The sequence below is a fragment of the Coregonus lavaretus genome (assembly GCF_964263955.1).
Source record: "Coregonus lavaretus genome assembly, chromosome: 14".
Classification (NCBI taxonomy): Eukaryota; Metazoa; Chordata; class Actinopteri; order Salmoniformes; family Salmonidae; genus Coregonus; species Coregonus lavaretus.
Window position 1 is genome coordinate 37,036,010 of NC_140001.1, and position 288,358 is coordinate 37,324,367.

The following is a 288,358-nucleotide window of genomic DNA, read 5'->3' on the forward strand; positions in this document are numbered from 1 at the left end:
GTGTGCACTATGCCCCCCTAAGACCACCAGGTCTGGTACACTTATGCGTCCCAAATGGCACCCTATTCTAACGGTACATTTTCACTGTTTCTATGGGATCAATAGGTTCTACTGTATAAACATCAAGGCCAACCTCTATATAGTCCCCCTTCTGGTTATTTTGTTATGTTTAGTCATTTGAGGATGTAGTTTGAAATTCTGAGCTGATATAGGATCCTGTTGGTTCCCCTGATACACTGGGGGAAATTATTTTACACGAGATGAATATGTTTTCATAGTTCTGGGACTCAATGAGCCTCCTATTAGACTCCTATTCGACTGTCCTGAGCCATCTTGGGACATCTGAGTTTCTGTCTCGCTGTCCTGCCTTTTGAGATGGATAGCTGTCCTCCTAGGATTGGGTACATTGTAAAAGTAACACATCAGATATACTGTATTGGCATTTCTGTGCAGCAAAAAGCTACTCTTCAAGATTAGCAATGGATTGCCAGACTCTGTGAGTAAAAGTCCTGCAGTTCCAGCACCCTTACAGAATTTAACATTAATCCAGATAATGAAAGTAGAGAAAGGTAAATTAAGAAAAATACAATAATTAATAGGCTACATTATGCATCTATCTTCCTTTGCTTTGATCCCTTTGAACACGTTCCTCAGCCCTTTTGTAATGGATGGCTCTGACACAGGTCTGTATCTTTGAGATTTTATGGCGGTATCTACTGTGATAGATGATGCCACTGACAGAGAGGTGCTTGCACAATGCACAGAAGGCTGAATCATCTGAAGTAAACTCTTCCATTTATTTAACACTCAAGCTTAATCTCTACATTTACAGCATTAGCTAAGTTATTAACAGTTTGAAATACCTTCAACAAATCAGAGTTTGACATTTTTCGATATGGTGTTGTGTTTAGCTGGAGCTGTTTCCATGAAGAGTATGCTGACAGTGGTGTGGTCCTGTCCTGTCTGGGAGAGTATGGGTAGAGCTTCTCCAAACACCAGATTTCTCAATTCAGCCACCCCCCACACGTGCGCAGGCACATACACACACACATAAACACACACACACGCACACAGATACACATATCCTACAGCTCCCGAGAGGAGGTTACTTGAAGGCAAACTCATCAATACTCAGATTAAGAGTATTTCACAGGTACAGCTCCCTTTAACTGCAAACCCTCAATTTGTCAGCCACCTCTCAATAAGCTAATAGTTCTAATGTGTGAAAATTGATTTCTAGGGACCTGCTACCTCCTCCTTCCTCAACCCTTTTTCATTCACTTTCCTCTTTCACTCAGCTTTAAAAGGATTTATAGCCTTGTTGTTATTGATAAGCGGAAATGTATTTTACCCAATAATAAAACCTTTGGTTTGTGTGATGTTTATGGCCTTGGCACATACATTTAAGATGTGAAAGGTGGATATACTGTACAGACTTTGAGTTCAGTAGACAGTGCTACTCTCAGCACGAGAGCCTCTTAATTTTTGCTAGAGCTTAATGCTGCTTTAGTGATCAGGCCAAATGTCTTAACAGGACTGATCCCTGGCAGCCATATCCTGCGTAAACGTCTGTTGTGCTGTTTAGCAAAAAATAAGATGTAGTTGGATAGTAACCTCCTGGTAAATGGAAACCCTCTTAGTATACTTAATGAATAACAATAGAGGAGCAGCTGTGGCAAAATGTAAGTGGTTGCTGTTGACAACCCCTGGGGATTTAACCCAAAACTCAGCTGGTAATTTGCTGCCTTACTCTTTAGGTCAACTGTACAATGAGGCTTAGTCGATTTATTGATGTCCCTTTTCCTTCCTGTGTGTGGGGGAAGTGGATGAATTTTTAAAAAAGTATTAAATGGACATAAAAAAGTATATAATACACAATCCTCAAAGGCTGCCCTCAGCATTTGTCCTCCCAACCTCCTCTTGAGGAGATTGGCCACTCTAGAAAAAAATAATCCCTCAATTTGGCCAGACATTTTAATTAGGGGTAGGTAGCAGAATACATACTGTATGTTTTTTCTTGTTTCCTTGTTTGCATTACCTCTGAATGAAAGAGGCCTCCTCTTTCCCCCTCCTTAATCCCTTTTCCCTAACATTCTCAGAGCTTGACATTCTCTTGCGATTTCTACATCCTTTTGATCCTTCCCTGAAACAGACGACCCTCAAGTTCATCTTTCCTCCTGTATCTATTGTTGAAAGAGGCACACAGGGTTAAGCAGGAAGTAAAAGGCTAGCGACCCTCCTATGTCTTTCTTCCTGTGCTTTCTCTCTGTGCCCTATAACCGTACTCCTTTCCTGGCAATTGATTTGCTTTTTAATAACACTTATGAACACTTATGAACATTCTGAGTAAACATCTAGATTTAATAAAAGTCAAAGACTTAGACCAACACTTCTACAAGGACTGCTGCTTTCAGGATGCACCCACAGATGTTGAGTGACCACCATCATTAAGAAGAATGTTTCACTAAACAAGTCAGATGCTGTATTATGCCAACAGACTGTAGGGGGATATTGCTTTTTGTATTTTACCTTTGCACTCCTACTAATCGGAGGATCATTGCCCATGCTTCACTTGAGAGCTGAATGTTCATAAGTGTTTACACAGCAAACATGACCCCATTGGCCCCATGTGAGTATTCGGTGGGCAAGGTGGGCACACACCAAGCCCACACTAATCCCACATCAGCCCAACACAGGCTAGCCCACACCAAGCCCAACACAGGCTATCCCCCACCAACCCCAGGCTAGTCCACACCAAGCCCAGCACAGGCTAGCCCACATCAAGCCCAACTAGAAAATGTTAGCAACCAGGAAATGTCAGAGTGATTTCTGCATATTGCACCTTTAAGCTATACAAAGAATAATACTATTATTTTCAGACACACACTCTCAGACTCTTCTCAGACTCACACTACCCTACAGGATAATGGAAACCCTATGAGGTCCAGGGGACTGACTCTCCACTCAAAAGCAGTCATTCAAAATGTCAACCAGCTTGTCAGATTCTTTACACCAGAGATACAACCATTAGCAGCCTTGCACCCCTGCAATATGTGTGTGAGTGACAGCAGCTGAAATCAAATAAACAGATCATATTCCTCTTTCTCTTATCATGTGTCTTATACCCAGACATTATATAGGCTGACTTGTTATGTAAGACTTAAAGGGGCAATCTGTGGTTGTTACATCCATTTTTGGACTTTAAATAATGATACCCATTGACTCTTGAAGAATATAACTTATAAATCCCATGAGCTTAGTTTAAATGTCTTACCCCATCAGAACCTAAAATATAAGCTTGTTTTACTTCAATGTTTGTAAACAATTAAATGTATATGGAAAATATGGATCCATAGCAGTCTATGACTTTGAGAGTGTTTACATTTCTCCAGCCCCATTCGTCAGTTGTTTACCAAATCAGTGGCGGGTGACAGCTTTGCTATTGTTTTAACTGCAGATTGCCCCTTTAACTAGTGATTCTGTCCTTATACACTGAGTATACAAACATTAGGAACACCTTCGTAATATTGAGTAAGTCACTCTGGATAAGACCGTCTGCTAAATGTAAAAAATGTAATGTGTAAGGCTATTAGCAAGCAAGATAAGTGTTATACCTAATGATGTTTTAGTCAACATCTCAAACCCATTGCATATTTAGTGGTCATTTCATATATTGCTAAATTAAATTGTGCTGCATTTGCAATAAGGCTGAATTCCTTCTCCGGCTTCACAAGGAGATCTAAAGCTTTGGGAAAATGCAAGGAATGTCTAGCATCTCCTTGTGAATGTACTGAACCATCTAACTGGCCTCCTAACACCCCATCCAAGACCAGGTTATATTCTGTTCATGCCCCTTAGATCAGAATGATCACTTTGTTATGTGCTGTTTAAACGACCATACAGAAAAACAGTCCTGCGTGCCCTTCACACCAACACATACACACACACACATAAAATTACTGCAAAATGAAAGTGCTCCAATGTCCTGCCCCACACACAATGAGTCAATACAGTGCCCACACAAGATCCTGAGTGCCACGCCGGTTTTAAACCAAGGATAACAACTTTCTGTATCGTTATCCTTCAATGCAGAGTTTGGCAATATTAGGTTTTTTTGTTGGCCATAATAATGATGAAATTCAAGTTACCTTGGTCTTGCTTTGGTTCCGGAGAGTGCCTTACAAATTCAATGGCATAGATGTATAAGGAGAACAGAACACCTTACTGTCTAAAACTAATGTATCATTTCCCATCCATCACCACTTCAGATTAATGTAGGCTTAAACAATGATGGTTTAGCTTGGCTGCTTTGTTGATATGAAGGCCATTTCATTTGAATTGATTTCTGAAAAGAAAAACGGGGAAATTTCTCCACACAATTTCAGTCAGAGGCAAATGTATTTTAATAGTAGCTGAGCTTTCAGTCAGTCGACCTTCATCAGAGCAGTGGCATGTTGTCAGGGTAGACAGGGTTTACCCTGTGATAATCTAATTTAAAAAAAAGCTGTTATGAAAAGCAAATAAATAAAAATTGTCGTTCTTTTTTTATCTCATGTTTTTTTCTCACTGTCTCATGCGCCGCTTCAGAATATCCCGTAAGTAAGGGGTGTCAAACGTACAGCCCGCGGGCCGGATCAGGCCCGCAAACGGGTTTAATCCGGCCCGCGAGATGATTTTGAAAAAAAACTAAAACTAAAATAAAAAATAATATAAAAAATGTGTAAAGTATAAAAATGCGCTGCAATTTTTCTATAAAATAAACTGCTGTTCCAATTGCGTCCACTGGATGGCGCAATAGCAATTGTGTTAAGCAAGCAAACTGTTTATACCGGGGCAGAGCAAGTAGGTCAAGCACGTGCAGCCAATGAGCTACTTTGTTTTGCCCGTGATATTTATTACGGCTTCTACTTTTAACATTATGTGCTTTGGCACCCTCATTGCCCCAATATGTCTCTGTCAAAAAAGAGAAAAGTGGACGCAGAGTGCAGAGTGTTCAAAGAAAAATGGTCATCCTATTTAATCACGGAATTGAATGGGAAAGCTGTATGTTTGGTGTGTTCAGAGCATGTTGCAGTGCTGAAAGAATATAACCTTCGTCGCCACTATGTGAGTCTTCATGCCGACAAATATGACAACTTTCAAGGACAGCGGAGATGAGAGAAGGTGAATGAACTGTTGGCGGGTCTGAAGAAACAGCAGTCTGTGTTTACTCACAGCCGAGACATCAGTGACGCTGCAGTGAAAGCTAGCTACCTCATTGCTAATGAAATCGCAGTGGCTTCAAAACCATTTAGTGAGGGTGAATTTGTAAAAACATGCATGATGAAGGCAGCGGAGATTGTGTGCCCTGAAAAGCGGCAGGCTTTTGCAAATATCAGCCTGACAAGAAACACAGTTGCAGACAGGATTTCCGATCTTTCAGTGGATTTGGACAGCCAGTTGAAGCAAAAAGTAAAGTCATTTATTGCGTTTTCGGTTGCAATTGATGAAAGCACGGACATTACAGATGTTGCACAACTGGCCATTTTTTCATCCGCGGAGTTGATGACACATTGACCGTCACCGAGGAGTTCGTGGAGTTGGTGCCGATGACAGATACAACGACAGCAGCTGATATTTTTACTGCACTCGTCGGCGCGCTGGACAGGGTCGGAGTGGACTGGTCCCGCGCTGTCAGCCTGGCTACAGATGGTGCGCCCTCAATGATCGGGAAAAAAGCAGGCGTTGTGACAAAGTTCAGAGAGAAAGTGCAATCTGCAAATGGAGGACGTGATTTTTTGACTTTTCACTGTATTTTGCACCAGGAGGCTTTGTGTTGCAAGTCATTAAAGATGGATAACGTCATGAAGGTGGTCATCCAAACTGCTAATTTCATCCGATCCAGAAGCCTGAATCACCGTCAGTTTGACAGCCTTCTCAGAGATAAAGACCACATCTATGGCCTGCCATACCACACTGAGGTAAGATGGTTAAGCCGAGGTGCTGTGCTGAGGCGTTTCTTTGATTTACGAGAAGAAATTGAACAGTTCATGGAAGAAAAGGGCAAACCAGTGTTAGAATTTCATTCCGCAGAATGGATGCCGGACCTTGCATTTATGGTGGATGTTACAGAGCACCTGAATAACTTGAACAAACAGCTGCAAGGGCGCAACAAAGTTGTCACGCAGTATTATGACAGCATACGTTCTTTCAAGTTGAAGCTGTCATTGTGGGAGACGCAACTTGCCGGTGGTGATGCAGCTCACTTCCCCTGTCTGAAAAATGTGTGCGCGACCCAACATGTGGCAGACATGAAGCGGTTCAAAGATAAAATAACGGGACTGTTACGGGAGTTTGAGCAACGCTTTCAGATTTATGTTTATATGTTTTTATGTTGATGTGCTATTGTTTTTAATTGATTTTATTTTATTTGTATATTTAACCTATTCTTGACTCTGTGGTTCTTGCACTTGTTTGGGGAACAGGATTTCATTATTTTTATCTACATTTCTGCCTGAGAAATGACACCCTGATATAGTTCTGTGATCTGTGATATACTTCTGTGAATCACTGAGGCATTGTGTGTTTGTGTGTTCTTTGTCCTCAGAACTTTCAAATAACTTGAGGTGTTTTATGATTAATAGTGATGTTGTGCTTTTGGACACTGTCCTCAGGCTCCAGCTTTATGTTTATATGTTTATATGTTGATGTGCTATTGTTTTTAATTGTTTTTATTTTATTTGTATATTTAACCTATTATTGACTCTGTGGTTCTTGCACTTGTTTGGGGAACAGGATTTCATTATTTTTATCTACATTTCTGCCTGAGAAATGACACCCTGATATAGTTCTGTGATCTGTGAAACAGTTCTGTTAATCACTGAGGCATTGTGTGTTTGTGTGTTCTTTGTCCTCAGAACTTTCAAATAACTTGAGGTGTTTTATGATTAATAGTGATGTTGTGCTTTTGGACACTGTCCTCAGGCTCCAGCTTTATGTTTATATGTTTTTATGTTGATGTGCTATTGTTTTTAATTGATTTTATTTTATTTGTATATTTAACCTATTCTTGACTCTGTGGTTCTTGCACTTGTTTGGGGAACAGGATTTCATTATTTTTATCTACATTTCTGCCTGAGAAATGACACCCTGATATAGTTCTGTGATCTGTGAAACAGTTCTGTTAATCACTGAGGCATTGTGTGTTTGTGTGTTCTTTTTCTTTAGAATTTTCAAATAAACTTGACGTGTTTTATGATTAATAGTGATGTTGTGCTTGTACTATTTTGGACACACTGTCCTCAGGCTCCAGCTTTATGTTGTATGTTGATCGTATTAAAACAAAGAAAACAATCTGAAGTTGTTGTTTTTAAGTTATATATACCATGATTTTTCCGGTCCGGCCCACTTGGGAATAGATTTTCCTCCATGTGGCCCCTGAGCTAAAATGAGTTTGACACCCCTGCCGTAAGTGTTCAATTGGGTTGAGATCTGGTGAGTGAAATGGCCATGGCATATGGTTTACATTGTTTTCATGATCATCAAACCATTCAGTGACCTCTCGTGCCCTGTGGATGGGGGCATTGTCATCCTATGTGGGCATAGCCATGGTAGCCAAAATAATGGCCTGCCCAGCATTTCTATACATGACCCTAAGCATGATGGGATGTCAATTGCTTAATTAACTCAGGAACCACACCTGTGTGGAAGCATATGCTTTCAATATACTTTGTATCCCTCATTTACTCAATTGTTTCCATTATTTTGTCAGTTACCTGTAAATTGTTACCGGTAAATGCCATGCAGACCAATGAATACACTATGACTGATTTAGTGTTTACCAATAGTGTTTATGAGGTCATTGTGGTTGTGAAATATTGGCTTAAGTGCCTGGATAAGACATCCCTAATAGAGGATAGTTAGGAAATTAAAAAAATTTGCTTTCCTTATTGTCAGCACAAATAGCTATAAGGAAGAAGAAGCACATGAAAGGCCATTCGACACTATAAGCGCGTCCCAAATGGCACCCTATTCCTATATAGAGCACAACTTCTGAACAGAGCGGGCCCTGGTCAAAAGCACTGCATTATATAGGGAATAAGGTGCCATTTGGGACGCAACCTATCTGTCTTCCTGTTGATGGGACTGACGATATTCTCTCAGGCCCTTTGATTTGAATAGTGTGAATATTTATGTCCAAAGGTGTTTGGCTGTTCTTAATGTGTGCTGTCTGCAGGAAGATAAAGAGGACAGTTATTGCCAGGATAAGTGGCTATGGATTATAGGAAGCTTGTCCTGCCAGAGGAAGCATTAAGGGTTCTTCATTATCTCATCATTCTCAGGTACACAGTAAATGTGAAGAAGAGGCCCAATGAATACTGTCCGGATTAACCCAGTCCTGGTTAAAACCATGGTAAATATGTTGTATCTATCTGATTAAACAGATAACATAGAACATATCTTTAAAAAAAAGCCACATGTTTACATTGTGATTATTATAAATAGTATCATCTATCTGGTAATTCAAATTGTTGTGTAAATAGATGCATGACTTTTACAAGAAAGACAGTTTCCCATGCCATGTCTGTAGAATTCATCACTTACAATGTAAAATAGAATACTGTACAGTAAATGCAATGATGAGATAAAAGCTAATGGTAGACACTGGTGGTAGAACAGCGAAGGGCAAGTTTGATGGGGGGGGCGGGGCACAAAAGAAACTGAACTCATCATGAGGGGCCTGCTAACCCCCCCAAAGAGATAAACATTTACTTTTAAAATTCCTTTCCTGCCATGGGGAGTAGAGAAACTGTTGCCGTTTTATGGAGAGAAAAATGATATATATGTCCACGGGCCGGCCGCCAGTTGCCCATCCCTGTCATAAAATATGTACAAGATATGGATGGGACATCAGATGGAACACATTTTCAAAAATGATTCTGCTTGCCGAAATTCCACATTCATTTTATACCGTTTGAAAGGAAAAACCATAGACCATATATCTGAACCCTTATATTCTTGATCTGACTGACAACTCGATCACACCGACAGCGTCATTGCGCAAAATGGTACGCAGCATCATGTGGATATGTGTGCAACAAAAGTTCAACATTCACCTTCTGCTACCATTTCTGTCAAGCCGTCTATGCATACACTTTACTGCATACGTTAGATAAATCCAACGTATGCACCACACATAATACACGGCAACTGCTTCTGCAACGCAATGCTGCAAGGCAAACGCAGCGTTCCATTGGAAATGAAAGTACCTCTGGTGTACCAAAACTCAATAACGCTGTCGGTGTGAGTTCTATTCGTGCCTGCCTCTTTGCGAACGAGTGGAATCATGAACAGTGATTTGTTCGTTATGTTCGCTTGTGTCCCCCAGATTTGCAGAACGGATTTGCCTTTTAGCAGCACATTCACCACTCAATCGAATGGCTAACTCCGCCCTCTCGAACTAAGCTCGGAATCGGCTCATTAGAAAAGTAGTCAAAACGAGAAACGCTGCTGACAGTGGGTTTGCGAGATGCCGGACAAAAGTCAATTTTAAAACCGTCCCATGACTCCTGCCATGTCTACAGACTTCCCCCAAACAAACAAAAACCGACTCTCGGAGATTGAGTGCACAACTGGTAAATAGTTGCTTAAGTGTCAAGTGACTAGCTGCCGGCAGAGACATCTATTGCAGTAACGTTGAAGGGCTCTGGCTAGTATTACCTAGCCAGCTAGAAGGATGAAGTAAGAAGCTAACGTTAAACAGAGCCTACCTAAGCAGGAATAGGCTACAACATTTTCATAATAACTTTGCTTTACAGAGAGTAGGCTACTGAGACAGACAGTGATGTGGTGCTCAGTGTTGAGGCTGAGGCAGGCTGCAATGCATGCAGAGGAGACAGAGAGAGGAAGCAAGCAGAGAGAGAGGTTAGTACAGTGGTTCCCAAACTTGGGGTCGGGGCCCCATGTAGGGTCCCCTGTGAAAATCTGTACTAGTCTTATCAAACAAGTTGGGAACTTTAAAAAATAAGATATGTTTCAATATGAACATCTGGACATGGCATATCTTTCCTATAAGCCTACATTAAAATGCAATCAATATGCAAAGAAAACAGTTCTAAAAATGTCATTTATATCGGTGGTTGTTCGTCTTATCCATTTCCAATTTTTTTACCACTGCATCACTGATATTAATACAGAATCGTAAATGTGATAATACGATCATCTGTGTGCTCCACTGATGTCTGTTTACACGGTAGCATGATTATTAATTACTAGGAATACAAATGTGAACGCTATGTAATTTGAGAAAAGAGATATCTATGTAAAGAGTTGATGATTTTATGCAATTCATCATTACAACTGACTGAACAGTCGCTGATGCTTCGTGTCAGTGTGAATCATTTCTCATATTTCCCCCCTTTCAGGGGTATAACATTACAATTGTATAGCTTATAGGCTATGTGTTTGTAGATCAACAGAGGTGAATGGGGGGGAGAACCAATAGTGTTTACCCTCCCTTGGACCTCACTAAAACTAAAACCCTGGTTAAGACCCTGCTTACATTCAGTCTGTAGGGCTACAAGAAATAGTCCTATACTTTCTTTACCAAATGGTGTTGTCTGAACATGTCTGAGTATTGTATGTCATTATAGCTTGTCTATACTCACAGGCTCGATTTGTTTGACCTACGGTGGTAGTCTATATATTGGTGATTTTTTATGTAGGCTGTAGCAGACACAGTGGTGACTGGGGAATCTGAAAAAAGGGAAAAGATAAGAGCTTGATCTTATAAAAAGAATACCTTCCTTTCTCATAGACAGCAACACATGTTGATATCACTTCCAACTCCTTCCATGGCCATGGGAACAGGTGCAAACTGGTTCACACAAATCAATATAAATGGAGTATGACTGGGACTCAGTGGGACTGGAGCCTCAAGACATTATAATATCTCCTAACATTGCCAATATGGATTAAGTGGTAGACCAACACAGCAGGAGCAGACTGTAAATAACATGGTCTCGAGCTCTGAAATCCCTCTACACTCACAACGCTGAGTATAGGACACACACAATACAGTATATCAGTGGTTTATGACACTAAGACCTATACAGAATGTATTTCTCTGGAACTAGGATTATGGAAAACACAAATGGTGGTGTGTGGGTGTCAGACAGTGGATGTGACTGACTGACTGGCTGACTGGGGTGTTTCAGGTTTCAGCTGTAAACTGACATTCTGCAGCTTTTCCAATGTAAGCAATATCTTCTCTAGGGACATAAGGAAAATACTGATGACTTAAATGCACTTGCTGGATCCTAAACATATGATCTGTGGAAGTCTTAACACCTACATATCTGCTCTCTCATTTCCGGCTCTCTCGACTCCCGGCACCTATTTGTTTCTCAACGACCGACCTCTCTCTGGGGAGCAATAACGTCTTGCACAGTAAACTGCATTAGTGTAATTCCTCCTAGGATATTGCCAGAAAACGTCTGGCTCCAATCAGCTGTCAATAGTGGACTTCATTAATCGCACCCACTATCACCCTTTGTGAGATGAAACACAGTAGGGATGAGTAGACGTAAACTGGATCAGGAAGTGCTGACTCACAGGGGTTGACCTGCTTTTGGTGCACTTTACTTATACAGTACTTTCTCTACTATCGTTCCAAATAAATCCAGCATTTTTTTTTTACAAGATTGGTCAAATGTAAGTCATTTTGTAAAAATGCATCTCTATCACTTTTATTTTACTTTGGTATACCTAAAACTGAACACTGAAACTACATGTGAGGACATGACAGCAAAGAGGTCAGATATCAGAGCTCTGAGGAGCCTGTGATAAAGTTCCATGTCACACTCACCAGTGAAGACTACCTGCTGTGCTTGGGACATGGACATGAGCAACCGTGCTTCCTGCTCACTGTGCTGAAGCACCAATTTGAACTGCTCTCGGACTCACATATTGCTGTTCACTGGACCTTATGATCACTCAGCTGCACAGCTGATGCCTGCTGGACTGTTCCTTTACACGGTACCCTGTCCTGTTTATCTGTTTAGCCTCAGCCCAAACTTTATCGCCATTACCAGTTGTTGTCTTAGCTCTTTCTAATAACACCTGTGATTGCTTTATGCTTCTCTCCCATGTCAATATGCCTTGCCTATTGCTGTTCCAGTTAGTTCTTATTATACAGTTTCACTGTAGAACCCCAAGTCCCTCTCAAACTGCCTCAAATAGTTCCTTTGTTCCATCCCCCATACACGCCGAGACCGGCTCAATCGGTGCCTCCAGTGATGCTATCTCTTTCATTGTTACCCAACGCTTAGGTTTACCTCCACTGTACTCATATCCTTCCATATCCTTGTCTGTACATAATGCCCTGAATATTTTCTACAACGCCCGGAAATCTGCCCCCTTTATTCTCTGTAACCAACACACTAGAAGACCAGTTCTTAAAGCCTTTAGCCGTATCCTTATTCTAGTCCTCCTCTGTTCCTCTGGTGATGTAGAAGCTAACCCAGGCCCTGCAGCCCCCCGTATCACTCCTACTCCCCAGGAGCTATCATTTGTTGAATTCTGTAACCGTAAAAGCCTTGGTTTTCTGCACGTTAACATCAGAAGCCTCCTTCCTAAGTTTGAGTTATTCACTGCGTTGGCACACTCCGCCAACCCTGATGTTCTAGCAGTGTCTGAATCCTGGCTTAGAAAGGCCACCAAAAATTCTGACATTTCCATCCCCAACTACAACATTTTCCATCTAGATAGAACTGCCAAAGGGGGTGGAGTTGCAATCTACTGTAGAGATAGCCTGCAGAGCTCTATCATACTATCCAGGTCTGTGCCCATACAGTTTGAGCTTCTACTTCTAAAAATCCACCTTTCCAGAAATAAGTATCTTACTGTTGCCGCTTGCTACAGACCCCCCTCAGCCCCCAGCTGTGCCCTGGACACCATATGTGAATTGATTGCCCCCCATTTATCCTCAGAGTGCGTACTGCTTGGTGACCTAAATTGGGATATGCTTAACTACCAGGTACAACCCTAAATCCGTAAACATGGGTACCCTCATAGATATCATCCTGACTAACTTACCCTCTAAATACACCTCCGCTGTCTTCAACCAGGTTCTCAGCGATCACTGCCTTATTGCCTGCGTCCATAACGGGTCCGCGGTCAAACGACCACCCCTCATCACTGTCAAATGCTCCCTAAAACACTTTAGCGAGCAGACCTTCCTAATTGACCTGGCCCAGGTATCCTGGATGGATATAGATCTCATTCCGTCAGTAGAGGATGCCTGGTTGTTCTTTAAAATAAACATGCCCCATTCAAAAAATACAGAACTAAGAACAGATATAGCCCCTGGTTCTCCTCCGACTTGACTGCCCTTGACCAGCACAAAAACATCCTGTGGCGTACTGCATTAGCATCAAATAGCCCATGCAATATGCAACTTTTCAGGGAAATTAGGAACCAATATACACAAGCAGTTAGGAAAGCAAAGGCTAGCTTTTTCAAACAGAAATTTGCATCCTGTAGCACTAACTCCAAAAAGTTTTGGGACACTGTAAAGTCCATGGAGAATAAGAGCACCTCCTCCCAGCTGCCCACTGCACTGAGGCTAGGAAACACTATCACCACCGATAAATCTACAATAATCGAGAATTTCAACAAGCATTTTGCTACGGCTAGCCATGCTTTCCACCTGGCTACCACTACCCCGGCCACCAGCTCTGCGCCCTCCGCTGCAACTTGCCCATGCCCCCCACCGCTTCTCCTTCACACAAATTCAGACAGCTGATGTTCTGAAAGAGCTGCAAAATCTGGACCCCTACAAATCATCTGGGCTAGACAATCTGGACCCTTTCTTTCTAAAACTAGCCGCCGAAATTGTCGCAACCCCTATTACTAGCCTGTTCAACCTCTCTTTCGTAACGTCTGAGATCCCCAGAGATTGGAAAGCTGCCGCAGTCATCCCCCTCTTCAAAGGGGGTGACACTCTAGATCCAAACTGTTACAGACCTATATCCATCCTGCCTTGCCTTTCAAACGTTTTTGAAAGCCAAGTTAACAAACAGATCACCGACCATTTCGAATCCCACCGTACCTTCTCCGCTATGCTATCCGGTTTCCGAGCTGGTCATGGGTGCACCTCAGCCACGCTCAAGGTCCTAAACGATATTATAACCGCGATCGATAATAGACAGTACTGTGCAGCCGTCTTCATCGACCTGGCCAAGGCTTTTGACTCTGTCAACCACCGCATTCTTATTGGCAGACTAAATAGCCTTGGTTTCTCAAATGACTGCCTCGCCTGGTTCACCAACTACTTCTCAGATAGAGTTCAATGTGTCAAATCGGAGGGCCTGTTGTCTGGACCTATGGCAGTCTCTATGGGGGTGCCACAGGGTTCAATTCTTGGGCCGACTCTTTTCTCTGTGTATATCAATGATGTCGCTCTTGCTGCTGGTGACTCTCCGATCCACCTCTACGCAGACGACACCATTTTGTATACATCTGGCCCTTCATTGGAAACTTTGTTAACAAACCTCCAAACGAGCTTCAATGCCATACAACACTCCTTCAGTAGCCTCCAACTGCTCTTAAACACTAGTAAAACTAAATGCATGCTCTTCAATCGAACGCTTCTGGCACCCGCCCACCCGACTAGAATCACTACTCTCGGCGGGTCTGACCTAGAGTATGTGGACAACTACAATTACCTAGGTGTCTGGTTAGACTGTAAACTCTCCTTCCAGACTCACATTAAGAATCTCCAATCCAAAGATAAATCTAGAATCGGCTTCCTATTTCGCAACAAAGCCTCCTTCACTCATGCTGCCAAACATGCCCTCGTAAAACGGACTATCCTACCAATCCTTGACTTCGGCGATGTCATTTACAAAATAGCCTCCAACACTCTACTCAGCAAATTGGATGTATTCTATCACAGTGCCATCCGTTTTGTCACCAAAGCCCCATATACTACCCACCACTGTGACCTGTACGCTCTTGTTGGCTGGTCCTCACTACATATTCGTCGTCAAACCCACTGGCTCCAGGCCATCTATAAATCACTGCTAGGCAAATCCCTGCCTTATCTTAGCTCATTGGTCACCATAGCAACACCCACCCGTAGTATGCACTCCAGCAGGTATATCTCACTGGTCATCCCCAAAGCCAACACCTTCTTTGGCCGCCATTCCTTCCAGTTCTCTGCTGCCAATGACTGGAACGAATTGCAAAAATCTCTGAAGCTGGAGACGCTTATTTCCCTCACTAACTTTAAGCATCAGTTGTCAGAGCACCTTACCGATCACTGCACCTGTACACAGCCCATCTGAAATTAGCCCACCCAACTACCTCATCCCCATATTATTATTTATTTTGCTCATTTGCACCCCAGTATCTCTATTTGCACATCATCTCTTGCACATCTATCATTCCAGTGTTAATACTAATTGTAATTATTTTGCACTATAGCCTATTTATTGCCTTACCTCCATAACTTGCTACATTTGCACACACTGTATATATATTTTCTGTTGTATTTTTGACTTGTATGTTTTGTTTTACCCCATATGTAACTCTGTGTTATTGTTTTTATCGCACTGCTTTGCTTTATCTTGGCCAGGTCGCAGTTGTAAATGAGAACTTGTTCTCAACTGGCTTACCTGGTTAAATGAAGGTGAAATAAAATAAAAACAAAAATTAGCGACTGTCTTCATGTTGTAATGTTAAAACTTGATGCCCTGATTGCCATCACTGACAACAGATGAGGGAGAAAAAGATTGGAAGAAATGCATTCATAAATTGAGGCTGTTCTGATGGCAAAAGGGGGTGGGTGCAACTCAATATTAGGAAGGTGTTAACGTTTTGTACACTCAGTGTTTTTGTTTCATTCACTTGACTTGATCGAATGTTCGAATTGCGCCCTCTACAGTTGACTTTCGGGATTCATGCCGATTTAAAAATAAATAAATATTTACTGGTCAGTTGATTTAACCAATGGTTGAAGGGTTTAAACCGAACAATCCAATGGGAAATGTGGGCAGGCTTATTTTGAAGTCGGAGGAGCAAGATTAGCGTCAGGACCGCAGCATTAGCTTCCTGGCAGCAACATTAAGACTTCCGGTTTTCCAATTTTGCCTTCAAAATAAATGTCTGCGTTAAAACGCTATATGTATAATACAAAATCAATCATTTTCGCAGCATTGCATAGCGCATAATGTTCAAATTATGTTACAAAATTAAAACTATAGAGAATTACTACTTTAAATAATATAAATAATATGTTAAAGTGGAGCACATTGAGAAATTGCTGGAGCTTAAGTAAATTAATGTAAAGAAGATATTCTACAGATCTACATATGGTGTTATTTCTTGGGGGACTGAGTCCTAAATACTCACTTTCAACACTTTCTACTCCACCCACTCCATTCACTGCAATGCAATAGACTGTTGGCCTATAATTGACATATTGGCATAGAGAAAAAACTATTATATGTGCTGATGTAAAAGTGGCATTGAGAATACTCAGTAGGGTCTGTAGAATCTATATATGGTGTTATAATAATAATAATAATAATGTTATTTCATGGGGGACCTAAATACTCAGTAACACTTTCTACTCCACCCATTCTATCGGTCCCAATGCAATACACTGTAGGCCTATACATTTAATGTTGGCTTATATAGAAAAAAACGAAAAAAACGATTATATGTGCAGAGGTAAAAGTATGGTTGGGAGTACTCAGTACGGACTGTAGAAACCACCTTCAAATGACCTGGTGCTATCCATGGTCCTGAAGTCAATGCCTTCAGAAAGTATTCACACCCCTTGACTTTTCCACATCTTGTTGTTTCACAAAGTGGGATTAAAATTGATTTAATTGTCATTTTTTTGTCAACGATCTACACAAAATACTCTGTAATGTCAAATATATCTTGATTAGATAAGTATTCAACTCCCTGAGTCAATACATGTTAGAATAACCTTTGGCATTGATTACAGCTGTGAGTCTTTCTGGGTAAGTCTCTAAGAGCTTTCCACACCTGGATTGTGCAACATTTGCCCGTTATTCTTTTCAAAATTCTTCATGCTCTTTCAAATAGGTTGTTGATCATTGCTAGACAACCATTTTCAGGTCTTGCCATAGATTTTCAAGCAGATTTAAGTCAAAACTGTAACTCGGCCACTCGGAAACATTCACTGTCTTCTTGGTAAGCAACTCCAGTGTAGATTTGCCGTTGTGTTTTGTGTAATTGTCCTGCTGAAAGGTGAATTCATCTCCCAGTGTCTGGTGGAAAGCAGATTGAACCAGGTTTTCCTCTAAGATTTGACCCAGTCCTTAACAATTACAAGCATACCCATAACATGATGCAGCCACCACTATGCTTGAAAATATGGAGAGTGGTACTCAGTATTGTGTTGTATTGGATTTGCCCCAAACATAACACTTTGTATTCAGAAAGAAAAGGTAATTGTTTTGCCACATTTTTTGTAGTATTACTGTAGTGCCTTGTTGAAACAGGATGCATGTTTTGGAATATTTTTATGCTGTACAGGCTTCCTTCTTTTCACTCTGTCAATTAAGTTAGCATTGTGGAGTAACTAAGATGTTGTTGATCCATCCTCAGTTTTCTCCTATCAAAGCCATTAAACTCTGTAACTGTTTTAAAGTCACCATTGACCTCATGGTCAAATCTCCGGCCACTGAGTTAGGAAGGGCGCCTGTATCTTTGTAGTGACTGGGTGTATTGATACACCATCCAAAGTATAATTAATAACTTCACCATGCTCAAAATGATATTATTATTATTTATTTTTTTTGAACCCATCTACTAATAGGTGCCCTTATTTGCGAGGCATTGGAAAACCTCCCTGGTCTTTGTGGTTGAATATGTGTTTGAAATTCACTGCTTGACTGAGGGACCTTACAGATAATTGTATGTGGTCCTCAATTGGTAGAGCATGGTGCTTGTAACGCCAGGGTAGTGGGTTCGATCCCCGGGACCACCCATACGTAAAAATGTATGCGCACATGACTGTAAGTCGCTTTGGATAAAAGCGTCTGCTAAATGGCATATTATTATTATTATGTGTGGGGGTACAAAAATCATGTTAAACACTGTTATTGCACACAGAGTGAGTCCATACAACTTATTATGTGACTTGTTAAGCACATTTTTACTCCTGAACTTATTTAGGCTTGCCATAACAAAGAGGTTGAATATTTATTGACTTATGACATTTCAGATTTAAATGTTTTATTAATTTCAACAAATTATTAAAAACATAATTCTACTTTTCAATCCCTCATAAAATAAATCCATTAAGTTAGTGATGGGCACCGAGATGAAAAATCTATATCTATATCAGTTGCATTTTTCAATTCGATATTGATATCATATCGGTTCGTAGAAAATACATTGCAACTGTGTGAATGCTCACTTTTCTGTGAAGTCCAGACAACTGCATGCGGATTGCCCATTGGGCCAGGTGTGTTCTGGTGGTATAACCTACCTAACCAGTTTGAATACAATGGGAAGCCCATCCACAGTTGATGGTCCATCAGCAGGCAATTAAGAATGCTAAGCAGCCTGTTTTTTAAAGTATGCTTAGCACTAGCAGCCAGTGAGAAGATCTCTGAGAGGGCTTTGTGCATGCAGGAACAGTCATGTATGTTTTTTTATAGAATAGTGTAGATTAACAGGAAGAATAAACCAATATGATGATATGCCTTGCTCATACCCTCTACCATTCGTCACGAGTCAACGTAAACACACTATTATTTGGAGTGGCAAGCCTTAACCCTAATTGCCTCATCTGACAAAACACACTTCAGTGTATCTTCGTTTATTTCGATCTCAACCTCTCTATTTACATACTGCTCATCTAATTCAGTTTTCATAGAGCTTACGATTTCCTCAGCTGATAAACCTCGACCACAACTTTCTGTCTCTAAGTGGTAGTATTCATTCCCAATATCTTGGGTGTCTGCGATTTGATTGGGCTGCACCACTGACACTCCATCATACGAACTCTTGCCTACATCAGGATATAGATCAGAAGCAAGTTCTTTATCCTCAAATGTGTGTACATTTTGCAAATTAAGTTGGCAGTCTGAGGGTCTTCTCTGAGCAGTTGACATTCCCTCATTTAAACTCTCCACAGGCAATAGATTGTGTACCTGAGCCTCATTTACATTCTCTGTTTGTACCATTTTGTTTAATTTCACCTTGTTGTCACTAGCAATAGAATGTATAAATGTGTCATAGTCCCTTTTAAGACTAAGTCAAATAAAATGTTATTTGTCACATGCTTCGTAAACAACAGGTGAAATTTTTATTTATTTTTATTTCACCTTTATTTAACCAGGTAAGCCAGTTGAGAACAAGTTCTCATTTACAACTGCGACCTGGCCAAGATAAAGCAGTGCGATAAAAACAACAACAACACAGAGTTACATATGGAATAAACAAAAACAAAACGTACAGTCAATAACACAATAGAAAATTGAAGTGAAATGCAGTGAAATGCTTACTTACGGACCCTTCCCAACAATGCAAAGAGAAAGAAAATAGAGAAATAAGAGAAAAGTAAAACAATGGCTGTAATTTGCAATAGCTGTACTTGAACTCGACATGATTCTGAGTTGCATAGAAAAGTAGATTCTACATCCTTTTGACTATCTGGAGATAGGCCAACACAATCAAAGTGATACCAATTTGTACAGATATCAAATGCTAGCATTGCTCGTTTACTGTTATTTGGTGATTTACAGAAACAAATTCCTCACCATATTTACGGTTCACTGCATTTCTCTTCCCCACTCCGTGTTTGATTGGTGTTTTTGTATCAGTTAGTCAGTGGTGTAAAGTACTTAAGTAAAAATACTTGAAATTACTACTTAAGTCGTTTTTTGGGGTATCTGTACTTTACTTTACTATAGTGCATTCGGAAAGTATTCAGACACCTTGACATTTTTCACATTTTGTTACATTACAGCCTTATTCTAAAATTGATTAAATTGTTTTTTTCCCTCATAAATCTACACACAATACCCTATAATGACAAAGCAAAAACAGGTTTTTAGAAATGTTTGCAAGTGTATTAAAAATAAAAAATAGAAATATGTAGTCCCGTGTAGCTCAGTTGGTAGAGCATGGCGCTTGCAACGCCAGGGTTGTGGGTTCGATTCCCACGGGGGGCCAGTATGAAAATGTATGCACTCACTAACTGTAAGTCACTCTGGGTAAGAGCATCTGCTAAATGACTAAAATGTAAATATGACATTTACATAAGTATTCAGACCCTTTACTCAGTACTTTGTTGAAGCACCTTTGGCAGCGATTACAGCCTTGAGTATTCTAGGGTATGACGCTACAAGCTTGGCACACCTGTATTTGGGGAGTTTCTCCTATTCATCTCAGCAGATCCTCTCAAGCTCTGTACAGCTATTTTCAGGTCTCTCCAGAGATGTTCGATCGGGTTCAAGTCCGGGCTCTGGCTGGGCCACTCAAGGACATTCAGGACATTCAGAGACTTGTCCCGAAGCCACTCCTGCGTTGTCTTGGCTGTGTGCTTAGGGTCGTTGTCCTGTTGGAAGGTGAACCTTCACCCCAGTCTGAGGTGCTGAGCTCTCTGGAGCAGGTTTTCATCAAGGATCTCTCTGTACTTTGCCCCGTTCATCTTTCCCTCGATCCTAACTAGTCTCCCAGTCCTTGCCACTGAAAAACATCCCCACAGCATGATGCTGCCTCCACCATGCTTCACCGTAGGGATGGTGCCAGTTTTCCTCCAGACGTGACGCTTGGCATTCAGGCCAAAGTGTTCAATCTTGGTTTCATCAGACCAGACAATCTTGTTTCTCAAGATCTGAGTCCTTTAGGTTCCTTTTGGCAAACTCCAAGCGGGAAGTCATGTGCCTTTTACTGAGAAGTGGCTTCCGTCTGGCCACTCTACCATAAAGGTCTGATTGATGGAGTACTGCAGAAATGGTTGTCCTTCTGGAAGGTTCTCCCATCTCCACTCTGGAGCTCTGTCAGAGTGACCATCGGGTTCTTGGTCACCTCCCTGAGTCTTGGTGGTTCCAAACGTCTTCCATTTAAGAATGATGGAGTCCACAGTGTTCTTGGGGACCTTCAATGCAGCAGACATTTTTTGGTACCCTTCCCCAGATCTGTGCCTAGACACAATCCTGTCTCGGAGCTCTACGGATTGGCTTGGTTTTTGCTCTGACATGCACTGTCAACTGTGGGACCTTATATAGACAGGTGTGTGCCTTTCCAAATAATGTCCAACCAATTTAATTTCCCACAGGTGGACTCCAATCAAGTTGTAGAAACATCTCAAGGATGATCATTGGAAACAGGATGCTCCTGAGCTCAATTTCAAGTCTCATAGCAAAGAGTCTGAATACTTATGTAAATAAGGTATTTCTGTTTTTTTTATTTTATACATTTGCAAACATTTCTTAAAACTTGTTTTCACTTTGTCGTTATGGGGTATTATGCGTAGATTGATGAGAATTTTTATTTATTTAATCCATTTTAGAATAAGGCTGTAACCTAACAAAATGTGGAAAAAGTCAAGGGGTCTGAAGACTTTTCCCGAATTCACTGTATTTATATTTTTGACAACTTTTACTTATACTTCACTACTTCCCTAAAGAAAATAATGTACTTTTTACCAGTGGCGGCTCCTGAAAAAATTCTCAGGAGGGGCAATTTTTCTGATGATTTAGGTGACCTACACACATTTTAAAAAAGATATGTCCAGCAACAACATGAAGACAGGGGCAGCATATAAGTCAATACCAGAAGCATTTATTGACTGATCTGGGGAGATGGATTCCAGTTTCTGTGACAGATTATAAATAATCTCTGATGCCTTTGTTATATTAGCTTTTGGTTGAATGTACTGTCGTAGTAAATATATAATGTTATAGCTTGGTCTGACTAAAATCTTGTGCATGACCCATTTTGTGTTGGGCCTTTGTATTCAATACAATGAACAAGAGTCCTATCTTGTCAGCCTTGTCAGCAGGTGGCTAAGGATAACACCCACGCCATAGGTCTCTCAGTTCTTCCAACTCACGAGTTCTTGCCCTGAGGGGACACACACACACACCCACACACACACACACACACACATCATCACTGATAAACACACACACACACACACACACATCATCACTGATAACAAACACACACACACACACACACACACACACACACACACTGATAACAAACACACACACACACACACAAATCCTCTTCTCTTAGGCTGAACATCTGAAGACAGAGAACCCGACTCAGAGCCAATGCAACAGTGACACTAGCCTGGAGGTGACCTCGCCCAACTCATCAGGACCAATCAGAAGATCAGAACTACTAGATTCAACCTACTTCATTTTATTGTATAAAATGTCAGCACACAATGTTTAGGGGCTCTTCTGATAAACTCCCTACGAGTTTGACGAACGGGTCCGTGCACGCGATTCCAGATATCTTTACCTCTGAATAAACTGCCTTATATTATACAATTATCCACCTTGTCCAAAAGTCTCTACTTGGTCTCCGTTCTCCAGTAAACTTGTTTTATCAACAATAGTAAGGTTCAATGACACAGAAAGCAGTTCAATGTCGGGGTACAGAGTCGCTCTCTTACCAGGATCGCGGTCCGCTCTGACCAGGGTGAAGCCGGCCGGCTCCACCTCTCTGTCCGGGACTCTGTCATCCAGCCAAGTCTCCCAGCTGTATTGGGATTCCGCTGCCAGCAGCGTTTTCATTATTTAGTCCGTTCGTAGCGGGTATGTACACGATCAACAAGATCAGTCCAAAACCGAAGATCAGTCCAAAGCAGAATGTTTGCAGAATGTTTGTAAACTAAGTCTACAAATTAAAAACATAAAATAACGCCACACTGCAGGTCGCAACATAGACGCTGCTAGCCGCCATTGTCTTAGTTACGTTCAATGTTACGTCACGTATGACGAAAGCGCGTAAGTGCATGCCCACAGACACCCATAGAGAATGTATTGAAAGCTTTGAAATGTGAAAAAAATAGATTTTACATGACAGGCTATGAGAGACTTCTGGGCGATTTTCAACCTGACTGAAATCGCCCAAAAAACGGGCGGGGCCATTTGAAGCACGACTTTAGCCTGATTTGACATTTAGTGGCTGGCAGATCAGACGTGAACACTGATAACTGCTGTTGCCGTGATATAATTGATTAGAAAAAAAATCCCTTCCTTTTCCCGTTTGGCAGTGCGTCGCCCATATCGCCCTATTGAACAAGCCGTCCCTGCTTTTTACTATATATATTTTCCCTGACACCCAAAAGTACTCGCTAAATTTTGAACGCTTAACTGGACAGGAAAATGGTGTAATTCACGCACTTATCAAGAGAACATCCCTGGTCATCCCTACTGCCTCTGATTTGGTGGAAACACTAAAAACACATGCTTTTTAAACCAAATACTTTTAGACTTTTACTCAAGTAGTATTTTACTGGGTAACTTTCACTTTTACTTGAGTCATTTTCTATTAAGGTATCTTTACTTTTACTGCAGTATGACAATTGGGTACTTTTTCCACCACTGCAATTAGTGTACTGTCTTTGACTGTGTTGCACTGACTTATCACTGTGCTGTCATCCTCATCTCCTATCTCATTACAAAGGTTTGGTCAACTCAACCTGTTCCGCAATCTGATTAACAAGACTTTTAATGTTACCACTATTCTTGTCACACATATTCCTAAGATTTTTGACACTACCTTTAGTGACAATGGGTTTTCCAATTGTCCATTGAAAAAGTTTTGGCAACTTCCTTTAATTTTGCTGCATAACGGAATGTATGAATTTGGTGGTTCAACAACATTATTTTCATTTATCATCTGTGGTGTCAAATTTTTCAGATCTATTTATTTTTCAGTAGGTGAACTCCACGGTTAACTCTATCAAATAAAATAAAATGGTATTTGTCACATACACGTGTTTAGCAGATGTTATAACGGGTGTAGCGAAATGCTTGTGCTTCTAGCTCCGACAGTGCATTAATATCTAACAAGTAATATCTAACAATTTCACAACATATACCTAATACTAAACTAGTAAGGAATGGAATTTAAGAAAATATACATATACAGTGAGGGAAAAAAGTATTTGATCCCCTGCTGATTTTGTACGTTTGCCCACTGACAAAGACATTATCAGTCTATAATTTTAATGGTAGGTTTATTTGACCAGTGAGAGACAGAATAACAGCAAAAACATCCAGAAAAGCGCATGTCAAAATTTTTATAAATTGATTTGCATTTTAATGAGGGAAATAAGTATTTGACCCCTCTGCAAAACATGACTTAGTACTTGGTGGCAAAACCCTTGTTGGTAATCACAGAGGTCAGACATTTCTTGTAGTTGGCCACCAGGTTTGCACACATCTCAGGAGGGATTTTGTCCCACTCTTTGCAGATCTTCTCCAACTCATTAAGGTTTCGAGGCTGACGTTTGGCAACTCGAACCTTCAGCTCCCTCCACAGATTTTCTATGGGATAAGGTCTGGAGACTGGCTAGGCCACTCCAGGACCTTAATGTGCTTCTTCTTGAGCCACTCCTTTGTTGCCTTGGCCGTGTGTTTTGGGTCATTGTCATGCTGGAATACCCATCCACGACCCATTTTCAATGCCCTGGCTGAGGGAAGGAGGTTCTCACCCAAGATTTGACAGTACATGGCCCCTTCCATCGTCCCTTTGATGCGGTGAAGTTGTCTTGTCCCCTTAGCAGAAAAACACCCCCAAAGCATAATGTTTCCACCTCCATGTTTGACGGTGGGGATGGTGTTCTTGGGGTCATAGGCAGCATTCCTCCTCCTCCAAACACGGCGAGTTGAGTTGATGCCAAAGAGCTCGATTATGGTCTCATCTGACCACAACACTTTCACCCAGTTCTCCTCTGAATCATTCAGATGTTCATTGGCTTCAGACGGGCCTGTATTTGTGCTTTCTTGAGCAGGGGGACCTTGCGGGCGCTGCAAGATTTCAGTCCTTCACGGCGTAGTGTGTTACCAATTGTTTTCTTGGTGACTATGGTCCCAGCTGCCTTGAGATCATTGACAAGATCCTCCCGTGTAGTTCTGGGCTGATTCCTCACCGTTCTCATGATCATTGCAACTCCACGAGGTGAGATCTTGCATGCAGCCCCAGGCAGAGGGAGATTGACAGTTATTTTGTGTTTCTTCCATTTGCGAATAATCGCACCAACTGTTGTCACCTTCTCACCAAGCTGCTTGGCGATGGTCTTGTAGCCCATTCCAGCCTTGTGTAGGTCTACAATCTTGTCCCTGACATCATTGGAGAGCTCTTTGGTCTAGGCCATGGTGGAGAGTTTGGAATCTGATTGATTGATTGCTTCTGTGGACAGGTGTCTTTTATACAGGTAACAAACTGAGATTAGGAGCACTCCCTATAAGAGTGTGCTCCTAATCTCAGCTCGTTACCTGTATAAAAGACACCTGGGAGCCAGAAATCTTTCTGATTGAGAGGGGGTCAAATACTTATTTCCCTCATTAAAATGCAAATCAATTTATAACATTTTTGACATTCGTTTTTCTGGATTTTTTTGTTGTTATTCTGTCTCTCACTGTTCAAATAAACCTACCGTTAAAATTATAGACTGATCATTTCTTTGTCAGTGGGCAAACGTACAAAATCAGCAGGGGATCAAATACTTTTTTCCCTCACTGTATGGACAAGCAATGACAGAGCGGCATGGACTAAGATACAGTAGAATATTATAGAATAGAATGCAGTATATACATTTGAGATGAGTATTGCAAGATATGTAAACATTAGTAAAGTGACTGTAAACATTATTAAAGTGACTAGTGTTCCATTTCTTAAAGTGGCCAGTGATTTCAATAGGCAGCAGCAGCCTCTAACGTGCTAGTGATGGCTATTTAACAGTCTGATGGCCTTGAGATAGAAGCTGTTTTTCATTCTCTCGGTCCCAGCTTTGACAGGATGCTCTCAATTGTGCATCTGTAAAAGTTTGTGAGGGTTTTAGGTGCCAAGCCAAATTTCTTCAGCCTCCTGAGGTTGAAGAGGCTCTGTTGCGCCTTCTTCACCACACTGTCTGCGTGGGTGGACCATTTCAGCTTGTCTGTGATGTGTACGCCAAGGAACTTGAAGCTTTCCACCTTCTCCACTGCAGTCCCGTCGATGTGGATAGGGGGGTGCACCCTCTGCTGTTTCCTGAAGTCCACGATCATCTCCTTTGTTTTGTTGACGTTGAGTGAGAGGTTATCTTCCTGGCACCACACTCCCAGAGCCCTCACCTCCTCCCTGTAGGCGGTCTCGTCATTGTTGGTAATCAAGCCTACTACTGTTGTGTCGTCTGCAAACTTGATGATTGAGTTGGAGGCGTGCTTGGCCACGCAGTCATGGGTGAACAGGGAGTACAGGAGGGGGCTGAGCACGCACCCTTGTGGGGCCCCAGTGTTGAGGATCAGCGAACTGGTGATGTTGTTTCCTACCTTTACCACCTGGGGGCGGCCCGTCAGGAAGTCCAGGACTCAGTTGCACAGGGCGGGGTTCAGACCCAGGGCCTCAAGCTTGATGATGAGCTTGGAGGGTACTATGGTGTTGAATGCTGAGCTATAGTCAATGAACAGCATTCTTACATAGGTATTCCTCTTGTCCAGATGGGATAGGGCAGTGTGCAGTGTGATGGCGATTGCATTGTCTGTGGATATATTGGGGCGGTAAGCAAATCGAAGTGGGTCTAGGGTGACAGGTAAGGTAGAGGTGATATGATCCTTGAGTAGTCTCTCAAAACACTTCATGATGACAGAGGTGAGTGCTACAGGGCGATAGTCATTTAGTTCAGTTACCTTTGCTTTCTTGGGTACAGGAACAATGGTGGCCATCTTGAAGCATGTGGGAACAGCAGACTGGGAAAGGGAGAGATTGAATATGTCCATAAAAACACCAGCCAGCTGGTCTGCGCATGCTCTGAGGACGCGGCTAGGGATGCCGTATGGGCCGGCGGCCTTGCGGGGGTTAACATGCTTAAATGTCTTAATCACGTCGGCCACGGAGAAGGAGAGGCCACAGTCCTTGGTAGTGGACCTCGTCAGTGGCACTGTGTTATCCTCAAAGCGGGCGAAGAAGGTGTTTAGCATGTCTGGAAGCGAGACGTCAGTGTCGGCGACGTGGCTGGTTTTCCTTTTGTAGTTCATATCACCACAGACAACAGCGGTACTATCAGTACAGTCAACTCCTACTATACTCTTTACCAGTCTTTCCACCAACACCAGACCACTGCAACCAACTCCCTTCCCTAATTTATTCTATTTTATTCCATTATATTGTTGTTAAATCATTATTATATAGACTATAATGAAATAACACGATATATTATATTATTATTATTATTATTATTATTGTTATTATTATATAGAGTTCTACAGTCTATTGCATGCGGACCAATGGAGTGTGTGGAGTAGAAAGTGTTGCTGAGTATATAGACCTCAGTCCACCATGAAATAGCTCCATACTTATATAGATTATACAGACCCTACGGAGTAATCCCCACCACACTTTAACATCGGCACAAATAATAGTTTTTTCTCTATAAGCCAATATGTAATGCATATACAGTGATTTGCATTGTGGACAATGTAATTTGCGGAGTAAATGGCCAGCAACACTGCATTACTCAGAGCCCCATGAAATGACACCAGATTTTACAGACCCTAATGCAGGGATCATCAACTTGATTCAGCTGCGGGACAATTTTCTTTCTTGAGTGGATGGTCGGGGGGCCCGAAACATAATTACAAATAATTTGTGTACTGTAAATTGTCCTCAAGAAGCTCAAACGGACAAAATGTTTGACTAAAACATAATCATTTCAATCCTTGCTTACATTTGTATATATGATCAAGTATCTCTTTATTATGCATGGGAATACTTGGGAACAGATTTCTTAAATAAAAATTACTTGGAGCCCTGGTGTTTTTACAATGAAAATTGATTTTTTTCTTTTTTTTTCTTTTTGCTCAGAAGACAAATAAAACCAAAAAGCCGCCAGTTGGGGAACCTGCCCTACTGAGAACCCCCCACCCACTTTTACATCAGCACAAATAATATTTTTTTCTCAAGTTATTTGCATTGGGGGCATTTATTTGACATTGAAACATGTTTTAAAACCCAAATGTAATGCAAATGTCACTTAAATATGAACAAAGATGAATCATTGTTAATGTTTAGAGAATTATTTTTCACACATCATGAATAAATGGGTGATTTAGCAAATACGGCCTTTTTGAGTCTCAGGGTTAGATTTTTAAGAAAAAATGCTAATTTAGATTATTTTTATTTCACCTCCATTAAGTAGAGACTAAAATAAGTGTAAAAAAAAAATTCTCAGCTTTCAATATGTTTTTTAAATGTTATTTTCTAAAGCACTTCATGTCTGGATTTCACTGTTTTACACTGTTTTTGTCCTGTGTCACACCCAGACTTTTGACATTCTGCTATGTATTACACTTACAAAAGTCTTGATAGTTAGAAAATATTTAATGCACCTGTTTAAAAAATTGTCAAATAAATTGAAACTATATACATATTAGATGTGTATAAGCCATTTGTTACATTTTCTTTGTTTTATACAGGTTTTCTACAGTCACGAAGTTCCGTGACCCGGAAGCACTTTTTTGGTGTTGCTGACGAGTTGCTGATCGCCATAATGAACAAGTGTAATCGGTTTCGGATGAGCAGTTTTCAAATATTTGATTTAATGTTTAATCAGCGAAATATTCATGAATTAACATGTCTGTTTGCTGTTGTACTTCTTTTAACCTGCCAGTGTCTGGCAGACGATGGATACGAGATGGATGACTTTTTAAAAAGGGAGTACTCGCTTACAAAACCATACCAAGGTAGGCTATCCAAACGCTTTGCTGGCTTTAGTTTCACAATCAGTATTATTTTGCTTTCCAGACAATGTTCACAAAAATTATCATTTGTATTGTACAAAAACACTGTTGAGTTATTCATCAAATACGTATTATATTATTGTCTGAGATAGTTATTGGCAGAATAGTGTTAACTCAACTAGCTACAGGGCAAACCATACCAAGGTAGGCTATCCAAACGCTTTGCTGGCTTTGGTTTCACAATCAGTATTATTTTGCTTTTCAGACAATGTTCACAAAAATTATCATTTGTATTGTACAAAAACACTGTTGAGTTATTCATCAAATACGTATTATATTATTGTCTGAGATAGTTATTGGCAGAATAGTGTTAACTCAACTAGCTACAGGGCTTCCCAAACACGGTCCTGGGGACTACACTGCTAATTCAAATAATCAGCTCATCATTAAGCTTTTATTATTTGAATCAGCCGTGTAGTGCTAGGGCAAAAACACAAGTGACATCACCTCATAGAATTGCATTTGATTGCACATTGATTCACAAAACGGAAGCTGGTAGATTATTGACAGTAAAACAATAGGGTGTAGTTATGTAAATGGGGTTTACATTTTTGGAGGATTGTGTAATCAAAAGTGGATCACCATATTAAACAACCATTTAGTACTGAAACTATGGGTAGTTAGGTACTTTACAAATTGGTCCCTAGTCTAAAACGTCTTGACAAAAATCCAAATTTGTTCTCGAAGGTGAGCAAAAGTAATTTTCACATTGTTGTGATCAATGGTGAGAACACTGGACAAAGATGTCCCTTTTAAACTTCCTATATCAAGTTATGCATAGTGATTGATTGTGTTTATTTGTGTAGGTTTGGGCTCCTCCAGTTCCTCTTATTGGGACCTGATGGGCAATGCCATGATCACCACTGAGCATGTGCGACTTACCCCTGACTTGCAGAGCAGACAAGGAGCAGTGTGGAGCCGCGTTGTGAGTATAGCTCTCTCCATCCCTAAGTAAACACCAGCACACTACTGCTTATCCTTGAAACCCCTACATCTCTGCACTTAAGAAAATACATCGTAGTCTAGCTTTAGGCCTAGCAGACAGGCCACAAAGTATGGCAAACACGTCACCTCATTTGTAGTGACAATACCATAGATTAGGCATATGCTTCCTGACTACATGTACAACTCTATAGCACATAGCATTTCAATATACCATGACAGGTAACATGCCATGCTACAACCAGCTTTTCCTCATTCACTGTACTGTCTGTATCTGTCTGTATGCGCTCCTACTGCAGCCGTGTTACCTGCGGGACTGGGAGCTGCAGGTGCACTTTAAGATCCACGGCCACGGGAAGAAGAACCTAAATGGAGATGGAATTGCCCTGTGGTATACCAAGGAACGCATGCAGACCGGTACTGAGCTTGCACTGTCTAATACACAAACCAGGGTTATGTCCCAAAGCGCACCCTATCCCCTATATAGTGCACTACTTTTGTCCAGCACCCATAGGGTGCCATTTGGGACGCACACCAAGGTTGAAAGATAGTCTCTAGTCTTGTGGTAATATTACAATGATCTCAGCATGGTCTTCCTAAAGTGTTGACTGCCAGGGTTTATCACCTGCAGGTCCTGTATTTGGAAACATGAACCTCTTCACCGGCCTTGGCGTGTTTGTGGACACCTACCCCAATGAAAATAAAAACCATGAGGTATTACACTAACCCCCCTACGCTCACTCACACTCACTCAGGTGGACAGCCTATTCCCAAACACTGATTGTGTATAATTGGTTTGGGTGTGCAATGTTGTGTGTTAACGCTGCGTCCTGTGTTTCCTTGCATCCCGGTTGGGCACACAGAAGAAGTACAATCCTTCGACTCAGGTAGCTACAGTAACCTATCAGCCAATTCCAGTCATCCTCTGGATGCTTATTTATTTCTAACCTCAACACTCCACCTATCCCATCCATGTTGACTAACCCACATCAGACATATCTCATGTCTCATCTCATCCCTTTTGTGTCATGCAATATGTGGTGTATGAACGTACAGACGAGTGTCAGAAGTTGTTCCTGTTTACCTAAGAAATGTGGATCTTGCAGTGCTTCATGCATTTAGTCACTAATTGTCTGTCAAATGGCAACATATTTTCTATATAGGGGTCATTTCAGCAAGCCATGACACCCACCATCTGATTGTTCTGAAATCATTTCTGTAGTTAGAAACAGATAAGATTAGCATTCCTGTAACATAATTTTTTGGAAATATAATTAGATCTCTGAGAAATTAAGCTAATTGATTGCACCCAGATTGGCCATTTTTATTTATAGGATTCATAAGACATGAGGAATCCAAAGAAATGGTCAAAAGCCACCCACGTACCCCCCACCCCACCCCCACCCCCCATGACAATCCCACCCCAACGAGTATACAGTATCAGTTCTCTATGTCTGACATATAGTATGGAGCTGCAACTCTGAGTATTATTTCTTCATCCTATGTAATGTATTCCCAGCTAAAAAAAAAAATTATCTCGTTCAGAGAAATTAGTCATTGAAGTTGTTAGTTTTATGTCCCATCCTACATCCTGATAGTAACAGGTTCTGACCACTAGATGGTGCCGTTTCTGCTATAAGAGAATATTAGAATCCCTCAATGTTAGAGGGATAGTTTACCCAAATTACAGTCATCCTCTGGCTTCAGCTTTTCGGTTTTTATTCATTTGTAAACATTTCTAAAAACATAATTCCACTTTGACATTATGGGGTATTGTGTGTAGGCCACTGACACAAAATCTATATTTTATCCATTTTAAATTCAGGCTGTAACACAACAAAATGTGGAAAAACTAAAGGGGTGTGAATACTTTCTGAAGGTACTGTAAACCTAACAACTTCGATTACTAATTTCTCTGAACGGGGAAAAAAACATCACCAAATTCACTGGGAATACTTTACATAGGACGAAGAAAACAATCCAAGCCGCAGCTCCATACTACTTGTTAGACATAGAGAACTGATAATATATACTCGTTTTTGGGGTCGGATTGGTGTGGGGGGGCTGTGGATGGCTTTTGACAATATCTTTGGATTCCTCATGTCTAACTCATTGTTAGAAAAAAGTTTCGTCCAAATCAGATGTTAGGTACTATATTTATTGAATATTATATGAATCCTATGAATTAAAATGGCCACTTTGGGTGCGATCAATTAGCTTAATTTCGCAGAGACCAACAAAATGTTGCAGGAATGTTAATATTATTTGTTTCTAACAGGAACAATTTAAGAACAGTCTGAGATGGTGGATGTCAATCCTATTTCTTGTGCTTTTCTTGCGGTGGAATGACTCATAGTGAACTTCTTTTGACCAAAGTAGTGCACTACATAGTGAATAGGGTGCCAATTCAGACGCAACCAGTGTGTTTTAAAGGGATACTGCGAGATTATTTTAGTTATTTTAGCATTGGCTCGTGAAACCACCTCTTAACTTCCTTCATACATAAAAATGGTATCCATGAGTTCATCTGGGTAAGTCATCTGGCAGTATCCCTCTGGTCACTGATTGACATTATCATCTGGCTTATCATAACTACCTCTGTCTCTGCAGAGGGTCTTTCCATACGTGTCTGGGATGGTGGGGAACGGGACTCTGGCTTATGAGCACGATCGTGATGGCCAGTCCACAGAGCTTGGCGGGTGCACGGCCCTAGTGCGCAACATCCCCCATGACACCTTCCTCCTCATCAGATACACCAAAAACAGACTGACGGTGAGAGAAACAGCTCCATGTTCAGCTCCATGTTCAGTAAAGCGTTCACTAACATATTACATTTTTATTGACCTATGTTTGACCTCCTGACCTACAGATCCAGATAGACGTTGATGGTAAACAGGAGTGGCGGGACTGTCTGGACCTTCCAGGGGTACGTCTGCCTCGGGGCTACTTCTTTGGAGCCTCCTCTGTTACTGGAGACCTGTCAGGTACTGGGCCTCTCTCTGAACATCTCAGAACAACACTGTTTTTGTGGTTCACCATCTGCATTCTTCTCACCGGTTTTTGGAATCAGTTCATAGCAATCAGATCTATGTCAATTCTGAATGGAGAATGGTGGAGAGCCTGTGGTCTAGCGGTAACACTAGAGACCGGGGTTTGATCCCCGCGTCCACGCTTCATACTGTGCTCCCACTTTCCTGTGAAATGTAAAATAATGTTGGATTGTATTGATTTAGGGGCGGCAGATAGCCTAGCGGTTAAGGGCGTTGGGCCAGTAACCGAAAGGTTGCTGTTTCAATTCCCTGAGCCAACTAGGTGACAAATCTGTCTGTGCCCTTGAGCAAGGCACTTAACCCTAATTGCTCCTGTAAGTCGCTCTGGATAAGAGCGTCTGCTAAATGACTAAGTCAAATGTATTTCTTCTTTCCTCTCATTTCCTAGACAACCATGATCTCATCTCTATGAAGCTGTACCAGCTGACTGTGGAGCGTTCTCAGGAGGAAGAGGAGGAGGAAGAGCTCATCCCCAGTGTTGATAACTTTGAGCACTTGAACAAAGGTAAGATAATACAAGCCAACATTTTCAAAAAAGGTGTGATATTTGTTTTTGTCCGTCCAGTTTCAATTGAACTGTAGCATGTTATTTTTTTTCTTCATGGTTGTTTGTCTTTCATTACAGTGGAGGTGCAGGAAGAGGGGATGAGTGGAGTCCAGCTCTTCTTCACCATAGTCTTCTCTGTCATTGGTGTCTTTGTACTGGGGGTGGTGGCGGTGGTCATGTACGGGCGCTGGAAGGAGAACAGCCGCAAACGCTTCTACTGAGAGGGAGAGCTGGATAGTCTATGGCTCCGTCCCAAATGGCAACCTATTCTCTTTACAGTGCTCTACATTTGACCATGGCCTATAGGGGTCTAGTCAAAATTAGTGCTCTCTGTTGGGATAGGGTGCCATTTGGGAAGTAGTGTGAGAGAGGGATACTCTATGTGAAGGAGCACAAGAGTGAGAATGAGGATATAGATTTTTAAACATACAACAAACATGCTGTCTGCCGTACATAGATTTACTACATAACAATCCTCTTACCTCAATGATACTTCAACTGAGATAAATGAACCCATCTCGGACCATCTCGGCCAAAAGAAATCAAATGTGACCCTTTTTTCAATTCTTTTTTATACTGTGAGATTAATCTTTTTTGCCTTTTGTTTCACCTCAGTGTTGAACGTAAACCCCGAAGCTAGCTAATGTAGGGAAGGAGACAATGACCTGTGAATCACTGACACTGTCATCAGCACACTGCACTCACTTCTATGCAGTGTGCATGATGGCTTCCAGCCTTGCTGCCATTTTCTGCCGTTGAGACTTCAGAATTGATTGCACTGACATGAAATGCCCATGAGAAGGCTTATATTGAGCTGCCATAATAACTAAGTAATGAGAGATAGAATTGTTCTGAACTAAAGTGCCTAGCTAGGGCCAGTGTAAGACCAGGGCCCATATTTACAAAGCATTTCAGAGTAGGAGTGCCGATAGAGGATCAGTTTGGCCTTCAAGATAGTAATGAATAAAATGATATTGACAGGGGAACTGATCCTAGATCAGCAGTCCTAATCTGAGATGTTTTCTTGAATACGGGCCCAGGTATCACAATGTACATGCTCATCCTCTAGTTCTATGTTTTGGTTCATGAGCTAACTTTTGGCTCTTGGTTCTGTATTGCTGTGCTGTAACTACCATTTATCTATCGTACTGTACAGGTAATTGGATTGTTTTCTCTGAGATGCTCTACCCTCCTTTGTAGGTTTTGAGTTGTTAACTATTGTCCACCAGCCATCATGTCAAGCACACAACTATCTCAAGCACTTAATCAAAACAGATCATCTAACCTGTGGCGAATATATACACTACCAGTCAAAAGTTTGGACACACCTACTCATTCAAGGGTTTTTCTTTATTTAACAATTTTTTACATTGTAGAATAAGAGTGAAGACATCAAAACTATAATATAATATGCCATTTAGCAGACGCTTTTATCCAAAGCGACTTACAGTCATGTGTGCATACATTTTTACGTATGGGTGGTCCCGGGGATCGAACCCACTACCCTGGCGTTACAAGCGCCATGCTCTACCAATTGAGCTACAGAAATAACACATGGAATCATGTAGTAACCAAAAAAGTGTTAAACAAATCAAAATATATTTTATATTTGAGATTCTTCAAATAGCCACCCTTTGCCTTGATGACAGCTTTGCACACTCTTGGCAATCTCTCAACCAGCTTCATGAGGTAGTCACCTGGAATGCATTTCAATTAACAGGTGTGCCTTCTTAAAAGTTAATTTGTGGAATTTATTTCCTTCTTAATGCGTTTGAGCCAATCAGTTGTGTTGTGACAAGGTAGGTATACAGAAGATAGCCCTATTCGGTAAAAGACCAAGTCCATATTATGGCAAGAACAGTTCAAATAAGCAAAGAGAAACGACAGTTCATCATTACTTTAAGACATGAAGGTCAGTCAATACGGAAAATGTCAAGAACTTTGAAAGTTTCTTCAAGTGCAGTCGCAAAAACCATCAAGCGCTATGATGAAACTGGCTCTCGTGAGGACCGCCACAGGAATGGAAGACCCATAGTTACCTCTGCTGCAGAGGATAAGTTCATTAGAGTAACCAGTCTCAGAAATTGCAGCCCAAAAAAATGCTTCACAGAGTTCAAGTAACAGCCACATCTCAACATCAACTGTTCAGAGGGGACTGTGTGAATCAGGCCTTCATGGTCGAATTGCTGCAAAGAAACCACCACTAAAGGACACCAATAAGAAGAAGAGACCTGCTTGGGCCAAGAAACACGAGCAATGGACATTAGACCGGTGGAAATTTGTCCTTTGGTTTGGAGTCCAAATTGGAGATTTATGTGACGCGGTGTGGGTGAACGGATGATCTCCGCATGTGTAGTTCCCACCGTAAAGCATGGAGGAGGAGATGCTTTGCTGGTGACACTGTCTGTTATTTATTTAGAATTCAAGGCACACTTAACCAGCATGGCTCCCACAGCATTCTGCAGCGATACGCCCTCCCATCTGGTTTGGGCTTAGTGGGACTATCATTTGTTTTTCAACAGGACAATGACCCAACACACCTCCAGGCTGTGTAAGGGCTATTTTACCAAGAAGGAGAGTGATGGAGTGCTGCATCAGATGACCTGGCGTCCACAATCTCCCGACCTCAACCCAATTGAGATGCTTTGGGATGAGTCAGATGGCAAAGTGAAGGAAAAGCAGCCAACAAGTGCTCCGCATATGTGGGAACTCCTTCAAGACTGTTGGAAAAGCATTCCAGGTGAAGCTGGTTGAGAGAATGCCAAGAGTGTGCAAAGCTGTCATCAAGGCAAAGGGTGGCTATTTGAAGAATCTCATATATAAAATATATTTTGATTTGTTTAACACTTGTTTTGGTTACTACATGATTCCATATGTGTTATTTCATAGTTTTGATGTCTTCACTATTATTCTACAATGTAAAAAATAGTACAAATTAAGAAAAACTCTTGAATGAGTAGGTGTGTCCAAACTTTTGACTGGTACTGTATGTATAGATATATTGATGAGGGGGAAAAAACTATTTAATCAATTTTAGAATAAGGCTGTAATGTAATAAAATGTGGAAAAAGTCCAGGGGTCTGAATACTTTCTGAATGCACTATGTAGATGTGTGTATGTGTATTTGTGTGTATGTATATATATACACATACATACATATACACAGTGCATTCGGAAAGTATTCAGACCCCTGGACTTTTTCCACATTTTGTTACATTACAGCCTTATTCTAAAATTGATTAAATTGTTTTTTCCCCCTCATCAATTTACACACAATACCCCATAATGACAAAGCAAAAACAGGTTTTTAGAAATGTTTGCAAATGTATTAAATATAAAAAACAGATATCACATTTACAGAAGTATTCAGACCCTTTACTCAGGACTTTGTTGAAGCACCTTTGGCAGCGATTACAGCCTCGAGTCTTCTTGGGTATGACGCTACAAGCTTGGCACACCTGTATTTGGGGAGTTTCTCTCATTCTTCTCTACAGATCCTCTCAAGCTCTGTCAGGTTGGATGCACAGCTATTTTCAGGCCTCTCCAGAGATGTTCGATCGGGTTCCAGTCCAGGCTCTGGCTGGGCCACTCAAGGACATTCTGAGACTTGTCCCGAAGCCACTCCTGCGTTGTCTTAGCTGTGTGCTTAGGGTTGTTGTCCTGTTGGAAGGTGAACCTTCGCCCCAGTCTGAGGTCCTGAGCGCTCTGGAGCAGTTTTTCATGAAGGATCTCGCTGTACTTTGTTCTGTTCATCTTTCCCTCGATCCTGACTAGTCTCCCAGTCCCTGCCGCTGAAAAACATTCCCACAGCATGATGCTCTCAACAGCATGCTTCACCGTAGGGATGGTGCCAGGTTTCCTCCAGATGTGATGCTTGAAATTCAGGCCAAAGTGTTCAATCTTGGTTTCATCCGGCCAGAGAATATTGTTTCTCATGGTCTGAGAGTCCTTTAGGTTCCTTTTGGCAAACTCCAAGCGGGCTGTCATGTACCTTTTACTGAGGAGTGGCTTTCGTCTGGCCATTCTACCATAAAGACCTTATTGGTGGAGTGCTGCAGAGATGGTTGTCCTTCTGGAAGGTTCCCCCATCTCCACAGAGGAACTCTAGAGCTCTGTCAGAGTGACCATCGGGTTCTTGGTCACCTCCCTGACCAAGGCCCTTCTACCCCGATTGCTCAGTTTGGCCAGGCGGCCAGCTCTAGGAAGAGTCTTGGTTGCTCCAAACTTCTTCCATTTAAGAATGATGGAGGCCACTGTTTTCTTGGGGACCTTCAATGCTGCAGAAATGTTTTTGGTACCTTTCCCCAGAGCTGTTTCTTGACACAATCCTGTCTCGGAGGTCTACGGACAATTCCTTTGACCTCATGGCTTGGTATTTGCTCTGACATTCACTGTCAACTGTCAACATTCACTGTCAACTATAGACAGGTATGTGGCTTTCCAAATCATGTCCAATCAATTGAATTTACCACAGGTGGACTCCAACCAAGTTGTAGAAACATCTCAAGGATAATCAATGGAAACAAGATGCACCTGAGCTCAATTTCAAGTCTCATAGCAAAGGGTCTGAACATTTCTAAACTTGTTTTCGCTTTGTCATTATGGGGTATTGTGTGTAGATTAATGAGGATTAAAAAAAAAATCAATTTTAGAATAAGGCTGTAATGTAACAAAATGTGGAAAAAGGTAAAGGGGTCTGAATACTTTCCAAATGCACTGTATGTGTATAGAACAAAAATGTAAATGCAACCATTTCAACGATTGTACTGAGTTACAGTTCATGTAAGGAATCAGTCAATTGAAATAAATAAATTAGGCGCTAATCTATGGATTTCACATGACTGGGCAGGGGTGGAGCCATGGGTAGGCCCACCCACTTGGGAGCCAGGCCCAGTCAATCAGAATGTTTTTTTTTTTTGTTCTTTATTACAGACAGAAATACTCCTCAGTTTCATCAACTGTCCGAGTGGCTGGTCTCAGACGATCCGCAGGTGAGGTCCTGGGCTGGCGTGATTACACGTGGTCTGCGGTTGTGAGTCCAGTTGGACGTACTGCCAAATTTTCTAAAACGACGATTGCTTATGTAAGAGAAATGAACATTAAATTCTCTAGCAACAGCTCTGGTGGACATTCCTGCAGTCAGCATGCCAAATTCACGCTCCCTTAACTTGAGTCATCTGTGCCATTGTGTTGTGTGACAAAACTGCACATTTTAAATTTTAGTCATTTTAGCAGACGCTCTTATCCAGAGCGACTTACAGTTAGTGAGTGCATACATTTTTCATACATTTTAGAGTGGCCTTTTGTTGTCCCCAGCACAAGGTGCTATGTAATGATGTGCCACAACTGTCAGGTGGATGGATTGTCTTGGCAAAGGAGAAATGCTCACTAACAGGGATGTAAACAAATTTGTGCACATAATTAGAAAGAAATAAGCTTTTTGTGCAGATGGAACATTTCTGGGATCTTTTATTTCAGCTCATGAAACATGGGACCAACACTTTACGTGTTGCGTTTATATTTTTGTTCAGTATATTTATTCTAATTAATAATGTCAACCTATACTTACCTTTTATGATTGGTCAAATGTCTGTTGTTCACCTGTGAAAGTTTGTTGGTTGTTTTCTATGTTGACAATGTTTTTAAACCGTATTATTGTTATTATGAAAAACTGCACATTGTCCATCCACAATGCCATTGAGCCTCAAATGTGGCTGAACTGTAATCCCAAAATAAAATGAAGTAGCCTAACGGATGGTTTGTAATCAGTTACACTACCGATCCTCTCCAGGCGCTTATTTTCTCGTGCCTTACCTGGGTCGTATTCATTAATGCAAACCGTAGTGGAACTGTTTTGCAACGGAAACCGCTTAGAGCATTTGGGTAAAAAGTTTTGCTAAAATGTGCACAAATGAATATGTCAGTCTCTAGATGGTTAAAGGTCAAATGTGAGAGTCCAGGACCGGCCCTGGGCATAAGGGACGTAGGTGGTCGCCGGCTGCTAGGGGGTTCCCCGACCTCAACTTACTGTTGATTGCATGATCTAAATTTGGTTGTGCATCAGCAGTTTGACTCTTAAGTCAGTCACTGACAGTCACTTAATTAGCCCATGTCAGCAAAAAAATAAGATTGGTAAGTTAGTCTACCCAGCTATATTAACTTGTAACAATCATGTCTGATTTACTGACTGGGAACAAAGGGCACATGCCCAGGTTCCTCATTTATCAACCATGCGTACATTTCTTACTAAATTCTGGTGCCCGTGGAGATCTAGGATTTGCATGCGTAACAAATTGTTGGGGTTTATCAAACTGTCGCAGGCAACATACACGTTGATGTTTTCATTGATAAATCAGAGCCATACTACATTTGTTCGCGCGTGAATGAGTGCTACAACCCCGCCTGGAAAACGCCCTCCTGGAACATGATCGTTTCTAAAAGAAAGCGCAATGGCAAATTTGATCACATTTCTGTAGAGGTGTGGGCAGAATGTTTTAATATTTTTCAAACAAAATGCATGCCGCCTATAGCAAGTGCCAAACACTGGATTGACTGTCCTTTCAAACAAAATAAAATAAACATATTAGCCATATTAGACTACATGGTGCTATGTGATCTCCTTACAAACTGCATCTGTTTATCCTACGTTTTAATGTTTTTATTAGCCTACCATTGTTATAATTCCTGTGCATCAAACACCTTAATTTTCCTCAAAATAACAATATTTGCTTGCAATACAGTTGATCAACCACTAGTTGTGTGCATGGTTTGAGATTTGCGTGAAGATAGGCACACATTCCTGTCAAGTTCATAATAGATAAATGCCAACTTTTGCGGGAAAACTGGAGTATGCAGGTTTGGAGTCTTTTTTGTTGTTGTGCGCACACACCTTGATAAATGAAGACCCAGGGACCCTGACCTCCAGGGAACCCCATTGACTTTGTTAGTCACTCACTCAGATATCATATTAGCATGTCATGGCAAAATGTGTGGAATTTCAGGAAATTCATTTTAAAATGGCAAAAATGTCTACGCCCCATAGCAAAATGTGTAGAATTGCAAAAAAACTTGCTTTAAAACTGCAACGTTTTCGTTACGCCCCATGGCAAATCTCCCCCAGGGCCCCCAAAAAGGTAGGGCCGGCCCTGTGTGAGACTCTCCAGCACTGTATTTCTGTCAGTTCATGATGAACCTCGAATATGGCCCAAAATGATTACTTTAATGTTGACATCTATAGTTAATTATGTTTGGGACTGTGTGGTATGAGAGTAATTTATTGTGTCATCATAAGCCATCTTGAAGTGACACAAACTTGACTATTTAAATCATTATTTTGGTGTAATGAAAATGTGAATGCTCTTTGGCTTCTGTCAAAGTTTTCAATTCTTGGAAATCTATCATTGTAAAATATCTTGTTGGTCTATATGAAGAGAATGTGCACTGCTCTTGTGTCAAATCTTTTTGAATAAAAATGTCTATGATAATCTTGCTCATTTGGAAACGTCCTCCTTTGCCATATGTCTATTTACCCCTCGTAGTGTTCATAGAGGGGTGTGACTAGGTAAAGAGGGAGGCATACTCAGGTAATGTATGGATAAAACATGTGTTTTTTTACATTGGTAATTAATATTGTAAACTAAGTAATTACCTGTTAAGCCAAGGATGGGAGGTGAAGTTGACTGGTGTTTCTGTTAACAGTCGATCATCAGGCGTCCAATAGATGATCAGATGAAAGGGATTCCTTCCAGTCCACTAAAACTCTGTAAATGTATAGAAAAGGCAGGTCCTTGACATCAACAGTATTTGCATACAGTCTATTCATTATTCATTGTTCTGGCATTTACTTGTTGTAACTGAAAACATTTTGACGCTGTGTATAGTGGGCGGCCTCTACTGTCAGGTATTACACTTAGGTGTCAGTCTGCTAACAAATATTTCCCTTTTGCCGCAGTGTTCCCTTTGATTCTTTTTTCACTCTTATGCCACCAGGCTCCAGCCCTTACCTGTCAACGGTCAACACCCAGAAGTTTCAGTGTAACACCAATGGTACCCAGGTATTATATCTGCTGTTTTAACTGAGGGAACATTGTGGACTACTTTTGATCGCTTTGTTTGTAAGGTACTGTGTCCTCTTCAGTGATTTAAAAAAATATATTTACGGTAGATTTTACTGATATGTTTAAAAGTTGTGTTATTTAAAATCAGCACAATTATTTAGATTTGAAGTAGATGAAAAATATCTTATTGTACAAAGTATATCTAGACTTTAAAAGAAAACTGCAACAAGCTCTGACAATTAGTGGCATATTGTCAGTCATTACTCTGTAACGGTAAGTCATGCAATACATTGGAAGTCTCAATGGCAATTTAAATGTTGAATGAAGTAGGAAATGTGCTTGGGACAGTACTTTGCATAGGAATGGGGCTATAACATGTTTGGATAGGTCAGGCACCATGCTCAGTGTTGTCATTCCAAACAGTGCTGTCTTGTCAACACTTCAACCATCAGACATGAGGAGTAGTCATGGTCACTTGAATCAACTGCTTTCCTACTCTAAAGCGAGATGAAACATTTTGTATCCTGTTTAATTTATTTGCACCAAAGAAAATAAGTGACAAACAACAAACATAAAAACGGTATGCAGGTGTGGTTGGAAGCCCAAATGGGTAACCACACTACAAAACAATACATAAGTACAACAACAAAAAAAGTTTGTTAAAACATAACAAAACCCACTAATCATAAATGTACAAATGAACTGATCAGCAATCACAAAAAAATTATATGTTTTGTTTAAATGTGTGTGCATGTGTGGATGTGAGTGTTTGAGAGTTGGGGCATATGGAGTTGATTACTGAGTAGTTTGGTTCATCAGGCTGACCCCCAGTCTTCACTTGAAGTTATTGAGGGATGATGAGGTTTTGGCAATGTGAAGATAAGAATTCCAGAGTATGGTACCTCTGTATCTGATAGAGAATTGACTATGTGAGGTGCGGCAGTGGGGAGGGTGAAGGTTATCGCAGTGTCTTGTGTTATATAGATGGATTTCAGAATTAACCTGGAAGAATCCATTGAAGGGTTTAGGTAAACTGTCTGGGAGGTATGAGTATTTGTGAATGAAAGTGCATAATTGGCGTACATTAACGTCGTAAATAGACAAGAAATTGAGTTTCTTAAACAAAGGTGCAGATGGACCCAGGTAATTAGAGGAGGTGGCTAGTCTTGCGAATGTATTTTGTATGATGTATGTACTGGCCCAGACAATATTACAGTAAATGAGTAATGGTTAAATTAAGCTATAGTATAGAGTTAGGAAGCAAGCCTTATGAACCAAACCACTAATCTTTCTGATGATACCAACAGATTATCACTTTGCTGCAGACAAATTGAATATGATCTTTCCAGGATAACTTTTCATCAATTAGAACTCCAAGGAATCTAGTGGGTGTGACTTGTTCCATTTCTTTCCCACCAATTGAGATTCTGGCAATTTTTTTATATATTTTTTACAATACTCCTTATTCTTACTAGTGAATACAATAACGTTTTTTTTTTTTAATCTGGAACCATTCTGAAAATGTGGCCATGCCTGAGTTAGCTTCATGAATTAATGAATCAAAATTATTGTGTGATAAAATCAAATTGGTATCATCAGCAAAGAGAATGGGAAGTACGGTAGAAGACACAGCAGCAAGCTCATTGATATAGATTAAGAATAAACAAGGTCTAATTATTGAACCCTGTGGCACACTACAGGATATCTTGGCCCTGGTAGATGCATAGCCGTTTGCATAAACATAACTATATAACCAATGATATGTATAATCATGAAAACCATATTTGTGCTCATATAGAATAGTGTTCATTTTAAAATATTTCAACATTCTCTTATACACCAATTTTTCTATGATTTTAGAACAACATGGTAATACAGATATAAAACATGGTAGTACAGATATTGGGGCGATAATTTGTAAAAGATCTTGGATCCCCAGATTTATAGAGTGGGATAACTTTGGCAATTTTCAAATCTTTAGGAACAATACCAGTTTACATAGATTTGGTGAAGATATACAGTGCCTTCGGAAAGTATTCAGACCCCTTTACCTTTTCCACATTTTGTTACATTACAGCCTTATTCTAAAATTGATGTAATAAAAAAAAATCCTCAGCAATCTACACACAAAACCCAATAATGACAGAGTGAAAAGAGGTTTTTAGAAATGTTTGCAAATGTATAAAAAATCTAAAACAGAAATACCTTATTTACATAAGTATTCAGACCCTTTGCTATGAGACTAGAAATTGAGCTCAGGTGCATCCTGTTTCCATTGATCATCCTTGATGTTTCTACAACTTGATTTGAGACCACCTGTGGTAAATTCAATTGATTGGACATGATTTGGAAAGGCACACACCTGTCTATATAAGGTCCCACAGTAGACAGTGCATGTCAGAACAAAAACCAAACCGTGAAGTTGAAGGAATTGTCCGTAGAGCTCCGAGACAGGATTGTGTTGAGGCACAGATCTGGGGTACCAAAAATTGTCTGCAGCATTGAAGGTCCCCAAGAACACAGTGGCCTCCATCATTCTTAAATGGAAGACATTTGGAACCATCAAGACTCTTCTTAGATCTGGCCGCCCGGCCAAACTAAGCAATCGGGGGAGAAGGGCCTTAGTCAGGGAGGTGACCAAGAACCTGATGGTCACTTTGACAGAGCTCTAGATTTCCTCTGTGGAGATGGGAGAACCTTCCAGAAGGACAACCATCTCTGCAGCACTCCACCAATGAGGCCTTTATGGTAGAGTGGCCAGATAAAGCCACTCCTCAGTAAAAGGCACATGACAGCCCGCTTGGAGTTTGCCAAAAGGCACCTAAAGACTCTCAGACCATGAGAAACAAGATTATCTGGTCTGATGAAACCAAGATGTAACTTTTTGGCTTGAATGCAAAGCATCACGTCTGGAGGAAACCTGGCACCATCCCTACGGAGAAGCATGGTGGTGGCAGCATCAAGACCTCAGACTGGGGCGAAGGTTCACCTTCCAACAGGACAATGACCCTAAGCACACAGCCAATACAACGCAGGAGTGGCTTCGGGATAATTCTCTGAATGTCCTTGAGTGCCCCAGCCAGAGCCCGGACATGAACCCGATCGAACATCTCTGGAAAGACCTGAAAATAGCTGTGTAGCAACGCTCCCCATCCAACCTGACAGAGCTTGAGAGGATCTGTAGAGAAGAATGGGAGAAACTCCCCAAATACAGGTGTGCCATGCTTGTAGCGTCATACCCAAGAAGACTCAAGGCTGTAATCGCTGAATACTTATGTAAATGTAATATTTCCGTTTTTTTATTTTTTATATATTTCAAAAAATTTATAAACATCTGTTTTTGCTTTGTCATTATATGGTATTGTGTGTAGATGGATGACTGAATTTTTAAAAATACATTTTAGAATAAGGCTGTAACGTTACAAAACGTGGAAAAAGTCAAGCGGTCTGAATGCACTGTACGATAGAGGCTCAGTGATCGAGGAAGACAGTGATTTCAACAGAGAGGCACCAATCTCATCATGACCTGCTGCTGATATCTTTAAGTTATCAATTATCTCCATCACCTCCATTACATCAGGAGGATCAAATTGAAGCAGAAAAGGGAAATGTACCTTAATGTAATCCAAGTGATTTCCATCAGTTTTCTAAATTTTCTTTGACAGAGAGGATCCCACATTCACAAAAAGTTATTAAATTCACATTAAATAACATCAGGATCACTATAGGTCTTATTTCCAACAATAAATTGAGATGGGATAGTTGTAGATGCCTTTTTCTTATTCAACAGTTGATTGAAGATTTTCCAAGTTGACTTTTAATTATTTAAGGATTCTTGGAATTTGTTAGTAAAATATATTTTTGGGTTATCTGAAGTAGGTGAGTAAATTTGTTCTTATACTTTTTGTAATTTGCAGAAGTCAAGGGAGAGGGATTTGTGAGAAACTTTTTATACAACTTGTTTTTTTTAAACTGAGGATTTCCAGAACCCTTCTGCTCCTCTCTTACATGGTTTAACTATGGGAAAGCAGTGGGGACATACACAGTTGAAAGATGTGAGAAAAGTCTGGTAAGCAGACTCCACATCGGCCTGATTATAAACATTTACCATTCAATATTATCAATCAACATCTTAAAGCGCTCACAATTACTTTAGTTAAATATTGTATATTTAATGCTACTAATCATTCCCATCTGTTCATTTCCAGCTGCCAATGAGAAATGGAAAATTGGAAAGTGGTCAGAAATGTCAGTATACCTGTTTTAGCCACATTATTCAAAGAATTTGTAAAAATATTATCAGTAAGGGTGGCCGATGAACTGGTCACTCTTGTGGGCTTATAGATGAAGGGATACAGATAGCTGGAGTATAAAGCATTCAAAAAGTCAGATGTCAGTGAGTGGTTCTCACTTTTAAATAAATGTATGTTGTAATCACCCAATAGAAAACACATTTTTATCTTCATTATTAATCAAATCCAAGGTTGATGCAAGGATAACAATGAAACTACCAATGTCAGAATCAGGTGGCCAATAGATGCATCCAATTATCACTTTTTTACCACCAAAAAATGAACACTGTCCACATAACACCACTGAAGACTTCAGAGGGTTATGACATTTAGAGCAATCTGTGTTTTTGGTCATGAGGTTAGGTGAAACACATTAACAAAGTAGAGTAAATATGGGTGTGGGTGTGTATGCGTGTGTCAAATCAGTGCACTATAGCTGAGTCACTTGCCATAGGCCTACGAGGGGGAACGACTAGCTGATCATACGTCAGGTATGCGATGACCTTTCTTTTGTCGTGGCAGCAGTTCCTTTCTTTTGAGGCGTTTCACCGCTATAGATCTGGGCCGTCCATCGGGGAAGAAAGTGCCATTCTTATGCGGCCTCTCCATCTCCATGAGTTTAGGGTTTCTTGGCCTTGACTTCTGTGTCATGCCAAGCTTCAGTCTGTACGTTCTCAATTCCATCGATGAAAATGTTATTGCGCCTCGAATTGATTTTCAAGGTAGTCTTCTTTGGAAGAGTGCTTGTCAGGTGTTGTTTGGAAAATTGCAAAATCCTCAGACGTGGTTTTGAATGCGGTCTGGCTGGTGACATTTGCGCCCTTTAGCTCCTCCTCCATCCTGTTATCAATCAAATGAAAGGTAAGCATTAACTGTTGAACATGATATTGAATTGTGTTTTTTTCTTCAGGTTGATGGGATCATCACCATAAGTAAATATGAATCGTACCCGTGTGAACTGCTTGAAAGGTGTTGTCACCTTCCTCAACTTCATCTGCTGGGTAGGTTATTATGAACTCTTTATCGTCTCTTAAACGTGGTGACATCTGTAATGTCAAATGCAGCCTGTAGAGGGGATAAAAGCATAAACATCACTGTATTCAAGATACTTTCTATACTTTCTTTATTCAGATACTTTACTAAGTCATCAAAACTAATGATTTTCCTCAGTCATTTTCATCAAATTTCTACATTTTTGTATCAACAATTTGAGAGATCTACAGGATCATGTATTCCCTTTTTTTTCACCCCAATGTAAGCCTTTTACACTTGTGTGTCCCAGTTGTGTGGCGCCTTCATCGTGGGTTTTGGAGAGTTCCAGATGATGCGCTCTAGATTTGGCTCCCTCATCACATCCTTCTGGCCCCTCTACCCTGCCAACACCCTGACAATCACGGGTACCATCGTGACATGTGTGTGTTACCTGGGAATCATGGGGGCCCTGAAGGAAAACCGCTGTATGCTCATCACTGTGAGTCTGCACAGATATTCTTTATTTATTTGTTTTATTAGGTCATTTGTCAGAGACCAGGCACAATAAGGCTGTGTCCCAAATGGCACTCTATTGCTGCCTGATCAAAAGTAGTGCACTCTGAAGGTGCCATTTGGGACACAGCCATGATCTATGAGTAATTTGTGATCTGTTGTAATTGCAGTTTTTCATCCTGCTGTTTATCTTGATGTTGGTGGAGCTGGCCATGGCCTGTGTGTTTCTGGTGTACGAGAGGGAGGTAAGAAACATCTAAAGGGTTCTCTGCTGTCCTTATGACATCTATTTATTAAATAAAAGGTGGAATAGTGCTAGTAGAAGTCATATAAATATGTGACCTGTTTGCAATACAGATTGACACTTTCTTTGAGAAAGACCTGATGCGTAGCCTGGAGACATACAATAATTCTACGTCAGAGGGGAACCTAACCATTAAAGAGGACTTTGATGTTGTCCAGCATATTGTGAGTATTCAGTAGGTGTAACGTTAAATTCATACATATCGCACTGTATACATAATACAAGCTGTACCTAGACCTCAATAACATTCCAGTACATTTCTCCATGCTGCTTGCCCGGACAGTGTTGTTACAGGATGGTAACCCAGTGGCTTTGCTGTGTTCAGTTCAGGTGCTGTGGGGTCCACGGCGTGGCAGACTGGGAGGGCAATGTGCCCCTCTCCTGTTGTACGAAAAACCCCTGTAACATCATCCCCCAACCTAACTGGCAGGAGGTGTGCTTGTTTCTCTGTCAGCATCCCAAAAGGCACCCTATTCCCTATATAGTGTACTGCTTTTGACCAGAGCCCTATGGGTCCTGGACATACAGTGGGGAAAAAAAGTATTTAGTCAGCCACCAATTGTGCAAGTTCTCCCACTTAAAAAGATGAGAGAGGCCTGTAATTTTCGTCATAGGTACACGTCAACTATGACAGACAAATTGAGATTTTTTTTCTCCAGAAAATCACATTGTAGGATTTTTAATGAATTGATTTGCAAATTATGGTGGAAAATAAGTATTTGGTCACCTACAAACAAGCAAGATTTCTGGCTCTCACAGACCTGTAACTTCTTCTTTAAGAGGCTCCTCTGTCCTCCACTCGTTACCTGTATTAATGGCACCTGTTTGAACTTGTTATCAGTATAAAAGACACCTGTCCACAACCTCAAACAGTCACACTCCAAACTCCACTATGGCCAAGACCAAAGAGCTGTCAAAGGACACCAGAAACAAAATTGTAGACCTGTACCAGGCTGGGAAGACTGAATCTGCAATAGGTAAGCAGCTTGGTTTGAAGAAATCAACTGTGGGAGCAATTATTAGGAAATGGAAGACATACAAGACCACTGATAATCTCCCTCGATCTGGGGCTCCACGCAAGATCTCACCCTGTGGGGTCAAAATGATCACAAGAACGGTGAACAAAAATCCCAGAACCACACGGGGGGACCTAGTGAATGACCTGCAGAGAGCTGGGACCAAAGTAACAAAGCCTACCATCAGTAACACACTACGCCGCCAGGGACTCAAATCCTGCAGTGCCAGACGTGTCCCCCTGCTTAAGCCAGTACATGTCCAGGCCCGTCTGAAGTTTGCTAGAGTGCATTTGATGATCCAGAAGAGGATTGGGAGAATGTCATATGGTCAGATGAAACCAAAATAGAACTTTTTGGTAAAAACTCAACTCGTCGTGTTTGGAGGACAAAGAATGCTGAGTTGCATCCAAAGAATACCATACCTACTGTGAAGCATGGGGGTGGAAACATCATGCTTTGGGGCTGTTTTTCTGCAAAGGGACCAGGACGACTGATCCGTGTAAAGGAAAGAATGAATGGGGCCATGTATCGTGAGATTTTGAATGAAAACCTCCTTCCATCAGCAAGGGCATTGAAGATGAAACGTGGCTGGGTCTTTCAGCATGTCAATGATCCCAAACACACCGCCCAGGCAACGAAGGAGTGGCTTCGTAAGAAGCATTTCAAGGTCCTGGAGTGGCCTAGCCAGTCTCCAGATCTCAACCCCATAGAAAATCTTTGGAGGGAGTTGAAAGTCCGTGTTGCCCAGTGACAGCCCCAAAACATCACTGCTCTAGAGGAGATCTGCATGGAGGAATGGGCCAAAATACCAGCAACAGTGTGTGAAAACCTTGTGAAGACTTACAGAAAACGTTTGACCTGTGTCATTGCCAACAAAGGGTATATAACAAAGTATTGAGAAACTTTTGTTATTGACCAAATACTTATTTTCCACCATAATTTGCAAATAAATTCATTAAAAATCCTACAATGTGATTTTCTGGATTTTTTTTCCTCATTTTGTCTGTCATAGTTGACGTGTACCTATGATGAAAATTACAGGCCTCTCTCATCTTTTTAAGTGGGAGAACTTGCACAATTGGTGGCTGACTAAATACTTTTTTCCCCCACTGTATGTAGTGCACTATAAAAGGAATAGGGTGTCATTTTGGATGCAGATTTTGTCTTACATCTTTATTTTGAAGAACTGCCACAGCAATATGACCTCTGTCTCTTTCAGGGCTGCCATAAGAAGCTCAGGAACTGGTTTGCACATAACTTTCTAAGCACTGGAGCAGGTGTCGTCTCCCTGTTCATTCTACAGGTACAGTAAACATCACCTTCTACGTCTTTTCTCATTTGGGTCAATGTGATTACCAGCATAGGAATAGAATTACTATAGAAATAGAAATAATCATTATTTGTATGATTTCCACCAGCCTGTTTCCTCTTCCTTAGTCTGTATGGACTGTGGTCTGAGTTCAAATGTACTGACTATGCATCCAAAACATGTTTTTGTTCTTGTTTGCAGTTCATTTGCATGTGTTTCACCGTCCCCATCTTCTGCCAGTTCAGTCGTAATGGATATGGTTACAAGTGAAAGGAGAACCCATGACTTTCAACTGGCTTATTACGCAATACAGGATCTCATTAACTTGAGACAAAATAATAATAGATGTAATTTATATAGAGCTTTTCAATACATGAAAAATCTCAAAGATGTTTTGATGTCCTATGTGGCTCAGTTGGTAGAGCATGGCCTTTGCAACGCCAGGATTGTGGGTTCGATTCACACGGGGGACCGTTGCGATGCACTCACTGTGAGTCGCTCTGGATAAGAGCGTCTGCTAAATGACTAAAATGTAGATGTGATAAGGATATCATTTTCCTTCACGTGTTTGGTTTTTGTTTGATTGTTTGTTTAAGCAATAAGGCCCGAGGAGGTGTGGTATATGGCCAATATACCACAGCTAAGGGCTGATCTTATGCACGACGCAACGTGGAGTGCCTGGACACAGCCCTTAGCCGTGGTATATTGGCCACATACCACAACCCCCCGAGGTACCTTATTGCTATTATAAACTAGTTACCAACGTAATTAGAGCAGTAAAAATAAATGTTTTGTCATACCCATGGTATACGGTCTGATATACCACAGCTGTCAGCCAATCAGCATTCAGGGCTCAAACCACCCAGTTTATTACATTTACATTTTAGTCATTTAGCAGACGCTCTTATCCAGAGCGACTTACAGTTAGTGAGTGCATACATTTTTTCATACTGGCCCCCCGTGGGAATCGAACCCACAACCCTGGTGTTGCAAGTGCCATGCTCTACCAATAGAACACAACGCAATATGTGACCTTTTCTGAGAGTAATGTTATGAGTAGTAGTACTTAGCATATGACCAAGCATCTAACAAAATAGATTGGCAAGAACAGTTGCCATTGAGACTTTGAATAATTTGAGCACAGGAGGTTGGTGGCACCATAATTGAGGAGGACGGGCTCATGGTAATGGCTGGAGCGGAATTCGTGGAATGGTATCAAATACATCAAACGCATGGTTTCCATGCGTTTGATGCCATTCCATTTGCTCCGTTCCGGCCATTATTATGAGCCGTCCTCCCCTCAGCAGCCTCCTGTGAATTTGAGCTATCATTCTGTATTTTTGTGTTTTAATTTCATTCTGAATAAATTGCATCTTAGAGACTAACATGTATGTATGTTATTGTGATGTTTCAAACCTATAGGAAAATAAATGTAAACATTCATCAACTGGATTCTTGACTGCTCATACCTGTCTATTAAACCACTGAGTCGCCATAAAATTGTGGATGCACATAACACCTTTTTACTCTTACAGAGTCACTCTGGATATACAGTGCATTCAGAAAGTATTCAGACTCCTTTATTTTTTCCACATTATGTTACGTTACAGCCTTATTCTAAAATGGATTAAATTGTTTTTTCTCCTCATCAATCTACACACAATACCCCATAATGACAAGCAAAAACAGGTTTTCAGAAAGTTTTGCAAATTTATAAAAAAGAAAAAACTGAAATATCACATTTACATAAGTATTCAGACCCTTTACTCAGTACTTTGTTGAAGCACCTTTGGCAGCGATTACAGCCTCGAGTCTTCTTGGGTATGACACTACAAGCTTGGCACACCTGTATTTGGGGAGTTTCTCCCGTTCTTCTCTGCAGATCATCTCAAGCTCTGTCAGGTTGGATGTGGAGCATCTCTGCACAGCTATTTTCAGGTCTCTCCAGAGATGTTCGATTGGGTTCAAGTCCGGGCTCTGGCTGGGCCACTCAAGGACATTCAGAGACTTGTCCCGAAGCCACTCCTGCATTGTCTTGGCTGTGTGCTTAGGGTCGTTGTCCTGTTGGAAGGTGAACCTTCGCCCCAGTCTGAGGTCCTGAGTGCTCTGGAGCAGGTTTTCATCAAGGATCTCTCTGTACTTTGCTCCGTTCATCTTTCCCTTGATCTTGACTAGTCTCCCAGTCCCTGCCGCTGAAAAACATCCCCACAGCATGATGCTGCCACAACCATGCTTCGCCGTAGGGATGGTACCAGGTTTCATCAGCATTCAGGCCAAATAGTTCAATCTTGGTTTCATCAGACCAGAGAATCTTGTTTCTCATGGTCTGAGAGTCTTTAGATGCCTTTGGCAAACTCCAAGCGGGCTGTCATGTGCCTTTTACTGAGGAGTGGCTTCCGTCTGGCCACTCTACCATAAAGGCCTGATTGATGGAGTGCTGCAGAGATGGTTGTCCTTCTGGAAGGTTCTCCCATCTCCTCAGAGGAACTCTGGAGCTCTGTCAGAGTGACCATCGGGTTCTTGGTCACCTCCCTGACGCAAGGCCCTTCTCCCCCAATTGCTTAGCCGGGCGGCCAAGGATGATCAATGGAAACAGGATGCACTTGAGCTCAATTTCGAGTCTCGTAGAAAAGGGACTGAATACTTGTGTAAATAAGGTATTTCAGTTTATTTTTTATAGATTAGCAAAAATTTATAAAAACCTGTTTTTCGCTTTGTCATTTTTGGGTATTGTGTGTAGATTGATGAGGCAAAAAAATAATTTAATCAATTTTAGAATAAGGCTGTAATGTAACAAAATGTGGAAAAAGTCAAGGGGTCTGAATACTTTCCGAATGTACTGTATACTGTATGATTGAAACAACAATGAGTAAGCTTTTACTTCATTAAATATTTCTGAGCTTTGGTTATTTATGGTTGAAAACATAGGGCCCAAATTTCCCTCAGTGTGTGGGAGAACAGGGTTCACAAGTCTTTGCTAAATGTAGCAGAGGAGGCTGGTGGGATAAGCTATAGGAGGACGAGCTCATTGTAATGGCTGGAATGAAATAAATGGAATGGTACCAAACACATCAAACACATGGAAACAACATTGATTTCATTCCAGCCATTACAATGAGCCCCTCCTCCCAAAGCTCCTCCCACCAGCCTCCTCTGGTAGGTAATGTGTCACAGAAGTTGTCATTTTGTCTTTCCCCTCAGTGCTATTTTGAAATGCATGGCCCCATAGTGTGCCGTAGAATAAGGAAGTAGAATGAATTGACATATCCCCTTGCCTACAGTCTACTGAGAATGGAAAGTACCAGTACAGTCAAGTCAAAGTTGCAGTACATCCTCTAAACAACGGATTGTAAAGGGTATTGGGTTTGATTGAAACTTGTATCACTATTTCAACTGACAAGGTAAGCACAAGGTTTCAATTGTATTCATTTACCAAAGCTCAATCCGTACCATTCCCACTCAACAGTGTCATCATTTTAAATGTGAAGTTATCTTTTATTTGCTGTAAAACAGTGAGGATATGTGTCTTTAGATTGCTATGAGTGATGTGTCTAGTCTAATAGACGTCAGGGGATAAGAAAAGTTGTTCCTGTGTATATGAAAAGCACAGGAGGTTGGTGTCACCTTAATTGGGGAGGACGGGCTCGTGGTAATGGCTGATTTCATTCGCTCCGTTCCAGCCATTATTATGAGCCGTCCTCCCCTCAGCAGCCTCCACTGATGAAAAGAGAGGAACTTCAACAAACCTATGAGAATAATCTAAAATTAAATGTTGGGAGTGTTGTATATTGAAAACATGTATATTTAATATAAAAACAACATTTCTCCAGTAAAGTGTTATAAGAAGAAAGATAAGGCAGTTTGGGGCTTCTTAGGCTGTGTTTATATAGGCAGCCAAATTCTGATATGTTTTTCCTTCATTGGTCTATTGACCAATCAGATCAGCTGTGAAAAAGATTATGTGAGAAGATCTGATGTGATTGGTCAAAAGACCAATTAGTGGAAAAAATATCAGAATTTGGCTGCCAATTAAGGTGCCACCAACCTCCTGTGCAATGTATCCAACCCAATATGACACTTATCCTCTGACACCATGCTGTGTCTGTGATTATTAGCCATATTTAAATGTAACTCACCGAGTCAAATTTAAAATACACTTTATATCCTCCCTGACATTGAAATCAATTACTGCCAAACAACCTCTAAGGCTGGGTTGTTTGGCAGTAATTGATTTCAAATTCAGGGAGGATATAAAGTGTATTTTAAATTTGACTCGGTGAGTTACATTTAAATATGGCTAATAATCACAGACACAGCATGGTGTCAGAGGATAAGTGTCATATTGGGTTGGATACATTGCACAGGAGGTTGGTGGCACCTTAATTTGGGAGGACGGGCTTGTGGTAATGGCTGGAGTGGAATTAGTGGAAAGGTATCAAATACATCAAACACATGGTTTCCATGTGTTTGATTCCATTCCATTAGCTCTGTTCTGGCCATTACTATGAGTCATCCTCCCCTCAGCAGCCTCCTGTGATTGAGTGGGTGTACAATTCCACTAATATTTCCATTCCGCAGTGGGATGAAACACTGTTATGATGTTGGTATACTTTCACTGATATTTCCTCAAAGACTAAGGGCTCTATTCAATCTACAGATTTTTCCATAGAAATCAAAACTGTATTGGTCTAAACATCATGTTAAAAGCTATGATGAAAACCCTTTAAAAATGTTTGGCCGTGTCCCCTAGATAAATTTAAAGGAAGTAAACCAGATACAGCATTTCCTCATTCTGTGACACTTGATGACCTCACTACTCACTCACAAACAGTACCCTGTTACTTTTAATTTATTCAGATGAACAAAATAAAAATCTGACTCAATGATATTCGTATTATTTTTAAACAATTGTTGCTGTGTATTTGTGTTGTATATTATACTGTTTCCACTGATGGTCTCTGTGTTAAAGACACGCTTATCATTGATGTATTGGCACAATGTGTTTATCTGTCTCTTGTTTATTTTACAGGTCTGGAAGCACTTCTGGGAATGGCTCAAAATTGCCTCAAGTGTTTGAAATACACCATGTGTGTGGTTAACTTCTTGTGCTTTGTACGTATCTCCAACATCCACCTATTAGCCTTCTACTCTTACTTTCCTGAATGAGATTGAAACCCATGTTCAGGGTTTGGGAGTAACATGTAATCTGATTACAAAAAGCAGTAACTGTAATTAGTTACGTTAAAAGCTAAAATATTGTAATCAGATAAACAGATGCAGTACTTTTGAAAAACGACATGATTACTTCTTGATTACTTTTAAATTCAGAAAGGATGTTTGCGGGGGAGAAAATACCTTTGTGTTTTCTCAATGACATTCAATTCAGCATTGAAAAAAGGCACAAGTTTAAGTTTATCCCACCTGAGGAAGTCAGAGACCACTAAGATGACACATTAAATGCATTTCATGGATCCCTTTTGTCTTCTTCTAATGCCTCTTAAGGTTAAGGGGAAAGTAATCCAAAAGTAACCATTACAATTTTGGACAGGTAACTGTAACAGATTACATTTAGAAAGTTACCTACCCAACGCAACCCTGCCCATGTTCAATATTTCAATTTCCATTTATCCTGTATGATGTACATTTTAGGACAGCCTCCTCCTGATAAGCCTGACAAGTCCAGATGAGACTGTCCTAATATGGACACCACAATAATGTCATATGACTCCATATTCTGTATGATGTATGTTGACACCATGTTGTGTTTGGTCAGATTTGTGGAACGGCAGTGTTTGGTTTTGGAGTGTTCATGATGTTGAACTCCAAGGTGTCTGCTCTCATCCCCACCCTGTACTCCCTGAATCTGTCCAACACACTCCTCATCACCGGCATCATCATGACTTGTGTGTCCTTCCTGGGGTTCCTGGGGGCCCTGAAAGAGAACCGCTGCCTCCTCATCACTGTAGGTCTCACATGGAACTCATATTTGACATTATTTTGTATTCATCAGCGACATTGGTCTCGTCATTCACTGTCCTTGCTTTAAACTGACTTACAAACACTTGTAATTTACCTCTTTTTATTTATCAAGGTACAATCACTCATTACAAGTACAACATGCGATTACATAAGGATTTTCCAGAAGGATGTGCATATACTCCGTTTGTCTTGATTTGCAGTTTTTCATCCTGCTGCTCATTCTGATGTTGGTGGAGCTGACTGTAGCTTGTCTACTGCTGGTATATGAGACAGAGGTAAGATATAGCAGGTGCACCATCAGACGTTGGTAGGAGGTTAAGGGGTGAGAGAAAATGAAGTGAAGAAGAGAACATTAATACATTACTAATGAGGACTTACAACAGGGAAATCAGGAGTTGAGAGAGGGCCAGGGTTGTGAGGAAAGGTCAAAGATGATAGGAGATCATCAGGTAATGTTTTATGAGACGTTCATACTGCTAAGAAATTAATGTGTGTGCTTAGATTGACAGCTTCCTAAAGAAGGATCTCACAGACAGTCTGAAGATGTCCAGGGACTCAGCTAAAGGTGGGAATTCCACAATGAACACGGACGACTGGGACATCATTCAGACCACGGTGAGTGTGAATTGAGAAACATTTAGACTTTACAATGAAACATGGATGCCCCTCTTTCGCCCTGTCACGGGTGAGAACAAAAGTGAGTGGCAATGTAATGTAGCCTATGTAATTTCATGTGTTGATAACACTGCTTTTCTCATACTCAATTCTATTGCATGTAGTTCCAGTGCTGTGGGGTCAATAACGCAAGTGACTGGAAGGACAAAGCGCCTATGTCCTGCTGCTCCAAGAGCCCATGTGACATCAAGCATCCAGTATACTGGACGGACGTATGACAAAACATATACAATATCCGCTCATATGAGTAACAAGCCTCAACTGAACTATAAAACTGTAGAAAAACATAGCTGATGTCACGCAATAAGGATATTTTCTCTTCTTCATCTCAGGGTTGTTACGATAAGCTGTCGGAGTGGTTTGGGGAGAACTTCCTAGCCACTGGGGTTGGTGTGATTGTGCTCTGCATTATTGAGGTATGATCAGATTCCCTACTAGTTAATACAGGGTGTCAGTTTATATTGACATTCACATACAAAAAAGATGTATTCCTGACCAGAAGCGTCGGTCACCTGAGAGGCCTATATGTTACTCATCTTGAATAGCGTCTAAGAAATATGGTGTGCTTCCCAAATGGCACTCTATTCTCTATATAGTGCACTACTTTTAACCAGATGAACCCATGCAGGGAATAGGGTACCATTTGGGATGGTGTTGCAAAACTACACTATAATTTTAATGGTAGGTTTATTTGAACAGTGAGAGACAGAATAACAACAACAAAATCCAGAAAAACGCATGTCAAAAATGTTATAAATTGATTTGCATTTTAATGAGGGAAATAAGTATTTGACCCCCTCTCAATCAGAAAGATTTCTGGCTCCCAGGTGTCTTTTATACAGGTAACGAGCTGAGATTAGGAGCATACTCTTAAAGGGAGTGCTCCTAATCTCAGTTTGTTACCTGTATAAAAGACACCTGTCCACAGAAGCAATCAATCAGATTCCCAACTCTCCACCATGGCCAAGACCAAAGAGCTCTCCAAGGATGTCAGGGACAAGATTGTAGACCTACACAAGGCTGGAATGGGCTACAAGACCATCGCCAAGCAGCTTGGTGAGAAGGTGACAACAGTTATTATTCGCAAATGGAAGAAACACAAAATAACTGTCAATCTCCCTCGGCCTGGGGCTCTATGCAAGATCTCACCTCGTGGAGTTGCAATGATCATCAGAACGGTGACGAATCAGCCCAGACCTACACAGGAGGATCTTGTCAATGATCTCAAGGCAGCTGGGACCATAGTCACCAAGAAAACAATTGGTAACACACTACGCCGTGAAGGACTAAAATCCTGCAGCGCCCGCAAGGTCCCCCTGCTCAAGAAAGCACATATACAGGCCCGTCTGAAGTTTGCCAATGAACATCTGAATGATTCAGAGGAGAACTGGTTGAAAGTGTTGTGGTCAGATGAGACCAAAATGGAGCTCTTTGGCATCAACTCAACTCAGCGTGTTTGGAGGAGGAGGAATGCTGCCTATAACCCCAAGAACACCATCCCCACCGTCAAACATGGAGGTGGAAACATTATGCTTTGGGGGTGTTTTTCTGCTAAGGGGACAGGACAACTTCACCGCATCAAAGGGACGATGGACGGGGCCATGTACCGTCAAATCTTGGGTGAGAACCTCCTTCCCTCAGCCAGGGCATTGAAAATGGGTCGTGGATGGGTATTCCAGCATGACAATGACCCAAAACACACAGCCAAGGCAACAAAGGAGTGGCTCAAGAAGAAGCACATTAAGGTCCTGGAGTGGCCTAACCAGTCTCCAGACCTTAATCCCATAGAAAATCTGTGGAGGGAGCTGAAGGTTCGAGTTGCCAAACGTCAGCCTCGAAACGTTAATGTCTGCAAAGAGGAGTGGGACAAAATCCCTCCTGAGATGTGTGCAAACCTGGTGGCCAACTACAAGAAACGTCTGACCTCTGTGATTGCCAACAAGGGTTTTGCCACCAAGTACTAAGTAATGTTTTGCAGATGGGTCAAATACTTATTTCCCTCATTAAAATGCATATCAATTTATAACATTTTTGACATGTGTTTTTCTGGATTCTTTTGTTGTTATTCTGTCTCTCACTGTTCAAATAAACCTACCATTAAAATTATAGACTGATCATTTCTTTGTCAGTGGGCAAACATACAAAATCAGCAGGGGATCAAATACTTTTTTCCCTCACTGTACCAGAACACCATGTAGGCTAACACATCCATTTTGTCTTTTCTATGTTGGTAGGTCCTGGGCATGTGTTTCTCCATGACTTTGTTCTGTCACATAAGCCGGTCTGGACTCGCCTACAAATTATGAAAATTCTGCCTCCCTGGTTAGGACCTTTCTGTTCACACTGAACACATCTGTCTTCAACTGTTTTACAAAATATTTCCTTATACACGTATCTTTACAACAATAATTTGAAAAGCATTCACCTATGAGATTTTATATAATTAAATGTATGTTTTATTTTGTTTTCTGTAACATGCCGCCAGTTCATGCTCTCTGAGGTTTCATTTCATGCTGAAAGGCAGGCACTTTATAATGTAAACCCAAATAATTCAATAAACATTGAGCTTTTAATTCATTTTAACCCCACAAAGATCCTGACTAAAAGTACTTTACCCTCCCGATATGTAACTGTATCGATTTTTCCACCATCAGTAGAATACTTGGGAACAGATTTCCTAAAATAATATCCCTTTGAGCTAAAAAAATTATAGAAAACTGTCACCCATCACCATCTTTGTAACTATGCAGTGGCAGACTCAGTTGACAGCTGCTTGTCAACATCATAGTTTCCTGTTACTTTCAACCTGCATGGTGAAACAATTTAACCACTTCTTCTTTTAGCTTAGCTGATGGTTTCACTTCACTAATATAACAACGAGGCTGTCAGAAAAGGACCCTCCTTTCTGTGAGAACATTTTGTTGAAGGTGTGATGACACTACCAACTTGTTTGGGCTGGGTTTGTTATGCGAGTTCATTCCCAGAAAATGAAGGATGCTTTCCGTTTTGGATTTCCAACATCTCCATTCAGGTCCCTTTCTATGTAGATTTGCAGTTTTTCACACCACCTTACTGTTTTCTCAATCCTGGGGCGAGATATATTTAACTTCAAATTGAGATATGCCGGTACATTTACAAATATACTTAAGAATAAAAACAGACATTTAAGTATTCCATAAGTATTCCACAGTTTTATTTAAAGAATAAAATCCTGCATCCTCAATATTTTAAGACAAAAAAACTAAAAAAATACTAAAATGTCCTTTACATTTTAAAATAATTGTGTTCTTTTTTTAAACCATCACAAAAAATAGAAACAAGTACAATTTTGTCATTTAAAAAAATGTAACTGTACACAGCAGAATATACCATTTATTGCAAACTGAACACCCCTGATACCTCAGAAACTATACACATACAATTATTGCAATTCACCTAGAGATATGCAAAACTACTCAGACACAGATCATCCATTCTCTTTTCTGCTCTGAAATATGACAGTTGTTAAATGAGTCCGGTTTGTTTCCCCACGCTGCCCCTGTAATTACCCTGTGTCTGAAGCACAGCCACTGCTATCTTCAATGTGACGTCATGCCTCTAGTGCAGTCCATTTCAGGGGAGGTCAATTTCTTTATATTTAGTTTGTACAAAATTCCAGTAACTGTGGCACTTTTGTCCTCCTCTCTGAACACACAACAGAAGAAACAATGTCCTCTTTTGAAGAGAGTGGGAGATGCATTTGACTAAACTGAAATGTTAAGATATCTTCTCTTTATTTAATAGGGAGGTCGTTAAAAAAAACAGAGCCCTCCACCAGAGTGCCTCTGAGTAACAAACATACTATCAATTCAGCAGAAACTGACTGACATTATGGTAAAGCAATGCCACCAAACATAAAATGCTAGACTATTCCTGCATCATGGACACCTCTAAATGCACTGGATACTTTAACAGAAACTCTAGTCTATAAAAGGGATTTCATTTGGAAAGATATGTTTCATTCAAAAGCCTTTGGGCTATTCAATTATTTGTGTATGACCTACACCTGGGACAAACTAATGTTTGATGTGCAACGTCTTCAAACAGATGCTCCATGCCTTTTCTTGCTTTTGCTGCATATTGCATTAATAACAGTATAAATGCCACTTCAATGACACATTCCATATTTCCTGGTCTGACCAGAGGAGGGTAATGACATAACGTAGCCCAAGTCTCAGGAGGATACTGAATCAGCAGTAGGGCGGGTGTATACCACATTATTCCACCCTAGTAAATAATTCAGTGCTCACTATGGCCATGGGTGAAGTTAAGAGTTGCAGAGGAAAATGTGATGTTGTAATCAATCAAAAGCCAATTAAATGCACTTGCATAACAGAGTATCAGAAATCTGAAGCTCAGTTAGAGTATTTTGAGACAGTACCATGTCTTGAAAGTACATTCCGCTACGTTAGAGAACCCAAACCATTCATGATTGAAATGCTGCAAAGAGTGATCTCATCACTCAGTAAACATTTAATCCACCAAAAGGTCCATGACAGCAGATTCATCACACTGCTATCTGCAATGACAATACCAATAAATAAGATGAGAAATGTAGCCTTTTCCAACCCTTGTCTACCAAAATCTCCAAGTCAAACCTATTCACACAACCCAACCATAACCACCAACATAATTGGAATGAGTAAATAACAATAGGGTACCCAGCCCCTCTTTAAAACATTAAAACATCTAGGTTAAAAACCTGTATATCATCTGCTTTTTATTTTTAAAAACTGTCAGTTATTATTTGTTCAGTAACCATCACCCCACGATAGAATCTGCACTAGTTTAAATTGATCATGTCAAATACAGTATCACGAAGTCACACCCTCTACTGTCCAAGCCATTTCCAGCATACATAAAACCAAAAACAACAGACCCCTTATGGGTTAAAATCACAGTTACGATTAGTTCAAATTAAGCATGACACAAAAAAAAGAACAAGTTACCATTGATGATTCAAATCTGCCCCTCGTGGTAACCAGTATGCAGCCAAATAACTGCCATCCCATCCCAGTTGCACCATGGAGCGATCTACTTAGTATCAATTGAAAAAGCCTCACTCAAAATAACAATCAATGCACTTTCATTGAAAGAAGGAAACCAATAGGCCAGGGGTATTCAACTCTTACCCTACGAGGTCCGGAGCCTGCTGGTTTTCTGTTCTACCTGATAATTAATTACACCCACCTGGTGTCCCAGGTCTAAATCAGTCCCTGATTAGAGGGGAACAATGAAAAAAACACATTGGAACTGGCTTCCAGGTCCAGAGTTGAGTCTGAGGGCAATAGGCTAATCACTGTTAATACCAAGCAAGCAAGCAACCATCTTTCACTAGGTACAACAGTCAATTGAAGTAGCAACCCACAATCAACAGCAATAGGAAGGAGGAAGAGGAAAAGTCAATCATTTAAGTTAAAGGCTACCATTTCCTAAAGTCCGGTCAAAGTGTATAAGCTACTACAATCAGGAATTAAGAAAACAACAATGTTCCAAACATTTGGACATTTTCAAGTTATTATACCCCCACAAAAGTTATATTGAAAGCAGGATTCAGATAAACTAGATGCCACGTGATTGATAATGAATAGTCCATTTTAAACTAAACCAAAAACATCCACCGAAGAGACTAGAAATAATATTTTTCACTTCAACCACTGCCATAAGCTTCATGTGTCACAATGAGCAAAAAGCAAATACATATAAGTAAGGCAGCTTGTTTTAACATGATTTGCTAGCACAAGTGCTGGTCCATGGTGCAATGTAGAGTCAAGCTGACTGTAAGCATGTAAAGCATTGAGAATACTCTTTACTTGTTAAGACTACAGGTTTCAGGCCATACAGAAACTATCTGGGCTAAACTAGCCTATGTATTCACTGGAAACAATGCACAGGTTTATACATGTCTGGGTCATATTCACTAGGCACCAAATGAAAGAAAATGAACTGAAACAGGGAGGGACTACCTAACCATGTCCAATAAGAAGTGCTTGTTTTCATATTTCAGTTGCAAAATGTTTTGCTTTGGTGTGCACTAATAAATACGACCCTGCTGTGCCTATTAAAATGGTGCTGTACATATTTGATGCTGCAGTTAACTTGAGTCTCAAAGACAGTGGCATATCAAATCCATGTTGTATAGCAGCTTCTTCATGGTCATATTCTAAGACTGCACGACAACACTATGATTTCCCAAAACCATTATGGGACCAAAAGGACCAATAACTTAAAATATGGTACCCAAAAACCAAGTGAAAGTAATCTTCTGTGCATGCAGTTGTTGTTTTGTAAGCATTTCTCTTTCATCGCTTGCACTCAAAAGCGCAAAACACTGACGTTATTATGGTACGACTACAAAGTCTGGTGTCCTACCCCTAAAAGCAGCCTTGAGAAATCCATAGCCAGGCAAGTAGAGTTACAGTATAGGAATGTCTGGGTTCTGACATGGCCGGGCCAGTAGAGTTACAGTATAGGAATGTCTGGGTTCTGACATGGCCGGGCCAGTAGAGTTACAGTATAGGAATGTCTGGGTTCTGACATGGCCGGGCCAGTAGAGTTACAGTATAGGAATGTCTGGGTTCTGACATGGCCGGGCCAGTAGAGTTACAGTATAGGAATGTCTGGGTTCTGACATGGCCGGGCCAGTAGAGTTACAGTATAGGAATGTCTGGGTTCTGACATGGCCGGGCCAGTAGAGTTACAGTATAGGAATTTAGGGGTTCTGACATGGCCAGGCCAGCATGTGTTCTGTAGTTCCAGTGTGTCTAGGCCTGTGAGCAGGGGGAGCGGGTGGGGAGCTGTGTGGTTCTAATTTGTAGTAGGGAGAGTCTGAGGGCTCAGGGGGTTGTGATGTGCTGTGGAGTGTCAGCGTGAGGAGGGGTTACATGTGGTGGTGGTGTTGTAGGAGCCCCAACCAGTGTCAGAGGAAGGGGAATGCTGGGTTGCGTCCCAAACAGCAGCGTATTCACCTTATAATGCATTACTTTTGACCAGGGCCCATAGGGCTCGGGTCAAAAGTAGTGCACTATGTAGGGAATAGTGTGCCATTTGGGATATAGCCCCTGGGGGTGTTGGGATGGGCAGCTGTCAGTGGACTCTCTCACATGGGAGTAATGCAGCCAACGTTCGCGTCAGTGGTGATGGTCTCTTCTCTCTCTCCCAGACAGAAGGACAGACAACTCCTGGGCCTGGCTTGGCAGAGCTCACAGGGGCATCAGCCGAGTGGTGTGGAACAGGAGTGGGTTCAGTTCCTCTGCATGGACAGCCCGGTGGAGGGAGGGCTCTGAGGCACTCCGCTCGATTTTTGGCAACAGGTCCTGGACCTGCTCAATGCCTAACATGATCTGGGGAGAAACAAAATAAACATTGTTAAGTGGGAAAGGTACTCCCACTAATAAACAGCAAAAACCAAGGAGGCCGACATGCATCAAATAAGACAATAAGAGAACAGTAAATAAATAGAGGAATAAGTCAAATACCCTCTTGTTGCTGACTATGATAAACCAAGTACACAACAAATGCTTTGGCAGTGCTCTCTCACCTGTGGAAATAGGGGCCTCTCGTCACGTTTGAACTTCAGGCAGTCAATGATGAGCCTCTTCATGGACTTGGGTGAGCTACTAGACAGTAAACTGAGGTCTGGAGACAAGTAGCCGCGCCCAACCATAAAGAGTATCTGAGAGGAAAGACAGGATGGTAAACACGATACACAGTACAGCGGTATCGGTTCTTATGCATGAGAGGTTTGAATGTGAATTATCTTAAATGGCATGCATGTTAGCTGCACCCTTCAGATATATACTAAGAGGTAAACAGTTCCTATCTTCCTCTCGGCCATCAAATGTTATATTTATGGTGTTTTGTAAACTTGTAATACTTACATATTTAATAACTTAATTGTAAGTATTTGTGGTTGTAAATCAGCTTGTTGTTGCAACTTGTAAAAAAAACATCCTCACCTGGTCTCGGTTGTTAATCTGGGAATAAGGCAGAGTCCCCGACATCAGCTCAAACAGCACCACCCCGTAGCCGTACACGTCTGACTGAAACGTGTAAGGGTTGGCGTCCTGCATCCGGATCACCTCAGGAGCCTACAACGGAAACACACACATATCATTGGACAGCTAACTCAAGCACACACATTTTCTTTTAGGAAATGAACCTTTTCTAGCTGAAGATGTGTTACAACTGTGTTCTTTATACCGAAATAGTTTAATCACATGAGAAAGGCTACCCATTGAAACTCTAGAAAACTCACCAAACATTACAAATCACATGGCTAAATGTAGTTTGACAGTTGATGTGAAATGATGCTACCCGCAATACCAGGCAGTGATATAATAATAATAATATGCCATTTAGCAGACGCTTTTATCCAAAGCGACTTACAGTCATGCGTGCATACATTTTTGTGTATGGGTGGTCCCGGGGATCGAACCCACTACCTTGGCGTTACAAGCGCCGTGCTCTACCAGCTGAGCTACAGAGGACCACACTGGTCATACCTAGGTCATACTCCCTAGACACCAAATGGAAGAAAACAGACAGAAACGGAGAGGAACTACCTGAACTTGCCCAATGAGAAACTCTTGTTTTTGCTGCAAAACGTTTACCATTGCAAAACGGTTTGCTACAGTGTGCCATAATGAATATGACCCAGGAGTGCCAGGAACTTACCATCCACAGAATGGAGCCACTGGGCTGTTCTACCTGCTCAGAGCCACTCCATCGAGACTTCACCGTTGCCAGCCCAAAGTCCCCGATCTTCACAGTCCAGCCCTCATGGAGGAAGATGTCTGACAACAGAGCTCAGGAACATGGCAGCAAGTAGGTAGGTAGGTATATACATTTGTAAAAGCCAATCAATCACACTGGTGATGTTAACACAATCTTCAACACATCTAAATTAGACTTGAAATTGATAGCATTCTACAAAGGCTTGGACACAAAATATCTTTCTCTAATGGGGCTGACAAACGTGATCCATTTTATGTTGAAATGTGACAAATACGAGAGTTTGATCACTTCTTTGCCTTTAAAGAGGAAGAAGAGAAGATGCTCTGGCAGTTTGACGCCTAACAGGCTCACACTAAGCAACAAACACTAAAATTATGATGCAAAGATTTCACAACTGGACACAGTGACACACTATAAAAACATGAATATTAGTGGTGAGCACAGCACTGAACGAAATAAATTGGGTTTTTAAAAATACTTCTGTGGTTATTCTTTATTGGCTGCCAACTACGTTTCTGACCCACCACATAGGCCTACACTAGATAAAGGAAGCTCTGACACCCTCACCACAGATCCAAACTCAGGGCCCGTACTCATAAAGCGGGCTCCCGAGTGGCGCAGTGGTCTAAGGCACTGCATCTCTGTGCTTGAGGTGTCACTACAGACCCCCTGGTTCGATTTCAGGCTGTATCACAACTGGCCGTGATTGGGAGTCCCATAGGGCGGCACACAATTGGCCCAGCGTCGTCCGGGTTTGGCCGGTGTAGGCCGTCATTGTAAATAAGAATTTGTTCTTAACTAACTTGCCTAGTTAAATAAAGGTTAAATAAAAAAGTATGATTATGACTGCTGATCTAGGATCAGGGCCTTCTTATCCATATAATTGTATTCATCTTATTCTACTTCAGAGAGAAAAGACCAGCTCAAGAAAGGATACTGTTTGATTTCAGGTCTCGATGAATTATATTCTTGGCATGAAGATAACTGAAAAAAATAATAAAGGCTAATGTTATTTAAAACTGTATATAAAAAAGCAGTCAAGCTACAAAAAAACTATAGATCTGTTACTTTTCAGTTGTGACTAAAAAGCACCACGTGTTGTGACAAAATAAGACAGTTGAACCCTGCTCATGAGGCATTTATAAGTTATATACTTCAAGAATCAATTGCTATGTATCAAGAATTTTAAAGTTCAAAAATAGATTGCCCCTTTAATAACTGTGTGTAAAGAGCTGCAGCCTTACTCCATGCCCTGTGCGGTCTGCCTGGCCACGTCGATGCGACGCATGGTCTCAAACTTGGTCTCAGAGACGTGCAGATGGCGGTACAGGCTGCTGCCCTCACACCACTGTGTGATGATGGCAAAGTTAGGCTTAGTCATGAAGCCCATGAACAGCAGAATGTTGACGTGGCGTGTCTTTCTGCGGGGGATGGGGGGAACCAACCATGGAGCAATATTAGTCACAACACACACTGCATAACTGTCAATATCACACCTAAAACTGCATGTTTCACCATGTTCTATCTATAACGTTTGAGTAATGTACATACCGGTACAGCACCATCATCGAGTAATGTACATACCGGTACAGCACCATCATCGAGTAATGTACATACCAGTACAGCACAGTCATTGAGTAATATACATACCGGTACACCAGCACCTCATAGAAAATGAATTAATTTGTCAATGTAACAATAAGAAGGCAGCTACTCACCGTAGCACTTGCATTTCATTTTTAAAGGCTTGCAACTGCTCAGGTGTTGGCTCTGTCACTTTGAGGATCTTGATGGCCACGTCTCCGTGCCACTTGCCCTTGAAGACAGTCCCGAAGGAGCCTGCACCTATCCTTTTCTGGATGTTGACTTCTCGCGAGTGGACCTCCCAGTAGTAACTTGAGTCTCTATAACCACCACGGTGCTAAAACACAAACCTGTACTTAACACCATTTTCAACAACATCCCCATCACTAATTAACAGCAAACACCAAGGGTTCAGAGTCTCGGACATCACTTTCTAAAAAAAGGTGATGGCATCTCCCAAAAAGACTGCAACAACCGTTCAACCGCCATCACCTTACATTTTTTGGGACTTTCCCCAGATGAGAACCTCATTCCATAGAAGCCTTTTAGCACTGCCGGCATATCTAATTTCTATTTACCACTTTCTTTTTGTCGTCAGATGAGGAGGGCTTGCGCTCCTTGTGCTCTGAGGGGGATTTGGGGGGTCTCCTGCCAGGGGAGCCCAGGGAGGGCGGGCTGGTGGAGGGTTTGGGTGAGGGTTCAGGACCTGTATATAACACAATACAGTACCAAATGAGCAAGTTATAAAACACTTGCAAGGGGAGAATAATCGAATAATAATCTCAAATAAAGAAAGAAATCGAATCATTTTGAAATCTCACCCATTGTATTGTTTTGTATTTTTAACGCCTCCTAAAAAGAGAAGAGAAACACAGCATAACCACTATCGTCCAATATTAATGAAACATTCAGACTCACATTGATGCCCGCTGTGTGGGTGTGATGTATGATATTGTAGGGGATGAGAAATGAGCAGAAGACATATTTCCATTTCCGCTGTAATAAATGGACTAATGAACTTGCATTGTATAGTAAATCCTGGCATGTAATACCAGGCCCTGCATTGTGGGTGTGACTGTCTCACCTCTATGATGCTGACATCGGCAGGGCCCACGATGCTGATCATGTGGACGTTGGGGGTGGAGGTGGACCGATGCCTCTGTAGGGACTGACCATCTTCACCTGGCAGGGGGAACCGGAAGGCAGAGGTTGGGGACAGTAGTCCATGCCTAAATGACATATAGGAGCACAACAGTACAGGTTAAGGTTCAATTTTGAAGAGTTACCGTTATCCATTTGAGGGGCACCAATACCATACGGTTTCTAGACTGTGACTGCATCCTAAATGGCACCCTATTCCCTTTATAACGCACTACTATGACCAGAGCCCTATGGGACTAGTAGTGCACTATATAAGGAATAGGGTACCATTTGGGATGCATGTGACTATGGTTCAGATCTACTTACCCAGAAGGATCTGGGGTTAAGGCTATGTCGCTCTGGGATATGGAGTTGTCGGGCAACAGTATGGATATCCGAGGGTACTCATCTGGGCAGGGATTAGGTGTGCACCTGGAAACAAGGTACAGTACACACACAAAGGGTAAGGAGCGCTGTTCCAATCACACAATGCTAACAGTAAAACAAATATGAAGTGATATGAGTGACCTTGTGAAAACAGGGTATCTGCAGGTTCCATGAAGTTGAATTTAAGACCTTTTTTAATGCCACTTGGAATGCAATTTAATGCCAATTTTGAGGCCATGTTGGCAAAAAGCACTATTTTTAGGGCTGGCCTTAAGGCTATAGCCTACATGGCTCATATTATCAGGCAGGTGTGCATTTTTAGCAATGAGCCTGACGGATGTAGTAGCATAGTGGCTACTGCCTAGGCTATAGATGGCTGAAGCATGGGGTTGCCCATCTGTATTTGTTTTGGCTACCCCAATGGGGCTAATCATTATTTTACTTTTTTATTAAAAAATAAATGCACTGTTGGTTAAGGACTGTAAGTAAGAATTTCACTGTAATGTCTGCACCTGTTGTATTCGGCGCATGTGGCCAATCAAATTTGATTTGATCACAAACTCTAGGTTTCAGAATTTTGGCTTCGATATAAATACCAGCTTAGCATAATGATACTCAATACCATAACGATACCACTGTGAAAAAATGCCTTAAAGTCTAACACACAGCATTGTTACTGTATAAAACACGTGGTCAACTCTCCATCTGGAGAGCTAGGCCACTGGGTGTGCAGGCTTTTGATCACACTTGAACCAGCTTAACAAGGTCCTGTTGAGCAGTGGATTTGTAGAATCTGGTGTGTTAGAGTGGGGCTGGAAGAAAGGTCTACACACACAGTAGCTCTCCTGGAGGTATTATGCTATACCATTAGAAAATTAGCCTACAACCAAAAAGTCAAATACAATAATTCCCTCATTCAGTGAATCAGGTATCTAATGCCTATACTTTGAAGCAAGGTAGCTAAGCAGGAGGGCTTTAGACATACTTTTTCCAGTGCCAAGTAAGACATGAAAGAAGTTAGCCATTTCATCTAACATGTTCAGGAAATGCATGATGGATATTCAGAATAATCAGATATATTTTTGTCTCTTTAGAGATTAATTTGCCTGCATGTTTTTTGTGCATATTGTCCTAGGCTACAGCCTATGCTACATAATTTACCACCTGAGGAAGTGGGAACTCAAAACACATTAGCTAGATTGCTAACTAAATATGATTGTTGCTTTAGCCATTAAATTAATCTAACGGTAAATGTAAATATCCTACAAAAACCTTTTATTGGTAGGCCATTCTGAAAATATTTAGACCCCTTGACTTTTTCCACATTTTGTTACGTTACAGCCTTATTCTAAAACGGATTAATTACATTTTTTCCACATCAATTTACACACAATACCCCATAATGACAAAGCAAAAACAGGTTTTTAGAAACTTGATTTTACTTCGTCATTATGGGGTATTGTGTGTAGATTGATGAGGAAAAAAACAATTCCGAATGCACTGTAGGCTACTTGATGTATTTCCTCTATATAAACCACGTTTCCATCCACAGTTTTTATTCGAGTAAAATCATACCGTATAAAAATAAATCACGACAGCTTTGATGGAAACAGGTAGGTTCGGTAGAATTTTATAAATGCCGACAGATCATTTGTTTGTTCGACATGGTGGGATCTTTTGGTGTCGGTCAAATTAATTATGAGAGAAATGGTGGTGTAAGCACAAATTATGATAAAATAACCATTATATCGAAGTAAACTTGGAGTCACGTGATGATGTGTGGTCCTCCCACTATGACTCGGGAAACTATGCAGTTTATTAGATTAAATAAATTAATGAACGTCACAGGGTGGTGAAAGTCCATGGTGATCTTGATGCTCCTTTCCAATACATTTCGAGGGTGTTATTCTGGTGACATGATGATTGATGCTTGACTGCAGTTTGACAAATACAAATATTCTCGCTCATATCCATAATAATCTTATAATGTAGACTAGCCTACCCACACTGTATCTGCAAGCTATTGGCTAGAGCACATGTGCCAAGACCAGAGTAGGCACATTTGCTATTTAACGCAACAGTTTTTGTGATGCGATGGAAACACATTGAACTTTAGGTTTTTATTCGGTAAATGAAAACTTAAGCAGTAAAGTACATTTTGTGTGCACTACATCACGCACTGATATTTATCCGCAAAAACAAGTCAGTTTGGTGGAAAAACACCACGGGTGGAAAAATGCACATATTTTCTTTATGCAGATTTTAGAATATTCACATGAAAATCTGTCGCCAATTGGATGGAAACCTAGCTGTAGACAGTTGAGAAATAATTGTTATACTCACATAAAGCTGAGACTCTCCTTTTTTACAACGGTAACAGTAATCGTTTTAAAAACGGTCTTCTCTGCAATTATATTTCAAAATCTTGCTCAACTGTCAGTATGCTTGCGCTTATCAGAATTAATCTCTCTTCACCCTATGTGCAAAGGGAGGGGCGGGGGTGAGAGCCAGCAGGGAAACAGGGACACTCATTGTAGGAAGCAGGTTAATGCACATTACTGTTAACCAAAATAATGGTTTTAGAACCCAATAAATCATCAGGAACGTTGTGTAGCCTAATCACAGACGTACACAAAATTGCGTCGGTAAGAGGGTTTATCATCCCAGCTCTAGTTAATGTTGTCTATCAAACTGTATATGCTACCTTGCTCTCTCCTATGGCAACGGCCTGACTCACACATGACGTGCACACACAGAGGTGGATAGCTCTCGAACATCTTGAAATTGCACCTACAGTATTATTTGATGATTTGTTTTGTTTATTTTTCCGTGGTGGCAACAATTAAGTAGCAGCACAATATAACGGAAACACTGTAGTCGTCTCCTTCGCATTTTTTAAGAACTTTGACAATGGGATTTAAGACATTTTAAGACTTAAGACCTTTAAATCAGATAAATTAATGTAAGACTTTTTAAGAACCCGCGGACACCCTGTGAAAAGCACAACAAAATGAATCTCGAGAACATTGTGGGATTTTAAACCTTCTTATCACAATGTACTGGAGACTCGCCACACTATTGACTCATACAATCTAGGACAGTATCCCTGTTCCGTCTCGATGTCCTCGACAGACTCACCGTTTTGTCATAGTGTCCATGTCCACACACACAGTGGGGACTTTGCTGCTGCAGTGCTGGTGAAACTTGTAGCCGCATGTCTGACATCTGAAGCCGTTGAACAGAAACTTGTGGCAGAAGTCGCAATAGGCCAACTTGAAGAAGGTTTTTCGTACCTGGAATACAAATTATGTGAAATATTTTATCTATTTTTCAGACATTTCAATTGAAGCGATATTGCAATGTTTAAGAAGGAAAGTGAGGCGAGGGTTTTGTGACGAAGTAGTGATAGGTTCAGTATTCTAACCCACACAGTCACAAGCATGTGTTGAAGGTGGTGGTGTTAACCACTACTGGGAAAATTGTGTTGCCATACAATACACGAATGCAGAGTGAAACAATTACAAAAGCTACTTACAAAGTTATGCATGGTGAGGGGGACATCATCCAACACCTCTACCAGCAGCTCTTCTCCAACCAGTGGGGTGATGTCAGTGTTCCAATCAGTTAGTCTCTTGCGACTGCAGGAGGGGGGTGAGATAAAAAGACACAGGAAAACTGTATTGCCATGAAAGACAATGTTGCTAGAAATGTATTCTGGGGTTGTACATAGAAAGTTAAGAAACATCAACATCAAGCTCATCAATGCACCACATACAGATGTTATTGTAAAATGACACTGCTAGAACCAGACCAGACAAGAGGCTTAAAAATTGTGACAGTGCAAAACAAGATATTAAAATTATGTTATAAAATCAGGTTTAAGGTGGAGTGACCCCAAAGGAATCAAAGGAGTCTGCCACAGTTTAGTTTACCATTCAGAAAGTATGACACTGGCACTCACAATATGTCTGAGTCCCAAATGGCACCCTGTTCCCTATATAGTGCACTACTTTTGACCAGAGCCCTATGGGCTATGACAGACACTTACCCCTCTAGGAGTCGAAACACAGCGCAACAGTCCTGGCTCAGGCCCCTTACTTTAAGGGCTTTATCCAAACTGTCATAAACGGTCTGCCCAGGGCGAACATTTACCTGCAGACACAAATAGATGTTTGAACAAAATAGAGTTTTATGGAAGCTAGTTTAGCAATTACAACTAGGGTGTGGAAGTGGCTGCTTGTGTCAGAGAAATAACTAAATTCACGTGATAAAATACAGACTAAAAACATTTAGAGTTATGAAATTGTTTAAGTCATATAGACTGGTTGGTTGTTTAGCAACAAATCCGACACGTGCGCAACTACAGGTCAAAACAGACGGGGTTGGCTTAGATTGTTGACAACATGTAAATTGTATTTAGTCTCCAATGTTTATTGAAAACAAATACATTTGCACAATGAGCACTTGTCTCTCAAATACACTATATATACACATAAAAGTATGTGGATTCTGCTATTTCAGCCACATCCGTTGCTGACAGTTGTATACAATCGAGCACACAACCATGCAATTTCCATAGACAAACATTGGCAGTAGAACGGCCTTAGTGAAGAGCTCAGTGACTTTCAACGTGACACCGTCATGGGATGCCACCTTTCCAACAAGTCAAATTTCTGCCCTGCTAGAGCTGCCCCAGTCAACTGCAAGTGTTGTTATTGTGAAGTGGCAACGTCTAGGAGCCGGGAAGTGGTAGGCCACAGAAGCTCACAGAACGGGACTGCATAGTGCTGAAGCGTGTAAAAATTGCCTGTCCTCGGTTGCAACACTCACTACCGAGTTCCAAGCTGCCTCTGGAAGCAACATCAGCACAAGAACTGTTAGTCGGGAGCTTCATGAAATGGGTTTTCATGGCTGAGCAGCCGCAAACAAGCCTAAGATCACCATGCGCAATGCCAAGCATCGGCTGCAGTGGTGTAAAGCTCGCCACCATTGGACTCTGGAGCAGTGGAAACGAGTTCTCTGGACTGATGAATCACGCTTCACCATCTGGCAGTCTGAAAGACGAATCTGGGTTTGGCGGATGCCAGGAGAATGCTACCTGCCCCAATGCATAGTGCCAACTGTAAAGTTTGGTGGAGGAGGAATAATGGTCTGGGGCTGTTTTTCATGGTTCGGGCTAGGCCCCTTAGTTCCAGCGAAGGGAAATCTGAACGCTACAGCGTACAATGACATTCTAGACGATTCTGTGCTTCCAACTTTGTGGCAACAGTTTGGGGAAGGCAGTTACCCCTTTCAACATGACAATGCCTCTGTGCACAAAGCGAGGTCCATACAGAAATGGTTTGTCGAGATCGGTGTGGAAGAACTTGACTGGCCTGCACAGAGCCCTGACCTCAACCCCATCAAACACCTTTGGGATGAATTGGAACGCCGACTGCGAGCCAGGCCTAATCGCCCAACATCAGTGCCGACCTCACTAATGCTCGTGGCTGAATGGAAGCAAGTCCCCGCAGCAATGTTCCAACATCTAGTGGAAAGCCTTCCCTGTTATAGCAGCAAAGGGGGGACCGACTCAATGTTAATGCCCATGATTTTGGAATGAGATGTTCGACGAGCACGACTTTTGGTCATGTAGTGTACATCGTTACAGTTGTTGGTTAGCTAGCTAGCGAATTTTAGCATTGACATGAAATCAGTCAAAACACCTCAAAACAAGACATGGTATCAAGAACAAGATGAAACTAGCTGAAAAGAGCCACTCACTATTCCCCACATGACAGTTTCTTGTCATTATTGCTAGCCATCTGGCCATCCAGAATAAAAACAACTCACGGCTTCTGCCCCAATAGGTTCTAGGGTTGGGTGGTATGCAGATTTCCATACCTTCATAATGTGCCATCCCGGGATATACATTATTACAGGTAGTGCACACAAGGGGAGCAATTTTTTTCAAACGAAAAAGCAAGCCCAAAATACTTCACTTACCAGAATGCTAACAAAATTTTTACAAGTACTAATGAATCCCCATAGCGGATTCTAGGTAAATGATAAGTGCATGCAAACATTTACTACTAAAGACACTTCCTCACCAAGTCCGAATATATACCCGGCAGTTCAATGTCAACGCCTATTTTATAGTAGTGTTGCACAGTATGCCGAAACTTCTGTACATTTTCAATATCCCCCCCAAAAAAGCAGTTGGTACTAGAATTTCTGTTATGTTCAGTACTTGTCAAATGTGTCTCACGTGATTGAGAGGATCAAGTCTGTATCAGCGTAGCCCCTTTATAGTGCGATGAGCACTTACTTATTCATTGCTAGAACTGTCTGGGCTGCATTCGCTCCCCAGTCCCCACTCATGCTGCACAGAAGTTAACACACTTGAATAATGCAACACGGTATGTAAACATTTTGAAACTGATCATTACTGTTCACAAAAAATGTATATCCATACAGGCTAGAACACTTTCACAATGCAACGCGATACCGGTAGCTTCCAGCTTTAATTATAGGCTACCTTTCCTTGTTAGCTTACAACTAAATATGCTGATTTCAAAGCAGACTGTCACCAAAAACGTCATTAATTCACTTCGTCTCCCTCACCACCAAAAACTCATTCATTTCATCTTCTTTTGCCTCCTGTCTGGTTTCCACTAGATTCCATAGCCACAAAGTCAGATTCCACTGCCACATTATACCTGAAAATGACATCATTAACATCTTAAAGAGACAGCGCACACTTTTAGAAAAGAGATTGCTTCTTCTATGCAAATGTTGTTAATCAGTACAATAAAAATTATGTTCTCTTAGCAGTTGCCAGTAAAATAAGTCCTAAATAGAAGGGGTTGTCTCATCTGTAGCCACATGAAATCAGCAGAACAAGCTCAATAACTCAATGCATGCATTCACCTGTACTGTGAATAAACCTAGGCTACATCATCATTTATCCTGTTTATAGAGATTTAGAATTAAAATGATTACCATTATGATGTTTTGTAGTTAGATTGGTAAAAATAAAGTCAAATTGATTGTACATAATGTTCAAATGTAATGATATAGTCACTTTAACTATACCTACATGTACATATTACCTCGACTAACCGGTGCCCCCGCACATTGACCCTGTACCCCACTGTATATAGCCTCGCTACTGTTATTTTTACTGTTATTTTACTTATTTTATTTTTTACTTAACACATATTTTTCTTAAAACTGCATTGTTGGTTAAGCGCTTGTAAGTAAGCATTTTACTGTAAGGTCTACACCTGTTGTATTCGGCGCATGTGACAAATACAATTTGATTTGATTTGATATTGAATCCCCAACGATTGAACAGAGCAGTAGCTTTTTATTTTTTTTATTTAACCTTTATTTAACCAGGTAAGCCAGTTGAGAACAAGTTCTCATTTACAACTGCGACCTGGCCAAGATAAAGCAAAGCAGTGCGATAAAAACAACACAGAGTTACATATGGGGTAAATAAAACAAAGTCAAAAATACAACAGAAAATATATATACAGTGTGTGTGAATGTAGTAAGTTATGGAGGTAAGGCAATAAATAGGCCATAGTGCAAAATAGTTACAATTTCGTATTAACACTGGAATGATAGATGTGCAAAAGATGATGTGCAAATAGAGATACTGGGGTGCAAATTAGCAAAATAAATAACAATATGGGGATGAGGTAGTTGGGTGGGCTAATTTCTGAATGGCTGTGTACAGGTGCAGTGATCGGTAAGCTGCTCTGACAACTGACGCTTAAAGTTAGTGAGGGAGATAAGAGTCTCCAGCTTCAGAGATTTGTGCAGTTCGTTCCAGTCATTGGCAGCAGAGAACTGGAAGGAATGGCGGCCAAAGGAGGTGTTGGCTTTGGGGATGACCAGTGAGATATACCTGCTGGAGAGCAGACTACGGGTGGGTGTTGCTATGGTGACCAGTGAGCTAAGATAAGACAGGGATTTGCCTAGCAGTGATTTATAGATGACCTGGAGCCAGTGGGTTTGGCGACGAATATGTAGTGAGGGCCAGCCAACAAGAGCGTACAGGTCACAATGGTGGGTAGTATATGGGGCTTTGGTGACAAAACGGATGGCACTGTGATAGACTACATCCAATTTGCTGAGTAGAGTGTTGGAGGCTATTTTGTAAATGACATCGCCGAAGTCAAGGATTGGTAGGATAGTCCGTTTTACGAGGGCATGTTTGGCAGCATGAGTGAAGGAGGCTTTGTTGCGAAATAGGAAGCCGATTCTAGATCTAACTTTTGATTGGAGATGCTTAATGTGAGTCTGGAAGGAGAGTTTACAGTCTAACCAGACACCTAGGTATTTGTAGTTGTCCACATGCTCTAGGTCAGACCCGCCGAGAGTAGTATATAATAATAATATAATACGCCATTTAGCAGACGCTTTTATCCAAAGCGACTTACAGTCATGCGTGCATACATTATTTGGTGTAAGGGTGGTCCCGGGGATCGAACCCACTACCTTGGCGTTACAAGCGCCGTGCTCTACCAGCTGAGCTACAGAGGACCACAAGTCCACTACCACAAGTAGTGATTCTAGTCGGGTGGGCGGGTGCAAGCAGCGTTCGGTTGAAGAGCATGCATTTAGTTTTACTAGTGTTTAAGAGCAGTTGGAGGCTACGGAAGGAGTGTTGTATGGCGTTGAAGCTCGTTTGGAGGTTTGTTAACACAGTGTCCAATGAAAGTCCAGATGTATACAAAATGGTGTCGTCCGCATAGAGGTGGATCCGAGCGTCACCAGCAGCAAGAGCGACATCATTGATATACACAGAGAAAAGAGTCGGCCCGAGAATTGAACCCTGTGGCATCCCCATAGAGACGGCCAGAGGTCCAGACAACAGGCCCTCCGATTTGACACATTGAACTCTATCTGAGAAGTAGTTGGTGAACCAGGCGAGGCAGTCATTTGAGAAACCAAGGCTATTTAGTCTGGCAATAAGAATGGGTGGTTGACAGAGTCGAAAGCCTTGGCCAGGTCGATGAAGACGGCTGCGCAGTAGTCTTTTATCAATCGCGGTTACAATATCGTTTAGGACCTTGAGCGTGGCTGAGGTGCACCCATGACCAGCTCGGAAACCGGATTGCATAGCGGAGAAGGTACGGTGGAATTCGAAATGGTCGGTGATCTGTTTGTTAACTTGGCTTTCAAATACTTTTGAAAGGCAGGGCAGGATGGATATAGGTCTGTAACAGTTTGGATCTAGAGTGTCACCCCCTTTGAAGAGGGGATGACCGCGGCAGCTTTCCAATCTCTGAGAATCTCAGACGTTACGAAAGAGGTTGAACAGGCTAGTAATAGGGGTTGCGACAATTTCGGCGGCTAATTTTAGAAAGAAAGGGTCCAGATTGTCTAGCCCAGCTGATTTGTAGGGGTTCAGATTTTTCAGCTCTTTCAGAACATCAGCTGTCTGAATTTGTGTGAAGGAGAAGCGGGGGGGGGGGGGGGGCATGGGCAAGTTGCAGTGGAGGGTGCAGAGCTGTTGGCCGGGGTAGTGGTAGCCAGGTGGAAAGCATGACCAGCCGTAGCAAAATGCTTGTTGAAATTCTCGATTATTGTAGATTTATCAGTGGTGACAGTGTTTCCTAGCCTCAGTGCAGTGGGCAGTTGGGAGGAGGTGCTCTTATTTTCCATGGACTTTACAGTGTCCCAAAACTTTTTGGAGTTAGTGCTACAGGATGCAATTTTCTGTTTGAAAAAGCTAGCCTTTGCTTTCCTTACTGATTGTGTATATTAGTTCCTGACTTCCCTGAAAAGTTGCATATCGCGGGGGCTGTTCGATGCTAATGCAGTACGCCACAGGATGTTCTTGTGCTGGTCAAGGGCAGTCAAGTCTGAGGAGAACCAGGGGCTATATCTGTTCTTAGATTTTTTAAAGGGGCATGCTTATTTAAGATTGAGAGGAAAGCACTTTTAAAGAACAACCAGGCATCCTCTACTGACGGAATGAGGTCAATATCCATCCAGGATATCCAGGCCAGGTCAATTAGAAAGGCCTGCTCGCTAAAGTGTTTTAGGGAGCGTTTGACAGTGATGAGGGGTGGTCGTTTGACCGCGGACCCATTACGGACGCAGGCAATAAGGCAGTGATCGCTGAGATCCAGGTTGAAGACAGCGGAGGTGTATTTAGAGGGTAAATTTGTCAGGATGATATCTATGAGGGTGCCCATGTTTACAGATTTAGGGTTGTACCTGGTAGGTTCGTTGATCATTTGTGTGAGATTGAGGGCATCTAGTTTAGATTGTAAGTTGTCCGGGGTGTTAAGCATATCCCAGTTTAGGTCACCAAGCATTATGAACTCTGAGGATAGATGGGGGGCAATCAGTTCACATATGGTGTCCAGGGCACAGCTCGGGGCTGAGGGGGGTCTGTAGCAAGTGGCAACAGTGAGAGACTTATTTCTGGAAAGGTGGATTTTTAGAAGTAGAAGCTCAAACTGTTTGGGCACAGACCTGGATAGCCTGCAGAGCTCTATCATACTATCTCTACAGTAGATTGCAACCCCACCCCCTTTCGCAGTTCTATCTAGATGGAAAATGTTGTAGTTGGGGATGAACATTTCTGAATTGTTGGTGGCCTTCCTAAGCCAGGATTCAGACACTGCTAGAACATCAGGGTTGGCGGAGTGTGCTAACGCAGTGAATAACTCAAACTTAGGGAGGAGGCTTCGGATGTTAACGTGCAAGAAACCAAGGCTTTTATGGTTACAGAAGTCAACAAATGATAATTCCTGTGGAGTAGGAGTGATACTGGGGGCTACAGGGCCTGGGTTAACCTCTACATCACCAGAGGAACAGAGGAGGAGTAGAATAAGGATACAGCTAAAGGCTTTAAGTACTGGTCTTCTAGTTCGTTGGGTACAGAGAAGTAAAGGGGCAGATTTTCCCGGGCGTTGTAGAATAGATTCAAGGCATTATGTACAGACAAGGATATGGAAGGATATGAGTACAGTGGAGGTAAACCTAAGCGTTGGGTAACGATGAAAGAGATAGCATCACTGGAGGCACCGATTGAGTCGGTCTCCGCGTGTACAATAAGATATAACCGAAACAGCAATAAGCAAGGCATATTGACATGGGAGAGAGGCATAAAGCAATCACAGGTGTTATTCGAGAGAGCTAAGACAACAGCTGGTAATGGCGACAAAGTTTGGGCTGAGGCTAAACATAAACGTCCGGTTGACAGAGAGGTAGATAGCCAGGAGATAGGCCAGGCTCGAGGCTAGCTCAAGGCTAACTGGTGCTTGCTTCGGGGGCAGTGGTGATTAGCCAAACAGCAACATCCATTCGGTTGCGGCTAGCTAGTTGCGATCCGGTGTTAATGTCCAGTGATTCAGTTATTCCGGCAGAAAATCCGATGTTCTGGGTGAAAACCGCTAACGGTGGCTAATAGCAAGTAGCTAGTTAGCTGTCTAGCTAGTTTCAACTGGAGATTCTAGATAAAAGGTAAGTCAATAATAGAATCCGTTCCACATTGAGTGAGGCGGGTTGCAGGAAAGTATATTTTGTAGAAGGATGAAAAGTGTGATAGGGAAATATGTACGAAAAATACCAAAAATTCTAAAATGTCTATTTACACAGACACACAACAAAAAACACGACCGCACTGCTACGCCATCTTGGATTCAGCTGAGTCTATGCCTGGCTCAAGTGCCATTCTGTGACTTTGGCTAATACGTATTTTTTGTATTGAGTATCGTGATGGTATAGAGTATTGTGATGCTAAACCTGGTATCGAAGTAAAAATTCTGGTATCGTGACAACACCATTTTATAGCCATTCAACAAGCAAGAGGATCAATAGCTGCTTCTCTCCCCAATAGGCCTACTAGGTGTTTTCTATTGCTAGAAATAAGTTTAACTATATCGCTGTTCATTGTCTATATATAGGCTACTCGTTCAAGAGCTAGAGAGAAGGGGAATGATAGGCCAGTGAAGTTGCCAGCGGAGATGCGTGAATTGTGCAAGAAAGGAAGAGTGAAGACAGAGAGATGTGTAAGTTGGAAGTTAATTAATATATTAATGCACCATTCATATAGACTATATATTAGGCTATATATTATAGGCCTGCTAAAGTGAATCTTGGCAACCACCTCTGCTATAGGCAACCCTAAAAGACAGAGACAAAAAAAGATCTGCCTGTGTTTATCCTTATCAATAAGTGGTTGCACAAATTTAGATATATCACTCACTCAAATTAAATGTCAAAATAACCACCCATTGCTTCACTAAAATCGATCAGTGGCTGATCATTAGGCTATGGACAGATTGCATGCATGCGTTTCTATTCTCTAATGTCAATTTCATCTTCATATAGCCTATATCCCAGCTGTCTCTCTATATCTCCCCCTTAAATGTTTTCTCGTCAATTTAAATGATAGGCTACATTGATTTAGCATTATCGTATAATGTAGACTAGTTTTAGATATCCTACAGAAATGATTTGAAGCTTAAGCAAGGTTTTTAATACGTTTTTGGGGAAGGAGAAATATGATTTGAGTGAGATAAGCTGCAGGCGGCTTTGATTAATGGGTACTTTTAGGTGGGTGGGTGTGCGTGTAGCCTAAGAGTTCACTAATTCTCCATGTCCATTCAGAAAGTGTCCTAAAATAGGCCTAGCCTGTCTGGATAGCATCTCTTTAAATCAGATGGAAAGAAAACTGTGGTCAACAAGCGTCATGATGGTCAGCACATGTGCAAGGAATGAAGACAGGTGCCCGTTTTGCATTTTCTCTCTTATTAAACGGGGTGCCACTGAATGAAACGTAGCCAAGCTCTTTTCATGATTCATCCTAATAGGATGAATAGCCTTTTCTCATTTTCAGTAGCATATTATTTTTCCAGTAGTTCAGGCTTTTTCTCTCATTACTGCGTCCTCTCTAGCCACTTTGAACAACATATTGCCACTGAGGATGAATGTTGCAGCGTTGGTGACGTTAAACACATTTTTGGGAAAAGTGGACGGAAAAAATGGAATCTGTATTTTTCGTGATTCGGACGAAAAGACCACAACGCCGTTGGTGAGAAACGGCCATAAGACAGACAACCCAAGTATATCACAATGCAGTTTGCAGAACGCATAAAACAAATATTAGACAGCAGGGATCTTAATCCAGGAGGGGATTGTCTCTGCTGTTGTTACAAAGAAGCTTGATCTTGCAAGCTAACGTTAGCCACTTAGCTAATGTTAGCAAAACCCAGCTGGAGATAACTATCTTAGAGGTGCAAAATAAACTAACTTAATAGTTATAAGATATCTGTCAAACCGTAGTGAATTTCATACAAGTGTAACCTGATCACCTCACTTAAATTGCGCTGCAGGAGTGACTCACATCACGAAGCTGCTGTTATTGCTCGTTGTGCTTCTTTGTAAACATACACGTGACTGGCTCAAACAGCTGCTTTGGGAAACTAGTACCAGTAAGCTTCATAATGAAACAATCTAACAGGCGAAATGATTAACGTTATCTGCTTTATCTACACTACATGACCTAAAGTATATGGACACCTGCTCATTCCAAAACCATGAGCATTAATATGGAGTTGGTCCCCCCTTTGCTGCTATAACAGCCTCCAATCTTCTGGGAAGGCTTTCCACTAGATGTTGGAACATTGCTGCGGGGACTTGCTTCCATTCAGCCACAAGAGCATTAGTGAGGTCGGCACTGATGTTGGGCGATTAGGCCTGGCTCACAGTTGGCGTATCAATTCATCCCAAAGGTGTTCGATGGGGTTGAGGTCAGGGCTCTGTGCAGGCCAGTCAAGTTCTTCCGCACCAATCTCGACAAACCATTTCTGTATGGACCTTGCTTTGTGCAAGGGGGCATTGTCATGCTGAAACAGGAAATGGCCTTCCCCAAACTGTTGCCACAAAGTTGGAAGCACAGAATCGTCTAGAATCTCACTGTATGCTGTAGCGTTCAAATTTCCCTTCACTGGAACTAAGGGGCCTAGCCCGAACCATGAAAAACAGCCCCAGACCATTATTCCTCCTCCACCAAACTTTACAGTTGGCACTATGCACTGGGGCAGGTAGCGTTCTCCTGGCATCCAGATTCGTCTGTCGGACTGCCAGATGGTGAAGCGTGATTCATAACTCCAGAGAAAGCATTTCCACTGCTCCAAAGTCCAATGGCTGCAAGCTTTACACCACTCCATCCGACGCTTGGCATTGCGCATGGTGATCTTAGGCTTGTTTGCGGCTGCTCGGCCATGGAAACCCATTTTATGAAGCTCTCGACTAGCAGTTATTGTGCTAATGTTGCTTCCAGAGGCAGTTTGGAACTTAGTAGTGAGTGTTACAACCGAGGACATACGATTTTTACACGCTATGCGCTTCAGCGGTCCATTCTGTGAGCTTGTGGCCTACCACTTCCCAGCTGAGCCGTTGTTGCTCCTAGACATTTCCTCTTCACAATAACAGCACTTACAGTTGACCGGGGCAGCTCTAGCAGGGCAGACATTTGACCAACTGACTTGTTGGAAAGGTGGCATCCTATGACAGTGCCACATTGAAAGTCACTGAGCTCTTCAGTAAGGCCATTCTACTGCCAATGTTTGTCTATGGAGATTGCATTGCTCTGCACGGTTTTATGCACCTGTCAGCAACAGGGGTGGCTAAAATAGCCAAATCCACTCATTTGAAGGGATTTCCACATACTTTTGTATATATAGTGTATTACCTAGTGCACAAGTTGACTGCAGGTATTTATTTCAAACATACAAATATTCGAATGTATTTAAAAACTGTATTGGAAAATCACACAGAGGGTATTTCAAAATACCCCGGGATACTGTATATACGGTATACTACCCGACCCTAATGGGTTATCATGTTTGAGAGACAAGATGAGAAATAGATTGGAACTGGGCCTTAGGCACCAGCTGGTGCACAACACCAACTGTCTGCTGCGTAGGGGTTGGGCCTAGTCATTAAAAAGTCGTGAAATATTACTGTTGAAAATAACTCAAATGTACTTGTACGTGAGGGCCCCAAGAGATTATTCTGAATGTCTTACCACGGTCCTCTGTTTATTGGGGAGGAAGACGCGGATGGTGCCCCCGCCTCGGGGCACGTCCTCTGGACTAGTCTCTCCCGAGGAGGAGCAGGAAGAAGAGTTGGAGGACATAATGACAGGTAGGAAGAGCAGGGGAGGCAGCACTGAGATGCTTCAACGACAGGAGAACTTCATGCACTGGGGATCCGGGGGAGTGAGCCCTTACCTGGAACCTGAGACAAACAGTGCTACTAATTAGCTAGCTACAATCCATCTGACGCCAATGACCGAGTGAAACAAATGTGCCCATGATCATAGATCGACAGAATATGTTGCAACTAGCTAGGATGATACCACACTGGTGTGTGTACAGAACTGGTAAATAAACAGAAGAGGCCTCATTTTGACATTCCAAAATCCAGCTGCTCACAATAAAATCATTGACTGGAAGGGTTGCTTGCACCACACAACTGATCTGGTGTAAATTGCCAATGACTCGAGCAAATGTTATTTCTCATATGAAAATATTACTATTTTGACACGTCAACTAAACTTACTAGCTAACCAGCTAAGTTAGCTTTATAGGCAACTTTTCATAGCCTAGACATCTAGCTAACATTAGCTACACTATGTCTCGCTGCACTTTTACTCTGAACTGGAAACATTTAATGTGTATGCGAAATGGCATTAACCAGTAACGTTATTGTAAGAGCCTTGTTGTTGGCTCATCATAGCCCAAAGTGATTAGCCATCTACAAATGCTATAGCTAGCTGAAGTCGCTGGCAAATAAGATAGCTAGTTACGTATCCTAGTTTAGCATAGTGGGATTTGACTGCTTAGCAATATGACTTTTCGAAAATTTGGAAGCCATGTTTGTCTCAGTAAACCACTTTAGATTACAATTCATTGATATTAATTTGATGAAATGACAATACCGCTTCTACGAGGCTAAATTATAAATAGTTTCTTAATTCCTGTCAGGTGTTTTTTCACGTTTGAGTGAGCGCTTTCATGAGGCAGAAAGGGATTAGTTAGCTAGATGGCATGCTAGCTGGTAGAGCCCGAGCTAACGTAGCGCGTTAGCTTGATACTTTTGCTGTCTGACTTTATCACGTAAAGAAAAGCTTGTTTACGCAATAGTATAAGCAACTGTTTTATTCATAATGGACAATTAAAGACCACTGCAAAACGAGTCATTCATAAACAACTAATTGCAAATTTGGTTTTGGAATAAAGTCTTACCTGAAGCAGCCATCTTGAATTCTCTCAATCTGAAGTAGAATCTGTCAAGAATTTCTGGGAAAGCGGAACACCTCAGTGATGCACGCTCCGTATTGGTCCATTCTCACATTTACACTCGCTCATTGGATGACAGAATCGATACATAAAGGGGGCTGCTGTTACAAGTAAAAATAAATGTGTCATTCAAAGTTATATTGTACAAATTCATGTTACAGTATGCTACACAGACAAATGATTCAGTTTACCTATTCAATCTTCGGGGGAAACATTGTTATATCAGAATGTATCAAATTAAACTAAAGAAATAAGAAGCAAAAAGCAAAACAGCTGCATACCATAAATGGAGTTTGGGCCTCAATGTCAGTGGAGGCTCCTCATAGGAGGAAGGGGAGGACCATCCTCTTCAGTGAATTTCATTATATATATATATATATATATATATATATATATATATATATATATATATATATATATATATATATATATAGTGAAACATAAAAAAAGTTATCCTTTTCAGATAAAACTATACAAAATATATTGTCACCAAATAATTGATTAAAACACACTGTTTTGGAATGAAGGTCTACAGTAGCCTCAACAGCACTCTGTAGGTTAGCATCATGGCGTAGCCGGAGGACAGCTAGCTTCCGTCCTCCTCTGGGTACATTGACTTCAATACAAAACCTAGGAGGCTCATGGTTCTCAGCCCCTTCCATAGACATACACAGTAATTATGACAACTTCCGGAGGATATCCTCCAACCTATCAGAGCTCTTGCAGCATGAACTGACATGTTGTCCACCCAATCAAAGGATCAGAGAATGAATCTAGTACTGAAAGCATAAGCTACAGCTAGCTAGCACTGCAGTGCATAAAATGGAGTAGCTGACTCAAAGACAGAGAAAGATAATAGTTGAACAGTTTTGAACAAATTAATTCCTTCAAAAATGAAGGAGGAACAAGAGCGAGAGCTATATTAAAAAAACAAAAAATCACTTTCACCTACTTAGCTAGCAAATGCAGCTAGCTAATTTAGCTTACTCAAACACCCGGCTCAAACAGAGGGACGCTATGTTAGCTAGCTGGCTATGACTATCCAACACTGGAACTCTTCCAAGTCAAGGTAAGCTTTTGGTTTTTACTAATTTATTGCCACCGGTGTACCTGCTAAACTGCTTACTGGCTGTACACTGTGCTGCATGATTGTAGTGGGTTTACTAACACGTTAGTTCTATTAGCTATGTTGACTATGATGTTACTTTAGCTAATATGGTGACCACGATGTAGGCTGTGTGTAACGGTTATGATATGAAGGTTTGGATTGGAAAGGCTTTTTCGCCTGGTCACAGACAGCTGATGTGTTGTGCGCTGTGTGAAGGGAAGAGGTAAGAGGAGAGTGCGCAGATGCAAGAAGGTATACAACGAGCTGTTTATATGAGGCTACGAAAGTGAACTGTTTGCATGTGATCAGGGGTGTATAAATTCCACCAATTCTGTTGAAAAATGCTTCTTAAAACGGAAGCAAACGTAACGTGGATAGTCATATCTCAATTTGTCCAATAAAAATTATTGGTTGCAACTGTTGGACTAATGATTACACCCTAGATCAGCTAGATGCAGGCAAGTGTGTCACTGTCTGTTCATGTGTCACTGTCTGTCACCTCAAATCTTTCTCTCGACCAGTGTGCACCTACGTTGTAAACTTGCATTCATAGGCTAGGTTGAAGCAACCTCAAGATGGGTATAGGGAAAATTCTAGTATCATGTAGTAGCCTAAACCTATCGATGTTATATTGAACTGGGTGAATGGAATATGAATGACAGTCATCCAATATGCTGTAATAGAAATAAGGCCATGCTCATAAAAAATAAACATCCTCCCTCATCTGAAACGGCACCGACCGCCAATGCATCCTGTGATAAGGCAAATGTATGATTCAGATTAACAACAGTCATGTGGAAAGGTGGTTTGTATCATAAGAGCAAGGAAAAACAAGGTTAAAACCAGGACCTGCTTTTATTTTGACATATTGCTCATCTCTGGGCGAGTCAATACCTCAGATACAGTACAAATGTAGTACAAAATCATTAATCTGTAATATTGTGAGGCTGATGAGGAAAAATCGACATTTTAGCCCACTGGAAAATAAGTAAATGACTAAAACATCTGACATACATCAATGCCAACAATAGCATTGTTTTTATTTATTTTATTTTATTTTGTTCTGTTAATTTAATGGAAAAAAGCCCAATTTGGAGTTAGGCCATTTGTAGTATACATACCTTCTCTGGTAGAGTCTGTTTCAATGAAATTATTCAATGTCTGATGCCATATTTCCATGAAATACAAATCTGAGGAATATTGTGTAAAACTGAAAACACAACATTAGGCTACTATTTGGTTAGGCTGCTTTGGCCATGGCCTGTTCATGAGAGGGGAAAACTGAGATGTGGCTAACGTTACACCATGCTGAGAAACTTCCTCTTTTTGGCAGTGTGTGTATATGAGTGGTGGCGGCATTCAACATCCGCTGTAGCCTCATTTTCCACGGTACCAAGCTTGATCATGTACACTACAGACAGAAAAACAGTTAAATCACTAGTTTATAATATAACAATTACAATTTTGCATGTGCATCATCAATACACACGAGAAAAAATACACAAACGGTATAGGGGGTGCGGTGCAGGAAAGGGTAAAACTAAAATTAATCCAAACTTACACATTGTTCAAAAACATGGTGTTGCTTATGATGAGAAAGGTAAAACATTGTACTCTTTTTTTTTTATACATTTGATTTCAAATCTGGGCCAAACTTCTGACAACGTTCCTGTGGTCCGTTTTCTTGTAAGTGTGATGTCTGCAATAAGAATAGGTCCTTACTTTTAAGTAAATACGAATGTGTAGCTACGTTCCGCTACCTGACTGAGTCTACATTCAACATGTCTGCCCAAGATTCCAAAATAGCTTGTTCAAAGCATCCCTCTACTCACCTGAAAGATACAAAATCCTCCTGGTTGGCAAATGTGATAACTCGTCTACTGTCCTCTTTAGGCACTGGGAACAAATACTTGAGGATATTGGAAACCTGATTGGGAGATATTTACTTACAGTCAGTGTCAGAAACATTTGGATGCACTAACAGTATTGGGGTAAATATTTATTGAGAATTGTGAAGTGCCAAGTCCCTCACCCTCTGGCCAAGTCGTGAGGAGAAGTTGTGAAAAATGAGGTGGGGGTAGGCCTCAGACATGGTTCCAATGTCCGGCACATGGTCCCGTGTAGCTCAGTTGGTAGAGCATGACGCTTGCAAATCCCGGGTTGTGGGTTCGATTCCCACGGGGGACCAGTATGAAAAAAATATATATATGCACTCACTAACTGTAAGTTGCTCTGGATAAGAGTGTCTGCTAAATGACTAAAATGTAAAATCATGTCTCATTACCATATTGTAAAGGGTGAAGTACGCAGTTGGTCCAAAAGGTAGGTGGCACACCACCAGCCCATCTATACAGTTCACACAGGCAATATAAAAGTAGTTATTTTAAAGTTCCCTCGATGCAGTGTTTTTACTTGGAAAGATGCATTCCAGCCTGTAAAAAATCAAATAAAAGCATATATATACACACATATACATACACACACAAACTACCGGTCAAAAGTTTTCCAACACCTACTCATTCAAAGGTTTTTCTTTATTTTTACTATTTTCTACATTAATAGTGAATAATAGTGAAGACATCAAAGCTATGAAATAACACATATGGAATCATGTAGTAACCAAAAAAGTGTTAAACAAATCAAAATATATTTTATATTTGAGATTCTTCAAATAGCCACCCTTTGCCATGATGACAGCTTTGCACACTCTTGGCATTTTCTCAACCAGCTTCATCTGGAATGCTTTCCCAACAGTCTTGAAGGAGTTCCCACATATGCTGAGCACTTGTTGGCTGCTTTTCCTTCACTCTGCGGTCTGACACATCCCAAACCATCTCAATGTAATTGAGGTGGGTGGATTGTGGAGGCCAGGTCATCTGATGCAGCACTCCATCACTCTCCTTCTTGGTAAAATAGCCCTTACACAGCCTGGAGATGTGTTGGGTCATTGTCCTGTTGAAAAACAAATGATAGTCCCACTAAGCCCAAACCAGATGGGATGGCGTATCGCTGTAGAATGCTGTGGTAGCCATGCTGGTTAAGTGTGCCTTGAATTCTAAATAAATCACAGACAGTGTCACCAGCAAAGCCCCCCGACACCACAACACCTCCTTCTCCACCCACACCGCGTCTCACAAAGACACAGCAGTTGGAACCAAAAATCTCCAATTTGGACTCCAGACCAAAGGACAAATTGCCACCGATCTAATGTCCATTGCTCGGGTTTCTTGGCCCAAGCAAGTCTCTTCTTCTCATTGGTGTCCTTTAGTAGGGGTTTCTTTGCAGCAATTCGACCATGAAGGCCTGATTCATACAGTCCCCTCTGAACAGTTGATGTTGAGATATGTCTGTTACTTGAACTCTGTGAAGTACTTATTTGGGCTGCAATTTCTGAGGCTAGGAACTCTAAATAACTTATCCTCTGCAGCAGAGGTAACTCTGAGTCTTCCATTCGTGTGGCGGTCCTCATGAGAGCTAGTTTAATCATAGCGCTTGATGGTTTTTGAAACTGCACTTGAAGAAACTTTAAAAGTTCTTGAAATGTTCCATATTGACTGACCTTCATGTCTTAAAGTGTTACGCTATGGTTAACCCAGCACTCAGAGAAACAAAACACGACTAAGGGAGTGGAAGAAACAAAAATTATTTTAATAAAAGTTCAATTTGTCTTAGTCCAAAAAACAACTGAAGAAAAGGAACAGAGTGGGCTAGTCGGCTCCGGAGGAAGGAGAGGCTGAGGCAGGCAGGCAGGCAGGCAGGCAGGGAGGTATGTCTGAACTGAAGACAAAACAAACGACAGGTTAAGGAGAGTAAAAGCCAGGCTGAAGACAAAGACAATTTAACTTTACTGGTGAGCCAAGTTACCGCTCTAGTAAGAACAACGATCTGGCGCCGGTGGAGAGCCATGCCCAGGAATTAGTAGTGCAGGTTGATGAGAGAATAGGATGCAGCTGCGTAGGCAGGAATCACTGGAAACAACCCGCAGCTGCACAGGAGAGGCAGATCCTGAGCACGCCCCCCGATCCACTCCAGACACACCCACATAAAGGAGACAAACACACATACAGAAACAACAGACAAAGAGGGGACAAAACAAGGAGGAAGGGAAACAGAAAAGGGAGAGACAAGCTGCCCACATAACAGTACCCCCCCCCTCAATGGTCGCCACCTGGCGACCCACCAGGCCTGTCAGGGTTGTCGTGATGGAAGTCCGTGATCAGCTGAGGATCCAACACAAAACGCTTAGGGACCCAAGACCTCTCCTCTGGTCCATAACCTTCCCAATCGACTAGGTATTGGAGACCCCTACCCCGCCTCCGAGAGTCCAGGAGCCTACTGACGGTGTAGGCCGGATGGTCGTCAATAAGGCGAACAGGTGGAGGTGGATCTGCCGGCGGACACAAAAGGCTGGAGGACACAGGTTTCAGTTGGGAGACGTGGAAAGTAGGGTGTATCTTCATGGCTGAAGGCAACTTCAAACGAACCGCAGCGGGGTTAATGATGGACTCCACCACAAACGGACCCAGGTACCGAGGAGACAGCTTGCGTGATTTGGTACGAAGAGGTACGTTCTTAGATGACAGCCAAACCTCTTGACCAGGATGAAACACAGGTGCGGGAGTCCTGCTCCTATCCGCTGTCATCTTGTTCCTGTCGGTGGTCCGAAGCAACGCTTCCCGAGCGTCGCTCCACACTCTCTGGCAGCGGCGGAGGTTCTCCTGAACCGAAGGAACAGCCAATTCCTTCTCCTGAGCAGGAAACAGAGGGGGTTGATAACCCATGGTAACTTCGAAGGGTGAAAGGCCGGTGGCAGAGGTGGTGAGGGAGTTGTGGGCGTACTCTATCCAAGGCAGATGTTTGGCCCAGGATGATGGATGTTGAGCAGCCACACAACGAAAGGTTGCTTCGAGGTTTTGATTGGCTCTTTCTGTTTGACCGTTGGTCTGGGGATGAAACCCTGAGGACAGACTAACGGAAGCACCCAAAGCAGAACAGAAAACCTTCCAAACACGGGAAGTAAACTGTGGGCCTCTATCAGATACGATGTCCACAGGTATTCCATGGGGACGGAATACATGTTGGACTAGGAGGTCCGCTGTCTCACTGGCAGACGGTAATTTTGGTAATGCTATATAGTGAACAGATTTAGAGAATCTGTCCACAATGGTAAGTATAGTATCATTACCTTCAGACTTGGGTAGGCCGGTGACAAAATCCATGGCTATGTGGGACCAGGGACGGCTGGGAACTGGGAGGGGTAGCAGCAGCCCCGAAGGGGACTGATGGGAGGCTTTGCCCCGAGCACAGGTTGAACAGGCTGCCACAAAAGCCCGAACGTCAGTTTCCATTGAAGGCCACCAAAAATGTCTCCTAAGCAGCGTCAACGTGCATCTCATCCCAGGGTTACCAGCAAAACGGGAGGTGTGAATCCACTGCAACACCTGAGACCGGACCGTCTCGGGAACAAAGAGTAGGTTGGGAGGTCCATCACCCAGTCCCGGGTCCGTGGCAAGTGCAGTCTTCACAAGAGACTCGATCTCCCACTGTACTGCCGCCACGACGCATGAGGAAGGCAGGACTGCCTCAGGCTCGCTGGTCTCCGAAGGGTCAGCAAACTGGCGGGACAAAGCATCTGGTTTAACATTTCTTGACCCCGGTCTGTATGTAAGAATAAAGTTAAACCTACTAAAAAACAGGGCCCATCTGGCTTGGCGTGAGTTGAGTCTCTTAGTGGCTTGGATGTAAGCCAAGTTTTTGTGGTCTGTCCAGACCACAAACGGCAGTTCAGCTCCATCCAGCCAGTGCCGCCATTCTTCCAGTGCTAGCTTGACCGCCAGCAGTTCCCGGTTTCCAACGTCGTAATTCCGTTCTGTGGGTGACAATTTCTTGGAGAAAAAAGCACAGGGGTGAAGCTTTTGGTCAGTGGGGGAGCGCTGGGAGAGGACTGCTCCCACACCTGAGTCCGACGCGTCCACCTCCACAACAAACTGCAGAGAGGTATTGGGGTGTATCAACACGGGGGAGGTGGAAAACAGTTCCTTCAAAACCCCTACCGCCTGCTCCGCCTCAGGGGACCACAGAAAAGGGACTTTTGGGGATGTGAGTCTAGTAAGGGGTGCCACCACTTTACTAAAACCCTTAATGAATCTACGGTAGAAGTTAGCAAAGCCCAAAAATCGTTGAAGTTGCTTACGGGTGGTGGGTGTGGGCCATTCCGTCACTGCCCGGATCTTCTCGGGGTCCGCCTTCACCTGCCCGCTCTCAATGATGAAACCAAGGAACGATGTAGACTGTTTGTGGAACTCACACTTTTCTGCTTTGACGTACAGCTTGTTCTCCAAGAGCCGTTGAAGGACTTGACGGACGTGTGACTCATGCTCCTCGGGTGACTTGGAAAAAACAAGAATATCATCCAGGTATACAAAGACAAAACGGTTCAAAAAATCCCTAAGAACATCGTTCACCATGGCTTGGAAAACAGCAGGGGCGTTTGAGAGCCCAAAGGGCATGACCAAATACTCAAAATGTCCCAGTGGAGTGTTGAAAGCGGTTTTCCACTCATCTCCCTTTCGGATTCGGACAAGGTGATAAGCGTTCCTGAGGTCGAGCTTGGAGAAAACTGTGGCGCCATGCAGAGGTTCAAAAGCTGAGTTGATGAGTGGAAGGGGATACTTGTTTTTAACAGTTATGTTGTTTAAACCCCTGAAATCGATACAGGGGCGTAACGACTTGTCTTTCTTTTCCATGAAAAAGAAACCTGCACCCAAAGGAGACGACGAGGGACGGATTATGCCCGAGGCCAGAGAATCACCAATATACTGCTCCATTGCCTCTCTTTCCGGTCGGGACAGATTGTATAAGCGACTAGAGGGCAAGGGAGCACCAGGAAGCAGTTCAATAGGGCAATCATAAGGCCTATGTGGTGGTAGAGACAGAGCCTTGTCCTTACTGAAAACCTCCGCTAAGTCATGGTATTCTTTGGGGACAGATGACAGATCGAGAGGAGCTGAGGGATGAGTTGGGTTACACTTAGTGGGGGGAACCGCTGACCTAAGGCACTCTGAATGGCAGTTAGTGCTCCAACTGAGAATGGTGTGACGTGTCCAATCAATTTGTGGATTGTGAAGAGCCAACCAGGGGAAGCCAAGGATTAGGGAGGTAGCTGAGCCAGACATAACTCTTAACTGAATGCTTTCACAATGATTGCCAGAAATCACTAGGGAAACGGGGGTGGTTTGATGAGTTATCTCCGCGAGGAGACGCCCATCAAGGGCTGTGACCCGAATGGGGGTAGGTAGTGGCTCCATGGGGATACGAGCTTGTGTAACGAACTGGTGGCTAATAAAGTTGTCTTCTGCACCTGAGTCTATGAGAGCTGAGAGTGGCAGGGAATGACTCTGGAAACGTAAGGTTACAGGTACTTGTAATCGGGGAATGATGGGTTCAGGATCTAACTCTGGGCTCGCAAGTAAACCCACCGTTACGAGCGAGCCTTGTCTTTTGGTCGCTCAGGGCATGTAGCCAGAATGTGTGTGGCATCTCCACAGTACAGGCACTCACCCACCTGGAGGCGCCGTTGCCGCTCTGCTGGAGGTAGTCGAGCTCGACCCACTTGCATAGGTTCCTCCTCTGTGCTCGGGATGGGATCAGGAACAAGAAGCTGCCGGCTCCGGGGAGGCGAGACTCGAGTGGTTGAAAGCTGGGGAACTCGTCCTCCTAGATGTGGCCGACCGCCTCTCTCCCGACGCCTCTCCCGCAACCGGTTGTCTAGCTTAATGGACAGGGAAACGAGAGAATGTAAATCATGTGCTCATCACGAGCAGCCAGTTCATCCTTAATGGCTTCATTCAAACCGTTTAGAAATGCTCCTTGAAGTGCCACATTGTTCCACTTGGAGTCCGCTGCCAACGTCCAGAACTCAATAGAGTACTCAGCCACACTGTTAGAACCCTGCCTCAAATTAAAAAGTATCTTGGAGGAATTACCCACATGGTCAGGATGGTCAAAAACGGTCTTCAATTCAGCAGAAAAATCAGCAAAAGTCAATCCAGTCAAAGTTTGATTTGAGCACACAGCCTCAGCCCAAACCAGAGCTCTCCCTCTTAACAGCCCCAGAACATAATGTACCTTAGAGGAATCAGTAGAAAACGACAGTGGTCTCTGCCGAAAAATCAAGTCACACTGAAGCAAAAATCCCCGGCACTTGTCCAATTCTCCATTGAACGGTTCAGGCGACGTGACCTGGGGTTCCCGATGGAACGAAGCCTGCATAATGTCAGAGGAAACAACTTGGGGTGCATCAAACTGGGGGTCAGAGAGAGATGGAGAACTGATAACAGACAATTTAGAGACTTGCGTAGTTAACTGAGTCACCTGGTTCAGCAGTTGATGATTATCTTCCAAAAGAGTCCGAATCAATTGGTCATGCTGTCCTAGCAACGTTCCTTGAGCCTGGATAGCTTGTTGGAAGCGGTCTTCGTTTGCCCCGTGCTGTTTCTCTGTTGGGTCCATGGCCAGATCGTTCTGTTACGCTATGGTTAACCCAGCACTCAGAGAAACAAAACACGACTAAGGGAGTGGAAGAAACAAAAATTATTTTAATAAAAGTTCAATTTGTCTTAGTCCAAAAAACAACTGAAGAAAAGGAACAGAGTGGGCTAGTCGGCTCCGGAGGAAGGAGAGGCTGAGGCAGGCAGGCAGGCAGGCAGGCAGGGAGGTATGTCTGAACTGAAGACAAAACAAACGACAGGTTAAGGAGAGTAAAAGCCAGGCTGAAGACAAAGACAATTTAACTTTACTGGTGAGCCAAGTTACCGCTCTAGTAAGAACAACGATCTGGCGCCGGTGGAGAGCCATGCCCAGGAATTAGTAGTGCAGGTTGATGAGAGAATAGGATGCAGCTGCGTAGGCAGGAATCACTGGAAACAACCCGCAGCTGCACAGGAGAGGCAGATCCTGAGCACGCCCCCCGATCCACTCCAGACACACCCACATAAAGGAGACAAACACACATACAGAAACAACAGACAAAGAGGGGACAAAACAAGGAGGAAGGGAAACAGAAAAGGGAGAGACAAGCTGCCCACATAACATAAAGTAATGATAGACTGTCGTTTCTCTTTGCTTATTTGAGCTGTTCTTGCCATAATATGGACTTGGTCTTTTACCAAATAGGGCTATCTTCTGTATACCTACCTTGTCACAACACAACTGATTGGCTCAAACGCATTAAGAAGGAAAGAAATTCCACAAATTTACTTTTAAGAAGGCACACCTGTTAATTGAAATGCATTCCAGGTGACTACCTCATGAAGCTGGTTGAGAGAATGCCAAGAGTGTGCAAAGCTGTCGTGAAGGCAAAGGGTGGCTATTTGAAGAATCTCGAATATAAAATATATTTTGATTTGTTTAACACTTTTTTGGTTACTACATGATTCCCTATGTGTTATTTCATAGTTTTGATGTCTTCAGTATTATTCTACAATGTAAAAAATTTTAATAATAAAGAAAAACCGTTGAATGAGTAGGTGTGTCCAAACTTTTGACTGGTAGTGTACATTACATTTGAGTCATTTAGCAAACACTCACATTCAGAGCGACCCACAGGAACAATCAGGGTCAAGCACCCCGCTCAAGGGCACATCGACAGATCGCCCACCCAGTCGACGCAGGGACCCGTACCAGCAACCTCTCGGCCTCTGGCCCAACTGTCCAAGCACCCCCGAAAACCTCAGAGTTTTTAAACCACTCCTGCACAGGCACGTTTCACTTGCCTTTTAAACTCTGACCATATTTTTTTGTATTACCTTGTGTGGAGCTTTAATTTCATGACCTCCCCTGTTCATACGCTGAGCCCCAGGGAAGATCAGCTTCACCTCCTGTCAACAGCAAGCATTGCACGTCAGCAAAAATTGAGGGCAAGTCATTATTACTTGTATAAAACGTAATCTATTATACTGTCTGCTAGTGCCTTCTTGGGAATCATTTTTCCTGATTACAATATGCTCTGTAATAGAGGTGGAGCAGAGGATAGACATTGAATAAGAATTGAGACATAAATGAACATACCTTGACAAACATCTTGAGTCGAGAGCTGGGGTGTCTTGATGTTGTGACCATGACCTTTAGATCCTCCACTCCAGCCCATTTATACTCATCATTCATGTGAGAGCTGACACCTGCACACACAGAGTATCTCTCAGTCACTGTTTGCTCATTTTTTATGGGAAACTGTGGTAAGGCTGCTTTTGCCATTGGCAGTCCATGAGATGTGTTGTCAACATCATAGAGAAGACAACACTGAGGCTGCGTCCCAAAGGGCACCCTATACCGTAGATAGTGCAATACTTTTGACCAGAGCCCTATGGGCGGTGATCAACAGTAGTGCACTATATAGGGAATAGGGTGTTGTTTGAATGTTGATGTGCAGAAACAAACCTTCTGCTCCCTCATCGTCATACTCCAGCAATTTCTGTAACTGTACAGCTTCTCTGCGAACATCAGTAGGGATGAGACGATTGTCTGCAGGGTAAAACAAAAGTAAATGACTTAGAACTAGTTACAGGTACCCAAATTGTAATTTGTTATCACTGCCATCTTAAAAAGTCTCAAGGTATTTTAGATTGTTCATCAATCATCCACCCACCAATCTCCTCCATTACATGCAGTCCTCACCATCAAGAGCAGATTTCAGCTTCTGTTTTTTCTCCTCTATCATCCGCACTCTGTCCTCCTGGGTCTTCCTATACAGGTACTCCCGTCTCAGTCTTGTCTCTCGACGAAGCTACAATCATCAGACACAAACACACCATGATGAACATTAGAATGCTGACAGCATTGTACTGTTCATCATGGCTCAGAAATGATACAGAATAGTAATACCACACAGCTGACACACAAGAATTGCAGAAAAAAACACTCTAAAATCAAACACAAGGATTGCTCAGATAGACCACTCTATAATCCAAGATCAGTACTAGTGAAATTACTCACTCACTCACACACACACACACACACACACACACACACACACACACACACACACACACACACACACACACACACACACACACACACACACACACACACACACACACACACACACACACACACAAACAAGCTACTGCGAGGAAGTCACCAACACTCTTTTCCATTGGATAAGCCAACAGCCAATGGGAGTGTGCGAAACTGGCTAGACCATGGAAGTTAGACGTTTCAAAATAAAAGCCCCAAGTACGAGCTATCAAAGGAAAAGTCCCAAGTACAAGCCATAAACAACGTTGAACATGCACAGGAAATGCATTTCACATTTGCATGTTTGATTCATTAGCTCTTTTTATTTTTCCCAGATCTCAGAAAAAGGTTTAAGTAGACCATATATTTCTAATTGTGTTGTTGCGTACTTAACCAGACGATGAATATGATGATATCTCCTCTCTGCCCAGAAAACTACAATTTAAACTACCATTCACCAGCTCTGCAAGCGTTATAATGTCAAAATAGGTTCGTTACTCACCAAATATGTCTGCTTGCCCTGTCTGCAAACTATTGATAGTTGCAGGCAGGAAAACAACATTTTGAACTAAAACTAAATAAAAACGAGAAAATCGGGTCTGAAAACTAACTGAAACTAAAGTGAATTTGTAATAGAAATAAAAACTAATGAGCTGAAATAAAATATACCAGAAATGTTCCATATGCACAAAAAGCTTATTTCTCTCAAATTTGGTGCACAAATTTGTTTACATCCCTGTTAGTGAGCATTTCTCATTTACCAAGATAATCAATCCACCTGACAGGTGTGGCATATCAAGAAGCTGATTAAACAGCATGATCATTACATAGGTGCACCTTGTGCTGGGGACAATAAAAGGCCACTCTAAAATGTGCAGTTTTGTCACACAACACAATGCCACAGATGTATCAAGTTTTGAGGGTGCTCCCCTCCGGCGCTCTGATTCGCCGGTCTACTGAGCCACCGGTCTGAGCGCACCACCTCGGCAACACTGGAATGGAAACCCAATGCACCCTAATCACCTCCAGCGCACCTGCACCTCATCATCTCATCACTACCCCTATTTAGCCCTGGACTGTTCTGTAGGATGTTGTGTGTGATTGTTTTGCTTCGTGTCATGAACTCTATCTTTGTTAATTCTCTTCGTCATTGTTTGAGTAAACATTGACCTTGTTAATTCCTGCGTCTGCGTCCTGCCTCTTTGTATACTCAGTACTCGTCACAGAATCACACACCAAACGAAAATGGATGCAGCAGGAGTTTCCCAGTGCCTCGACCAGCACCAGCAGCAGCTTGCCCAGTTGAACGTCGCTTTGCAGGAAGTGCTCCAAACTCTGCATAATCTGCCCAGCGCTCCAATTCTACCTCAGGGAGCAGCGAGTGCCTCCAATCCACCTGTCTGGGAAGGAGAGGAGGCAGTGGCACTACCCTACCCCACCTTCCTCGCTCGGTTCAGGGCGGTGTTTGATCATCCCACGGAGGGAAAGGACGGGGGTGAGCGTCTCCTCCATCTACAACAGAGAGAGGGTCCCACGTCCGAGTATGCTCTGAGCTTTCGCACGGTGGCGGCGTCTTCCGGCTGGAATGAGCTTGCTCTGCGCACGGCCTTCAGGAGAGGCTTACGGGAGGACATTAAGACGGAACTCGCATGTCGGGACAATGAGATGGACCTTGATACCGTTATCACCACGTCCATCCGTCTTGACGAAATGTTGCGAGAGAGACGGCGTTCCCAGCACCTCCCAGGGCTTCGACACTCACCCAATCTAAGCTATGGAAGCAGCCCTGATTCTGAGGCCTCACCCATGGAGGTGGGCAGCACCCCCTACACCACCACGGCACATAGATCTCCTGGCGGCTCCCTATCTAGGCGGTATGACTCCCGTCGCCGCTCCGTGAGTGTGACGTCATCTCCTATCACAAAACCATTGTTTTTAGTTCCCATAACGGTGACTGGTGATTCCTTATCTTCCATTTCTACTGCAATGATAGATTCCGGATCAGCTGGGAACCTTATAAATAGGGAGCTGGTTTCTGAATGGGGGTTGCCCACCATGCCACTGCCATCTCCACAACACGTCACCTCATTGGACAATCAACCCCTTGGGTCAGGCACCATTACGCATGTCACTCTCACCATCACCATCACCATTCCCACACTACCGGAGCACCACGAGGAGCTGTCATTCCACATCGTCACGTCACCCCTTCACTGGATCGTCTTGGGATTGCCCTGGCTCAGACTACACAACCCCACCATCAATTGGATCACCAAGAGGATCACAGCCTGTTCCACCTCATGCCGGAAGACCTGCCTGCCAGTGGTTTGTTGTTCCACGTCAGTGGAGAGTCCGGAGTCCGCCCTCCAGCCCAACATTCCACGTGAGTATGCAGATCTCTCCAATGTCTTCTCTTCATCTAAGGCTTCGTGTCTCCCTCCTCACAGGTCCTGGGATTGCGCCATTGACATGCTGGAGGGACAACACCCCCCGAAGAGTCGCATTTACCCCCTTTCCATGGCGGAGAATGAGGCCATGGAGAAGTATGTGGCGGAGACCCTGAAACAGGGGTTCATCAGACGCTCTGCCTCCGCCATCTTCTTCTTCGTGGCCAAAAAAGACGGAGAACTGAGACCATGCGTTGACTACAGGGGGCTGAACGCAGTCACCACCAAGTACCGGTACCCCCTCCCTCTGGTTCCATCGGCCATCGAGCAGCTACTAGGGGCCCGGTACTTTACCAAGTTGGACCTGAGGAGTGCCTACAACCTGATCCGAATCCGGGAAGGAGACGAGTGGAAGACGGCATTCAGCACTACCTCAGGCCACTATGAATACTGTTTCATTCCCTACGGTCTCGCCAACGCACCATTTGTGTTCCAGTCCTTTGTCAATGACGTGTTCCGGGACATGCTGAGTAGACAGGTGGTGGTGTACATCGACGATATCCTGATCTACTCGGCTACATTCGAGGAGCACGTCAGGTACATCCGAGCTGTCCTACTCCGCCTCCGGGAACACAGCCTGTTGGTGAAAGGGGAGAAATGCGAATTCCACCAACAGGCCATCTCCTTCCAAGGATACAGGATCAGTCCTCAGGGGGTGTTCATTTAAGGAGTGAAGACGGACGCCGTCAGGTCATGGCCAGTTCCCACCACCATCAAGGGCCTACAGAGCTTCCTGGGCTTCGCCAATTTCTACCAGCGTTTCATCAGGTCCTTCAGCTCCATAGCCGCCCCACTCACCTCTCTCCTTAAGGGTGGGCCTCAGAAGCTGACCTGGAACCCTGAGACTGACGATGCCTTCAAGACGCTGAAGGAGAGGTTCACCACAGCGCCCATCCTAAAACACCCAGATCCCTCATCCTTTCATCCTGGAGGTGGACGCATCGGAGGAGGGCGTGGGTGCGGTCCTCTCCCAGCGGCACGGTAAGCCAGAGAAAATGTATTCCTGTGCCTTTTTCTCAAAAAAGCTTACCCCCGCAGAGAGGAACTATGGAGACAGGGAGCTGTTGGCGGTGGTCCTCGCTCTGAAGATATGGAGACACTGGCTGGAGGGTGCAGTCCATCCATTCCGGATTCTTACTGACCACTGGAATTTGGAGCACACACGGGCAGCGACACTGATGAACTCTCGACAAGCCAGGTAGTCTTGGGGTACCAGCCGGCCCTGGCCCCTTGGACACCCAGCCAGACCGATGTGCCCGCTGTCGACGAGTGGTTCCACAGGGCCGGACAGGTCTGGGACGCCGCCAATGTCCATCTCCAGAGGGCCATTCATCAGCAGAAGGACCAAGCCAACCGCCACCGCAGTGAGGCCCCTGTATGCCAGCCTGGGGATTGTGTCTGGCTGTCCACAAAAAACCTCCCTTTCCGCCTGCCCTGCAAGAAACTGAGTCCCCGGTTTGTGGGGCCGTTTAAGGTCCTCCGGCAGATAAATGAGGTATTGTACCGGCTGCTCCTTCCCCCTCACTACCGTGTCTCACCCACTTTTCATGTGTCTCTCCTCAGGCCGGTGGTTCCTGGTCCTCTGGCGGATGCCGATCCCCGGGGTACGCCTCCTTCACCCCTGGACATTGACAGGAGTCTGCCGTATGCGGTGAGGGATCTGCTCCAGGTTCCGTGGGGGACGGCTCCAATACCTTGTGGACTGGGAGGGGTATGGTCCTGAGGAGAGGAGCTGGGTTCCGGCTGGGGACGTTCTGGACCCCAACCTAATTCGGGACTTCCACCGTTGCCGCCCTGACCGGCCCGCTCCTCGTCCTCGGGGTTGTCCTCCTGGCCGGCGACGTCCAGCGGCTGGAGCGCGTCCGGGGGAGGGGTACTGTCATGTCTCCTCCTGGTGCTCCCCTCCGGCGAATTCGCCGGTCTACTGAGCCACCGGTCTGAGCGCACCACCTCGGCAACACCGGAATGGAAACCCAATGCACCTTAATCACCTCCAGCGCACCTGCACCTCATCTCATCTCTACCCCTATTTAGCCCTGGACTGTTCTGTAGGATGTTGTGTGTGTGTGATTGTTTTGCTTCGTGTCATGTACTCTATCTTTGTTAATTCTATTTGTCATTGTTTGAGTAAACCTTGACCTTGTTAATTCCTGTGTCTGCATATTACCTTTTCGTATACTCCGTACTCGTCACATGCTGACAGCAGGAATGTCCACCAGAGCTGTTGACAGAGAATTGAACGTTAATTTCTCTACCATAAGTCTAGAGAATTTGGCAGTGCATCCAACCGGCCTCACAACCTCAGACCACGTGTAACCACGCCATCTCAGGGAAGCTCATCTGCGTGCTCTTCGTCCTCACCAGGGTCTTGACCTGGCGTCATAACCGACTTCAGTGGGCAAATACTCATCTTCGATAGCCACTGGCACACTGGAGAAGTGTGCTCTTCACAGATGAATGCCGGGTATGGTGTCGTGTGGGCGAGTGGTTTGCTGATGTCAACATTGTGAAAAGAGTGCCCCATGGTGGCGATGGGGTTATGGTATGGGCAGGCATAAGCTACAGACAACAAACATTTGATCAATGGCAATTTGAATGCAAAGAGATACCATGATGAGATCCTGAGGCCCATTGTCGTGCCATTCATCCACCGCCATCACCTCATGTTTCAGCAGGATAATGTACAGCCCCATGTACACAATTCCTGGAAGCTGAAAATGTTCCAGTTCTTTCATGGCCTGCGTACTCACCAGACATGTCACCCATTGAGCATGTTTGGGATGCTATGGATCGATGTGTGCGACAGCGTGTTCCAGTTTCCGCCAATATCCAGCAACTTCACACAGCCATTGAAGAGGAGTGGGACAACATTCCACAGGCCACAATCAACAGCATGATCAACTCTATGTGAAGGAGATGTGTCGCGCTGCAAGAGGCAAATGGTGGTCACATCATATACTGACTGGTTTTCTGATCCACGCCCATACTTTTTTAAAAGGTATCTGACCAACAGACGCATATCTGTATTCCCAGTCATGTGAAATCCATAGATTAGGGCCTAACGTATTTAATTCAATTGACTGATTTCCGTGTGTGAACTGTAACTCAGTATAATTATTGAAATTGTTGCATGTTGCGTTTATATTTTTGTTCAGTGTATAATAACCTTGCTGCGTACTGAGCCTATCTATTTGCCTTTTTTTTTTAATGACAACATAATGATGTTATTCAATGACATTTAATCAACCCAACTATGCAAAAAAAGAAAAAAAGTATATTAGGCAAGAATACTGTGGTTGGCCATTTCCTGACATCCCCTATATCAGAGACTGACATAGTTTCTTCTGTGTTTTACTTCATATTTTGACTCCAGCAACATTCAGCAACAAAAATGCTTCTTCTGACTACAGTGGTTTTCTGGCTTGCTGGTAAGGACCATGTGTGTGCCATGTACATTTGTATGTTACCTGCACTTCATAGTAAATAGCTTGTGACTCTTTATGTATTTATTTTGCATGTTGCTGCCTTTTAATCTGACCAATGATGGATTTCAGACTGACATTTTCAGTGTAAACTAACCGAAGGCATAGTAACAACATGGTTTACAAAGTAATTATTGATTTGGCTGAACTGATATTAATTAATGGAATGAGTCAAGTCAAAATATACTGTACATTTCTTTGTATTCACATTTCTTTGTAAGTGTTTGTTACAAAGTTACAACTCATACTGTCAGATGTTTTCAAAATAGAGAAGAGAAAATGATAGATTCAATAGTTAGCATAATTATACTTCATGAAACAATTAGGGCTAAATAACAAGTTTAATTCTACCAAACATGCTCTGATCTTGACATATGCGACATGGTTGGTTGTGATATTTGAGACAGGAAATTAACAACTATTCTGGGAACTGATGTCTTCATAGATACTTTTGTATATATAGTGAATGTGGACACCCCTTCAAATTAGTGGATTGGCTATTCAGCCACACCTGTTGCTGACAGGTGTATAAATTCAAGCACAAAGCCATGCAATCTCCATAGACAAGCATTGGCAGTAGAATGGCCTTACTGAAGAGCTCAGTGGCTTTCAACGTGGCAGCGTTATAGGATGCCACCTTTCCAACAAGTCAGTTCATCATATTTCTGCCCTGCTAGAGCTGCCCTGGTCAACTGTAAGTGCTGTTATTGTGAAGTGGAAACCTCTAGGAGCAACAACGGATCAGCTGCAAAGTGGTAGGCCACACAAGCTCACAGAACGGGACTGCCGAGTGCTGAAGTGCACTCACTACTGAGCTTCAAACTGCTTCTGGAAGCAACGTCAGCACGTCAGCATAAGAACTGTTTGTCGGGAGCTTCATGAAATGAGTTTACATGGCCGAGCAGCCACACAAGCCTAAGATCACCATGCGCAATGCCAAGCGTCGGCTGCATTGGTGTAAAGCTCGCAGCCATTGGACTCTGGAGCAGTGGAAACGTGTTCTCTGGAGCGATGAATCACGCTTCACCATCTGGCAGTCCGACAGACAAATATGGGTTTGGCTGATGCCAGGAAAACGCTACCTGCCCCAATGCATAGTGCCAACTGTAAAGTTTGGTGGAGGAGGAATAATTGTCTGGGGCTGTTTTTCATGGTTCGTGCTAGGCCCCTTAGTTCCAGTGAAGGGAAATATTAATGCTACAGCATACAATTACATTCTAGACGATTCTGTGCATCCAACTTTGTGGCAACAGTTTGGGGAAGGCCATTTCCTGTTTCAGCATGACAATGCCCCTGTGCCCCAATGCCCCATACTTTTGGTCATGTAGTGTACGTAACATATAGGTCTGTCAGTACAATTCTTTTGAATGTAATATCCCAAACTATTCATCAACATATCATATACACTCCCCTCCGTATGTATTTGGACAGTGAAGCAACATTTTTAAATTTCGCCCTATACTCCAGAATTTTGGATCTGAGGTCAAATGTTTCATACGTCATAAGTATTTGGACAAATTCACTAATAGTGGTCAAGCTATTACCTTACCAGCTCTTTCTATGATTGAATGGACACCCACCCTGTATTCAAAAGCATGTTGTGTTTCAACTGATGGAGGACACAACACAAAAACCTCAGATAATGTAAAATAGGGCCTAAGCTAAAACATATGCGAATATCGTTTTTTTTTTACATCATTTGTAAACCTTTTTTTCAAGAAATTATCAAATAGTTTGACAACCCCGTTTGTAAGCTTTTAAATTATATACATCTCAACCTTTTATCTTACCCAGTGATGAAAACATGGATGTCTCATGGCATGGTGGGGTATGCAAAATAGGTCAATTTTGAGCAGCTTTATCTCTAGAATGATTTTGCATTCAGGTAAAAAAAATTATAGGTCCACATTTTTTGGGGTATTCAGGTCCACTTTCTGAGCACTTCTATAATGGGCTAATATGTATGGAAGGTTTCGTTCAAATCAAAAGGGGTGCTGTCAAAAAGTGATTGAATTCAAATGGATTTACACATCTAACTTTATCAATAATCATTATTCATCATTTATTCATGGATTTTTCCTTAATCATGGCATTATCAGGATTAACTTAAAAGTGTTCAGAAACGTATTATCTACTCACAGAAAGAAAATGACTACAGTCATTATTCACCATTAATTTCCTATAGTGCAAAATGATCAGAAACACAACTAAAACAAGCTGCAAATGCATCCATAGAGTGTGTAGAGTCAAAAGTTTGATGTAGTCATTGTCTGCAAGTAATATGGGATGAAATACTAAACTTTTGACTACTTTAATACACTACACAGTGCATTTGGAAAGTATTCAATTTTTTAAAACAGAAATACCTTAAGTATTCAGACCCTTTGCTATTGTCAGTGTTGGTGTGGGTGCGTGGAGAGGAGTCAGACGCAGGACGCATAAGCTAAGTCGAACAGGACTTTACTAGATGCACAACCAGTACAAAATAAAGTGCCTCTAACGAGGAGGCAAAACGACAACGCAACACAGTGCGTATTAATAACAATGCCAGAGTACTGCACAGGATACCACCAACAGACAGGAACTAAAATAACACACAACTAACGAACACAACCACAGGAAACTTATAAGGCACATAATCAAGACCAAACGGACAAAGGTGTAACAGACAGACCAAACCAAACGAACATCGAAACATTAAACGGTGGCAGCTAGTACTCCGGGGACGACGAACGCCGAAGCCTGCCCGAACAAGGAGGAGGAGCAGCCTCGGCAGATTCCGTGACAGTACCCCCCCCTTGACGTGCGGCTCCAGCCGTGCGCCGACCCCGGCCTCGGGGACAGCCAGGAGGACGCGGACCCGGGCGCGGGGGATGACCACGGTGGAACTCAGTCAGGAGGGATGGATCTAGGATGTCCCTCCTAGGCACCCAGCACCGTTCCTCCGGACCGTACCCCTCCCACTCCACGAGATACTGAAGACCACTCATCCGGCGTCTCGAGTCCAAGATGGTCCGGACCCTGTACGCCGGAGCCCCCTCGATGTCCACTGGGGGCGGAGGGGTCTCTCCTATCTCATCTTCTTGGAGTGGACCAGCTACCACCGGCCTGAGAAGAGACACATGGAACGAGGGGTTAATATTCTTATAATCAATAGGCAGTTGTAACCTGTAACACACCTCGTTCAATCTTCTCAGGACTTTAAAGGGCCCCACAAACCGCCGACCCAGCTTCCGGCAGGGCAGGCGGAGGGGCAGGTTTCGAGTCGAGAGCCAGACTCGATCTCCCGGTGCGTATACCGGTCCCTCACTGCGGTGGCGATCGGCGCTCGCCTTCTGTCGACGGATGGCCCGCTGCAGATGGACATGTGCAGCGTCCCACGTCTCCTCCGAGCGCCGAATCCACTCATCCACCGCAGGAGCCTCGATCTGGCTCTCGTGCCATGGTGCCAGAACCGGCTGATACCCTAAAACACACTGGAAAGGTGTTAGATTGGTGGAGGAGTGGCGGAGAGAGTTCTGGGCCATCTCTGCCCAGGGGATATACCTTGACCACTCCTCCGGCCGGCCCTGGCAATAGGACCTCAGAAACCTACCCACATCCTGGTTGACTCGTTCAACCTGCCCATTGCTCTCTGGGTGGTACCCCGAGGTAAGGCTCACGAGACCCCCAAGCGTTCCATGAAAGCCCCCCAGACTCTGGAGGTGAACTGGGGACCTCGGTCAGACACTATATCCTCGGGGACCCCATAGTGCCGGAAAACGTGGGTAAATAGGGCCTCAGCGGTCTGTAGGGCAGTAGGGAGACCCGGCATTGGGAGGAGACGACAGGCCTTGGAAAACCGATCCACAACGACCAAAATGGTGGTATTCCCCTGGGAGGGGGGAAGGTCGGTCACAAAATCCACCGAGAGGTGGGACCATGGTCGTTGCGGAACGGGCAGGGGATGTAACTTTCCCCTGGGTAGGTGTCTAGGCGCCTTACACTGGGCGCACACCGAGCAGGAGGAGACATAAACTCTCACATCCCTAGCTAACGTTGGCCACCAGTATTTCCCGCTAAGGCAGTGCACTGTCCGGCCAATACCTGGATGTCCAGAGGAGGGTGATGTATGAGCCCAATAAATAAGTCGGTCACGAACCTCGAGCGGAACGTACGTCCGCCCCACAGGACACTCGGGGGGAGTAGGGTCGGCACGTAACGCCCTTTCGATCTCCGTATCGACCTCCCACACTACCGGAGCCACCAGACAAGACTCCGGCAGTATGGGAGTAGGCTCAATGGACCTCTCCTCTGTGTCATACCGCCGGGACAGGGCGTCTGCCTTACCGTTCTGGGACCCTGGGATGTACGTGATCTTAAAAACGAACCGGGTTAGGAACATGTTCCACCTAGCCTGACGAGGGTTTAGTCTCCTAGCTGCCCGGATGTACTCCAGGTTACGGTGGTCAGTCAGAATGAGGAAAGGGTGTTGAGCCCCCTCAAGCCAATGCCTCCACACCTTTAGGGCCTGAACCACAGCTAACAACTCCCTGTCCCCTACGTCATAATTACGCTCCACCGGGCAGAGCTTCTTGGAATAGAACGCACAGGGGCGGAGTTTAGGTGGCGTGCCGGACCGTTGCGACAGAACCGCCCCAATACCGGCTTCTGAAGCGTCCACCTCCACCTGGAACGGTAAAGCGGGATCCGGATGCGCCAGCACCGGAGCCGAAGTGAACAGGTTCTTCAGTTTAACGAATGCCTTGTCCGCTTCAGCTGACCACTGCAAACGCACCGGACCCCCCTTTAGCAGGGACGTAATGGGAGCTGCCACCTGTCCGAAACCCCGGATAAACCTCCGGTAGTAATTAGCAAAACCCAAAAACTGCTGCACCTCTTTTACAGTGGTTGGAGTTTGCCAATTACGCACGGCCGACACGCGGTCAACCTCTATCTTCACACCAGATGCAGACAATCGATAACCCAAGAAGGAGATGGACTCCTGGAAAAACAAGCATTTCTCTGCCTTGACATACAAGTCATGCTCCAACAGCCTCTTCAACACTCTGCGTACCAGGGCTACATGCTCGGCTCGTGTAGAAGAGTACACTAGGATGTCGTCGATGTACACTACCACACCCTGCCCATGCATGTCCCTGAAAATCTCGTCCACAAAGGATTGAAAGACTGAAGGAGCATTCATTAACCCGTATGGCATGACGAGATATTCGTAATGACCCGAGGTGGTGCTGAATGCTGTTTTCCATTCATCTCCCTCCCTAATGCGCACCAGATTGTACGCGCTCCTGAGATCCAACTTTGTGAAGAACCGCGCTCCGCGTAATGATTCTGTCATAGTCGCAATCAGAGGAAGAGGATAACTGTACTTAACCGTGATCTGATTGATACTACGATAATCAATACACGGGCGCAAACCCCCGTCCTTCTTCTTCACAAAGAAGAAACTCGAGGAAACCGGGGAAGTGGAGGACCGTATGTATCCCTGTTCCAAGGACTTGGCTATGTAAGTCTCCATAGCCGCGGTCTCCTCTTGAGACAGGGGATACACACGGCTCCGCGGAAGTGCCGCTCCTGTTTGGAGATTTATCGCACAATCCCCCTGTCTATGAGGTGGCAACCGTGTTGCCCTAGTCTTGCTGAAAACCAGTGCTAAATCATCATATTCAGGGGGAATGTGCATTGCGGACACCTGGTTCGGACTCTCCACCGATGTTGCCCCTATGGAAACACCTAGACATCTCCCTGCACACTGGGCAGACCATTCCATAAGAGCCCTCTGTTGCCACGCAATGGTAGGATCATGGGTGCTTAACCAGGGAAGCCCCAGCACCACGGGATACGCAGGAGAGTCGATCAGATAAAACTGAATGATCTCCTCATGACCCCCCTGCGTAATCATCTTCAGTGGCGCTGTGACTTCTCTAATCAACCCCGACCCCAGCGGCCGGCTGTCTAGAGCATGAACTGGGAAAGGGGGTTCCACCGGCCGAAGGGGAATTCCTACCCTGGAACAAAATACACGATCAATAAAATTCCCAGCTGCGCCTGAATCTACTAGCGCCTTATGCTGGGAATGAGGTGCCACCTGTGGAAATCTCACAGGTATACACTGGTGTCCAACAGAGAGCTCTGGGTAAGTGGGGCATCTACTCACCTGAAATGGCTCCCCAGTGCGTGACCTGTTGTCCCCTGTCCCAGGAGACCCTCCCCAACACCTAGCCGCAGTGTGCCCTCCACGGCCACAGTTGGTGCAGGGGACGGCCCCCCTTGGGTTCTCTCTCCTCCTCTCCCTAGCGCCTGCACCCCCGAGCTCCATGGGAATCGGCTCGGCGGTGCTGGAGGATGGAATGGACGACCCCCATTCGGGACGTCCGCGTGTAGCCAGCAGGGTGTCGAGACGGATGGACATGTCCACCAACTGGTCGAAGGTGAGGTTGGTGTCCCTGCAGGCCAGCTCACGACGAACGTCCTCTCGTAGGCTGCATCGATAATGGTCGATGAGGGCCCTCTCATTCCATCCCGCATCTGCTGCTAGCGTCCGGAACTCCAGGGCGAACTCCTGGGCACTCCTCTTCCCCTGTCGGAGGTGGAACAGACGCTCCCCCGCCGCCTTCCCCTCAGGTGGATGATCGAACACTGCCCTGAAGCGGCGGGAGAACTCCGCGTAGGTGATGGTAGCGGCGTCTATTCCCCTCCATTCGGCGTTAGCCCACTCCAACGCCTTGCCGGAGAGACAGGAGATGAGGGCGGAGACGCTCTCGTATCCCGAGGGCGCCGGGTGTATGGTGGCCAGGTAGAGTTCCACCTGCAGGAGGAATCCCTGACACCCGGCTGCGGTACCATCATATGCCCTCGGGAGCGAGAGCCGAATGCCGCTGGGTTCCGGTACTGGGAGAGGAGGACTGGCCGATGGTGATGGTAAGGTGTGCGAAGATGTGGGCACCTCGCCCATAACCAAACGGCGCAGCGTGTTGGACAACTCGTTCATGGCGACCCCAAGTTGCTGGATCATGGTGTCTTGATTGCTGATCCTTTCCTCGAGGGACTTGGGTGCCGCCGTTGCTCCTGCTGACTCCATGATGGTGTGTTATTCTGTCAGTGTTGGTGTGGGTGCGTGGAGAGGAGTCAGACGCAGGACGCATAAGCTAAGTCGAACAGGACTTTACTAGATGCACAACCAGTACAAAATAAAGTGCCTCTAACGAGGAGGCAAAACGACAACGCAACACAGTGCGTATTAATAACAATGCCAGAGTACTGCACAGGATACCACCAACAGACAGGAACTAAAATAACACACAACTAACGAACACAACCACAGGAAACTTATAAGGCACATAATCAAGACCAAACTGACACAGGTGTAACAGACAGACCAAACCAAACGAACATCGAAACATTCAACGGTGGCAGCTAGTACTCCGGGGACGACGAACGCCGAAGCCTGCCCGAACAAGGAGGAGGAGCAGCCTCGGCAGATTCCGTGACAGCTATAAGCCTCGAAATTGAGCTGTTTCCATTGATCATCCTTGAGATGTTTCTACAACTTGATTGGTGTCCACCTGTGGTAAATTCAATTGATTGGACATGATTTGGAAAGGCACACACCTGTCTATATAAGGTCCCACAGTTCACAGTGCATGTCAGAGCAAAAACGAAGCCATGAGGTCGAAGGAATTGTCCGTAGAGCCCCGAGACAGGATTGTGTCGAGGCACAGATCTGGGGAAGGGTACGAAAAAATTTCTGCAGCATTAAAGGTCCCCAAGAACACAGTGGCCTCCATCATTGTTAAATGGAAGAAGTTTGGAACCACAAAGAGACTTCCTAGAGCTGGCCGCCCGACCAAACTAAGCAATCGGGGGAGAAGGGCCTTGGTCAGGGAGGTGACCAAGAACCTGATGGTTACTCTAATAGAGATCCAGAGTTCCTCTGTGGAGATGGGAGAACCTTCCAGAAGGACAACCATCTCTGCAGCACTCCACCAGCACTCCACCTTTATGGTAGAGTGGCCAGATTGAAGGCACTCCTCAGTAAAAGGCACATGACAGCCCGCTTTGAGTTTTCCAAAAGGCATCTAAAGACTCTCAGACCATGAGAAACAAGATTCTCTGGTCGGATGAAACCAAGATTGAACTCTTTGGCCTGAATGCCAAGCGTCACGTTTAGAGGAAACCTGGCACCATCCCTACAGTGAAGTATGGTGGTGGCAGCATCATGCTGTGGGGATGTTTTTCAGTGGCAGGGACTGGCAGACTAGTCAGGATCGAGGGAAAGATGAATGCCGCAAAGTAGAGAGAGATCCTTGATGAAAACCTGCTCCAGAGTGCTCAGGACCTCAGACTGGGGTGAAGGTTGACCTTCCAACAGGACAACAACCCTAAGTACACAGCCAAGACAATGCAGGAGTGGCTTTGGGACAAGTCTCTGAATGTCCTTGAGTTGCCCAGCCAGAGCCCGGACTTGAACCTGATCGAACATCTCTGGAGAGACCTGAAAATAGCTGTGCAGTGACGCTCCCCATCCAACCTGACAGAGCTTGAGAGGATCTGCAGAGAAGAATGGGAGAAACTCCCCAAATACAGGTGTGCCAAGCTTGTAGCGTCATACCCAAGAAGATTCGAGGCTGTAATCCCCGCCAAAGGTGTTTCAACAAAGTACTGAGTAATGTGGTCCTCTGTAGCTCAATTGGTAGAGCATGGCGCTTGTAACGCCAGGGTAATGGGTTCGATCCCCGATACCACCCATACGTAAAAATGTATGCACGCATGACTGTAAGTCGCTTTGGATAAAAGCGTCTGCTAAATGGCATATTATTATTATTTTATATTAGTAAAGGTTCTGATGACTTATGTAAATGTGATATTTCCCTTTTCTTTTCGCAAAAATTTATAAAAACCAGTTGTTACTTTGTCATTATGGGGTATTGTGTGTAGATTGATTTACATTTACGTCATTTAGCAGACGCTCTTATCCAGAGCGACTTACAGTTAGTGAATACATTTTTTTTTTTTTCATACTGGCCCCCCGTGGGAATCGAACCCACAACCCTGACGTTGCAAATGCCATGCTCTATCAACTGAGCTACATCCCTGCCGGCCATTCCCTCCCCTACCCTGGACAAATTGTGCGCCGCCCATGAGTCTCCCGGTCGCGGCCGGCTGCGACAGAGCCTGGATTCGAACCAGGATCTCTAGTGGCACAGCTAGCACTGCGATGCAGTGCCTTAGACCACTGCGCCACTCAGGAGAAACATGAATGGGGAAAACAATTTAATCAATTTTAGAATAAGGCTGTAACGTAACAAAATGTGGAAAAAGGCAAGGGGTCTGAATACTTTCCGAATCCAGTGTGACTCTGTAAGAGTAAACAGGTGTTATGTGCATCCACATTTTAATGGCGACTCAGTGGTTTAATAGAAAGGTATGAGCAGTCAAGAATCCAGTTGATGAATGTTTACATTTATTTTCCTATAGGTTTGAAACAATCACAATAACATACATACATATTAGTCTCTAAGGTGCAATTAATCCAGAATGAAATTAAAACACAAAAATACAGAATGATAGCTCAAATTCACAGGAGGCTGCTGAGGGGAGGACGGCTCATAATAATGGCTTCAACAAAGTACTGAGTAAAGGGTCTGAATACTTATGTAAATGTGACATTTAAGTAGTTATTTTTTTAAATAAATTTGCCCAAAAAATGAACAACCTGTTTTTGCTTTGTCATTATGGGGTATTATGCGTAGATTGATGAGGAATAAAACAATTTAATCCATTTTAGAATAAGGCTGTAACTTAGCAAAATGTGGAAAAAGTCAAGGGGTCTGAATACTTTCCGATTGCACTGTACATTAATTTTGTCTTCAAATGCGGTGACTAGATATATAAAGTGTTTTCATCTCTAAATGGTGAAAAGATATATGTATGAAAATACCCTCAAATTAAAGATGGCATTCTATACTGTTGCTTCATATGAAACATTTGATCTAAAATCCAAAATGCTGGAGTATAGAGCCAAATTTATAATTTTAGCTTCACTGTCCAAATACAGTACATATGGAGGGAAGTGTTGGTTTTTGATTTTTCGAATATGAGTCTAAGATTTCTAATATTAATCTATAATTATATTTCACAGGTATATGTGATGGTGTGCAGAGACTGACGTGTCCTTATGATCTAATGGACGAGGGCCTCCCCAGGGTGTGGTGTAAGGAGACCTCCCCACAGTGCTGTACAGGCTTCAGCTTCAGCAGGCAGAGCCAGTCTTTGGATGCAGGAAGTCTGAAGGTGACCCAGGGTGTTGACTCCTTCACTGTGGATGTCCTGAACCTGACCCAGGGAGAGGGAATGTATTGGTGCGGTGTGCTGAGCAGCAATAACACCATCATCAAACTGGCTGAGGAGTACTTCTACAGCAGTAAGTGTGATACCTGCCCTTGACTGTGCACAGACGTCGCCAGATGTCTTGATGTAAGTCAGAGTAACAGTGAGTGAAGAAGTGTCAAGTGAATTTCTATCTCTAATTCAACCTAAGCTTGAATCATTACCAGAGGTTGTAAGGCTCTGGTTTTAATCATCAATGATTCAAGGTCCACAACTCACAAGTCTTATCTGTATTTTTATTCATGGAGAGAGCTCTCCTGCCAATGACACAACATACTGTTTTTATACTTCTTGACAAACAAAGGCACTATGCTCCTCCCACCTTTAGGTGGCTTTCTTAAACAGTTCCCGCCTTCCCCCTTGAATGGTTAGTACCGCCCCCTCTGTTAGTGGGTTGACACTACATGATAATTCTAACATTTATACTGTGTTTGGGGTGAAATTCTTTAGTCATTATTCTTAAAATCCAAATTAATCTAACAATCCACCCCTTTGACTAAATATTCCCACATTCAGGATAAATGTATTTTACAAGCATGATTAATCTCAGAGATCACATCAGAACTAATAAACATTTCATCCAATTGCGGTCTTTCAGGGTCCAAATCCTCGTCATCCACCAAGCCTGGAGGATCGTTTTTCACATTCCCCTGGTCAGAGTCCGGAGTCAGTCCATCTCTCATCATTGTTTAGATACTGCATTTCACCAACGCCTGACTCACCAATCCTCGGACACAGGGAACAAGACAACAACCACATAATACAAGAATACCCATACAAACACTGATCGCTCCTAAGATGGTGGCTGCTAGGGTTTTCCATTTACCAAATATTTCATCAAACCATCTATCCACAATGTACTAACTTCTGAGTTCAGTTCATCCTTCACTTAGTGCAGTTAAATCTGTAAGAGCTCTGGTGACTGTCCCATCCAGTGTGGTGTTGTTAGGGATAAATGTGCAACAATGGCTTATCTTTCTATAGACACTGGCCCTTTCTGCCTGATCTAGAACCAACCTCTACTAAGTTATGAGCAGGATGGCGGATAATCGCTCAGAGATCCCCTTTACTGCATCTCTAGTCTGGTCAATAAATCGTTGTTGGTTGTAATAGATATAATTTATCCAATCCATATTTTTGTTTATTGTCACCCACCAGAAAAATGTTGTAGTAAAACTCTCCCATATTTGATTTATAGCTTTTTATTCGTCTGGAACACCCCTGGGGATGCCTATACCATCTATCCAAATTGGGCTATTTCCTTCCTGACTTATTTCTTTTTCTCCTAATTATTCTTCCTGTCACTGGTCTTTGATAACCAATTCTTACAGGTTGGACCAACAATACTGGTGCACAAGTACCCACCCGGATAATCGCTTTACTGCATCTCTAGTCTGGTCAATAAATCGTTGTTGGTTGTAATAGATATAATTTATCCAATCCATATTTTTGTTTATTGTCACCCACCAGAAAAATGTTGTAGTAAAACTCTCCCATATTTGATTTATAGCTTTTTATTCGTCTGGAACACCCCTGGGGATGCCTATACCATCTATCCAAATTGGGCTATTTCCTTCCTGACTTATTTCTTTTTCTCCTAATTATTCTTCCTGTCACTGGTCTTTGATGACCAATTCTTACAGGTTGGACCAACAATACTGGTGCACAAGTACCAGCCCATCCCTCTGGTGATGTCTGTCGAATGCTCCCTTTGTTAGTGCATGCCCACCACACATCAGTCAGAGGGATGGTTAGGCTCCTAATTTTTTTTTTCTTCCTCCCTTCCTTATCTAAATCAGTCACATTAATTATCTCCTTACAGCCATCAAAATCACCCAAGTTACGGGTGCCATTTCTATGTCTGTAGCACTGTTATTCGCCAGGAGTTAAAGTGAATCTAGGTGGGCTGGCCCAGTATGTCAATTTTGCCAGCCCAATCCCTGTGCAATTTGGCTCTTTTTGATTGGACCCCAGGTCTAATACACAGGGAAACATTGCCTTTGGCATTGGGGCGGTCAACATTGTTGGTCGCCCAATGGAGCATGCATAACAATTGGTCTCCCCCAAGGCCCTAGCGGTGTATTTCATCCACTTTAACCAGAGATTCTCATCAGGGACCCCATCCACTTCCCCATTGTTCCATTCTTGGAGGAGAAAATCTTTCATAGTGGACGGGTTAGTCAAATTGACTCCGTCATCCCTTGACTGATTTACTCGGTCTATTGCCATTAATGGATTAATGACAGTACCTGCTCCCTCTATATCTTTTGACTCCATTAAATGTAATCTTAGACAAGTATCCCGTCCGTATACGTCCGCGCAAGCCCAGTAAGTTATTTTCATATCCTCTTTAGTGACCTTTACTATCGTTACTACCATCTCCGTGGGGATGTCGTTATCTTATCCTCCATCTGGACGTCCAGCCCCCCCGTCTCATATCTCCGTCCCCCAGTATGTCTAAATACCTGAGCCCAGGAACAATCCGCCGAGGGAGCTGAACATAAATACAACGGGATCTTATAATCCCATGTTGCTTGCTTATCTGCTCTGATAAGATCCCTAATCCTAATTTTGAATCTTACTCCCCACCCTTCTCTGACTCCTATTTTGTAGATCACTCGCCCTTGATGGTCAGTATGTCGGGTCGCTTTCCCTTTATTTTTTACTAATGGTAAGGCCATAGCGTAATTGGTGCGAGGTGGTGGTGGATCTTGACCTACCACGACCATTGCCGAGACTATGATGCAGCTCAGGGTCACCCATATTCCCAAAAACCGCCAACCCTCTCCTGTCTTAAGTCCTTCTGCTCGGTACCACCCCATACTCACACCCTAGGAACACACTACAGTGATGATAGGTCTGGGTAGGAGATCTTCGTTGACAGAGGTGAACCCCGGACCCTGTGGTCCAGTTCTGCTCGTCAACTCTGCGTGTGCTAAGCGGTGCTTGTATGTGGTCTTACCTTCTTGCAGTGGGTAACATGGACCCAGGTTCCTCTCTCTGCTATTCTAATGGCCAAGGTGGTGACCAACATAACCTGATAGGGCCCTTCCCAACAGGCCTGCTTCCAGTTTTCCTTCTAGTGACTGGATGCTCACCAGTCACCTGGTTAGATAGTGGGCCACCCTCTCCTTTAGTTCACCTGTGGGGCACAAAACCTCTGACATACGGGTGTGGTTAATAAACTATCTTCACACATGTTCAGATTAATGTAACAATTTCTGACTGCATTCTCTTTTTAGACTATCTAAAAAATGTTTTTTTTTTTTTTAAAGTATTTTGTCCTCTCCTTCGTATATTATCTAATACAATTAGCCTCTTCCCCCCTTTTGACACATAGTTCTGCTTATGTGTAAATTTTTTCCACCTTCCTAAACATTCCCTTAGGTTATTTATCAACCAATTGCCATGCCTTTCATTTTTGAGATTGTTTTTTGCTTCTTTGTTGCTCCTCCCACTTCCTTTGTCTTTATGGCGGCTAAATTCGACTTTCATTCAGTTCAGAATCAATTAGTAATCCAATCAAACAATCTCTTATCTTGTAAAAACACTTATGTTTAGTTCAACCTCTGTTCTACCCCGGCTCTCCCGGGCTTGACCTGAAGACTGATTGTTGGACATGACAAGTCCATTTTTTAGGTCACTTAAGTATTCTGCCTAGCAACAAAGAATAAAAACCTCTATGTTCGTGATTAACCCAGTTATCTCTAATAGCCCACCAAAAAAAAACCATCATCTTTAAACCACGACCAATGTCATCCCTCTTTACTCTCTACCATTTGGGTAACATCCCTGATATATTTATGAAAAGCTAAGACTGTTTGGGAAGAGAGCAACAACATAACCTGTTCTTCCTCCTCAGAGTTCCAAATGATTTTACCATGGGCTGCCATTGCCTAAATACTGCCTAACTTCATAAAATCCCTCAAAATTCCTCGAGTATACAATGATTATTTAATTGATTACTCTAAATCTGCTACATGTGATCTCATTCAAATGATCCATTATCAATTATTTGATCCACCCCCTAGTAAAATCTCTTTCCTCTTCTATTCTGGAGTTCTACCTCTCCCAACTATTTCCCCTAGTGGCCATTAAATACTCTGCTCTCGTCTGTTCCTTTTCTTACTCTGTTAGTCTCTGCTTTTCAAGCTCCAGAAACTGTTATCTCTGTCTCTCAGCCTGCTTGTTTTTCAAACCTAAACAGTTTCCTTCTCTCTTTTTCTTTTATTCTCTCCCTCTCGAACTTCCTCTGTCTCTCTAAGTCTGTCTCTGCCTCTCCTTTTTCCCGCCAACCAGAGCCACAAATCATTCTCCTCACAGCTCTATCGCTACTTCCCTCCTATCATTACTGAATCAATGATAATACATTTACATTCTAGTCACCCAGCAGACGCTCCTATCCAGAGCAACCTAGTGAATACATTTTTATTATTTTTATCTTTATATATATTTTTTTACTGGCCTCCCCCCGTGGGAATCGAACCCATAACCCTGGCGTTGCAAACACCATGCTCTATCAACTGAGCTCCATCCCTGCCGGCCATTTTCCCCCCTACCCTGGACGACGCTGGGCCAATTGTGCGCCGCCCATGAGTCTCCCGGTCGCTGTCGGCTGCGACAGAGCCTGGATCCGAACCAGGATCTCTAGTGGCACAGTTAGCCCTGCGATGCAGTGCCTTAGACCACTGCGCCACTCAGGATAATAATAACTGCAATAACTATCAAGAATAATTATAATAACTATTACGAATTATATTGTCCTTTTTCTGATGTTCTAATTGTAGTCTTTCATTTTAGTTTAAAATATAAAGTTATTTATAACAAATCCAGAACCCACCACAGGCTGGCCCCATTCCCCCAGCACAACAGCCAATGCCACTTGCTTCCCTGTAACGAAAATAAATTATCGTTTTAAAATCTTCCAACCATTTGTTTTTCCCGCTAACCCACCTCAGCTCGCTATTCAATATCTTTAACAGTTTTCTCTGATTCGGCCCCAATCAACAAAACAAATGCTTGATATTGTTTATCAGCATACACTTAATGACATTCCTACCATTTGAACTATGTCCTGTCTCACTCCCCCCCTCTCCTGCTCCTTCCTACATTATGGGGGAGGCGCGGGAAACTTCCCTACAATCTTCCTTCTTAGGAAATAATGTCATTCGTACTTGTAACATATTTTCATAGATTATTTAGAATACTACTAAAGTTATCTTATGCAACTTTTAATACACGTAAAAACTCTCTCTCCACCCATTCTCTATTGAATAAGTGCGTCTTCCTAGTTACCCCATAACCACGCCTCAAATCTTTTATTTAGCATTTAACCAACCAAATACTAAGTAGTATCCGGTTATCATTTATACCCGCCGTTGAATTTCCTCATACACACATATTTCACCTTATGCCATTCAAATGCCCAACACGACAGAATAGTTCAATTCAACTCTCTATTGGTTTTTCAAGTCGCTCCGGACCAGAGCGTCTGCCAAATGACCAAAAATGCAAACGTAAATTTCTCTACTTTCTCACTCATTACGTACGTCTACGTTTGAGCGCGAAAGCTCATACATATGCATAATAATATGCCATTTAGCAGACGCTTCTATCCGAAGCGACCTACAGTCATGCGTGCATACATTTTTTATTTTATTTTTATGGGTGGTCCCGGGGATCAAACCCACTACCTTGGCGTTACAAGCGCTGTGCTCTACTAGCTGAGCTACAGAGGACCACATCGTTGGACTTGATAGGTACCTCTCAAATAATCGCTTTGTGGTGTTTTTAGCCAATTCTTAATTGACACGAATCATTTTTTCAAACATTTTACCCGTTGAACCAAAAATATTGACTGTCATCCTCCTTTTCCCCTGCAGTCACGATGGTTAAATATTCCTTTGTCCCCGTTAAAGCATTTTCGCGCTTAAAAAAAACACACTCGCTGTCTCTAGCCCCTCCTTTCGCTGTTCTTTCAAATTAGTTCCAGTCTACATGCATCTGTTTGATCATAAATTCTAATTTTTCTACTTCGAGATGCCCAATAAATTCATACCTCTTCTCCCACATGGATCCATAAAACATATTTCTTTCATCTCCCGTTAATTCTCAGACTTGTTTAGAACATGTCTTTCCCATGGCGGAACAATAAGAAATCCCTCCCCCCCTTTTTGTTTTTTAAATAATTCACTCCCGAATTATTTTCGTAGGAGCTAATCTCTTAGTGCGCCTCTTGCTTTTGTAATTAACCCTTTAAAATTATTTAACCCCTAACCCAGAGTTTCTATTTAAAACCCCGGATTCATGAAAATAGTAAGTTACCCAATTTTCCTCACGCGACTTATTTTTTTCTCCACCCCTGAAATAATGATCACGTCTCCCGAGGGATTAAGTCTCACACATATACGACCTTATCATCTGCCAAACTTGTTTGCAAAGTTCTAGCAAATGCCCAGTCGTATATAGAACTCCCGACACATCCCTCTCATACGATGATAATTATTTCCCTGTTTATACTGAACATTGCAATTCGTACAATGACAATATTAACTAGTTTACATTTGTGATTGCAATTCACTTTCATGTCATTTCGGACTAGTTTTTTTTTGTAATAGCTATTTACCTCTAGGATCAATTGCGGACCCTTCCTGTCGTAATAATTATTACCTTCTTTGAGATTTTGGTAACCTGTCTGCCCTTCACAAGAATTCCTATTCTTATACAAGTTGAAATCATTTCACCAAAATCCATGAATAAAACTACTGACCTTTTCCTTGTAGTTTGGATTCAAATAATTTTTCAAACTCGTTAACGTCTTTATCGTTCATAAAGAGTAATCACCGGCCTGTTTTATAACCTTAACGTCGAAGGCCAGGACTATTCTCCACGGATGTAATCACCCGGCCGTGCACGGACTTCGGTGTCTTTAGAACGATAAAGATGTATTAAGCTCCGCTCAGAAGGACCAATCTGTCAAGTGAATTTCTATCTCTAATTCAACCTAAGCTTGAATCATTACCAGAGGTTGTAAGGCTCTGGTTTTAATCATCAATGATTCAAGGTCCACAACTCACAAGTCTTATCTGTATTTTTATTCATGGAGAGAGCTCTCCTGCCAATGACACAACATACTGTTTTTATACTTCTTGACAAACAAAGGCACTATGCTCCTCCCACCTTTAGGTGGCTTTCTTAAACAGTTCCCGCCTTCCCCCTTGAATGGTTAGTACCGCCCCCTCTGTTAGTGGGTTGACACTACATGATAATTCTAACATTTATACTGTGTTTGGGGTGAAATTCTTTAGTCATTATTCTTAAAATCCAAATTAATCTAACAAGAAGAGAACCCTGAAATGTAGCCTATGGTACCTACACGGATACTTTAATTGCTATCCAACCACTTACAAGTACATCACAAGGTCTTGGATTACATGTGCTCTGCTGTAATGGTCCTCTCCGATATTTCTCTGTATACAGTGCCTTTGGAAAGTTTTCAGACCCAATGACCTTTTCCACATTTTGTTACATCCTTATTCTAAAATGGATACAAAAATTTAACAAATCTCATCAATCTACGCACAATACCCCATAATGACAAAGCAAAACCAGGTTTTTAGAAATGTTTGCAAATTAATTACAAAAATAAATAATGAAATATCACATTTACATAAGTATTCAGAGCCTTTACTCAGTACTTTGTTGAAGCACTGTTACGAACCCAGTGGCTTTAAAAGTATAGGGTGGATGGAAAAGAGGCCCGTAACATAACTCATGCGAATCAGGCTATTGCCAAGGAACAGTGAGAACAAAATACGCCAACAACCAAATGCTACCGTCAAACACAAAATGTTTATTATAAAACACACAGTAAATGGTTTGGGGAAAAGGGGCTGAGCTGGACCCAAGGAATGAAACAATAAAGTCAAAACCCCCTAAACTGATCTTGCCTGCCTCAAGAACTACTTAGCTTACGGCTAACCATACAAAAATACAGTGGGTGGTCCGCTCAGGTCTAACTAGTGTGTTTAGACAAGGTTTTCCTACGGGTAGCGTATGCCCAAGGGCGACTTGCTAAATCCCCCTTTTCCCAGGCACAAATAAACAATATAGGTACCATACGGACTAAACAGTTAACGAGTGAGTACACAAAAACAAGACACCACCGTATACATACTCACAAACAAAAAGAGTCTCTGTCAGAAAACACAACTGACTAGCTTTTAAAACAAGGGGATGTGTGATATGATTGGGTAAGAAAACAGAAACAGGTGGTGCAATCAGGATAAATGTCCACTGATTGGTCCACCTCAGCAATCAGCAGATTAACTGATGACTGACAGGTGGGACACACCAACGACCTCCAATCAGGAACATAAAGGACACCTGTGTTTAGGGCAGAAGGAGAGGAAAAACACAAAAACAAGCACCTTTGGCAGCAATTACACTACAAGCTTGGCACACCTGTATTTGGGGAGTTTCTCCCATTCTTCTCTGCACATCCTCTCAAGCTCTGTCAGGTTGGATGGGGAGGGTTGCTGCACAGCTATTTCCAGGTCTCTCCAGAGATGTTCGATCGGGTTTAAGTCCGGACTCTGGCTGGGCCACTCAAGGACATTCAGAAACTTGTCCCGAAGCCACTCCTGCGTTGTCTTGTCTGTGTGCTTAGGGTCGTTGTCCTGTTGGAAGGTGAACCGTCACCCCAGTCTGAGTACTCTGGAGCAGGTGTTCATCAAGGATCTCTCTCTACTTTGCTCCGTTCATCTGAGGAGTGGCTTCCACCTGGCCACTCTACCATAAAGGCCTGATTGGTGGAGTGCTGCAGAGATGGTTGTCCTTCTGGAAGTTACTGCCATCTCCACAGAGGAACTCTGGAGGTCTGTCAGAGTGACCATCGGGTTCTTGGTCACCTCCCTGACCAAGGCCCTTCTCCCCCGATTGCTCAGTTTGGTCGGGAGGCCAGCTCTAGTAAGAGTCTTGGTGGTTCCAAACTTCTTCCATTTAAGAATGATGGAGGCCACTGTGTTCTTGGGGACCTTCAATGCTGCAGAATTTGTTTTACCCTTCCCCAGATCTGTTTCTCGACACAATCCTGTATCGGAGTTCAATGGGCAATTCCTTTGACCTCATGGCTTGGTTGTTGCTCAGACATCAAATCAAATCAAATTTTATTGGCCACATGCGTCGAATACAACAGGTGTAGACATTACAGTGAAATGCTTACTTACAGCCCTTAACCAACAATGCATTTATTTTTTTATAAAAAAAGTAAAATAAAACAACAACAAAAGTGTTGAGAGAAAAAAAGAGCAGAAGTCAAATAAAACAACAGTAGGGAGGCTATATATACAGGGGGGTACCGGTGCAGAGTCAATGTGCAGGGGCACTGGCTAGTTGAGGTAGTTGAGCTAATATGTACATGTGGGTAGAGTTAAAGTGACTGCATAAATAATTAAGAGTAGCAGCAGCGTAAAAATATGGGGTGGGGGGGCAGTGCAAATAGTTTGGGTAGCCATGATTAGCTGGTCAGGAGTCTTATGGCAGGTGTGTGCCTTTGCAAATCATGTCCAATCAATTGAATGATGATCAATGGAAACAGGATTCACCTGAGCTCAATTTCGAGTCTCATAGCAAACGGTCTGAATACTTATGTAATTAAGGTATTTCTGTTAATTATTTGTATACATTTGCAAAACTTTCTAACAACCTGTTTTCGCTTCGTCATTATGGGGTATTGTGTGTAGATTGAAGAGGAAAATGTTTTATTTAATCATTTTTGGAATAAGGCTGTAACGTAACAAAATGTGGAAAAGGTCAAGGGGTTTGAATACTCTCCGAATGCACTGTAGAGAACTTTTGACTTAATTTGTGTCTCCTCTACTCGCTTCAACCTCAGGTTCCTACGTTTGGGACATTCTTCGCTGGATTCTGATGCCTCTGCTTCCCATGGTGTCCATATTTTCTTACTGTTACTTAAACAGTAAGTCCTTACAACCTCCAAGCATGCAATTAGCCTGAATGCATCCATAAAGTACTGCTCTTCCATTGACAAATACTAGTTCATAACACTTTGAGTAACTAACTTCAACGCTTTCTCTCCAAACAGGAAAACACCAAAACAAGGTAAAGTATTACATCAAAACATTGAATTCCTTAAATAGAATAGCAATTGCCATGTAGTTACTGTTTTTCAACAGCTATAACATACACCTGGTATTTCTTACTTCAGAAGGAGGAGGGCCAACTCATGAACATCGCTATGACCTCAGATCTGGCACAAAATAATCGACAGAATGAAGACTCTGCAGAAGAGATAACTGAGCTAGAATGATGGACATTGCCAAAGGGGACACACAATGTTAAAGGCGCATTCAATTCTATGCTGCAAAACAAGACAGCCATTTCAGCTTTTTACAGTTACAAACGTGCAAGTTATTCTAAAGCAATTTGATAATAAAATCCAATGCACCTAATAGCTTATATACTGTACTTCCTTTTTATTTGAATATATCAATGTCAAGAAAAGGTTTGTCTCCCTGGTGGTTACAAGAGCTAAGTGAAAATAATCTAAACTAATAGTTTGTAGTAGCTTTCATGATTTTCATACTGTAAAAATTGAAATGCCATCTATGAAGAAATAAGTTTGCATTTATTAGGACAAGCCAAACACAAGTTTACATCCAGTGAAAACATGGAAAAGTTTCATGGGATGAAAATAAATATCAACGTACCTTTCTATACATTATTTTCTTATTGTACAACATAATCCTCATGCGCCAATTGGAACTTTGCTTTTAGCATTATTTTGCCTAATGAACCACCCATTGAATGACAACAGTAGACAGACAATGCAGCAGTATTTAAGATGAATGCATAGTTTAATATTTTGAAAGATACATTTTAAATCGTTGAGTGTAAACTAAAGTGACAAGTATGTAATAAATCTAAAAGTCTGTCACGTCAGTTAATAAACATACCTTGTAACATTGTGGAAATAAAAGCTTTATGTACTGTATATCATTCCTGAATACCACCTGCATTTATTTTATTGTCTGATATGAATTCATGCTGCTCTTAATTGCATTGATGGGTGTCTGTCATCATTACAGAATAGCATGGTATCTTTGCAATGTAAACAGATTTGAATGACTGCTTTCATTTGCAGTGATGTATTTACATAATATTTTTTGTGATGCAACTAGTCAACCTGCTTTAGCACACTAACACATGGGGAATATGTATAAATTTGGAGCGGGCAATAGAAACCTTTTATTTTCAGTCAAACCAGATGACAAAGAACCACATCATACGTATTAATCAATCCCATTTGTATTTCCTCATCAGGAAAACATGATAAAGATAAATGCCATAGATGAGAGTAGTATTAATGAAGCACTACTGTTGTTGACATGTTTAAGTCCAAAATTAGCTGCATTCAATGTAAGTAGGCTGCCATTGAAAAATCTCCAAGAAATACAGCTATTGCAAGACATTCTATTTCAAATGGGCATCTGAAGCACAGGTAAAGTTAATGGAACCTCATGATGAGACAGACATGATAACAGTTATGTTATAGTTAACACAAGAACAATAGGAGCCTTGGAATGCAGAAAAAGATTGAGAAAAATTATGAAGTAGCAGTTCATTATTTAAGTTAGCTTATTGTGCAAGCAGTTTATGACTTTTGCAATCATTCATTTATAAACTGGTAGGAGTCCCTTAACAATATAAAACAACATTATTATCTCCAAGCAGCAGCTCTTTATAAAAGCAAACATTTCCATATATTGTGTAGTGTGCTGCCAAGGTTTTGGTACTGGTTTCAGCAACAACAAAAAAAGACAGTATATGATACATTTCAGTGACATAACAGTTACACCTGTCTGAAGCTACTTCCTGTCAGTTCTGATGCATTATAGTCTAGACTTACCATAAGAACACTTAACACATGGTTGATGAGGATTGCAGACATGTACGTATGTTGTATGTAACCTCTTTTTAAGGCATCTAATTAAAACACACTGAAATGTGTACTGAGGCGGTAGAAAAGGTGACAAAGGCAGCATCCCAAATGGCATCCTATTCCTTATATATATATTACACTACTTTGATCAGAGCCCTATGGGCCCTGGTCAAAAGTACTGCCTTGTATAGAGAATAGGGTGCCATTTGGGATGCAGACAAACTGAAAATACAGTCAATGTAGCTGTAAAATGGTGCATTGGGGGACCTGTTCCATTGTGGGGGTGGGGGGAGTAAATGATCAAATGGAGCGAGTTAGTACTTAGTCAAAAAAAAGAAAAACTCAATTAAATTGCAGCACAACTTTCAACAACCATTACATCACTGAGTCAGAGAAACAAAACCAGTGGATCAAAGTAAGAGGACAATCTTCAATATGTGAAATATGACCATCTAGCATGTATATACTCCACTACGTAATATCAACACTGTCAAGCAATCATCACTTTACAAGAGCATGCTCTCAAGCAATTTTTACACAAATAGAGGACATTCAGATAAAAACGTTAGCCCTGCCAAGCCCATTTGGAGTGGTTCCATTTAGGAGAGCATAATTTCAAAAGTTAAAAGAAAAGAAAACAGTAAGCAAATACACATTTTAAGTTAAACGTCAAAATAAAAATATTTCCTTAGTGGCTCTACTAACTTCCATACCCAGTAGTGAACATATAGCTTGCATCACAGTGGGTGTCAGTCATTTCCTTCCCTTTTCTCCTCTTGGTTGAAGGTAACACGATTTTATCTTCAACCTAGTTTCTCATCTCATCTCATCCAAAGATCATGTGTTACAGCATCAGTAGTGCTCATGGGAAATAATATTAATGCATCATACAGCCACCGCAGAGTCTAGGTTTTTGCCTGGGAATGGGTGACCATGAACCATGGGTATGGCTTGCGGATGCTGCTTGTGCACAAATGAATCTGGTTCTAGGAACCATACAAGTTTCAAACGACAACTTGGGTTCTGCAGCTCTTCAGAGTCAAGTTCCAAAAAAGGATGACTTGGGTTCTAGAGTTCTTCATAGTCTCCGCCCTCTCTATTTGCTGACCCCTCCCCTCCAGCCAAGAAATCCTCCAAGTCATCCATGTCCCCGGTTTTCTTGGTCCGAGATTTCTTCTTTTTCCTCTCTTTGTCATCACCTGTTCCGGTCTCATCTTTCTCCTTCTTCTTGTCCTTTTTATGCTTCTTCTTGCTGCTCTTCTCATCCTCCTAAGAAAAAAGGCAGAATTATTTTTACAGAATCTCGTATTTCTGTTTTTAAAATGTATGTCTACTATCCTGTATAAACACTCATCCATTCACTTGACAAGACCGCCATCTGAAAAGACATCCACTCCCTTACTTCTTTGCTTTTCTTCTTCTTTTTCTTCTTTTCTTTTGAGGAATGTTTGCTTTCCTTCTCTGAAAAGCAATTTATATAATTTGAGAAATTAATTAATACAATGTAATTTGGTTTTATGTGATACGCTTTGGTACGGTTCTCTGTCATGTGCTAGGATACTATTCTATGGTACATGGATGTATTCACTAGACGCCAAACGAAAGAAAACGGATTGAATCAGAGAAGGACTATCTAAACTCTTGTCCAAAAATAAACAATTGTTTTTGTTTTACATTGCAAAACTTTTAAATACAGTATGCACTAATGAATGCGACCCTGTTCTCTATAGATTTGTGGTAGTGGACTTGCCTTCTTGGTCCTCACTGCTGTCCTTGGCTTTGGGGGCTTCTTCCTCCTTAAAGCCCAAGCCAAACAGGTCTGTCTCATTCTTGCTCTTAAAGGAGGGCTTCAGGACCGGTGTGGGCTTCAGAGGCTCTGGGATCAGCGTGGCTGGAGGGATGTCATCATCTGACAGCTCCAGATCAGACAGTACTTCATCCCTGACTGGGAAAACCTCCTGTGGATGGATGCAGAGGGAAATAAGTCCAAACTATCACAAATACCAATATACATTGTAACCATGCATCCAAACCAAAAAGGTCCATCAAATAATATATTGAAAATTTATTGGATATTTCACAAATGCAGCACTACATATTTGACCAGGAAAGTAATTTCTATAGGTTGACTACTCAATCTAACTATGATGACTTGTAGCCTACAACCCTAACTAACATCCTTTTGACCTAGCTACCTTAGTTATCTTCTGGATGACTGCCTCCTCCTCAGACTCAAAGTCAAGATCATCCATGACGAAGGAGAGCATCTGTTCAGCAACAGGGGCCCCTGGGTCAGAGTCCGAGTCTGCCCCAGGGGTTCCTCCGTTTTTCCCTCTGGGTGGGCCTGGCTGCTCCAGGGCTACTGCAGGTGCAGAGGTCAGGGTCAGGGTGAGGGTGATGGGCTCAGCCACCTGGGGGACAGTGTTCTCCAAGAGTTGGTCAGCAGGTGCCAAAGGCTCCGGAGCTTGGGGCTCCATGGCATGGGGCATTATGGACTCAGTGCCCAGTCTAAAACAGAGTACAAAAACATTACATTTACATTTTAGTCATTTAGTAGACGCCCTTATCCAGAGCGACTTACAGGAGCAATTAGGGTTAAGTGCCTTGCTCAAGGGCACATCGACAGATTTTTCACCTAGTCGGCTCGGGCATTAGAACCAGCAACCTTTCAGTTACTGGCACAACGCTCTTAACCACTAAGCTACTTGCTGTTTTACTCTTGATGACAAGAGTCATCTATTAATGTATATGATAAAAATGAGTTTCTAAAACAGATGACAAAAAAAGAAATAAACAACTAGATATGAGTTTATATAATTCTAAATATAACTAAAGTTACTTAAACTGAAATGGTTTACTCTTGATAAGACTACATTACATTAACGGATATGCTGGATATAAGAGGCTTACTGTTTCAGCTCTGAATCACTGTCAAGGTCGAAGTGGTCAACCTGAGTGACAGCAGGTACTGGTGGTGATGGTGGTGGGGGCTGTGCTTCCACCTCCTCCTCATCGCTAGACATAGTGAAGTCTTTACTGGTGAGAAGGCCCAGGGTGTTGGGCAGGGGCAGCTCCTTGTCATCTGGGTCTAACTCATCCTGATAACCTGCCACCATGGGGTTCCCTCTGTCCTCTCCATCACTTTAATAGATGATCATAATAATAATTATAATAATAATAATAATAATAATAAATACAGTATATAGACTACCGGTCACAAGTTTTGGAACACCTACTCATTCAAGGGTTTTTCTTTATTTTTACATTGTAGAATAATAGTGAAGACATCAAAACTATGAAATAACACATATGGAATCATGTAGTAACCAAAAAAGCGTTAAACAAATCAAAATATATTTTTTATTTGAGATTCTTCAAATAGCTTTGCACACTCTTGGCATTCTCTCAACCAGCTTATTGAGGTAGTCACCTGGAATGCATTTCAATTAATAGGTGTGCCTTCTTAAAAGTTAATTTGTCGAATTCCTTCTTAATGCGTTTGAGCCAATCAGTTGTGTTGTGACAAGGTAGGGGTGGGTATTCAGAAGATAGCCCAATTTGGTAAAAGACCAAGTCCATATTATGGCAAGTACAGCTCAAATAAGCAAAGAGAAACGACAGTCCATCATTACTTTAAGACATGAAGGTCAGTCAATACAGAAAATGCCAAGAACTTTGAAAGTTTCTTCAAGTACAGTCGCAAAAACCATCAAGCACTATAATGAAACTGGCTCTCATGAGGACCGCCACAGGAATGGAAGACCCAGAGTTACTTCTGCTGCAGAGGATAAGTTCATTAGGTACCAGCCTCAGAAATTGCAGCCCAAATAAATGCTTCACAGAGTTCAAGTAACAGACACATCTCAACATCAACTGTTCAGAGGAGACAGTGTGTGTGTGAATCAGGCCTTCATGGTTGAATTGCTGCAAAGAAACCACAACTAAAGGACATCAATAATAAGAAGAGACTAGTTTGGGCCAAGAAACACAAGCAATGGACATTAGACCGGTGGAAATCTGTCCTTTGGTCTGGAGTCCAAATTGGAGATTTTTGGTTTCAACCGCCATGTCTTTGTGGGACACCGTGTGGGTGAACGGATGATCTCCGCATGTGTATTTCCCACTGTAAAGCATGGAGGAGGAGGTGTGATGGTGTGGGGGTGCTTTGCTGGTGACACTGTCAGTGATTTATTTAGAATTCAAGGGACACTTAACCAGCATGGCTACCACAGCATTCTGCAGCGATACGCCATCCCATCTGGTTTGGGCTTAGTGGGACTATCATTTGTTTTTCAACAGGACAATGACCCAACACACCTTCAGGCTGTGTAAGGGCTATTTTACCAAGAAGGAGAGGGAGTGCTGCATCAGATGACCTGGCCTCCACAATTCCCCGACCTCAACCTAATTGAGACGGTTTGGGATGAGTTGGACGGCAGAGTGAAGGAAAAGCAGCCAACAAGTGCTAAGCATATGTGGGAACTCCTTCAAGACTGTTGGAAAAGCATTCCAGGTGAAACAGGTTGAGAGAATGCCAAGAGTGTGCAAAGCTGTCATCATGGCAAAGGGTGGCTATTTGAAGAATCTCAAATATAAAATATATTTTGATTTGTTTAACACTTTTTTGGTTACTACATGATTCCATATGTGTTATTTCATAGTTTTGATGTCTTCCCTCTTATTCTACAATGTAGAAAATAGTAAAAATAAAGAAAAACCCTTGAATGAGTAGGTGTGTCCAAACTTTTGACTGGTACTGTATGTATATATATATATATATATATATATATATATATATATATATATATATATATATATATATATATATATATATGGTACTTTAATATAAGACGACACAAAATATGGAACTTCAATAGAAACTTCAGATGAAATTCTACAAAAATGAGAGAATGCTGGAATACTCTTTGGTTCTACCCCCTAGAACGTATAAAATAACAACTATCTATTAAATGAAGCACTGTTTGCGATTCTTGAATCCTCTCCTTCCACAATTTATTCAATGGAAGCATTGAATAAATAGAGCCATCTGAAAACTCTCACCACAGATGGCCTGCTGCAGATGGTACTGTGTGCTGTAAACATAGAGCATGTTTTCCAGCAGGGAAAGAAATAAACCTAGTGGCAATACAGACCATGTCCCAAATGTCACCATATTATATAGTGCACTCATTTTTACCAGAGCCCTATGTGAATAGGGTGCCATTTGAGACGCATCCAGGGATACGTTCTCATCTGTGAAAGTAAGAACCCCTACTCTAATACTACTTACCTGTCACTTTCCAGTGCAGGTTGGGGAACCTTGACTTTAGAGGGAAGGCTGTCCTCCAGGAAGCTTTTATCCAGACCCTCATCTGGCACAAAGTCATCCACACTCTGAACGTTAGCAGGACACACGGGGGCAGGCTCCGGCTCTGAAGACAGACAGCAGTGATCAGAAGAGCCTTTGATGTGTTCCAAATGGCAACCTATTTTTATAGTGCACTACTGTGTGTTTTGACCCTGTTCAAAAGTATTGCACTATATAGGGAACAGGGTGCCAATTGGGACTCATCCTTAGTTATTAATCAACAGCATAGACTTACTTACAATGATATTGTACAGTATTAGGCCTTCCTCATCTCAACATGATGGTTTACATGAAAACAACCAAGCATAATGTAAGTGTGACTGTCTTGATGTGGAGGGAAAATAGGCAAATTAAACCCTTTCTTCTTAACTCTATTGAGTTAAAAGATCAATGAGTTACTTCCCTCAATATAAAGTGTTGTTTTGTAAAACTGCCAAAAGAGTCTGGCGTTAACCACATACAGTTGAAGTCAGAAGTTTACATACACCTTAGCGAAATACATTTAAACTCTGTTTTTCACAATTCCTGACATTTAATCCTAGTACAAATTCCCTGTTTTAGGTCAGATAGGATCAACACTTTATTTTAAGAATGTGAAATGTCAGAATAATAGTAGAGAGAATTATTTATTTCAGCTTTTATTTATTTCATCACATTCCCAGTGGGTCAGAAGTTTACATACACTCAATTAGTATTTAGTAGCATTGCCATTAAATTGTTTAACTTAGGTCAAACGTTTCGGGTAGCCTTCCACAAGCTTCCCACAATAAGTTGGGTGAATGTTGGCCCATTCCTCCTGACAGAGCTGGTGTAACTGATTCAGGTTTGTAGGACTCCTTGCTCGCACACGCTTTTTCAGTTCTGCCCACACATTTTCTATAGGATTGAGGTCAGGGCTTTGTGATGGCCACTCCAATACCTTGACTTTGTTGTCCTTAAGCCATTTTGCCACAACTTTGGAAGTATGCTTGGGGTCATTGTCAATTTGGAAGACCCATTTGCGACCAAGCTTTAACTTCCTGACTGATGTCTTGAGCTGTTGCTTCAATATATCCACATAATTTCCCTTCCTCATGATGCCATCTATTTTGTGAAGTGCACCAGTCCCTCCTGCAGCAAAGCACCCCCACAGCATGATGCTGCCACCCCCGTGCTTCACGGTTGGGATGGTGTTCTTCGGCTTGCAAGCCCCCCTTTTTCCTCCAAATATAACGATTGTCATTATGGCCAAACAGTTCTATTTTTGTTTAATCAGACCAGAGGACATTTCTCCAAAACGTACGATCTTTGTCCCCATGTGCAGTTGCAAACCGTAGTCTGGCTTTTTTATGGCGTTTTTGGAGCAGTGGCTTCTTCCTGGCTGAGCAGCCTTTCAGGTTATGTCGATATAGGACTTGTTTTACTGTGGATATAGATACTTTTGTACCTGTTTCCTCCAGCATCTTCACAAGGTCCTTTGCTGTTGTTCTGGGATTGATTTGCACTTTCCGCACCAAAGTACATTCATCTCTAGGAGACAGAATGCGCCTCCTTCCTGAGCGGTATGACGGCTGCGTGGTCCCATGGTGTTTATACTTGCGTACTATTGTTTATACAGATGAACGTGGTACCTTCAGACGTTTGGAAATTGCTCCCAAGGATGAACCAGACTTGTGGAGGTCTACAATTTTTTTTCTGAGGTCTTGGCTGATTTCTTTAGATTTTCCATGATGTCAAGCAAAGAGGCACTGTTTGAAGGTAGGCCTTGAAATACATCCACAGGTACACCTCCAATTGACTCAAATGATGTCAATTAGCCTATCAGAAGCTTCTAAAGCCATGACATAATTTTCTGGAATTTTCCAAGCCACATGTCAACTTAGTGTATGTAAACGTCTGACCCACTGGAATTGTGATACAGTGAATTATAAGTGAAATAATCTGTCTGTAAACAATTGTTGGAAAAATTACTTGTGTCAAGCACAAAGTAGATGTCCTAACCGACTTGCCAAAACTATAGTTTGTTAACAAGAAATTTGTGGAGTGGTTGAAAAACGAGTTTTAATGACTCTAACCTAAGTGTACGTAAACTTCTGACTTCAACTGTAGAAGGTTCTAGCATGCTAACTTAATTAATTTAGTTTTAAAAATCCTTTCCCTCACATGATGTTCCAGTGCCAGGCAGGCCAGTGATCCTTACAAGTACTTCACAGAAATCCAATAATTCAAGAAGATATCCTGTGACTACTTTCTGGTCTAATACACTCATGTGTATAACATGCATAGTCTAGTCCTTTTCCAGGCATTTAGGATAAAATATAGGACAAAACAGACCGACGACAAACGGTTAAAATCAGTGGGTGGCCGTCCTATCGCCTCTGACCAGAACATTGGCCATCATTTTTTGTTTATTTCCTGACGATTCTACATGTTGAATTGCCACACCATACAGGTGATCGCCAGCACTCCCCAGCCACCTGCTCCTTTTAGCCATTCGTCTTTGCTATAACGGAGTAGCGGAACACTGAAGCACCAACCAGACTCACCTGGCATGGCGGCAGGCACCTCTGGGGCGGGGGCGGAGCCAAAGAGGCGTGAGATCAGGCCACGTTTCTGAGGAGGCGGGGCCTGGGCAGGGGCCGAGGCTGGGGGAGACGGTGATGGTCCAGGATGCTCAGGACTCTGAGCCTGCGTCAGAGTTGGGGACTGAAGCTCAGCTGTGGCGGAAACCATCCCAGCTGGCAGGGCAGGAGGCGGAGGAGAGGGCGAGGGCGAGGGGGCCTGGAGGCCGGGGACCTGGGCAGCGATGGGTGGCTGATGAGGGGTACTAGGGCTAGAATTGCCAGTGGAGGCCCCACTTGGAGGGACGATAGGGGACTGGGAGCCCGAGGAGGGGCTCTGGCCGTTGGCTGGACCAGGAGAACCATAGCCTTTACTGCGGGTCTCTATGTTCTCCAAGAAACTGTAAAACAATGGGTGCTGTGCTGTTAGTATTGGCAAATCAGTGCTGCATGAAGAAAGTAAGAAACATGTGTCTACAAGTGTTAATGATCAAAACAAACACACTGATGCAATCTGAGTGAAAATATTGCTGTACATGCCAAACAAACTGATAGAGAGGGAAAATATCACATTACATTTCATAGTTTTGATCCTCAGTCTCCTGCTGCACGGTGAGCTCCTCCAGAGTGGCGTCCATGTCTAACTGGTTGGTCTCGAGCTGCCGTAACAGAGTCTCCCTCTGTAGAGATCAACGGGGAGGGCTGGAAATGACTGACCATGAACCAGAGCACTAACACTCCTTTCAAAAGAAAGGAGAAACCCTTTCACAGGGTTTGTCTGTGGTATTGCTGATCACATTTTCCGACCTTCATGAAATTCATAAGAAGGTTATGACAATAGCAAAGCTATACATTTCACAATACAATGTAGTCTAAGCTAGAACTAACCTGAAGTTGCAGGAAAGGAATGTTGAAAAATCTATGTAAATATTTCAAACCAAATCCATTCTTCATAGAGGCTTCAGCGTAGTGAATATAAGAAGAACCCATGGGTCTGCAAGAAACCATAGAAACCATCAGTCAAGTATATGGACACATTAATCATAGCAAAATTCTGTTAACTTTACCCCAATTCCGAAGTGTTTTTAAAATCTTGGTTGGGGGGGTGGGGGGGACGGTTCAGGATTTTGTGCTTATTCCCTCTTGATTGCAGGAATATTCCAACGGGGATTTCAGGAAAATCAGGACATTTTGGTAATGTTATCACAACTTTGCAACCCTAATAAGACTAAAACAGAGAGTTAAATTCACTACCTATTCAGATTAGCGATAACCTGGCGGATGTCATCAGGTAGAATGACACGGTGGTCACCCATGTCCCTGTGGTTACCTAGGACACACACTGGAACATGAGTGGGTACTTTGGGCAGCTCTCTCAGGATGTAGTTGAATGTCCTGCAATGACATAAAAAAAGAATGAAACATCAACTTAAAGCTACTATTGTTTCTCCATAAGTGAGGAATTACAAATATGTGTGTCTCCCCATACTTGGCTGAGTTCAAAGTGAGTACAATGGTAATCTTTTTCACATTGTTCTGCCTTTGAAGCTAAGCAGTCTGAAGCCAGCCAACCACTGTGGGCTAAGTGGTTCATGGCCACACAAAGGCTTACTGAAATCAAATCCCACCCATGCACATTGTTTCATTAAAGTTCATTGACTTATTAATTGAACCATGGGAAAGTCCCAAATGTCACCCTATTGCCTATGTAGTCCCGTGTAGCTCAGAATGTATGCACTCACTAACTGTAAGTCGCTCTGGATAAGAGCGTCTGCTAAATGACTAAAATGTAAATGTAATGTAGTGCACCACTTTTGACCTGAGCCTTATGGGCCCTGGTCATAAGTAGTTCGCTTTGTAGGGATTAAGGTGCCATTTGGAATGTAGCCCATGTTTATATGGACAATACTTTTGCTGTTGTTGCTATAGACCCATGCGACGGCGCACAATTGGCCCAGCGTCGTCCAGGGTAGGGGAGGGAATGGCCGGCAGGGATGTAGCTCAGTTGGTAGAGCATGGCGTTTGCAACGCCAGGGTTGTGGGTTCGATTCCCACTGGGGGACAGTATGAAAAATATATATATAAAAAATAATGAATGCACTCACTAACTGTAAGTCGCTCTGGATAAGAGCGTCTGCTAAATAACTAAAATGTAATGTAAATGTATAAAGTTGATTGTTTTTCTACATAAAAACGAAGATTAACAGTACAAACAAAACATCAAAATAGGGGAAGGGGGGGGGGTCTCCTAAACTGTTCTTGAATGTCTGCCATTTTCAAAATGATATGTAGTGGAAACCTTTCAGAACATAGTGGTATACTACGAAGCAAGTTCTATTTTGGGTTTTTCTAAAGCTAACGAGCTTCAGTTAGCTTCCATTTCCAGCTCAGGCTTCGTCCTACTACGACCGTGGATATTGCTCGTCCGCCTACCGCTAACTCTAGCAGGCTTGTAACTGCGCGTGCCATATCGCACATGGCTAGTCGAACTCTTCATTGCTCCAATGCTGAAACGTCAATCCAAAGCGAGTGTGCTACATTTTCATTTGTGCCGAAATCAAAGCGAAATAAAAATAATCTTGCAAATTCAGCAGGCTATGATGTGAAATAGGCTTTAATCAATGCCGTCTTTATTTTATAACTTATCGTTAATACCGTCTTTGGTGTGATTTGGTGTGCTTATCAATGCACGAGCACCTTTTTCCCCATTTCTATCACTCCTTCTGTGGAACAGCTTGCTGCGTTGTGGCCATTGACATATAATATATTGAAGGATTCGGAACTGCTATCTGTGGGTTTATATGTCTATTGTTGGTTGCGGCTGTCATTTGCTTTTCGCAAATTTATAAATACAATCGCGCAAAAAACGTACAGTTTGGAAAGCAAATGCTATCATTACAAAAAGTGGCAATTACTATATTTTTTTACACACAAAAAACATTTATTAATAAAACATTAATAATCAGTCGTCTTCCTCAAATGAAGGGTATGATAACACAATCTTTGCGAGTGGGAGGGTGTGTGATTTCATTGGTCCTCAACTCATGGCTCAGACACTTCATTCCGGATAAATGGAGTTAGCCTGCCCCAGAAGGATTCTTTGCCGTAGAAATGTACCTGGCTAAAAGGTGAATCACTTTCGTAAAACCGGTAATCCCGCGTTGAATTTAGAGTTGACCAAAATTACCTCGGTAACTCCTCAAACCCGGTACGTAGTATACCCCTCAGGAATCACTATAGATATAGTTAACTATGCTTTGTGGAAAGTTTAAAACAAATCTGGGGGAAGAAATATTTACTTTGGAGGTGACTGCAACTATTTGAATACAGATCCCAAAAAATTACTACTTTTTAAAACTATTTGAAAACAGATCTGAGAAAGCAACTACTTAAAACAAATATTTATATAGATCTTAGGAAGTGACTACTCTTCTGAAACTACTGGATTGGCTGCCTTCAACTAATGGCAGGGCTGTATCTGGAACTGCATGTTGAAAATAGATCGCAATAGCATAGGAGATTGTGTGTGCTCTTCATTCTGCCAGTCATATTTGATCTACACAATACATCTGAACATTTTGTAAATGTACATTCTCCTGAATTTCCATTGCCCCAGATGTACATAATCAAGTCAAACCAATTAACCAAAGATTTTTGTAAAGATTAGTATAAATAAGTTGTGACGCTCAACTACTGTATGGGGCTCTATTTTAACAAACCAAATGCCAGTGGTGTAAAATACTTAATTAAAAATACTTTAAAGTACTACTTAAGTAGTTATTTTGGGTATCTGTACTTTACTATTTATATTTTTGACAACTTTTACTTCACTACATTCCTAAAGAAAACAAATGTACTTTTTACTCCATACATTTTCTGACACCCAAAAGTAGTCGTTACATTTTGAAGGCTTAGCAGGACAGGAAAATGGTCCAATTCACACACATAAAGAGAACATCCATGGTCATCCCTATTGCCTCTGATCTGGCCGACTCACTAAACATACATGCTTCGTTTGTAAATTATGTCTGAGTGTTGGAGTGTGACCCTGGCTATCCGTAAATAAATTAAAAACAAGACAATGGTGCCGTCTGGTTTGCTTAATATAAGGAATTTGAAATGATTTATACTTTTACTTTTGATACTTAAGTATGTTTTAGCAATTACATTTACTTTTGATACTTAAGTATATTTAAAACCAAATACTTTTAGACTTTTACTCAAGTAGTATTTTACTGGGTGACTTTCACTTGAGTCATTTTCTATTAAGGCATCTTTACTTTGACTGAAGTATGACAATTGGGTACTTTTCCCACCACTGCCTAACGCAATGGTAGATCTTAGTTCTGGCGGTAGTGCTATAGGTCTGCAGGTGTCAAGATTTTTGTGTGTGCATATTTGCTAAATACACTATATATACAGAAGTATGTGGACACCCCCTCAAATTAGTGGATTCGGCAATTTCAGCCACACCCGTTGCTGACAGGTATATAAAATCGAGCACATAGCCATGCAATCTCCATAGACAAACATTGGCAGTAGAATAGTCATACTGAAGAGCTCTGTGACTTTCAACGTGGCACCATCATAGGATGCCACCTTTCCAACAAGTCAAATGTCTGCCCTGCTAGAGCTGCCCCGGTCAACTGTAAGTGCTGTTATTGTGAAGAGGAAATGTCTAGGCGCAACAACGGCTCAGCCGGGAAGTGGTAGGCCACAAGCTCACAGAACGGGACTACAGAGTTCCAAACCTCCTCTGGAAACAACGTCAGCACAAGAACTGTTCGCCGGGAGCTTCAGGAAATGGGTTTCCATGGCCGAGCAGCGGCGCACACGCCTAAGATCGCCATACGCAATGCCAAGCGTCGGCTGGAGTGGTGTAAAGCTCGCCGTCATTGGAATCTGGAGCAGTGGAAACGCGTTCTCTGGAGTGATGCATCAAGCTTCATCACCTGGCAGTCCGACGGACAAATCTGGGTTTGGAGGATGCCCCAATGCATAGTGCCAACTGTAAAGTTTGGTGGAGGAGGAATAATGGTCTGGGGCTGTTTTTCATGGTTCGGGCTAGGCTCCTTAGTTCCAGTGAAGGGAAATCTTAACGCTACAGCATACAATGACATTCTAGACGATTCTGTGCTTCCAACTTCCTGGCAACAGTTTGGGGAAGGCCCTTTCCTGTTTCAGCATGACAATGCCCCGGTGCATAAAGCGAGGTCCATACAGAAATGGTTTGTCCATATCAGTGTGGAAGAACTTGACTGGCCTGTACAGAGCCCTGATTACATTCATTAGGCTATTGATAATGCCTAAAAAGACAGTGTATAATTCTAATTAAATTGTAATAAAATGAAACAACTTGTTTGAAATAGGCTGTCTAAATACAGTTATAGGCACCACAACTGCTCCCCGTGGGCATATAATTTAGACTATGGAGGGTTTTTACACACATCCAAACTTTTCACAGGGGCTGGACAAAGATCCAATATAAAAAGAATGGGGGAATGTCCACTCACCGTTATACTGCTCCCAAATGGAATGTTTTATAACCATCTTACAGATCATATTTGCACTTCTCCAGCAATAGGAGACGAAATTGCATTGCATTCGAGGCATGCACGTTCTCACCATAAACCCACGGACGGTGAATCTTTCTAATAAGTTTGTTTTTTGTTTAATTTGAATAAAAAACAATCACTGTTTGAAAACAACAACATTTCTAAATAGGATCGGGTCAGAAGCATGATGTCATAAATCGCATCTCTCGTTCCATGAGCATAAGGCAATGTGTGCACACTTAGTCCTAAAGGCTCTTCGGCAGGAGGCATGGATGTTTGTCCTATCCATTGAAGTTAATTAATTAACTAGTCCAACGGATGAAAATGGAAGATGCATTTTTTTAAAACAAAATGATAAAGGAAAAACAAAACAATAAGCAATCTTTTGTATTAACTTAATGTTCCTAAACAGACTTCCAACAGTCACTGACACCTTTCATTCAATGGGCATTGCACATAGGCCTAATGAGTCCAAACTTCTCACAGAAGCTGGGCAAAAATAATGTCCAATATAAAGAAAAAAATGGAATGCATGCTTTATATGATTACATAAGAAGAAATGTATAGTTACAGTAACCTCAAAATGTGGCCAAGGATGTGTTACTCATTTAAAGTTGAATGTTACATTAGTTTGTAAGATAGCCTTAACTTTAGGATATTTACTGTATACAAAAGTAATATTGAATTGTGTTTGGTTGACAATGCAACCAAATATCAACATTTACATTTTACATTTTAGTCATTTAGCAGACGCTCTTATCCAGAGCGACTTACAGTTAGTGAATACATATTTTTTTATACTGGCCCCCCGTGGGAATCGAACCCACAACCCTGGCGTTGCAAACGCCATGCTCTATCAACTGAGCTACATCCCTGCCGGCCATTCCCTCCCCTACCCTGGACGACGCTGGGCCAATTGTGCGCCGCCCATGAGTCTCCCGGTCGCGGCCGGCTGCGACAGAGCCTGGATTCGAACCAGGATCTCTAGTGGCACAGTTTGCACTGCGATGCAGTGCCTTAGACCACTGCGCCACTCAGGAGATCTACTGCTTGGATAGTTCCATTTGAGCCTCTGGCTTAATCCCATTCTTTAACTTTTATTTCTGGTTGAGTTGGAGATATGAATCCAACATTACATGTGTTAACTTGTCGACAAGTTAATAGGCTATTTATTGTATTTCAAAAGTGATGTTGAATTGTGTTTGGTTTTCAACACTAAATATCAACATTTGAAGGAGATGTATATTTTACTTGGATAGTTCCGTCTGTGCCACTGACTTAAATCTGTCTAATTAATATGTTGGATTCACGTCTTCATCTCAACCAAAGAGAAAAGTTAAAGAATGGGATTAAGCCAGTGGCTCAGATGGAACTTTCCAAGCAGTAGATACAGTGCCTTCAGAAAGTATTCATACCCCTTGACTTACTCCACATTTTGTTGTCACAGCCTGAATTCAAAATGGATTAAGGACACACCTCAAATATTTCCACCCTCCAACCTCAGCGCAAGCGAGCTGATATAAGACAAGTAAATTACCAACCCTGGCACCAGGATTGGAAAATAGCAGAGCGCTGGCTTTTACAAGTGGAAATCGCCAAAGAGCATGCGTTTGACACTAGTGCTGAAAATACTGCAGAGTAATTCAAAGCCATTTGGAAACATTGCAAACGGCAAATTGGATGCTTAGCAAAAACAACTTTAAACCTCTTTGTCCATCTGAAGGGAAGTGTTCTTGTTTAAAACACACACTATACCAATGTTAAAGGGATAGTTTACTCAGAATACAAACTAGAATGCTGTTCCACCTACCTTGGCTACAGTTGATTCAACAAGGCAGTTTTGGGATATTTTGTTTCCTTCCGACCATATTTTGTTACTGTTATCATTTTCAGTAACACTTAACATTAAACTGTTCTTGTGCCTGTGTAATAAAACTGTAATTACATTTGGAGCAACATTTTATTAGCATGTTGACATAATACTTTGGTAATTGCATTTTAATTCCATAGCAATGAGATTCGTTTTTTTGTAACTACTGTACACAAGAGGAATAGTGACTGTTCCTTATTCCACTTGTAATAACTATTATGCAATTATAAAGCAATTTCCAAAGTCCTATGTAATAACAATGCTGCTATTGTAACAATCACAAAAGTGGTCTACTGTAATGTTGAGGTGATTCGTATTTGTATTTATTATGGAGCCCCATTAGCTGCTGCCAAGGCAGCAGCTACTCTTCCTGGGGTCCAGCAAAATTATGGCAGTTATACATTTAAAAAAAACATTGCAATAAATTCATAACAGATTTCACAGCACACTAAGTGTGTGCCCTCAGGCCCCTACTCCACTACCACATATCTACAACACAAAATCCATGTGTACGTGTGTGTATAGAGCGTATGTTATCGTGTGTGTGTATGTATGTGTCTGTGCCTATGTTTGTGTTGCTTCACAGACCCCGCTGTTCCATAAGGTGTTTTTTAATCTGTTTTTTTTAATCTGATTCTACTGCTTGGATCAGTTACGTGATGTGGAATAGAGTTCCATGTCATGGCTCTATGTAGTACTGTGCGCCTCCCATAGTCTGTTCTGGACTTGGGGACTGTGAAGAGACCTCTGGTGGCATGTCTTGTGGGGTATGCATGGGTGTTTGAGCTGTGTGCCAGTCGTTCAAACAGACAGCTCTGTGCTTTTAACATGTCAACACCTCTCACAAACACAAGCAGTGATGAAGTCAATCTCTCCTCCACTTTGAGCCAGGAGAGATTGACATGCATATTATTAATGTTTGCTCTCTGTGTACATCCAAGGGCCAGCCGTGCTGCCCTCTTTGTGGCACCTGACCCCATGACTGAACAGTAGTACAGGTGCGATAAAACTAGAGCCTGTAGGACCTGTCTTGTTGATAGTGCTGTTAAGAAGGTAGAGCAGCACTTTATTATGGACAGACTTCTCCCCATCTTAGCTACTGTTGTATCAATATGTTTTGACCATGACAGTTTACAATCCAGGGTTACTCCAAGCAGTTTAGTCACCTCAACTTGCTCAATCTCCACATTATTTATTACAAGATTTAATTGAGGTTTGGAGTTCAGAGAATGATTTGTTCCAAATACAATGCTTTTAGTTTTAGAAATATTTAGGACTAACTTATTCCTTGCCACCCACTCTGAAACTAACTGCAACTCTTTGTTAAGTGTTGCAGTCATTTCAGTCGCTGTAGTAGCTGACATGTATAGTGTTGAGTCATCCGCATACATAGACACTCTGGCTTTACTCAAAGCCAGTGCATGTCATTAGTAAAGATTGAAAAAAGTAATGGGCCTAGACAGCTGCCCTGGGGAATTACTGATTCTACCTGGATTATGTTGGAGAGGCTTCCATTAAAGAACACCCTCTGTGTTCTGTTAGACAGGTAACTGTATCCACAATATAGCAGGGTGGAGTAAAGCCATTACACATAAGTTTTTCCAGCAGCAGACTATGATCGATATTGTCAAAAGCCGCACTGAAGTCTAACTGGAATAAGCAATTTCATATATGTGTCAAGTGCAGTGTCTGTTTGCTCCTCATTACACACCACGGCCCAACATATATTCTTTACAAAACTTATTGTATGACCTCTTCTACACAATATTAGGCCCAGCCTTTGGAACTTTGGATTTCCTAAATATGGCTACTATATTGTGATCACTACATCCAATGGATTTGGATACTGCTTTCAAACAAATCTCTGCAGCATTACTAAAGATATGATCAATACATGTTGATGATTTAATTCCTGTACTGTTTGTAACTATCCTGGTAGGTTGACTGATAACCTGAACCAGGTTGCAGGCACTGGTTACAGTTTGAAGCTTTTTCTTGAGTGGGCAGCCTGATGAAAGCCAGCCAATATTTAAATCACCCAGAAAGTATACCTCTCTATTGATATCACATACATTATCAAGCATTTCACACGTTATCCAGATACTGACTGTTAGCACTTGGTGGTCTATAGCAGCTTCCCACCAGAATGGGCTTTAGGTGAGGCAGATGAACCTGTAGCCATATTACTTCAACAGTATTTAACATGAGATCCTCTCTAATCTTCACAGGAATGTGGTTCTGAATATAAACAGCAACACCTCCACCATTGGCATTTCTATATTTTCTGTAAATGTTATAACCTTGTATTGCTACCACTGTATCATCAAATGTATTATCTAAGTGAGTTTCAGAGATAGTCAGAATATGAATGTCATCTGTTACTAGCAAATTATTGATTTCATGAACCTTGTTTCTTAAGCTACATATGTTAACGTGGGCTATTTTGGGCACTTTTCTTCTGGGATGCTTACTTGTTTTTATTTTACATTTACATTTACGTCATTTAGCAGACGCTCTTATCCAGAGCGACTTACAAATTGGTGCATTCACCCTATAGCCAGTGGGATAACCACTTTACAAATTTTTTTTATTATTAATTTTTTTTTTTTGGGGGGGGGGGGGTAGAAGGATTACTTTATCCTATCCCAGGTATTCCTTAAAGAGGTGGGGTTTCAAATGTCTCCGGAAGGTGGTGAGTGACTCCGCTGTCCTGGCGTCGTGAGGGAGCTTGTTCCACCATTGGGGTGCCAGAGCAGCGAACAGTTTTGACTGGGCTGAGCGGGAACTATGCTTCCGCAGAGGAAGGGGAGCCAGCAGGCCAGAGGTGGATGAACGCAATGCCCTCGTTTGGGTGTAGGGACTGATCAGAGCCTGAAGGTACGGAGGTGCCGTTCCCCTCACAGCTCCATAGGCAAGCACCATGGTCTTGTAACAGATGCGAGCTTCAACTGGAAGCCAGTGGAGTGTGCGGAGGAGCGGGGTGACGTGAGAGAACTTGGGAAGGTTGAACACCTTCCCAAGTTCTGCTTAGCAGCAGTAGATGTGCTCATATTCTTTATGTTAGTGCAGGGTGAGCTGCACACAGTGGACTTCCTCCTCGGGCACACCGGCTCAGTGCTAACAGTATAAATCTGCTTCTTAGACACATCATTACTGCATACAATAGCTGTAGGATCAGCAGAGGCATTCAGGGCAATTAGAGGGACATAAATTAGGTTCCTTATACGGTGTCTACCGACACCCCTGGTGTAATGTACATTTGCTGAAGCGTTTTGACAACTCTGCGTCACAATGGTAGGGATTAGCTGAGCTGGGCTTGGGTCATTGTGAAAGTAATTGTCTCAACGCAGCCTTATAATGCTGTGAAAGGATCGAGGAATCCAAATGATTTGGGTGGATCCCATCCTTCTTATAAAACGCGTTTTGTTTCCAAAAGGTATCGAAATTGTCAACAAAAGTTACACCCATTGAGCTGCAATAATCACGGAACCAGTTGTGAAGAGCAAGAATCCTGCTAAAGCGTTCAATGCCACTATTCAGAGAGGGCACAGGGCCAGATATGATGTTTTTTTTGTTAGTGTCTAGCAGGGAGTCAATCAGCTCTGTTAAAATCCAGTTTCAACTGTAAAGAGCTGCCCTTCATAATGTCATTAAAACCCACATGGACTAAGATAGAATCGATTTCCGTGTCCTGGCGTAGTATATTCGGGAGCAGCTTAGTAATGTCATTTACTTGAGCTCTGGGATAGGACATTGTTTTTGCACCAGGAATGGTCACATATCTTACCATGGAGCTGGTCAAAATCACGGCTGGCGAGAAGGACGTGGAAATCCGCCCACTCCCACGCTTCACAGGATGCAGGCCTCCGAAAGATGGAGAAGCCCCGCTCGATCCAGAGCAGGGACGGAAGGTTGGCGACGTCGACTTCGAAATCGTAGGCACTGCGGCCGCAGACACAGGCACCCTCAGCGACGAAGGTGCAGGAAGATCAGGCTCCAGGACGGCGAAACTATTCGTTGTTTGTATCCGCTCCGGGCCTCTCGTTGCGGGAGGTCGCTGTCTTCGGCTTCCACGGATCGTGACATGATACCATCGTTGATTGCCTTTCTCCTCATGCTGTGCTCCTTCGACGGCGCTATCAGATGGGGGAGCTCCGGGCAACACCGGCCAGTCGGATAACGACAAACTACAAGGCGGAGATACATCCAACAAGCGCGAACGCCGTCCAGCCACAGGCGTAGAAAATGTAAACATTCCACTATGCGTTTCCCCCAGTTTATTATGTAGGCTGGCGACCTACGTGATCAAGGAAGCCTCCTCAAGCCTTTAATCCTCGGCAAGTAAACAATTGCCGCATTGGAACTCCGAGTGATCTAGTTTGTCCTGAAACAAAGCGTAATAGATACAGCGCTGGAACCGTTCATTTAGTTCTCCAGACAAAGAGGGCTCCATTGTAAAACTCATCTGGTACCAACTTCGTTAGCTTGATGGCTAGCAGCTTAGCGTCTCTGTCAAGCAGGCTTCAACCTGTCTCTAAAGCGGGATTCCGGGACAAGAAATCGCGGTCCTAGCTGTTAAAAGCTAACCGCGTCGTGGAATCCACGCAAAAACAAGTTCTGTATTCGTATTTATGAATAGCCTTTTTATTTTAAACAAAAATAACAAACCGAGTGTTTTCCAGTATACAATGTTCAGCTGCGCACTCTGATGACGAAGTGCTTGTCAAGCAAATCAAATGTCACTCATGTATTTCATTCTAGGTTATATTAAGATTCATATCTAAGAGCCCTCTAAACCATGTGCTTATGATCATACTGTATATTTAGACTAATTCAACTGTTGTAGTTTCTGGTTCTTCATCAAATATTTGGCAGCCAACAAATACATATTTTTTTGTTTTCAAATAACTTAACTATTATTTGGTTTTCTGAGAGGTATTCAAAATACTTTCAAATATTATTTGTTTTTCTGAGATCTGAATATCAAAGAAAATAGTTGCCTTTTAGTAGAAACTTAGTATAAACTATATTTGATTACCGTGACTATTTGAAAAGTTGGTATTTTCAAATAAACTATTTTCTGCCCAGGACTGAAACCTTGTAATTAATGTATTGAACTTTTGTATAATGTATGACACTGACTCTTACCATTGCTTGGTAATGTCAAACATCATGATCACACCGTTGCAGTTCTTGTAAACATCTAGGAACTCTGCATCCAAGGCCACCTCGTCAGACTGCAACAAATCAAACGTTATTTAGATTATTGAACATTAATGAGTCTTATGAGAATGTGACCTTTGTTTACATCTTACTAGCTACTATACAAAAAAACGCCCAGGGGGACTCCTTAGATGACCCAAATAAAGGAGAAGAGATCTAGTGTACTCTTAAACATGATCAACATGTGATAATCACCTCTTGGGGTTCATTCTCCACTTTCAAAGTGTCCCCTCGCTTTTTACCTCTGCCTGTGGAAAAGCAGAATGTCAAGAAGCTGCAATTCAGAACATAAAACTGGACATTACATTGAACTATTGCCTTCAAGTGTAACAATGTGAGAATGCCATACCATAGAAATAGAATGACTAGAATGGGAATCCCCATTCAAATAAATGATCTAATGTGGTCTGAGGGGCTATTCTCCTTCTAGTGATTATATTTGTATGAGCCATATATACAGAATGATTACACATGGTATTTATTTTAAAACACAAAAACGTGAATCCCTTTATTTCTAGCTTGGATGTTAGCAAAGTGAAACAAATACATTAGTAACAGAAGCAGAAAAGCTCTTATTTATTTATTGGCAAACATACTCAATTCTGTCCTTTCAAAAAGTGAGAGTCAAACCTTTGACTGTAGCTCCAGGTTATTGTACACAAAGTAGTCAGCAAGCAATCAGCCATCGTTTTATTTTAGCCACACTGCAAACTAAGCAACGACCAACCTTCACTGTGTTTGCATTCAGATAACACAGAAGCACAAGAGGGGCAAACACACTGCACACAAGCAAATAACTTCTAGCAACTACACACAGTGACTCTCACCTACACCCTCAGGGAGAGGGTATTTTTGGCCTGAGGCAAGTGCAAGAGAGGAGCAAGAAAAACAACATTAATATACTGAGGATAAATAAATCCACAGACAAAAGACTCTTGCAGTAGGACATGGACAATGGGATAATACATGGACACGTCTAATACAGCAGTAGGTAGATATCAATTTCATGACTCATGTGAGTCTCATGCATGCACCCAAAGTAAGGAATCACACTGACCTTTATCCACCACGTCCCACACCTCCACCTTGACCACGTCATCAGTGGCTGAGAGATACAGAGAAACAGTCATCTCAACAGACAAAGCATCCCATACTCAAGCTCTAACCAATAGTATGTGTCCCAAGGCTCTGTGTACTAGGGCTGGGCGAAATGGCCAAAATATCATATCGAAATATATTTTCAGAATTTTGACTGTATTTGATGTTTTTGAATAATAAAACTGCACTTTCACCACACTTTTTTTTATTTTTTTTATTTCACCTTTATTTAACCAGGTAAGCCAGTTGAGAACAGGTTCTCATTTACAACTGCGACCTGGCCAAGATAAAGCAAAGTAGTGCAATAAAAACAACAGAGTTACATATGGGGTAAAAAAAAACATAAAGTCAGAAATACAACAGAAAATATATATACAGTGTGTGCAAATGTAGCAAGTTATGGAGGTAAGGCAATAAATAGGCTATAGTGCAGAATAATTACAATAGTATTAACACTGGAATGCTAGATGTGCAAGAGATTATGTGCAAATAGAGATACTGGGGTGCAAAAGAGCAAAATAAATAACAATATAGGGATGAGGTAGTTGGGTGGGCTAATTTCGGATGGGCTGTGTACAGGTGCAGTGATCGGTAAGGTGCTCTGACAACTGATGCTTAAAGTTAGTGAGGGAGATAAGAGTCTCCAGCTTCAGAGATTTTTGCAATTCGTTCCAGTCATTGGCAGCAGAGAACTGGAAGGAATGGCGGCCAAAGGAGGTGTTGGCTTTGGGAATGACCAGTGAGATATACCTGCTGGAGCGCAGACTACGGGTGGGTGCTGCTATGGTGACCAATGAGCTAAGATAAGGCGGGGATTTGCCTAGCAGTGATTTATAGATGGCCTGGAGCCAGTGGGTTTGACGACGAACATGTAGTGAGGACCAGCCAACAAGAGCGTACAGGTCACAGTGGTGGGTAGTGTATGGGGCTTTGGAGACAAAACGGATGGCACTGTGATAGACTACATCCAATTTGCTGAGTAGAGTGTTGGAGGCTATTTTGTAAATTACATCGCCGAAGTCAAGGATCGGTAGGATAGTCAGTTTTACGAGGGCATGTTTGGCAGCATGAGTGAAGGAGGCTTTATTGCGAAATAGGAAGCCGATTCTAGATTTAACTTTGGATTGGAGATTCTTTATGTGAGTCTGGAAGTTGAGTTTACAGTCTAACCAGACACCTAGGTATTTGTAGTTGTCCACATACTCTAGGTCAGACCCGTCGAGAGTGGTGATTCTAGTCGGGTGGGCGGGTGCCAGCAGCGTTCGATTGAAAAGCATGCATTTAGTTTTACTAGTGTTTAAGAGCAGTTGGAGGCTACTGAAGGATTGTTGTATGGCATTGAAGCTCGTTTGGAGGTTTGTTAACACAGTGTCCAATGAAGGGCCAGATGTATACAAAATGGTGTCGTCTGCGTAGAGGTGAATCTGAGAGTCACCAGCAGCAAGAGCGACATCATTGATATACACGGAGAAAAGTGTCGGCCCAAGAATTGAACCCTGTGGCACACCCATAGAGACTGCCATAGGTCCAGACAACAGGCCCTCCGATTTGACACACTGAACTCTATCTGAGAAGTAGTTGGTGAACCAGGCGAGGCAGTCATTTGAGAAACCAAGGCTATTTAGTCTGCCAATAAGAATGCGGTGGTTGACAGAGTCGAAAGCCTTGGCCAGGTCAATGAAGACGGCTGCACAGTACTGTCTATTATCAATCGCGGTTATAATATCGTTTAGGACCTTGAGCGTGGCTGAAGTGCACCCGTGACCAGCTCGGAAACCGGATTGCATAGCGGAGAAGGTACGGTGGTATTCGAAATGGTCGATGATCTGTTTGTTAACTTGGCTTTCGAATACTTTCGAAAGGCAGGGCAGGATGGATATAGGTCTGTAGCAGTTTGGATCTAGAGTGTCACCCCCTTTGAAGAGGGGGATGACCGCGGCAGCTTTCCAATCTCTGGGGATCTCAGACGTTATGAAAGAGAGGTTAAACAGACTAGTAATAGGGGTAGCGACAATTTCAGCGGCTAGTTTTAGAAAGAAAGGGTCCAGATTGTCTAGCCCAGCTGATTTGTAGGGGTCCAGATTTTGCAGCGCTTTCAAAACATCAGCTGTCTGAATTTGTGTGAAGGAGAAGCGGGGGGGGCATGGGCAAGTTGCAGCAGAGGGTGCAGAGTTGGTGGCCGGGTTAGTGGTAGCCAGATGGAAAGCATGGCCAGCTGTAGCAAAATGCTTGTTGAAATTCTCGATTATTGTAGATTTATCGGTGGTGATAGTGTTTCCTAGCCTCAGTGCAGTGGGCAGCTGGGAGGAAGTGCTCTTATTCTCCATGGACTTTACAGTGTCCCAAAACTTTTTGGAGTTAGTGCTACAGGATGCAAATTTCTGTTTGAAAAAGTTAGCCTTTGCTTTCCTGACTGCTTGTGTATATTGGTTCCTAACTTCCCTGAAAAGTTGCATATCGCGGGGGCTATTGTGAAGTTCATAACTTATTTGATCTGTAGCTTAATAAACTGCATGCTTTCCCGAGTCGTAGTGGAAGGACCACACAATATATCATCACGTGACTTCAAGTTTACTTCGATATGATGGTTATTATATCAATATTTGCGCATCAAGGCATCACCACCGCCGTTTCTCCCACAATACATTTTACAGACACAAAAATAGCCCACCTTGTCTAGCGTATTTTGTTTTGTCGACATTTGGAAAGTTTACCGACAAATTCGCTGTTTGCGGTTTCCATTTGCTGTTTCCATCAGGCCTGTCGTGACATTTTTTTATCCGACATGTACTTTACTCGCATAAAAAGGTTGTATGGAAACCTGGTTTATGGACATGTACAGTGCATTCGGAAAGTATTCAGACCCCTTCCATTTTTCCACATTTTGTTACGTTACAGCCTTATTCTAAAATGGATTTTAAAAAATGTTTTACTCATCAATCTACACACAATACCCCATAATGACAAAGTGATCACAGATTTTTAGAAATATAGCAAATGTATTACAAATAAAAAACAGAAATACAAAAGTATTCAGCCCCTTTGCTATGAGACTCGAAATTGAGCTCAGGTGCATCCTGTATCCATTGATCATCCTTGAGATGTTTCTACAACTTCATTGGAGTCCACCTGTGGTCAAGTCAATTGACTGGACATGATTTGGAAAGGCACACACCTGTCTATTTAAGGTCCCACAGTTGACAGTGCATGTCAGAGCAAAAACCAAGCCATGAGGTCGAAGGAATTGTCTGTAGAGCGCCGAGACAGGATTGTGTCGAGGCACAGATGTGGGGAATGGTAGCAAAAAATGTCTGCAGCATTGAAGGTCCCCAAGAACACAGTGGCCTCTATCATTCTTAAATGGAAGAAGTTTGGCACCATCAAGACTCTCCCTAGAGCTGGCCGCCCGGCCAAACTGAGCAATTGGGAGAGAAGGGACTTGGTCAGGGAGGTGACCAAGAACCCGATGGTCACTCTGACAGAGCTCCAGAGTTCCTCTGTGGAGATGGGAGAACCTTCCAGAAGGACAACCATCTCTGCAGCAATCAGGCTTTTATGGTAGTGGCCAGACGGAAGCCACTCCTCAGAAAAAGGCACATGACAACCCGCTTGGAGTTTGCCAAAAGGCACCTAAAGGACTCAGACCATGAGAAACAAGATTCTCTGGTCTGATGAAATAAGATTGAACTCTTTGGCCTGAATGCCAAGCGTCACGTCTGAAGGAAACCTGGCACCATCCCTATTGTGAAGCATGGTGGTGGCAGCATCATGCTGTGGAGATGTTTTTCAGCGGCAGGGACTGGGAGACTAGTCAGGATTGAGGGAGCAAAGTACAGAGAGATCCTTTATGAAAACCTGCTCCAGAGCGCTCAGGACCTCAGACTGGGGCGAAGGTTCACCTTCCAACAGGACAACAACCCTAAGCACACAGCCAAGACAACACAGGAGTGGCTTCGAGACAAGTCTCTGAATGTCCTTGAGTGGCCCAGCCAGAGTTTGGACATGAACCTGATCGAACATCTCTGGAAAGACCTGAAAATAGCTGTGCAGAGACGCTTCCCATCCAACCTGAGAGCTTGAGAGGATCTGCAGAGAAGAATGGGAGAAACTCCCCAAATACAGGTGTGCCAAGCTTGTAGCGTCATACCCAAGAAGACTCAAGACTGTAATCGCTGCCAAAGGTGCTTCAACAAAGTACTGAGTAAAGGGTCTGAATACTTATGTAAATGTAATATTTCCGTATTTTATTTTTAATACATTTGCTAAAATTTCAAAAAACTTTTTTTGCTTTGTCTTTATGGGGTATTGTGTGTAGATTGAAGAGGGAACAATTTTTAAAATCAATTTTAGAATAAGGCTGTAACGTAACAAAATGTGGAAAAAGTCAAGGGGTCTGAATACTTTTGGAATGCACTGTATTTTCAATGGATTCCATGGCAGTTTTTACTTTCGCCACAAGGGGCATTTTGCCAATTTCTAGAGAGCGTTTGTCACCAGGGCCCAGTTTTTCTAAAATTATCTGGATTTCAAATGAAGCTCTTGCTAGAAAATTAGCAGTTCTCAACTGTTAGCAGTCTCTTACTGGCAGTAAGAACGGACGATTGACATCATTTTTTAGAGTTTCATCACTCAGTTATTATATTTATATGACATCTAACAAACCAAACATTGAAATACCTTTATGTGAAGTAAAGTAAAAATCCAAACCGTTACGTGCAACAATACCGGTATATAGTCAAATACGGTTCACCACCCAGCCCTACTGTGCACACATATGAAAGCTGCGAAAAGCAAGCTGGACAAAGTGGTTTCTGTACTACAGGAGGAATTCCATCAGTACCCATAGGCATTTTTATTAATCACACTGTCTGAGGAGGGAAACTGTTTGTGGGAATAGGCCTATTGTGGTCTGGATGTACACAAGAGATCCCACTATTGACACAAAACACTTGTAGGCAAAGCTATTGATCTAGCTAACTATGCAAGACTATTTCACAAACCTAGTGGGCTTACCTAGATATTATTTACCTTTATATGTGCCATGTTCAACTGAATTGAATTACAGTTGCAGGAGCAGGAAAATTACATGTCAGAAGTATACATTGACAACATGTTTGCAGAATTACAGATACTGTAGGTTTAGCCTGGGGTGAATAAAAAAAACATTGGACTAAAACGTAGATCAAAGTGTGTAAGTAAAGTGTAGGAGCCCAATTCTCTTACTTTTGTAGTTCCAATGGATGCTGGTCGCCTGGATCTCTTGAGTGGGTATGTAGTCATCCGTGAATTTCTTTCCTTGCAGTCGATGCCATAGAGTGCTCTTGCCAGTATTTCGGTCTCCGCGGATAACTATTTTCACTTCGGAGAAATAACGAAACAAAGTATGACTAGCCTACCTCTAAATATATGTACAATAGCCTATATTCTATAATACATATTGCTATAAGCATAACAAAATATGCATCACTTACTGTTGTATTGTACTCCTTTGGCAAAGCGTCTCTGTAAACTCTGGTTCATGGACTGCATGCCAGCAGGGATGTTCTTGTCCCTCGGCTGGCCTGGTTCAGAACCAACTAACTTCTTCAAAGCTGAAAACATCTTGCCAGGAAGCTGATCTTACTAACCCTGTCAGAAATGTGTGAAATATAGTAGTGTGTTTGACTGAACCAAAATGGTGGGACAGTTTCTAGACTACTGATGCAGATTTAAATGTTATATTGAGTGATGATCTGTTCAACACAAGTAGGCCTAAGCTATGAATATAGAATTTTAAAGTAGTACTGTATTTTGGTACACAGAAGTAGCATTACACCCCATCAGGAAGATGCATTGCCAGGTAGGTAGGTTTGCATATTTCCAGTATATGACTAGATTTTTCTACTAAGAGGATTCCTCAAGGGCAGACAATAGCTTTATCAGTTGTTTCTTCTCTCATGTGGTTTTGGGTTACCATCATCTGCAAGAAAGAAACCACATACAAAATTGAACTACCAGTGTTTCCCTATTTGCATTTAGCAGTGGCACAGCATTTAGCAGTTGTAGTTTTTTCGGGGGGTGGGGGTCCCACCAATTGTCCCCATATTGGGGAATAAGAGATTTGAAAGGTTTGAGATAAAATATGTCACAAATTACTGTTACAAAATGATTTTTTTATTTTTAAATGGGGGAAACCTTTGCTGACCTTTTACCTAATGGTGGTGCTCTAAACATGTGCAAATTCCCATTGGAACACAGCCATTTTAAAAGTGCAGGGCTTGTGCAACGTGCCATACCTTTTTCGTCTAACTGGAATGATATACAGTACCAGTCAAAAGTTTGGACACACCTAATCTTTCCAGGGTTTTTCTTTATTTTTACTATTTTCTACATTGTAGAATAATAGTGAAGACATCAAAACTATGAAATAACACATATGGAATCATGTGGTAACCAAAAAAGTGTTAAACAAATCAGAATATAAGGGTGGCTATTTGAAGAATCTCAAATATAAAATATATTTTGATTTGTTCAACACCTTTTTGGTTACTACATGATTCCATATGTGTTATTTAATGTTTTGATGTCTTCACTATTATTCTACAATGTAAAAAAAAATAAAAATAAAGAAAAACCCTTGAATGAGTAGGTGTGTCCAACCTTTTGACTGGTAGTGTACATATGAGGAGAATCCTGAAGTCTACCTATCCATTGATGTAAATATATCCCCTGTCTGAATCCCAGTTCGTCCACAAGATGGCAGTAGGAGATCACATGACGTCTCTTGGCCACTTGAAACCAGTTGCATCTGGTTTGGGTAGTGAGTCACTGTGCCAAAATGGCTGAATGGATTTTCAAGCCTGACATCTTAAAATTACGTTAGTAATCAGGGCTTTCAAGTTATGGAGTTTGTCTTTTTGAAATAAGACACAGACATGTGAAGAAAAATCTAACTTGTTTTCCTATTCCTATTGTAAATGATGAGCTAGCTAAACATAGCATGTATACAAGGTAATGTGGATGGAGAAGTAAATGCATTGCTTTACAATGACTATCAGGGTGTACCCTTTCCATGCACACTAAATGTTTGCACTTTTGGTAACTTGACCTACATTGCACAACCCATGAATATGACCATAGTGCATGATTTATGTCCTTTTTTAAAGCTCATTTCCTGCAATTCTACGTATTTTGACATGGCTTAGGCCTATGACGAGGGTGGAAAATACATATTTTTAAACCACAGGTCAGGTGTATTTAGAATGCTTTGAACATTAAATGAACACTCAAAATTCAACGACTTTGTTCCTTAAGAGATTTTAGGGGGGATGAAATTTAAAGTATGCAAAAATTTTTGGGGTGGTTTGACACTACTCAGACAGTAATGAAATCAGATAGGGAGATGCTCCCTATCTGATTTCATTACTGTCTGAGTAGTGTCAAACCACCCCAAAAATGTTTGCATACTTTAAATAAAAAATAAATAAAAAAGATGCTAGAAACAGTGGGAAGGTTGGAAGCAGTGATTGATCCCTGTTCTCAGGTGGAAAGTTGTATGTGGCACGTGCCGGGGAGTGTTACCACTACACCAAGGCTCTGCACAGGAAATACTAATATTAATCAAAATCACCCAACCTTCAAGAAAAATCTAATGAATATCAGTACTCAGGTGGTTTATGCCTACTAGTTGAAGATCCTTGCCATCATCTTACTCTACATTGACAAAATATTATGCGTTTATGAGTTGAGAGTCCCCCTACCATCTCTGGCTAGCATGTGCACAATACTACACTTTTTATTTTCTGATTCATTGTATTTTGGGGGGGACTCACTGGGTACTGTACAGGGCCCAAAACAACCTCAGACATACAGAAGACACCTTCGTCCATTGACTCTTATGTGTAATGTAATGGACTATTTAGATTTTTCAACTGAGCAATAGGGTAACTTACATAACAGTATGTTTTTCTAATATTGTCAGTGTTAACCAATGTTAACAGTGTAACACTTTTCCTTGGGCATCAGCTGATACAATGTATACTGAACCAAAATATAAATGCAACAATTTAAACTATTTTACTGAGTTACAGTTCATATAAGGAAATCAGTCAATTAAAATGAATTAATTATGCCCTAATCTATGGATTTCTCATGACTGGGCAGGGGCGCAGCCATGGTTGGGCCTGGGAGGGTATAGGTCCACCCACTGGGGAGCCAGGGCCAGCCAATCAGAATTATTTTTCCCCCACAAAAGGGCTTTATTACAGACATAAATACTCCTCAGTTTCATCAGCTGTCCGGGTGGCTGGTCTCAGACAATCCCGCAGATGAAGAAACCGGATGTGGAACGTGGTCTGCGGTTGTGAGGCCGGTTGGACGTACTGACAAATTCTCTAAAACAACATTGGAGGCTTATGGTAGAGAAATGAACATTAAATTATCTGGCAACAGCTCTGGTGGACATTCCTGCAGTCAGCATTCCAATTGCACGCTCCCTCAAAATGAGACATCTGTGGCATTGTGTTCTCTGGCAACAGCTCTGGTGGACATTCCTGCAGTCAGCATGCCAATTGCATGCTCCCTCAAAACTTGAGACATCTGTGGCATTGTGTTGTGTGACAAAACTGCACATTTTAGAGTGGCCTTTTATTGTCCCCAGCACAAGGTACACTTGTGTAATGATCATACTGTTTAATCAGCTTCTTGAAATGCCAGGTGGATGTATTATCTTGGCAAAGGAGAAATGCTCACTAACAGGGACGTAAACAGAGAAATACGCTTTTGTGCATATGGAACATTTCTGGGATCTTATTACAGCTCATGAAACATGGGACCAACACTTTACGTTTATATTTGTGTTCAGTATAGTAACAGTTAGCTAGCTAGCTAGCCGGCAGAGTCTGGTGTAACTAGCGTACACGTTAGTTACCTAGCTAGTGTAATGTTGATCTAGCGATCTGATATGCCCTCTGATTAGATGACTTTGTTAACTTGCTAGATAGCTAGCTACCTATTTCATCGACGTTTTGCGATTGCATCTAATAAGGTCACAAGCTTACCGGTACATATGCTGCCATGACTAAAGTATATACTAGCTAGCTTATGGCGTTATTGACGATGTGGCTGGTTAGTTAGCATCACGATAAGGTAGCTTGTAAGCGATAACATTGACAATGTTGAGTGATGTGCTAAAAATACCAACCGGCAATCAAAGGTTTCTTCAATGTAGCAAACGTGACATGGTTATTTCCAAATCCAACTCCTCCTGATGCATGTGAAAGATGCTAACGTTATACACTCTTAGCTGAACAGCTTGCTTCCTGGTGGTAAAATAGATAATTTTGAGGAGATGGGAAACTCCATTGGAGTCGTATAAACGCCCATTGTGTACGTTGCCCATGTGTCGTCAATGGGCTGCGCGGTGCATTGTAGGAAATTTTGGGACAAGGAGTTACTTCAAGGAATGAATGGGAGTCAATTGGGTGCCAACTCAAAAAACCAACATTAGAAGTGAATTACGTGAACAAGAAGTACAACATTTGAAATATTTTCCTAGATGTGAGATAATTAACTTGTTTTCTGCAATATCGTATAGCTTTGCAATATTGACATTACGTACTTTTGAGGAAAATAGGCAGGGTTCTCGACTCATACCCTGACTTTTAGACGGGATTGCGTGACGCAGCATGATTACGTAAACGCGATTGGTCGAAAGTCATTTCCCGCGGGGATTCTTATCTACTCTTCTAATTTCTCTGGTGGTACTTGTTCCCTCATGGGTAAATAGCTAGCAACTTTACTACACGTTTCATAGGCTTTTGATGGATTTCTTGCGACCACTGAGCTTGAGCTATATATTAAAGGGATAGTTCACCCAAAATACACAAATACATATTGCTTTCCTTACCGTGTATGCAGTCTATGGACAAGATATGACACAGCAATCCATGCTTTGGTTTAGTTTCCCTGGCTGTTTCCAATTGCTAATGTTTTAGCATTTGTGACACAAATCTCATTCAAGTCATGGTACCGATATTAGCGTTTTCGTGCATCATGTTCAAATTATCTATAAGTGACTTTGTTGAGCTTCACAGTCAATTTTAGATACTTTCGGATGATGTGGACATGGTGCGTGAAAATGGCTAATATCAGTACCATGACTTGAATGGGATTTGTGCCACAAATGCTAAGACACTAGCATTGGAAAAAGCATGGAAATAAAACCAAAGCATGGATTGCTGTCATAACTAGTGGTCCTCTGTAGCTCAGCTGGTAGAGCACGGCGCTTGTAACGCCAGGGTAGTGGGTTCGATCCCCGGGACCACCCATACACAAAAATGTATGCACGCATGACTGTAAGTCGCTTTGGATAAAAGCGTCTGCTAAATGGCATATTATTATTATTATAGACAGGTTGCCTGACAATGTCACGAAAATGAGGAATGAGTATCGCAGAGGTAGAAGGGCATGGGTTATGATTCTGAACAGTCAGATAGCCAGCAACAATGACTGACATGGGGAATGGTAGGTGGCTTGTTTCAGCTAGTTGTATGTGGTTCTTGATACATTGTCTTGTTTTGAGGTGTTTTGACTTATACCAGGTATATAGGCAGGTTTCCATTGACCCAGGTTTATTAGACAAAAGCAATGTCGCAAAAAAATAAACATTGCAACATGTGTAATGGAAACGGCAGCTATAGGAGAAATGTTCTAAAGACCAACAACGTTTTTATTTGTTCGACGGGTGGATTTTTCTTTTGCGAATCAATGAAAATATCGTTAATTGTTGCATGTCGCCTTTATATTTTTGTTCAGTGTAGGTTAGGTTATATTCTATAAGAAACAATGGGTACATATCATTAATTTAAAAGTCAAAAAATGGATGTAGCAACTACAGATTGCCCCTTTTAAAGTAATAACAAATAGATGTTACACACATTTTATGTAACTGTGATAAGCCATTCATGTTCTTAGCAGTTATTATATCTCTAAATGTAGAGCCCCAATTAGACAACAATCACCCCATTGGTGCACCAGAACACATGAATGTAGCAAAAATGTTGCTAATTCGGTTTGAGTTCAGTCCATAGACTGTATAGTCCATAGACTGTATGGTTCAATCAGCTGTTCATTGCTCTCCTAAAGCGCCCCCAGCGGTAGCGTCATTCTCTTGCATGTTCGGGGAGAAATGGCTGCACAAGAGCCATCGCCACCATCTTCACTGGAAGGCAACAAACCAGGGTTCCCTAAGAAAATTTTGGCGAACAACCTCGAAGAAAAACACTTGTGTAATTATTGTTTGAAAATATTGAGAAGGCCTCTACAAGCCCAATGTGGCCATCGTTTTTGTTTGTTCTGTTTCAACAAAATTGTTAGGTGAGTGTCGTGCTCAGACTGGGTGATGTTGCTCTACAAACGCTAACATTAGCTAGCTCGTTAGCTAGCTACACTTGCCTATAACATTCATGAACAAGCTAACTGTCAGTGTATGTCAACAAGTTGCGAGGCTTGCCAGGTGTTTATAAACTCAGTTAATCTATGGTCAAGTATTGATCTAGGTACTGTCACCCTGTTGTATCCCCACAATGACCTTGTTCAAACACATCAATGATTCTGCAAGTGTAAGCTAACTACCCAGTGGACGAGGATGGATAGCCTTGGTATGAATTGTTCATGTTAACAACAGTCCGTAGGCAATCATCAGTGACTGATTAGCTATAACGTTAGCTATACATGATTCTGATGTCAGGTCTTGCAACTGGGTGTTAGTTAATTGAGGAGGTAGGCCTGTCAAGATAGAACTGTTGATCTGTATGTAGAAGACTAGAGAAATGGCTGTGCTACATATTTTCTGTATTTCAAGTTCTGGACAACAGAAATGCAGTGCTTGCATCAAAGAGGACTTGTTTGAGGACCCCACATCTATTCTTAAAGAAGGCGGTGTAAGTACCTGTGTAGTTGATTCAGATATTTGCACAGACTACTAAACATAGCTAACAGTAGCTAATATAATTTCAATGATTACCAGAGACTAAGCAGATTGTTTGTAACAGAGGCTATACTTGTGCATTGATTATGCAGTCTGATAGAAACAATCAGTATTTTTCTTACTGACTAGACACTTAATTGCATACTGTAGCCCAGTGGTACTAGGCAGAGATTGGATCTCAGTCCAGCAGTATAACATACACCTACCTCAGTGGAGGCTGCTGAGGGGAGGACGGCTCATAATAATGTCTGGAATGGAGTGAATGGAAAGGTATCAAACACGTGTTTGATACCATTCACTCCATTACGGCCATTATTATGAGCCGTCCTCCCCTCAGCAGCCTCCACTGACCTACCTTGCGAGTTATTTGCCGACCCTGTGCTTATGCTTGTTTGGCAACACTTTTCCCATATCCGAGCCTATATCCGTAATCGGTAGACGGTTCTGATTAGGAAGTTGTTGTTTGCCTTGCTGAGCAGTGGCCAATAAATAATTAAATCCAATTGTTAGATGCTACCACCCCCCTCCAAATCAAAACTGAACATGAATGTCAATGTTTGCACGTACATGCTCATTCTATTTATTGTCTGCTTCCTGTCTTGCAAGGCTGATTAGCTAGGACAAACTGATGTGAAACACAGACGGGTGTCTGCGCAAAGCAGGGGCACAACATTTGGCAAGTTAGTTTTGTATGGCCCGGTGGCCCTGGTGAATAGAGATTTAATGTAAGGACCAATGGAATGGTCTATAATGTGCAAACTCTCCCCACCCGGACAGAGTATGTGAGCGGAGAGAAGCGGAGCGTGAAGGCTGGAGTGTCGGCCTTCTCGCCCGCTCTAATTTTGCTCCAGTAGCGCTTACTTCACCAGCTCAGGGCATGCCCAGCCCAGCCCAGCCCAGCATGCATTTGTAGTCAACTTGTGAGCTGCTATAGCCCCTTGCTTTAGCTACTGTCATGGAGTTCGCTAAATATTTTCATAAAGAAACTGATAAGACACACAGGTGCTAAATCAAGGTGACTTACAAAGATGAGGACCAAGAGCAAAAGAGGGCTTGCGGTGATGTAATGTCCACAACTAAAGAATAATTGTGGAATCTTAAAAGACACGTTTCCCAAAAGCATGATGGTGTACTTACTACGTGCCCATGCTAAAAGAAAGGAACGAGGTGGGTAGAAAACAATGTGTCATTGTAGCAAAGTATTTCTAGAAAATACCTATAGAAAAATAAACTCTGCATCTCTGCCCAGCCTGCCCAGAGTGGCCAAAAGGGTGTTTAGCATCCCCTGTGGCTCTGCAAGTATGGAGAGGATATTCTCAGCTGCTGCCCTGCTCTCCAGGCACCATCGCATGAGCCTGAAGCCACAGACTGGCCAAGCTCGTGTTTCTAAAGATGAATTCTAAAAATGAATTCAAAGGCACTAATAAGTCATTTTTCGTTAAATTAAGTTACAGCCTATATGCACAATTTATAGACTAATGATATAATACAACAAAATGTTGTTTAAATGCTGAGCCCTTTATGTCCCTACCAGCCTATTGTGTTGCACTCGCAAATGCTTCACAATGTATTTCTTTGTAGGCTATAGCCTTGAAATAATTGAAATAAAATAGCCTAAATTCATTTGCGTTCCTTCTTAGGCTCCCTGTTTGGCTCCTCACCCATTTAGTGTTTTTATATGCTGTTTAATACGACATATAGCCTATTTGATGTGCGCTTCTTACATTCACCTTTTCATTTTTATTCAAATACAAACAACGACTTCCGAATCAGAACCCACTACGGATATAGGCTCGGACGTGGGAAAAGTGTTGCCAAACAAGCATAGGCTCGGGTCGGCAAATAACTTGTAAGGTTATAAGACTAAACTGGGCTAGGTATACTGGTTTGGTGTTCTCATTTACACAGAAAACATGTACAGTTGAAGTCGTAAGTTTACATACACCTTAGCCAAATACATTTAAACTCAGTTTTTCACAATTTCTGACATTTAATCCTAGTACAAATTCCCTGTTTTAGGTCAGTTAGGATCTCCACTTTATTTTAAGAATGTGAAATGTCAGAATAATAGTAGAGAGTGACTTATTTCAGCTTTTATTTCTTTCATCACATTCCCAGTGGGTCAGAAGTTTACATACACTCAATTAGTATTTGGTAGCATTGCATTTAAATTGTTTAACTTGGATCAAACGTTTCGGGTAGCCTTCCACAAGCTTCCCACAATAAGTTGGGTTAATTTTGGCCCATTCCTCCTGGCAGAGCTGGTGTAACTGAGTCAGGTTTGTAGGCCTCCTTGTTCGCACACACTTTTTCAGTTCTGCCCACACATGTTCTATAGGATTGAGGTCAGGGCTTTGTGATGGCCACTCCAATACCTTGACTTTGTTGTCCTTAAGCCATTTTGCCACAACTTTGGAAGTATGCTTGGGGTCATTGTCCATTTGGAAGACCCATTTGCGACCAAGCTTTAACTTCCTGACTGATGTCTTGAGATGTTGCTTCAATATATCCACATAATTTCCCTTCCTCATGATGCCATCTATTTTGTGAAGTGCACCAGTCCCTCCTGCAGCAAAGCACTCCCACAGCATGATGCTGCCACCCCGTGCTTCACAGTTGGGATGGTGTTCTTCGGCTTGCAAGTCTTCCCCCTTTTTCCTCCAAACATAACGATGGCCATTATGGCCAAACAGTTCTATTTTTGTTTCATCAGACCAGAGGACATTTCTCCAAAAAGTACGATCTTTGTCCCCATGTGCAGTTGCAAACCGTAGTCTGGCTTTTTTATGGCAGTTTTGGAGCAGTGGCTTCTTCCTTGCTGAGAGACCTTTCAGGTTATGACAATATAGGACTCGTTTTACTGTGGATATAGATACTTTTGTACCTGTTTCCTCCAGTATCTTCACAAGGTGCTTTGCTGTTGTTCTGGGATTGATTTGCACTTTTCGCACCAAAGTACGTTCATCTCTAGGAGACAGAACGCGTCTCCTTCCTGAGCGGTATGACGGCTGCGGGGTCCCATGGTGTTTATACTTGTGTACTATTGTTTGTACAGATGAACGTGGTACCTTCAGGTGTTTGGAAATTGCTCCCAAGGATGAACCAGACTTGTGGAGGTCTACAATTTATTTTCTGAGGTCTTGGTTGATTTCTTTTGATTTTCCCATGATGTCAAGCAAAGAGGCACTGTTTGAAGGTAGGCCTTGAAATACATCCACAGGTACACCTCCAATTGACTCAAATGATGTCAATTAGCCTATCAGAAGCTTCTAAAGCCATGACATAATTTTCTGGAATTTTCCAAGCTATTTAAAGGCACAGTCAACTTAGTGTATGTAAACTTCTGACCCACTAGAATTGTGATACAGTGAATTATAAGTGAAATAATCTGTCTGTAAACAATTGTTGGAAAAATTACTTCTGTCATGCACAAAGTCCTAACCGACTTGCCAAAACTATAGTTTGTTAACAAGACATTTGTGGAGTGGTTGAAAAACGAGTTTTAATGACTCCAACCTAAGTGTATGTAAACTTCCGACTTCAACTGCATGTGTTGAATCTTTGTGCTTTAATAATACAATAGTCTAACCTTCCCTTTCCCTCAAGGCTTTTCCTGACAATGCAGCGCGGAGAGAAGTGGAAGCATTGGCAGCTGTTTGTACAAATGAAGGGTGCACTTGGACGGGCAATATCAAAGAATATGAGGTATGGGATTGTTTTGTATTTCTTTATACCAAATAATGTACATGTTTAAAAATGTGTTCTTAGTTGTAGGTTTTAAAAATGCTCCTCCACTTTTAATTTAACGCTAAATGTGATGTAATCAATAAACACTTTTCCATCCACCGTTTTTAAGTAAGTGATATCATACCACAAAAATCATGACAGCTGTGATGGAAACAGGAAGTTTTGGTACAATTTTATAAATGCCGACAGATAATTTGTTCGTTCGACATGGTGGGATCTTTTTGTGTCGGTAAAACAAATTATGTGAGAAGTTGCGGTGGAAACGCTTTTATGTGCAAATATTGATATAATAACCATCAAATCGAAGTAAACTTGGAGTCCTGGTGTTTGGTCCTCCCTTGGGCTGTGGTGGTCTTGAGATTTTGTCAGCCGGTGATTGTCAAGCAAATAACTGCCGGCCTCACGGTAATTGACCGTTAATTAACATAAACACATTTAGCATCTCCTGGCTTCCGGCCTACAAGCCACATATGCAGACCTATGGAACATCTACATATTAAAAAGTCTAAAAAATCCATGTAATATAGCCTACACCATCACAATAAATCCATTATTTATTTTAGACAGGTCTAAAGAAACTTTATATGAAGAAAATGTAATCTATTTCAGAAGAATAGAATAGCATACTCTGAGTTGTCCTTATGTTAGGTCCTGATCTGGCTATGCCAAATGGCTGTGTGCTACACTAGTTCATTTAGCAGACAAGATTTGCTTAGAATTCCGTGGCATTATTTTATAGTATGAAGAATACAATTGAACAAAGCTGAATAAAATAGAAAGGATATTTTCTCCAAACGATTTGAGGAAGTGCACACATGCAGCTATTCTATGTTGAGTGGTTAACAAAGAAACAAGTACTCTTATATGCTTAATTTAGAGTTATTTTTGTAACTTTAGTTGTGCTACAAACGTTGGGCTATGTTTAGATTTTTTAATACATTCTAAGGCTGCACGATGCGACTCTAATGATCATTTGAAAAAAGTTGCATTAAAGGCATGAGCTCTGCTTTGTTTTTTGCACAGGCTGTACACTCTACATCAATGTCTCATTTACAATTTGACAAGCACTTGATAATGCCTCAAATTTCCCGACGGCTACAAGTCAAGACAGACACATCAGGGACGCAACTGCGCGCGTCCTTATCCAATTTCGAGGCGCATATTGAAGATATTTGAAGAACTGTCCACATTTACTTTTCGTCAGCCAACAAGATGAGTAGGCCTAACGAACAGCAAAAGCATTAGCCTATGTCAATCTACTATCCCCCATAGTACAAAGGTTGACCTATTCTGTGCGAGAAATAAATATTCCAAACATAGTCTGAGAGAGTTGTGGGATGTGATAGATCGCAAATTAATGCAACCACTAGCATCAAAAAAACGTTTTGAGGCAAACGCAACAGATCAGAACATTTAGCTTAAAATGTTGATAAACTATTAGGCTATTTATTCACATTATAAGCACAGCAATGCACACATAAGCGCAAATGTTCCATTAGCGGGGAAACACCATTATCAAAAGTGACCGCAAATTCGATTATGCATGCAATGCTTTTATTATAAAGGTGCATTTTTATGGTGAAAATGATCTTCCCCAAACTTGAAACTCACGCGCTGCATATGTATGCCAGTTAGTCTCTACACCCGTTGTAAAGCAGATGAATGTGCTTCATTTTAAGAAGTTATTTGGCCACTTTAGTTGTGATACAAACCTTATCAAAACATATAGGCCTATGGGCTAGGCTACATGAGGTGTGGGACTATTATTTGAAAAAGTTGCAACAAAAAGGCTTGCCTTGTTCCTTGTCTTACTGCACACAAGCTGGGCATCATTCACACGTGATATATTAATATTGTCACCCATCAGACCACTCTTGATTGAATCTTGTTTTTACATATACTAAATAAGATGTGTGAAATTAGTTTTGATTTAGAATGGACCATTATCATGCACCTGTCTCAACAGTGGCACGGGGGAAAAAATACATGTAATCTATACACTTAAATAGCGAATGGAGGATGCTTTTCACGTGGTTCATTTTCATGCCAGCCAGGTAGGCTATACTCCTGTTGTAAAGAGAAGCAATGTGCTTAATATTAGGAAAGTTGAGAAAGAAATATAGTAGGCCTAGCCTACAGAAAGCTGATGGAATCCTCCTCTTTTTAATAGAGGCCATCACACTATTTTCTCATGCAATTGCATAGCCCATAGAAATGTTGCGCTACATGAGCTCATGGGCTCTAATTAAGTGTTTGATTAGATTTTCGATTACATTTGCATTGATGTCAGAGTGATTAGAGGGACAATAGAGTGCTGAGTACCAGGCAGGTAGCAAGGTTGGTAGGCTACTAATGACCATCAGCAGCATCAAGAGCTTGGAAAACCCTAATTACCGTGACTAAACGGTCACGTGGAATTTGACAGCTGTCATGACTCGTGACTGCCGGTGTGACGGTAATACGGTCACCATAACAGCCCTAGTCCTCCCACTACAACTCGGGACACCATGTCGTTTATTAGGCTACGGATGAAATAAGTTATGATGAACTTCACAGGGTGTTGAAAGTGCATGGTGATCAGCTTCATGCTCCTTTTCCAATAAATATCGAGGGTCTTATTCTGGTGACATGATCTGTGCTTGACTGCCGTTTGACAAATACAATACTTATCCATAATAATCAGCTTACACAGCCAACCCGCACTGTATCTGCGAGCTGTTGGCTAGAGTGCACTTGCCAAGACCAGAGTAGGCACATTTGCTATAAAACACAACAGTTTTTGTGACAAAACTATCAGGAAGGTTGAAAATGCGATGGAAACACATTGAACTTTAGGTTTTTATTCGGTAAATGTAACGTTTGTGTGCACTACATCATCACGCACTGATATTTATCCGCAACAAGTCCGTTTGGTGGAAACACACCACGGGTGGGAAAATTAGCGGTTTTTTCTTCATGCGGATTTTAGAATATTTACATGAAAATCTGTCGCCGATTGGATGGAAACCTAGCTATTGTCATTTGGATTTTTTGCAACTCTCAAATAGAACTGATAATTTAAAAAAAATCTGGTTTCAATTACAGATGAACAACTATAGAATAAATAGCTACATCTACTACATGAATGTTCTTAACAGATTACTAGACCTACAGTATATTTGTTTGTTTTGAAGTATGCTGTTGTCATGTGTTTTCCAGGTGAACCATGAGGGAAAGTGTGACTTCATGATAATTCTCTGTCCCTCCTGTAAAGAACTCATGAGAACCAATGAGCTGGAGCGCCACAATGAACGAGAATGTCCTGAGAGGACTCTAAACTGCAAATACTGCAAAGAACCTTTCCATTTCAAGAACATCAAGGTAAATCACCATACTTGTCTGCGTTTAGTTGCATTATCGAAATCAGATATGGAACATGTACTGTTTTGTTATTGGGTGTAGCCTATATGAAAATACATGAACAGTTTTGTTTTCTAGGCTCACGATGAGATCTGTCCAAAGTACCCAATGATTTGTGAAGGCTGCGCAAAGAAAAAGATTCCCAGGGAAAAGGCAAGGATGGACACATTGTTTACTGATTGATTAACCAATTAATAATGTTGTTACAGTGCATCGGAAAGTATTCAGACCCCTTTGACTTTTTCCAAATGTTGTTACGTTACAGCCGTATTCTAAAATGGATGAAAAAAATAAATAAATCCTCATCAATCTACACACAATACCCCATAATGACAAAGCGAAAACAGGTTTTTAGAATTTATGCAAATGTATAACAAATAAAAATTGAAATACCTTAATACTTAAGTATTCAGACCCTTTGTAATGAGACCCAAAATTGAGCTCAGGTGCATCCTGTTTCCATTGATCATTGTTGAGATGTTTCTACAACTTGGTTGGAGTCCACCTGTGATAAATTCAATTGATTGGACATGATTTGGAAAGGCACATACCTGTCTATATAAGGTCCCACAGTTGACAGTGCTTGCCAGAGCAAAAACCAAGCCATGAGATCGAAGGAATTGTCTGTAGAGCTCCGAGACCGGATTGTGTCGAGGCACAGATCTGGGGAAGGGTACCAAAAAATGTCTGCAGCATTGAAGGTCCCCAAGAATACAGTGGCCTCTATCATTCTTAAATGGAAGAAGTTTGGAACCACCAAGACTCTTCCTAGAGCTGGCCGCCCGGCCAAACTGAGCAATCGGGGGAGAAGGGAGGTGACCAAGAACCCGATGGTCACTCTGACAGAGCTCCAGAGTTCCTCTGTGGAGATGGGAGAACCTTCCAGAAAGGCAACCATCTCTGCAGCACTCCACCAATCAGGCTTTTATGGTAGAGTGGCCAGACTGAAGCCACTCCTCAGTAAAAGACACATAACAGCCCACTTGGAGTTTGCCAAAAGGCACCTAAAGGACTCTCAGACCATGAGAAACAAGATTCTCTGGTCTGATGAATCCAAGATTGAACCTGACAGCGCTTGAGAGGATCTGCAGAGAAGAATCTGAGAAATTCCCCAAATACAGGTGTACCAAGCTTGTAGCGTCATACCCAAGAAGACTCGAGGCTGTAATCACTGCCAAAGGTGCTTCAACAAAGTACTGAGTAAAGGGTCTGAATACTTACAGTATGTAAATTTGCTAAAATTTCCAAAAACCTGTTTTTGCTTTGTCATTATGGGGATTTTGTGTAGATTGACCCCAATTTTATCCATTTTAGAATAAGGCTGTAATGTATCAAAATGTGGAAAAAGTCAAGAGGTCTGAATACTTTCCGAATGCACTGTACATTGTTGCAGTAGAAGTGCTTGGATGTTGCTTGATATAAGTTTGTTCTCTCCCGGCAGTATGTGGACCACATCAAGTTCTGCAGTAAATTCAGAGCACCTTGCAGATTTCACGTCGTTGGCTGTGATATGTCTGTAAGTGGACTTATTTTATCATTACTATATGGATTCCACCTGTATGTTTACTGGGTGAAATTCGAGTGGATTTTTTAAGATTACCCGTTTTTGTGAATGTGTTGACCTTAACCCTACTGTGTATGTGTGTGTGTTTGTATGCGATAACTTTGCCCAAGGTGGAGAAGGAGAAGACCCATGACCATGAGCGTGCATGTTCCTACGAACACTTAAATCTACTCTTGCATTTCATCATGGGCATCAAGGTGAGCCTGGAGAGCTTGCAGCCCCAGAGCCTGGAGCTCGCAGGTCACAAGATCCACGAGCTGCACCGGGCCTTGAGAGAGCTGGAGCTGAAGCTGGGACAGCTGACTCTGGGTGGGGGAGCCCCCGTGCAGGGAGTCTGTACCCCTACCCTCCCTACCCTGGCCCTCCCTGCCCTGGCCACATCCTTCACCCCCCTGCCCAGTACGGTGGGCGCGGCCCTGGAGTTGCAGCTCCACAGTGAGAAGACCAAGGTGGCAGAGCTGAGCCGGCGGTGCCAGGAACTGGAGCTGAAAGTGGGCACCTTCGAGAACATTGTCTGCGTCCTCAACCGAGAGATGGAGCGCTCCTCCACCACCATCGAGGCCTACAACCGCCAGCATCGCCTGGACCAGGACAAGGTGGAGATCCTCAATAACAAGGTAAGAAGGAGGACATCCTCAGTCCCCACTCTGCTTCTATCGACACCAGTCAACTTGCCTCTCTTGTGTCCTGACTGGTCTAGTGCTAATGCCACAGCCTTTGGCACACATGTCTAAAGTGTCGGTTTGAATCCGGCCTACTGTCATCCTCTTTCACTATCTATTCAATACAATCTGAAAATCCCTTAAAAAATATAATAAATAAAAATAAACTTGCCTCTTAGTTTTTGACACTTCACTTTTGTGCATCCATCCATTATTAATGTAACTGACATGAACGATCACAGATGTACTACATCCTTGTGGTACTAAAAAAAAGGATTGGGTGGACTGTATGAGGAGGTTTATAATGGCTGTTTCAGAGTTCAGAATGCCACCATGGCACATCTATCAGAATGCAGATGAAATTAGGTGATGGAGCAGGGATCCAAATACTGTGTTTTATTGCACACACAGACACAGGAGCATGTGGGGAAGGGTTGCAGGATAAGGAATTGTTGTGGTTTACTAGGGAAATACAAGAGGGAGATACAAACACTTGTTAAAAGGAAAATAAACTGAAATGCATCTTACTAACAAATTGTACTAAGGAATATGGCAGCGGCATATAAACTATTATCAAACTAAAAGGATCTTAATATTAACATTTATACATTAATAAGGAAGACTGGGGGAAAAACCTGCTGCTTGAATAGTCAAGGGATGCTAATGAGCATAGTGGGGACAGGTGAGGTGAGTGGCAAGGGAGGGGTGAGGCCTAAGGTTAGGGCTGAGGACATGAGCCTTCAAAACAGGTACAGAATATTTTTTCTAAGACAATGGCTAGGTTTCCATCCAATTGCCGACATATTTCTATGCAAATATTCTAAAATCTGCACCAGAGATGTGTTTCTATCAAATTGACTTGTTGAGGATGACGGGGTGCACATAAAAATTACTTTTGTGGTTAAATTCCCATGTACCGAATAAAAAATACAAGTTAAATGGGTATCCAGCGCATGTTCAACTCTACTGATGGTTTTGTTACAAAAAATGTTATATAGCGTATGTGCCCACTCTGGTATTGGCACATCCGCTTTAGCCAACAGCTCATATATACAGTGCGGATATAGCCTACATGAGATTATTATGGACAAAAGAGCAAGATTATTTTTATTTGACAAACTGCAGCCAGAAGAAGACCCTCGATATTTATTGAAAGGAGCATCAAGCTCATCACCTTGCACTTTCGTCTCCATGTGAAGTTCATCATAACATATTTGATCTGTAGCCTAATAAACTGCATGGTTTCCGGAGTCGTAGTGGGAGGACCACACATGTCACCGCGTGACTCCCAAGTTTACTTCGATATGATGGTTATTTTATCAATATTTGCGCATAAAAGTATTTTCAAACGTAATTTCTCGCCTAATGAATTTTACGGACACAAAAAGATCCCACTTTGTCTAGTTTGTTTTGTTGACATTTGTAAAGTTCACTGACAAATTAGCTGTTTCCATCAGGCCTGTCGTGACATTTTTTATCCGACATGTACTTTACTCTCATAAAAAGGTTGGAGGGAAACCTGGTTAATTTCTGTCTTTGTTGCTTTAGGTGCGTCAGCTGGAGAGAACTGTGGGCCTGAGAGACCTGTCCATTGTGGAGATGGAGGGGAATATGCGGGAGATGTCGGCAGCTACGTTTGATGGCATCTTTGTCTGGAAAATCTCTGATTTCACAAAGAAAAGACAGGACGCTGTTGCTGGCAGAGCCCCAGCTATGTTCTCCCCCGGTAGTGTATTTCAACCACTTTTATCATTCAAACGTCAAAGTAAACCACTCTATGGTACAACGTGCCTAATGTCCATTCATGCATTCTATATTACCGTATTTTATAATTGTTCATTGGTGTTTGAAAAATGATGGGCCGGTCTGGTTCTGACAAGGCTTACTTACTAATCATGTTTATTCATTTTGTAGCATTTTTCACCAGCAAATATGGCTACAAGATGTGTCTACGGATTTATCTGAATGGGGACGGGACCGGACGGGGCAGTCACTTGTCTCTGTTCTTCGTAGTGATGAGGGGGCACAGTGACGCCCTCCTCAAGTGGCCCTTCAACCAGAAGGTAAAACTCACTCCTATAACATATGCTATATGTTATATATCCTACGTGCAATATATACTGTACGTTAAACACTCATTACCCTTTTGAACAGTATTTCACTCATGATATCTTGAATGTGTTGCTACTTTTTTGTTTGTGTGTGATACTGTGAGAAGCAGCATGTTAATGTCAGCGTTGTATCTACTGTACCTATATCATAATGACTTTAATGACAAAGGTCATTATGTATTTCAAGGGCAGCAACATCACTAGTAGCTATCTGCCCTTCTGCTAGATTTATTCTTGGTATTTGTCTTGCATGGTAAACGTAGGTAGATACATGTTTATTTTCATCTGTTCCTTGCAACTTGTGTATATTTGTAAAACCAAATAAACAATTGTTCATCACAAAGCATGAATGTTGTCATTGAGGTACAGTAGGCCTAGCCTAGATGTTGCGATCTGCCAATCCTCTTGTGTTCAGGTGACCCTGATGCTGCTGGATCAGAATAACCGAGAGCACATCATCGATGCCTTCCGTCCCGACATCTCCTCCTCCTCCTTCCAGAGGCCCGTCAGTGACATGAACATCGCCAGCGGCTGCCCGCTCTTTTGCCCTCTTCCCAAACTGGACACCAAAAACTCCTACATACGAGATGATACTATATTCATCAAGGCTATAGTAGACCTCACTGGCCTCTAGGTGAAAAGTGTGCCCACTGCCCAAGCTCTCTCCCTTGGTTACTCATGTGATCAACTTGTAGGGGTTTGCCATGCCATCCAGGGGCTTTGCTGGGGTGGTTTATGTCTCAAATGGCACCCTATTCCCTATGTAGTGCACTACTTTTGACCAGAGCCTAATGGGCTCTCGTCCAAAGTAGTGCACTACATGGGGAATCGGGTGCCATTTGGGACACACCCTAGATCTTCGGTTAGTATGTGGTTTCTTGGCTGGTTGAAGAGTCCCCCATTCACAGCACAATATTGTGCTAGCCATAATTTAGCTTGACATCATTGTTACCAAGCAACCAATATCACAGTAACATTTTGCGATGTAGTTCTTGTTAAATTGAAAATAGAAAGTGTTTGATATTTCCCTTCAGTTAGTGGGATAGCCGTTTGCTGTTATTGAATTGATACTACTCTGGCAATTTAGCTTTGTAGGATGAAAACAGAAACAGAGCAATGGTCTTGTCATTATATTAGTGCTAGGCGCTTGTGTAACTGCATTTGATGCTAGGTATTTGGTAAACCATTCATTTCGAGCAACTTTTGCATAGACAGACGTGGAGTTCCAACAACAACAATTGATGCCCATTATCTTACCTTTTAAATGGTCAGTTTGGCACATACTTTGCAATGCATTTAAGAGTAGGAATTTGAAGTCATCTGACATTTGTGTCAAGCGTTGTGTGCCTCTAATCTCAAATCCTGTGTTTGTAGTGGTGGACATTTCTTGAATTCCATGAATTCCAGGTGCAGTATTTGGATTTTGAATCAATGTTGTCTGTGTGCACATTTCCTTTTCTCTTTTTGAGTTGGGTTGCTATATTAGTTTGCATGTTGAATCTGTGGAAGATACACTGTAGTTTGCAACAGGGTAGTTCACTAAACCTGAATAGCAGCGACCGAGAAGTTGTCATCAGCCTGGTGTTATAGCTTGAGGTGGGAAGGACTTTTATTGTGAAGAGATCAAGGATTGTTTACAAATCACTAAACAGGGTCTTAGAAATCTAATGGTATTCAAGGGTAAATGTTTATTTGTAATAGTGTTTTCTTCACAGCTTCGAGCTGTTCATTGATTCAAGAAAAAATCTGTGTCCTAGCTTTTACTATAAGAAGTGCCTGCATCCGTCATAAGTTAATTCTGATCAATGAGCCATTGAACCGTTGATGTGCTGTCCTGTGAAATTGATGGGTCCAAAAAAGTTTCAGTTGTGTGAAAAAGAGCAGTTATATATCCTTATAAAAACCCTTTACTGTGGTGTATTTTGGTATGTTCATATGTCCAGGGAAATTGATTGTCTATTGATTTCACTACACCACACAGGCCTAAATATTGCACACTGATGAATTCATGTCATTATACCTTGAAGATGGTCTATTTGGGATCCCTCAGTTGATTAGGGGAGTCTTAGATAACTAACAATTGGCTTTACATCTAAACGCAAAGTAACCCAGGATGTTTTCAAGCCAGTCTCGACACATATTGAAACCTCTCTGTGCATGAGGTGTTTCAATAAAGATACACATATTAAGTATTGGTTTACTTTAAAGACCAACATTTTATTTGTAATAATTTTTCTTAATATATGATTATGACTGTTCTATTGCTAATTTAAGTCACATACGCAAATCTGTAATTTAACAGCATAAGCAGGTTTTGCTATTGATGTATGCAGAGAGGAGAATGAAATATAGTTACATATACACTCCCCTCTGTATTTATCTGGACATTGAAGTAAATGTTTCATATGAGACGACAGTACAGAATGTCACCTTTTATTTGAGGGTATATTCATACATATCTGTTTTACCGTTTAGAAAATGAAAGAACTTTATGGATCTAGTCCCCCCCATCACCACTATTGGGCAAAACATAATCCGAAACACAACCAAAACAAACTGTAAATGCATCCAACAAGATTGTGGAGTCACAAGCTTGATATAGTCATTGCGTGCTAGGAATATGGGACCAAATATACAACTTTTGACTACTTTAATACACTATGAGTGGATTTGTCCAAATACTTATGGAATTTTTATTTATTTAAATGGGGGGACTAGATACATAAAGTGCTTTCAATTCTAAACAGTAAAACAGATATGTATGAAACTACCTTCAAAAAGGTGACATTCTTTAGTGTCGTCTCATGAAACCTTTGATTTCAAATCCAAAATGCTGGAGTATATGGCCACATTTGCAAATTTTTGCTTCACTGTCCAAATAAATACGGATGGGAGTTTATAGAATATATATATATATATATACAGTGGGGAGAACCAGTATTTGATACACTGCCGATTTTGCAGGTTTTCCTACTTACAAAGCATTTAGAGGTCTGTAATTTTTATCATAGGTACACTTCAACTGTGAGAGATGGAATCTAAAACAAAAATCCAGAAAATCACATTGTATGATTTTTAAGTAATTAATTTGCATTTTATTGCATGACATAAGTATTTGATCACCTACCAACCAGTAAGAATTCCGGCTCTCACAGACCTGTTAGTTTTTCTTTAAGAAGCCCTCCTGTTCTCCACTCATTACCTGTATTAACTGCACCTGTTTGAACTCGTTACCTGTATAAAAGACTCCTGTCCACACACTCAATCAAACAGACTCCAACCTCTCCACAATGGCCAAGACCAGAGAGCTGTGTAAGGACATCAGGGATAAAATTGTAGACCTGCACAAGGCTGGGATGGGCTACAGGACAATAGGCAAGCAGCTTGGTGAGAAGGCAACAGCTGTTGGCACAATTATTAGAAAATGGAAGAAGTTCAAGATGACGGTCAATCACCCTCGGTCTGGGGCTCCATGCAAGATCTCACCTCGTGGGGCATCAATGATCATGAGGAAGGTGAGGGATCAGCCCAGAACTACACGGCAGGACCTGGTCAATGACCTGAAGAGAGCTGGGACCACAGTCTCAAAGAAAGCCATTAGTAACACACTACGCCGTCATGGATTAAAATCCTGCAGCGCACGCAAGGTCCCCCTGCTCAAGCCAGCGCAAGTCCAGGCCCGTCTGAAGTTTGCCAATGACCATCTGGATGATCCAGAGGAGGAATGGGAGAAGGTCATGTGGTCTGATGAGACAAAAATAGAGCTTTTTGGTCTAAACTCCACTCGCCGTGTTTGGAGGAAGAAGAAGGATGAGTACAACCCCAAGAACACCATCCCAACCGTGATGCATGGAGGTGGAAACATCATTCTTTGTGGATGCTTTTCTGCAAAGGGGACAGGACGACTGCACCATATTGAGGGAGGATGGATGGGGCCATGTATTGCGATATCTTGGCCAACAACCTCCTTCCCTCAGTAAGAGCATTGTAGATGGGTCGAGGCTGGGTCTTCCAGCATGACAACGACCCGAAACACACATCCAGGGCAACTAAGGAGTGGCTCCGTAAGAAGCATCTCAAGGTCCTGGAGTGGCCTAGCCAGTCTCCAGACCTGAACCCAATAGAAAATCTTTGGAGGGAGCTGAAAGTCCGTATTGCCCAGCGACAGCCCCGAAACCTGAAGGATCTGGAGAAGGTCTGTATGGAGGAGTGGGCCAAAATCCCTGCTGCAGTGTGTGCAAACCTGGTCAAGACCTACAGGAAACGTATGATCTCCGTAATTGCAAACAAAGGTTTCTGTACCAAATATTAAGTTCTGCTTTTCGGATGTATCAAATACTTATGTAATGCAATAAAATGCAAATTAATTACTTAAAAATCATACAATGTGATTTTCTGGATTTTTGTTTTAGATTCAGTCTCTCACAGTTGAAGTGTACCTATGATAAAAATTACAGACCTCTACATGGAAAACCTGCAAAATTGGCAGTGTATCAAATACTTGTTCTCCCCACTGTATATATAGAAAGATTGTATTTATTGATAACATATTATACTGTATGTTGAGATGGTTTAAAAGCATGTCTGGGCTAATTTGAATTGATGTAGGCAAATCAAGAATATAAATATCAGTAGGAACGTTCCTCGATTTCCTCAACATTTTGAGGGTAAAGACTTGTTCAATTGCAGTTTGCACGCCTTCAGTAATCCGTTTGTACATGCATAAATGATATACTATTTATTTTATCTAGCCAGTAGACAACATGGTTGGCATCTCCCATTATGCAGACTGCATTTAGCGTGTACAGTTGTGTTGATTATAACAGATAAATGCTGCTAGAATTTACAAGATTATTCTCATACTAGTCTAGGCTGAAGTATATTGCATCCATATCTTTGCATTTATGTGCCAAGTATTGCTAATTGATGTATCTATTTTTGTATGTCTTGCTAAAGTAACTTTGTGTTGTAACATTACTTTTATCGTCTTATGGCTGTGGTTAATAAACTTTTCAGTTCTTTCCCCCTCCGTAGACATTCAGCAGTGACATCTGATGATCATACTGATCTGCACATGATGTATGAGGTAATTACCTTAGAAATAGAATCAGTAGAACAGGCCTGCAGGAGCCTCAGCCCATGGCATGTTCACTGGTAAACTCATGGGTACACTCCAAATGGCAAACCTTGTATTCTATTTCTATGGGGATAACACTCACCACTCCTTTTTTTCTGTCCATCCAAATGTGTTGAATGCTCTGTTTTGCTGGTTTCATCTTGATCAATCTGTTGCTTTAGCAAGGTTTTGCATGAGTCCTTGCCTGTTAAGGGAAAACATCAAACGTACTGTATGGCCATAGGAAATACCCTCTATGGTTACATTGCAAGACGTTCGTTAGATGTTGTTATTCTTTAGTCATATATAAAATAAAACAAATGTTTCTCTACTCTGACTTCTTTTTGTTGCTGTCTTTTCTCCTTGTTTCTCTTCTCCTGATGTTTCCTAATATTTCCAAACTACTGGCTGAAGGTCAAATCAAAGAGAATTAGTCACGTTTTAAAATGTGATAAAGTGAGTTGGGTTCAAGAACTCATTTCACCACATGGGGGCACACTATACTAGCAGTTGAAAAAATACTTTATGTCTAGGCAAGGAAAATAACAATTGTGTTACATCAGAGACCTGACAAGTTTTGTTGAGAAGAAAACAGAAAGAAATAGGATTGGAAATTGATAAACAAAACGGATTATATTCATATAAAATGGCATTGCCAAATGAAAGAACATGGATCTTCTTATAAGAAACATTCTGGCTAATTTTGACAGATAAATACAGGGGTACTAGAATGTTTTCCTTTTAAATGATCTGTTTGCCCCTTACATGACACTCTCCGCCCCGCCCCCCTCTTCTCTCATGTCACACTCACCCATAGTCCTTAAGGTATGACAGAAAGGACATGTAGAATGGTGCTGTAGAGAGGTCTCCCTCTGTGCTGATGTTTTTCCCAGAGCTCAGTCTTACCTCCGAGACTCTGTGGTTTAGGTCTGTGCAGTGTGTCTCCCCATCTTCCTGACAAAACTTAAGTGTGTGAGAGTGTCTGATCTCTGTTGGAAAGTAGCGGCTCTGTCAAAGCCTCTTTCTTTTCATGTTCCACAAACAATGGCCCCCTTGTATAGAGAGCCCATCCAAGATGGCACCAGATTATTCTACATCTGCTGCTGTTTGTACATCATTGGCTCCTTATTGCTCAGAACAGCTAACAGTGGTTCTCATTCAACGTCTCCCAACATCTGGTAAAGATTTAACTTAGTAGTCCTGGTAGAGGTATGGTCTACCATTTAAGATATGTGGCTTTAACTTGACATTGGCACTAGCAAGAAGATATAAATGTCATTCATGTATTAAGGGGTTGTTGAAGGTTTTATACTACTGTAGCCTTTGAATGGATTGGCTAATATGCTAGCGAACAAATCAAGGAACATGGCAGTAAGTAGTTAGAGCTAGTAAGCAAAGTAATCATTCAGGCGTGTTCCGCCAATTGTCTTGTCATGAGTACAGCAGTATGGGTTTAATACCCACGGGAGACCAGTACAAAAAATGTATTCACTCACTACTGCTCTGGATAAGAGCGTCTGCTAAATGACTAAAATGTCATGTAAAATATAATACTAGTATTAATGTTTTAGTTAAACAATCAGTTGTTGTAAAACAACTTTTGAATCCCTTGAACATGTGCATATTTTTTATTTTATTTTAATTTCACCTTTATTTAACCAGGTAGGCCAGTTGAGAACAAGTTCTCATTTACAACTGCGACCTGGCCAAGATAAAGCATATGTAAAGCTACGCAAATACTATAGCACTATTTAAAAAAAAAGGCATACATACAATGCGTCCCAAATGACACCCTATCCCCTACATAGTGCAATACTTTTGACCAGAGCCCTATAGGCCTAGTCGAAGTTAGTGCACTATATAGGGGATAGGGTGCCATTTCGCACACAGCCACCAACATATTTATCAATTTCCCTAGAGGGGGGTCAAAGGTTGAAGGTTATGTTTTGAATGCGGAGGTTCAAAGATGGTGTCCACTTTGAGTAAACTATGCACTGCAGGGATTAGAGGAAATGACCAATGACAAGTCCTCTGGAGGAATGGTGAGGGTAGGTTAAGGATGCTGAAACATTACCTAACATCATTGTAAAGGTAGCCTGTATACATAGCTTCTGGTTTAAATATTGAACATCAAAATAGTTCAAAATACAAGTTGGGAAGTGCATGAAGAGGTTTCTCCTGTTTGGAATCTATCAAAATAATCAATTTAAAGTTATGCATTAGTGGTCAGTTATCGGATTCTTTATATAAATCATTTTGCTGTTGGTCCTAAACAGAGTAGCCTGTTGCCACATTCAGGTCATGTCGGAAACCCAGGACCTTAGAGAACATTCTGCTGCAAATCTATGCATTTTGCCATGGGGCCGAGAGTTGATTTAGCAATTGTAAAACTAATTTCATGCAATTCTAGTCATTTTGCCATGGGCGAAGAAAAATAAATCAGTTTTACAGCAACTTCCCTGCAATTCTACACATTTTGCCATAGGTTGGACAGAATGTTTCTGTTTTTTTATGATATCTGACAGAGAATGACTAACAAAATCAATAGGGACCCCGGTCAGAAATGGACCATGATTACTACAAGTTTAGATAGCTGGCCGCAAGACTAACTGTCGGTGACTGTCAGTGACTGACCTAACAAGAGAAAAACTGCTGATGCACAATCAAATTTTGAAATTACACCAAGGATATTCTTTAACTCTCAACAATAAGTTGAGACCCCAACGGACATTTCTGAGTTTCCGGCATGACGTAAATATATATGAGGAGATTGTAATCTATTTGATATAATAATGGGCATTCCGAGTCTTTTTGGTGAGCCAGATGTTTTAGCTCGATTCACCGAAAAGAGACGTTCATTTGGCTCCCAAACTGCACTTTTTTGTTCCGTAGTGCTTAAAAATGAATGAAAAAACATGAGAAATAGAACATTTCTAATGTAACGCCTAAAGTGTTGCCTACCATTATGTCAGATTGTGACGTGAGTTAAAATACATTTTTTAGCTGACATTTGTTTAAAAAATGTATACACATTTTAAAAATGAGCGTGGCCAGAATGAGGCTTTCTCCTCACTACCTATGTTTTTATAACCTATGTTTTTATAACTTATCTGCAGAATTACGTTGTCTGGATCTCAAAAAGCAGCAGTAGCAGTATGCAAATCAGAGGGAGCCTAATAAACGTCTCTTTCACAGATGCAATTCGGTTCTCGACGTTCACCAAAAAGAGCAGTTCGTTCGTGTACGACCTCTATATAACGTTATCAGCAAGCAGCGAGCACTATAACTGGTAGATAAGGTATAATTTAGGGATTAACTGAAGAAATACACTAAGGGAATTCGTCTACGTGCCCAGTGTAGTTAAACGAAATAGAGTGGGGGTGGATTTGGACACACACACACAGACAGACACTTAACTGTAAATCCTGAGAGTCATCTGAGGGAAAAAAAAGATACTACGGTAACCATACTGTGCTGTAGGCTTCGATATCCTTATTTAAAATTGACATTGAAGGTCATTTGGGAATGCTATTACCTGAAGCTATAACATGAGATAGCAAGTGTATGACCATAAACAATAGGGTGAATATAGAATAAGTGGGACAATTCTGCCTCTTACGACATCTATTCAACATATTAGCCCAACACATTATACATTTCTGAAATCCTCAAGATGTTTTATAATCACACATACACACAGAAACATGTTGATATCATGTTCACAGGAGGGATGACACACCCATTTGTGTACACTGAGTCAAAACCATACATTCAGTTCGCATTTAGTAGACTGGGACAGCAGGTTAGATAAACTGTGACACCATTATTGTAGTCCTAATTGTACCTCAATGACAATTCAATTAAATGTTGTGTGATTAGGAAACATCTGAGGATTTCAGAAATGTAGCATGTGTTGGGATAATATGTTGGATAGATGTCTGAAGACGTTACAGAAGACGGAAATGCAAAAAGTGTCCCACTTTTTCTGAATTCTCTCAAATAACAGTACTAATAACAGTACTAACAGTACTAATAACAGTACTACAACAACAAAAATAACAGGATCTAGTACTAGAAGAACCAGAGCCCTGCCTAACCTAAGTACAGGGGGTCCCTAATGTAAATTGGATCTCTTTCCTCCATTGGAAATGCCTATAAGACTGTCCCACTTTAGCTACTCCATGCTGTCCTACTTTAGCTAGCTATGGACAAATACAAAAATGACAGTTACAAAATTGAAACATAATATTGGCTACTTTTTAATGTATTTTGATCCACCAGTACATTGTATGCACATTTACATCACAATTTGGCACAGTGCATTATTTATGACGGTTTTATAACCTTAACATAAAAACATTTTAAAAAGCTATGTCACATCTTACTGTGTGTTTCGCGGGGTGAGCTTCCTGTTTGAAGCTTGCTCTGCCCCTCTCTATGATGTCACACCAATGAAGTGATGTGATTTTGATCATGTGGTTTCTCTGCAAGGGCTTAGTAACAATAGTTTAGATTTTCTCTTGTCAGACCAATAAATAAATGTGTCAGGATTAAGTTGTCCCAGTTTATGATGTCCCACTCTTTCCAAATTCACCCTACAGTGCATTTGGAAAGTATTCAGACCCCTTGACTTTTTCCACATTTTGTCACGCTACAGCCTTATTCTAAAATTGATTAAATCGTTTTTTTCCCTCATCAATCTACACACGAAGCAAAAACAGGTTTTTTAAAATTCTTTTGCAAATGTATTACAAATAAAAAACTGAAATATCACATTTACATAAGTATTCAGACCCTTTACTCATTACTTTGTTGAAGCACCTTTGGCAGTGATTACAGCCTTTTGTCTGGGTATGACGCTACAATCTTGGTACACCTGTATTTGGGGAGGTTCTCACATTCATCTCTGCAGATCCTCTCAAGCTCTTTCAGGTTGGATGGGGAGCGTCTCTGCACAGCTATTTTCAGGTACCTCCAGAGATGTTCGATCTGGTTCAAGTCCGGGCTCTGGATGGACCACTCAAGGACATTCAGGGACTTGTCTCAAAGCCACTCCTGCGTTGTCTTGGCTGTGTGCTTAGGGTCGTTGTCCTGTTGGAAGGTGAACCTTCACCCCAGTCTGAGGTCCTGAGCGCTCTGGAGCAGGTTTTCATCAAGGATCTCTCTGTACTTTGCTCCGTACATCTTTCCCTCGATCCTGACTAGTCTCCCAATCCCTGCCGCTGAAAAACATCCCAACAGCATGATGCCGCCACCACAATGCTTCACCGTAGGGATGGTTCCAGGTTTCCTCCAGACGTGATGCTTGGCATTCAGGCCAAATAGTTCAATCTTGGTTTCATCAGACCAGAGAATCTATAAAGGCCTGATTGGTGGAGTGCTGCAGAGATGGTTGTCCTTCTGGAAGGTTCACCCATCTCCATAGAAGAACTCTGGAGCTCTGTCAGAGTGACCATCGTGTTCTTGGTCACCTCTCTGACCAAGGCCCTTTTCCCCTGATTGCTCAGTTTGGCCCGGGCGCCAGCTCTAGGAAGAGTCTTGGTGGTGGTTCCAAACTTCTTCAATTTAAGAATGATGGATGCCACTGTGTTCTTAGGGACCTTCAATGCTGCAGAAATATTTTGGTACCCTTCCCCAGATCTGTCCCTCGACACAATCCTGTCTCGGTGCTCTACGGACAATTCCTTCGACCTCATGGCTTGGTTTTTGCTCTGACATGCACTGTCAACTGGGGGACATTATATAGACAGGTGTGTGCCTTTCCAAATCATGTCCAATAAATTGAATTTGCCACAAGTGGACTCGCAAAAAGTTGTAGAAACATCTCAAGGATGACCAATGGAAACAGGACGCACCTGAGCTCAATTTCGTGTCTCATAGCAAAGGGCCTGAATACCTATGTAAATAAGGTATTTCTGTTTTTAATTGTGTATACATTTGCAAAATAATCAAAAAACCTGTTTTCGCTTTGTCATTATGGGGTATTGTGTGTAGATTGATGAGGAAAAAAAGTAATTTAATCAATTTTAGAATAAGGCTGTACCGTAACAAAATGTGGAAAAAGGGAAGGGGTCTGAATACTTTCCGAATGCACTGTATGTTAATGAAACCCAAAATATATATTTTGTGTATGTTGACGAACTTGAGGTAAATGTCCTTTACATACATCAGATACTAAATCTTCGGTGGCATTTCGTTTCTAGCGAAAGGTTATTGAACCAAGAGAGAACTAAATATACCCCGTCATACAGTAGTAAACTGTAGAAAAGCTTTCATAATCAGCATATTTTTGAAAGGCCAGACCCTTTAATGCTTTCAAGTAAAATCCCTTGGTTTTGGCTTAGAGTAAAGGGGAGGAAGATATCATATCTAACCATATCAATAGAAGGAACAGGAAATGAGGAATGGAACACAGAATGGAAATACATTTGATGAATTATATTCTACTGTAGGGAAAGGGCAGTCATACATATCTTGTATCCCTGCTTCAAACTAAGACCATAAGAAACCAGTAGTTTCAAATGGTAAGTGCTATCAGGGGTATGTCCCAAATGGCACCCAATTCCCTATATAGTGCACAAGTGCACTGAATAGGGTGCCATTTGGGACGCAGTCAAGGGGTGTTAGCAAAGAAAGGGACTGACACCTTAGTGTTTGCCAGGGTGCATGCACTGTGAATATTGCTCTTTGTATCCTCTGTGCTTCATCGAGTAGAAGATAACTGCTTTATGTGTTTCAATAGAGGGCAGACTTATATACTAATTTCACTTCCACATTATGTAACTTGTACCTACCAGAGGATCCTTGGCTGTAAATAAGGTATTTTCATTGACAAATAAATGTTAATTTAAAAAAGAATCTAATCCAAATGTCTCCTCCTTAGCTTTAGGTCCATAGGCCTACAGGCTGGATGCGACATTGAATGCGTCTCAAATGGCAAAATATTCCCTTTATAGTGCTCTTCTCTTTAGGGTGCCATTTGGGACACCGCCATAGCAGAAAACGAATGCATTGCTGCCTATGGGAGAGCCACCCGTAAGCAGACTGGAACTGTGACCATTTTTTTCAAGGTTAAACGGCCTGAGTGGGACATCTTCATTTATCCATCGTCTTTGACTGAGTACCCAGCAGCATCCCATGAATCTCCCATGAATCTCCCAAAATGATATCACTCTGACCACTTCCTCTGTGCCTATAGGTTCCATGCTGCCACACTCCATTCTGGTTTCCTCCCAGTCTAAGAACAGAGAGGTGTTCAAGGAGAGCTCTCAGGTCTGTACTGAAAGGTACACTAACAACCTTCTCTCTGGCAAAGGTAAACAGTGCTTGGCCCCTCAGGAGCACTACTGACTTGAGTTATATTAGGGGCCAAAGATGTGACTTGCACTTTTTATGTTCTCCCATTGCAGGCCGTGCACCCAGACCAAGCCTCCAGTTCAGATGTTTATTTTGGATCACTCCACACCTATCAATCGCTGGCATTCCTTCAGCTGACACTCAAGAAAAGGACACCACAAGATGTGTTCCCAACTTCCCTCCTTGCATCCCTGGCTTACGGTAAATGCCTGTGTTTTATTGCTCTGGGGAAACTGTGAGTGTCACGCTGGAACGGCTGAGAGGGTCTCGGGGTGTGTACCTGCTGTGAGCTCACTAATACGCCAGAGGGGCTGCTGAGAGGGGCTGGGTAGCCCTCATCACACACCCCCTGACACTTTATATGTCTGTTCTTACCAGCAGCTCGCCTCACTTTTATATCTGCTGAGTTGGAAAATGTGTGACTGTTGTAAAATGAGCAAGGCTGGCCCCTCAGTTCTAACTTCACAAAGTGTGGTCAGTTGATATCTGTAACAGACGGCAGAGCAAAGAACACCCTGGCCTCCACCATGTAGCTAAGGCTTTTAATGATGCCACAGAGAGGTGCACATTTAATTATAATAGCATGTAACTGACATAATGCCCGCTGATATTCATGTATTGACCTTCATTTGTGAATGATGTTATAGATTGGCCTACTATGAGGATCTATAGATGCATAAACATAAGGGAAAGATTAACATATTTGCTCTTGCGTTGCTGTGTACTGGACAGTTTCACTGTAAAGCTAAACGACATTCATTAGAATAGTTTACTATTCTCTCTCACCAACCTCCTTAAACTGGGATTAAGACAGACAGGGGCATGGCTGGAAAACTCCTGGAGAGGAAAGCATGGAACGATTCCACACAAAACCCTGAGAGGGACCCTTTCATGTGGTGGTAAACAGTATCAGACGCATTCTGCTGGCCTGAGCTCACTTCCAGACCTCCTCATGTGGTCTTCTGCTCATGTGGCATGTACACACTCCTAATGTCTTTCATTAGTCTGACACACGCACACGCAAGACTTCGTCCACACCCATCATGGTCACCCCAGTTAACTACTGTGTTGGCACAAACATCAATGTTCATGGGATGTCTGATTTCTTGCACACCTCAACAGCTGCTTACTTGTATATTCTGTTGCAGGGTAAACATTACCATGACCACACACACCACAACATCAACACCGCTATTGTAGCCTACATGTAGCTGACTAAGCATCCTATTTTCCCTCTTAGACCTTTTTGGTTGTTGTATTGGAATTGTAGCTACCTCTTCCTCACACCATATGGGGAGGCTTTCCTCCAGCATGGCCTTGATGAGACTATGTGAAAACGTAATGAAACAGCTCGCTTTGTTTCTCATAACCCCGGCACCGCCATAACACGATGCCATAGTGAAAATGAGGAGAGGAGTATCTCACTCACACTCCGCTACCTCTGACTGGGCTTCATGCCCGTCTGAGGACTGTCTGCAGCTGCATCCCAAGACCAGTGGTGCGTGTATCCAGTCCGGCACGGCCCGTGCTTGCTCCTCGCACCAAACCAGTGGTGCGTGTCTCCAGTCCGGCACGGCCCGTTCCTGCTCCTCGCACCAAACCAGTGGTGCGTGTCTCCAGTCCGGCACGACTCGTGCCTGCTCCTCGCACCAGACCAGTGGTGCGTGTATCCAGTCCGGCACAGCCCGTGCCTGCTCCTCGCACCAAACCAGTGGTGCGTGTCTCCAGTCCGGCACGGCCCGTGCCTGCTCCTCGCACCAGACCAGTGGTGAGTGTGCCCAGTCCAGCTCCGGTCAGCGGCTCCACTCCGGAGTCAGATCAGTCCGCTCCACCGGTGCCTAGTCCAGCTCCGGTCAGCGGCTCCACTCCGGAGCCAGAGCAGTCTGCTCCACCGGTGCCCAGTCCAGCTCCGGTCAGAGGTTCCACTCCGGAGCCAGAGCAGTCCGCTCCACCGGTGCCCAGTCCAGCTCCGGTCAGCGGCTCCACTCCGGAGCCAGAGCAGTCCGCTCCACCGGTGCCTAGTCCAGCTCCGGTCAGCAGATCCATTCCGGAGACAGAGCAGTTCGCTCCACCGGTGCCCAGTCCAGCTCTGGTCAGCGGCTCCACTCCGGAGCCAGAGTAGTCCGCTCCACCGGTGCCTAGTCCAGCTCCGGTCAGCGGATCCATTCCGGAGCCAGAGCAGTCCGCTCCACCGGTGCCTAGTCCAGCTCCGGTCAGCGGATCCATTCCGGAGCCAGAGCAGTCCGCTCCACCGGTTTCTAGTCCAGCTCCGGTCAGCAGATCCATTCCGGAGACAGAGCAGTTCGCTCCACCGGTGCCCAGTCCAGCTCCGGTCAGCGGCTCCACTCCGGAGCCAGAGTAGTCCGCTCCACCGGTGCCTAGTCCAGCTCCGGTCAGCGGATCCATTCCGGAGCCAGAGCAGTCCGCTCCACCGGTTTCTAATCCAGCTCCGGTCAGCGGTTCCACTCCGGAGCCAGAGCAGTCCGCTCCACCGGGGTCCTGTTCAGCTCCGGTCAGCGGCTCCACTTCAGACCCATAAATCAGCCCCTCTCCAGGGTCGGGGCCTCCCACACCAGGGTCCAGACAGGGCTTGGTGCATCGTGGGAGGAAGGAGAGGGGAAGCATCGCGCCGAGGTCCAGACCAGACCAGGGGCGCAACGGGGAGGCAGAGAGAGGGAGAGGTCGTCACGCCCGAAGCCGGATCCGCCTCCGAGGCTGAAAGCCCACCCGGACCCTACCCTGTTAGGTCAGGTTTGTGCGGCCGGAGTCCGCACCTTTGGGGGGGGTACTGTCACGCCCTGACGTATGGAACTCTTGTTTGTTGAGTCAGGGTGTGAATGTCTATTTGAGATCTATGTTAGTGTATTTCTATGTGGTAGATCTAGGTTGTATTTCTATGTTTGGCCGGGTGTGATTCCCAATCAGAGACAGCTGTCACTCGTTGTCTCTGATTGGGGGTCATACTTAGGTAGCCTGGTTGCCTACCTTAGTTGTGGGATCTTGTTCCGGTTAGGCTTGTATGTGTATAGCCTGAGGACTTCACGTTACGTTGTTTCTTATTTGGTTTGTATGTTTATTGGGTGAATAAACATGTACGCTTTTCACGCTGCACCTTGGTTCAACCCGTCTCTCAACGAACGTGACAATAGGGAATTTTATTTATTTATTTTATTTCACCTTTATTTAACCAGGTAAGCCAGTTGAGAACAAGTTCTCATTTATAACTGCGACCTGGCCAAGATAAAGCAAAGCAGTGCAATAAAAACAACAACACAGAGTTACATATGGGATAAACAAAATGTACAGTCAAAAACACAATAGAAAATCTATATACAGTGTATGCAAATGTAGTATGTTATGGAGGTAAGGCAATAAATAGGCCATAGTGCAAAATAATTACAATTTAGTATTAACACTGGAGTGATAGATGTGCAGAAGATGATGTGCAAATAGAGATACTGGGGTGCAAATGAGCAAAATAAATAACAATATGGGGATGAGGTAGTTGGGTGGGCTAATTACATTTGGGAATCAGACTGCATCTATGCCCTGTCAGCTCAGATCGCTGCTCCCTCAATGTGGCCATGGCCAAAAAAAAGCAGATGGTGGAAGGTTAGCCTTAGGTCACTGTAAGGGTTCAATTCCTGGGTTTCAAGGTTGAGGCGAGAGCGCCAAATGTCTCTGACAGTGCCCTGGTTTCCTGTAGAACCTGGGTATCAAATGACAATCGACCCCAGCCCGAGCAGGTCTAGTTGTAACTGGTATGGGGCTGTGAAACGGAGGGGAGGTCAGTGGGTTGGGGTGTTCTGGGGCTTTTCTTTCTTTCCTCTGATAAGACAGGTTGTGGAGGGCAGAGTCATGCAGGGATGGCTGAGGACTGACATCTGGTTGTTGATCATGATTAGTTAGAAAATAATGAGGCCGCACACTGTGACTTTGTGGTCCTCTGTAGCTCAATTGGTCGAGCATGGCGCTTGTAACGCCAGGGTAGTGGGTTCGATCCCCGGGACCACCCATACGTAAAAATGTATGCACACATAACTGTAAGTCGCTTTGGATAAAAGCGTCTGCTAAATGGCATATTATATTATTATTATATTACTTTGATGCAAGACATCTATTGATTATCATTTCGGCAGCAACTACAGCTGCCTTCGTCAGGGTTGTCCAACACTGTATCTCTGTGTGGACACCTAATCTCATGGGGTTAGTGATAAGAAAGCAGCTGTCTATCCAGAGCCATTGGAGAGATGCAATGGCTCGATCTCCCAAACAATGTTTAACTTGATAACAAGCCAGGCAACATCCCCTTTCCCCTGAGTCTGTTTCCCAAATGTGTCCTGCTTTTACTAGTATCTATGTAAATGTAACGATATATTCCTCCAAGTACTCTGTCGAATTTCAATATTGTAAAACTAATGATCGTGAATTATGAGGGTGTTTGAAGTGAAACTGGAGAATTCTTTGAAAGTGGTATGGACCTTGGGGAATGCTGCCGTGCTCCACACGAGCATTATTTTTTGTACAGAATTAGGAAAGTCACTGACAGCCACATCGGATTTATGAATCTTACACTTTAGATCCTGCTGTGCTGAGATGTGCATTCACTTTCTATTGTTGAACCCTAACTAGGTCTTGTTGAAGCTGGTAAAGAAGTTCAAAGGCTTTGAGAAGAAGTGCTGAAAACAGAACATGGTTGTGCTTGGCATGTGTCATGGACAGTAAAACTGGCATGCTAACTCTAAATATTAAGTGACCCATCCAATATCTTGGTTCTTTGGGAACACCCCTGTTCCACAGGAATACCACCATTTGATAAATAGGTGTCTCCCCTTCTGGCTGCAGGGCAGGTCATAGGTTTACTACCTGTAGCTGATTGTGTAGGTATGCCAATACACTTGTGGATTTGAGGAAAGATTAGAATCACTACTTAAACCGCAGAGATTCCAAAGTCTCAATTTTTCTAATACAAGCTATTCTAGAATACCTGCCGTTTAAATAGAGCAGTGGCCTAGGAGCCACAACATGGGCTTGATTGAATCTGGCATTCTTTGTCCTGTTCGAGTATAGATTTACACAAAGATTAATTGAAGTTAACCTGAAATGTGTGGAAGCAGAAGTGTTCAAGGTGCTTGGAATGTGCTGCCACAATTCAACTGTATATGAATGGGGCGTTTGCAAATACGTTTTCCAAGCAAGAGACCCATAATTTATAGCCATTCAACAGAGTCATGCAATTAGACCAGTCACGCTAGGGAGAGGGTCTCTACAGTTTACAGTGAACTACAGCTACATAGATCCAAAATGAAACAGTGGGTAAGGCCTCTTACATAACAGGTTTCCAATCCACCATTATTCAGTGTTTTTGATTGACATGGCTTAATAACGATGGAATGTGAAAACTATAATCACCAGAGTTTTGTAACCTCAAGAGATTGATGGCTTCACAGAGCCTCCATTCACCTTCCTTTAGGTTGATTTAATTGATTGAATATATAACAAGGAGCTGGTTGTAGTCAGTTCAAGGTAGCATGTAGTCCCTAGTTTGTCATAACATTAGTGCTTATTGCTAGTGATTAAAACTGTGGTGCAAATAGATTTCAGCTTTCAGTCTGCATGTAGTAGTTACATTTGGCAATGCTTGGGCCAAGGAACAAAAATCTACCGAATGTACATTCTCTGCTTTGTGGTTAGTGATAATGATGCTCTTACTGTACAATAGTTCTGTTCTTCAGTTGGTTTTATAACCCTAGGAACATTACTCTGTGGTTGGATGTGGAGAGGGCTGCGTCGCTCTCTCTCTCTCTCTCTCTCTCTCTCTCTTGCTCTCTCTCTCTCTCTCTCTCTCTCTCTCTCTCTCTCTCTCTCTCTCTCTGTCTCTTGCTCTCTCTCTCTCTCTCTCTCTCTCTCTCTCTCTCTCTCGCTCTCCATAGCTCTCTTTCTCAGTCTCTCCATCTCGTTCTCTCTCGCTTCCCCCCCCTCTCCCTCTGTCCCTCTCTCCCTGTCTCTCTCTATACGTCTCTCTCTCTCTACTCTCTCCGTCTCACTCTCAGCCCCCTGGACTTACATGCTTTATTTTCATTCCAGGAACAGTATTCCTATGAAGCACAAGGGTCTCTCTCGAGGGCCATGTTTTTCTTGTCAGTGGCTACTGTTTTCTTTTGAGGTCTTATGTTCTCGCTGATGACTGTGCTGATGTGGGGGGGCGCTAAATGAAGAGTTTCCCCCCAACATCTGCAGAACCGAGGCTAGAAGGGGAAAATCCTTAATTGAAAAACCCATACAGATGAACCCCTGTATGGTTCTCATTATTACTAAACATCCATTTATGATGTCTGCTGCATGGGTTGTGCTCTGGTCTGAGCTGATGGCTGCTCCACAGATGGTGGTGATCCATTGAGGGGATTCTGGCCTGTTGACTCTGTGTAGTGGTATGTTAATCATGTTATATGGGTTTAGTCATCTAATGTAGCCTTTGCCTTCTGAATTGATGTCCTCCAGCAGGCAATCTGTATGTTTTACAGTCTACAGATGTGTGCCTGTATTTCAAAATGAACACATGTCCTTAAAGGGGGTGTCATTGGGGGATTTGTAATATTATTACATACAGTACATATTGGTAAACACTGGGGGCTCCGGATATGTTTTTTCACAGTTTAGCAAATTTTGGCTGAATTTCTTGGGTATCACGACATGGAAAAGGTGGGCAGATTCATGTGCTGGTCACGTGTTGGTATGTTACCCAGACAGACACTTGGAGACAGGTAACCTGGGCTGGGATCAGTGGGGTGGGAAAACCTGGCAGAACAAAGTTAATGATACAGTTGAGAACCACAAATCTGCAGAGGCCAGTCCAGCTTTAACGCCTTGGCTCTAAATCACTGTCACTATGTTAATAGCCTTGTTGAAGACACCTAGAGGACCAGGGCTTTGTTGAACATGTGTTAATACTGAATGGTCAGTCATTAAAGTTGTCATTTACAATTTATAGTACACGGGTAACTGTGTCCTTTTAGCAGGGGTCATAAGCTACATGTGTATTAATACAGTTGTTCAAATAATGGATCTTGTTTGACCCTGTGTGACAAATTGACGCGTTTGTTGAGTTCCACTCCAGGCTTTGATCATGCACATACAGCCAAATAGTTTCAGAAGTCTATAGAACGTGGAGCACCTGGAATTGCTTTACATCTGTTTACAAGGTGAGACTTTGGCAGGTTAGTAATTTCCATCATGGCTCTTGTTCTGGAGGCAGCACTGCAGAGTAGGTCACAATCTGGCACAGCCACAAAGTCATCAAATCTGATTTTAAACCTAACCCTAACCTTAGCAACACTGCTAACCCTAATGCTTAACCTTAAATTATGACCAAAAAGGTAATTTTATTTTAATGAATTTTTACAATAAAGCCAATTTTGACTTTGCAGCTGGATTATCTAAGGGGAAATCACTTAATTCTGCCTCCCGGACATGACTCGTGACAATAAACGTCAACCTGTGAGACTTTGTGCCTGAACTGATATTGATAGTTATCCTTTTTTTTCAAATCCACTGCTGTTTGAAGGTGGGTGTTAAAATGGAATGGGCACATCTGAACATTGCCATTAGGTTACATATTGGATGGATGCAGAACAGAGCACTAACAGTGCTGTGTCAGACTCTGGAGACCAGTGAAGGCTCAAGGAGAGGTGGGCAAAGGATGCAGAATGTGATAAATGAACGAGAGGCCCGCACACAGAATGTTGCTGCTCCCGAGTGATTTATTCTTGTACACAAATGTACAAAGTTTTGACTTCACAGACGTCTTCGTCAGGTGAATCTGTGAGAAAGTGGCAGAATGTGGACCCTTTCTCTTTTACTTTTCCAGAGAATCCCGACAGTGTTGGTCAAAGATTTAAGAGACCAATGGCTATGGAAACACAGAAACACAAATTTCACTTCACTATCAGCAGTTTAGCTTCAAGCCCTGAGGAATATGCTTCGATGGCTTTGCCAAAACCCTTTAGCTAGTGATTAAATGGTAAAACCGTACTATCCTTTGGCAGAGCCGTGGCTTTTGCAGTTTGCTCTTCCTCTGTTTTTTTGTTGTTATCCTATCTTTCTTATTTTCAGAAGGTTTGATACATTTGAAGAGCTGTTAGATGACTTACTGGCAGGGGTTCTGGGAGAGGAGATGGTTTGTTCAATATGTATTATATAACTACTTAAAGGTGAACTACAAACATATTATTTGTCCTTATTCGCTTGTATAAATGCCTTTTTTCTTTATGAATGTAACAGAAATGTATTTTTGGATGTCTTTAATTGGCTTTGTAAAACTAAAAGGGTCTTGCACTCAAGAAGTTATGAACATATTATGTCTAGACCAGCACACATCAGAGACTCACTGGTTGTGTCCCAAATGGCACCTGATTCCCAATGTAATACACTACTTTTGACCAGAGTCCTATGGAACCTGGTAAAAAAATAATGCACTAAATAGGGAATAGGGTGCCATTTAAGATGTTGGCCAGCACATATTTTAAACTAGTGATTTCTGCCAGCCCTACGGCAGACCACAGGGGTCAGAGGGTCAAGACTGTGGCGAGCACACAAAGACTGGCCTGTTCCAGAGGATCCTTAGGATTCACTCTGGTTACAGCCAATGAATGATCTGTTTATAGGTTCTGCTCTGACAGCTCCTTTTGGAGAGCATGATGGCCTGTCTCAAATAGCACCCTATTCACTGCATAGTGCACTACTTTTGACCAGAGCCCTATAAAAAGAAGTGGACTGTGTAGGGAATGGGGTGCCATTTGGGACAGTCAACGATGTATCACCTCTGCATGCCATGCAGTGTTTTGCACATGCATACAAGCCCATCAGCTGGGAACGGGGGAGTTTTTGTGAGGTCAGTCAAGTCATGCTCCTCCTGCCCATAACCATATAACTGTGACATAACTGTCACTGACCCATGGTAACGTATCAGCACCCTGAAACAATGGCTCCATTGAGCTATGAGGGGCAAATTCCAAGGGCCAATGTACACAAAATAAGTCCAGAAAAGTAGATAGTTTAATTGGGCAAATTATCATATGGTCCCACAGCTCATTGGGGAAACATGAAAAGTTCAGGTCATAAAGAAAAGGTGGTTATAGATGTTGTAAAATGCTGTTATTTTGTGAGTGTAGTCTTGGTCTTCGCTTTTGCTATTGCAATTAAAGAAGAGACTCTTACTCCTTGAGGCCAGTGGTCAAGACAAGAGAGAGGGAAGTAAGAAGTATTTTGTTGATTGTTTTGTGGACAGTAATTACATCTTACAGTCTACACTTCAGTCAGGGGCAGGGTCCAAGAGACATCTTCAGGATGCATTTCATTATGTGAACACAACAGTTATCTGCTTGTGTCATCACTTAACCTAATTGGGGCTGTGCACCATCCCTTTTCCAACTGGTTCTGTACTTACTCTCCCATAATGTATTGAGGAGGGGAGTCCAGGTCTGCGCCCCAAATGGCACCAGGCACCCTACTACCTAAATAGTGCACTACTTTCGACCAGGGCCCATTGCATTAAATAGGAAATAGGGTGTTATTTGGGACCTGTTCATTACAACCCACCATGGCCTCTCTCTGTCGTCCTCCTTCTGAATGTTCTATTGTTGCCAGGTGAAGTGACTCCTAGCAACAGCAGTGTCTGTTTAGGGTGGAGATGAGACGACATGGAGCAGAAAGATAAACACAGTTCGACATGATTGATTTCATCCCGCTGTCAACATTTCTGCCATTACCTTGAAAGCCCAAGAGAGAGAGAGTAACAGTTTCTGAGAGAAGATTAATATGACTCCTCTCATTTCCAAAGATGTCCCCTCCGTCCTCTGATATTTTCTCTGGTTTGTAAATCAGAAGCTAAGTGAGTTATTGACTATGGCATCTGATGGAATAAACATGGGGTAGTATGATGCAAACACTTGCAATGAAATACCATTACAGCTTATTCAAGCTTGTCTCCATTCCAAATGTACAGATAATCAAGTTGAACCAAGATGACTGTATGACGTGTGATGGTCATTTTGAATGCATCCAAGTGTGACATAGCATGACAGAGGTTTCTATAAAAAGCTCTGCCGAATTTGTTCTTAGTATTTATGTACCAGGGTCTTTTTATCCATCAATGGTAGACCTGCTTAATTATTTTACCATCACATTACATTTTAAATATGTTTTCGCAACCGACAAAGCTAGTGCTCAGAAAGTTTCATATGATGAATAATTGAATAGAATTGGTGTATATTTATTAATGTACATTCTAGAGTTGACTAGTGCTAATGGAGTCCCTTGCAGTCTGTGTCAACATCAAGGTTATTTTGTGCTATTTTGATAGTGTTGTGTCAACCATTAGAGCCAAACGGTGGAGTAATAGTACTAAAGGTCCCATTTGAAAGTCTGGCCCTTAAAGTAATTTATACTCTATGAATTAGGAACCGTCAAACACTGGGGCCACTTTCAAAGCTTCCACTATGCTCTGAATCTGAAACCTAGGCCGATGTATTCATTACGTCTGCAGTGTTCCTAGTCTGTTTAATTGCAACCATTTATCAAACTTCTATGGCTGACTGGCCAGTGGCTGGCTGGGGGAGTTCCCTGGAAGCGTCCCAAATGACACCCTATTCCCTTTATAGTGCACTTCTTTTGACCAGGGCCTAAAGGGATTAGGGTACCATTTGGGACGTAACCCTTGTCATTCAGTACTTTTCAGTTCCACTGTTACATCCCCTAGACTGTTGATACAGTGGGTGCCAGATTGTGGCTCTCCGTCTCAGGTAATGTACCTGTCTGTAGTGTTCCCTTCGGACAACATTATTTGAACCTGCTAATGACCAGATAAGTGTTTTAGTGGGGTTCTTCTGGAACCCCAATTAAGGATGATGTTGTGTGTTTTCCCTGACTCCAGAGGTCAACCCTTTTGGTGTGTGGTGATCTGAATGTTTTGTCTGGGTCTCTGGATGGAACCTGATCTGCCTTCCTGCATTCTCATTCAAGTGCAATTGTATTTTGGGCTCTTGTAAATTGGAGATATGACTTTACAGTCTGCTAAGTCTAGGATAGCAAGGGTGGGGGTTTTGTGTTCAAATCTACTGGGATAATAGAAAACTCTTGAAAACGAATAATACTGACAGGGAATTGAAATCCAGGGTTATTTTCCAAAGTGCATGCTCTGTTGAATCTAAACTTTTAAAACAATAAGGCAGAATCAGGAGGTGTTTCTGAGATTTGTTTCTAATGTTATGGTGATGTTATTACAACATGCAGACCTTTGTTAAAGTTCATCCTAAGAAATAATAGTGTTCAATCAACACTCCACCAGAAACAGAGATACAGCATGCTAAACCAGTGATTGAATGGCTCTGTCTACAGTATGTCTAGCAACCCATTTCTCTTTCTCTTTAGTAATATGATTTTCCTGTGGCACAAAATTGCTCAATCGATTGGATCTCAATTCAGAGATAATGCTACTGGTTCTCTAATTTCCCATTTCTGTCATGCACACCTGAGCCCAATTAGTCGGGAAGGTCTTGTGAAAATGTTGTTCAGTTTTCCCAGAACTATTGATATTTAAACAGAATCATTACCAGATGCGTTCCGTGCTGCTCTAGCCTTTAAATATTTAACCCTGTGCAGAAGTGGAGGCCAATATTAAGATGCAAATTGCACAAATCCTACAGGAAAGAAATGGTTGTGTCTCAAATGGCACCCTATTCTCTATATAGTACACTACCTTTGACCATAGGGAAGAGGGTGCCATTTGAAACGCACACAATGGCTTTACATTCATGGACTCTCCTGCATGGTTTTCCAAGAACTTGTTGTCATATGGGATCTGTTATAACTCAGTCAGACAATTGAGACAGTCAGTAAGTCATTTAAATGCAGAGAGCCACAGTGTAGCCTACTACTGTATATAAAATATGATTTCTGGTCAATACAAGCCTAAGGGAAAAGAGAACTATTGACTGAATCAACGTTAGGTGAAGTTGGTTAGGAGGGTTAGAAGGTCCCAGGGGACATAATTGGATCAGCTGCTGGCTGTACTGCACCTCCTAGTGAGGAGAAAGTTGCAGCTTAATTGATTAACCTTCACTTTTCTCTCTCTCTCTTCTCTCTCCTCACTGCCACAACCTAATTGGGGCTGTGCACCATCCCTTTTCCAACTGGTTCTGTACTTACTCTCCCATAATGTATTGAGGAGGGGAGTCCATGTCTGCGTCCCAAATGGCACCCTATGGGCCCTGATCAAAAGTAGTGCACTATATAGGGAATGGGGTGCCATTTGAGATGCAACCTGTATTTTGGAAGGGAGTCCATAGCTTCAGGCAGGCTTTTTTTACAAGCACTCAAATCTGGAGCAAGGAACCCTCCAGCTGGGTCACTTTATTGTAGTGGTTAAAACTAGCAGAGATCCTACTCTGGAACTTTGATATGACCGTAGAGTATATTATGTTCAACAATATATTGAAAAAGTAGCCAAATCAAAAATGATATATTTTCAATATTCATGTTTGTACTTTTCAATATTCATAAATGAATGTAAGAAAATTGTTATTGAAATCCTAATACTACTCATATTACAGAGCAAGCGGTAAAGCTTCATATAACACCAACTTTTACTTTGTAGCGCCTACAGATTAAATATTATGGAGTCTTAAAGGAGGCGTGGGTAAGGCCAAAATGTCACAAATGTTCCAACTTCAATTAATTATCTCTCAATTATGCTTTAAGATATATATGTCAACAATCCTTTCTCCAAAGGACCCTTCTATGGATTAAATGTAGTGAAAACCCCCAAAATCATCCACAAGCTGTTCACTGACTCGTCCCTGGCTAAAGTGTCATAAAGCATTAAACTTTTTTTGTATGGGTAAAATATTTTTTACTGACTGAAAGCCATTCTGGATAAGCTATATAAGCTAAATATATTTTTCATTCCAATTTGCAGTTATGCAGAAGGACGTATTGTCCTCTGTATGGAGTGATTACAAAAGCAGGTATATGTGTTATCAAAATGTTACTGCAGTTTACTTTTGGTTATATCAGCGTATGAACAGGATAATGATTTTACATGCTTATTGCAGCTATGTTCTGTATGGTGACTCTAATGTTTTTAAAAGGTTTGTTTTCATGTATGGGGTGTTAGTGGTACGATACAGAGTAATGCAGGAGGCATACTAGGCTATATTATGGTGAAATCTTCATTACTTTGATCTTCACTACTTTGGCAAACGGTATACTGTTCCAAGATGCACCTAGCCTACCGTCCAACACAAATTAGTAGTAGTAAAAGTATGAAAAAGTACGAAAACGTATCCACTCACTACTGTAAATTGTCTGGCTAAAAGTCTGGCTAAAATGGCTAAAATGTAAATGTAGTAAAATTGCATGCATGCAGCACTCACTCTAGTCCAGTCCAGGTTCATAAAAATATTCTATCTGCTTCCCAAATATTAATAATCATAATAATACATTTATTTGATATAGTGCTTTTCATGCAGAATCTGAAAGTTGATTAAAAAAACGAAAAACTACACATTCAGGGAGCTGGCAGTTCATAGGAGATGGTCTTCACAGATAAATGATCAAATCAAATGTTATTTGTCACATGCGCCGAATACAACAGGTGTAGACCTTACAGTGAAATGCTTACTTACAAGCCCTTAACCAACAATGCAGTTTTAAGAAAAATAAGTGTTAAGTAAAAAATAGATAATAGAAAATAAAACATTATTAAAGAGCAGCAGTAAAATAACAGTAGGGAGGCTATATACAGGGGGTACCGGTACAGAGTCAATGTGCTGGGGCACAGGTTAGTCGAGGTAATATGTACATGTAGGTAGAGTTAAAGTGACTATGCATAGATAATAAACAGAGTGTAGCAGCGTAAAAGAGGGGTGGGTAGCCATTTGATTAGCTGTTCAGGAGTCTTATGGCTTGGGGGTAGAAGCTGTTAAGAAGCCTTTTGGATCTACACTTGGCGGTCCGGCACCGCTTGCCAGTCTATGACTAGGTTGGCTGGAGCGCCAAGTTCAGTAAAGGTGCAGCTTGAGTGGAGGTGGCGTCGATGGTACTGCCAGGAATGGAGAAACAACAGAGCTCTTCATCAGGCTGTCTCTGAAGTTCACAGCTACTCCTCCTCTGTCATCCCCTCACCCCACAGTCCACATCCTTCCAGAAACCAGAGCAGGTGGAATAAAAAGCTGGTGCTGTGTTGATCAGGCGTTGATGCGTCATTCAAATTAGATTAGCCAGCCAACTAGCTATGGCTAGCCAAGCCAAGTAAACAGACTTGCCATCGTCAGTTCTTCAACTCCATGAGTCGCCACCAGACATTTTAGCTCAACCCCCCCAAAAAATATTTTAAAAAATGCAACAACAATTTTTTATTTATTTAAATAACACATATGTATAATATTTACAGAGCTCTTTGCCTAGGCTTCCTCACGTCACCATGGCAACCACAAAATAATGACACCCTATTCCTTATAAAGTGGGGAGAAAAAGTATTTGATACACTGCCGATTTTGCAGATTTTCCTACTTACAAAGCATGTAGAGGTCTGTAATTTTTTATCATAGGTACACTTCAATTGTGAGGGACGGAATCTAAAACAAAAATCCAGAAAATCACATTGTATGATTTTAAAGTAATTAATTTGCATTTTATTGCATGACATAAGTATTTGATACATCAGAAAAGCAGAACTTAATATTTAGTACAGAAACCTTTGTTTGCAATTAAAGAGATCATACGTTTCCTGTAGGTCTTGATCAGGTTTGCACACACTGCAGCAGGGATTTTGGCCCACTCCTCCATACCTTCTCCAGATCCTTCAGGTTTCGGGGCTGTCGCTGGGCAATACGGACTTTCAGCTCCCTCCAAAGATTTTCTATTGGGTTCAGGTCTGGAGACTGGCTAGGCCACTCCAGGACCTTGAGATGCTTCTTACGGAGCCACTCCTTAGTTGCCCTGGCTGTGTGTTGCGGGTCGTTGTCATGCTGGAAGACCCAGCCACGACCCATCTTCAATGCTCTTACTGAGGGAAGGAGGTTGTTGGCCAAGATCTCGCGATACATGGCCCCATCCATCCTCCCCTCAATACGGTGCAGTCGTCCTGTCCCCTTTGCAGAAAAGCATCCCCAAAGAATGATGTTTCCACCTCCATGCTTCACGGTTGGGATGGTGTTCTTGGGGTTGTACTCATCCTTCTTCTTCCTCCAAACACCGCGAGTGGAGTTTAGACCAAAAAGCTCTATTTTTGTCTCATCAGACCACATGACCTTCTCCCATTCCTCCTCTGGATCATCCAGATGGTCATTGGCAAACTTCAGACGGGCCTGGACATGCGCTGGCTTGAGCAGGGGGACCTTGCGTGCGCTGCAGGATTTTAATCCATGATGGCGTAGTGTGTTACTAATGGTTTTCTTTGAGACTGTGGTCCCAGCTCTCTTCAGGTCATTGACCAGGTCCTGCCGTGTAGTTCTGGGCTGATCCCTCACCTTCCTCATGATCATTGATGCCCCACGAGGTGAGATCTTGCATGGAGCCCCAGACCGAGGGTGATTGACCGTCATCTTGAACTTCTTCCATTTTCTAATAATTGCGCCAACAGTTGTTGCCTTCTCACCAAGCTGCTTGCCTATTGTCCTGTAGCCCATCCCAGTCTTGTGCAGGTCTACAATTTTATCCCTGATGTCCTTACACAGCTCTCTGGTCTTGGCCATTGTGGAGAGGTTGGAGTCTGTTTGATTGAGTGTGTGGACAGGTGTCTTTTATACAGGTAACGAGTTCAAACAGGTGCAGTTAATACAGGTAATGAGTGGAGAACAGGAGGGCTTCTTAAAGAAAAACTAACAGGTCTGTGAGAGCTGGAATTCTTTCTGGTTGGTAGGTGATCAAATACTTATGTCATGCAATAAAATGCAAATTAGTTACTTAAAAATCATACAATGTGATTTTCTGGATTTTTGTTTTAGATTCCGTCTCTCACAGTTGAAGTGTACCTATGATAGAAATTACAGACCTCTACATGCTTTGTAAGTAGGAAAACCTGCAAAATCGGCAGTGTATCAAATACTTGTTCTCCCCACTGTATAGTGCACTACTTTGGCACAAAGTATTACAAATGGCACCCTATTCCCTATATAGTGCACTCCTTTTCACTAGAGCCATAGGGCCCATAGGGCTCTGGTCGAAAGTAGTGCACTAGGGAATAGCTGGGTGTCATTTGGGTCGCAGGCGCCGCCATGGTTTTCCAGGCCCTTTGTGTTCTCAATCAGCTGTATGATGATGTCACTGGGCTGGGGAAGCCCTGGCCTGGCTAGCAGGGTGTAAGCCTGTGGAACAAAGCGTGTTCGGGGGAGCCCAGCTGTCTCCAACAGCGAGTCCCATTGTCCCAGTGCCTCTATTTCGAGACCTAATTTAACTCCTATAGACTGAGTCTCAAATGTCACCCTATTCCCTACGCAGCCCCATAGGGCTTTGGTCAAAAGTAGTGCACTATATAGGGAATAGGGTGCCATTTGGGACACAACCATAACCTAGCATGACCAGGATTACTGCACTCTGTTTTAATGTAGCCTCTCGTTGCAATGCTTCTGGCCACAATCTCAATAACCTAGCCGCACAAAGACGTGACCCTACCTCATCATGCCTGGTCAGACAAACGTTCATCCTCTCATCCAGCTGGAGTGGCAGGGGCAGGGGGAGGAGTAAGAGGAGGAGGGAGGGTTGGTCAGTTTCCTTTACCATGGACATTAAATGTTTTTTGTTTACTTTTGTTTGTCCGGGACCAATAGGCATGGGATTAGAGGCACGGTAGCAGTTTACATTCTAGTATGGGACCTTGGGATTATGTGAGAAGGAAAATCCCTCATAGATCGTCTTGATATTACATTAAGTATCCTGTAAAATAGAGTGGAAAGACGCACTGCATGCTTGAAGGGCTGGTCAATGGGAAGTACCAAGAGGATGTCCCACTGATGTCCCTACACGCACGAGTGCACAAGTACACACATGCAAGTACACACACACACACACACACACACACATACAAGCACCTTCACACAAACGTACACACACGTACACACTCAGACCCGGAGGTTCCACTTGGTAACTATACTGTTCCATCCTGTGGGAGTTGCCTGGCCCGTGGCCCGCTGGAGGTCTGGTCCAGCGATTAGAACCAGCACCGAGTCCAAAGCTGTGTAAATCATCTCCCACACAAGGCCTTAGTCTCAACTCTCTCTCGCTTCAGCTATAGTATACTGAAGGTACAGTACAGCATGTATGGAGCATTGCAAGCTGGGGTATTCATCAAGGGTGCCCCCTTTATGAGAGAGGAACTCAAACCCCCTCAATTAAGTTAGCCTGTTTATGTAGAGCAATATTGTGAAAGTCTCTCCCTTGTCCATGTGGAATATCTATCTACCTGGTACATATGGCTTGGCTGCTACTGTTTGTGAAATGTACAGTACAGTCAAGTACAGTGTGTGCTTAGGCAATCAAACAAGGTAGTTTGAGAGGTTAAAAACTTTAACTGTATGATCGGTCTTTGCTTTCCTCTAAAGAACAATAACTCGTAAAGGGACATTGGGTGAAGTGGATTTAATTTGATATAATAAAATGTCATTAGACTATAGGCCTGCTGTGTATTGTATTTCATCTACCCCCTGATATTAAGGCCATATCTGTTGTCAGCTTGTCACTGCATTATTCTATAGTAGTATGTCTCTAATGGAAGTGTAATAGAAGTCTTTAATATTCAGAGCATTATTCAATAGCAGTTTTTGATGGGGGCTTGTCATGATTCAGGTATGCTCGTTATGTTCGCCTACGCCCCCCGGATTTGCCTTGTAAGCAGCACATTCATTCACCACTCTGTCCAACGGCAAACTCAGCCCACTGCATAGGCCGAGATGTGAAACGAAGTACCACTGACAGTGGGATTGCGAGATTGCGGACATTGTCATTTTTTAAAACGTCCCTCAACAGACATCCCCGAAACACAAAAAACAGAGTCTCTGAGAATGAGTGTACAGCTGGTAAATAGTCGCTGATACACTACATGACCAAAGTATGTAGACACCTGCTCGTCGAACATCTCATTCCAAAATCATGGGCATTAATATGGAGTTGGTCCCTACCAGTGCTCAATTTGATCCGGATCCTGCCGGAACAGGATCCGACACCTCTCAGTTTTGGACTGTTTTGTTCCGTAACCTATTTGCCAGAATCCGGTACCTCTCGTGGCATTAAACACAATTTTCACTGTTTGCGATGTAAAAATTCTAATAAAAGCGATCAGAGTTGCCTCCTTTGTAATTCTCCTGCCCCATAAAAAAAACTTCGCCTAATGTGAAAACATAGATTTTCAGCCCACGCCTGATATTCTAAGAATTGATTCGGGTTGGGCCAGCCCGGGTTTATGATTTGCACAACATTGTAGCCTGGAGACCAACTCGTGGCAGTTGCAGTGTTGTGAGAGAGAAGCATGTCTGTATCTCTCACAGAATTCACTTTCTATGATCTCTTTCCCTCTCTCTGCTCTGATAGACATGAGACTGCAACTACCAGAGGTGTACTTCATCATTTATTTCCTTATAGAATCATAGCCATGGGAAGGGTGCTGGAGGTGCTGCAGCACTCCTGATTAATTGAAATACATTTGCCAAAGTTATAGAATGACTTCCGTCTCTTCAGAAATAAATGAAATAATTCAGAATACTACACCAGGAGTAGGCCTATAATTTAGTCACAGAGGATCAATAGCTTTTTTTATTTTATTTGTATAGCCTAGCTGTGGATTGTGTGTAGCCTAATGACAAGGCATGTCTACAGTCAGGAACACCTGACAAATCTGTCAGCGAACAGCATGCAGCCGAAACAGGCCTTTCGCAATATTTCAAATACAATCGCTGGAAAACACAGGTTGGAAAGCAAATGGCTCCTGCTGAAACAAAAATACTTATCTGTCTGTAGGCTACGAAAATATTGTATTAACTTCCCAGTAGGCCTATTGAGCGAACAGCATTGTTTTTACATACTAAAATGAGAGAGATAGGCTTTTGGCGCGAGCGCATCGGCCATCGCGGTGAGTGAGCTGCGCATCATTGGGTGAGTCATTGAAACGGGTAAGCTTTTTTAGGACTATCATTTCCTCCTCATATTGTGCAATATGTACAGTTGAAGTCGGAAGTTTACATACACTTAGGTTGGAGTCATTAAAACTCGTTTTTCAACCTCTCCACAAATTTCTTGTTAACAAACTATAGTTTTGGCAAGTCGGTTAGGACATCTACTTTGTGCATGACACAAGTAATTTTTCCAACTACTGTTTACAGACAGATTATTTCACTTATAATTCACTGTATCACAATTCCAGTGAGTCAGAAGTTTACATACACTAAGTTGACTGTGCCTTTAAACAGCTTGGAAAATTCCAGAAAATGATGTCATGGCTTTAGAAGCTTCTGATAGGCTAATTGACATCATTTGAGTCAATTGGAGGTATACCTGTGGATTTATTTCAAGGCCTACCTTCAAACTCAGTGCCGCTTTGCTTGACATCATGGGAAAATCAAAAGAAATCAGCCAAGCAATTTCCAAACGCCTGAAGGTACCACGTTCATCTGTACAAACAATAGTACGCAAGTATAAACACCATGGGACCACGCAGCCATCATACCGCTCAGGAAGGAGACGCGTTCTGTCTCCTAGAGATTAACGTACTTTGGTGCGAAAAGTGCAAATCAATCTCAGAACAACAGCAAAGGACCTTGTGAACATGCTGGAGGAAACAGGTACAAAAGTATCTATATCCACAGTGAAACGAGTCCTATATCGACATAACCTGAAAGGCCGCTCAGCAGGGAAGAAGCCACTGCTCCAAAACCAGCATAAAAAAGCCAGACTACGGTTTGCAACTGCACATGGGGACAAAGATCGTACTTTTTGGAGAAATGTCCTCTATTCTGATGAAACAAAAATAGAACTGTTTGCCCATAATGACCATCGTTATGTTTGGAGGAAAAAGGGGGAAGACTTGCAAACCGAAGAACACCATCTCAACCGTGAAGCATGGGGGTGGCAGCATCATGCTGTGGGGGTGCGTTGCTGCAGGAGGGACTGGTGCACTTCACAAAATAGATGGCATCATGAGGAAGGAAAGTTATGTGGATATATTGAAGCAACATCTCAAGACATCAGTCAGGAAGTTAAAGCTTGGTCGCAAATGGGTCTTCCAAATGGACAATGACCCCAAGCATACTTCCAAAGTTGTGGCAAAATGGCTTAAGGACAACAAAGTCAAGGTATTGGAGTGGCCATCACAAAGCCCTGACCTCAATCCTATAGAAAATGTGTGGGCAGAACTGAAAAAGCGTGTGCGAGCAAGGAGGCCTACAAACCTGACTCAGTTACACCAGCTCTGTCAGTAGGAATGTGCCAAAATTCACCCAACTTATTGTGGGAAGCTTGAGGAAAGCTACCTGATACGTTTGACCCAAGTTAAACAATTTAAAGGCAATGCTACCAAATACTAATTGATTTTATGTAAACTTCTGACCCACTGGGAATGTGATGAAAGAAATAAAAACTTAAATAAATCATTCTTTCTACTATTATTCTGACATTTCACATTCTTAAAATAAAGTGGTGATCCTAACTGACCTAAGACAGGGAATTTTTACTAGGATTAAATGTCAGGAATTGTGAAAAACTGAGTTTAAATGTATTTGGCTAAGGTGTATGTAAACGTCCCACTACAACTGTATGTCTCCTCCATACACCTAGGCCTAGGCTATTGATGGATTCAATACGAGGTCGTTTTTTATGATCTCACATTCTCAGTTTGTCAGTGTCAAAGTAGCCTGACATTTCAATCAATGTGCGGTATTAAAAAATATTCTGCTAAAGTCTCCAGTCATGTAAAATGACATAGAATTGCATGAAATGCGTTTATAAATGGCCCAATTTTTCCCGGACCCTAGGATACTCTACTGCTCTAATCTAGACCACTATGCAAATACAATGATATGCAGGCAATGCTTTATTATAAAGGTGATTTTCCGATAGCTCAGCGCTCCCCAGGTCACCACCCTCTCGCGCTCTGTTTTTGTTCCGGCACCGCCCGATTTACAAATTAAGCACTGGTCCCCTCTTTGCTGCTATAACAGTCTCCACCCTTCTGGGAAGGATTTCCACTAGATGTTGGAACATTACTGCGGGGACTCGCTTCCGTTCAGCCACGAGCATTAGTGAGGTCGGGCACTGATGTTGAGTGATTAGGCCTGGCTCGCAGCCAGTGTTCCAATTCATCCCAAAGGTGTTTGATGGGGTTGAGGTCAGTGCTCTGTGCAGGCCAGTCAAGTTCTTCCACACCGATCTCGACAAACCATTTCTATATGGACCTCGCTTTGTGCAAGGGAGCGTTGTCATGCTGAAACAGGAAAGGGCCTTCTCCAAACTGTTGCCACGAAGTTGGAATCGTCTAGAATGTCATTGTATGCTGTGGCATTAAGATTTCCCTTCACTGGAACTAAGGGGCCTAGCCCGAACCATAAAAAACAGCCCCAGACCATTATTCCTCCTCCACCAAACTTTACAGTTGGCACTATGCTTTAGAGCAGTTTAAGGTTCTCCTGGCATCCGTCAAACCCAGATTTGTCCGTCGGACTGCTAGATGGTGAAGCGTGATTCATCACTCCAGAGAGCGCGTTTCCACTGATCCAGAGTCCAATAGCAGCGAGCTTTGCACCACTCCAGCCGACGCTTCGCATTGCGCATGGTGATCTTAGGCTTTTGTGCGGCTGCTCAGCCATGAAAACCGTTATTGTGCTGATGTTGCTTCCAGAGGCAGTTTGGAACTCAGTAGTGAGTGTTGCAACTGAGGACAGATGATTTTAACTCGCACGCGCTTCAGCACTCGGCGGTCCCGTTCTGTGAGCTTGTGTGGCCTACCACTTCGCTGCTGAGCCGTTGTTGCTCCTAGACGTTTCAACTTCACAATAACAACACTTACAGTTGACCGTGGCAGCTCTAGCAGGGCAGAAATTTGACGAACTTACTTGTTGGAAAGGTGGCATCCTATGACAGTGCCACATTGAAAGTCACTGAGCTCTTCAGTAAGGCCATTCTACTGCCAATGTTTGTCTATGGAGATTGCAGTTGACTGAAATTAAGCTACCTGTATAATCTTATAACAAAAGATAGGCTACTATAACAAAATAACTTTGCTTTACAGAGAGTAGTGAGACAGACAGTGGCGAGGCAGGCTGCAATGCAGGAGGCAGAGGACACACAGAGCGAGGAAGCAAGCAGAGAGGTTTGTACAGTGGTTTCCAAACTTGGGGTCGGGGACCCATGTTGGTTTAAAGATCTAGGAAACTGTCCTGAGCCCTTGTATGAACATTATGGTGAGACTTGCATCAAACAGCTGGCACAGCAGTTTACACTTGACAGGACTGTGCTTGAGGGGTTCAGAGATAATGAGGAGGACACCAGAGCCATGCCAGATGGATCGGCCCCACTAACCAATATCCTGAACCTAATACCTGTGAGCAGTGCTGAATGTAAACTAGAAATATTATCATCAACGCTCTGCGGAGTAATCTCCTGCTACAGAATGTTTCTTCACTAATGTTTGTCAACCTCCATTGCAAAACTGGAACCCAAAGTATGTCAGGTCTTGGTTGGTAAAACACAGAGGAGCGTCTGACACACCGTCACACCTCTGTAAGCCAGCACTTCAGCAAGTGGACAAAAAGGTGCTCTGGGCAGTGCTGTGTTAACAGTTTGACACACACCTTGACAGCTGACTAGACGTTATATTGGACAGGTCTGCACTACAGATTCCTTACAGTCTGCCCAATATTAGGAGAAAACACCTAAGAATGAGTTTCATTGAGCCCACACACACACAGAGAGAGAGAGAGATTATTGTTGCCTACTGGCTTCATATATGTTAAATTATTTATATTATTTAAAAATGAATTGAGCAGACAAATGTGATACTGTTGTAAGATGATGAAATTAAAATGCAAATATTGATTGTTGATGGTTTCATGTGTGAAAATTACTTATGCTTATAAATGGTTTATTTTCACATACAAATGCCATACATTTTACATTTTAGTCATTTAGCAGACGCTCTTATCCAGAGCGACTTACAGTTAGTGAGTGCATACATTTTCATACTGGCCCCCCGTGGGAATCGAACCCACAACCCTGGCGTTGCAAGCGCCATGCTCTACCAACTGAGCTACACGGGACCATACTGGTGCACTTTAGCAGTTTACAATACAGAAAACTAAATTGCAGTGCAGCTCACATCAGATGATAAGAACATGAACGTGATAAAACAAATTGACTAACACATTTCAATATAAACATTTCCACATTCTATTTTTCTGGACTTTTCTAGTGTCCAGTCCAAGTTAACTATTTTGGAAGGGATGACCTGATGTGCATTTTGTGTCATTTAAGTACAGTCAAACAATACAATTCAAAAAAATTCATATGTTTTGGTTTATGTCGGTGGTTGTTCGTCTTATCTCGATCGCCCACTGGAGTTGATAGTTTACCCACGTATTTTTATACCACTACATCACTGATCCCCATCACACATCACAGCAATAACCTGACCCTTCTGGCTGTGATTCACAGACCCGTAGATAATGGGATTTGAACTATCACAGGATTATGATTATCTGGCCTCCTTTTCTAATAAGCCTTACCATCCAACACACATTCTCTTTTATCAATTTGATGCACACCTTGTCAGAGTATAATCGTCATTATACTGACCCCCCCCCCCCTCCCCCGTACTGGCCTCCCTGAAACCTGAGTGTGGAACATGGTTGCGTCTCAAATGCTACCCTTTCTTCAAAAGTAATGCACTATGTAGAGTGCAATAGGGTGTCATTTGGGACACAGACATCATGAGCTGATGTATGCCCTATATAGTGCTCTACGGGCTTTACTGCAGTGCTAATATGGTGGCAGTAAGGATTCAGACATGGATTTCACTGCAGGCTAATATTATGACCCCTCTCTGAGAAGCATTTATTGAAATCAGCACTCACTCAACCACGCAACGTCCTTTTCTTCGACTGTAACCAGGTCATGCCTCTCTTGCCCCATTGGACTCAACACTAACACCTCCCTGACACCCAAGCTGTCCCCTATGCTGATGAAGCCAGGCGTGAGGGCTGGATCGTTGCTCTCATGAGATGCTCCTCTCCTCACGCTGGCTTTATGTGTCCATGGCCCTCTGTGACAGCCACACGCCCGTCCATTTCAGTCCATACATACATCTCATCTTAAGCAGGGCTTTTGTGGGCTGTTGAATGAAGTGGTGAGAGAAAGCAGCAGTAGTGGCCAGCAGTGGATGGAGACACAGCTAGCGCCTCACTGGGAACTACAATTAAATTAGGTCATTCCCTGGGGCCAGTTCAATAAATGATTATAAAAGAAACGCCACAATCTGGCCCCTGTCCCCCTGCTGCTACCGCTGCTCCCTGCACGCTCATGGCAGAGTCAGGCTTAATTCCAAATGGCACCCTATTCCTTATATATTGCACTACTTTTGACCAATAGTAATGCGCTATAAAGGGAATAGGGTGCAATTTAGGATGCAAAGAGTCACGCCTCTAATGAAAATTCTCCAGAGGTGCCCAGCTAAGAGCGCTCAGAGAGAATGGCTCCCCTGCATACCTTGCCCAATTACTCTGTTAAAAGCGATCTATTCGCATGGTACTGAACAATTATTTGCCGCTTATCTTGGCCCTGGCTGAGCCCAGAAGGAAATTACACTCTTTTTGATCATGTACTGTATCAAAATTAGCTCAATGTTTATGATTTCCTTTTTATTTACTTCAGTTAGATTCAGACAGAACTTCTATTCCTCAAAAAATGAAAACAGCCGTTATACAGGCAGTTGTCATAGTAACAGTGGCTCTCGGTCTCATTCAGTATAGTAGTGTTTCTATGAAATGTACTGTGTCCTTCTAACGATAAGCCGTCTGAGAGAACGGTTGGAAGAATATCGACCATCTTTCTCTCAGTAGACAAACCGTGTGGCTTAATGAGCAGCTCCTTGTTCGTGCTCTGATTCTAGATGAGAAGGTGTCTCCGATCGTATTGCACTGGCCCCACTAATTGAACATGGAGAGACATTGCCAACTGATTCCCCTCCTGTATCCATGTTGAACAGCATCTGGTTTGTGTATCTTTTGAACCTGGTCTTGAGTGTGTTAGAAGCTGGCAGGACTGAGTAAGAAAGCACACACAGCACATCCTCCTGTACTGCCTGATCATCATAAGGATTCAATGCAAAACCATTTTAACACATATTGACCCTGTCCCTGCACAAGGTTGTCCTTGGAAACGACATGAAATAAAATGCATGTTTGGCACACATTCTGGCTGATATTGACAACCACATGTACTTGCTAACTTGTTATATAGCAATTATATTACTGGTTATCTCTAGGCCTATATGTAAAATATGGCTGCCTGAAGTAATACTGTGGTAAAAACAAAGCATAGTTTCCCAAACTGCTCTTGAGGTACTAATGAAAACATATCTTTCAATGGCGATTGAAAGTCGACAAGTATTAAAAACTTATTTCAGGGAACCTTCTTTTTATTTTATTTTGTATCTTTTTTTTACAGATGTAGGACAATTCAGTAATCGGGTTAAGTTAATCCATCCCTTCAACAGTATATTTGAATGCTAAACGAAGGCTTAGTTCAGCGCTGAGGCTTTGAAATTCTCAAATCTACCAGATTAGAAGACTTTCAAGAATCCTTGACAAAAATACATTTAGAGATCAGCACATACGTATCCTAAATGTTGAGTTGATTGTTGAAATTAAAAACCGATAAAAAAGCACTGAAACCCAGAGAAAAATTACTGAAAACCCCTAGAGAGGCATAAACACACTGTCATTGGCAGGCTGATTTCTCTGGCAGCACATCTTCCCTCTACACGGGGTGGCAATATGTGGATTTTCTTTCATGTCTTGCAGTCAGTCCGAAGGTGGCCAGAGCTTTAGAAGGTTGGAGATAGGATCTATGAAGAGAGAAGTGTGTGAAGTTTACCATGCTCCCTGGTGTTAGAGAGTGGAAACTAGAATTGCTGCTATCCCATGGGATCTCCTATGCTATGCCCATATGTGTCTAGAATGCAGCTTGGAGAACAGGCTGTCCATTGAACTCAGCTATCATGACTCACTCGGTACAGCAGTAAGTACCACTGTGGCTAGTCCTCACTCATAGGGACAGACCGCATGAATACAGAGACTTGAATGGATGCAGACCTGCAATGCTAAACATATCCTTAAGAGCAATGACTTTCTGAAGTCTTTCTAAACAACCCAATAACCAGACACTTACAGTATCTATATAAGCTAGCATTTATAATGCCACAGTGCTGTATGGCTTTGTAAGCATCTCTCAAATCCATATGCACACAAAGGATGGCATTTCAAGGCTGTTTGAGCTACATTTCAGTTTTTTTTCTAATACTCTTAGTCTTGCTGCAGTGACAATTTGAGAGTGTAAAAGTTCTATTCACTTTTCTCTCAGTGTCAGAGAAACTGATGATGTGAGTGCATTAACCAATCACTGGGGATTGATTCTGGACAGATTGGCTAAGATACAAAAGACAAGATGCCAGAGAACCCAGCTTGATTTAGGAAAATGGGATGAGGTGTAATCAGACATCTAAACAACGTTGTTTTAGCTAGTTAGGGAGGGATGGATCAGTGAACAACAGGAGAGGAGAAGTTTCCAAATATCTGGTTTGTTATCCCAAAGACAGATGTTTTACACAGATCCTGTCGTTTATCGCAGCCCAGAGTGTCACCACAAAAGACCTCCAACACAAGTGTCTCCTCATCATACCTCTTGGACAATATTTGAGCTAAAAACAGTTATAATTGGTTACACTGCCATATGTTAGATGAATAAGAGGGCATTTGAGGCACAAGCCCTTTAAATCTCCTTCTCCTGGGAGACAGGGGATCAGGATTACCGGGCTTTGAATGTACACTGTATGAATGGAAACCAGTTTTTACGTTTTCTCCAGACAACCGCCGAGCAACATGTCGTTGTCTACTCTACTCTGAGAGAGCGAGAGAGGGCTGTACTGGATAAATGATAGTCAGATTAGAAGAAAAAAACGACAGACCAAATGGTGGATCAGCAACATTTTGACTGCATTTGTAGTGTATCCTGAGCGAGCATGGACTTGAATGTATGCTAGGTAGGCTGTGTCCTAAATGTCACCCTATTCCCTATATAGTGCACTTCTTTTGACCAGGGCTCTGGTAAAAACTAGTGCACTATATAAGGCATAGGGTGCCATTTGGGACGCAACCACAGGCTATTGTAAGCATGTGGGATCCTCCTCTAAGAGCCACTGCTGCTGTCTTTAATCAGGCTCCTGGTCCAGAGTTATGTTCATGTCGGGTCCCTGAGAGGAAACGTGAGGATGAAGGCCCCTGAGCCACTCCTGCATTTCCTCCAGATCCTTTCCTTGGAGTTTGACAGGTGGTCTTTTTTGTTTTCCCTCTCTAGCAGGTGGGAAGTTGATGAGAAAACCATCTGTGGAACCAGATGGGGGGGGGGGGGGGGGAGAGAAGGGAAAGGCGAAAGAGAAAGACTGTGGGCATGAAATATTGTGACAGGAGCAAGGTTTTGGTCAAAGGGCATCTCCAATGATGCAGAAGAGATTGACTTCAGTCAAGAAATACAAAACAATCACATCTTACCACTTTGTGCATTCGTTTATGTGTTGGGCAGTTGGATCCAGGTCAGAGAGCCATGAAAATCAAGATCTAAAGTGCAGCTCCCTATCAGATTTTATGGAGGTACATCAGAAGCAGATGTACCCTGTTGTTGAGCGAGAAGGCACACATGCATGATGCTATTTGGGCCATATGCAGGCACCATTGTTGACAGGTAATCTAGACACTGACAGGTTTGTTGCACAGAATTGTGTGCCCTTGTCTAAAACGTTATGTTTTAGTTATCTGCTTCCAGAGATCCATTTCAGAGTTCATTTGCTGTTGCTTCCATTGACTTTAATATTCTCCCTAATTATCAGGCTACAAAACTCAACTCATCAGTTCTGTAACCGATTAACATACTGTAGCATGAATGATCTCTTTGACATATTTAGATCACTAATGATATCATCTATGCTGGTCTTTGTTCGCTGTCATACCCCATTATTTGTGTAATGTTAATTAATTCAAACAATGAACTCTCATTAAATGGACTCATGTTTATTTCCCTCCCAGGGCCAGCCCTGGGCATAAGCGACAGAGGCGGTCGCCTAGGGGCCTCGGCCACTAGAGTTTTGGAAGTCAGTCGGGGTCTCAACTTATTGTTGCGCATTAGCAGTGACGTACAGTCTTTTTTGCTATCTAATGTTTTTTCTCAATGATTCTTCTGGTTTTTATGCTCAAAATCGAAGAATGTGCTAAAACTGCATCAAGACCTCAGGAAAGGCGCCAAGTATGCATGCCTTCCTCCCCAATGTCCCCATCCATTCTAGGTGTTGACGCGCGCGCCGTTCCTGACTCCATTTACTGTTAATGGACAGGGTCAGCGTAGAACTCGCTGCTTTTCCTAGCTGACATTTGTTGCATTGAGCGGATTGCCTATTTTGCGCATGAATATTGCCAAATATTTCGTGTGGGTAAGCTCTGCACCATTGGCGTGTGCATCCCTTAAACTGAATGAAGCCAGCTAGCAAAAACAACATGACAAAATGGGCACCTGAAAATACTGCAACCTCAACAACCTGACCAATGCCCTCAACAAACACGAAATGTTGGCATTGCACGTCCAACACCAGATCACCCTAACAACTTTTGGTAACACACGGATCGATCTAGCGTTAAATGAGCAGAAAAAACAAGTGACCACCCACTGGGCACACACGTTGAATCAACGTTCTTTCAACGTAATTTGTCAGCGTATTGTGACGTGGAATCAACATGGAAAATACATTGGATTTCGACCAGCGTTTTAAACATTGAAGTTAGGGTAAAAATGTAACCTAAATACATTGATTTTACCTGATTAACAGGTTGTTACATCCATCTAATTTCAAAACAATCATCAGAACTATGTATACGTTGAAATTGCATTGAAAATTCCACATATAAAAGGAACAACTATTTTTCATCCTAAATGCATCATGCAACAATTTCAAAGATTGGACAGAGTTACAGTTCATATAAGGAAATCAGGCTGTCGATTGTGAAATGGTGTTCCACTCCTCTTCAATGGCTGTGCGAAGTTGCTAGATATTGGCGGAAACTGGAACACACTATCGTACACGTCGATCCAGAGCATCCCAAACATGCTCAATGGGTGACATGTCTGGTGAGTACGCAGGCCATGGAAGAACTGGGACATTTTCAGCTTCCAGGAATTGTGTACAGATCCTTGTGACATGGGGCTGTCTGTGCATGATCACATTTACATTTTAGTAATTTAGCAGACGCTCTTATCCAGAGCGACTTACAGTTAGTGAGTGCATACATTTTTCATACTGGCCCCCCGTGGGAATCGAACCTACAACCCTGGCATTGCAAGCGCCATGCTCTGCCAACTGAGCTACAGGAAGGCCATTATTATCATGCTGAAAAATGAGGTGATGGCGATGGATGAATGGCACGATATCGTCACGGTATCAAATTTTCATTGATTAAATGCAAAATGATTAAATGTTTGTTGTCCGTAGCTTATGCCTGCCCATACCATAACCCCACCGCCACCATGGGGCACTGTTCACAATGTTGACATCTGCAAACCGCTCACCCACACAACGCCATACACGCTGCCATCTGCTAGGTACTGTTGAAACCGGGATTCATCCGTGAAGAGCACACTTCTCCAGCGTGCCAGTGGCCATCGAAGGTGAGTATTTGCCCACTGAAGTCGGTTACGACGCCGAACTGCAATCAGGTAAAGACCCTGGTGAGGAGGACGAGCAAGCAGATTAGCTTCTCTGAGACGGTTTCTGACAGTTTGTGCAGAAATTCTTCGATTGTGCAAACCCACAACAGGTGAAGAAGCCGAATGTGTGAGGTCGGTTGGACGTACTGCCATATTCTCTAAAATGACGTTGGAGGCGGCTTATGGTAGAGAAATTAACATTTAAATGATCTGGCAACAGCTCTGGTGGACATTCCTGCAGTCAGCATGCCAATTGCACACTCCCTCAACACTTGAGACATCTGTGGCATTGTGTTGTGTAACAAAACTGCACATTTTAGAGTGGCCTTTTATTGTCCACAGCACAAGGTGCACCTGTGTAATGATCATGCTGTTTAGTCAGCTTCTTGGTATGCCACACCTGTCAGGTGGATGGATTATCTTGGCAAATGAGAAATGCTCACTAACAGGGATGTAAACACATTTGTGCACAACATTTGTGTGTATGGAACATTTCTGGGATTTTCTTATTTCAGCTCATGAAACATGGGACCAACACTTTACATGTTGTGTTTTAATTTGTGTTCAGTGTATATTGGGTGGTTGAAATATTGTTGAATTTTTTATTTGATTAGACATATTTTATTTGACCTTTTTTCAATTTTGATAGTAAAATTGTATGTTTGAATCAACGTAATTGTTTCAATGTCATGCCATCAACCTAAATAAAGAGGTATATTGAAATAAAATGTGAAGCCTCTGTCCAACAATTCCTGCCTGAACATTGACTCCTACTGGTATATAAGGGGTAATGCACTTCAATGAGAAAAAGTATAACATCCAGATAACTACCTCTAAGTACCCTGCTTAGCTATGGAAACAAGCTTTGTTCGATTCAGCTGAGCTATCATGTCAAAACCTTTAGACATTGATCAGCTTCCATACTCATTTGCATAGACTACCTAAATAACATTGAATAGTTGAAAGTAACTAACCTTTCTTACGCTAGCTGTATGTGAAAATAAATTCGGAATGAGGTTGAGTTTATGTAGGCTACATTGAAATTTGATTTGCCCAAAGGACACCATCATTTAAACGTGAAGCTAGGTATACTGTCATTCGTCCATGGTTGATTGGATCTTTGGAAGTTTAGAAGTAGTTAACATTAGCCCTATAAATAGGATGCCAAATTCATGTTATTAATAATAAACTTTGACCTTTCGATATTGTATTTTATTAGTTGCATGTACAGAATACACATGGTATACATCATCCAACGAAATGCTTATTTGCAGGTTCTTTCTCGACAATGCAACAACAATGAGAATTAATAAAAGATAAGAATACGAACATAAAGTAAATGGATCAGTAGAATAGAATAAAGATTTTGGAATAAGTATAATACAGGAAGTCCAATAATTACACGTGTTTTGGGGAAGGGGGAATTGGTGGGCAAGTTTTTAAATTGTGCAGTACTTAGCAATAATAATAAGAGTCTGGTAGCAGCAGTTGTGATGTATATACAGATGAAGTCGGAAGTTTACATACACTTAGGTTGGAGTCATTAAAACTCGTTTTTCAACCACTCCACAAATGTCTTGTTAACAAACTATAGTTTTGGCAAGTCGGTTAGGACATCTACTTTGTGCTTGACACAAGTAATTATTCCAACAATTGTTTACAGACAGATTATTTCACTTATAATTCACTGTATCACAATTCCAGTGGGTCAGAAGTTTACATACACTAAGTTGACTGTGCCTTTAAACAGCTTGGAAAATTCCAGAAAATTATGTCATGGCTTTAGAGGCTTCTGATAGGCTAATTGACATCATTTGAGTCAATTGGAGGTATACCTGTGGATTTATTTCAAGGCCTACCTTCAAACTCAGTGCCGCTTTGCTTGACATTATGGGAAAATCAAAAGAAATCAGAACAAAAAATGTGTAGACCTCCACAAGTCTGGTTCATCCTTGGGAGCAATTTCCAAACGCATGAAGGTACCACGTTCATCTGTACAAACAATAGTACGCAAGTATAAACACCATGGGACCTCATACCGCACTGGAAGGAGACGCGTTCTGTCTTCTAGAGATTAACGTACTTTGGTGCGGAAAGTGCAAATCAATCCCAGAACAACCGCAAGATGCTGGAGGAAACAGGTACAAAAGTATCTATATCCACAGTAAAACAAGTCCTATATCGACATAACCTGAAAGGCCGCTCAGCAACGAAGAAGCCACTGCTCCAAAACCAGCATAAAAAAGACAGACTACGGTTTGCAACTGCACATGGGGACAAAGATCGTACTTTTTGGAGAAATGTCCTCTGGTCTGATGAAACAAAAATAGAACTGTTTGCCCATAATGACCATCGTTATGTTTGGAGGAAAAAGGGGGAAGACTTGCAAGCCGAAGAACACCATCCCAACCGTGAAGCACGGGGGTGGCAGCATCATGCTGTGGGGGTGCTTTGCTGCAGGAGGGACTGGTGCACTTCACAAAATAGATGGCATCATGAGGAAGGAATATTATGTGGATATATTGTAGCAACATCTCAAGACATCAGTCAGGAAGTTAAAGCTTGGTCGCAAATGGGTCTTCCAAATGGACAATGACCCCAAGCATACTTCCAAAGTTGTGGCAAAATGGCTTAAGGACAACAAAGTCAAGGTATTGGAGTGGCCATCACAAAGCCCTGACCTCAATCCTATATAAAATGTGTGGGCAGAACTGAAAAAGTGTGTGCGAGCAAGGAGGCCTACAAACCTGACTCAGTTACACCAGCTCTGTCAGGAGGAATGGGCCAAAATTCACCCAACTTATTGTGGGAAGCTTGTGGAAGGCTACCCGAAACGTTTGACCCAAGTTAAACAATTTAAAGGCAATGCTACCAAATACTAATTGTAAACTTCTGACCCACTGGGAATGTGATGAAATAAATAAAATATGAAATAAATAATTATCTCTACTATTATTCTGACATTTCACATTCTTAAAATAAAGTGGTGATCCTAACTGACCTAAGACAGGGAATTTTTACTAGGATTAAATGTCAGGAATAGTGAAAAACTGAGTTTAAATGTATTTGGCTAAGATGTATGTAAACTTCCGACTTCAACTGTATGTGTGTGTGTGCGCGGATGTGTACCTGAGTGAATGGTGACGTGTGCTAAAGTACGGAGAGTCAGTGCAGGTGGTCAGTCCAGTTCAATTATTCAGCAATCTGATAGTTTCTAGATACCAACAGTCTCAGAGACAGTTTCTATCAGACCTCGTGCTCCAATACCGTGGCTGGGGTGTGTGGGGTCCTTGATGATACTGCGGGCCTTCGTCAGGCACCGTTTAGAGTAGATGTCCTGGATGGGTCGGAGTACGGTCCCAGTGATGTACTGGGCTGTCTTCACCACCCTCTGGATGAGCAATTCCCGTACCAAGCTGTGATGCAACCGGTCAGGATGCTCTCGATGGTGCAGCGGTAGTATTTGGAGAGGACCCGGGGTGGAATGTCACATTTCTTCAGCCGCCTTAGGAAGTAGAGACGCTTTTGCGCCCTCTTGACGAGTGGTGGTGATGTTGGTCCAGGTCAAGTCCTCGGTGATGTAGACGCCGAGGAACTTAAAACTGCTGACACTCTACTGCAGTCCCATTGACGTGGATCAGGGCATGTTCCCTCCTCTGCTTCCTGAAGTCAACAATCAACTCCTTTGTTTTGGTGATGTTGAGGGAGAGGTTGTTGTCCTGGCATCACAATGCCAGTTCACTTACCTCCTCCCTATAGGCCTACTACCGTTGTGTCGTCAGCAAACTTGATGATGGAGTTGGTGTCGTGCAAAGCCACACAGTCGTGGGTGAACAGGGAGGACAGCAGAAGTTAAGAGTCAGTGTGGAGGAGGTGTTGATGCCAATCCTCATAGCCTGTGGTCTGCCCGTCAGGAAGTCCAGGGGCGTATTCATTATGCTGATTCTGTTGCAAAATGTTTCTTAAACGAAAGCAAACAGAACTAAACAGGGAGGGACCTATAGAAAATGTTCAGTTTTGCTACTGTTTGGACTAATGATTACACCCCTGGATCTAGTTGCAGAGGGTGGTGTCCAGACCCAGGGCTCTGAGCTTGGTGTCACGCTTGGAGGGAACAATAGTGTTGAATGCTGAACTGAATGCTGATCTCTGTGATTTTGCATCAAGGAAGCGTTTTGGGGATTTGATGATGTGAGCAATGACAAACGAGCTGTGGCCTTGGCAGATTATGTAATAGGAGTGTTGGGGAAGTACAGTTGATACCGAGATACTTTTCAAACTCAAAAGGAATAAAGAAGACTTCTACAACACTGTCACGAGAGGTTCCCCCTGATGGATTTCCTTTACAAGTATTAAAAGTAGGCCTAAATGCATTTTGTTGTTGTTGCATTACAGCCAAAATGAGGTTATTTTTATCCCCACTATGTAGTGGTGGAAAAAGTACCCAATTTTCATACTTGAGTAAAGGTAAAGGTACCTTAATAGAAAATGACTCAAGTAAAAGTGAAAGTAACCCAGTAAAATACAACTTGAATAAAAGTCTAATAGTATTTGGTTTTAAATATACTTAAGTATCAAATTAACTGTAATTGCTAAAATATACTTAAGTATCAAAAGTAAAAGTACAAATAATCTCAAATCCCTTATATTAAGAAAACCAGACGGCACTATTTTCTTGTTTTTGTATTTATTTATGGATAGCCAGGGGCACACTCCAACACTCAGACATAATTTACAAATGAAGCATGTGTGTTTAGTGAGTCGGCCAGATCAGAGGCAGTAGGGATGACCAGGGATGTTCTCTTGATAAGTTTGTGATGTCAAAATGCTGAAGTGTATGCAGCGGTGAAGTCAGGCACAGGACACAGACGATCAGTCACGACTGCTTTACTTTCCAAAAATACGCACAAAACAAAAGCCTCCAAAACACAAGAGGAGGATAATACGCGGAGTGCGTAATAAACAGGATGATCAATGCCAACCATACATACAGGACACGCGGACAATAACACACAAAGGCAAACATAAAACAAGGGAACTTATATGTAACATAATCAATACAGAATACGAAACAGGTGTACCAACTAGACATTACAAAACAAACATCGAAAACATCGAGCGGTAGTAGCTAGTACTCCGGGGACGATGAACGCCGAAGCCTGCCTGAGCAAGGAGGAGGAGCAGCCTCGGCGGCATACGTGACAGTACCCCCCCCTTGACATGCGGCTCCAGCCGTGCGCCGACCCCGGCCTCGGGGACAGCCAGGAGGACGCGGAGCAGGGCGCGTGGGATGACTCCGGTGGAACTCCGTCAGGAGGGAGGGATCTAAAATGTCCCTCCTAGGCACCCAGCACCGTTCCTCTGGACCATACCCCTCCCACTCCACGAGATACTGCAGACCCCCCATCTGACGTCTCGAATCCACGATGGACCGGACTGAGTACGCCAGAGCCCCCTTGATGTCCAGTGGGGGCGGAGGAGTCTCCCGTATCTCATTGTCCTGGAGTGGACCAGCTACCACCGGCCTGAGGAGAGACACATGGAACGAGGGGTTAATGTGATAATCTTTAGGCAGTTGTAACCTGTAACATACCTCGTTCAATCTCCTCAGGACTTCAAATGGCCCCACAAACCGTCGAGCCAGCTTCCGGCAGGGCAGGTGAAGGGGCAGGTTTCGAGTCGAGAGCCAGACTCGATCTCCAGGTGCGTACACTGGACCCTCACTGCGGTGGAGATCGGCGCTCGCCTTCTGCCTACGGATAGCCCGCTGCAGATGTACATGCGCAGCGTTCCATGTCTCCTCCGAGCGCCGAAACCACTCATCCACCGCAGGAGCCTCGATCTGGCTCTGATGCCATGGTGCCAGAACCGGCTGATACCCCAACACACACTGGAAAGGGGTCAGATTCGTAGAGGAATGGCGAAGGGAGTTCTGGGCAATCTCTTCCCAGGGGATATACCCCGACCACTCCTCCTGCCGGTCCTGGCAATAAGATCTCAGAAACCTACCCACATCCTGGTTCACTCTCTCCACCTGCCCATTACTCTCAGGGTGGAAACCCGAGGTAAGGCTAACCGAGACCCCCAAGCGTTCCATGAACGCCCTCCAGACTCTAGAGGTGAATTGGGGACCCCGATCAGACACTATATCCTCGGGTACCCCGTAGTGCCGGAAGACGTGGGTAAACAAAGCCTCAGCAGTCTGTAGGGCAGTAGGGAGACCCGGCATTGGGATGAGACAACAGGCCTTAGAGAACCGATCCACAACGACCAGAAACGTGGTATTCCCCTGGGAGGGGGGAAGGTCCGTGACAAAGTCTACCGATAGGTGAGACCACGACCGTTGTGGAACGGGTAGGGGTTGTAACTTCCCCCTGGGCAGGTGTCTAGGCGCCTTACACTGAGCGCACACCGAGCAGGAGGAGACATAAACCCTCACGTCCTTAGCCAATGTTGGCCACCAGTACTTTTCACTAAGGCAGTGCACGGTCCGGCCAATACCAGGATGTCCAGAGGAGGGTGACGTATGAGCCCAATAAATGAGACAATCACGAATCTCGAGCGGAACGTACGTCCGCCCCACTGGACACTCTGGAGGAGTAGGGTCGGTACGTAACGCCCGCTCGATTTCCGCATCGACCTCCCACACCACCGGTGCCACCAGACAAGACTCCGGCAGTATGGGAGTGGGCTCAATGGACCTCTTCTCTGTGTCATATCGCCGGGACAGGGCGTCTGCCTTAACGTTCTGGGACCCTGGGAAGTAAGTGAGCTTAAAAACAAACCGGGCCAGAAACATGGCCCACCTAGCCTGACGAGGGTTCAGTCTCCTAGCTGCCCGGATGTACTCCAGGTTACGATGGTCAGTCAGAATGAGAAAAGGGTGTTGAGCCCCCTCAAGCCAATGCCTCCACACCTTTAGGGCTTGAACCACGGCTAGCAGCTCCCTGTCACCCACGTCATAATTACGTTCCGCCGGGCTGAGCTTCTTAGAGTAAAAAGCGCAGGGCCGGAGTTTAGGAGGCGTGCCTGATCGTTGAGACAGTACAGCCCCAATACCGGCCTCTGACGCGTCCACCTCCACCTGGAACGCTAAAGCGGGGTCCGGATGCGCCAGCACCGGAGCCGAGGTGAACAGGTCCTTCAGTTGTCCAAACGCCCTGTCCGCCTCAGCCGACCACTGCAAACGCACCGGGCCCCCCTTCAGCAGGGAGGTGATGGGAGCTGCTACCTGTCCAAAACCCCGGATAAACCTCCGGTAGTAATTGGGAAAACCCCAAAACCGCTGCACCTCCTTAACCGTGGTTGGAGTCTGCCAATTACGCACGGCTGAAACGCGGTCAATCTCCATCTCCACCCCTGACGCAGACAACCGATGGCCCAGGAAGGAGATGGACTACTGGAAAAACAGACATTTCTCTGCCTTGACATACAAGTCATGCTCCAACAGCCTACCCAACACTCGACGCACCAGGGCTACATGCTCGGCTCGTGTAGAAGAGTACACTAGAATGTCGTCAATATACACCACTACACCCTGCCCATGCAAATCCCGGAAGATCTCGTCCACAAAGGATTGGAAGACTGAAGGAGCATTCATTAACCCGTATGGCATGACGAGATACTCATAGTGACCCGAGGTGGTACTAAATGCTGTCTTCCATTCATCTCCCTCCCTAATGCGCACCAAGTTGTAGGCGCTCCTGAGATCCAGTTTTGTGAAGAAACGCGCTCCGTGTAATGATTCCGTCATACTCGCAATCAGAGGGAGAGGATAACTGTATTTTACAGTGATCTGATTGAGACTACGGTAATCAATACACGGGCGCAACCCTCCATCCTTCTTCTTCACAAAAAAGAAACTCGAGGACGCAGGAGAAGTGGAGGGCCGTATGTATCCCTGTCTCAGAGACTCGGCTATGTATGTCTCCATAGCCGCCGTCTCCTCTTGAGACAAGGGATACACATGGCTCCGCGGAAGTGCAGCACCTGCCTGGAGGTCTATCGCACAATCCCCCTGTCTATGAGGTGGCAATCGCGTCGCCCTCGTCTTGCTGAACACGAGTGCCAAATCATCATACTCAGGAGGAATGTGCAGTGCGGGCACTTGGTTCGGACTTTCCACCGTGGTCGCCCCTACGGAAACACCTAGACACCGCCCAACACACTGGTCAGACCACTCCTTGAGAGCCCTCTGTTGCCATGAAATGGTGGGGTCATGGGAGATTAACCAAGGAAGTCCCAGCACCACGGGATACGCAGGAGAGTCGATCAGATACAACTGAATGATCTCCTCATGACCCCCCTGCGTCTTCATCTTTAGTGGCGCTGTGACCTCCCTAATCAACCCAGATCCCAACGGACGGCTATCTAGGGCATGAATAGGAAAGGGCACATCTACTGGTAGGAGGGGAATCCCTAACTTAACACAGAAATTACGATCAATAAAATTCCCAGCTGCGCCTGAATCGACTAGCGCCTTATGCTGGGAATGAGATGCAACCTGAGGAAATACTACTGGTATACACAGGTGAACAACAGAGAGCTCTGGGTGAGTTGGGCGCCTACTCACCTGGAATGACTCCCCAGTGCGTGACCTGTTGCCTCGATCCCCTGGAGGCCCTCCCCAGCACCGAACCGCAGTGTGTCCTCTACGGCCACAGTTGGTGCAGAGGACGGCCTCCCTCCGGATCTCTCTCCTCCTCTCTCTAGCGCCAGCACCCCCGAGCTCCATAGGGCTCGGCTCGGATGTGCTGGGGGATGGAATGGACGGCCCCAACTCCGGACGTCCGTGGGTAGCCAGCAGGGTATCCAGACGGATCGACATGTCCACCAACTGATCGAAGTTTAGATTGGTGTCCCTGCAGGCCAACTCTCGTCGAACGTCCTCTCGCAGGCTGCACCGATAGTGGTCGATGAGGGCCCTCTCATTCCACCCCGCATCCGCCGCTAGAGTCCGGAAGTCCAGGGCGAACTCTTGTGTGCTCCTCTTCCCCTGTCGGAGGTGGAACAGACGCTCCCCCGCCGCTTTACCCTCTGGGGGGTGATCGAAAACAGCCCTGAAGCGGCGGGAGAACTCCGCGTAGCTGATGGTGGCGGCGTCTATTCCCCTCCATTCGGCATTGGCCCACTCCAACGCCTTGCCGGATAGACAGGAGATGAGGGCGGAAACGCTCTCGTATCCCGAGGGCGCCGGGTGTATGGTTGCCAGGTAGAGTTCCACTTGAAGTAGGAACCCCTGACACCCGGCTGCGGTGCCATCATATGCCCTCGGGAGCGAGAGCCGAATCCCACTGGACTCCGGAGATAGTACGATGGGGCTGGCCGATGGTGGTGGTAATGTAGGAGGAGGTGTGGGCAAGCCTCCTCTTTCCCATCGGCGCAGGGTGTCCATCACGTCTTGCATGGCGGAGCCGAGTCTATGGATCATGGCGTCCTGGCTGCTGACCCGATCCTCCAGTGACTCGGTCACCGCCGCTGCTCCTGCTGACTCCATGGGTGGTGTGTTATTCTGTCAAAATGCTGAAGTGTATGCAGCGGTGAAGTCAGGCGCAGGACACAGAAGATCAGTAACGACTGCTTTACTTTCCAAAAATACGCACAAAACAAAAGCCTCCAAAACACAAGAGGAGGATAATACGCGGAGTGCGTAATAAACAGGATGATCAATGCCAACCATACATACAGGACACGCGGACAATAACACACAAAGGCAAACATAAAACAAGGGAACTTATATGTAACATAATCAATACAGAATACGAAACAGGTGTACCAACTAGACATTACAAAACAAACATCGAAAACATCGAGCGGTAGTAGCTAGTACTCCGGGGACGACGAACGCCGAAGCCTGCCCGAGCAAGGAGGAGGAGCAGCCTCGGCGGCATCCGTGACATGTGAATTGGACCATTTTCCTGTCCTGCTAAGCATTCAAAATGTAATGAGTACTTTATGGTGTCAGAGAAAATGTATGGAGTAAAATTTACATTAATTCCTTTAGGAATGTAGTGAAGTAAAAGTTGTCAAAAATATAAAGAGTAAAGTACAGATACCCCTATAAAACTATTTAAGTAAATAGTAAAATAAAGTACAGATACCCCCCAAAAACTACTTAAGTATTTAAACTTAGGTACTTTACACCACTGCCACTATGTAATCAAAGCTGATTTCCGCTACAATTTCGCTGCAAAAAAATAAGATGAGTGCATTACTTCAGTCTACTTTTGACTACCTTGTCAACATTTCGACAACATTAAAATCCATGTCTTAAATGTTTCTACGATTCGAAATAGCTAAGAAAATGTGTAAACTGCACATTCACTTACTTTTCAGATCACAAAGTGAGCTCCTACACTACCGTTCAAAAGTTTGGGGTCACTTAGAAATGTCCTTGTTTTTGAAAGAAAATCAAATTTTTTATCGATTTAAAATAACATCAAATTGATCAAAAATACAGTGTAGACATTGTTAATGTTGTAAATGGCTATTGTAGCTGGAAACGGCTGATTTTTAAAGGAATATCTACATAGGCCTACAGAGGCCCATTATCAGCAACCATCAGTCCTGTGTTCCAATGGCACGTTGTGTTTGCTAATCCAAGTTTATCATTTTAAAAGGCTAATTGATCATTAGAAAACCCTTTTGCAATTATGTTAGCACAGCTGAAAACTGTTGTGCTGATTAAAGAATCAATAAAACTGGCCTTCTTGAGACTAGTTAATTATCTGGAGCATCAGCAATTGTGGGTTCGATTACAGAATCAAAATGGCCAGAAACAAAGAACTTTTGTCTGAAACTCGTCAGTCTATTCTTGTTCTGAGAAATGAAGGCTATTCTATGCGAGAAATTGCCAAGAAGCTGTGTACTACTCCCTTCACAGAACAGCGCAAACTGGCTCTAACCAGAATAGAAAGAGGAGTGGGAGGCCCCGGTGCACAACTGAGCAAGAGGACAAATACATTAGTGTCTAGTTTGAGAAACAGACGCCTCACAGGTCCTCAACTGGCAGCTTCATTAAATAGTACCCGCAAAACACCAGTCTCAACGTCAACAGTGAAGAGGCGACTCCGAGATGCTGACCTCAGACTGGCCAATAAAAATAAAATATTAAGATGAGCAAAAGAACACAGACACTGGACAGAGGAAGATTGGAAAAAAGTGTTATGGACAGACGAATCGAAGTTTGAGGTGTTCGGATCACAAAGAAGTACATTTGTGAGACGCAGACCAAATGAAAATATGTTTGAGGAGTGCTTGATGCCATCTGTCAAGCATGGTGGAGGCAATGTGATGGTCTTGGGGTGCTTTGGTGGTGGTAAAGTGGGAGATTTGTACAGGGTGAAAGGGATCTTGAAGAAGGAAGGCTATCACTCCATTTTGCAACGCCATGCCATACCCTGTGGACGGCGCTTCATTGGAGCCAATTTCCTCCTACAACTGGACAATGACCCAAAGCTCAGCTCCAAACTATGCAATAACTATTTAGGGAAGAAGCAGTCAGCTGGTATTCTGTCTATAATGGAGTGGCCAGCACAGTCACCGGATCTCAACCCTATTGAGCTGTTGTGGGAGCAGCTTGACCGTATGGTATGTAAGAAGTGCCCATCAAGCCAATCCAACTTGTGGGAGGTGCTTCAGGAAGCATGGGGTGAAATCTCTTCAGATTACCTGAACAAATTGACAACTAGAATGCCGAAGGACTGCAAGGCTGTAATTGCTGCAAATGGAGGATTCTTTGACGAAAGCAAAGTTTGAAGGACACAATTATTATTTCAATTAAAAATCATTATTTCTGACCTTGTCAATGACTACATTTCCTATTAATTTTGCTATATTTCCTATTCAAACTCATTTCATGTATGTTTTCATGGAAAACAAGGACATTTCTAAGTGACCCCAAACTTTTGAACGGTAGTGTATGTAGCTATTATTACTTCATTCACGTGTAAATCAATTCATACACTGGCTCGTCTGGCTTTTGAGCTTCCCTCCCCTTGTCTTACACGAAAGTATGCTTTTTGTTCTATTATGATACTTTTTTCCTATCTCCCTTCCTCCATCACATGGCATAGGCATAGCTCAGTACTACAGTAGTACACTTGTGTTTGTATATAATGCAGGACATAAAAGACAGTTCAATAATGTTCAACTCGCATATCCCAAAAAGGGATTTACTTTCCCTCAACAGGCAGCCAGTCTCAGAAGGGGGACTTGGAGTGTTTGCAGTACTTGTGTATGTAGTGCATCTCCCTATCTCACTGTGCCATGCATGATATGGCAAGCAGAGTTTCTCAGCAGATTAGATTAAACTATGACAATAACAGTAGCTGTAGATAATGTAATGTAAAGTGGGATCTTGGAGGGTGGGTGGTCATTGAGGACATCAGGTGGATCAAGGTCTAGGGAAGGGATACAGTAGACTTCTCAGAACCCCTAGATCCTGGAGAACAGGAGCAGAGGAAAGGGGAGGAGATCGAAGGATGCAGAAAGAAAACACACAGGTTACAGGTAGATCAGGGGCGCATTCAGCAGGACACAACGTTTTGGAGTGTTCAGATAGAAATGTAGAACAAACATTCCTCTCCGACATGTAGAACATCCCAGTCCTTAGGCATTAGTACACTGACATATTCTGGGCTACAGCAGGAGAATGAGGAAAGACTCCTGTGCACGTGTGCAGATGCTTACCATTATCTGTATGGCTGCTGATATCTCACACTACTGCTTGCAGTCACGCCATCTGTCTGTGTTTAGTATATACATTATGTACATACAGTGGGGGAAAAAAGTATTTAGTCAGCCACCAATTGTGCAAGTTCTCCCACTTAAAAAGATGAGAGAGGCCTGTAATTTTCATCATAGGTACACGTCAACTATGACAGACAAATTGAGGAAAAGAAATCCAGAAAATCACATTGTAGGATTTTTAATGAATTTATTTGCAAATTATGGTGGAAAATAAGTATTTGGTCAATAACAAAAGTTTCTCAATACTTTGTTATATACCCTTTGTTGGCAATGACACAGGTCAAACGTTTTCTGTAAGTCTTCACAAGGTTTTCACACACTGTTGCTGGTATTTTGGCCCATTCCTCCATGCAGATCTCCTCTAGAGCAGTGATGTTTTGGGGCTGTCGCTGGGCAACATGGACTTTCAACTCCCTCCAAAGATTTTCTATGGGGTTGAGATCTGGAGTTTTTCCACACAAAAAGGCTTTATTACAGACATAAATACTCCTCAGTACATTTTAGAGTCATTTTATTGTACCCAGCACAAGGTGCACCTGTGTAATGATCATGCTGTTTAATCGGCTTCTTGATCTGCCACACCTGTCAGGTGGATGGATTATCTTGACAAAGGAGAAATGCTCACTAACAGGGATGTAAACAACATTTGAGAGAAATAAGCTTTTTGTGTATATGGAGAATTTCTGGGATCTTTTATTTAAGGTCATGGGACCAACACTTTACATGTTGCGTTTATATTTTTTGTTCAGTGTAGTTTAAAATATATATATTGTGATGGCATGTTCAATAGAACAAAAACGTGTTCTATTGAACATGCCATAACAATAAAGGCATTTTAAACTAAATATACAGTATGAAGTGTGCCTTGGTCTTTTTTGTTTTTTGATGAGTAAATCTGTGTTGAGTTTAAAATGGTTATTCACTCACCACTTCCTTGCTGACTTTGCTCAGGCTGGTCACCGTCGCCTTGTCTGTACTTGACATTTCATCTTGATATACACTCACCAACCAGTTTATTAGGTATACCCATCTAGTACTAGGTCAGGCCCCCCTTTGCCCCCAGAACAGCCTGAACTCTTCAGGGCATTTTTACAAGGTATCGGAAATTGGATGGCGGTACATTCATGCTACAAACAGCCCATTCTATCTCATCCCAAAGATGGTCTATTGGGTTGAGGTCTGGGTACTGTGCAGGCCACTCAAGTAAACTGAACTCGCTATCATGTTCCAGGCTATGTTTTTCCACTTTTCAATAGTGCAGTGTTGGGGATTGCGTGCCGACTGGAGCCACTTCTTCTTTTTAGCTGTTAGGAGTGGAAACCGGTGTGGTCTTCTGCTGCAATAGCCCATCCGTGACAAGGATCGAGGAATTGCGAGTTCTGAGATTCCGTTATGCACACCACCGTTATTTGTCTCTTTGTGGTCCGCCTGTTAGCTTGCACAATTCTTGCCATTCTCCTTCGATCTCTCTCATCAACCAACGAGCTGTTTTTGCCCTCAGGAATGCCGATGACTGGATGTTTTTTGTTTGTCGCACCATTCTCGGTAAAGCCTAGACACTGTTGTGCGTAAAAATCCCAAGAGGGCGGCAGTTTCCGAGATACTGGATCCGGCACGCTTGGCACTGACGATCATATCACGCTCAAAGACGCTTAGGTCACTCATTTTTGTTCAATCGAACAGTAACTGAATGCCTCGATGCCTGTCTGCCTGCTTTATATAGCAAGCCACGGCCACGTGACTCACTGTCTGTAGGAGCGATCCATTTTCATGAACGGTGATTGTCAAATCTGAAAAATAAGCTTAGTAATATTCTAACCCTGCTTCTAGACCGATATTTTGTATTTAACTTTATAACACTAACCCTTGTAATGGAAAATTGTATGTTTGTGCTTTTCTAATAACCAATTTCTGTGTTCTATGTTTGTGCTTTTCTAATAACCAATTTCTGTGTTCATGCAAGTGACTGATTGAACGTGCCTGGGAGGAATCCTCACTATTAGTAGAGCAATTTGGCTGTACGCCCAGAACCTTGTTTTGATGACGAAAGGAATATCTCAGTTTCAAGGTCTCAGCTTGGAGAGAAGAAGCCTTGTGAGGTATTGGTCGCTCACATGCATGAACCAAACTTTAATGATGAATTCATTGTGAATGATGAATAAGCTAAATCATGCACATATAACTTGTCTGTGTAAGCAGTATATAAGAGAACTAATGGGACTGCCCCAGTGGAGCTCACTTCAGACCGGTACTTTATGCATCCAAGTTTGACTGTGACCTCTCCAGCTTGCTGTTGATTAACAATGATTCATTTAAGATTGACTTTGAGTGTCCCATGTAGGGAGTGTAGGAGTGTGTGAACCTTCACCCCAGTCTGAGGTCCTGAGCGCTCTGGAGCAGGTTTTCATCAAGGATCTCTCTGTACTTTGCTCTGTTCATCTTTCCCTCGATCCTGACTAGTCTCCCAGTCCCTGCCGCTGAAAAACATCCCCAAAGCATGATGCTGCCACCACCATGCTTCACCGTAGTAATGGTGACACTTGGCATTCAGGCCAAAGAGTTCAATCTTGGTTTCATCAGACCAGATAATCTTGTTTCTCATGGTCTGAGAGTCCTTTAGGTGCCTTTTGGCAAACTCCAAGTGGGCTGTCATGTGCCTTTTACTGAGGAGTGGCTTCCGTCTGGCCACTCTACCCTAATTGCCTGATTGGTGGAGTGCTGCAGAGATGGTTGTCCTTCTGGAAGGTGCTCCCATCTCCACAGAGGACATCTAGAGCTCTGTCAGAGTGACCATCGGGATCTTGGTCACCTCCCTGACCAAGGCCCTTCTCCCCCGATTGCTGAGTTTGGCCGGTCGGCCAGCTCTAAGAAGAGTCTTGGTGGTTCTAAACTCCTTCCATTTAAGAATTATGGAGGCCAGTATTCTTGGGGACATTCAATGCTGCAGAAATGTTTTGGTACCCTTCCCCAGATCCCTTCCCCAGATCTGTGCCTCGACACAATCCTGTCTCGGAGCTCTACGGACAATTCCTCCGACCTCATGGCTTGGTTTTTGCTCTGATATGCACTGTCAACTGTGGGACCTTATATAGACAGTTGTGTGCATTTCCATTTCTTGTCCAATCAATTGAATTTACCACAGGTGGACTCCAATCAAGGTGTAGAAACAACACAAGGATGATCAATGGAAACAGGATGCACCTGAGCTCAATTTCGAGTCTCATAGCAAAGGGTCTAAATACTTATGAGGAAAAAACCCAATTTAATCAATTTTAGGAAAAGGCTGTAACGTAACAAAATGTGGAAAAAGTGAAGGAGTCTGAGTAAAAAATAAATCAAATCAAAATCAAATTTTATTTGTCACATACACGTGTTTAGCAGATGTTATGGCGGGTGTAGCGAAATGCTTGTGCTTCTAGCTCCGACAGTGCAGTAATATCTAACAAGTAATATCTAACAATTTCACAACATATACCCAATACACACAAAACTAGTAAGGAATGGGATTTAAGAATATATACATATATGGACAAGCAATGACAGAGCGGTATGGACTAAGATACAGTAGAATATTATAGAATAGAATGCAGTATATGTGAGAAGAAGAAAAAAGTGTTTACAGACAGATTATTTCACATATAATTCACAATTCCAGTGGGTCAGAAGTTGTGTCAGAAGTCACTAAGTTGACTGTGCCTTTAAACATGTCATGGCTTTAGAAGCTTCTGATAGGCTAATTGACATAAAATGAGTCAATTGGAGGTGTACCTGTGGATGTATTTCAAGGCCTACCTTCAAACTCAGTGCCTCTTTGCTTGACATCATGGGAAAATCAAAAGAAATCAGCCAAGTTCATCTGTACAAACAATAGTACGCAAGTATAAACACCATGGGACCACGCAGCCATCATACCACTCAGGAAGGAGACGCATTCTGTCTCCTAGAGATGAACGTACTTTGGTGCGAAAAGTGCAAATCAATCCCAGAACAACAGCAAGATGCTGGAGGAAACAGGTACAAAAGTATCTATATCCACAATAAAACGAGTCCTATATCGACATAACCTGAAAGGTCGCTCAGCAAGGAAGAAGCCACTACTCCAAAACCGCCATAAAATGCTTGCAAGCCGAAGAACACCATCCCAACCGTGAAGCACGGGGGTGGCAGCATCATGCTATGGGGGTGCTTTGCTGCAGGAGGGACTGGTGCACTTCACAAAATAGATGGCATCATGAGGAAGGAAAATTATGTGGATATATTGAAGCAACATCTCAAGACATCAGTCAGGAAGTTAAAGCTTGGTCGCAAATGGGTCTTCCAAATGGACAATGACCCCAAGTATACTTCCAAAGTTGTGGATAGGGTGGTGCACCCTCTGCTGTTTCCTGAAGTCCACGATCATCTCCTTTATTTTGTTGACGTTGAGTGAGAGGTTATCTTCCTGGCACCACACTCCCAGAGCCCTCACCTCCTCCCTGTAGGCGGTCTCGTCATTGTTGGTAATCAAGCCTACTACTGTTGTGTCGTCTGCAAACTTGATGATTGAGTTGGAGGCGTGCTTGGCCACGCAGTCATGGGTGAACAGGGAGTACAGGAGGGGGCTGAGCACGCACCCTTGTGGGGCCCCAGTGTTGAGGATCAGCGAAGTGGAGCAATACTTTCCGAATGCACTGTATAACAGGGACAGTATGTACAGCGCTTGATCACTAGGAAGGCTATTGCTTGTAACTATGGATAGAAAATAAAGAAAGGATACCTGTCTGAGAAGTGTTGGTTTTGTAGCGTCATACCCAAGAAGACTCGAGGCTGTAATCGCTGCCAAAGGTGCTTCAACAAAGTACTGAGTAAAGGGTCTGAATACTTATGTAAATGTAATTTTTCTATTTATTTTGTTTTATAAATTAGCAAAAATGTATAGAAACCTGTTTTTGCTTTGTCATCATGGGGAATAATGTGTAGATTGAGGAGGGGAAAAACAATTTAATCTATGTTAGAATAAAGCTGTAACGTAACAAAATGTGGAAAAAGTCAAAAGGGTCTGAATACTTTCCGAATGCACTGTACCTTGGTATGTAAAGACCTTATGAAGACCTGAGTGGTTGAAACGTTGTCACCACTAAATCACATGATGGGAGTATAGATCGCAATGTTCTGAGTCTCTTTTCACCATTTATGTGTGCTGTGTCCTACATTTTACATTTACATTTTAGTCATTTAGCAGACGCTCTTATCCAGAGCGACTTACAGGAGCAATTAGGGTTAAGTGCCTTGCTCAAGGGCACATTTACGTCATTTAGCAGACGCTCTTATCCAGAGCGACTCACCAATTGGTGCGTTCACCCTATAGCCAGTGGGATAACCACTTTACAAATTTTTTTTTGGGGGGGGGGGGGGGGGGGGGTGTAGAAGGATTACTTTATCCTATCCCAGGTATTCCTTAAAGAGGTGGGGTTTCAAATGTCTCCGGAAGGTGGTGAGTGACTCTGCTGTCCTGGCGTCGTGAGGGAGCTCCTAAATGGCACTCCTTTTCCCTGGGTCGTTCCATGAAAAGAGTGCCTTTTGCGTCCCTTTGATGTTTTAAGTAAGAATTGTGCACGAATATTGCATTTTAAAAGCCTATTATATTAAATGAAGTGCCCTTTAATATAGACCAGATCACCTTTGGTAACAATTACAGCTGTGATTCTTTCTGGGTAAGTCTCTAAGAGCTTTGTACAATATTTGCCTATTATTCTTTTAAATTCTTCAAGCTCTGTCAAATTGATTGTTGCTAGACAACCATTTTGAAGTCTTGCCATAGATTTTCAAGCAGATTTAAGTCAAAACTGGAACTCGGCCACTCAAGAACATTCACTGTCTTCTTGGTAAGCAACTCCAGTGTAAATTTGGCCTTGTGTTTTAATTTATTGTCCTGCTGAAAGGTGAATTCATCTCCCAGTGTCTGGTGGAAAGCAGACTGAACCAGGTTTTTCTCTAGGATTCTGCTTGTGCTTAGCTCCATTGCGTGTCTTTTTTTATCCTGAAAAACGACCCAGTCCTTAACGATTACAAACATACCCATAACATGATGCAGCCACCATTATGCTTGAAAATATGGAGAGTGGTACTCAGTAATGTGTTGTATTGGATTTGCCCCAAATGGTGAAGGCAAAATCAGCCAACCATTCTTTATCTTGCAGTTGAGGGAAATACACATATTTTCCTTTCATTTGCAAAAACTCAGCAATCTCCGACTTCAGGTCCCACACCCTTTTTAAGCACCTTCCCCAAACTCAGCCATCTCACGTTTGTGTGGTAGGGGAGATCTGCATGACCCGACTCTGTCTCTTCCAACAGTGAGACAAACTGCCTGTGGTTGAAAGATTTTGCTCTTATGAAGTTTACCACTTTAGTGACTATATCCACAACATGGCACATTTTCAGAACACATTTACAGAGCACCTCCTGATGAATAATGCAATGCAGGAAAATAATTTTCTGATCTGGGTTCAGCTCAGCTACTTGATCTTGTATCCTTTTCAAAAGGCCAAAGTTTTTTCCTGTCAAGTTTGGGCACCCATCAGTGGTCACACTGGATAACTTTTCAAAACTCAGTCCCAGCTTTGCCACACACTTATTAACCTCCTCCAATACATATTTCCCTGTGGTTGTGCTCTTCATTGACTGCACTGAAGCAAACTCCTCTGTAATTTCAAAGTCTGGGGTTATGCCTCGTAGGAATATCAACAACTGTGCCATGTCACGTGCATCACTGCTCTCATCCAGGGCCAAGGATAAATAAGTTAAATCCTTTACCTTGTCTTTCAACTGTTGTTCCATATTCTCTGCGATGTCCTCAACACGCTGTGTCACTGTTCGTCTTGACAGGGAAACATTTTCAAACAGCTTTTTCTTGTCGGGGCAAAGTATTGCTGCAGAGTCAATAAAACATTATTTAATGAATTCGCCCTCAGCGAATGGCTTGCTATCTTTAGCAATTTTGTGGGACAGTACATAGCTAGCTCTCGAAATTCCGTCGTTTGCTGAATGCAGTTTTGTGAAAAGTCCTTGCTGCTTTTACAGCTGAGAAAGCAACTCTTTCGATGCACTTGCCCTCTGCTCAGAAGACATATTCCTATATTTCTCTGCATGCTTCGTCTGGAAGTGTCGGGACAAGTCGTAGTCTTTCAAGACAGCAATGCTCTCTTTGCACACTAAGCACACAGCTTTCCCTGATACCTCAATAAATAAATATTTCGATGTCCACTCTTGCTGGAACACCTTACATTCATTGTCTACTTTCCTTTTCTTTGAAATCTTTGAAAAACTCATTTTTGCACAATTTCGAGCTAGCTACTATTTGTAACTGTGATGTGTGTGTCAGCCTGTCAGTCACTGTCTGTCCTCATGCAGTTGTTATTTATACGTGCCTTCAAAGTAAATGTGGGTGGGAGTTAAATCATTACACAAAGGTGAGTATTCATTGGGCTTTTCATTTGAATAACAAATACGTTTTTCAAAACTTTACTACCGCAAATTCTTTATGTGATCTGAGCATGATTCCACGGGCCGTTTTGAATCAGGTCGCGGGCCGCATATGGCCCCCGGGCCGGCCTTTGCCCAGGCCTGGCCTAGAGTGTAGCCTGTTTGCCAGATAGTCAGTGGAGAGAAAAGATAAGACACACCATATGTAACACACATCACAGCACAGGGGTAACCCAACCAATAATACCCCATACAATAATAATGGCATGGCAATTTAAAGGCAACTTCATAGAAACAATTGACAAGAAAGAACCAAGTCATCAACATTAGTGGATTTGTAATATTCTGTATTACCTCCCAGTGGAGGAGTGTGGGGGGGGGGGGGGTTCATAGACAAAACAAAGAAGGCCTTAAAATGTCAAAAAATTGTCAGACGATACTGAACATCAAAAGGACTGCATAGGATAAAAAAGAAAGTCTGCTGCAGTGTAAAGCACTGGAGCGATAGAGGGAAAATGAGTGTGTGTGAGAGAGAGCGAGAGAGAGGGGGAGGGTCTTAGCTGTTGACTTCAGGCTTGCAGTTGCCTGTCTGTCTGATAAACCTGATGGTTTGTTGGTTTGTTTTTCAAAGCTTCGCAACAATGTTGCTACTACTCCATGCGAACAATGACAGGAGCGGTCCCAAAAGATGACAACCACGACCTAGAGCGGTAACACCGGTGATCGACTTAAACACTTTACAACTAAGCACGCTGAAAATAAACAAGACTTCTGCAGAGTTGCACACACTGTCAAACTGCCACACCAACCGAGAGCTCTCCACAGAGAGCTGGAAGAGCTATCTTTATTTCCTCCTTCCAGACGGCTGATGCGCTCTTAAAGTGGCAGCGCACGGTGAAGGCTCTGTGCAGGATTTCGCCACACTCCTCCCCCCATGAAAAAACATAGCCTGTAGAAACAGAGAGGATGCAGGCTTTGGCAGGTTCGTGGTCCTGCTACACAAAACCAGGAAAGTCCCCATCATCAGAGTACTCCAAGAAGAGTTCCTGCAGGTGTTGCTTTAGCCTGCGATCCAGTTCTTCTGCCGTAGGGTAGCAGGGCTTTAGGTCAACAACATGCATCATCCTGACATCTTCCCCAGTGTCCTCCAAACAGACCAAGTAGTTCACTGGCCCCGACTGCTGCACCACACGGTATGGACCTTTCCATCTCGAAGCTAGCTTGGCAGTGAACTGCTTGGACGCCTTTGACAGATGATGAGAACGATAGAAATCCATTCCGGGTCCCCCAGCTGGGAGGAAAAGGTCACATGAGGTCAATTCCCAGCATTTCATTGGGATGGTTCACCACGGTCTGCTGCAGTTTCCCGGCAGGTCTGCCAATGTCAGGTTTGTATTTCTGGCAGACATCACACTGCTGTACAAACTACTTGGTATCAACCCACATGCCTGGCCAGTAAGCCACCTCCTGTAATCTTCGGTAGGTCTTGAAAACTCCAAGATGGCCACTCATGTGGTTGGCATGATAAGCTTGGATTATCTGGTCAGTCAATGTAGAGGGGATGAAGACGTGGTAATGGGTGCTATGTGTTCCATCTCCTCTTGGAGTTTTTCAATACACTTTATCCTGAATTATGCTGAACTTCTTGTTGAAGTGACTCTTCGAGTCGTCTTCAGACAGACTCTTGTGGATCGCCATGATGGTGGCATCATTCTGCTGTGCTCTCCACACACTCTCATCATCCAGAGGGAAGGAATCATCCTGACACTTAGCGGTAGTGTAAGTGCTGCACAATGGAGGACAAACATTGGCGGTCTCTGTAATCGGAGAAAGGACATCTGGTACATCATTCAGCTTTCCTTTGCGATACTCAATGATGAAGTCAAACCTCTGAAGTCTGATAGTCCAGCGAATAAGACAGCTGTTGGTCTTGCCTGATGCCAGATCCCACTGCAGAGCAGCGTGGTCTGTGACAACAGTGAAGACCTTTGCCTCCAAGTAGTAGCTCCATTTCTCCAAAGCCCAGACCACAGCGAGGCACTCCCTTTCAGTTGTTGAATAATTCCTCTCGGCTGAATTAAGGGTGCGACTTGCATAGGCAAGAACTTCTTCTGTTCCAGGTCCTGTTTGTTGAGCCAAGACTGCTCCAAGTCCTGTTTGACTTGCATCTGTGTACACTATGAAATTAGCATTCAGGTTAGGATGTCTAAGCACTGGAGGAGTGATGAGACTGTTTTTGAGTGCTTCAAATGCACTTTGGCATGCAAGGGTCCATTGGAATTTCACCTCGTCCTTCTTAAGGTGGTTGAGTGGTTCGGCAACCTTTGAAAAGTCAGGCACAAACCTGTGGTACCATCCAGCCATACCCAGGAAGCGCTGAACAGCCTTGATGGATGTGGGAATTGGGAACTCCTGCACTGCTGCAACTTTGGCTGGATCTGCATGGATACCTTCAGCATTAACCACATGACTAAGGAACTTGAGTTCTGGCAAGCAGAAATGACACTTCTTCAAGTTCAGGGTCAAACCTGCAGCCTTTAGTCTGTTGAAGACGGACTGTATGTCTTGCAGATGATCAGCGACAGAGGAGGAGTAGATTATGATGTCATCCAAATACACAATACAATTTCTTCCCCTCAGATCTCCTAGGACAGTCTCCATCAGCCTTTGGAATGTTGCTGGAGTGTTCTTCAAACCAAAAGGCATGACTTTGAAGGAGTACAAGCCAACAGGGGTGACACAGGCAGTCTTGTCCTGACTGGCGGGATCCATTGCCACCTGCCAATATCCGCTGTTCAGATCCAGATTACTGAAGATGGATGCTCCTGCCAGAGATTCCAGTATGTCATTAATGTTCGGTAGAGGGTAGGCCTCGCTTTCTGTTATGGTTGGTGGGCGCCAGGCTGCCCATCATTACGCACACCTGTCACAATCGTTACGAGCATCTGCGCTTCATTGGACTCACCTGGACTTCATCACTGTTTAATTACCTCCCGTATATATGTCTGTTCCTCAGTTGTTATCCCCGAGTCAGCATTAATGTCGTTATGTTTCCCCTGTCCAGACGCTGTCCGTGTTTTGTTTCATGTCTGTATATATTAAATGTTCACTCCCTGTACTTGCTTCTCGTCTCCCAGCGTCTGTCCTCACATTATTATGTGATTTGTTAAGCACATTTGTGCTCCTGAACTTATTTAGGTTTGCTATAACAAAGGGATTGAATACTTATTGACTCAAGACATTTCAGCTTTACATTTTTTATTCATTTGTTAAACTTTTGAAAAACATAATTCCACTTTATGGGGTATTGTGTGTAGGCCAATGACAACTAATCTCAATGTAATTCATTTTAAATTCAGGCTGTAACACAACAAAATGTGGAAAAAGTCAAGGGGTGTGAATACTTTCTAAAGGCACTATATATATTAGGTACCAGGGCCCAAATGTGTGCACTATATAAAGAATAGTCTGAGGGTTGTCTGTCTGAGGGTTGAAATACAACATAGCCCCTCAACTGTTGAAGGGCTTTTATTTTGTTACCGTCCCACACAGACAAGCCTGGAAACCTCTGTATTACTGTGTTACCTATTGAGAGATGTGCGTAACTAAGGAAGTGTTGTCCAGATGGATTAATCATTACATTTATCTTCATTGATTTAGTTGTATTTAGCCAAACTTTCATTTGAGTTTATGACTTATGTTTCCCATTAGAAACCATAATATATCAGACGTTTATATCTTTATTTACTTTATTGAAATTCAAAAGCACATAAATGTGTTCAGCTGTTTGTTGTTGTTTCCTTCAATGGAGTTCAATATGTTGTTATTACAGCATAGTACACCATCTATACTGATTTACACCATGTTCTGGCGTTCATAAATCTACTGGAAGGACTTAGACATAAAACACAAAATAACATATCCCCCCGTAGATCGAAGACATATGGGCGAATCAACACAAGACTAAATGAAATATTACCTCACTGGAGTACGTGATTAAAAAGTAAATGACAGAGACCATAAATTCCTGATAAATCCATAAACATGGCCTATTGCAGGAGGGAATAATTAGGTTGTGTGTTAGGGTCAGTGAGATTTAGTCATAATTGGAATGATTGAGAGTAGACATAAATAATAGAAAACCACCATCAGAGGACATCAGTTGTAAAACTGGTATTGAGATCTATAAGGAGAAGTGGACAATGAGGAAAATGTGTGTTCACCATTCACACTCAATATGAATCTCAATCTGTATTGTCATTGACCTGACTGCCCTCTGAAACACTCAGAATAAAGGAAGGCATATCAATGTCTCTCTGTGAAACGTGATTGAATTACCCTCCTTTCATTTCATTCTAGAACAGCAAAAGGGGTTAATATCTGGTGGCAATAAAGCCAGCGTTGCAGTGTCTATCATGGGCCACAAATGCCAATATTTTCATTTAAACTCCCCATTCTTCGCACACATTCAATAAATGTTGTTCTCCCATTGGCTAGATAAACACATTTGACCCAATCTAGTGGTCTTCATTCATTTTAATGAGTTTGAGAAACCATGTCACTGCTGATTTCTCCATTCTAAATTGTTACCTCGTCCAACAATCAACATGTTTTCTTTTCAAGACAATTCTACCCCATCTGAAATACAGTTAGTCTCTGTCACATGCATTGCAAGTGCACTTACTGCCACAGTATTGCTATTAACACTTTTGATAGTCATATTACATCTGACACTATATTATGTGTTCATTCCGAGTAACTGGGATGCTTCCAATGCATATCCTGCAACCTCCCAACCTCAGGAGCATGCAGTGGCTGTGTGTTCCCCTAGCAACCAAATATTTAATCTGGTGATGGATATGAAAGCATCAACTTCCCATTTGAGGGATGCTTTATGAGTTTTGGATGGACACATTTAAACAAAGACAGCGAGATCTTGGCTCTGCTCTGAGCATGTGGGAAAAATGGAACACTTGGCGATAATACAAGCTGGGCCTCTTCAGATAACAACCTCCCCGTGGGGTTCACCGATAACGCTTTATTACAATGCAGGGGTGCTCCATTTGAAGAAAATGCTGATGATATTCATAAAATAAACAGATGGGATTGCGGGACAGATTGCGGCAATTTGAAAACAAATACGTATTTATGAGCAAATATAAACATGATGTAATTGTTGTCAATTCATAAAGAGGGGAAGGTGCCTCTGATATTGCATTGGACAAAGAAACAGCTCCTTAGCATGCAAACAAACTGTTTCTTTGTAGGATTGTGTATTGTTTTGTTTCTTAATATCGACTTTGGAAATCAGGGTCTGTCAGACTACATGGTTTCTGTGATTTTGCAATAGAGATAAGTGATGGTGTACCCTATGGGCCCTGGTCACTACGTATTGAATAGGGTGCCGTTTTGGACACATTGACTGATGTATTTATGGTGGGATTAGAGCTGTGCACAATGTGAAGCTAGCTGTGTTCTTTACCCACTAGTTGAATCATTCAACTTATTTCTTCTCTGAGTGGGTTGGCAAACTGCTCAAACGTTATTTTGCTAGAATTTAATGACTTGTAAAGGGCATGCAAGTTGACCAAGAAGTCAGTGCATACCATATAGAAATATTTGTAACATAAACCTTGTAGGCTACTCTAGTCTACAGGGTGTTTTGAGATAGTTTAAAGGAGATGTCTGCATCCCAACTGGCACCCTATTCCCTATATAGTGCACTAATTTTAACCAGAGCTCTATAGGCACTGGTCAAAAGTAGTGCACTGGAAATATGGTGTTGTTTGAGACACAGCCAGTGAGTGGGTATATCTGAAGGAGGAGGAGGGGCGGAACAATCTTCACACTCTGCAAACTCTGATGAACATTTCAGGAAAGATAAAAGAGAGGCCTTATAATTAAATCATTATTTAACTGCCACATAAATTACATAACACTTTGACGGGGGAACTTTCTCATGCTTATACCCCTACAGAAACCACGAGGTAGCCTAAATGGTGGGTTATACTGTATATTTCAACAAATGACCCTCGGCTGTGGTAGATAGTAAGATTACACTAACATGGCATCCAGTATACTCTACCTGAGATAACTAACATGCAGTGCTATTGTGCCAAGACAACTCCTGTAGAGACAAAGAAATCTCCAATATAGATTTCCCTCCCTGATATCGAGAACTATACAATACTACTGTATGTAGATCTACAGCGCATTTGGAAAGGTTTCAGACCCCTTGACTTTTTCCACATTTTCTTACGTTACAGCCTTATTCTAAAATTGATTAAATTAAAAATGTTCCTCATCAATCTACACACAATACCCCATAATGACAAAGCGAAAACAGGTTTTTATAAATGTTTGCAAATGTATTACAAATAAAAAACTGAAATACCTTATTTACATAAGTATTCAGACCCTTTGCTATGAGTCTCCAAATTGAGATCAGGTGCATCTTGTTTCCATTGATCATCCTTGAGATGTTTCTACAACTTGATTGGAGTCCACCTGTGGTAAATTTAATTGATTGGACATGATTTGGAAAGGCACACACCTGTCTATATAAGGTCCCAAGTTGACAGTGCATGTCAGAGCAAAAACAAGCAATGAGGTCAAAGGAATTGTCTGTAGAGCTCCGACACAGGATTGTGTCAAGGCACAGATCTGGGGAAGGGTACCAAAACATGTCTGAAGCATTGAAGGTCCCCAAGAACACAGTGGGCTCCATCATTCTTAAATGGAAGAAGTTTGGAACCACCAAGACTCTCCCTAGACCTGGCCTCCCGGCCAAACTGAGCAATCGGGGGAGAAGGGCCTTGGTCATGGAGGTGACCAAGAACCTGATGGTCACTCTGATATAGCTCCAGAGTTCCTCTGTGGAGATGGGAGAACCTTCCAGAAGGACAACCATCTTTGTAGCACTCCACCAATCAGGCCTTTATGGTAGAGTGGCCAGACGGAAGCCACTCCTCAGTAAAAGGCACGTGACAGCCCTCTTGGAGATTGCCAGAAGGCACCTAAAGACTCTCAGACCATGAGAAACAAGATTTTCTGGTCTGCTGAAACCAAGATTGAACTCTTTGGCCTAAATGCCAAGCATCACGTCTGGAGGAAACCTGGCACCATCCCTACTGTGAAGCATGGTGGTGGCAGCATCATGCTGTGGGGATATTTTTCAGAGGCAGGGACTGGGAGACTAGTCAGGATCGAGGGAAACATGAAAGGAGCAAAGTACAGAGAGATCCTTGATGGAAACCTGCTCCAGAGCGCTCAGGACCTCAGACTGGGGTGAAGATTCACCTTCCAACAGGACAATGAACTTAAGTACACAGCCAAGACAACGCAGGAGTGGCTTTGGGACAAGTCTCTGAATGTCCTTGAGTGGCCCAGCCAGAGCCCGGACTTGAACCCGATCTAACATCTCTGGAGAGACCTGAAAATAGCTGTGCAGCAACACTCCCCATCCAACCTGACAGAGCTTAAGAGGATCTGCAGAGAAGAATGGGAGAAACTCCCCAAATACAGATGTGCCTAGCTTGTCGTGTCATATCCAAGAAGACTCGAGGCTGTAATCGCTGCCAAAGGTGCTTCAACAAAGTACTGAGTAAAGGGTCTGAATACCTATGTAAATGTGATATTTCAGTAGTTTTTTTATAAATGTGTAAAAAATTCTAAAAACCTGTTTTTGCTGTGTTATTATGGGGTGTCGGGTGTAGATTTATGAGGGGGAAAAACAATTTAATCAATTTTAGAATAAGGCTGTAATGTAACAAAATGTGAAAAAAGTCAAGTGGTCTGAATACTTTCCGAATACACTGTATGTATGTAGATCTATGGTGGTCATGGACAGCTCGGTGTCCATGACCACTATGAAACATTAATGATTTGAGTATGGTAAGTTTAGAAGTAGGATTTTGGAGGATTGCAAGGTTAAGAGTGCTTACCTTCTCTTTCTTTCTACTGCTGATGATTTCAGGTCTAATAATAATAATAATAATAATAATAATAATAATAATAATAATATGCCATTTAGCAGAAGCTATGCACCAACTAATCTACTAAAGACAAATACTGTAAGTAATTTATCTTTGCTTAAATCATTGAAATGAACAAGCTGTATCTGCATCATATTATGAATATGTATCTCCTGTATAACTCCTGTGTAGTTGCAGTGTGGATGGCTTTACGAGAGATATTTACAGTGACAGACCGGACTGGACTGGGGGCAGTTCCAAACAGAGGTGTGTGTAGGGCACATCTGAAACCTAACCTTGTTTTAATGGTCTAGTACTCTACCACAGGTGTGTTGTAGAACTATGATGTGGAACACCGATCTGCAATACTTCACCATCAAATGCCGACCCCAGTACCTCCCAAGAGAATTCTCACCGGTTATTGTTATGGCCGTTTATTGCATATCCTTTGGCCGCATTTGTTGTAGCTAGGGACTTTAACAAATGAAATCTGAGGAAAATACTACCGAAATTCCACCAACATATTTCCTGTGTTACACACAGAGAGAGGACGCTTGACCATTGTTATTCTCCCTTCTGGTACAAGGCCCTGCCCCGTCCCCCTTTCAGCAAATCAGATCACTCCTCCATTCTGCTCCTACTGGCCTATAGGCAGAAATTAAAGGCACCCGTGGTACGGACTGTTCAACATTGGCCTGAAAATTGAAATCCATGCTACACGACTGTTTTGATCACATGGACTGGGATATGTTCCAGGTTGCCTCTGGGAATATCATTGACGACTACGCTGACTCTGTCACTCGGTTCATCAGGAAGTGCATAGAGGATGTTGTTCCCACTGTGACGATTAGAACATATCCAAACCAAAACTGTGGATAAATGGCAGCATTCGTGCAAAACTGAAAAGCGCAAACCACTGCATTTAACCATGATAAGGTGACTGAGAACTTGGACGAGTATAAACAGACCAACTATGACCTCCGTAAGTCCATCAAAGAGGCAAAAAGACATTACAGTGACAAAGTGGTGTCGCAAATCAATGGCTCAGACACGAGATGCCTGAGGCAGGGACTTCAGACTAGGGATGTCTGAACGGACGTTAGTATTCGAATACGTGTGAGTATTCATAAAAATAAATGTTAGGCCTGTTTTAACCTTTTCACACGGACCAACAAACGGGTGTGATCATTCTACAGGGGTCCCTGCAGTGTACGCTCAAACCGGTGTGATTAGAACACTTATTTAGAACGTCCAGTTTCAATTGACGCAACAGTCAGCATTTGAGCTAGCCACACTGTTTTTTAACAGAAACATTTGGCACAAACACCGTCCTTATAAAGTTATGTCCTGAATGTGACCAGTTTATTTTTGGATGATAATGTTCAGACATTCACAGAAGTAGCGACAGCATACACAGTCATCCAAACCGAAAAATGTAGGCTACATTAGTCCTAGCGCTAACTGATGAAAGATTGACATAACACAAGCCGTCATATTTAGATAACTCTCGGCTGACAGAAACCACAATATGAATTAGCTAATAGCAATTACTATTTATAATTTGTCAGATCACGGGTGAGCTCACCATTGATCGAAATAATTGAGTAAAACACTTTCTACAAAACGAAATTAATCCGACGATGGGTAGTTTGTGTGCGCCGCCATGTTTGTTTTTCGCATCAACCAAAGAAAATAAGAGGTGACAAGATGAGTTTGGTCTGTTTGCGGTGTGCATATTGAAGGGGGTGTGTCGTCTACGATCATTCACCTCCATTCACTTCCGGAAGTTTACTTGAAAGATGAGTGAACCATTCCTTCACCTCATTATAACATCTTTGGTCAGACAGATGTTTACGTGACTTAAAAAGATGAGAGAGGCCTGTAATTTTCATCATAGGTACACGTCAACTATGACAGACAAATTGAGGAAAAAAAATCCAGAAAATCACATTGTAGGATTTTTTATGAATTTATTTGCAAATTATGGTGGAAAATAAGTATTTGGTCACCTACAAACAAGCAAGATTTCTGGCTCTCACAGACCTGTAACTTCTTCTTTAAGAGGCTCCTCTGTCCTCCACTCGTTACCTGTATTAATGGCACCTGTTTGAACTTGTTATCAGTATAAAAGACACCTGTCCACAACCTCAAACAGTCACACTCCAAACTCCACTATGGCCAAGACCAAAGAGCTGTCAAAGGACACCAGAAACAAAATTGTAGACCTGCACCAGGCTGGGAAGACTGAATCTGCAATAGGTAAGCAGCTTGGTTTGAAGAAATCAACTGTGGGAGCAATTATTAGGAAATGGAAGACATACAAGACCACTGATAATCTCCCTCGATCTGGGGCTCCACGCAAGATCTCACCTTTTTAATGAATTTATTTGCAAATTATGGTGGAAAATAAGTATTTGGTCAATAACAAAAGTTTCTCAATATTTTGTTATATACCCTGTGTTGGCAATGACACAGGTCAAACGTTTTCTGTAAGTCTTCACAAGGTTTTCACACACTGTTGCTGGTATTTTGGCCCATTCCTCCATGCAGATCTCCTCTAGAGCAGTGATGTTTTGGGGCTGTCGCTGGGCAACACAGACTTTCAGCTCCCTCCAAAGATTTTCTATGGGGTTGAGATCTGGAGACTGGCTAGGCCACTCCAGGACCTTGAAATGCTTCTTACGAAGCCACTCCTTCGTTGCCCGGGCAGTGTGTTTGGGATCATTGTCATGCTGAAAGACCCAGCCACGTTTCATCTTCAATGCCCTTGCTGATGGAAGGAGGTTTTCACTCAAAATCTCACGATACATGGCCCCATTCATTCTTTCCTTTACATGGATCAGTCGTCCTGGTCCCTTTGCAGAAAAACAGCCCCAAAGCATGATGTTTCCACCCCCATGCTTCACAGTAGGTATGGTGTTCTTTGGATGCAACTCAGCATTCTTTGTCCTCCAAACACGACGAGTTGAGTTTTTACCAAAAAGTTATATTTTGGTTTCATCTGACCATATGACATTCTCCCAATCCTCTTCTGGATCATCCAAATGCACTCTAGCAAACTTCAGACGGGCCTGGACATGTACTGGCTTAAGCAGGGGGACACGTCTGGCACTGCAGGATTTGAGTCCCTGGCGGCGTAGTGTGTTACTGATGGTAGGCTTTGTTACTTTGGTCCCAGCTCTCTGCAGGACCTTCACTAGGTCCCCCCGTGTGGTTCTGGGATTTTTGCTCACCGTTCTTGTGATCATTTTGGTGAGATCTTGCGTGGAGCCCCAGATCGAGGGAGATTATCAGTGGTCTTGTACGTCTTCCATTTCCTAATAATTGCTCCCACAGCTGATTTCTTCAAACCAAGCTGCTTACCTATTGCAGATTCAGTCTTCCCAGCCTGGTGCAGGTCTACAATTTTGTTTCTGGTGTCCTTTGACAGCTCTTTGGTCTTGGCCATAGTGGAGTTTGGAGTGTGACTGTTTGAGGTTGTGGACAGGTGTATTTTATACTGATAACAAGTTCAAACAGGTGCCATTAATACAGGTAACGAGTGGACAGAGGAGCCTCTTAAAGAAGAAGTTACAGGTCTGTGAGAGCCAGAAATCTTGCTTGTTTGTAGGTGACCAAATACTTATTTTCCACCATAATATGCAAATACATTCATAAAAAATCCTACAATGTGATTTTCTGGAGAAAAAAACTTCTCAATTTGTCTGTCATAGTTGACGTGTACCTATGATGAAAATTACAGAACTCTCTCATCTTTTTAAGTGGGAGAACTTGCACAATTGGTGGCTGACTAAATACTTTTTTCCCCCACTGTACACCTTAGCGAAATACATTTCAACTCAGTTTTTCACAATTCCTGACATTTAATCCTAGTAAAAATTCCATGTCTTAGGTCAGTTAGGATCACCACTTTATTTTAAGAATGTGAAATGTCAGAATAATAGTAGAGAGAATGATTTATTTAAGCTTTTATTTCTTTCATCACATTCCCAGTGGGTCAGAAGTTTACATACACTCAATTAGTATTTGGTAGCATTGCCTTTAAATTGTTTAACTTGGGTCAAACGTTTCGGGTAGCCTTCCACAAGCTTCCCACAATAAGTTGGGTGAATTTTGGCCCATTCCTCCTGACAGAGGTGGTGTAACTGAGTCAGGTTTGTAGGCCTCCTTGCTCGCACACGCTTTTTCAGTTCTGCCCACAAATGTTCTATAGGATTGAGGTCAGGGCTTTGTGATGGCCACTCCAATACCTTGACTTTGTTGTCCTTAAGCCATTTTGCCACAACTTTGGAAGTATGCTTGGGGTCATTGTCCATTTGGAAGACCCATTTGCAACCAAGCTTTAACTTCCTGACTGATGTCTTGAGATGTTGCTTAAAAATATCCACATAATTTTCCTTCCTCATGATGCCATCTATTTTGTGAAGTGCACCAGTCCCTCCTGCAGCAAAGCACCCCCACAGCATGATGCTGCCACCCCCGTGCTTCACGGTTGGGATGGTGTTCTTCGGCTTGCAAGCCTCCCCATTTTTCCTCCAAACATAACGATGGTCATTATGGCCAAAGAGTTCAATTTTTGTTTCATCACACCAGAGGACATTTCTCCAAAAAGTACGATCTTTGTCCCCATGTGCAGTTGCAAACCATAGTCTGGCTTTTTTATGGCAGTTTTTGAGCAGTGGCTTCTTCGTTGCTGAGCGGCTTTTCAGGTTATGTCGATATACAGTGAGGAGAACAAGTATTTGATTCACTGCCGATTTTGCAGCTTTTCCTACTTACAAAGCATGTAGAGGTCTGTAATTTTTATCATAGGTACACTTCAACTGTGAGAGACGGAATCTAAAACAAAAATCCAGAAAATCACATTGTAGGATTTTTAAGTAATTCATTTGCATTTTATTGCATGACATAAGTATTTGATACATCAGAAAAGCAGAACTTAATATTTGGTACAGAAACCTTTGTTTGCAATTACAGAGATCATACGTTTCCTGTAGGTCTTGACCAGGTTTGCACACACTGCAGCAGGGATTTTGGCCCACTCCTCCATACAGACCTTCTCCAGATCCTTCAGGTTTCGGGGCTGTCGCTGGGCAGTACGGACTTTCAGCTCCCTCCAACGATTTTCTATTGGGTTCAGGTCTGGAGACTGGCTAGGCCACTCCAGGACCTTGAGATGCTTCTTACGGAGCCACTCCTTAGTTGCCCTGGCTGTGTGTTTCAGGTCGTTGTCATGCTGGAAGACCCAGCCACGACCCATCTTCAATGCTCTTACTGAGGGAAGGAGGTTGTTGGCCAAGATCTCGCGATACATGGCCCCATCCATCCTCCCCTCAATACGGTGCAGTCGTCCTGTCCCATTTGCAGAAAAGCATCCCCAAAGAATGATGTTTCCACCTCTATCCACTCATCCTTCTTCTTCCTCCAAACACGGCGAGTGGAGTTTAGACCAAAAAGCTCTATTTTTGTCTCATCAGACCAAATGACCTTCTCCCATTCCTCCTCTGGATCATCCAGATGGTCATTGGCAAACTTCAGACGGGCCTGGACATGCGCTGGCTTGAGCAGGGGGACCTTGCGTGCGCTGCAGGATTTTAATCCATGACGGCGTAGTGTGTTACTAATGGTTTTCTTTGAGACTGTGGTCCCAGCTCTCTTCAGGTCATTGACCAGGTCCTGCCGTGTAGTTCTGGGCTGATCCCTCACCTTCCTCATGATCATTGATGCCCCACGAGGTGAGATCTTGCATGGAGCCCCAGACCGAGGGTGATTGACCGTCATCTTGAACTTCTTCCATTTTCTAATAATTGCGCCAACAGTTGTTGCCTTCTCACCAAGCTGCTTGCCTATTGTCCTGTAGCCCATCCCAGCCTTGTGCAGGTCTACAATTTTATCCCTGATGTCCTTACACAGCTCTCTGGTCTTGGCCATTGTGGAGAGGTTGGAGTCTGTTTGATTGAGTGTGTGGACAGGTATCTTTTATACAGGTAACGAGTTCAAACAGGTGCAGTTAATACAGGTAATGAGTGGAGAACAGGAGGGCTTCTTAAAGAAAAACTAACAGGTCTGTGAGAGCCGGAATTCTTACTGGTTGGTAGGTGATCAAATACTTATGTCATGCAATAAAATGCAAAGTAATTACTTAAAAATCATACAATGTGATTTTCTGGATTTTTGTTTTAGATTCCTTCTCTCACAGTTTAAGTGTACCTACGATAACAATTACAGACCTCTACATGCTTTGTAAGTAGGAAAACTTGCAAAATCGGCAGTCTATCAAATACTTGTTCTCCCCACTGTAGGACTCATTTTACTGTGGATATAGATACTTTTGTACCCGTTTCCTCCAGCATCTTCACAAGGTCCTTTGCTGTTGTTCTGGGATTGATTAGCACCTTTCGTACCAAAAGTACGTTTATCTCTAGGAGACAGAACGTGTCTCCTTCCTGAGCGGTATGACAGCTGAGTGGTCCCATGGTGTTTATACTTGCGTACTATTGTTTGTACAGATGAACGTGGTACCTTCAGGCGTTTGGAAATTGCTCCCAAGGATGAACCAGATTTGTGGAGGTCTACAATATTTTTTCTGAGGTCTTGACTGATTTCTTTTCATTTCCCCATGATGTCAAGCAAAGAGGCACTGAGTTTGAAGGTAGGCCTTGAAATACATCCACAGGTACACCTCCAATTGACTCAAATTATGTCAATTAGCCTATCAGAAGATTCTAAAGCCATGACATCATTTTCTGGAATTTTCCAAGCTGTTTAAAGTCACAGTCAACTTAGTGTATGTAAACTTCTGACCCACTGGAATTGTGATACAGTGAATTATAAGTGAAATAATCTGTCTGTAAACAATTGTTGGAAAAATTACTTGTGTCATACACAAAGTAGATGTCCTAACCGACTTGCCAAAACTATAGTTTGTTAACAAGACATTTGTGGAATGGTTGAAAAACTACTTTTAATGACTCCAACCTAAGTGTATGTAAACTTCCGACTTCAACTGTACATACTGTATGCTACAGTAGAAACGACAACACTATATACAGAAAATAAGGCACTTACTTTGATAGGAACGCACACATGTCCAAAATTATTATTTGTAAGGAAAACAACAATGAAGGCAATTCGAGTGCCAGCCAGAAAATGTGCCAGTTCGTGCAAGACGGCGCAAATGTCTGCATACTTGATCTGCAGAAACACTGGGGAGGTGCGTGGGCTCTCCTCTAAGAGAGAAGTTTGTCCAGCTCAGTAAAGCCTCAAACATAAATTGTCCACAACACTGAAATGGGCTACTTCTATGTGAATTAATCAAACTGTTGTTAGAAAATAAAACATGTTAGAAAATAATTTGAAATTGACAAGTTGAAACATAGCCTATAGATAATTAGCAGACAGTGCATGTTAATTGTCATTTTGGAACAGTCAGTGCATTCTGACATCATGTGCATAAAACAACTCACGCTTGGGCGACTGTTAGAGATATTTTGAACTCACATGTGGAAAGGTTAACATGTGACATTGCTACGTACAAGGATATACCATGACATGACTAATTATTAATTTAATAAAACAACTAACATTTCAATGTAGTTTCTATGACATGCGTCCCATAAAAATACTGGTATCCGACTGGTAGCCTTCATATGTGTAGCTTTTTGTTTATGTTGGCCAATCAAAATGTCAAAGTGGCTCAATGTGTAGTAAGTGGAGTGAGAGTTCACTAATATAATGCAAGATGGATAAAAATACGGAATTAAAAGTTAGCAAAATGAGAAGGAGTAGGCTACAACGAGCAACCAACAGGTAGGCTGTTGTTTTATCTGAATGGGGTTGGGGAGAAAGTGCAGCATGTAGCCTCAATTAGCCTAGCTAGCTATAGCTGGCTAGCTTAGCTAGCTCGCTAGCTTCTCTAGGCTACTCCAGTCAAGACATGTACTGTTATATAGGATTATAAATAACATTGTGTCTGCTACAATTTAGCTAGTCTTAGCTGTAGCCGAGTTGCCTTGGCTACTGCATGATTGCTTCTCTCTCTCTCCCCCATCTGCTCGCTCCCATCTCATACACACCGGCTCCTCTGAGGCTGCAGCAATAGAGCACCAGCCTCTCTCCCTCGCGCCACAGTCCTCAGGTTAAAAACATAACTGTAAAAAAACACATGTATTTTGAATATCCAGATATCTGAGAAAACATTTATGATAATATTCAATTATTATTATTACATTATTTCAAACCTCCATCCCTACTTCAGACAATCACAGATTATAAAGGGAAAACCAGCCACGTTGTGGACACCGATGCCTTACTCCCAGACAAGCTTAACACGTTCTTCGCCCACTTGGAGGAAAACAACACATAGCCACTATCAGGGCCCCCACTGCTCACAAGGACTGCGTGCTCCTGATCTCTGTAGCCTACGTGATTAGAACTTTCAAGAGTGTTAACCCTCGCAAGGCTGCTGATCTGGACGGCATCCCAAGCCACGTCCTCAGTGCATGTGCCCACCAGCTGGCTGGAGTATTCACTGACATATTCAACCTCTCCCTATCCCAGTCGGTTGTCTCCACTTGTTTCTGTACCCAAGCTAGTTAAGGTAACTGAACTAAATGACAATCGCCCCGTAGCACTCACCTCTGTCATCATGAAGTTCTTTAAGAGGCTTGTCAAGGACCATATCTCCTCCACCTTGCCCGACACCCTAGACCCACTACAATTTGCATACCACTCCAACAGATCCACGGACGACACAATCGCCATTGCACTGCACACCGCCCTATCCCACCTGGACAAAAGGAATAATTATATGAGAATGATGTTCAACAACTACAGCTTTCAACACTATAGTGCCCTCCAAGCTTGTCACTAAGCTCAGGGCCCTGGGTATGAACTCCTTCCTGTGCAACTGGGTCCTACACTTCCTGACGGGCCGACCCCAGGTCGTGAGGGTAGGAAACAACACCTCCGCCACGCTGATCCTCAACACGGGGGCCCCACAGAGGTGTGTGCTCAGCTCCCTCCTGTACTCCCTGTTCACCCATAACTTCCTGGCTATGCACGACTGCAACTCAATCAAATTTGCTGATGACACGACTGTGGTAGGCCTGATTAACAACAACGACAAGACAGCCGACAGGGAGGAGGTGAGAGCCCTGGCAGAGTGTTACCAGGAAAATAACCTAATTCTCAATGTAATAAAAACAAAGGAGCGATCATGGACTAGAGAAGATAGAAGAGGGAGCACGCCCCCATCCACATCGAAAGGGCCGCAGTGGAGAGGGTCAAAAGCTTCCAGTTCCTTGGTGTGCACATCACTGAGGACCTGAAATGGTCCCACCACACCGACACCGTGGTGAAGATGACGCAACAGTGCCTCTTCAACCTCAGGCGGCTGAAGAAATTCGGCATGGCAGCTAAGACCCTGACAAACTTCTACAGATGCACCATTGAGAGAATTCTGTCGGGCTGCATTACCGCCTGGTACGGCAATTGCACCGCCTTCAACTGCATGGCTCTCCAGAGGTTGATGCGGTCAGCTCAATGCATGACCAGGGGCACATTGCCTGCCCTCCAGGACATTTACAGCACTCAGTGTCATAGGAAGGCCAATAAGATCATTAAGGACCTCAGCCACTTGAGCCACGGTCTGTTCACTCTGATACCATCTAGTAGAGACAGTACAGAAGCATCAGTGCCGGGACCGAGAGACTGATAAACAACTTCTATCCCCAGGCCATTAGACTGTTGAACAGCCATCACTAGCCGGCTACCTGCTCGGACTCAGCCCTGCACCTTGAGACTAATGCCACAAGAATATAGAGCCATTGAACGCGGGTCACCTCATATTCTGTTTATATACTGTTGTTTACTTAGTGTGTATGTATACAGTGCATTCGGAAAGTATTCAGACCCCTTGACATGTTCCACATTTTGTTACATTACAGCCTTATTCTAAAATGGATTAAATTGTTTGTTTTCTCTCTCATCAATCTACACACAATACCCCACAATGACGAAGCAAAAACAGGTTTTTAGATTGCAAATGTATAAAAAATAAATAATTGAAATATCACATTTACATACAGTACCAGTCAAACGTTTGGACACACCTACTTATTCAAGGGTTTTTCTTAATTTTTTAAATTTTCTATATTGTAGAATAATAGTGAAGACATCAAAACTATGAAAGAACACATATAGAATCATGTAGTAACCAAAAAAAATGTTAAACAAATGAAAATATATTTTATATTTGAGATTCTTCAAATGGCAACCCTATGCCTTGATGACAGCTTTGCACACTCTTGGCATTCTCTCTACCAGCTTCATGAGGTAGTCACCTGGAATGCATTTCAATTAACAGGTTAAAAGTTAAAAGTTAATTTGTGGAATTTCTTTCCTTCTTAATGCGTTTGAGCCAATCAGTTGTGTTGTGACAATATTATGGCAAGAACAGCTCAAATAAGCAAATAAAAACGACAGTCCATCATTACTTTAAAACATGAAGGTCAGTCAATACAGAACATTTCAAGCAGTCACAAAAACCATCAAGCGCTATGATGAAACTGGCTCTCATGAGGACCGCCACAGCAAAGGAAGACCCAGAGTTACCTCTGCTGCAGAGGATAAGTTCATTAGAGTTAACAGCCTCAGAAATTGCAGCCCAAATAAATGCTTCACAGACTTCAAGTAACAGACACATTTCAACTGTTCAGAGGAGACTGCATGAATCAGGCCTTCATGGTCGAATTTCTGCAAAGAAACCAATACTAAAGGACACCAAAAAGAAAAAGAGACTTGCTTGGGCCAAGAAACACGAGCAATGGACATTAGACCTGTGGAAATCTGTCCTTTGGTCTGATGAGTCCAAATTGTAGATTTTTGGATCCAACCGCTGTCTTTGTGAGATGCAGAGTAGGTGAACGGATGATCTCCGCATGTGTGATTCCCATCATGAAACATGGAGGAGGAGGTGTGATGGTGTCGGGGTGCTTTGCTGGTGACACTGTCTGTGATTTATTTAGAATTCAAGGCACACTTAACCAGCATGGCTACCACAGCATTCTGCAGTGATACGCCATCCCATCTGGTTTGCGCTTAGTGGGACTGTCATTTGTTTTTCAACAGGACAATGACCCAAAACACACCTCCAGGCTGTGTAAGGGCTATTTTACCAAGGAGAGTGATGGAGTGCTGCATCAGATGACCTGGCCTCCACAATCACCCGACCTCAATCCAATTGAGATGGTTTGAGATTAGTTGGACCGCAGAGTGAAAGTGCTCAGAAAATGTGGGAACTCCTTCAAGACTGTTGGAAAAGCATTCCTCATGAAGCTGGTTGAGAGAATGCCAAGAGTGTGTGAAGCTGTCCTCAAGGCAAAGGTTGGCTACATTGAAGAATATAAAATATATGTTTAACACTTTTTTGGTGTTATTTCATAGTTTTGATGTCTTCACTGTTATTCTACAATGTAGAAATTAGTAAAAATAAAGAAAAACCCTTGAATGAGTAGGTATGTCCAAACTTTTGACTGGTACTGTAAGTATTCAGACCCTTTACTCAGTACTTTGTTGAAGCACCTTTGGCAGCAATTACAGCCTAGAGTCTTCTTGGGTATGACGCTACAAGCTTGGCACACCTGTATTTGGGGAGTTTCTCCCATTCTTCTCTGCAGATCCTCTCAAGCTTTGTCAGGTTGGATGGGGAGAGTCGCTGCACAGCTATTTCCATGTCTCTCCAGAGATGTTCGATCGGGTTCAAATCCGGGTTCTAGCTGGGCCACTCAAGGACATTCAGAGACTTGTCCCGAAGCCACTCCTGCGTTGTCTTGGCTGTGGGCTTAAGGTCGTTGTCCTGTTGGAAGGTGAACCTTCATACCCAGTCTGAGGTCCTGAGCACTCTGGAGTAGGTGTTCATCAAGGATCTCTCATTACTTTGCTCCGTTAATCTTTCCCTCAATGCTGACTAGTCTCCCAGTCCCTGTCGCTGAAAAACAACCCCACAGCATGATGCTGCCACCACCATGCTTCACCGTAGGGATGGTGCCCTGTTTCCTCCAGAAGCTTGGCATTCAGTCCAAAGAGTTCAATCTAGGTTTCATCAGACCAGAGAATCTTGTTTCTCATGGTCTGAGAGTCTTTAGGTGCCTTTTGGCAAACTCCTTTTGCTGAGGAGTGGCTTCCGTCTGGCCACTACCATAAAGGCCTGATTGGTGGAGTGCTGCAGCGATGGTTGTCCTTCTGGAAGCTTCTCCCATCTCCACAGAGGAACTCTGGAGCTCTGTCAGAGTGACCATTGGGTTCTTGGTCACCTCCCTGACCAAGGCCCTTCTCCCCCGATTGCTCAGTTTGGCTGGGCGGCCAGCTCTAGGAAGAGTCTTGGTGGTTCCAAACTTCTTCCATTTAAGAATGATGGAGGCCATTGTGTTCTTGGGGACCTTCAATCCTTCAACCTCATGGCTTGGTTTTTTGTCTGACATGCACTGTCAACTGTGAGACCTTATAGACAGGTGTGTGCCTTTCCAAATCATGTCCAATCAGTTTAATTTACCACATGTGGACTTCAATCAAGTTGTAGAAACATCTCAAGGATGATCAATGGAAAAAGGATGCACCTGAGCTCAATTTTTATTCTCATAGCAAAGGATCTTAATACTTATGTAAATAAGGTATTGCTGTTTTTTATTTTTAATACATTTACAAAAATGTATGGGGTATTGTGTGTAGATTTATGAGGTAAAACTGTAGCTCATTTGGTAGAGCATGGCGTTTGCAACGCCAGGGTTGTGGGTTCGGTTCCCACGGGGGGCCAGTATGAAAAATGCAATCACTCACTAACTGTAAGTTGCTCTGGATAAGAGTGTCTGCTAAATGACTAAAATGTAAATGTAAAAAATATATTTGATCCATTTTATAATAAGGCTGTAATGTAACAAAATGTGGAAAAAGTGAAGGGGTCTGAATACTTTCCGAATAAACTGTGTACTGTATTCTCCACATAGCTTATCCTAATATACTTACTACTGTACATAAAAAAAAATTTCTCCAATTTATATACTGTCTATACACGTATTTATATTCTGAATTCTCACACATGCTCACTCTAATTTCTCTACTTTGGATTGTTATTTCTTGATTTCTTGTTTCGCTTTTTTGTATTTTTTTGTATTTGCGAGACATTCTAGTGCACTGTTGCAGCTAGTAACATAAGCTTTTCACTGCACCTGCCATATAACACCTGCAGAACTGTGTATGTGACTAATAAACTTTGATTTGATTTGAACATAATGTATGCTATCCTCTTACTAATACAGCCATTGAGTTATACACACAGATTTTGATTTCAATGGCTACAGACTGAATGAAAGAGTTCAATCATTTGAATGCCTTCCTAATGTTTTGAAACTGTTGAACGTGAAAAAACCCAGCAGTGTTGCTGTTCTTGACATAAACCGGTGTGCCTGGCACCTACTACCATACCCCGTTCAAAGGCAGTTAAATATTTTGTCTTGCCCATTCACCCTCTGAATGGCACACATACACAATCCATGTCTCAATTGTTTCAAGGATTAAAAATCCTTCTTTAATCTGTCTCCTCCCCTTCATCTACACTGATTGAAGTGGATTTAACAAGTGACATCAATAAGGGATCGTAGCTTTCACCTGGATTCACCTGGTCAGTTCATGTGGTCCTCTGTAGCTCAGCTGGTAGAGCACGGCGCTTGTAACGCCAGGGTAGTTCGAACCCCGGGACCACCCATACACAAAAATGTATGCACGCATGACTGTAAGTCGCTTAGGATAAAAGCGTCTGCTAAATGGCATATTATTATATTATATTATGTCATGGAAAGAGCAGGTGTTCTTAATGTTTTGTACACTCAGTGTATAGCTACTGCACTTCAGAGAACCCTAACGGCCTGTGAAAGGGTATGATTCACCACAAAGTGAGTCATAAAATGTTGTGAAAAAAGGTCAATGGAACGCGTCTTTCAACACTTAACTTACAGTATATCGCAAAAAAAACAGGTCAGATTCAGTTTCAGGTTAAGATTTCCTGCTGTATAACTGGATGGATTTGTATACTACAGTGTAACTGAGGACAGCACATTTTAAACCAAAACATTTTAATAATCTACTACACAGTAGTAAAGACACCAGCAGGACATCTGTCATTCAGCTGAAGAGTAATGTAGGTCAGGCAGCTCATTTCTTCTTGCTCTCACAAACAAACAGGCATGATTAAATACTGCAGCTTCATGCAGTATAAGTCCAGTCATACTTACTAAGGACAACTCACCATGCCCTTCCCTGGGTAGGTGCGATGCTGCTCCAAATGTGGTGATAATGATGATGGGCCATGTGATTTAATGAATTTCGGCACACCAGGAAGTCTGTCCCGTGCCATACAGTAGGAACAGCAGAGATTGGATTAGCCAACTGTCTGTCAATCATGTGGGTGTTGATGTGAGCCCACCATGAAACATCCAAACAGATGGCTTCCCATTAAGGCTTTGAGAATGCACCCCCACCCAGCCCAGCCTGGCTGCGGACATGCACACTGGGTAAGCTCCTTAGTTTATGTCCATGCTTTTCAATAATTTGGTTCGCTTTATCAAAAAAATATTATTCTTTTTTTAATTTGATTCACCAAAAACATTGTGAAGGCCCCCTCTAATGGGCCATGTCAATGCTATGATCTATACAATAGGTAAAACAGCTGATTTTGATTGTAGATAATGTTGAAAATACTTTAATGTGACTTAATGAGTTTCCTGCCCATAAATCCCAGCTAGCTGAGCGATGGGTCTGTTTTGGGGCAGGGCAGGCAACGACCCCCTACACCAAAACAAGCAGCAGAGTAGAGGAGGAGACTAGAGCCCAAGCAGAGCAGGTGTCTCTTGTGACATCTGCCTTAGTTCACTGGGGACCACAAGCACCCTGCAGCAACATTCAGCCCTGACAATGCCACTGAAGTGCTCTGCTCTATCTTCATATAAATAAGGTACTCTTTCTCACTTGTTTCTATGTGCTGGGATCCATTCAGATGTGTCACAATATATTTTGCATATTTTTGTGTAGCGATGGTTCATGATTTTCAGAGTGGAATTGTTTGTTTGTTTTAGAAATGTATAGGAAATGGCATCAAAATTTGCAAAGATTCTTAGTTTTATCAATCACTGTATTCTCTCAGTATATAATTTCATTTAATGAACTGAAACAGCTACAATTCAGAATACAGAGACAACATATTTTTTCTAAAAAAACAACTCAAAAAGATAGATTCATGTAATATTGATGCGTTCATATTTGTTAATCAACCCAATTTCCTTCTGTATTTAATCAGGCTGACAAGACAAACCCACAAGACTGTTTATCCAGACAAACTATTGATCCATCCAGGTCCATGTTAAATTGACCCAGGATCATCTTCTAAAGAGGCAGTCATCATTGAGCCTTTGCATTGGATCTGTGTACGTCTACTTTACCCAGACCTGGCTTATCAGATTATCAGAAAGCCTGTTGTTAGTTACAGTTTGTAGGGTTTTACAGGGATATATATCATATTTTTTGTATTTTTTGTAATCGCTCATTGATCTGATGGGGATAGAGTGCCGATATGCTTATGGACATGGATTAAAATAATGGCGGTGACAGAGAGGGTGGGGATAGAGAGTGGTGGAATGGCAACTTGAGTGAGATCGACAGGGAATTGAGGAAGAATAAGGGCCACAGGAAGGAGCCCCTCATAGAAATTCAGGGCATGCTCACGACGAGTGATATTGAATCCCAGTCCAAGCGTGTCCTCCTGTAAATAAATATCTATGTGTGTGTCCCACATGGCACCCTATTCCCTGTATAGTGCACTATATAGGAAATGGGGTGCCAATTGAGACACAATCTATGCCAACAAAGAGACCAGTGGCTTTATCAGTTTAATCTGTGCCATTATTTCAGAGGCCCAGTGAGGGAATGGTGAGCGAGGTAGAGCGGCTCAAGGTAGAGTCACTTTAGTATTCTGTGTAAACACTCACTGAGACTAAGAAGGGTGGTCATTTGTTTTCTATTGAAAATTGTTTTCTAAAAGGTCCCTGACACAAGAGTTCTTCCAATCGTACTTTAAATTCCGGTAGATTTTAATGAGTACAACGCACACTGTAGACATAATAATGATGTATGGCCAGGTCTTATTTGTCCTCTCTCTCACGTATGGGTTGCTCTTTTCTGACAGGTTTCCACGCAATTTCATTCAGCTCACAATCTTGGTATTTTTAAACTGACAAAGCATCATTGTTTATCTTTCAGCTGGGCAAATGAGAGACTCTAAAACCCAAATGTCAGGATGTGAAATTGATCTTTGGCCATGGCCGGGTAATGTTCTTTGTGTATTTTGGCAGCTTTAGGTGTCTCCCAGGTCTTGAGTTATCTCTGTGTCTGGTAGTATGTGGTAGCCTGGAGAGCATGGAGAGCATGTGACCCCTGTGCTGGGTGGAGGAGGGTCCCAGCTTACTTTAGGGCAGGGGGACTTGAGACTGAAGCCGCTGCTGAGCTGGCATCAGTCTGTCTGGGGAAGGGATTAAGGGTGAGTGTGGAGGTGAAGGTTTTTAGACAGATCAGCAGCCCCTGGACTGCCCTAGTATGATCTTCACATACAAACATGGATTATCCAGTTTCTTGACACTGGTTCATTTTCATTTGTCCGACATGGTTATTGTGTTGTGTCATTGAGTTTATACAACAATCTTTTAGAATGTAGAGGTGTTACATTTTGGGATGTAGGCCAGTAAATGACCTTGTGTGGGTAACTGACATTGAGCCGTGAATGGATTAGAGCCATCCATGGCATGTGCAGTAAACCGTGTCATCTTCTAATCCATGTTTATTTCAAAAGGTTCATACATGCCTAAGCCAGTTATAGCAGTGCTTTAGACAAGATGCTCCACAAAACAGTGTTTCCTTTAAGTTTGTCCCCAGGGAGCGCAACCCTGGAAGTCAGTAGGTTTTAGTTACTGCAGCCTTTGGCTTGTTCAGTCTCAAGTTAAATATTGCTTTGTGTTTTAATAATGAGCACTTGGACTTGAGAGTTGTCTCTACACACTTCACCATGTTAACTTGTGTGTATATTTTCTTGTGTCAGGCACTACCTGCATGTTTATACAATCATTTCAAATTACGCTTGGAAATAGGATAAAATCCTTTGAACAGTCAAGTAAGGCGAAGTATGAAAAGTAAAGGTTAAATGGGGGATGAGTAAAGCTGTTCCTGAAGTGTGTTCAAGTATGGGGGATGGGGCACACTCACACAAACACACACACACCCCTCGAGCATCCAGATATGTTGGAGATTTAGTTCTCTTTTGAATAGTTAATGAGCTTAACATGAATATGCGGGATGAGGCGAACAGTACAGTGGTTAGGATGGAGGGAGGAAGCCCTGAGAAAGCCGTAAGGCTTATGGGCTACCAAAGATAACAGGCAGAACAATGCCTGGGGGGAAGAGAGAGAGAGCGAGAGAGAGAGAGGAATCCTCAGTGGGAGAAGCTCTTAGAGGTATTTGATTGCAGAATTACCCCCACTTTACCTTGGCATGCCTGTAGGTCACACTCCACACATGGGGGAAGTTGGGCTGTGTGCTTGGAGGCGGGTAGGCGTTATTATGGCATCACGTTTAGAGAGCTTTGAGCGTGAACAAGCACAGGAGGAACGTACCCTACTTGAAAAATGCTGGTTTCCTGTAGCCTTTCATATGTCTACAATTAACGTTACCACACTCAAGAAAGTGAGATATTTTAGATTTAGCTACTTTGTTCTATGTTCAGTAACTCACACGGTATCAATGAGAGCGCAACAGAGACAGTTACGTGATGCTCACTCACTTTGACATAACATGATACTGTAAAGAAAGTTATGATATATTTCTGCTACAGTACATGTTTGCACATCACACAAAAACAAATAGATAAGAACTCCACTTTTCTGTTCACCAACATATATATTTCATTGTAACAATTGAAATTCTGTGTTTAGGCACAGGATAAAAATAGATTCCTTTCCCATACATTAAATGTAATCATGTATTAGTGAGACATTTCCAAAGTTCCCATGGAAATCAGTGAATGAAGCATTTAATAGTAGGTTGCAGTGCATAAGAGCAGAGAGATATTGACTGAACAAAGCTTATAGGCCAGTAATGAACATCCATCAAGTTGTTGAAGCTGTGGAGGGTTCACGTTAATGTATGGTGCCGCTAGGTTCTTTCATTGCCATCAGATTTGAAAGTTTAATGGCTCACATTTTCACTCTCTATTTTTTCCCCCAGTAATCATCATACAGTACAGTATTATTGCGTCCCAAGTGGCTCTGTATTCCCTTTATAGTGCACTACTTTTGACCTGCCTTATCAGCAGACAAGGCACCATTTCAACACACCACAAGTCAACAGTCCTTACTGAACAGTGTGAACAGTGTTTATGGTTAATGTCATCACATTAATCTGGTCCACCAGCCGTCTCTCTCTCTGTCAAACCCTATATGCGATATCAGAGCCTGGGGACGAGGTTACCAACACATACATCTGCAAAACACAAAACCATAAAACTGCTGTGTTGACTTGATTTGACAGTTATGAAATGTGTATTATTATTTTTGGCCTGGCTTGAACTAATGTTGTTGGGTGTGAAGCAGTGGCATCAATACTGGACATTGGTGATTCACCAATGTCCAGTATTGAATGGGTGTTTCCTAAATGGTACCCTATTCTCTATGTAGTGCATTACTTTTGACCATGGCCAATAGGGCCTGGTCAAAAGTAGTGCACTATATGGGAAATAGGGTGCCATTTGGAACGCACTCCAAGTTCTCATCATACAGTACAGTTTAGGATGCAGTATAGAACTCATTCTCCTTCCCTCTATGCACAATTACCTAAGCAAGCAATTTAATGTGTTTATGTTCTTAGTAATCACAGTCTTAACAAGTAGCTGATTTGGTTCTGAGTGTTGAGATGATGTTCTTAGTTACAGTGTTGCAGAAACTGTGAAAAATTGTTACTCCATAGCAAGGTTAATGTGGAGGTTGTCTTATGCAAGAGATTTGGGACGCATCCAAGCTCACCGCCCCAACTACCACAGGCTATTTTCTGTTAGGTGATCCTAATGGAATTGCTTTAAACCTGGCTGGATCAAGACACTATTCGAATGCAGAAACGTGGTGTGCATTTACTAGGGCTGGGAATTGCCAGGGACCTCATAATACGATATTATCACGATGCTTAGGGGCCGGTTGAGTTGGTTGAGTTGTCAACTAACATGAGTTCAACGTGAAATCCACAAACAATTCACCATGTCGTTGGATTTAGGATAAAGGTTTGGTGAAAAAGAGACGCAATTCCTTTACTTTTATGACTTTTTGCAAATCCAATCAGTTTTCCACGTTGATTCAACGTCATCACATGACATGTTTTTGTTGAAATTACATGGAAACAATGCTGATTCAACTAGTTTTTGCCCAGTGGGTTGCGATTCAATACTGCGATTTTATTGCGATTTGATGTTCCAAACTTATTGCTCACTATATGTCTGCTGCAGAGGGACAAGTTATAGCATGAGAAAATGAGTTTTGATCAGTCATGGGGAAAAAAAGTGCTGAAAACAGTTTGGCTCACTATTTAAAAAGAAGCTATAGGATGAAAAATACAAGAGTTTTGGCGCAGGTACTGCCGACCAGCGCTAGCTAACACTACAGTGCTTTCAGAAAGTATTCACAACTCTTGACTTTTTCCAGATTTTGTTGTGTTACAGCCTGAATTTAAAATAGATTAAATTGACATTTTGTGTCACTGGCCTACACACAATACCCCCTAATGTCAAAGTGGATTTATGTCTTTAGACATTTTTACAAATTAATAAGAAATTAAAAGCTGAAAAGTCTGTATTGTACCACTGACTTACATTTAAGTAATTTAGCAGATGCTCTTATCCAGAGCAATTAGGTTTAAGTGCTTTGCTCAAGGACACATCGACAGATTTTGCACCTAGTCGGCTCAGGGATTCGACCAGCAACCTTTCAGTTACTGGCCCAACGCGCTTAACTGCTAGACTACCTTAGTCATCCTGAGTGAGTTATCTCATCCCCATAGGCAGCTGTAAAGACTGAGAGGTTAGGTAACATTTTGAATAACATATTATTAAGCAACACATTATTAAACAGAGTAGATCATTAATTCCCAAAATATTCCCAAATCAAATCTGTTCCTCCCTTAGAATATGAAAAATATTTGTGTCTTTTTTGTCTGGCAACTCTTTGCGAGGTCAATGCAATTCAATTCAAATAACTTTATTTGTCCCCTTAGGGGCAACTCTATTAGGGCTATAGTGGTGCTTCAGAAATGACAAACAGGCACAGAAATAGGCCTGCATCAGTCTGAGTCTAGACATAAAGTAGATGTTGCTGTTGCTTGTTGTTTCACAATGCTATGATGTTGCCTTGAATAACATAGTACACTACAGTCGTTTAGAGGAAATAGACCAACAGCAGTAATTATGTCCTTTATAAGTCTGTTACGTTTGACAATCAATTGAGGAGAGAGAGAGAGAACCAGACCTAGAGAGAGAGGGGGGGATAGATAGATAGATAAAGAAGGGAGAGAGACAGACAGACAGACAGAGGTAGAGAAAGAGAGAAAGTAGTTAGCTCGGCCTTGTGTGACACATAACAACTATCTAATCACGCCAAATGCAAATGGCTCAGCTCTATGGCTGCTTGGCACAGTGAGCTGGCACAGCCTGAACTCATCTGGCCCCTAGTTCCTCTGGATTGAGCTAAATACACACTGAGAGGGGGCTTCAACTCACTACAGTCAAGTGCTTTTGGCAATCAAGGAAAGAAGGAGAGAAAAAACACCTTGAAAAAACACGCTTTTCTGTCTGGTTTCCATGGGCACAAGCAGGGGGTTGTGTTGTGTGTGTCACAGTGGAACAGGTACTGCTGTAGCTGTAAGGACGAGTTCCTCAAGCTCAATTAAATCTTTGTGTTTTTCATCAGCTAGTAACTTTGTATGACCTGTTGTTGACCACCTCCATCAAAAAGTGTGTTTTCTCCTCTCCTACTCCTGGCCAGTTTGATTATATGATATGAAAGAAGTGCCTATTCCAATCCAGGGCCCGTATTCATAAAACGTCTCAGAGTAGGATTGCTGATCTAGGATCAGGTCCTCCCTGTCCATGTAACCTTATTAATGATGATCCAAAAGGGAAAACTGATCCTGGAACAGTACTCCTACTCTGAGACGCTTTATGAATACAGGCCTAGACCTCTTTTTTTATCTTTTTCTGAGAGCGGGTGGAACGGATCGTCTGCCAGTTGAAGTGCCTAGAGTGGCAGCTTCGATAGTGTGTGTGTGCCAGCTCCTTTTCATCCTGCAGAACAAACGGCTGCATTATTCAACCTGCCATCTCATCTCTCACTACAGTGGGCTACAGAGCCTAGCTATCACTGTGCCAGCAGGCTTGCCCCGGCCACCGTCTCACAGTTTATCTGAGTCCCAAATGCCACCCTGTTCCCTATATTGTGCACTACTTCTGACCAGAGCCCTATTGGCCATGGTCAAAAGTAATGCACTACATAAAGAATAGGGTACCATTTGGGAAACACCCATTCAATACTGGACATTGGTGAATCACCAATGTCCAGAATTGATGCCACTGCTTCACACCCAACAACATTAGTTCAAGCCAGGCCAAAAATAATAATACACATTTCATAACTGTCAAATCAAGTCAACACAGCAGTTTTATGGTTGTGTGTTTTGCAGATTTATGTGTTGGTAACCTCGTCCCCAGGCTCTGATATCGCATATAGGGTTTGACAGAGAGAGAGACGGCTGGTGGACCAGATTAATGTGATGACAATAACCATAAACACTGTTCACACTGTTCAGTAAGGACTGTTGACTTGTGGTGTGCTGAAGTGGTGCCATGTCTGCTGATAAGCCAGGCACTGAGGCACCAGCCCAGACTCAGTCAGGCCAGTTGATCCCTCCCAGCAGCAGCAGCCCATCCCATTCCTCACCAGAGGATGAATTAATGTGTTTACATGGCATACTTCGCCACACAGACACAGTGCACTTTGCTTTAAGTAGCTGTTAAAGCCTTAGATCCACTCTGTCCTGCTTGTGTTAGTGATGATGTTAGGAGGTCAGGCGAAGCGGCAAGGCGTTAGGGCTGCAGTGCCAGTATCTCAGCATGGTCATGGAGTCTGCATAGCTAGCGCTTAGTGTCATTACATCCACAGTTGAATACCATCAGGCCTTAATGTTGTGTAGTGGTGGTAATGGCTGGGAAGGGTCCAGATCTGGGTTCAAATACTATTTGACATTTTTCAAATTCTTTGAGTGTTTACTCTAGCCTGCCAGGTGGACGGGGCTTGCAGTTTTGGGACTAGTCCATTAAGCCAGGCAAGCTCAATCAAGCACAGATCAATAATCTACAATTGTTTCAAATAGTAGTTGAACCCAGGTCTGGTAAGAGCGCTCATTTGTCTGTCTGCTGTGGACTGGAGGCAAGATAGCATTTGGTCTCACCCTATTGCCGTAGAAAAAAATTGTCTCAAACTCTCTGCTTCTGTCCTGGCAGAACTCAGCTGATGAGGTTATTATCCAAGACTAGAGGACTGGGACCGTATTCATAAAGCATCTCATAGTATGAGTGCTGATCTAGGATCAGGTCCCCTCCATATAAAATACTGTTCATTATGAAGTAAAATGCAACGCTGGTCCTAGATCAGTACTTCTACTCTGATACACACGGCTCCAGATCTCCTGATTTTAGTGAAGTGACCCTTAGCCATTTGGCTCAGCATGACTGTTTGTTACTTGTGGGGAGATTCAGTCACAGTTTCACTGTCATACACAGAATCAGAATCATCAGAATTAGAACAATTAGAAATTAAAATCAGTGAAAAAGTGTGATCATTGTACAAACATTTACACTGATTTTGTTATACAGTATATGGTATCTAAAGTGTACATGGCACCCTATTCCCTTTATAGTGCACTACTTTTGACCATGGTGCCATAGGGCTCTGGTCAAAAGTAGTGAACTATATAGGAAATAGGGTGCCATTTAGGATCTCAGTTCCTCTCAGATGGATCTTTCACACTTAATACAGGGGACAGTGATAAATCAAAACGTGTGTGACGGTCTGTGATCCATATAGTAGTCTGTGTGTCAGGTCATTGTGGTAATTGGAATTGACTCTACAGGCCACTGGAGAGCTTAAACTGTCCTCCAGGCCAGAGTGTTTGTGGAAGGGATTGGCAGCAAGTGTCCTATTTAATGATTTGCCTAAAGGAACGTAACAAACTGGTAGTATGTCTCCAAAGGGGGGTTAGCTAGATATCAATGTCAAAGACAGTTATGAGGCACTGCTAATTTGAAATAGGCTATCATGTTACTTTTATTTCCATTATTAACGTTTAAGATGATGAGCAATTATGAGGGAAGATGAGAGAACAAATTAATGTGGCCCTGTTTGAATGTGTCTAAGACTGAGATAGAGGTTGTATCTTCCAGACCTGGGTTAAAATACTATTTAAAATATCTCAATTACTTCGACATAGATTTCGAAGTAAGTAGTCAGATATATATTTTTGAAAAGACAAGTAGTTCAATATTGAAATGTATTTGGAAATACACTTGGAAAGTATTGGCATGCGTTTGAAAATACTCAGATACACTGACTCCCAAGCATTTAACCCCGATATTTGAAAATAGTATTTGAAATAAGTATTTGAAAATACTTTAAAATAGTAGGCTATTTATAGGAAATAATTTGATAATACTTTCAAATACTTACAACAGAAGTACTTGATTCGGACCACATAATTTGAAAATGCTCAAATACACAGAAAATAAGTATTTAAATAACATAATCATATACACATAACTGCCAAAATAAAGGAAACACCAACATAAAGTGTCTTAATAGGGCGTAGGGCCACCACGAGCTAGAACAGCTTCAATGCACCTTGGCATAGATTCTACAAGTGTCTGGAACTCTATTGGAGGGATGCAACAGCATTCTTCCACACAAAATTCCAAAATGTTGTGTTTTGTTGATGGTGGTAGAAAACGCTGTCTCAGACACTGCTCCAGAATCTCCCATAAGTGTTAAATTGGGATGAGATCTGGTGACTGAGACAGCCATGGCATATGTTTGACATAGTTTCCATGCTCATCAAACCATTCAGTGACCACTCGTGCCCTTTAGATGGGGGCATTGTCATCCAATGGGGGCATAGCCATGGTTGGCAAAATAATGGCCTGCCCAGCATTTCTATACATGACCCTAAGCATGATGGGATGTTAATTGCTTAATGAGCTCAGGAATCACACCTGTGTGGAAGCACCTGCTTTCAATATACACTGAATGTACAAAACATTAAGAACACCTTCCTAATATTGAGAGGCACCCCCTTTTGCTCTCAGAACAGTCTCAATTCGTCAGGGCATGGACTCTACAAGGTGCCGAAAGCGTTCCACAGGGATGCTGGCTCATGTTGACTCCAAAGCTTCCCACAGTTGTGTCAAGTTGGCTGGATGGCCTTTGGGTGGTGGAACAACTATTGACATGACAAATCCCAGCGTTACAGTTCTTGACACACTCAAACCGATGCGCCTGGAACCTACTACCATACACCGTTCAAAGGCACTTAAATATTTTGTCTTGCCCATTCACCCTCTGAATGGCACACATACACAATCCATGTCTCAATTGTCTCAAGACTTAAAAATCCTTCTTTAACCTGTCTCCTCCCCTTCATCTACACTGATTGATGGAACACTGGTCACTTTAATAATTTTTACATACTGCTTTACCAATTTTATATGTATATACTGTATTCTAGTCAAGTCCATCCTATTCAACTATTGCTGTACATGTACTATTCTATCCATGTATTCTTCAGATGTACTACATATTCTATCCACATACTGTCCATAATGTCTATACACACACACTCTGGACTCCGACATTGCTTGCCCTAATATTTGTATATTTCTCAATTCCATTCTTTTACTTTTAGATTTGTGTGTAGTGTTGTGTATTGTTAGATATTACTGCACTGTTGGAGCTAGGAACACAAGCATTTCGCTACACCCGCAGTAACATCTGCTAAATATGTGGATGCGACCAATACGATTTGATTTAATTTGATTTGAAGTGGATTTAACATGTGACATCATAGCTTTCACCTGGATTCAACTGGTCAGTCTATGTCATGGAAAGAGCAGGTGTTCCTAATGTTTTGTACACTCAGTGCACTTTGTATGCCTCATTTACTCAAGTGTTTCCACTGTCATTTTGGCAGTTACCTGTATTTGAACCCAGGTCTGGTATCTTCCAAGAAGGAGCTTTAAGAGGCCCTCCGTAATGTGGTTTGCAATCTTAAATTACACATGGTGGCCCCTTAATATTCTGCAAGTATATTACATAAATACTATATTTTGAAATAACATCAACCGCAGATGAGAAATGGGATTTGTAATACCTGATGGTAAATAAATACTGTATTGGCCCTGAGCCTCACTGAGCTCTATGATGGTCTCTGACCAAAAATGCACCCATTTAAATTCCAAGGTCTAAGAGAGTTGGGAAACATGATTGAAACCACATGCATACAATTCAGTAGACTATGGGAGGCCTTGAATAATAATCTGGCAGGCCATACTTGTTTCAAAGAATAGTAGGCCAAGAAGTGTAATGGGGAACACTTTTTGTGAATGACCTTAGCCCCGGCTATCTACCTCTCTGTCTACCGGACGGGAGTAGCCAGCTAACCAGCTAACTAGCTACTTGCTATTAGCCACCGTTAGCGGCTTTTCTCCATTGTCCGTGGCCTGCACTACCTACCAACCAGCTCTAGCCTGGACTATTATCGGCCAGTCTGCACTGTCTGCACAGATTTTCTGCCGGAATCACTGAATCACTGGACCTTTAACACTGGATAATCGCAACTAGCTAGCTGCAACCAAATTAAAGTTGTTGTTGGCTAATCAGCCTTGAGCTAGCCTTGAGTCAGGCACATCTCCCGGCTATCTACCTCTCTGTCAACTGGACAGAACCTCCTAGAGTCGACACGGAGCCCTGCCGATCCATCATGACTGGTCTGCCGACGTAATCGTCTGTGGTTTCAACAGGCTTCCTGTTGCGACGACCATGAACATCCATCTGCTAGCCCCGGCCCGCTAGCACACGCAAACTACAACCGTGCTTCCTGCTCGCTGTGCTGACGCACCAGTTTGAACTGCTCTCGGACTCACATATTGCTGTTCACTGGACCTTATGATCACTCAGCTGCACAGCTGATGCCTGCTGGACTGTTCCTTTACACGGTACCCTGTCCTGTTTATTCTGTTTAGCCTCAGCCCAAACTTTATCGCCATTACCAGTTGTTGTCTTAGCTCTCTCTAATAACACCTGTTATTGCTTTATGCCTCTCTCCCATGTCAATATGCCTTGCCTATTGCTGTTCCAGTTAGTTCTTATTATACAATTTCACTGTAGAACCCAAAGTCCCTCTCAAACTGCCTCAAATAGTTCCTTTGTTCCACACCCATACACGCGGAGACCGGCTCAATCGGTGCTTCCAGTGATGCTATCTCTTTCATTGTTACCCAACGCTTAGGTTTACCTCCACTGTACTCATATCCTTCCATATCCTTGTCTGTACATAATGCCCTGAATCTTTTCTACAACGCCCAGAAATCTGCCCCATTTATTCTCTGTACCCAACGCACTAGAAGACCAGTTCTTAAAGCCTTTAGCCGTATCCTTATTCTAGTCCTCCTCTGTTCCTCTGGTGATGTAGAGGCTAACTCAGGCCCTGCAGCCCCCAGTATCACTCCTACTCCCCAGGAGCTATCATTTGTTGACTTCTGTAACCGTAAGAGCCTTGGTTTTCTACACGTTAACATCAGAAGCCTCCTTCCTAAGTTTGAGTTATTCACTGCGTTAGCACACTCCGCCAACCCTGATGTTCTAGCAGTGTCTGAATCTTGGCTTAGGAAGGCCACCAAAAATACAGAAATGTCCATCCCCAACTACAACATTTTCCGTCTAGATAGAACTGCCAAATGGGGTGGAGTTGCAATCTACTGTAGAGATAGCCTGCAGAGCTCTATCATACTATCCAGGTCTGTGCCCAAACAGTTTGAGCTTCTACTTCAAAAAATCCACCTTTCCAGAAATAAGTCTCTCACTGTTGCCGCTTGCTACAGATCCCCCTCAGCCCCCAGCTGTGCCCTGGACACCATATGTGAATTGATTGCCCCCCATTTATCCTCAGAGTTCTTACAGCTTGGTGACCTAAATTGGGATATGCTTAACACCCCGGCCATCCTACAATCCAAACTAGATGCCCTCAATCTCACACAAATTATCAACGAACCTACCAGGTACAACCCTAAATCCGTAAACATGGGTACCCTCATAGATATCATCCTGACTAACTTACCCTCTAAATACATGTCAGGGCGTGCTGTAGGTGTAGTGGTGGAATCAAACGCAGGACTCAGAACGATAATCCAAAGACTTGTATTAAAGTCAAAACCAAGGCAAAAAGACAACTGGCCCGAAGGCGAAAATACGCACGAAGGCGAAATAGTGACAGCGCACAAACAGGTGCGAAAATACTCCAGCGCAGTGGAGAGAAGCTCAACCGAGCGAAACACACGACTGACGAAAATCAATTACACACAACACTAGACAAACACAACGAGAAACTTATAGGACACTAATTACGCCCAAAATAGAAACAGGTGTGAAAACAAACAGACAAAAGCAAACGAACATGAAACATACAACGGTGGCAGCTAGAATTCCGGAGACGACGAACGCCGAAGCCTGCCCGAACAAGGGAGAGAGGCAGCCTCGGCCGAAACCGTGACAGTACCCCCCCCTTGACGCGCGGCTCCAGACGTGCGCCGACTCCGGCCTCGGGGACGACCAGGAGGACGCGGAGCAGGGCGCGTCGGATGCCCCCGATGGAATTCCGTCAGGAGCGACGGGTCCAAAATGTCTCTCCTCGGCACCCAGCACCGCTCCTCCGGACCGTACCCCTCCCACTCCACTAGATACTGGAGACCCCCCATCCGACGTCTCGAATCCAAGATGGACCTCACGGAGTACGCCGGTGCCCCCTCGATGTCCAATGGGGGCGGAGGAGTCTCCAAGATCTAATTTTCTTGGAGTGGGCCCGCTACCACCGGCCTGAGAAGGGACACATGGAACGAGGGGTTAATACACTTATACTCCACAGGTAGCTGTAATCTATAACATACCTCGTTCAACCTTCTCAGGACTTTAAATGGCCCTACAAACCGCCGACCCAGTTTCCGACAGGGCAGGCGGAGGGGCAGGTTTCTGGTAGAGAGCCAGACTCGATCACCAGGTGCGTACACCGGTCCCTCACTGCGGTGGAGATCAGCGCTCGCCTTCTGACGTCGGAGGGCCCGCTGCAGGTGGACGTGTGCAGCGTTCCACGTCTCCTCCGAGCGCCGCGCCCACTCATCCACCGCAGGAGCCTCGATCTGGCTCTGCTGCCAGGGTGCCAGAACCGGCTGGTAACCCAACACACATTGAAATGGAGTTAGGTTAGTGGAGGAATGGCGTAGGGAATTCTGGGCCATCTCGGCCCAGGGAACGTACCTTGACCACTCCTCCGGCCGGTCCTGGCAGTATGTTCTGAGAAACCTACCCACATCCTGGTTTACGCGTTCCACCTGCCCATTACTCTCCGGGTGGTACCCCGAGGTGAGGCTCACCGAGACCCCCAACCGCTCCATAAACGCTCTCCAGACTCTGGAGGTGAATTGGGGACCCCGATCAGCCACAATGTCCTCGGGTACCCCGTAGTGCCGGAACACATGGGTGAACAGTGCCTCGGCAGTTTGTAGGGCAGTAGGAAGACCCGGCATGGGGAGCAAACGACAGGCCTTAGAGAACCGGTCCACAACGACCAGGATAGTAGTATTCCCTTGGGAGAGGGGAAGGTCTGTTATAAAGTCCACAGAGAGGTGGGACCATGGTCGTTGTGGAACGGGCAGGGGTAGCAACTTACCCCTAGGCAGATGTCTAGGCGCCTTACACTGGGCGCACACCGAGCAGGAGGAAACATAAACCCTCACATCCCTTGCCAACGTGGGCCACCAGTACTTGGCACTAAGACAGTGCACTGTCCGGCCGATACCCGGATGTCCAGAGGAGGGTGACGTGTGAGCCCAATAGATCAATCGATCCCGAACCTCGAGCGGAACGTACTTCCGACCCTCCGGGCACTGTGGTGGACTAGGGTCGGTGCGTAACGCCCGCTCGAGTTCAGTATCGACCTCCCACACTACCGGTGCCACCAGACACGACTCAGGCAGTATGGGAGTGGGCTCCACGGACCTCTCCTCCGTGTCATACCGCCGAGACAGCGCATCTGCCTTGCCATTCTGTGACCCAGGGATGTACGTGATTTTAAAAGTAAACCTGGTCAAGAACATACTCCATCTTGCCTGGCGAGGGTTCAGCCTCCTCGCCGCCCGGATGTACTCCAGGTTACGGTGGTCCGTCAAAATGAGGAAAGGGTGTTGAGCCCCCTCAAGCCAGTGCCTCCACACCTTTAGAGCCTGTACCACGGCTAACAGCTCCCTGTCCCCTACGTCATAGTTCCGCTCCGCCGGACTGAGCTTCTTAGAATAAAAAGCACAGGGGCGGAGTTTAGGTGGCGCGCCAGACCGTTGTGAAAGCACGGCTCCTAAACCGGCCTCTGACGCGTCCACCTCTACCTGGAACGGCAAAGAGGGATCCGGATGCGCCAGCACCGGGGCCGAGGTAAACAGGTCCTTCAGCCTCCCAAACGCCCTGTCCGCCCCGGCCGACCACTGCAGACGCACCGGACCCCCCTTCAACAGAGACGTGATGGGAGCTGCCACCTGTCCAAAACCCCGGATAAACCTCCTGTAGTAATTTGCAAACCCCAAAAACTGCTGCACCTCTTTCACAGTGGTTGGTGTTTGCCAATTACGCACGGCCGACACCCGGTCTACCTCCATCTTCACCCCTGACGCAGACAACTGATAACCCAAAAAGGAGACCGACTCCTGGAAAAACAGACACTTCTCTGCCTTCACATACAGGTCGTGCTCCACCAGCCTCCGCAACACTCTACGCACCAGGGCCACATGCTCGACACGGGTAGGCGAGTACACGAGAATGTCATCAATGTACACAACCACCCCCTGCCCCTGCATGTCCCTGAAGATCTCATCCACGAATGATTGGAAAACTGACGGAGCGTTCATCAACCCGTATGGCATGACCAGATACTCGTAATGGCCCGAGGTGGTACTAAAGGCTGTCTTCCATTCATCACCCTCCCTGATGCGCACCAAGTTGTACGCGCTCCTGAGATCTAATTTCGTGAAGAAACGCGCCCCATGCAACGACTCAGTCATGGTCGCAATCAGCGGGAGTGGATAACTGTACTTCACCGTAATCTGATTGAGACCACGGTAATCGATGCACGGGCGCAAACCACCATCCTTTTTCTTCACAAAAAAGAAACTCGAGGACGCAGGGGAAGTGGAAGGCCGTATGTATCCTTGTCTCAGAGATTCGTCTATGTAAATCTCCATAGCTTTCTTCTCCTCCTGAGACAGAGGATACACATGGCTCCGTGGGAGCGCAGCTCCTGCCTGGAGGTCTATCGCACAATCTCCCTGCCTATGGGGTGGCAACCGCGTCGCCCTCGCCTTACTAAACGCAATAGCCAAATCCCCATACTCAGGGGGAACGTGCAATGCGGGCACCTGGTTTGGACTCTCCACCGAGGTAGCCCCTACGGAAACGCCCAAACATCTACCCACACACTGAGCAGACCACTCCATCAGAGCCCTCTCCTGCCACGAAATAGCTGGGTTATGGGTACTCAACCAGGGCATGCCCAGCACCACCGGATACGCAGGAGAGTCAATCAGGAACAGCTGAATCATCTCCTGATGATCCCCCTGCGCACACATCCTAAGTGGCGCCGTGACCTCCCTGATTAAGCCCGTACCCAACGGACGGCTATCTAGGGCATGAACGGGGAAAGGAACATCAACAGGAATAAGGGGAATCCCTAACGCTAAACAAAACTTCTTATCAATAAAATTCCCAGCCGCGCCTGAATCTACCAGCGCCTTATGCTGGGAATGAGGTGCTACCTGTGGAAAACGCACAGGCATACAAAAATGGGCAACAGTGAGCTCTGGGTGAGTGGGGCGCCTACTCACCTGGAGGGAATCCCCAGTGCGGAACCTGTCGTCATCTCCCCTAGGAGGCCATCCCCAGCACCTAGCCGCGGTGTGTCCTCCCCGACCACAGTTGGTGCAGTGGATGGACCCCCTAGCCTGCCGACTCCTCCTCTCTCTAGCGCCAGCGCCCCCGAGCTCCATGGGACACGGCTCGGAGGCGCTGGAGGGTGAAATGGACGGACCCTCCGCAGGACGTCCGCGGGTAGCCAGCAGGTTATCCAGCCGGATGGACATGTCGACCAGCTGGTCGAAAGAGAGGCTGGTGTCCCTACAAGCCAGCTCCCGACGGACGTCCTCTCGTAGGCTACATCGGTATAGATCGACGAGGGCCCGATCATTCCACCCTGCATCTGCCGCTAGAGTACGGAATTCGAGAGCGAATTCCTGGGCACTCCTCCTCCCCTGCCGGAGGAAGACCAGACGCTCCCCCGCCGCTTTCCCCTCCGGGGGATGGTCAAACACCGCCCTGAAGCGGCGGGAGAACTCGTCGTAGGTAATAGTCGCGGCGTCGATCTTCCTCCACTCCGCGTTGGCCCATTCCAACGCCTTCCCGGCCAGGCAGGAGATCAGGGCGGACACGCTCTCATGCCCCGAAGGTGCCGGGTGCACGGTGGCCAGGTATAGCTCCACCTGGAGGAGGAATCCCTGACACCCAGCCGCGGTTCCGTCGTAGGCCCTCGGGAGAGAGAGTCGGACTCCTCGAGGTTCCGGCGCTGGAATGGGCGGACTGGCCGATGGTGCTGGCAGGGAGGGAGGCGGTGGAGGCGTACCCCAGCCTCGGAGGGTGGTGATCACCTCCTGCAGGGCGGTCCCCATCTGCAGGATCTGGTCCTGTTGTTCCCGAACCTGGGCCTCCAGTCTCGTCTGTCCTACTTCGGCTCCTGCTGATTCCATGGTAGGTGTGTAATTCTGTCAGGGCGTGCTGTAGGTGTAGTGGTGGAATCAAACGCAGGACTCAGAACGATAATCCAAAGACTTGTATTAAAGTCAAAACCAAGGCAAAAAGACAACTGGCCCGAAGGCGAAAATACGCACGAAGGCGAAATAGTGACAGCGCACAAACAGGTGCGAAAATACTCCAGCGCAGTGGAGAGAAGCTCAACCGAGCGAAACACACGACTGACGAAAATCAATTACACACAACACTAGACAAACACAACGAGAAACTTATAGGACACTAATTACGCCCAAAATAGAAACAGGTGTGAAAACAAACAGACAAAAGCAAACGAACATGAAACATACAACGGTGGCAGCTAGAATTCCGGGGACGACGAACGCCGAAGCCTGCCCGAACAAGGGAGAGAGGCAGCCTCGGCCGAAACCGTGACAATACACCTCCGCTGTCTTCAACCAGGATCTCAGCGATCACTTCCTTATTGCCTGCGTCTGTAACGGGTCCGCGGTCAAACGACCACCCCTCATCACTGTCAAACGCTCCCTAAAACACTTTAGCGAGCAGGTCTTCCTAATTGACCTGGCCCAGGTATTCTGGATGGATATAGATCTCATTCCGTCAGTAGAGGATGCCTGGTTGTTCTTTAAAAGTAATTTCCTCTCAATCTTAAATAAACATGCCCCATTCAAAAAATATAGAACTAAGAACAGATATAGCCCCTGGTTCTCCTCAGACTTGACTGCCCTTGACCAGCACAAAAACATCCTGTGGCATACTGCATTAGCATCAAATAGCCCCCGCGATATGCAACTTTTCAGAGAAGTTAGGAACCAATATACACAAGCAGTTAGGAAAGCGAAGGCTAGCTTTTTCAAACAGAAATGTGCATCCTGTAGCACTAACTCCAAAAAGTTTTGGGACACTGTAAAGTCCATGGAGAATAAGAGCACCTCCTCCCAGCTGCCCACTGCACTGAGGCTAGGAAACACTATCACCACCGATAAATCTACAATAATCGAGAATTTCAACAAGCATTTTGCTACAGCTGGCCATGCTTTCCACCTGGCTACCACTACCCCGGCCACCAGCTCTGCACCCTCCGCTGCAACTTGCCCATGCCCCCCCCGCTTCTCCTTCACACAAATTCAGACAGCTGATGTTCTGAAAGAGCTGCAAAATCTGGACCCCTACAAATCATCTGGGCTAGACAATCTGGACCCTTTCTTTCTAAAACTAGCCGCCGAAATTGTCGCAACCCCTATTACTAGCCTGTTCAACCTCTCTTTCGTAACGTCTGAGATCCCCAGAGATTGGAAAGCTGCCGCGGTCATCCCCCTCTTCAAAGGGGGTGACACTCTAGATCCAAACTGTTACAGACCTATATCCATCCTGCCCTGCCTTTCGAAAGTTTTTGAAAGTCAAGTTAACAAACAGATCACTGACCATTTCGAATCCCACCGTACCTTCTCCGCTATGCAATCCGGTTTCCGAGCTGGTCATGGGTGCACCTCAGCCACGCTCAAGGTCCTAAACGATATTATAACCGCGATCGATAATAGACGGTACTGTGCAGCCGTCTTCATCGACCTGGCCAAGGCTTTCGACATTTCAACCACCGCATTCCTATTGGCAGACTAAATAGCCTTGGTTTCTCAAATGACTGCCTCGCCTGGTTCACCAACTACTTCTCAGATAGAGTTCAATGTGTCAAATCGGAGGGCCTGTTGCCTGGACCTATGGCAGTCTCTATGGGGATGCCACAGGGTTCAATTCTTGGGCCGACTCTTTTCTCTGTGTATATCAATGATGTCACTTTTGCTGCTGGTGACTCTCAGATCCACCTATACGCAGACGACACCATTTTGTATACATCTGGCCCTTCATTGGACACTGTGTTAACAAACCTCCAAACGAGCTTCAATGCCATACAGCACTCCTTCAGTAGCCTCCAACTGCTCTTAAACACTGGTAAAACTAAATGCATGCTCTTCAATCGAACGCTGCTGGCACCCGCCCACCCGACTAGAATCACTATTCTCGACGGGTCCGACCTAGAGTATGTGGACAACTACAAATACCTAGGTGTCTGGTTAGACTGTAAACTCTCCTTCCAGACTCACATTAAGAATCTCCAATCCAAAGTTACATCTAGAATCGGTTTCCTATTTTGCAACAAAGCCTCCTTCACTCATGCTGCCAAACATGCCCTCGTAAAACTGACTATCCTACCGATCCTTGACTTCGGCGATGTCATTTACAAAATAGCCTCCAACTCTCTACTCAGCAAATTGGATGTAGTCTATCACAGTGCCATCCGTTTTGTCACCAAAGCCCCATATACTACCCACCACTGTGACCTGTACGCTCCTGTTGGCTGGTCCTCACTACATATTCGTCGCCAAACCCACTGGCTCCAGGCCATCTATAAATCACTGCTAGGCAAATCCCCGCCTTATCTTAGCTCATTGGTCACCATAGCAACACCCACCCGTAGTATGCGCTCCAGCAGGTATATCTCACTGGTCATCCCCAAAGCCAACACCTCCTTTGGCCACCATTCCTTCCAGTTCTCTGCTGCCAATGACTGGAACGAATTGCAAAAATCTCTGAAGCTGGGGACTCTTATCTCCCTCACTAACTTTAAGCATCAGTTGTCAGAGCACCTTACCGATCACTGCACCTGTACACAGCCCATCTGAAATTAGCCCACCCAACTACCTCATCCCCATATTGTTATTTATTTTGCTCATTTGCGCCCCAGTATCTCTATTTGCACATCATCTCTTGCACATCTATCATTCCAGTGTTAATACTAATTGTAATTATTTTGCACTATAGCCTATTTATTGCCTTACCTCCATAACTTGCTACATTTGCACACACTGTATATATATTTTCTGTTGTATTTTTGACTTTATGTTTTGTTTTACCCCATATGTAACTCTGTGCTGTTGTTTTTATCGCACTGCTTTGCTTTATCCTGGCCAGGTCGCAGTTGTAAATGAGAACTTGTTCTCAACTGGCTTACCTGTTTAAATAAAGGTGAAATAAAAAATAAATACAATAAAATTGTAAAAAAGATGACGACGTACACAGTACAGTAGGCTACACTGAGAAAGCAGAACAGTCAGTGCCCTCTCATATGATAAGAGTTCATATGGTAAGATGCTCTTTGGTTTCCCAGGCTTGTAGCATTAGCAGAAAGATTGGAGACCATCCAAAAATTCCAAGGAACTCTTACCAGTAGGCTATACTATGCTGTTACAGGTCTTTCATTGCTTTGTCATCTTACTACACCTAAAATACTTGCTTTACAGTCTGAAAGCTTGACTTATTCGCAACACACACATCAGTTTGAGCCCATTTTTGTGCTGTTTAATTACCTCCATATAAAAGCACACACACACACACACACACACACACACAGCCAGCCACCTGCACACTGTTTATTCGATTTTTGTTGGATAAATGGTTACTGCAGTGCTGATACAATAATGGCTTTAGGGAGCCAATAACTTTGTATCCACAGATGCACACATCACAGACAGGCAGTATATTACAGCCATATGTGGGTCTAGCAGGGATCTCTCAGTATAAATGTGTCTACGAGCTGCTGGGGTAGAAGTGGGTAGAGGTGGGTGGGTAGAGGTGGATAGAGGTGGGTAGAGGTAGTAGATAGAGTTGGATAGAGGTAGTAGATAGAGGTGGATAGAGGTGGATAGAGGTGGGTAGAGGTGGATAGAGGTAGTAGATAGAGATGGATAGTGGTAGTAGATAGAGTTGGATAGGTAGTAGATAGAGATGGATAGAGGTAGTAGATAGAGGTGGATAGGTAGTAGATAGAGATGGATAGAGGTAGTAGATAGAGGTGGATAGAGGTAGTAGATAGAGTTGGATAGAGGTAGTAGATAGAGGTGGATAGAGGTGGGTAGAGATGGATAGAGGTAGTAGATAGAGGTGGATAGAGGTGGGTAGAGATGGATAGAGGTAGTAGATAGAGTTGGATAGAGGTAGTAGATAGAGGTGGATAGAGGTGGATAGAGGTGGGTAGAGGTGGATAGAGGTAGTAGATAGAGTTGGATAGGTAGTAGATAGAGGTGGATAGAGGTAGTAGATAGAGGTGGAAAGAGGTAGTAGATAGAGGTGGATAGAGGTAGTAGATAGAGGTGGGTAGAGGTGGATAGAGGTGGGTAGAGATGGATAGAGGTAGTAGATAGAGTTGGATAGAGGTAGTAGATAGAGGTGGATAGAGGTGGATAGAGGTGGGTAGAGGTGGATAGAGGTAGTAGATAGAGGTGGAAAGGCCAGTGCTCCATAAATTCTCTCTTTGAATCCCTCTATATCAGTGTTCCCCAACTGACGGCCCTCGGGCCGAATTTGGCAGGAAATCAGCTCCAAGTGATTTTAATTTAAGAAATCTGTTCCCAAGTATTCCCACACATAATAGAGAGATGTGATCGTATACAAATGTAAGCAAGGCTTGAAATGATAATGTTTTAGTCAAACATTATATCTGTTTGGGCATTATATCTTGCAGTCAATTTATAGTCTACCATCTGCTCAAAATAAATGTGTCCCACGGCTGAATCTAGTTGAGGATCCCTGCTCGATATGATGAGGGAAAAGATGAGTGGGCTGGGGCAGGATGGGGGCGTGTAAGGAAGGAGTGAGTCTGTTGGCGACAGAACAAAGGGTAATAATTCAGGGTTTGTGCTCAAGTTCAGATTGCTAACTCTTATAAATGCTTTCACAATGCAGGTGATTGTTTGGGGTGGGGATGGGGGGTTGGGAATAAAACACCTTGTCACTCGGTTATTTGACACAGGACGCGGAGGAGACAGTGGGTGTACGACATGTCATCTTGGAGGATAAGACCCAGCAGAGGACCCTCTGTCTCCTCTCTCCCCAGTCCAAGAGCTCCTCAATCAGACCATGCATCAGTACTCACGGGGCAGCACTCTGATTGGAGCCCCCAGTACCAGGCTCTGTAGATTGAAACCTGTGGTTTGGGGCCCTACATGTGACTGATTGTAGGCATGGCAGCTAGCAACCTTTCTTTCCTTCTTTCTTTACCTTTCCTTATTAATAATACCACGTTGTGGCCAGGAAAGTGTTTGATTGTGTATGCGTAATAATAATACACATTTGGTGGGTGCTTATATTTGTCCTATCTCACATGCACAACTGTGTATTAATATGCATGTGTGAATTGGAAAAGTGTTTTTTTGCATATGCCACACCCTGAGAGTGGGGTCATGGCCAGGGTCTGCTATTATCAACAGTGACCCTGGAGCAATTAGGGTGAAGTGGCTTTCTCAAGGGCACATCGACAGATTTTTTCACCTTGTCGGCTCGGGGATTCAAACTCGGGGATAGCAACCTTTCGGTTACTGGCCCAATGCTCTAACCACTAGGCTACGTGTGTGTGTGCGTTTGTGTCTGTGTGTATGTGTGTGTGCACATACTTCTGTATGTGTGCGTGTGTGTGTGTGTGTGTGTGTGTGTGTGTGTGTGTATTTCAGTGCACGTACGCTCATGGAGCACGTTAGGTCCTCTCTTTCGCACCTAGAGAGTTAGACACTGAGCTCTTTGTATGGCTCCTGCCTGCATGGCACACAGTGGAAGTGAAAGACAGAAATCAAAACAAGTAGACCACCATCCTCATTCACTCAGCCCTGATACTTTCCCAGCATGTCAATGTATAGCCTTTTTTAATGGACTTTGCAGGCGTCCCCAGTGGGATTAAGGAGCTGCAGTGCTTGTCTGTCACACAACAGTGACTGCTATGATACTAAAACCTTGTTGGTTTGTTTAATCCTTAAGGATGGAATACTAGGAATTTGGAATTTGGAAATATTTGTCCCATTCTTCAGAATGAAATGAATATGTGCAGACATATACATGAGTCTACAGGGTATGCACATAAAAGAGATGGATATTAAGCAAACTTTTTCTTTGTGCACAAAGATTTGATGCAGAGATGATCCTGTTGGGGGTCAGCAGAGCACAGAGATTGACAGCACAATATATATCTTATAATTATGGTTTAATGTGTCGATGCAGGAAAGTTCACTGAAGTTTATTCTTACAATCGTTAATGAAGCAGCTCCACATGGTGAGATCATGCTGCAAAGCCCATTACAGGCACAGTTTGCCAAACAAAACCTCCTGAGATGTTGTTTATGTGTCCCAAATGGTACCCTATTCCCTTTATAGTGCACAATATTCTCTGGTCAAAAGTAGTGCACTATATAGGGAATAGAGTGTCATTTGGGACATTAATGTTCTGATTCAACATCCCCCCATGTGTTACAAAATATACTGTGTTCTTCAGTATCCTGGCTTTCAAGCCTCGTCCAGCATCTCACCTCAGGACTTGTTGATTGACAGGCCAGTTACTCAGACAGACTGACCTGCTGGACAGAGGATGGAGGATAATAGTGCTGGTGCTGCAGCCAAATGTTCAGGGCAATGTCCTAAATGGCACCTTATTCCCTTTATAGTGCACTACTTTTGACCAGAGCTGGTCAAAAGTAGTGCACTATAAAAGGGAATAGGGTGCCATTTGGGGGACATCTCATGTCTTCACCCCCAGCAGACAGGACGGCTGCTGAAAAGCTGAGATGAATTGTGTGCTGTCGTGTTGTGCATTCATAACAGTCTGACTGTCTGTCTCTCTCCTCTCTCTTTCTTTGTCTCTGTCAATCTCTCTCATAAATCCCTCATACTAGAGCTGAGGCTGCTCCCCTTCACCCCACAAGGCTTTGGTCAAAACCCTGGATCTGTGTTTTAGTGCCATTCTGTCCATCATATTAAATAATAATTTACTGTTGTTGGATGCACTAGCGATAGATACCAGTGTATATACAGCTTTGTGCTTTGCTTGTAAAATATGAGTGGGTCAGAGTGGAAGTATCGAGGTCTCTGTCTCTGGCAGCTCAAAATGGTGCTTCATCTCACAATGATCCCAAATAAAAGCCTTGAAACTGAAGAAGAAAAATATATCTACCAAAGTTTGCTGTGTTCTTTAAACATGTCCAACCTACAATCTGAAGGACTCATTTTTTCTCAATTGTGTGTGTTTTAAAATAAAACATTTACAGTGGGGAAAAAAAGTATTTAGTCAGCCACCAATTGTGCAAGTTCTCCCACTTAAAAAGATGAAAGAGGCCTGTAATTTTCATCATAGGTACACGTCAACTATGACAGACAAAATGAGAAAATAAAATCCAGAAAATCACATTGTAGGATTTTTTATGAATTTATTTGCAAATTATGGTGGAAAATAAGTATTTGGTCAATAACAAAAGTTTCTCAATACTTTGTTATATACCCTTTGTTGGCAATGACACAGGTCAAACGTTTTCTGTAAGTCTTCACAAGGTTTTCACACACTGTTGCTGGTATTTTGGCCCATTCCTCCATGCAGATCTCCTCTAGAGCAGTGATGTTTTGGGGCTGTCGCTGGGCAACACGGACTTTCAACTCCCTCCAAAGATTTTCTATGGGGTTGAGATCTGGAGACTGACTAGGCCACTCCAGGACCTTGAAATGCTTCTTACGAAGCCACTCCTTCATTGCCCGGGCGGTGTGTTTGGGATCATTGTCATGCTGAAAGACCCAGCCACGTTTCATCTTCAATGCCCTTGCTGATGGAAGGAGGTTTTCACTAAAAATCTCACGATACATGGCCCCATTCATTCTTTCCTTTACACGGATCAGTCGTCCTGGTCCCTTTGCAGAAAAACAGCCCCAAAGCATGATGTTTCCACCCCCATGCTTCACAGTAGGTATGGTGTTCTTTGGATGCAACTCAGCATTCTTTGTCCTCCAAACACGACGAGTTGAGTTTTTACCAAAAAGTTATATTTTGGTTTCATCTGACCATATGACATTCTCCCAATCCTCTTCTGGATCATCCAAATGCACTCTAGCAAACTTCAGACGGGCCTGGACATGTACTGGCTTAAGCAGGGGGACACGTCTGGCACTGCAGGATTTGAGTCCCTGGCGGCGTAGTGTGTTACTGATGGTAGGCTTTGTTACTTTGGTCCCAGCTCTCTGCAGGTCATTCACTAGGTCCCCCCGTGTGGTTCTGGGATTTTTGCTCACCGTTCTTGTGATCATTTTGACCCCACGGGGTGAGATCTTGCGTGGAGCCCCAGATCGAGGGAGATTATCAGTGGTCTTGTATGTCTTCCATTTCCTAATAATTGCTCCCACAGTGGATTTCTTCAAACCAAGCTGCTTACCTATTGCAGATTCAGTCTTCCCAGCCTGGTGCAGGTCTACAATTTTGTTTCTTGTGTCCTTTGACAGCTCTTTGGTCTTGGCCATAGTGGAGTTTGGAGTGTGACTGTTTGAGGTTGTGGACAGGTGTCTTTTATACTGATAACAAGTTCAAACAGGTGCCATTAATACAGGTAACGAGTGGAGGACAGAGGAGCCTCTTAAAGAAGAAGTTACAGGTCTGTGAGAGCCAGAAATCTTGCTTGTTTGTAGGTGACCAAATACTTATTTTCCACCATAATTTGCAAATAAATTCATAGAAAATCCTACAATGTGATTTTCTGGATTTTTTTTCTCAATTTGTCTGTCATAGTTGACATGTACCTATGATGAAAATTACAGGCCTCTCTCATCTTTTTAAGTAGGAGAACTTGCACAATTGGTGGCTGACTAAATAATTTTTTCCCCCACTGTATATGAACCCAAACATGCATACACACACACACACACACAGACACGCACGCACACACACACACACACACAAACAGTAATGACCTATATACAGGTAGCTTTAAATAATTATGTTTCGTGACACAAATGTGACAAATCCTGTCTGTTTGAATTGGTGCTTCATGTTGGTGGGTCATGAAAACTCCATTCTATATGGGGATGTTTGAATTGCATAGCTTTGTGTGATACTGTATGTACTCATCAAACATGTCAACCCTCTCATGGTCGGTTCAGACTTATATCTGTACTGTATTTTATGTCTCAAAGCAAAACTGTGAGTGAGCAGCAATGTGGTATGGTTGTGGAGGGGCATGACATTTCTATATCATCATAGCATTTCAATTGTAAAATGTTTTCCTCTAAATAATTAAACCAAATTGATTTGAGGATCAATTTGCAAAATACTGGGAAGAGACCAAAAGCTTATAATCTATTCTTATTGACTTGATATCAAATGATCTAGGAATTGATTTTAGGGAATTAATAACAAATTAACTTTGGAGCAAAAAAGCTTACATTTAATCTGGAGAGTTCTTGGGGAAATTGAAATGGAGAACTTATTCAGTGAACCAATTGTGTCAGTAGTCTGTTTAGCTGTCATTCCACTCCTTGCCAAGCATTGTCACGCTAATCTTTAGCATATGACACAGAGTACAGGGAGTGGAATGTTAGCTAAACAGACTGTTACCCAGGCTGGTGTGTCAGTGCTTGAACCATTAGCACTTGATTGATATGAAATAGCTACTGTAAAACAAACAACTGGCAGGGGGGTGGAGTTGGAGATAGCTCCACTATCTTCTAAAAGCAAGCTAGCCTTAGTTGATTCACCTTTATCATAGAAGCATCCACACGAAGCCATCCCCATCCACCAAATGAGATTGTGTAAAGTAGCTTTACAGCTGGAGTATGCAATGTTCCTTTGGTGAGTCCCACGAGAACACAACAGATCTTACAGTATCCAATGCAATGGAGACGCTCTATATAATTTGATAAGATGACATCATAGTCTATAAAATCTTCAGATCGGAAACATATTGCAGATTGTTCTCTTGTTGTTTTATGGCCAGTCTTTGTTGCTTCACATTTTGCAGAATGATCTCCAGGTGCCTTGATGTTACTATACATTTTCTGTGTGTGTGTGTGTGTATGAGTGCGTGTGTCTGTGCATTTGTGTGTGTGTGTGTGTGTGTGTGTGTGCAGCAGGCTTGTGTTGCAGTAAATTGTTGGGTCCCTCGGACAAGGCTGTGACCTGCTGTCAGCTGTCCTGGTCCACTGGGGCCTCTCAGGTTCCTATTCCTATGGGTCATGTATGTGTGCGTGTGCACGCCTGCCTGTGTGTGTGGCGCGCAGCACCTTCCTCTGTGATTCACCATCCAGGGGGCTTTGAAGACCAGAGATCACTGCTGGGTTTTATTTGTGTTCTTGGACACCATACCACCGACCCTCCATAACTCTCTCTCATTTTTTTTGCCCTTTTAAATCCATTAAGTCAGCCATATATTCTAAAGCCAGCCATGTATTCACTCATTGGGTGCTAGCAACATCTCACTCACTCTTCCAGATGCAGAGCTAGAAGAAACCGGATTCAGCCAGTTCTTACTGTATGTAGATACTGTTTACCTACTTGGATTTTAATGCCATCTTCAGAATATCTTTGTTGATGTAGGCTTGGGGGTCATTTATTTCTTCCTTTGTTTCCTCTTATGTACTGTAATCATTAGAGGGAGGGAGTTCTTGGAATTAGTTTTTTGGCCTGCTCATTTTGTGGAATGGCTTGAGTTGAAACATTTAAATAAGTGCTGAAAAGTAAAGGAGCCATACTTCCTCTAGTGCTCTTAGAAGAAATTACCCAGTAGGCTCTCTGCTCTGCTCTGCTCTCACACAGAAGCTGCCTCTGTAATTACAGGCTGCTGCTCTGCTCTGCTCTGGGCCGGTGCTTTCTCTCACCATCAGAGCAGGCTTGTGTAAAAACACAGACAGAAAGACGCACTCACTCACTCACACACACACACACACACACACAGAGAGACACACACACTCATGAACCATGGTGCAGACACCAGATTGTAAGAGGAAATGTATATGTGTTGTTCTACAGAAGTGGTGTAAATTGGGGGTTGGAAAGAAATCTAATTTGTATCCTATTTCTCCCAAGCTTTCAGCACACATTTCTTCCAACATACTGTATGTCAGGTAGACATATATACTACTCACACACTTTGTTTGTATTGCATATTTGAAATATTTACTTAAATTTACTTAAATTTGTCACTACTGAAACTTAGTGAAAAAGTTGCAATAAAGGGAGAGCCATGCGCAGTAGTGATCATTTTGATTAACCTATTACAGATTAATTTATTCTATTACAAATTAATTTATTCTGTTACAGATTAATTTATTCTGTTACAGATTAATTTTAGAAATGTTATCTGCATGCCAAATTATCAAAATAGTAAAAACATGATTTTTAACCATATTTTCCAAACATTTCAATTGAATTTTGGGAAATATAATCTCTATTGATCTCTGTAAAATGTTCAATGTTGATTGAATGAATTACTTATGTATCTAATTCATTATGTTGTTAGATGTTTAAATGATCACTTGACCTATCTTTATTTTGGTAAAATAACAGGCATTTCAGTTTCAAGTGTCAATCATAGAGATAAATAGAGGGCTCTAGATGGAAATAACTTGTTTTGGTATAGACATTGCCATTGAGGGCTTTCACCATTTTAAAGTAGTCAACTGGGTGGGGATTTCTACGGGTTGGGAACAATGTTCCCTCTAATTCTTTGGGGCACTGAGCAAATTTTAGTTCTTGTGAGTGGAAACTTGAAAGTTGTGAGAATTTTGTGCAACTTCCGGCGCGCGTTTACAGTGAACACTGAGGCTGTACCCTTAGTTTTAGAGAGTAGCCAATCGGCTATTGTAGCTATTTGAGCATAATGTAGGCCTACCAACAAACCCAATGGAGCAAATCCTATAACATTTTCACATGGAAATAGCTTTTGATTTCTATGATATGGTTTCTCAAATGACTGCCTCGCCTGGTTCACCAACTACTTCTCAGATAGAGTTCAGTGTGTCAAATCGGAAGGCCTGTTGTCTGGACCTATGGCAGTCTCTATGGGGGTGCCACAGGGTTCAATTCTTGGGCCGACACTTTTCTCCGTGTATATCAATGATGTCGCTCTTGCTGCTGGTGACTCTCAGATCCACCTCTACGCAGACGACACCATTTTGTATACATCTGGCCCTTCATTGGACACTGTGTTAACAAACCTCCAAACGAGCTTCAATGCCATACAACACTCCTTCAGTAGCCTCCAACTGCTCTTAAACACTAGTAAAACTAAATGCATGCTTTTCAATCGAACGCTGCTGGCACCCGCCCACCCGACTAGAATCACCACTCTTGACGGGTCTGACCTAGAGTATGTGGACAACTACAAATACCTAGGTGTCTGGTTAGACTGTAAACTCTCCTTCCAGACTCACATAAAGAATCTCCAATCCAAAGTTAAATCTAGAATCGGCTTCCTATTTCGCAACAAAGCCTCCTTCACTCATGCTGCCAAACATGCCCTCGTAAAACTGACTATCCTACCGATCCTTGACTTCGGCGATGTCATTTACAAAATAGCCTCCAACACTCTACTCAGCAAATTGGATGTAGTCTATCACAGTGCCATCCGTTTTGTCTCCAAAGCTACCCACCACTGTGACCTGTACGCTCTTGTTGGCTGGTCCTCACTACATGTTCGTCGTCAAACCCACTGGCTCCAGGCCATCTATAAATCACTGCTAGGCAAATCCCTGCCTTATCTTAGCTCATTGGTCACCATAGCAGCACCCACCCGTAGTCTGCGCTCCAGCAGGTATATCTCACTGGTCATTCCCAAAGCCAACACCTCCTTTGGCCGCCATTCCTTCCAGTTCTCTGCTGCCAATGACTGGAACGAATTGCAAAAATCTCTGAAGCTGGAGACTCTTATCTCCCTCACTAACTTTAAGCATCAGTTGTCAGAGCACCTTACCGATCACTGCACCTGTACACAGCCCATCTGAAATTAGCCCACCCAACTACCTCATCCCTATATTGTTATTTATTTTGCTCTTTTGCACCCCAGTATCTCTATTTGCACATAATCTCTTGCACATCTAGCATTCCAGTGTTAATACTATTGTAATTATTTTGCACTATAGCCTATTTATTGCCTTACCTCCATAACTTGCTACATTTGCACACACTGTATATATATTTTCTGTTGTATTTTTGACTTTATGTTTTTTACCCCATATGTAACTCTGTGTTGTTTTTATCGCACTGCTTTGCTTTATCTTGGCCAGGTCGCAGTTGTAAATGAGAACTTGTTCTCAACTGGCTTACCTGGTTAAATAAAGGTGAAATAAAATTAAAATAAATAAAATATAGCCTACAGTAGCCTATATGTGGTGTTCAATGCAGGCCTACATTGCATGAGACTTTTATAAACGTTTTTACATTATGAAGGGCTTGATATTAATACTTTTTTACTTTGTCTATAACACCATTGGCCAAATAGGTGACTGTAAAATGCATTGCATTGGGTTGTATGATGCAAGAAACCACTTTACAAAATAAAATGAATTATTATTAACATACAGAGAATTAGACAATGTAGGCTACCCCTCTGCCTATTGGCTTATTTGCATATTCAAGCTTGTCTCAAAATACAACACTGCCCCTTTAATTAAGATATAAGCTTTTTACTTGAGTGGCTTTTCAAAGACAGCTTGAAATGTGGCCTACATGTTTTGTGCTCTTGTAGTAAGCAGTAACTCAATTGCTGACCTATACTTATCTATAACTGGGCTAATAACTCGCTAACTAGCAAAGAATATCAACAAATGTGCACACGTGTGGCTCTGTGATCTGATCTGAACTGATCTGAAAAGCGCATTCACTCGCGGGTGATTGAAAGACCGCTACCCCTGCCAATAGAATTCTACTCTGGCTCTGCTTACAACAAAATCACAGACTCAATCTTGCAAAGTTAGATTTGTTTTGCTTTATTGCATTGAAAGTACAGTAGAGTACAGTACAGTACAGTTTAGGCTCTTGGAGGGTTGGAGCCCCCCTTCTGGCTATGCATCTCAATAGTCTACACTTTTTCCTGAAGTGTACACTTGTCCTCTATCCACATAGTGGTCCTCTGTAGCTCAGTTGGTAGAGCATGGCTCATACAACTTTAAAATGGAGATAGCCTCAATGGCGCTGCCCATGCTGTCACAGACGTCATAATGGCACAGATACAAAGATGAGACCTCTATATATCTCTATGGTGTCAATTGTTTCGGTAACTTGTGACCGTTTTGGTTTGGACAATTTTGACTTATTTTGGACTTTAAAGAATCACCATCGCTAACATATGTTTGGTTATCTTTCATTTGGACAGATGTACATCCCAGCAAACATATATTTTAGTCCCAAAACCGTACTTATATATCTTGAGATGTTCAGTAGTGACACTTGATAAAAATACATTAAGATTTAGCAACTTCATCACTCATTTTCTTAAATGTTTGTAGACAGACTACTCACCATGTGGCCATAGTAGAGAGGGGTGAAATCCCATCACCTGGTGATATTTGTAGGGTTGTGGCTTAAGGCACATTCATTCTACAGTCTTTTAAATTGTGTGTTTCCATAGTGACATCAAAAGTGGGGACAGCATTTTTCAGAGAAAGATTCTTAAAAAATATATATAATAATAATTTGATCTGTATCTTTCAATGTAATAATACAACAACTCAAGATGTTATATTAAAATAATAGTGTTACATGATTATTATTATTTTTTATTATTAATTGCTTTATTTTCAAACATGAAGTTTAGGGTTTGGGACAGCCACCTCAATGGAAATAGGGGTATAAACAATGACTTTGTATATTAATTTATCAATATGTTTGTTATTGCCATGGGAGGAGTTTTTTTTTAGTTGGCAGAGAGCAATGGCTAGCTAGGATGCTAACTATTCTAGCTAACTAACTGGCTGAATAAGTTGATGACGGACTCGCTCAAGCTGTCGGGACTAACCCAGGGACTCAAATCCTGCAGTGCCAGACGTGTCCCCCTGCTTAAGCCAGTACATGTCCAGGCCCGTCTGAAGTTTGCTAGAGTGCATGTGGATGATCCAGAAGAGGATTGGGAGAATGTCATGTGGTCAGATGAAACCAAAATATAACTTTTTGGTAAAAACTCAACTCGTCGTGTTTGGAGGACAAAGAATGCTGAGTTGCATCCAAAGAACACCATACCTACTGTGAAGCATGGGGGTGGAAACATCATGCTTTGGGATGTTTTTCTGCAAAGGGACCA

General features: G+C 42.8%; 8 protein-coding genes across 12 annotated transcripts; 5 read left to right on the forward strand and 3 right to left on the reverse strand.

The window, feature by feature from the left end:
* The first annotated feature begins 28,678 nt into the window (after positions 1-28,678).
* On the forward strand, positions 28,679-34,369 carry LOC311141829 (VIP36-like protein). 2 transcript variants are annotated; one of them, XM_084177316.1, is made up of 9 exons: positions 28,724-28,934; positions 29,798-29,916; positions 30,233-30,350; positions 30,565-30,647; positions 30,797-30,820; positions 32,544-32,705; positions 32,803-32,917; positions 33,372-33,488; positions 33,609-34,369. In XM_084177316.1, the coding sequence occupies exons 1-9, from the start codon at positions 28,742-28,744 to the stop codon at positions 33,749-33,751; spliced, it is 1,074 nt and encodes a 357-aa protein (XP_084033442.1). In that variant the 5' UTR covers positions 28,724-28,741; the 3' UTR covers positions 33,752-34,369. The 2 variants fall into 2 exon arrangements, with proteins under 2 accessions (XP_084033443.1, XP_084033442.1); XM_084177317.1 differs by lacking the exon at positions 30,797-30,820 and having other exon boundaries at positions 28,679-28,934.
* A 7,147-nt stretch (positions 34,370-41,516) lies between these two features.
* Positions 41,517-50,281, forward strand: LOC311141513 (leukocyte surface antigen CD53-like). The gene is made up of 8 exons (XM_084176862.1): positions 41,517-41,584; positions 46,790-46,880; positions 47,162-47,350; positions 47,535-47,609; positions 47,722-47,832; positions 47,994-48,101; positions 49,904-49,987; positions 50,195-50,281. Exons 2-8 carry the CDS (start codon positions 46,818-46,820, stop codon positions 50,261-50,263), a joined length of 699 nt encoding a protein of 232 aa, XP_084032988.1. The 5' UTR covers positions 41,517-41,584; positions 46,790-46,817; the 3' UTR covers positions 50,264-50,281.
* Positions 50,282-53,192: 2,911 nt separating this feature from the next.
* On the forward strand, positions 53,193-59,818 carry LOC311141306 (leukocyte surface antigen CD53-like). Its single transcript, XM_084176600.1, has 8 exons — positions 53,193-53,394; positions 55,023-55,105; positions 55,767-55,955; positions 56,173-56,247; positions 56,474-56,587; positions 56,752-56,859; positions 56,980-57,063; positions 58,882-59,818. Exons 2-8 carry the CDS (start codon positions 55,043-55,045, stop codon positions 58,951-58,953), a joined length of 705 nt encoding a protein of 234 aa, XP_084032726.1. The 5' UTR covers positions 53,193-53,394; positions 55,023-55,042; the 3' UTR covers positions 58,954-59,818.
* A 5-nt stretch (positions 59,819-59,823) lies between these two features.
* araf (A-Raf proto-oncogene, serine/threonine kinase) lies at positions 59,824-84,833 on the reverse strand. Its single transcript, XM_084176599.1, has 16 exons — positions 84,796-84,833; positions 83,574-83,785; positions 72,582-72,685; positions 72,069-72,171; positions 71,672-71,826; positions 68,474-68,578; positions 68,091-68,235; positions 67,828-67,858; positions 67,585-67,712; positions 67,141-67,343; positions 66,667-66,843; positions 66,360-66,406; positions 65,363-65,481; positions 64,645-64,776; positions 64,227-64,361; positions 59,824-64,029 (listed from the first exon to the last, which is right to left on the reverse strand). Exons 2-16 carry the CDS (start codon positions 83,682-83,684, stop codon positions 63,889-63,891), a joined length of 1,836 nt encoding a protein of 611 aa, XP_084032725.1. The 5' UTR covers positions 83,685-83,785; positions 84,796-84,833; the 3' UTR covers positions 59,824-63,888.
* Positions 84,834-95,547: 10,714 nt separating this feature from the next.
* On the reverse strand, positions 95,548-101,300 carry LOC311141131 (U3 small nucleolar ribonucleoprotein IMP4-like; the record flags this gene model as incomplete). Its single annotated transcript, XM_084176387.1, has 6 exons — positions 95,548-95,664; positions 95,764-95,835; positions 96,026-96,135; positions 96,395-96,478; positions 96,632-96,740; positions 101,217-101,300. The coding sequence occupies 6 exons, from the start codon at positions 101,298-101,300 to the stop codon at positions 95,548-95,550; spliced, it is 576 nt and encodes a 191-aa protein (XP_084032513.1).
* Positions 101,301-102,765: 1,465 nt separating this feature from the next.
* Positions 102,766-124,315, forward strand: LOC311141583 (uncharacterized protein). Its single transcript, XM_084176954.1, has 5 exons — positions 102,766-102,845; positions 113,041-113,322; positions 123,184-123,267; positions 123,394-123,410; positions 123,517-124,315. The coding sequence occupies exons 1-5, from the start codon at positions 102,809-102,811 to the stop codon at positions 123,616-123,618; spliced, it is 522 nt and encodes a 173-aa protein (XP_084033080.1). The 5' UTR covers positions 102,766-102,808; the 3' UTR covers positions 123,619-124,315.
* Positions 124,293-156,232, reverse strand: rabl6b (RAB, member RAS oncogene family-like 6b). 3 transcript variants are annotated; one of them, XM_084176951.1, is made up of 17 exons: positions 156,086-156,230; positions 152,376-152,863; positions 152,128-152,262; positions 146,864-146,911; positions 146,634-146,663; positions 146,002-146,054; positions 145,732-145,820; positions 134,413-134,553; positions 134,047-134,152; positions 133,735-133,838; positions 133,144-133,559; positions 130,541-130,682; positions 128,161-128,391; positions 127,446-127,758; positions 127,001-127,208; positions 126,653-126,711; positions 124,293-126,519 (listed from the first exon to the last, which is right to left on the reverse strand). In XM_084176951.1, the coding sequence occupies exons 2-17, from the start codon at positions 152,503-152,505 to the stop codon at positions 126,319-126,321; spliced, it is 2,406 nt and encodes an 801-aa protein (XP_084033077.1). In that variant the 5' UTR covers positions 152,506-152,863; positions 156,086-156,230; the 3' UTR covers positions 124,293-126,318. The 3 variants fall into 3 exon arrangements, with proteins under 3 accessions (XP_084033077.1, XP_084033079.1, XP_084033078.1); XM_084176953.1 differs by lacking the exon at positions 146,634-146,663 and having other exon boundaries at positions 152,376-152,532; positions 156,086-156,232; XM_084176952.1 differs by lacking the exon at positions 146,634-146,663 and having other exon boundaries at positions 156,086-156,216.
* Positions 156,233-158,060: 1,828 nt separating this feature from the next.
* Positions 158,061-172,273, forward strand: traf2a (Tnf receptor-associated factor 2a). Of its 2 annotated transcripts, none has more exons than XM_084176471.1 (10): positions 158,061-158,259; positions 158,747-158,825; positions 162,479-162,577; positions 165,818-165,979; positions 166,097-166,171; positions 167,460-167,534; positions 167,780-168,199; positions 169,793-169,970; positions 170,159-170,307; positions 170,771-172,273. In XM_084176471.1, the coding sequence occupies exons 1-10, from the start codon at positions 158,072-158,074 to the stop codon at positions 170,987-170,989; spliced, it is 1,644 nt and encodes a 547-aa protein (XP_084032597.1). In that variant the 5' UTR covers positions 158,061-158,071; the 3' UTR covers positions 170,990-172,273. The 2 variants fall into 2 exon arrangements, with proteins under 2 accessions (XP_084032597.1, XP_084032598.1); XM_084176472.1 differs by having other exon boundaries at positions 158,063-158,259; positions 167,693-168,199.
* The last annotated feature ends 116,085 nt before the right edge of the window (positions 172,274-288,358 follow it).

Bases quoted from the DNA above. Each gene is read 5' to 3' on its own strand.
- araf (XM_084176599.1), bottom strand. From the start codon at position 83,684: ATGTCCTCCAACTCTTCTTCCTGCTCCTCCTCGGGAGAGACTAGTCCA. The intron at 68,579-71,671 runs GTGAGTCTGTCG...CCTTGTTTCCAG, and splicing joins ATGGACACTATGACAAAACG to GTGCACACCTAATCCCTGCC. The intron at 64,362-64,644 runs GTGAGGATGTTT...CTTTCCTCTCAG, and splicing joins AGATTAACAACCGAGACCAG to ATACTCTTTATGGTTGGGCG.
- LOC311141583 (XM_084176954.1), top strand. From the start codon at position 102,809: ATGCTTCTTCTGACTACAGTGGTTTTCTGGCTTGCTG. The intron at 102,846-113,040 runs GTAAGGACCATG...TATATTTCACAG, and splicing joins AGTGGTTTTCTGGCTTGCTG to GTATATGTGATGGTGTGCAG. The intron at 113,323-123,183 runs GTAAGTGTGATA...CTTCAACCTCAG, and splicing joins TGAGGAGTACTTCTACAGCA to GTTCCTACGTTTGGGACATT.
- LOC311141306 (XM_084176600.1), top strand. From the start codon at position 55,043: ATGGCTCAAAATTGCCTCAAGTGTTTGAAATACACCATGTGTGTGGTT. The intron at 55,956-56,172 runs GTAGGTCTCACA...CTTGATTTGCAG, and splicing joins ACCGCTGCCTCCTCATCACT to TTTTTCATCCTGCTGCTCAT. The intron at 57,064-58,881 runs GTATGATCAGAT...CTATGTTGGTAG, and splicing joins TTGTGCTCTGCATTATTGAG to GTCCTGGGCATGTGTTTCTC.
- LOC311141513 (XM_084176862.1), top strand. From the start codon at position 46,818: ATGAATCGTACCCGTGTGAACTGCTTGAAAGGTGTTGTCACCTTCCTC. The intron at 46,881-47,161 runs GTAGGTTATTAT...TGTGTGTCCCAG, and splicing joins TCCTCAACTTCATCTGCTGG to TTGTGTGGCGCCTTCATCGT. The intron at 49,988-50,194 runs GTACAGTAAACA...TCTTGTTTGCAG, and splicing joins TCTCCCTGTTCATTCTACAG to TTCATTTGCATGTGTTTCAC.
- rabl6b (XM_084176951.1), bottom strand. From the start codon at position 152,505: ATGTTTTCAGCTTTGAAGAAGTTAGTTGGTTCTGAACCAGGCCAGCCG. The intron at 134,153-134,412 runs GTAGTGAATTTA...GGTTTCTTGCAG, and splicing joins GTTATCGCTAATCTGAATAG to ACCCATGGGTTCTTCTTATA. The intron at 130,683-133,143 runs GTGAGTCTGGTT...GTCTGTCTTCAG, and splicing joins GGTGCCTGCCGCCATGCCAG to AGCCGGAGCCTGCCCCCGTG.
- LOC311141829 (XM_084177316.1), top strand. From the start codon at position 28,742: ATGAACAAGTGTAATCGGTTTCGGATGAGCAGTTTTCAAATATTTGAT. The intron at 30,821-32,543 runs GTAGCTACAGTA...CTGTCTCTGCAG, and splicing joins AGTACAATCCTTCGACTCAG to AGGGTCTTTCCATACGTGTC. The intron at 32,918-33,371 runs GTACTGGGCCTC...CTCATTTCCTAG, and splicing joins TGTTACTGGAGACCTGTCAG to ACAACCATGATCTCATCTCT.
- traf2a (XM_084176472.1), top strand. From the start codon at position 158,072: ATGGCTGCACAAGAGCCATCGCCACCATCTTCACTGGAAGGCAACAAA. The intron at 158,826-162,478 runs GTAAGTACCTGT...CTTTCCCTCAAG, and splicing joins CTATTCTTAAAGAAGGCGGT to GCTTTTCCTGACAATGCAGC. The intron at 168,200-169,792 runs GTAAGAAGGAGG...TTGTTGCTTTAG, and splicing joins TGGAGATCCTCAATAACAAG to GTGCGTCAGCTGGAGAGAAC.